At 36.3% G+C, this 288,358-nt stretch overlaps 8 protein-coding genes and 2 long non-coding RNA genes across 32 annotated transcripts in view; 3 read left to right on the forward strand and 7 right to left on the reverse strand.

Moving 5' to 3' along the window:
* Positions 1–515: 515 nt before the first annotated feature.
* LOC112054850 (phosphatase and actin regulator 4B) lies at positions 516–75,531 on the reverse strand. 5 transcript variants are annotated; one of them, XM_052881576.1, is made up of 14 exons: positions 75,260–75,531; positions 68,631–68,735; positions 56,450–56,617; positions 55,549–55,647; positions 50,656–50,883; positions 22,996–23,103; positions 22,043–22,207; positions 21,229–21,427; positions 17,854–17,886; positions 14,981–15,160; positions 7,803–7,930; positions 7,223–7,362; positions 6,459–6,595; positions 516–5,378 (listed from the first exon to the last, which is right to left on the reverse strand). In XM_052881576.1, the coding sequence occupies exons 1-14, from the start codon at positions 75,348–75,350 to the stop codon at positions 5,363–5,365; spliced, it is 1,797 nt and encodes a 598-aa protein (XP_052737536.1). In that variant the 5' UTR covers positions 75,351–75,531; the 3' UTR covers positions 516–5,362. The 5 variants fall into 5 exon arrangements, with proteins under 5 accessions (XP_052737536.1, XP_052737539.1, XP_052737537.1 ...); XM_052881579.1 differs by lacking the exon at positions 68,631–68,735; XM_052881577.1 differs by lacking the exon at positions 17,854–17,886 and having other exon boundaries at positions 75,260–75,530.
* On the forward strand, positions 8,717–9,543 carry LOC128198095 (uncharacterized). The gene is made up of 2 exons (XR_008250840.1): positions 8,717–9,050; positions 9,305–9,543. It is a non-coding gene; the product is annotated as an uncharacterized LOC128198095 (long non-coding RNA).
* On the reverse strand, positions 9,943–14,974 carry LOC128198096 (uncharacterized). Its single transcript, XR_008250841.1, has 2 exons — positions 11,442–14,974; positions 9,943–10,584 (listed from the first exon to the last, which is right to left on the reverse strand). It is a non-coding gene; the product is annotated as an uncharacterized LOC128198096 (long non-coding RNA).
* A 1,791-nt stretch (positions 75,532–77,322) lies between the features above and the next one.
* LOC112049395 (ribosomal protein S6 kinase beta-2) lies at positions 77,323–86,414 on the forward strand. 2 transcript variants are annotated; one of them, XM_052881581.1, is made up of 10 exons: positions 77,323–77,728; positions 78,854–78,894; positions 79,536–79,797; positions 80,560–80,693; positions 81,071–81,262; positions 81,751–81,841; positions 83,653–83,895; positions 84,859–84,966; positions 85,671–85,833; positions 86,124–86,414. In XM_052881581.1, the coding sequence occupies exons 1-10, from the start codon at positions 77,630–77,632 to the stop codon at positions 86,132–86,134; spliced, it is 1,344 nt and encodes a 447-aa protein (XP_052737541.1). In that variant the 5' UTR covers positions 77,323–77,629; the 3' UTR covers positions 86,135–86,414. The 2 variants fall into 2 exon arrangements, with proteins under 2 accessions (XP_052737541.1, XP_023943035.1); XM_024087267.2 differs by having other exon boundaries at positions 77,325–77,728; positions 85,671–85,846.
* A 1,815-nt stretch (positions 86,415–88,229) lies between these two features.
* LOC112049397 (RPA-interacting protein) lies at positions 88,230–91,369 on the reverse strand. Its single transcript, XM_024087269.2, has 3 exons — positions 90,943–91,369; positions 90,641–90,861; positions 88,230–89,674 (listed from the first exon to the last, which is right to left on the reverse strand). Exons 1-3 carry the CDS (start codon positions 91,036–91,038, stop codon positions 89,359–89,361), a joined length of 633 nt encoding a protein of 210 aa, XP_023943037.1. The 5' UTR covers positions 91,039–91,369; the 3' UTR covers positions 88,230–89,358.
* A 215-nt stretch (positions 91,370–91,584) lies between these two features.
* On the forward strand, positions 91,585–109,515 carry LOC112049398 (MLX-interacting protein). 3 transcript variants are annotated; one of them, XM_052881574.1, is made up of 17 exons: positions 91,585–92,050; positions 94,004–94,110; positions 95,392–95,465; positions 95,620–95,745; positions 96,283–96,457; positions 96,583–96,678; positions 96,763–96,933; positions 97,006–97,290; positions 97,944–98,308; positions 99,174–99,407; positions 99,808–100,003; positions 100,636–100,760; positions 103,476–103,673; positions 105,471–105,598; positions 105,990–106,113; positions 106,609–106,738; positions 107,757–109,515. In XM_052881574.1, exons 1-17 carry the CDS (start codon positions 91,758–91,760, stop codon positions 107,876–107,878), a joined length of 2,949 nt encoding a protein of 982 aa, XP_052737534.1. In that variant the 5' UTR covers positions 91,585–91,757; the 3' UTR covers positions 107,879–109,515. The 3 variants fall into 3 exon arrangements, with proteins under 3 accessions (XP_052737534.1, XP_052737533.1, XP_052737535.1); XM_052881573.1 differs by having other exon boundaries at positions 91,586–92,050; positions 99,171–99,407; XM_052881575.1 differs by having other exon boundaries at positions 91,586–92,050; positions 96,307–96,457; positions 99,171–99,407.
* Positions 109,512–134,675, reverse strand: LOC112049394 (multidrug resistance-associated protein 1). 3 transcript variants are annotated; one of them, XM_024087265.2, is made up of 26 exons: positions 134,654–134,675; positions 129,412–129,568; positions 128,639–129,014; positions 126,794–127,030; positions 126,372–126,701; positions 126,086–126,289; positions 125,317–125,617; positions 125,039–125,220; positions 124,640–124,946; positions 124,434–124,539; positions 123,582–123,733; positions 122,807–123,051; positions 121,796–122,014; positions 120,741–120,889; positions 119,910–120,026; positions 118,827–118,894; positions 118,198–118,322; positions 117,231–117,386; positions 116,590–116,811; positions 115,483–115,640; positions 114,537–114,732; positions 113,504–113,720; positions 112,342–112,466; positions 111,705–111,996; positions 111,149–111,351; positions 109,512–110,815 (listed from the first exon to the last, which is right to left on the reverse strand). In XM_024087265.2, the coding sequence occupies exons 2-26, from the start codon at positions 129,543–129,545 to the stop codon at positions 110,669–110,671; spliced, it is 4,968 nt and encodes a 1,655-aa protein (XP_023943033.2). In that variant the 5' UTR covers positions 129,546–129,568; positions 134,654–134,675; the 3' UTR covers positions 109,512–110,668. The 3 variants fall into 3 exon arrangements, with proteins under 3 accessions (XP_023943033.2, XP_023943030.2, XP_023943031.2); XM_024087262.2 differs by lacking the exon at positions 134,654–134,675 and adding an exon at positions 134,135–134,488; XM_024087263.2 differs by lacking the exon at positions 134,654–134,675 and adding an exon at positions 133,936–134,073.
* Positions 134,676–135,893: 1,218 nt separating this feature from the next.
* On the reverse strand, positions 135,894–148,339 carry LOC112049408 (cGMP-dependent protein kinase 1-like). The gene is made up of 11 exons (XM_052881818.1): positions 147,838–148,339; positions 145,186–145,541; positions 144,224–144,507; positions 142,891–143,060; positions 142,241–142,479; positions 141,653–141,753; positions 140,450–140,666; positions 139,559–139,790; positions 138,998–139,096; positions 137,530–137,786; positions 135,894–136,236 (listed from the first exon to the last, which is right to left on the reverse strand). The coding sequence occupies exons 1-11, from the start codon at positions 147,934–147,936 to the stop codon at positions 136,077–136,079; spliced, it is 2,214 nt and encodes a 737-aa protein (XP_052737778.1). The 5' UTR covers positions 147,937–148,339; the 3' UTR covers positions 135,894–136,076.
* Positions 148,340–148,543: 204 nt separating this feature from the next.
* Positions 148,544–225,077, reverse strand: LOC112049404 (RNA binding protein fox-1 homolog 3). 14 transcript variants are annotated; one of them, XM_052881827.1, is made up of 15 exons: positions 224,745–225,076; positions 191,203–191,247; positions 168,486–168,740; positions 167,842–167,908; positions 167,657–167,775; positions 167,520–167,573; positions 164,493–164,585; positions 162,663–162,717; positions 161,702–161,722; positions 160,629–160,773; positions 158,616–158,676; positions 157,919–157,939; positions 156,001–156,191; positions 154,713–154,776; positions 148,544–153,573 (listed from the first exon to the last, which is right to left on the reverse strand). In XM_052881827.1, exons 1-15 carry the CDS (start codon positions 224,754–224,756, stop codon positions 153,529–153,531), a joined length of 1,248 nt encoding a protein of 415 aa, XP_052737787.1. In that variant the 5' UTR covers positions 224,757–225,076; the 3' UTR covers positions 148,544–153,528. The 14 variants fall into 14 exon arrangements, with proteins under 14 accessions (XP_052737787.1, XP_052737780.1, XP_052737779.1 ...); XM_052881820.1 differs by having other exon boundaries at positions 156,001–156,173; positions 167,657–167,908; positions 224,745–225,075; XM_052881819.1 differs by having other exon boundaries at positions 167,657–167,908; positions 224,745–225,075.
* Positions 225,078–274,471: 49,394 nt separating this feature from the next.
* The window catches only part of LOC112050077 (integrin beta-PS), a 22,364-nt gene continuing 8,477 nt past the window's right edge, over positions 274,472–288,358 (reverse strand). The window contains exons 6-17 of the mRNA XM_052881646.1: positions 287,846–288,016; positions 285,852–285,959; positions 284,999–285,151; positions 284,515–284,637; positions 284,138–284,305; positions 282,913–283,149; positions 282,017–282,191; positions 281,474–281,580; positions 280,573–280,717; positions 279,647–279,780; positions 278,347–278,499; positions 274,472–277,221 (exon numbers count right to left, since the gene is read on the reverse strand). Coding sequence (XP_052737606.1) covers positions 277,156–277,221; positions 278,347–278,499; positions 279,647–279,780; positions 280,573–280,717; positions 281,474–281,580; positions 282,017–282,191; positions 282,913–283,149; positions 284,138–284,305; positions 284,515–284,637; positions 284,999–285,151; positions 285,852–285,959; positions 287,846–288,016 — 1,740 coding nt within the window. The 3' untranslated portion in view covers positions 274,472–277,155. The remainder of the gene's footprint in view (positions 277,222–278,346; positions 278,500–279,646; positions 279,781–280,572; positions 280,718–281,473; positions 281,581–282,016; positions 282,192–282,912; positions 283,150–284,137; positions 284,306–284,514; positions 284,638–284,998; positions 285,152–285,851; positions 285,960–287,845; positions 288,017–288,358) is intronic.

Below are 288,358 nucleotides of genomic sequence, written 5' to 3' on the forward strand. Positions count from 1 at the left end.
ATAATAATTTCGTTACTTAACATAGGCGTCTCTCAAAAATACTTTTATGATTTTCTATTCAGTTCCAAATCCTTGTTGATTACGCACTATCCGCTAATTAATTTTATTAATTAACAGAAGCAGGCGTGAGGCGTTACATTGCGAAAGTTCAGCACAAACAAATGATACTTGATTTATTTAGGTTTTCCGCCCTTAAAACGGACTTTACAGACAACCAAATTCGTAAGCTCCACCAACTAACAATAGTTTAGAGATCAGTTGTCCATCCTAGACGCACACTTGACGGAATTAAATCTGTAGTCTGGCAAGTTCGTTGATGACACTCCCATGATATGCGGGCGACGGGGGAAAAGACCGCGCAGGTGTGAAATCGTGCGTGCGAGGAAGTCAGGTGCATCAGTCGTAGGATTTTCATTCGCTACACGCCCCCCGGCCCGCCCGGACCATCGGGAGTGTTACGAACGAAGTTGCCAAACTATAATGTGTTAGTGTTTAGAGAGAAATAAAAAACAATAGAGTATAAAACTTAATGTATAATCATAGTATTTACAAACTTATGTTATATAAAACAAATATTTTATGGCTATCATTATATACTTACTATTACAACATGTCATTAATAATAATTTACAGGATAATTGAAATTAAAAGCAACATTAAAACCGATCACTTGAACAGCGTAATGGTAAGTAAAATAGCACAATAGAAACGCCCGATAATAATGGAAATAAAAGAGATTCCAAAATTCACATTGTACTTAAATTATATACAAAAACGATAGCGTGACCGTCTATCGGTATAATCTATTAAAATGACTGATTGATTGTCTGCAATAAAATAATAAATAACTGTTTAATATTAAACGACCGAATTGAATTCATTATTTTTCGAAAAATCTTCAAATTAATCATTATATTTTATATGATAGTCAAAAGGTTAAAATTATACGCAATTATTTATTTATAGATAACGTTATATAAAATATAACTCTACGGTGAATCACAAATGTACAGAAGGAAATGTGTTGCTTTAAGACAGCACCATTCGACATTTTTTTTTAAAAACTCGTAGAAATTTATACAAATGAAAGTTTAGTGTAGGTACTTAAATAATTATAAAAATACTACAACATAAAAAAGTCTTATCACATTTTATGGTAATTAAGTATGTACATACTAAGTGACGTCGGATAAAATAATGTCATTGCAACCTATGGGCCAGAGCACACTGAGCGTTTAACTGCATGAACAATTTCGAGAAATTTCCCACGAATAATTAAATATAGAACCTTCAAGGGTTGTAGCTAGTGTGGAAGATAGATGGAAATAAAATCTGTTTAAAAATAAATAAAACGGTGATTATTAAAAATAAAATAATAATGACCCATTTTATTTTTAACTCGTGTGATGTAATATACTCAGGTGCTTGATTGGCTTGGTGGAGTTATAGAAATTAAGATTTCGCAGGCGTACGCTGAATAATATACTAAACCAGCAAGTTGCGACGTAAGTTTGAATAAGCGACGTAACGAGTTGCATGAATAACATTTTTGTGTCTCTAAAAACACGTCACTATTAATCTTTTTTTCTTTTATCAGTATTAAAGAAAACGCTCAAAATATCTAACAGTGGAATTCAAAGACGTTGTAAGGGCACCCCCAGAGTATCATTCAGCCACTGAGTGTCGAATTTTAACCTCTATTTGTTTGAAAATTTGACACTCAGTGGGAGAATAATCCCCTTGGGGTTCCCGTCAACGTTTATGAATTCCATTGATAAACACTCAGTTATTAACGGTTATAAAAACGTTCGACCACGCTGGCGAGTTACGCTCAATCTGCACTGACCCTAATTCTTAACACTGACTATGTATGAATCTCTGTAAATCGTTGAGAAACTCAGATAATGTATATTTTGCATACCTATAGTTACCATAGGTATACTCGTATCATATCAAGACGGCGCAACGTTAGCTAGCTAAAAGAATTCAGTTGAGCTTTAGATCTTTGGAAATCTGAATGTCTTATGATTACAATATCGATAAACATCTACATTTTTATCTATACACCTTTAATTTGCAATCTAACAAAATCGTTTAGAAAAATAAGTCGTCATTTTGGCTTCCACTTTATCCTAACAATGGAATGGTCTCACGAAGTTACCATCGTGTAAATCTTTATAGAATTAAAACGTATTGGATACAAATTGTGATCATAAACCTATCATTACTTAATAAATATTATTTAAACTCTAAATCTCAAGCGTCGCATTCACATAATATTATAATTATTTATTATTAGTTTCAATGACGTTCGATATACAAGTCGCTGAGCAATTTATGAATAGATATCGAGATGTTATTACCCCTGGAGTTAACACTCGAATTCCTAAGCAGATCGAAGTTCAAAATAATTTTTGCTTTGAGAAGCAAATGACCTGTATACGATTTGCGTACCTATATGAAAACTTGTACTAAACATTTATGTATAGTAAAATGGTTTCAATTCCCCTTGTTTTAAAGCTTAAGCTCATTAATGTTTCTACAATCGGCGCTACTAGCGGAATATCTATAAAATAAAAATGAAAAGTACATAAATTACGACTTTCAAACAAGGAGCATTAGGTCCATTTTACTATACAATATTACAATCTGGCTTTATTCATCACTCTCGACTATTATATTTTGGGATATTCCTGCAAGGGTAATAACATCAATAAACATTTCACTGGAAATTAATTATAAAACACTTTCAGCTTTCATATACAAAAATTTTGAAACATATCTAATGGCACCGATACTGAACAGAATGTCGCTTCAATAAAATGCGCCCTAATTTTTATTATTAATTATTTTACTATGTAATTATACATATTGTAAAAAGTGTTAACATCAAACCACATCACAATCGAAATAAAAGACAAAAACTCAGCAGTATTGTTGCTCTACACACTATGATAATAATAATTTGTAATTTTAATTTTAAATAAGAAATTGTATTATATACGAAACATTCGTAATCTCATCTCAAAGGCATCCTTATTGCCCATAAACAGCTACAGTTTTTTTTTTAAATTTACATTTAACCTTTTACGCGATACTTCGTTCAATCTTGAATCACTTACACTAGTCCTAGGCTAGAGCGACACGAGTTCTAACAAGTTGTTCCCGCCGAGGTTGTTCGTTACGTACAGGCTGCACACTGCACTCTACCCAACGAGCTTGATAAACGATAACCGAGAGGCCAACATTCATACTTTTAAATATGTTATAAACGGGGGCGTAGCTATCGCCGTATCAGCCGTATCAATGATACGAGGCCCCGGGCTACAGGGCCCTTTCAAGTGTGAAAGCAAAATTTTGTAAAATTTTACCCACAATCTTACTTAATCTGATCCTTCCCGGAGAAAAAAAACTGCTAAAGAGATTTTCGGGTTTTGTCGCTTGTTTATTGGGCCTAAACTAACTTTGATACAAGGCCCCCAATCCAAGGCAAGCTACGGCACTGGTTATAAGCCTTTTTTGAACACTACACATAATGTTAATTTAACAAATCAGATCAATTTGTCTGAATTGTTTCTATAGTTGTTGTCTGCAGCATATCCCGGTCTGCAATTATGTTATAATTGTTAATTACTTAGTGTTTTCGAGGAGGATAGAAGCAGAATTTTCTCTCGCATGTTGTCACACTAATATTATAAAGGCTACAGTTTGTGTGTGTGTGTAAGTGTGTAAGTATGTTTGTTACTCCTTTACGCTGCGGCTACTGAAGCAATTTGGCTGAAATTTGAAATGGATATAGATTTCCTCTAGATTAACACACAGGCAACATTTCATCCCGAAAACATCCATGGTTCCCACGAGATTTGTGAATAATTGAATTCCATTCGGACGAAGTCGCGGGCGTCCGCTAGTTGCTAATAAAGTTAAATCAAACATAGCAAACTATTCTATTGACTTCATTGGCCAACTCGATTATCGTATCACAACAATTTAACAGATTTTTAATAAATGTAAATACTTACAATGTCCCTGTACTAATGAAGAATCCGAATCTGTTAATTTTTAAACAGTATTTTTTTTTTCATAATAATATAATAATTAATATCCTGTTTTATTTCGTATTCTGAAATTAATTTTAAAAACAGTAATAGCCTATTGTATTTAGATTGAGGCATCACTAAAACTACCCAAACGCAAGCCCATTTTCGTAATGTACTCGCGTTAACTAATTTAAATACCTTTTTAACAACTTTTTTTTTAATATAAAGATTTAAGTTATTCAGGTTACGTTATATTTAGTGCTAATAAAATAGGAATATGTTATCATAGTGAAGTATAACTTGTGAAGTGTTAGTATCTATCTAGTACAAAACATAAAAAAATCTCCCTATATGTTATAAGATATTTTTTCCGTATACAACTAAAGTATTGTTCCTTTGTCTATGCTTGGCGAGAGTGCACACGTGTTGCTCGGAGGATATCAAGTTGTTCGCGAAATTACAAATTTTTCAATAAATTTCAAATACCTTAACATCTGTACCACTACAAAAGTACTCTACAAACAATTATGAAAATCTGTGGCAGTATCTCCGCACAAGGAAATCGAAATATCGAAGTGAAAACAAGTTACAAATTTAAAAACGATATACACAATTAAATGTACTTAGCGATCGACGATTGCATTTTTATTACTAATTCAATAAGCAAAAGAAGCTCGCTTGCAACACCCGTCTACGTATCCATAAAATTTCAAAGTAAATATAAAATACAAATTGTGACCATAAACAATCGTAAGAAATAAATACGACAAAAATCGAAACTAGCTTAACGACTACGAGTTCTAGGCTAGCAATTTAAGAGAAAATCACAAATCTACACAGGTTCTAATAAAACGGGACATTCCTCACATTTAAAAAATAACTCTTTAAAATCCCACCGAGCTTCAAAAACTCACCCACAATAATCAGTATCACTAACCTTACGCGAAGGTCAATTCAAAGAATGTATAGGTACTCTTAGGATACGTCAACTAAACATTAAAATGTTACGATAACCATAATAAATTGTACTCGAAAAAATATAGTACTAAAACATAGACAGTGGGTAAAATATTAAAAATAATAAAAAAAAAAAACGAAAATTGCACACACGGTTCGCGTTCACATCGTAACACCGAATCGGCAGTTTAACGTGAGTTTAGAATAATCAACACTTTACCGCTGCGTTGTGGTAAGTTATTGCATACGAATCTTCCGTGGGCCGGAAGAAGTCAATGTAAATACGTTAACATCACAGGCGACGGCGCGCGCCGGCCTCAGCCGCGGCGCCGCGCGCTCTCCTCGCGGGGGCTAAGGCACAGCCGTCATGGTCTATGGAACCTGCCGACAAACAGACGAACACTTATAATATATTAATATATTATAGGAAATAGTAGCCTGAGACGGATATGACGTCAGGTAGCGCGATTTGTTTCCGTAAAGAGTGTGGAGTTAGAGAGGGGTAGAGATCGGTTGGCGGGAGCGACTTGCGATTTAAGGCGCCCGTCGTGCGGTCGGCTTCAGTATGCTCGTGGCTTTCGAGCCGTCCACATTTCTTGTTGTGTAATTCTGTATGGGTCACTCGGGATAGGCGCGGAGAGTGACTTGAGTGGAAAAGGGGAGTGTTTGTTAACAGTCAAAGGATCCTTTAACCCTACACAGAGCGTTCATAAGTGCGTGACTTCACTCAAGATCATTTTCTGCATTCTAGGGTTTTATTTTGGTTACAGTTTGATTTGTTAATTAAGTTGTCCTAACAAATGTTGTGAAACCTTTGTTCAACATTGGTTTTCTCATATTTTTTTAAATCCCTTGTTGAAGCTTCTGCTAAGAATATCATCATCATCATATCAGTCGGTGGAAGTCCACTGCAGGACATAGACCTTTTGTAGGGACTTCACCGCAGGACTGGAGACTGAAAGTCAACGTGGCGAAGACTCAGGGAATCCACATTGGGCGGTCGAGAAACCCACCGTCCCCGGTGCCGCTAATGGAAGAGACTGTCACTTGGGCCCCGACGACTAAATACCTCGGGGCTCAGACCAATAGAGCCTGCCTCGCTAGAGGTTACCCCTCTGTCAAAACTATATGATCATGATCTAACCCCCCCCTGCCGATGTTACACGCAACACGGCGTGGTATCACCCGATCTGACAAACCCAGACTAAATACCACGGACCTGAATAGGTCCTGCTCCGCCTGCCTGTAACGGCAGGCGGATAATTGAACTTCAAAAAGAGGGACCAACACCGTGATCACGGTTACCCCGTGACCCGTGACGTGAGGGTTACCGAGGAAGTTCTGGTCGTCGTTTACTCGTGACGCGCATGTCTAACGAAACCTCTAGATTCCAAGTCCCATAGGCTCCCATAAGCGACCACTGTACAAAGGAAGCCGCGGTATGAAACGGAAGTGGTATACCTAGTGAGGTGCTTGCTGTCTTCGTGCACCGCCATCTCGGAGCTCTTGAACTCGTTGAGCTCGCGGCGGATGGCGGCCTTGTCGCGCGGCGTCAGCCGAGTCCACGGCTTGTCCGCGCGCCGGTCGTAGTCGTGCGCCTGCAAACAAACATGCCATGCCTTTTAAATATAATCAATATTCTTATTCCCCTCCAACTAGTCCGGAAAGACTGTATTAGGGATGGTTACGACAATAGTCCAACGGGGCGGGAACCGAACCACCACCCCTCGGTGATGAGTCCGACCGCTTTACCGTTGAGCCATTGAGGCTCTCAAATCTCTGAGTCTTCAACCAAACCAAAACACCTTATACAGAAAAAATATTTACTATTAATTTATTATAAAACTCGGCTAAAACTCACTTGATACAACGTCGGAGTATTCCCGACTAGTTTCGGACCTATACGGAGACCTTAGTCATGAGCTGGTTCTTGTAAGGGCAGAGGTCATATCCACTAGGCTATCACGGCTTACTAACCTAATTTTGTTCTCTTAATCAACATTACGTTAACACTGTTAATTTTTTAGTTGAGTTAATTTGCGTCGAACTACAAAAAACTGACAAAGACTTGATTATTATTATTGTTTGGATGCCTGTCAATAATATCAAAAGCAATGTTCATTAACGCTATTGAAGGTTGAACAACGAACATAATTTATGACTGTAGCTTCACATTATAGCCTTTTGTATACTGAGTTGTAAAAATTTTAAAAAAAATTTAATACCTGAGTGACTTCAATGTAGTCGCTGAATCTAATAATTTTCTTTTCCTTAAGTTCATCGACCGTAGGCCGAAAACTAAGTTTGCGGAGTAGGAACCGTTTCTTTTCCTCTTTTTGCTTCTTTTCTTCGGCGGGGGACTGGCCTGCGAAATTAAAACGAGTTTCCATTATTACTCAGATTAAGGTTGCCGGTTTGCTTTACAAAACGTAGTAACAAAACAATTTGTTATAGTTTTTCTAATAAAATATAGATGATAGACTTTATATTTGTATTATTAATTTACCTACATTTGAAATGTGTAACTATTTTTAAAAACTAAAATCTAGAACAATATTTTCAAAACAACTTGGAGAAAGATTTGCATAAATATTCAATTTAATTGTCCCTTATAAAAGTTTCAATCGACTATAATGGAAGTATTTCTCAGGTAATCATTTAGAACTGGAGATTACTTAAATGAAATTAATAATCTTCAACCATTTTTCTTTCTTAAACTGTTTAAAAATCTAATAAAGGATCGATAAACGGAGATCATATTGTTGATTAATCGTATTATCATCATTTATGATTCAAGAAACTCACTTTTGAGGATATTCCTTTCGACGAGCTCTTCAGCAGTAGGTCGCATAGACAGGCGGCGTATGAGGCGCGCGCCGATCGCCTCCCACGACTCCTGCCGCTCGTGGTCGCTCTGCACCACCAGGATGTTCCTGCGCCAAGCACAACCATGAGATATCACTGCAACCTCGACAACCAAACCAACCTAGGCCCTTCCCACTCTAGAATGGACCTGTGCCCACCCTAGGAATCTAGGCTACCGATATGGAATTCTATTATGATACTAATAATATACTTGATGTCGGAGGCCACCCAAGGGGCCTAATTGTCTAACGCAAACGATTGAATTTGACAGTTGAAATCGTACGTTTTTACTTGTCAAACGGCTATTTCGGATTGTGTAAGCCAATGGAAAGCCATCGGTTGGGCATAGTTAGTTCATTACGATTAGATCGTTATTTTTATACGAAGAGTGAATGATTTGTTAAGATTTGACAGTTATTTGCGATTGTCTTCGAATTGTGTAAAGTTTTATGTTCATGGCTCATGTCAAAAACTTACGATGGGTCTTGAGTCACCTTTGATCGTAAAACGGACGAATTGTGGATGTCCAAAATTCCAAAATAATAATTTATATTTTATTAAATATCTAAAATTAATATTTTTTTCCATTCTACATCTCTCAATTCAGTCTCCCCGTCCACAGTTAGCATTTTTAGGACGAAACTTTGCGAAGTGTTTTGTTTGTAAACAATGAACTCTGATAAAAAGAGTAATAAATAATATATTCTTTGCAATGAACCTATAAAGTCAAAACAATGAAGTTAATTGAGTGCTATTAATCGATTTATATAGGATGCTGAGACTTGGACTCTGAGAGAAGTGAGAAAAAGAATATACACGCTCTAGAAATGTGTTGAAGAATAATGCTTGCATATCCTGGACACAGTCTCACTCCTCCAAGAACTGGGGATCAAACAGCATCTTTCTTCCAGCATCCAATGTCTTCTTACACACACTTTCTTTGGACGTACCAGAGAAAGAGACGATAAGTCCATAGAGCGACATAAACTCACTACCTACGATATTTAATACCATACCATGTTTTAAATTTCTGCGACATCTTGCATGTTGTTGTATCCAATGTGTTGGGATCTGTGTTCCAGGGCCTATGTGTGTGGTTTAGTTTGCTGGTTATTAAGCAAAAAGGAATCGAATTTCATTTTTAAAATTATGATTATGGCGAACGAACTCTTTCGTCATCGCTCATAGGTACATTTACATTTTCCATTGTTGCATCCCCACCCTAAGAATCGTAGGATTCTGAGCTACCGAATAGGAATATAGGAAATAATAGTAGATAAGCCAATGGGTGGGAGTAAAATAGGATAGGAATAGGGAATGAGTCAAAGCGAAGCTTGTCTGTCTGCTATATTATCTTAGTACACAAACTACACTTACATTGAGACTAAATGTTGATGTGTGTATTTTATAATATGCTCAATATTAACAATTTTGCTTTACAGGATATTTGGAATATGCCCTATAACTGCAGACTCCAATATTGCAAAAAGCACCTGCAATACAGTGGAATAACATATTGGTGTGCTGAAGAATAGATGGCAATGGCTTTTAGCTGATAGGACATTGTACTGATGACCCTGTTATCTGGTCAAATCATAAATGTGTGTGTATTATCAAAATATTTGCATAGATTGTGAAATGCTGATGATATTTGAAAATAAAAGAATACTTACTTCGCTGAGTTTGTTTTTTGTAGTCTTTTCCAAAACTAAAGCTTTCAGTTTAACATTTTACTATTAATATTTTTTTTACCATTACAATAATTAAATAAATTATTCAAAAAAGTGTAGTTGTAAAAAATACATTTATAATACCTGTGTATGTTCACCCCCCTGCAGTTTCACCCACATAATTCCTGTTCCCGTGGGAAGGAATACATGGCCTATAATACTCAAATGTGGATATTTATTGGTAAAATAATCTTCAACAGTGGGTTCTTGGGTTCAGTAGGTCCAGTGTTTACCCCTACAATCTCACAAACTGTATCTTTTTATTACAGTATCTTGACTACTAGTATTCTAAGAATTATGAAAATGACACCTCTGAGGGTGAAATAGGGGTTGGAAGTTTATAAAAAAAAGATTTTTTAAGTTTATTTATTATAATAATAATAAATACAGTAAACATAGACTTTCAGTTAGACATTTTTTAAACCCTGAAACCACAAAGCTTAAAAATAATCAAATATATACTTCTCATCCAAACAGTAGGCCTGTACAGTACTTGCAGACACTGTTTTGATGATTAGTATATTTTCTTAAATCAGAAAAACGAGTTTTACCAAATTAGAATATAAATCTGCTAAAGCCTAACTAGCTACTCCATAAAGGGGCCAGACTAGACACTGAGGGATCATGGATTCAGCCCTGCCCACTGTACTTGACAACATATTGGCCATACTTAAATGTTAAAGCATGTTTATTTATAAATATGTTTTACCGTAAATAAATTATTACAGATGCTATCTTTCTAACAGCTAGCAGGATAGGTACAATGAAGTTACATACTAAATAATCAAATTTATTTTATAATTAACAAAAATGAGTAAGAATATAGATGGATGGCTGACATAGAGAGCTCCTGGAATTAGACACACACACACACCACATTTTTCTTAAACTGGCTCAGCTAGTCAGTCTTGTTGTCAAAGCACTCATCTTCATGTCTTTGAGTCAATATCAGTGGATCATCATAATGATCTGTTCATAATAATCAATTTAGTCTGAAATTAAAAAAAACAATTAATATTTCATACTAAAAGTTAGATAGAATCTTTGAGAGGAAAACATTAGCAGTGGTGTCCTGGGTTTAATCCCTGGCTGGGCCGATTGAGGTTTTCTCAATTGGTCTAGGTCTGGCTGGTGGAAGGCTTCGGCCAGTTACCACCTTACTGGCAAAGACCTACCACTAAGCGATTTAGCATTCCGGTACGATGCCATGTAGAAACCAAAAGGGGTGTGGATTGTCTTACTACTCCTAACAAGTTAGCCCGTTACCATCTTAGATTACATCATCACTTACCATCAGGTGAGATTGTAGTCAAGGGCTAACTTGTAAAGAATAAAAAAAAACCTGCTCCAATGTGGATTGGTAGTTACGGTGTTAATATACCACTATCAGATGTTAATGATAATTAATGTTCCGAAGGTCCTGTGTTTGATCCCCGGCTGGACCAATTGAGACATACGGCCAAGCGATTTAGCATTCCGGTGTGATGACGTGTAGCAACTGAAAGGGTTGTGGATTTTCAGTTTAACTTGTAAAGAATAAAAAATAAAATAAAACAGTAACATTTTGCTCTCAGTAGAGGATTTTGAATGGTATATCTAAATGCCTAGATAAACTAACTCTGCGAACCCATTGTAATTATGACACTGTTGTTGGCTGGTGAAGGAATAAAACACCCTAAAGAGCTAGAGAACTGTTCAAATCCTTTAATAATAAGTCTGTTTGTGAAGTCACTCATCACACACTTAGGTAAACCTATGTATATTAGTGCCGATTCATACGAGACTTAGAGATTAACACTGGGATAAAAATAACATGCGGACTTTTCTAAAAGACAGAGGAAATGCCCACCCTCTCCTTTTGCGCAGCCCGGATGTGCTAAATACTTCCCAACAAAGAAATTACTGCTAGTGCTAACTAACTAACTAGTGCAGGGACATGTAGTAGACAAGCAGCGCGATCACTTATTAATCGGGCATTGTTGATTGTTCTTCAGTTGGCTAACTTTAAGTTAACCACTTGTAGTTACGCTAACCACCTTAGCCCTGCCTTGCCTGAGTTAAGGGTTGTTTTAATGAGAAACTTCTTAAGAAATGGATATCGACAAAATTAGATAGAGGTAGTTTTTCTTTTATATTTTTGATTAACAATAACACAAACGAAGTAAACTTTGCTCCTAAGATCACTATAATTTAGTAAAACTTTGCTCAATTTCTAAATTCTCTTTAAAACCTGAAAAATAAAAATTTTGTTTTGTTTATAAAATTTAAATTTCTAATCCACAGGTTATTAATATGCTATGTTTCACCACAGACTAATAGGATACCCCGTTATTTTGACACTAGCCTACACAGACAACAGGGAGATTACCAAATAGTCCAAATAGCCCTTGGTTAAATTCGTTAATTGCGTTTTGTTACTTGAGTTGCATGTACCATTTTCTCACGCTATTGTCTTCAATAGTAGATATTTGTCGTGAAATTTAATGCTTCTTTAATGTTTTAAACAAAAGACATAAAACTTTGTTAAAATATATGCATTATTATGGAGTTTGACATAAATTTGATAATATTATTAACGATAGTTTCACTATCGTTTTGCATAAACAATACGCAATCTTCATGAATGATTTCAGTTCATCGTTCACCATCCGGTCTTCATATAATGAACTAAATTAGACAATACCAATGTAAAGTTACGATTGATCGTTGATCGTAGCCGATCGTATGAACTTTACGATCAATGAAGTCCGTTAGACAATTAGGCCCTAGGAAATAATTCTAGATACGCCAATGTCGTCAGTGTACAGTGTCACTTACCAGAATTTCTCCCCGAACCGCCGCAGAATACCGACGATGAAATACATTCAACACATAAACTCGCACTGACAAACAAGTTGACATAACAGCCAGCGTTTGTGTGTTTCCGAAAGCGTAGTCATGATACCGTCAATAACACACACTCTTGGCTTCATTCCAAGACTCGTAATCTAGTCTAGATTTTAATTGATTAACTGAGGTCACTTATCGGGTGAAACACAACAGATACACTTGATTGGAGGCTATTTTGACAATATTACACCGTCAACACAACCCAAAAAAGAACACTAATTTGAGTGTATTATTGATCAAAATTAACTGCCAATTGTTATGAACATTAGGAAATAGGAAGGAATAAAGATTAACCGGTGACTTTGCAAACTAAAATAAAACTCCCAGGCGGTCGTATTAGTTGGCAGTACAACGCGCACAAACGCAGCATTATTTATTAGTACACGTTTACAAGTTTGCGTATGTGTGCGGATACAGATAGGTACATTGAGATTGATTAAAATAGTCAACGAGACTAATTTATAGAGTTTTCTTGGTGTGGAAACTAAAAATAGATCATTAATAGATCTTATTAGGTGCTACTTTAATTAAGTCTAAAACAAAACTCCATATTCCATGGTAATAAAATATTTGTTAAATATTGTTTTTGTAATCTACAAGAACTATAAAATATTTCCATAATCATTTTTAAACTTTTTTATGAGACGTTGACATGTCGACAATAAACACAAACAATATAATAATTAACACTTTTAGTAACATTCACATTTTAGTACAGGTAGTAAATTAATACTGGATATAAAATAAGAACTCTTTCGATATAAATTAGGAATCTTTATACTTTATACGGTTGTTAATGATGAAGTTTTAAAAAGTTAGTAAATATAAGAAAGCCACCTCGCGATTTACCAGTAATGTATTGAAAACTAATTAAAGAACGTGTAAAATCTCTGAGTGCATTAAGATCAAACAGTACAAACGTCACCGTTATTTTTGTACTTGACACTGTCCTTATGACCGACACGTCGCGGGCCAACGATTTGCCTTTAAATGCTCTTTTGTCATTCTTTTTTATACTCATGTGTATGTTCTCTTTTAATCAACTCGTATATCTTTAAATACTGTTTACTCAAAACAACACAGTCCTCTGATTGACTTTAATTAAAGGAGAATTTCTAAATACTACTATTTTTCAAATTATTAATTAAACATTAAAAGCATGGTTTTATAGGTTATTGAATATCCGAGGAATAGTTTAGGAATAGGAAGTCTTTAACAGCCAAAAGACAAAAGCTTATCGCATTAAATCGTCATCAACAAATTTAAAGTTTTTCCACACGGAAATTGATTTAATAGTTTTTTTCGATTCTATCAAAAGAATTCCACAGAAGTGACTTTAATATCCTGTTCCGTAAAATAAATTATAATTTTTATTTGTTTATTTTTGATTGCTTCCACGAATCTTTGTCAATATTTACCAAAAATTTCCTTTCTAAGGACTATAATTAAATGGGTTTTGGGAAATATTCCACGTAAACATGACTAATTGTAAATAGATTTGTTGAAACATTCTGGACTCGAAGAAAGGTACATGCAGTGCTAAACTTGGCAATCTGCCGAAACGTTTGATTATATTGGCAACGTCCAAGGCGCTTCCTACTACTATTTGGTATTTACTACGATTGCTATATTAATAACACTTGCAAAAAAACTTATAATGACCAGCTCAATGTTACTTCCATGCGGTAATAAGAAAAATAAATAGAGATATGGTAATCGTACGAAAACAAAATTTCAGGTTTGTTATCAGTAACACATGAACTTCGGTAAGAGATTTTGTGAATTTAATTTTACATTTTCAAGTTTGTTTTTGGTTTTGAAAAGAAATGTTAACTCTAAAGTTCCCTAAGATTTTCCTCGTCTCATTGGCCATTGACCATAGGCCGCATTTCTTCAAGAAGACCGAATACAATACAACGTAAGGCGTATTGGTAACAGAAAGAAACACCCGAAAAATCTGTTTTACATTTCGGACAACTACATACAACGCACTCTTGGCAACTCAATCAACCTTTGCACGACGAGGACGAGGTACCTTTGACCCGGACATGGATTCGAAAAAGAGCTTCGAATTTCACAGGAGATGCACTTAAAGAGTCATTCCATCCTCTACGTTCTTCTAGCACTCACACTCTACTCAGGCAAAGCTTCTGCGGTAGCTCATACCTCGACAAAAACATTGCCGCGATACTTTCAAGGAACCTACATTTCACAGCAGGTTAAAACCTCCCAGATGTATAATCCGGGTACGGGCGTCGGAGACTTAGCCTTCTTGCTCGAGTAAGGCGTGAGGATCTTGCTCTCCGGGTCATGTACTTCCAGCCCCTATCGAGGCTGAGGTCTTGTGGTCTATGGGTGGTATTAAACTAAAAAATATACGTATAGTGCTACAAATTAATTTGACCCGGTGGTCATTTTGAAAATCATACTAAAAATGCGACAACAGCGTCGTTCACCGGGTCAGAAAAGTTTGTGGCGCTATACACAGTTGTCAGTTACCTATTGATGAGCTCCTGGCGGTCAGGGCGCAGTGCCAGCTTGATGTTGAGGCTCTCCTTGCGCGCCAGCTTGGCTGCGACGCGCTCCGACTCGTTGGCATAGTCGTCGCGGAACTCGCCCTCCCAAGGTCGCGCATTCTCCTTGTTCTCCAGCGCGTTGCCGATGCGCACCGGCCTATTGCTGTACGAGATATAACTTTAGTCAGTACCTATTATTGTATGCACTTTTAGGCCCACACCTATTACATACAGTGAAAACTTCAAGGTTATTTATTTTAACAGATATGACAGTGTCCAGCGGTGTGCACTCCATGAAAAATTGCTTACCTTTGATATATCTAGTCTGGTCTTTTAACTTGGCACGTCAACGTTCACAGAGTACTAGTCCGTAGTGTCTATTATTTGACTTAATAACATTTTCAGAGACATCACGTTTGGCGCTCCATAGAGACTACACAAGCATAGTTTGTAAATGTGTTGATATGACAAGTCAAAATGTGAATGTGTTAATGTGCCAAGTTAAAATGATCTTAAACAACATACATGCTTACATTTTTAACCCTAGCTAGAATTTTTTGATTTGTATAGTTAGCTTATTTAAAAAGTCTAAGAGTCTGGTATACAACTTTTAACAAACCAACTATAGAGATCAAGTTAATATCTACCTTGGCCAAATCCCAGTGCACGCCACCGACAGTGATGTCGTTCTAATGCCGGATGTTTGATATATGTACGGTTTAGCTTAACATGGGCTTTAGGGTATGTTTCCACTCAGCGGAGCGGAGTAAAGACGTGCAGGCAACGATGATGCGACGATAAATCAAATTATTGACAGGTGACGTGGTAATTCGACCACGTTTTCTCCTACTACTATGCTACGTAGTGCTATTCTGTGAAGATGTGTTTGTAATTCGACAGCGTGAGCTTCGAATTCGTCTGTATCTCTCTATCTTTACCATGGGGCTAGATGATAGATAGAGATAAATTCGAGACTCACGCTGTCAAGGTTTAAACATAAAGTTACAGAATAACCCTCCTGTTCTTGCATGCCTTCACTCCACTTCGCTCGTGTTGTCTTTTTATAAGTAAATAAATAATAAGGTCTAAATAAAGCGTATAATGTAATTTTACTACATACTAAGATTCAACATATAACATATACAATAGTTTTAGTAAATTGTTATTATTTTTATTGCATTTTCATGTTACAGACGTACCTAAGTCAAGTGAGATAATGTTGAAACAGTTATTCGTGAACAGTTACCAAGAGAAAAACTAAGTGAAATGAAAAAAAGTCTGAAAATTAGTTTGAAGCGTCAACGCAGACGTGCGTGACCGCGTCACACGCGCCAGTTACGTTTGATGTGCCGACACTCTATTGTAACAGTTAGTGACATTATTAAATGAAAACTGTCCTTTGTGGGAAAAAAATAGGTAAAGCTTTGCAATTAACTGTAATACTACAAAGGGGAGAGGTCTGCGCTGGCCAGACCATCGTCATTTTGTAAAAGCTGAGAGTTTATCAGCATTCCTGAGCTAGAAGTACAGTAGGCAGCTATGGAACTTGGACAATGTTGGCTTTGGGAGATAAAGTATAGATTCTCAAACGTCCATATAGAAAGTGTTTACAATATATGAAATCTCATTTAGCAGACAAATTAGCTTTGTGGCATCCATACACAAGATACCCTTAAAATTGGATGTTTAACAATTTTCAATGTTTTAAAACATAGATATCAATTTCATGAAGCCAAAGCCACCATGATCCAAACCCACTGTATTCAGCTTTGCTGATAAGCTGACAAACTATTAGCTTTATAAAAACGACGAAGATTTGGTTATAACAGGCTTTTGACGATGCAGCCTCAACGGTTATGTAGTTCAGCACTTAAATCTGAGGGGTAGGTCTCAACTATTGGACTATTACAGTACTCACTCCTAACATTTGTTTAATTAGAAGAGATTATGTTTAAGTATAAGTTTTTTAAATCTCTACTCAATTGATGATCAAAATATTTTTTTAATACGAGTATGTAACACATTTTGTTTTAACTTAATAAACATGCAGCACATATACACGAAGAGATAGAACAATAGCGTTAGACAGCCAGACAACCTAAACAAGAAACATTTATCATTCATGACACGACAAACATACAGTGTACAATTTAACATGTCTACGCGTTTCAGTTCGCAGGCTGTGTGTGGTCTTATCATTTAAACTAATTTAAGATCTATTTAAGGTGTGAGTGATCATTGCATTGTGTGTGTATATGTATATAAATAGTGATTGGTCAAGTGATTCGTCGAGTGATTGGTAGTTAGTGTGGTGGGTTTGTGGGAGTGAGTGGATATTGTATACTCTGAATTTCAATTTACGACCAAAATATAGAAATGTAAACAGGTTTTATTACTTAAAAGAGTAGTTGACTTATTTCAAATTTAATATAAACAATATAAATTTCGTATAGTACATGAAATAAGGGTCCGAAATTTAATAAAAAAAACAGTATAAGTTTACTTTACAAACTTGAATATTTCATCTATTTTTCCAAACGCCAAATATACTGGCAATTTCATGACGTCATAGTCATAGTAAACATGTACACATCAAACTAAAGAATTTCCGATTTTTTGCTATAAACTTTTCTCAGTGTTTTGACACGCAGTTTTTCGTGTATCCCTCATTATAGTTTTGTTGTGTTTGAGCATGTATATATGAAAATTATACGTTTGGTCTTAAATTAAGAGTCTGAGCGTGGGTAGGAGTATGAAGACAGATGAGAGTTGGAAGCGTGCAATGCACGATGCATGGGCGAAGGCGAAGCGGACCGTCTCTAGGTCGGTGAGTGGCGACAACATCGAGAGAGTTACCATATGCGGATCCTGGGCTTGGGCGGCGGCCGTCTGCGGGACGCCGCATGATGGAAATAAACGAATATACACTCAATTCACGCGAATACCAATTGTTCGCTAATATTGTTACTTGTATGTACCTAATGTCGCATATTGTTGAATGTTTAGTATAACTTAGCTTATAGTGTTAAAGACACAATAACCTCAAGGTATGGCAAAGATTGCTAAAAGCAATAAGACCGCCCACATTGCACATACTTGTTTATTGTATTTTCTCTTATTTCATTGTAATTGTTTTTTCGTGCAATAAAGTAAATAAATAAAATAATATAAGGAATTATTCAACATCTTTTACAATTAATTAACTGTCTCCACAACAAAATTTATTGTTGATATTTAATAAGATAATGTAGCAGAAGTTTGTAGCTTAACTAAATTAAAAGTTATAATTTGCAAATTTTGAATGTCCCAGAATTTATTACAATAGGCCGAACCGGAAACATCGCTATTTTTTCGCCCTAACGCAACAAAAAAAAAACAATATTTCCGGTCAGTGTTATTGGTCGATTTGTCTTCACGAGATAATGTCATGCGTCGTATAGGACTCTGATATTGTTCTGTTCCTTTAACAAACCGTTTCATTAGTGCAGACCCATAATGAAACTTACTACTAGTATAAAAATAATAGAATCTTAATAACATCTAAACTTTATACTGGAGAATCTAAACAAATGAGATCGTCATTCGTTCGTTCGTTAATTCCAAATACTTATAGTAGATACGAAAAATATGACTACACATTTATGTCCACTGAACGTTATGCTGAGCGGAATATAACCACGCGAACATATTTTTTATTATACGTGTTACGTGTAGTAATTATAATATACAGTAGTAGTTATGTAGCACAGAAATACAGCAACTTCATTGCAGACAGCGATATATCATTGCTATAAAGTTTCTACATGCAATAGTCTCGTCTGCAATATCTCGTCTATTGCAATTGCAACGCCAATGTTTGTAGCCCACATGAATGTGCAACATTATTGGCTTATTAATTTAAATTACAAATGCGATTTTTACACAAGTCATGTAGGTAGGTACAGTTGTTTCGTTTCGTTGCTTTTGTTGTTGTGTCGAAGTTAGGCCACATTGAATACTTATTTATTATACTCGTAGTATAGGTACGCATACTACATAGATATATTTAATAGAAATGTATGTTTCTTTGTATTATTTATAGAGTAAAAACTACTATGTCAGAAATTCTGCCTGTAGAATAAAGTAAATGCTGCTCTTTAATAATTATTACTATCTTTTGGTCGATATTGTTCGACTTTACTAAAAAAAAGTAATAAAACTAATTTAATTTCATTGTTGCAATCCACATTCCACATATTGGCACTAGCCATGTTGTGTTAGTCACAACATTATTTTTGTACAGCTCAATTTTCGCTACTATAAAATTCTTAAAATGTAGGTTGTCTTAAAATAATTGGCTCTCATGCCAACAAAGTACATTGATATTTTAACAGTGTTGAAATTAGAAAAGACGCTAAAATTGCCTGCATTGTGAACATAATCGTGATATAAAAGCTCAGCTGAGAATTAAGCTTTTATTTTATGAGTATTAGACTCAAAATACTTTCATTATAACCTTCTATGAGACAATCTTGTGCTGGACCCCTTTTATTCCGAATCGAATTGAATCTGTGCATTAACTACAGAATTTCGCTAGTTCTCTAATATAAACATTTAGTTTCTGGTTTGCGTTCATGATTTTAACTAACAAAACAATTTTACTTCATCGAATTTTAATGCATTCTGCATTGCATTCAAATAGCATACATATCCCAAATGCTATCAAAAATAGCCATTGCCATTTTCATCAGGATCGCTAAAAATCTAATAACTTTATTTGATTTAAGCATTTTTTTTGATATTTTTTGCTTTAAGAGTTAAAATTTGAAAAGATAACTTTGTATGAGAAGTACCACTTCAGAAATCTCAGTTGGCACAAAATCAATTAGTATTTGATAAACTATATATATTGTTAAAATGTCCGTTTTTAAATATTAGCGTAAACAGACAACAATACATCAAATATTAAATTCAACTATAGTTCGTGTATAATAATTGTCCTCCCTCAAAGTATGTCAAGAGTCAAGAGGCAAAAAATGTGCTGACAACATTATATTCTTTTCAATAGAAATAGTTCCCTTTGAATGGATGTTTCGTCTGCAAGATTTTCTCATTCATCAAAGCAAATATCATAAACGTATACATATATTCAGTCTAGAATTTAATTCTCAAGTCCAATTTTAAAATTATTATATAAAGTTTATATTACTTTAAAGTGATTGATGATTTTTCAATATAATTGCTGTTAATTGACTTCGTTTCATTCTAGCTTTTTATTGATAGGTAGATTGCTAGAAATCAAAGAATCATTTAGCAAATAGTTGAAATGAGTCTTTAACTGATTTAATTTACAGTCACATTGTTATGTATATTTGGAGTTGAGCCGCCTCCAGCAATTTCAGAGGATTACATTAATTAACAACAACATTCTATATAAATCGGTCGCTATTTCTACTAAAATCAATTTTACTAAGTATTTATTTATTATAAGTAGCGGTTATGTAATTTCACTAGCGGACGCTCCGCGGTTTCATTCGCGGGAAAATTTACCTACCAAAAGTTACTCACACATCCCTCATCAAGTTACCGTTAAAGAATTTTGGCTACGAAATATAAGGGAGTGGACGTTCATAAAGACAGTCAGATATTTTTTCCGCCTAGCCATGGAAAAGGAGAAAATTAGAAAGCGGTCAGCTTTCCTGACTGACTGTCTTTCCTTGACCTTCAATTAATGAGAGGCACTTTAATAAGAAAAGATTTAGATAGCGGTTGTCAACGACTCCGTTCGCGTGAATTTTTCTGGGATGAAAAGTAGCCTCTGTTCTGCTCCAAGGTGCAATTTATCTCTATGCCAAATTTAATCCAAATCGGTTCAGTGGTTTAGTCGTGAAAATGTATCAGACAGACAGACTAACTTTCGCATTTATTTTATCAGTATAGTATGGATACTGGAGCCGTGATAGGCAAGTAGACAGGGGTGTGGTGTGTCGAATCCGGTCCGGGGCATGCACCTCCAACTTTTCAGTTGTGTGCATTTTATGAAATTAAATATAACGTGTCTCAAACGGTAAAAGAAAGCTTCATGAGGAAACCTGCATACCAGAGAATTTTTTCAATTCTCAATTCTCTGCGTGTGTGAAGTCTGCCAATCCGCATTGGGCCAGCGTGGTGGTATATTGGCCCCTCCCATTTTGAGAGGAGACTCGAGCAGTGAGCCGAATATGGGTTGAAGTGACGATGATGGATACTGACTTGAAGCTGGCGTAGTGGTGGTCCTGGCGGGGCGCGAGCGGGGTGGCGGCGGGGGAGGCGCTGGGCGCGGGCCGCTTCTTGAGCGCCGACTTGAGCGGCACGGCGTTGAACAGCGGCTCCTTGGGCGGGATCTCCTCCACGCGCGACGTGTCTGCCGGCACATCTACATCCTCCTCGTCGCCGGAGTCCTCGTCTTCAGCTGGATGTGAGATCACAACTATTAATCTATTTTTGACAACCGTGTGGCGCAGTGGATCTCCTTACTCTCTGAATCCACGGCTGTGGGTTCGATTCCCACAACTGGAAAATATTTGTGTGAGAAACCCATGTCATGTCTTGTGTACATACATTACTAGCAGACTTAAGCCAGGCCAGGGCAAAGCCGAGGGGCGTAAGTTAGTAATGTAATTAAACGTAATTTTGTAGCCAAATGTGTTTCACCTAATCGCCTACGCCTACCATCAGGTGAAATTATAGTCAAGGACAAGCTTATTTCATTTTATGAAAAATTAAATTATTAGCCGTAGGTCTAGGTGTGACAGTCACGCGAGTTTGTAACGATGTTTTTATAAACCGACAGTGTGAGTTATTAATTCATCTCTATCTCTCTCTCTCTCTGTCTAACACAGTATTATAGATAGAGGATAGAGACGAAAGCTATTATATAACAACGTTCGAAAACATTTTACGTTACAAAATGGGGTTTTTAAGAATTATAAGAAATTAAGTATCACGTGTCTCAAATAGTGAAGGAAAAACATTTTGAGGAAACCTGCCTATCTGATATGGGTTGTTAACGATGATGATGACTTACAATCAGAGTGCGTGTTGGATATGGTGATGGCGTGGTGGCGCGTGGGGCTGGGCGAGCTGAACATGGGCGGCGGCGGGATGGGCCCGATGTCCGACACGGCGATGGGCGGCTCGGGCAGCTCCGACAGCATGAGCTGCTCCTCCGCGCCCACCGCGTACCCGCCCACTGGGGACAGATTATTATCATCAGCCTATTATAATGACCCATTCCAGGGATAGTAAGCCTAGGATACCTCGAAAAGTAAGTAAGACATATTGTCGACCAATAGCGCCGAACCGGATATATCGATAGATCGAAAGAGTGAGCGATGTTTTCTATTCGGCCGCTAATTCGTCATTTGGTCTTTATAAGATACTAGCAAATGCCGCACTGCTTCACCCGCGTGGTTCTCGTCCCCGTATGAATACAGGAATAAATAGCACTCAGGGATAGTGTAGCTTCCCAACGGTGAAAGAATTTTACAAATCGGTTCGGCAGTTTCAGAGCCTATTCAATGCAGACAAACAATCACGAAATAACGTAAGAAAGAGCACAGGGGCTCAGTTTCAGTTAGTGTTATTGAAACTTAATCGATGACACATATTTCTTACTGAATATAAACTGAAATATGCAAATATACTAATATTTTGCTCAGCAACATTAAACAGCTTCAAACAGATAGAAAATCATTACTAGAAGCTATAAACACAAAACAAGAAAACATATTTAAGAACAAAACATGAAATAGTTAAGTAATGCAACTATATCATTTAAAAAACATACATACAGCCGAACGTAGAACCTCCTCCTTTTTGGAAGTCGGTTAAAAATCAAGAAGGCACGAACACCTACCTCAAAGTAATAAAAATCAATTCAAATCAATAGTAAATTCTAAAATGTAGCGTTATTATAACAGGGCATTATTACGCGCATGTTTTCCTTAAGCGGTGATTACTATGGCATTCGTGACTCACCGTCTCCTTGATAGCACATCCGTCTTGGGAGTTTGCCCGCGGTCAATGAATTCGGCCTCTCGGGCCTTACCAGCTCGCCGCCATTCTCCAATTTGTCTTTCTTTGGTTCTGAAACAGGAGAAAGCACTCTTAGTACAAATAATTTCAACATCCCTTACTCTAACTAATGAATTTAGAATTAACGACAATTTACTCGTACGAGTAGTTTATAGTCAGGGATCCGTAGAACATTGTTTACATCTGATTACTAACAACTTAATTTTTAGTGAGTGGCTTTATCTCGATGAGAAGATCAACTTTTTTATTTACGAAAATTCTTGATTCTGGTAGCTAACTGAGTTACCAGGAAATGAAAATTTTTGAACGTCGGAACGAGATAATGTACCACGCAATTTGCGGGACAATGTGGCTGTTAAATTGTATAACTATCAATTAACCCTCCTAAAACAATGTTCGCGCATTCAATAATAGTAATTGCTGCAAGGACGTTCAATTATTTATGACAATATATTTTTAATTAAGATATTTTAAGTCCTCATTCGCACGAGTTTTTTAACGGATGTTAAAAAAGCGTTCAAATATAGTATAAAGTAAAATTAAAGTTTATTTCCAACGCCCAAAAATGAAAATGCACACAAAAACTCTGTCGTGTGAACATATACTTGGGACGTCATATACATATACTGGGAACGTCCGTTGAAAAAACTCTTGTGCGAATGAGGTCTAAATCACATTAGAAATTGATAGTTTATATACGTATGACATTTTTTAAATATTTTAAAATTAAAAAAATGTGTAAATTAACTAAGTCTAAATACCTAAAAAAGTCTTTAATCCATTGTAGTTTAATGGCGATTTTCAAAGACATTGATTAGTAAATAACAAACACACATAGGTATGCGTAAAGTTAATAAGGAATGTTTCTCGTCTAGCTAGATCTCAAGGTTATGAGAACATCATTCATGTTGCTATTCTTCGTAGCACAGACCAATATGATCAATATAACTTAAAATGATAATATCTTGTACAGTAATAAAAGAAGTAGGTACTTGTTGCGTGCAAAGAAATTGCGACGCTCAAACCCATTTCAAACGTGCGTGGAACTGTGGCCTAAACGATCACCCACATTTATTATCTTTGTTATGTCGCAGTTATTTATTAGAAATGGTGCGGTAATCGGTGTTTTATCCATTAGTGTGCCAGGTACGGGCGACGGGATGCGTTAATAATAAACAGAGGCATGTGTTGAAGGCCGATCGCCGTGGCGCCGCGATGAATGGGACTCGCGTGCCCGTCACTCCGGTCTATCAGGCATCGGCTATTTATAGACTTATCGACACCGTGCCGTGACGCCTCCGCTCTCAGATCATATACACAAACTCTTTTTATCCTTTCGCAATATGTTCGAGTATGAGTAATCAATAGATGATCATTTATAAACACAGTTGGTACGTCAGCTGTTCATTCAAATGGATTTTCAAAGACCGAATTCATATTTGTAGTATATGTACTTAACTGTGTGTAAACTGTGTTATGTGTTTGTAGTATAATTTCTTATCCTATCTTACTAATTCACACTATTCACACTAATATTATAAAGGCGAAAGTTTGTATGGATGTTTGTTACTCTTTAACGTCGCGACTATTGAACCGATTTAGCTTGAATTTAAAATGAAGATAGATTATGTCCTGGATTAACAAATAAACTACTTTTAGTTCCGAAAACTTAGTTTTATATAATATTACAAACACGAAAGTTGTATGGATTTTATGTTACTCTTTTACGCCATAGCTACTTAGTCGATTTAGCTGAAAATTCCCAAAAGAAACCATGATTCTTGCGACATTTGCAAAAAACTGGTTGGTAATGGTAGTATAAACTCTTTCACGCAAAATCTACTGTTTTTGGATTTGAATGTTATTTGGAAACAATTTGTGGATACCCTAATTTCACGCGGACGAAGTCGCGGGTTTCAGCTAGTTAGTAATAATTAATATTAGCAGGTATTTCGCGTATATCATTAGTCGAATGGGCTGTAAACACACCTACTAAAGACAGTAGCGTGCATAAGGTTTTTAACTAGGGTATGGGTATAAGTAAAAATTGGAAAATTCCTTCTTCAACTATGTATTCTGTAGTCCAACATTGGTTTGTATTGAGTCCTTAGGATAGGCAGTGCATTTTTGCATCTATAAAGTGCACGCCAATTAATATAGATACTTGTATCACAAATCCGCAAGTAATAAAAACGTTGTATCAAACAATACATTCTACTATTTTCATGAACCATTGCGTACGTCACGATGTCGGAGTTGCCCAAATCAAGTTTCGACACAGACCAATTAGTGTTATTGCATTAAGGACTCAAGTTTCAATGAAATAAAACTATCGTATCGTACGAGCATCTACTATAAATCCGTTACAAATTATAATAGTCTTATTTTATGGAGTGTAGGCAGCTTGTAGCTACATTGGTTCAACCTTCATTTAACTTTAAAGGCCGGAACGGAAGACCATATCGAGTAGTACCTAGGCCGTAATTAATTTATGTCATACTCATTTCGTATTTCCTATATAGTTTGTCTTTCATTTAAAATTCATTCCTTAATTGCAGCATGTATAAGTCGGTAAGTAAACCCTGAATACTTTTACTTTCGATTTCAGTTCATGTACAAGCGATAACTCTTTAACTTGGTTATAGAACACTGTAATGTGTAATGTATTAATAAAACTAATAGATAATTACGCAATCCATTAAGTTACCTACATTTCTTATCAAAATAGTTGAAAACAAAACAAACAATCAAGTCGCATTAACAACAGAAGTCAATCATAAGATGCGCATAACTCATCCGCATTCTTTTGCGATAACGATAAGATATTATTAGTGTTACAAGGAAATAAGCATGACTCACTAAAGGGTTAAGTGAAATAAGTTGATCCTCTATGCAGTTAGGTTCCTTAGGCAAACAAAGTCGCTTCCCTCCGTGTTACGTTGATTCGAGCTCTTGCAAGCTTGGAATAGGTTTCGTAAGAACTTCTACTATGTAAAATATTATATGCTGTAAATAGTTAAGTAGTTGCCGAATCAACAGGCGCAAGGCGGGCGGTGGGCGAAGGTTCCCTCCCAGAGTCCCGGCCTGGCGATCGATTCGCTCGCCCTTGGCCAAGGCCTCGTGCTCGGAGAACGCTCGTTGCGACCGTTATATAAGAAATTTTATGTTTCGCGAATGGATATCCAAAATTGTACATTTTAGAATTTAAACTATCGTGAGTGTTATTCATATTAATTGATTATGAAACACGGCTAAAACTGTTTTGGATCGTGCCGCGATGCAAGAACCAGCTCATGACTAACTAAACTAGTCGGGCATACTCCGACCTAATATCGCGTGAGTTTTAGCAGTATTTCACATATTTTTTTTTACGTTTGATAATAGACTTGCGCTGGACTACAATCCTGATGGAAAGCATTGGTCTAAGTTGGAGCGCATGTCTTGCATTGAAGATGTTATAAAACAATCCGCTGACTTTTGAATAGATTTTATTCCTTAACGGATCACAGCTAAAATGCTTAGATCATTATGATATAAGCTTTGACGTAAAACCAGAATCCCATAAAAACAAATGAGAAAGTAGGAGCAAAGTGTAATATGGTTAGAAACTACGACAAAAACAAATGAGATTGCTCTAAATGGTTCGTGTAGATCCCTACACAAATGCCGCTGCGTCGCCCATTGCCTTGGCATGATATCCGACCAAGTGACTTGATGTAATATTTTGTATATAAGGTGAGAATCTCGTGTTGATTACAATTTCATTTACATGTATATTTTAGAATTTAACGAACACGTTATTGATTTAACGGTTAAATTAAAAAAAAAACTAGAAATGTAGGATTTGTTTTACTTTTTATTCGAAGGACCAAATAACCAGGTCAGACCATTCGACTCCTGAGTTATTTACAATGATATTACGTTCGGAACCCTAACCCTAACCCCGAATCTGACTCGCACTTGTCCAGTTTTTTATATTTGTAACAAAATTAAATCAATGAAAAAGATCACTTACTTTATTTTTATATTCTCTTGCCTTTGCTAACCAACTATTAAGGCTAAGTAGGAAGGTTAAGTTTCAAAGTCTTAATGAAGTCGGTTAAAAATAAAATGTGCGTTTAAATAAAATGTTTATATACAATATCGATATTGACAAATAGGTCTATTATGCTTCCATTGCCCTATTTCAAATGATGCCAAGATACGAGCGAGATGCCATTGCGTCCTAAAATAAAACAATCAAGTCAAGGTAGTTATTTCATAATAAAATTGTTGTAATATTTATGATTTATTTATTATACAAAATGAACATCTTTCAACGAAAAATAGTACATCGTTAGATCAGAAAAAGCTCCGTTTAAAAGAAAACAGGAAGTCATTAAAAGCTGTACTAATCACGTTATGTTCGGGCCGTCAATGAGGAATGACGTAATTAGCGAAATATGCCAATGGCATGTTCAGAATAGACAGACAGCAATAGCGCGCGCCGACAATGTCAAGAGTAGGTATGCGTAATGAAAACCCAATGCCGATATTGTGATGCGTGTGTGAGACGTGGGGTAAAGTTACTATGTCTCCATTTTCTTTGCTAACGCGTTTCATATCATACGTATTACTTAACGTTACTTCGTAGTAACGATAAATAGCGCAAGAATATGAATTATGCTTATTCATGTTACTACAGAAGAATGAAGAAAATATACATGATTTCTATGGAATATTTTTTTAAGAACTTTGATAAACGAGAACTTCTGTCTTGTATATGGACATAAATATGTTGGTTATTTTTAGAATTTAAGCTATCGTGAGTGATATTCACATTACAAATACAAATAGCGCCGCGTTGCAAGAACCAGCTCATGACCAAATGCCCCGTATGGGTTCGAAATTAGTCGGGCATACTCCAACGTTGTATCACGTGAGTTTTAGCCGTGTTTCATAATCAGTTAATATAAATATGTTGGTTCTTCCAAACACCTATTCCTATGCTGTACTGGGTCGTCTATCAAGGTTTGCTAAAGACGGATTTTATAAATGTAAAGGTTCAAGGTTAAAGAAATATTAATGTTTGTATATAAATCTTTAATTTTTAAAGAAAAAAGATATTAAGAAAGATACACAGCCCGTCTCGTACATAAAATGATTTTTAAAATATACTTTTTGCTTTTGGGTACGGTTTTTTTAGCTTTATCAGACACATTACTTTTTTATTTTTATTTCATTGTTATGACTTAACAATTATTTCTTACTCTATTCTCTCACTAAACTGAACAAGCAGTTAGTTGGCGAGTAAACCATATAACAGTATAGCTCGGTGATACTTAAGAATTGAATATAGGTGTAACATGAAAAAAAGTGTTTGTAGTATGTACTTTAAACGAAAATGCAATTCCTGTAGGAAAGTCCCAAAAATTTGTATTGTATCTGGTAAATCTACTCGCGTTCCTCGTCATATTGCGTAAAATGACGTCGACTGGATGCTGAGCGTTAAAAATAGTACTCGATGAAACGAAGTAGGTGTTCGGGTACGTTGATCACGAGCGATAGGTACACAACATTGTTTCACCTCATTTTCGTATGTCAATAGTACCAAATACATGGACATCTTAATTTGCTAGATGCAGTAGATGAACATAAATACTCGTATTTGTAATGCATATTACTGCTATCAAGTCGAATCACTAACAATTTGTCGTTTCAGTGCTTGTAAACCAAATCTTTAGTTGAAACAAACGATTTTTTTCTGATATTTTAAGTTCACTGTAGTCCCATGAATGGCAGGCGTCCACAAATCCGCATCGTACACTATCGGACGCATCGCATTAAACGGAATTTAGTATTCTTTGTATAGAAAGTCATACAAGTGCGTCCACTGATCCGCATTATACGTATCGCATCGAACGGATTTTATCTACCGTATAATTAAAAATCTGTTGGATGCGATATGAGTAAGATACGTACGATGCGGATCAGTGGACGCCTGCCATTCATGGGACTACAGCGGCGTCACTAGGGGGTTTTGAAAAAATCTCCGGTGACGCCGCTAAGGTCCCATTACGTATAGAGAATTAAAGTGATACATTACAACGGGTTTGTCTTTTAAATGAAAGCGAACGTCGCGAAGTCGTGTTTTATTGAATTTGATGATAAATAATAACAACTAGGTGCTGTATAAGATTAAATTAACGGTTTTCATAATCAATTATTTAATATATAAAATAGACAGAAGTAGGTCGACCATCGCTCACAAGAATGAGTGTAGTAAAAACGTTCGCGACAGGGCATTCACGTGGGCGAGTAAAGACGCGTGAAATAAATGTTCACAGGTTTACGGATACTAAACATCTGATAATACTCATTTGTACACATAAAATACACCTGAAATGTGTTTACGTGTAGTGGAAAAGTCAAAGCAGGTAATAAAAGAAAGCAAAAAGTCGGTAAGATCGGTGGAACTAAAGAGGCATCAAATCCAAATCGTTTAGCACGACTAACTGAAGTATCACGAATGTCCCCGAATTTAGCAAAGTACGCACTCATTGTTACAGTTGAAAAGGCATTTAATGAAAATGACAGTAATATTTGATATTGCGGTCTTCTTTGACTCCGCTTATTACTTCAATAGTGAGAAGATATAGTGAGAGCTTAGTAAACAATGGAACAAATGGAGCGTCGGTATCGCAACGGGAGAGGACGCCACGAGCGGAAGAGGCTGCGGGTCAAGGGCGAGCCGCGGCCGCGACCGCCAGCCTTCTCGCTTCTCGCCATCATACGGCCCGCATTCTTCGAATTAATGCCCTTAGGTATGCCTTTTGTCTCGAACAAAGAAAACTTTATATAACATTTCACAGCTAGTTGAGTATTCAATGTTTATATGAAAATTCTAAAGGCTATTTATTTTTAATTTCAATACTGCCCTACATGACTAATTTAAGATACCATTATCTATAAAAACGAGCAAAAAACGACTTTTGTTGTATGGGAGCCCCCTTAAATAGTTTATTCTGTTTTTTAGTATTTGTTGTTTTAGCGGCAACAGAAATACATAATCTGCGAAAATTTTTAAACTGTCTAACTATCGCGATTCATGATATACAGCCTGGTAAAAGATGGACGGACAGCAGAGTATTTAGGGTCTCGTTTTACCCTATGGGCACGGAATCCTAAAAAAAACCTCTGTCTACTTTCTAACGCTCTTCGTTGGGCGAGGAATCCGCTGAGTGACATTCTAGTGGGGCTATTAAAATGGCGCATACGATGTGGAAGGCACAAGCTAAGAGCATACCGCAAATATGTGTACAAGGCCACGACGACGCCTTTGCGTTATTTATCGACGTTGCGCTCACAAAGCTTACAGTATATTACAAGTTATATTAGACTGTCTATTGTGTAGTCTTCTCTACTACTTTCTTTTAACCTTCGCTTTAAACTCTATTTTATAGGGCTACAAGTTTCAGAATCATCCGAACCTAATCGATTTATCGATCTGTACCTTAAGTGCCTTTAGCTTTTCTTTAAGGCTTTGTCGCAACTATTCGTGCAGCTGCCCAGTTTACTGTACAATGTATCCTGTAAAGCTTGTACTATAATAAGTATTCTGTGTTAACCTCACTACCTTCGCTTTAGAACCTATTATTAAGGACTTAAAGATCGCTCTATACTTCGTACTTTTTTATACAAAGCTTTGTCGCAACTAATCTTGCAGCTGTCAATTTTGTACAATATATTCCTGTAAAGATACACAATTGAAACAGCTGTTAAGGTTAAGTGGTGAAAAAACTACAATGATACAGAGTGACGGTAAAAGAATAAAGTTTATTACACAACTGTATGAGTAATGTGTTTAGCATACGAAAACTTATGATAATACATAATGTCAAAGTTATGAAAGGCTGTGTGCGTGTAGGCGGGCCCCGCCGCGCCTCGGCCGCGCTACCATAAATTTATTATTGCACACTCCGCAGAAATACGAACTCACTAATGTTCTCAAGATTGAACTGAATATGAAATTTGAAAGCCTACTTTTGATTTATGAAATAATAAAATTTTGATTTGAAACTGTGAATAATTTTTATCTATTATACAGCAACATACTGCAATCATTTTTAAATATTTCAAAGCAATGCACTATCAATCAATCAAATATTTGTTTATGATTAAACGTAAAAAGATGTTCACAAGATATGGACTATGGTTCTTAAAATAATATTAGTTTCAAAAGTGCTTGTAATCTAAGCCCAATTTCGTTTTTTTTTCATTTCCATATCAAATGATAGAGCCTGTTAAAGATGTAAAAAAAATAATAAAAAACACATTTTAACAATGCATTACATATAATTAGTAATAATTCGTAAGTAAGATAACTTAATATATTATTATTAATATTTTTATAATTATGACAGTGCGTCTATTATACCTATATATTTTACTAGTAGAAATAAGTGACATAAAATATTAATAGCTACTCGTAGTAATTAAATAAATAGGATACATGTAAAGAAACATTTTACACAGAAGAGGAAAACTTTTTTGAGTACTTTTAAACAATGTAAAGAGGCATGCGTGGAGAATTATGATAATGATAAACGGATTGAATGGTGTCTAGTGAAGAAAAGCTCGATACATGGTGTGATAAGGTGCAGTGGAGTGCCGTTGCTGCATGGCTGGTGATGTACCATTGGGGCGCGCGAACAGCGTAAGGTTAGAGGAGTGCTTGGGCACGGGGGACTTGCGGCGCACATAGTAGTGGTCGCTGCGCTGCGGCGGCGGCGGCGGGACGAAGGGCGGCGGCGGCGGCAGGCGCGCGGGCCTCCGCCGGGCGCCGCCCGCGAACGCGTCCATGGCGGCGAGCGTCCCGACGTCGCTCATGCTCGCGACGCGCTCGCGGCTGGAAGACTGCGGCGCCCGCGGATCGTTACCCCGCCCGCCCCCGCGCCGCCCCGCGCACGCCGCGCGCGCTCTTCGATCGCCGCCCGCCCACCGCACTGAAGCCGACCGCCCACACGCCGCCTCGCTTTGTTTTGAATTTTTAATTTAACGCCATTCATACCAGACCCATGTTACGTGGAACGAGAAACTAGCACCATTATGGTTTGCAAAGTTCGCTGACCTGCATTCATTAGATTGCCCTTATTCATGCAACTGCAATAAAATTATGATGATCCAATGAATATTAAACACGTACAGAAAGTTACATTGCCAAATAATAATTTGACTTAATTATACAAGTTATAATTAAAGTCACACACACTTAATTGCCATCGTTGTGAAGTGTGAAGGTATATTTTAAACATATCCTATACCTACCCACGATATTATGAGATTGTGTTTAGTAGCAGCGCGGTTATTTTACTTAGATCAATGACCTTCCGTTCGTCCTTGACGAAGTTTTGAAGGATATGTTGAAACTCATATTCTAATACAATATAATATACATAAAGTAGGTACGTATACGAATACGATTACGTGACTCACAAACGTTCACTTGCTAAATCGTTAATCATTATCCTAAAGCCAACGGTTTACAACTATGTACGAGTATGTATAGTTGCTTATTCGTAATTAGGCAGGATTTGTATAAAAACAACTTAATTTACCGGCGAGTCCTTTTGCTATTCAAATTTGGCAATAAGTTAATTTGTAATTATTATAGTATATAAAATTTCAATATTTTATTAACATGACTAAATCTCCCATTTTAAACAAAAATTTCAATTAAATCAATGTTTTCATTATGTAGAAAAATGTTCAGTCACTCTGATACAAGTACTACTCTCTGTTACCAGTTTTATATTGTTACAAAGGCATCATACAATATGCTAAATGAGCTGCCAAGAAAATTGAAGGTTAATTTGTCGTGTAAGGCTCTATCTTGAGCCGTGTCTAGCCTTGGCCTGGTTGAGACTCGAGATAGATCATTTATATCTAAGATTTTTTTGATAACTGTTATATGTATAAACTCAATTATTTTTTAATGCACTTAGGTCATGTCATGCCAGTTTTAGTCTAAAGCACAGTTCTATGTCTAGTCTAGGGCTACTTGGCTTAGATTCTTCTGTGATTCTTCTCAATTTAAACGCGCTTTGGACTCATCGATTTCGGTTAATGTTTACTTACGTTATTTAATAACATACAAAATTAGCAAACGTTATAACACCTCAAAGGAATTATCAAATAGTATTTAGTAAGTTAGTCAATCAAAATAAAAATAACTTTGAATTATGAACACAGGAGCACTTCCTGCCAACTTCAAAGTCCAATGGGGCCTACTTCACATGCTCTACGGGGCACGAAAGTGTATGTTTACTTGGTACACCATTTTCAACTCAGTTTGCTAGTAAGGTTTAAATAAAAAATAATAACCATTATGTTTTTGTTGGGCTGCCTAAAACTGGACTATTCAGACCATAGAAAATATTGTCTATCTAGTCTAGTAGTAGATTAGTTAGGTGCTACTACTTAACAACCCTAGTCGTTAACTTAGAGATAATGTTTTATGCATGTACGTAAATCGCAATCGACCCCCAAAACTAATTATACCAGAAGACATGCAAAAATAACTATTATTCAATAACTTTAATAGATTCACAACAATAAATATTCATAACTTGAGGCCTCAAATGGCATATTATGTTGCATAAGCAAAAGAAGCGTATACTTAATCTTGTTGCCGCTTTACCTACATATAATTTCGACAGCATCTTATAGTTTCTTTTGTAGATTAGTAAGTAAGCTATATCGAAAGTGTATCCTTATAAACATATTGTATAGACAAAGCAGGCGTTAGGTACTTTATTGAAATTCATCATTAAACTATACAAATATTATAAATGCGAAAGTTCAACTGTCAGTTAGTTACCTTTTTATAGCTAAGCCGCTAAGATAAATAGGTTTAAATTTACTTTTTACCCCTGAAAAAATCTATGATATCTGCGTAATTTTTGATAACCAGAATATCAAGCGAACAAAGTCGTGGACGTGTGCTGGAATTAATTAAGCTATTTATTTAGTTCCATATTTTATATATCATTTATTCACTATTTCAAAAAGTCGTCTATTTGTGCTAGTAGGTACAGCGAAATATCCCTGATGTTTATTCAGCTTCCAGCCATGTTTGAACTGAACTAATTCTGCGAAAAGGTTTGTAAAGCGAAGCGAAAGTAAACCTTTGGGCTTGGCTCTATAAATTTCACAACTAAAGTTCGCAGAATTTTACGCTGGTTTTCATTCTGACAGCGAAGCATTTTGTGGAGTCAACATCTACTCCACTACGAGTATATGCAATTGCAAAGTAATGTCGAGTCAACATGTCCTGAAAATTCTCAGTAAAGTGCACGAATATTGTACAATAGAGCAAAATATTTATAACTTGATTAGATGTACACGTACGTATTATAGACAATGTAGACTATCGAACACGAAATACTATCTACTGTCCTAACTTTGCCAAATTCGTATTTTTTTTTTCATAAGTAACGCTATGCCATAAGGTTACTGTTACATGAGTAACTATTATTTTTTTACAATATCAAAGACAATAACTCTTTTATATAATTACCGACAAAGTCGTACCGCCAAGCGATTTAGCGTTCCGGTACTATGTCGTGTAGAAACCGAAAGGGGTGTGGATTTTCATACTCCTCCTAACAAGTTAGCCCGCTTCCATCTTAGATTGCATCATCATTTACCATCAGGTGATTATTGTAGTCAAGGGCTAACTTGTAAAGAATAAAAAAAAAATCATTAAAATTTTATAGACATCTCGTGTCACGGTGGTCGCACTCCTTCGAAACGGTTCCTACGATTTTAATGATTTTTACTTAATTGTACATGTGGTACGAGTGTGTGTTAGTATTCTCACACCTGCCAAATAGTCTAGTGGGCGGGGATCGAATTACGAGTACCATCGGTGATGAGTCTGGCTTATATAAGTGGTGCCTCGGAGCTATTGAGGCGTATTTTTAATCCCGACTAATATTTTTGTTTATAAGAAGAGAGAACACGACAGAACGTTTGCCGGGTCAACTAGTAACTTAAATAAAAAGGTTACAAGTCACATCAAGGCAATGTAGAATTGTAGAGAAAATTATTCTCTCCTCGTTTGGTTATAATGCAATGCGGCTCATCATTAAATACCGAATCCAGCGTCATCCTCCTACGCGCATTGTACCGTTTATTCAGACCAAATACTGAGAGCTATGACGTCACCAAGCTACGGGAAGTGCAATAATTAGTAATCCAAATGTTTGGCTTTAAGTTTAATTTTAGTATTAACGTAGCAATTGCCATGATATAAAATTATTAATCAAAAATATTATTAATATGATGTCATTTAAATGATAGAGAATCTTGGAAGTGGATTGTACATAACTGCCAGTACATACCGCTTTACATATAAAGATGAAATTTGGCAGGGAAGTAGCTTATAGTTAGGAAGTATCCGCTAAAAACGGATTTTGCGATAGAACCGGATTAAGAAGGTCAATGGGCGGACGAAGTCGCGGGCATCCGCTAGTTTAATATATTTTAAGAATATCATATCTATCATCAACACACCTACGTGGGAAAATATTATTGTAGCGATTAAGGATGTCCTCCAATATTTGTTTGGCAGTGATGTGGTCGGGGTTTTCCCACCGGGAAATAACTGGTGAACAGGTAACACTAAGAAGTTATTCTCAAAAACCTATTTGTACGTTAAATACTCATTTATTTTGCTAATGTTGTAAACACAAAAAAATATAAGAATAGTTGTTTATAACTGTTTCTTCTAGTAAAACTTTTGCAATATTTATACATACTCGTAACTATTATAAAACAATGTCCCGATGAAGATAAACTCAATAGATTTTTATGCAATTTTCGCCAGAGTATGAGGAAAGTTTTGGTATATAATTTGTCAGGATTTTGTATAAATTGAAATATGTCAATAATATAATAGACTAGCGGACGCCCGCGACTTCGTCCTTCGAAATGGATTTTTCCGGGATGCAGAGTAGCCTACGAGTATGTGTTAATCTAGAGTAAAATCTATTTCTATTCCAAATTTCAGCCAAATCGCTTCAGTAGCCGCAGCGTAAAGGAGGAACAAACATACACACTTACGCGTAATTCATGCTACTCTATTCATGGAATGGAAACCGAAGTATCTCATAAATTGGCTTTTTTACAAATTTATATTTTGAACTATTACTCGTAGTTCCGATATAGATTCGTGACCTGATATTTGCCTTTACTTAGAGAACCGAAGCGGTGAAGGTAAAGTTAATATTAGGTTATTGCACGTAATACAGTGGAGCTCAAACTAATAACTCGATTGAGTTCGGTGACATACAATCTAGAAATACAATCGTGAATACTACCAAGTTCTGTTACTTGTATTAAGGCGGGGTCTTAACGTCAAACTTCTGACGGTTCGAGGATCAAGGGTCATAGCTCATTAGAGCACACAAACAAGGCTGGCTTGCTTTGTGATGTATGGATTTTTAACCGACTTCAAAAAAAGGAGGAGGTACTCAATTCGACACGTATGTTTTTTTATTGTTTTTTATGTGTTTATTTCTACAAACGCTAACTTCGATAACTATAAAATGCATGGAAATGATGATAACTTCATCACGTGACCTATTGGCAGCAAATGTTTGCATTGCTGTACATTTTAATTTTCAAAGCGTTTGCAATTTTAGAAAGAGAATCGACGTGCTACATGGCTACAGGCCCAAAACACAAAGGCATTAGGCTATCGTTACCGAATTGCCGCCGTTAAAATTTACGTTGCCTCGAATGCATTTTACAAAATATTTGTGTGTGTACCACGATATTTGTGAGTACCATAGGCTTATTTTTTGCCCATATTTCCACGGGTAGCCGCGGGGCTTCGGGCTAGTACTTAATAAAAAAAAACGTTTTTTTTATATGAGATTTTGTTGTGTTAAAACGGCGAGGCGAAAGAGCCAAAGACTCTTTGAAGTTGATATTGATAATACTGAATACTGACCAAAATAAGATGGTCTACATTTACCTACCTGTGCATTCCTCAATTTCTATCTTGTTTCGTCCTTTTTGGACCACTTTTTTACATAGTCGGCTAATCGTAGTCGTACGATGGCTAATCTCATAGTGTGGTGTATGCAGGAGATATTATAGTTCACAAGTGTGTGCAAAAGCACAGGTGCACTCTCTTTTCCATTACTCGTGTAGTCCGATGAGACGGCAGACCGACACGACCGGTAAAAAATCAGGCGCAGGATCGACGGCTTTACGCGTGCTTTCCGAGACACATACGTGTACTAACACTGCCAACTTCTCAACTCCAGGCTGCTATTAAGATTTTTCTTGTATGAAAAATCTCAATAACGTATTTTTTGTTGGCCTGACGCGGGATTCAAACCCTAGACCTCACTATACATAGCTGATCCAGGTAACCACGGAACTAATGAGGCAGTAAACGGTAACCCTATTCGCAAGCTATAATAAGGCGGGCGGTGCTAGTTTGGTGCCGGGTGTCTCTAATGAGCTAAAACCTTGGATTCAGTAGGAGTAGAAGTAAAACCGAAATTATGATGTAAATTATGATTCACGAACTTGCTGTTAACAATTATTATACATATAGGTATACGAGTGTATATGCATAATATACATATACACGATATAATTCATACTTATGAGTGTGTAGTTATTTGACTTAGTTGACTCATATCAAATGTAATAAACAATATCAATTTCGTGTAGTACATTTAATAATGGTCCGAAATATATAGATATCAAAAGTTAAGGATTTCATATAAAACTCAATTTAAATATCACGTATTTTTTCCAATTTTCCAAACGTCAAACACGCTGTCGTCCATTTTTTGACGTCACTAACACGCTTGATGTTCTAAACGTCAAACTAATTGTTAACTAATATTTTTGTCCAACGCTTTTTTTTCAGTCTAGTAGAACGATAATGAAACAATTTTTTTTTCAATCTAGTAGAACGATAATGAACTATTTAGGAACATTTAAAAAAAGGGTCAACTAGCATATTTAAAGCAAAGCATAAGTTGAAAATATATTAAAGCTAGCGTATGGCAGCGACTGCACCCGCGGAATAGGTAAATACTCAAGTCATACTCGTTTCGTCATTTAATTGTTCTGGCTCACTACAGGGTCAGGTCTCCTTATGCTCCAAGATACCGTATATAAGACAACCTTCATCAACCTGTCTACCGAATGATATATCAATTTAAATATACCTACCAATAAATGTATTGCCAATGGGTTGCCCAAAAATTTCAGTTCGGAATGTTATTAATTGACAGTTTTATTTTATTGATATATTTAATTTGTTATTAAAAAACTTTTCGTCTTATATTCGGATCCTTTACAATTATCTCAGAATACAGAAAACCACCAGAAGCCACGTTTAGATGTCATTCTATAGTGCGCAGTGTGTCCAAAAATTGTACACAACAGCCTGCACTCGTCGCAATTCTCACCCGCGTAATGTTGCTAGTACATGAGGCTGTTAAATTTTTCCCTATTTTGTGGTAAAAAATTATAATGTTAAAAGGAAAACAATAAGTGTACAGTTCATCACATTAAATGTTAACTTGTATGGTAAATAATAAAAACAGTGGGACCAGTTTTCTAGTGATTGCTAAGAGTCAGCAAGCAAATGAACTCTAAAAAATTTAAGACAAGGACAAATAAATAATAGATATAATAAGACGGTTATTATAAAACTTTTCAACTAACAAACTAAAGAAATACATATTTACAATAATAATTTTATATATTCCATATAATTATATTATATTATTATTATAAATATGTATTTCAATCGTGTGCACAGTTATTATTATCTCGTCTTATTTCTCTAATTTTTATGTCTCTTAAAATTCAAGTATAAATAAGGCCATTGAATTGGTTTAATATCTTTTAAGAATGTGTTTTGAAGATAAAAATATTTTATTTAATCCTCTTGCTCAAACAAACAAGCAAACAAGTAGGTACACAAACAAACAAAAGACCAAACAAGCACACGAAAACAAACAAATGTGCAAACAAACACACAAACAGACAAGAACGAACGAACTTATTATAATATAGCACGCCATTGTTATTTGTAAAATTTTAAAGCTTTAAGATTATTTTACACTTTCTTTATCTGCGCTGATTACCACAATTTTATTTCAACTTAATTGCCGGAACCTATGCCTACCTATTTAGTTGATTAATATTTTACATAAATAATAAATCCTTGAATTGAAATTAAAAGTAGGGAAAATTAAAACAATTACATTGGCAACACTTGAAATGAAGTCATCGGTTTCTATGACAACTAAATTCACGTAAAAATTATTCATTATTTTAACATAAGAATATTTATTTGTGCTACTTACACGTGAAATGTGATCCTATTCAGTTTCTTTTTTTACCAACGGCATTTTTACACGAAGGAATAGCACAAGACGGCTTAATTTAATTAAATTTGTCACCTGTATAGCACGTCAAACAACACGACAAACACAGAGTGAGTAATCGTAAAATGTGTAGTTTAAATGGCTTCACTTCTTTGCGCTATCATTCCTTCTGGTGGTTTTCTGTATTCTGAGACAATTATTATACTAGAGTGAATATATAATATTAGTGTTTTGGATCTTAGACCCACCACGCCGCTCCAATGTGGCCCGGCAGGCTTGCGGTGATAATATAATAATAATAACTCCGTGACGATCATTATCAGATGGTGATGATAACGATCGGGAGAGACTTGAAGTGCTCTACCGGGCATGGGAATCGAATACACCAACAATTTTCCATCTCCTACCGGTACTAAGAATTTATTGGTAGAATGAAGCTTGAAGATAAATCAGCCTACATAAAATAAAAATGATGTAGGTATATCTACACATTTGTATTTTAAGCTTTACACGTTTTACCCCATTTATACATTATCGTATTATAATCTTTGCACGTTTTACCCTATAAAGTTGCGACAAAACCTAACCTTGTTCTCCTCCAAGGCCACTGTAGCAAATTTCATCAATACTATTTTAGCGTTATGTCCTTTATGTATATATGTCTTTCTGTTCGCGATTAATTTTGAAAAGTACTGAACAGATTTTCATGCGGTTTTTACCAATAAATGAGTGATTCATGGGGTAGTTTTATATAAATTGTCAAGGTTTTGTGTTAATTGGTTGAAATATAACAATAATTATTATTATTGTTGTATGTGACTGTAAAATGTTATACACGCCACACACGCCTCCCTGGGTGTTTTATCAAAAACGATGCCTTTGAGATATAAAATAAAAAAAACAATGCATGTGGGAAAGTTAGAGGGATTCCATGCGGGTGAAGTTGCGGGCGTCTGCTAGTTTAAAATAAGAAAGTAATTGGAAAGAAAATGAATAGCTCATTGGGCTAGAAAAAGCCATTACTCCCACTGACAGGCATCCAGAAGCACATAGCCCGGGAAACTAATTACATTTGAGAATTTCTGAAGACATTAGTGCTATAAACCATAATACATTAATGATTGCTCTTTTTCATCAGATATTTTAACAGAAAAGCTTGTTTATTTAAAAACTAACATACGCCACGCGGTTTCAACCGTTTAGTTCCCGTTCCCCTAGGAATACGGGAATAAAATATAGCCTATCACAATTTTACTGCTGAATATCTAGCAGCCGGGGATCACTTTTACTGCTGAGAAGCTACACTTAGCTTTCCAATAGTGAAAGATTTTTTTCAAATCGGTTTAATAGTTTCGGAGCCTATTCAATGCAAATAAACAACTCTAGTAAGATCTTACCAAATTTGGCTAGGCAAGGAGAGCAACACGAGCGGAGAATGAGAATGTTAATCGATTGTCAAGGAATTCTTTAACCCTACATCCATTAGTCACAAGTCCAGAACTCTGCTTGAAGTTTTTCTTTCTGCCACACGATGAACCCTGCACCCACGAAGGGTTGCTTTGGTTTTGGTTGGTAGATTGCTAAGTGTCGCCGCAAACGGGCCACACACGACAAACGCCGCTACAAGAAGCAATATGGGGTCACAAAAGTAGCTGAAGCGCGCGACAGTCACTTGTGGCTGGTGGCCGGTGCGGGCCACAAGAAGCGAGCAGCGACGATTGTAGCGTGTGGCGGCCACCAGCGTCATCCTTGTGCGGCGAGTTTATATAAAATATATGAAACTACAGGAAATATGCCGGTAGCGGCGTTTTGTGGTTGTGGACGGTGGCCCGTGTGCGGGAGCCCTTAGATGTTCGTCTCTCTGTAAAATTCGTTTCGCGTAACTGTCTCATTGGTCCAGTGGTTACCCTGTGTAGAATTTCTTATTTTTATTTTATTTATTTATTAAAAAATTACAAAACATATAAAGGTAAATAAAACGAACAACCACAAAAATCACAAAGATTTGACCTTGGTGTTCATCTGCAACTAAGCTTAAAAATAACTTTAACTATAATAATATTTTCTTAAAAATAACTTTAACTAAAATAATAGAATTAAGATAGTTTTGTTACATTTTTACACTAAATTAAATTAGGCAAGTACTTAATATTTTATGTGCAATCATAGGTATATAACCTATAAATTTGACATGAAATACTGTTTTAATTTTTTTTATATATTAATCTCGTTTACCGCATTAATTATATTGGGAGGTATTTCATTAATAAATCATCATGACGTCGTGGTGGGTCCGTGTCATGAAGCGATGAAATATTGGAATTTGTTTTCTTTAATAAATTTTCAGCAGCGGCCCGATGTTAGGAAGCTGGTGGTGATACAGATACCGTCGGTTACCATTAAAATATTATAGTAATTGTTGCAGAGGTAAATATTATGGCACGGTAACATCTTCATTTCTTTTTAATTTTTTAACCTAATCTGTATTTTTATATATTATTTTATATGTTATTTTAAGAAATTAAATATCACGTATCTCAAACGGTGAAGGAAAAACATCGTGAGGAAACCTGCATACTAGAGAATTTTCTTAATTCACTGCGTGTGTGAAGTCTGCCAATCCGCATTGGGCCAGCGTGGTGGACTATTGGCCTAACCCCTCTCAGTCTGAGAGGAGACTCGAGCTCAGCAGTGAGCCGAATATGAGTTGATAATGATGAAATGATGATATCGTATATAGTTCAAATTACGTAAGAAATTGTAGAGCACCAAGCTTCCCTAGTTAGCGGGCCACTTAATTACCTACATCCCAAACGCTTTAGAAGTGAGCCAACATACAAATTGAAAATTAAACACAGGAATTACGGTTTTGGCGCGTGCTTACATAGTATTTTTCATCGGCTTTGTATTATAATTTGAGAGAGTGCAGCAAAATAGAACAATAGCGAAACAGAAAGTCTCAGATATGATCAATTACTTTTATGTGAAAGCGTTTTGTTGGAACCATTTTAACGCCGCGTGCCAATTTGCTCTGCCTGCATAATACAGTTAAACATTATTTTTTTTTAATTAAAAAAGTAGTTTGTTGCGACATCATCTGCGTAATATGTATTTTTCATGTGATACTTATTAATAAGTAGTTGATGCGTGTTTTATTAAAAAGACTAGCGGACCCGGTAAGTTCACTTCGACTTATATGCTCTTCTTCCCTACTTCTACCCTATCCCTTCTCTCATCCCTACCCGATATGCATACAAAATTTCATAAAAATTGGAAAGTTTTTGTTGCAGAGCATTATAATATGATCGATACTGAGGCCCAAAACATTTATTTGTTATTTTTGTCCGTCTGACATCACGCTTAAAGAACTCAATGAATTCAAATGAAACTTGGCTCGATTTGATGCCATAATACAAGATGGGTATAGGATACTTTTTGTCGCGAAAATTAAATTAAAAAGGGATTATATGGAAAAATACATCCTTAAGTTTTCAAGGTACATTTGTAGATATAAAATTAGTGGACTGTTTATTATACTTTAAAAAAATTGCAAAAATATAAATAGAAGGGTGTGAAATAGGGGTTGAAAGTTTACATCGATTTTCACGCGGACGAAGTCGCGGACGTCCGCTAGTATAATATAATAATATATAAGCACAAGGTCACTCATCACGATATTTCCATGAAATTAAATTTGATAGGGAAGTAGTTCATACTTTATATTTAGTAGACGTTCGCCAGGAACGTATTTTGCGACAGGGCTAGAATAAGGAAGGCTCAAGGCTCTTGTAAGATGCAAAAAGGTGGAAAACACTATTTCCATGCGGGAGAAGTCGCGCGCATCCGCTAGTACGTATACTTTACGCCACCATTGAGGTCATCTGATTTTAGAATTACAAAACGTATTTAAGTAATAAGAAAAAATATGATGCTGTCATTCTCATCTTACTAATTAATAAAATTAATTAGTAGCAGCTCTGAGTGCAGCTACTCAGAACACAGGCCGATAGCATCGCCAAGTGAAGTGGCCATCTTGAAATGTCGGACCACGGCAAAATATTAATAACTTTCATCACAACACACTGCTGTAATTGTATATAAGAAATATGAAATTGAAGTTTAAAAATTACGTTAGTACCAGATATTCTACAAGCGTTAATTAATCTAAACGTTCAGAGTAAAGTGGTACATAGAGACCAGGTTCTGAGGAGTTGAGTGTGCATAATATGAGGACCTGCGCAGTGACGGTCGACCCCCCACTTAATGGACCGAGGATATCAAACGGATTGCAGGGAGCCGCTGGATGCTGGCGGCTCGAGACCGTTGCGCTTGGAGGTCCATGCAAGAGGCCTATGTCCAGCAGTGGACGTCCATCGGCTGATAATGATGATGATGAATATAAGGACCGCATTCGGTTCACAGTCTTGAACTGAGAAAAACATGCAGATTACGATTCTAAATGTTGCCAACGGTTTGTTGGTCCATTTTTTTCATACCTAACCCCTATTATGAATCCAATTATTGTTTATTATGATTTATGATTAAAGACACTAATGGGTCTTTAAAAATACAACACTCCAGAACTACTTACTGGATGAATACAAATGAAACTTGGCACGATTTAAAGAAATAATACCAAAAAGTTTACAGGATACATTATTTTTACGAATAAAATGTGGGGGGAAGGGGTGAATTATGATATACAGGTTGCTCAGGAATATTTCCCAAAATTAATTAAAAATGTCTAAGGAACAGGTGTTCTAAAAAGAATATTTTCGGAGAAAAGAATATTTCTTTAGTAAAAAGATCTTAAATTGCGTCCCTTATATCGCTTCCTTATATTGTAACCTAGCCAAACTTATTCATTGATAAATATCATAAGCTTACTAGTGAAGTGAGGAGTGCCAGTTGCAATACCTCGTCGATATCGATAATCTTACCACTACAATTACGTATTTTAAAATGCAAGGTTAGATAAAATATCGGAACTGTTTGAATTACGTTGTATGAAAACATAAAAAGCTTTTAATTTTAGTTAAAAAAAATAATAGTTATACAGTTCGGCTCCAATAAGTGTACTTGTCAAAACCCTGAAGTAATGGGAAATACTTCGTAATACCTTGTATATAGGATAAGTACGGATCCTCTGTAATATGTCTCGGTGCATTATAAGTCAATAGGTACAGTCTTGATTATATTGTGTTACGCAGTCTTCTAAGGTCGTGCGGTGCATGCGTGCATATTAAGTACACTCGGTCAGATACAGCAGCGGATTTACCAGCAGGCAGATTTTAGGTGGCGGCTAAATAGGCCCAAAAAAGTTCTTCTTTAGTAGATTTAAATATTTTAGTAGATGTTACTGTACAGTACTAAAATATAACAAGTTACAATTTTATTGACAGCAATTAATATGATGAAGCGAACTATAGTATCGAACTTCCGAAATCTGTTGGAGGCAAAAATTTAACTACTGGCGGTAAAAGAGACCGACCATTTTGAACCCCGCATTTTACAGTTTATTAAAATACTGTTTAATAATCTTCATAGACCAGAACATACTTTATTTCTTGTAAAAAAAGTTGACAACCCTAGAGCGAGGGAACGACACATGACGTCATCTTTTTTCCAGTGTGCGGCCGGCTCCATCGAATCATAACGTAGTCACGTCAAAAAATTACAAAAAGTCCTTCATTTTATAATCACCAAATCACCAAAAAATAATAATTAGTTGTTAATATTGTTTGAAATGTGTGTTTTTCGTTGACATTGTGCATTTTATAATGTAGGTACTTGCCCATATCTTGATTATGCAACTGTCAATCAAAATGAAATTCAACCAGTCAATATTTAACTGATATGATTATTTAATAAACGACACTAATTTGAACATAGTAACGGTTCTTTCCGGATTCATCATATGTGGGGTCCAGATATGTATGAAAAATGGTCGGTCGGTTGTAAATCCGCCACTGGTCAGATAGGCTACGCACCTCTCAAGCAGGCACAGCCCATGATATAGCCCATCATAGAGAGTCGCGAAGCAGGCGGCGGCTGCGGCGCGGGCGGCCGAGGCTGCGGCGCGCCGCGCGCTCCACACCGCAGCTCCACTCAACCCTCCCGCGCCCGCACTACGCGCGCCGGCCCCGGCGCCGCGCCCGCCGCGTGCGCGCGCGTCCGCGGGGACTGCGCGTGGCTGCGGCACCGGTGCTTCTCCTCCATGGTGTTGGGAAAGCTCTCGAGTTTCGCGGTTCCGGGAAATTTACCGTAGACTGTCATAGAATATTGTGAAAAGTATTTACGTATGTACCTAACCTACAATTGCCGTAAAACGTTTGAGCGTAGAGTTTTATAAAACCAACTTAAAAACAAAATTTAATATAATGTGCACATAACATTTGAGCAAATAAGTTTAAAGGTTTACTTGTCGGTGCCCATGCACTAAATAAATTAATATTTAAAGCCTGTGTTGTTAAAAATTTAATAGATTTTTAATGAGGTCTGATGGGGAAAGACTGCATCGCTCGCGATAGCGTGCTGCGGGCTGTGGGATCGATATCGCTTGCTAAGTTCGCGCCTCGCAACCCATTACTAACATACGGTGCTGTTACATTTTTGTCACAGACCAACAATTCATTTCTAAGTCAAACAATACAAATTGACACAAGAAATAGTCTCTATGTACGCAAATAAAACAAAAAGCGAGGCAAAATAAGTAGACGAGAGAAAGAGAAACAAAAAATTAATTAAAATTAAAGGGCACTTGAAATTATGCAGATCTATCTGTACTTTGTATGTGTTTATGGAACACCTGCGACGCTGCGACACATTTCATGTATTACCCTCGAGTGCGTAATTGGTCATTATAGCCGCGAGAGGTGATCGGCGGCGGCTCGGGACAGGGCTGCAGGGGTCGGGAACGTGAGGGGTTATTGAGGATAACGCAGGTGCGTGAATGAAGGAGCAGCCGAGTGAGGTTAAGTCTGCGGGCTCGAGGCGCAGGCGGGCGCGGGCGCGGGCGGGCCAGCACTGAGGCGCGCGCCGGCCCGCCGCCCGCCCCCGTCGCGCCCCGCGCCCGCAGCGCCCCTCGATCTAGACTTTCTAGCGCACCCCCTATGTACTGGAAGCGGATTTAAAACCGTGACACAGGACGAAGAGCGATCCGCTCCCGGGAGACTTCTAACATGAAAGTATAGTACAGGTAGGTAATAGGATACTGCGTGGTCTGCCTTGCGACTTGACTTAGTACCCAATCACCCAATAACTTTAATGCCTTGAGATCTTACAAATTTTACGGTTTTACCAAGATCTTCGCTTTTAACTTTCACACAAATAAAATGAATTAGTTATAGCTGTATATAATTTGTAACTTTTAAATAACCGTTTTTTATTATAAGTATATTTCAACAATAGCTAAACAAATTCACTTATCGTGACGTTTATACACATTAAGCATAGGCATTACGGAGACGGCAAATAATACACAAGGAACGTTAAATTATTTCACGGTAATGCTTCTAATAATTATGACAATTGTTGCCTATTCAGACAGTACATTCGATCCATAAGACATGTAGACTTAAGTTTTACAATACCAGTATTCTTTGTCCAAAAAAAACGTCTTTGCCTGAGAAACGTCTCCACAAAGTTCCTCGCATTGTTAGAAGTTTTAGCGAAAAGGAGCGTCGACATAAATAAAAACGACAACAAAACATGTCAGTCTGCGCTTTAAAAGGTAATTAATTCTCTTATTGTGTGTCTGGTGGTGACGTCATGATCGGTGCACGGCAGCTTCGGCAGAGGGCGCGCCGAGGGTCAACGCTCGAATCGTCCTGCCAGGAAGCCGCTAATACTCGCCACGCGTTGCTTTCCTCCGTCCGTGAATACGCAACACGTTTCCGTCTTTTTACCCGAACGTCACTCAACCGAATAGGGGATAGGGTGAAAGCATTACAAGTGCAGCTGTGTAAAGCTTGCGCGTTTTAATACTGCGAGTGCGGTTTTTTTCGGATTGTCTGTATACACTGTGTCGGTAGCCGTAGCGTCTCTTTCAGTGGCTGAACTATAGAATTAAAGTGTTTTTCACATAGCATGGGTACGGTGACAGTTCGTTTCACTCTTGAAAGTTTGCTGCGATTCACTATAATAGTACGTATTATGAACGGTGACAGTTGACAGTCAACTGTCACCGGACCCATGCTATCTGAAAAACACTTTAATAGAAAAGATTGTAGATAGTTTTTACTTTTAATCTCGCTGACGTAAAGCGGATAGAATACTTAATATGGTGTGATGATAATTGTATTACCAATAAATGTAAACTGACGGTGAATGGGGAAATGATATTACCCATGTATCCCGAAATAAATATAAAGTAAAAAACACACACTTTATATTTAAACGATTGAGGGTATGGATTTTTAAAATCTATCTACCAAACCACCAAGATCGAAACTCCATGAGTTGCATGGATGTTAACCGAAAGTTTGTCAGCCCATGTTCCTACCATACGTAATGTTTCCTACCATTACTATGCTCCTATCACACATGATGTTTCCTACCACTACTATGCTTCTACCATACGTAATGCTTCTACCATATGTAATGTTTCCTACCATACGTAATGTTTGCTATCATGACTACGCCCCTACCATCACTATACTCCTACCATTACTATGCTCCTACCATACGTAAAGTTTCCTACCATACGTAATGTTTCCTACCATACGTAATGTTTCCTACCATTACTATGCTCCTGAATGGGCTAAAAAAAAATTTGGTTTTTATGAAATTGCAAAAGTCTGGCTCTTATAGACTCTCACTCTTTACACAATAATTAATTATCTATTTAATGTTTTAAAACTAGGAGTTTGTAACATTTTTTTAGGAATTCAATCCTGAGTTCGTAAAGCTAGGGGCGGATGTATGTTCTAAAATGTGTTTCCTTCGCAGAATAGGCAAACGATCAGAGTAATTTTCTTTTTTCCTAGAATTCATTACATGGTAATTAAGTAATCGGTTCGCAGTATGTGTTTTTTATATAATGAAGGTATGGCAATAGAGAACAGATAAATTATTAAATATCAATTATATTGACGTCTATCGATTTAATACAATAAATAAAATCGTAAAGTGGTCAAGCCCATACATAAAATATTTTTTTTACGGAGCTTTGTCGAAAAGATCGTTTTCTTTTAGTTAAAATTTTTATGGTCACATATTCCTATACTACAGCCTTTCTTGAAAAGTACTGTTTACCAACAAACAAATTAATAATGAGGGTATAAATCACTAGTCATATACTAATAATAATTATAATTAAATTGTTCTTAAATTAATGAAAATAAATTAGATTAATAAGCTTGAAACAATTATATATGGATAATGTATTTTATATAACATTTTATAAACAAACCATACATAATTTAAAATAAATTAGTTATGAAATGACATGCGTTTTCTACCTTAATTTCTAATACCTTTGTTGGTAAACAGTACTCACCAAGAAAGGCTGTAGTATTAATACCTAAGAACAGGCACATAACTCTGTTTAAAACTGTATTATAAATCTCACTTCGATCAGCTTGTTAACTACACTAAGAGATTTAAACAGATCTATTCTGCAATGCAACCGTTTCATGATCTACTATCGTAGAATCATTTAATTAATAATACAATTTTTTTTATTGCTGCCGCTCTTAATAACTTAAAATTAAAAAAAATAACATTTTACAAGGATATAAAATGCGTGTAATAGGCGTATAAGTGTTTTTTACATTTGATTGTCTATGGTACGGTACGGTTCACGAAGAGTAGGACGGTGAAGACAGAGCGTTATAACATTATTTGTGTCAAGTCAGACTTGCAGTTCAAGTTGCTGTGCACAGCGTACTTTGTTATCTGCATACGAATTTATTTTCCTCCATTTTGTACGTTTCATATTTCTAGGTCCTCGCAATAGTTCCGAGAATATGTTGCCAACTAAATATGCAATATGGAAATGGCATCGAGAAAACATCAGACTGTAGTGTAAGTTTCTAAGTTAACAAACGTAAAAGCAACAATACTTAGCCATGAAAGGGTAACAGAAAGACGGACTTTCACATATTAATAATATTTCTATGAAAAAAAAAATATATATCCTACCTTTTTTTTTAATATGACCAATATTCTGTTTCCCCTCCAACTAATCGGAAAAGAATGCGTTAAGACTGGACACGATAATAGTCCAGCGAATGGGGATCGTACCACGACCGAGGGATCGGTGATTAATTTGGCCAATTCACCGTAAATGCTACTGAGGCTCCCAGGGTGTCACGTAATTAATGGATGAAACGCAAATAGTAGTAGATACACCACCTAATAATCTACAACTAATTTGACTACTTTTGAAAAAAGCTCTAGGGTGACCAAGTTATATTATCTATGAATTACGGGACACCTTGTATATGGATTCACTTTAATCATAATGTGATTCAAAAATACACGTCTACCCAAACAAAAGCGTATTGTATTATCATTTGTGTTTATTTATTCCACTATCTATACTGCGCCAATGGGATGAGATAAAGGATATAACATCATCTACTTCCCAACTCGAGGCGATTTCCACTCCTGCAAGACATTTGTAGCTCTACCAAGCCACTCTTATATACGATTAACGTTTCATTGTGTAACAATCAGTATCACTATTTTGATGATCGCGACCAGGAACGATGGCTTAACATAGATAGGTACTCTGCGTCATGCGTGACATTTTGGCTGGGTTTGGGGCTGGGTTGCTATGGCTTGGAAAACGTTCAGTGGCCCAGTCATCAGGCGACGAGACAGATCCCTCGGATCTTCATAACCTTTTTGCCTTCCCATGGCGAGAAAGTATCCATGAAGATTTCCCGTAACAAAAAGTATTCACGGACACAAAGGTATAACACCGTTAATTTCTCAACTCCGAGTGCACTATTTAAGTTTAAAAACTTAGCGCTGTATTATAAGTACGATTATTAATTCCAGTCAGTAAAATGACAAGTGCAACTGTCACTGAAATGTCATTTTACTGACTGGAATTAATTAACTTAGGTAAGATTAATCGTATGTACGATTATTAAATCCAGTCCGTAAAATGACATTTCAGTGACAGTTGCACTTGTCATTTTACTGACTGAAATTAATAATCGCACTATAGGTATATTATATCACTTACCTATAACGTTGTTGTTCTGGTGGTGGTGGTGATGCGCTGCAGCGGCGGCGGCCACAGCAGCAGCCAGTGCAGCTTGCTGCTGCTGCGCTATCTGCTGCTGCGCTAGCTGCGACGCTAACTGCGATGCTAGCTGCGCGTGAAGCGCCGCGTGCATGCCCATACGGTCCAGTCCGGGACCGTCGCGTTCGCTCCGTGTCTCCTCCCCATACGTCGGGGACACCTCCTCATCTAAACAACAATGGCTCGATTAAGGCTGAATTGCATAACAATGCGTGACACTTAGGAGATGAGTATAGGATAGTATTTCAATATACAATACAGTACACTACAGTAAACTGTCTAGTCAATTTAGTTTAGTATAGGATTTTTTGTTTTACTAAACTACTTAATATCATTATTTCTAATGTATTATAATACCGGCACTCAGATGAAAAGAAGAGTAACATCATAACAATACGTAGAAGTGTTTTGTCAATTTGGTTTAATAAAGGATTTTGTGTTTAACTGAATTAATAACATTATTTATCTATTTATATTAAAATATACTTGTATTGATAACGACTTATCGGGATGTGTCACAATACATTTGAAATCTAACACCGATAAAAATACGCGTATTTCGATCGGCGTGTACATATATACCAGAAAGATAATTATGTATGAGTATATAGAAAATTAAGGTGGGCGTTTATATAAAAAAGTGAAACAATCAAGTGAACAAAGACCTACATTAAAGACAAGAATTTTACAACTTCTGCAGGTACTTGTAGTTAGGACTCACACCAATTACCAATGGACTTGTATCGCACTCAAGTTCACCAAGAATATTGTCTGTCGTTTTTTGAAGGGGATGAGGTAAACTCACACATCGAACATATTTAACACCAATAAATATATCCTGAGTCTTTACATTACACACAAATATAAATTGAAATATTTTTTTTTTAATTGTATAGAAAATAAGAGTATGTTAATAGTAAAGCAATTTTGTAACAGTAACAGGGTATCTGCGATCATTACTTTCGGAGCTACAGGGATTTAAAGGGTCAGATTTGCGGCGCTGCCACAGATCTCTGAAAAACGCCCCATACGGCCATTTTGACGGCCTCCTTGGCGCAGTGATATGCGCGGTGGATTTACAAGACGGAGGTCCTGGGTTCGATCCCCGGCTGGGCAGATTGAGATTTTCTTAATTTGTCCAGGTCTGGCTGGTGGGAGGCTTCGGCCGTGGCTAGTTACCACCCTACCGGCAAAGACGTACCGCCAAGCGATTTAGCGTTCCGGTACGATGCCGTGTAGAAACCGAAAGGGGTGTGGATTTTCATCCTTCTCCTAACAAGTTAGCCCGCTTCCATCTTAGACTGCATCATCACTTACCATCAGGTGAGATTGTAGTCAAGGGCAAACTTGTAAAGAATAAAAAAAAAAAAAAATACAAAATGGTACGAATGAATGACGTCGTAGGCACTTAACGATCGTTAGATTTGTATGGGTGTTTAAACAAAATTACTAGTATCTTTGTTATTTCTGCGTTTATGTTTATAGTTCATATAATAAAAAATGTCACATTTAATGCAGGGAAGCTAAAACTGTATGAATTTTCATCTAATTACGATAAAAGATTTTTTAAAGACTGAAATTTTACAATCTTATTTATTTTGCAAATATCCAGTCAATCTTTGCTTTTTATGTATAAATTAGTTAACATTGATCTTATTTACCCTAATTTATTATAAAAATTAGTATATTCAAACCTAGTCATCATATAAATTCTATAGACGCAGTTTGTATAATCACGTTAGATCGTGATCATATATTTTTGACAGAGGGGTAACGTCTAGCGAGGCAGGTCCATAGCAATTGGAGTTAGTAAAAAGATGTACAATAGATATTTTAGAAAAAGAAATACAAGTAAATATCCAATATAAAGGCATTAAATAATAGAAAGACAACCAATGCGTGCAACGAACTTCAAAAACTTACTTTAATTTAACTAAGTAACTTTTTCTATTATGTCCCAAATTAATGTACTTAATTAAAAAATATAATTTAAAAAATAAAATTACTTAATATTATAAACATAACCATTAATCATTTCATTGTACCTATCGGAGACGATAAACAATCTATGTGACGTTGTCTTATAGAGTTCAATTTATAAACCAGTTATATTAGCTGTCCCAATTTTACCATAGCGCCATCGTTGCATAATAAAATAAATGTATCCGTCGAGAAGACCATTGAAACTTGAGACGCCCGCAGCATCACAGAACATCTACATAATGTAGAGTAGGAACTCCACAGCAATTTCAATTAACTGTAATATAATATAATCTATACTAATATTGAATGAACAACTGCAGGGTCAGGTCTCCCTCCTTATAGACAGTGGGGTGCACTTCACAGATGCAACAATGCATTGTTTATCCTGAACACTCATTACGAAAGTGCATTTCCATTTTATACACATAGTGCATACCCTAGTTAAAGACCTCGTGCACACTACACTACATACCATCGTCGCATCACTATCAAATTGTAATATACCAAATTTTAATTGACCTAGTTGTTTTTTAGCCTAGAACGCATTAGGAACCCGGTAATGTTATTAGTTATTACTATGTAATTATCAGTATATTTTAACGGCCCATTATAGGGCCAGGTCTTCCTTCTTAATATGAAACGGCATATAGAGCTTAAACCCACCACGCTCCAATGCGGGTTGGCGGACTTATGATGATAATGTCAAATTCATTAACGAAACTATCAGATGTCAATGATAATAATGTCTGGGACCGACGGCTTAATGCGCTCTACAAGGCACAAACCATCAACTTCCTAATGTCAACCACTGACGATCAAGTAACCTCACATCCACAAGGCTGCCAAGCCGTTACCGCTGCAGGCGTGTGAGATTACTTGATAGAGTTATTATTATATAGTAGTAGTACTTTGCAAAAGGGAATGCCCATTCCCGGCCCTGGCCTACCCTAACCATCCGACAATTTACTTATATCTAAAAAAATCTTGATAATATACTTTCATAATAATATCTTTAGTTTATCAAAAAAAGTTTACGTGGCTACAACGTTTTATGACATTTATAATTAATTTTTTTTTGTCTTCAACGGGAACAAGCAAACATACTTTTACTAAGCCAATTATTTAACCAGATCCTTATATATGATATAAATAAATAATTGCCACACCATAGATATTATTTACGGGGTCATACCTGGGTTCCCAGGGCCGACGTGTATTGGCTAGTGGGCATTTACCTTTACGATGATGCAAAAAAACTAATGTCGTAACGAAAATGTAATATGAAAATGACACTTGAAATGAAATGAATGAAAATGATACTTTTATAAATATAAAACTAATGTATCTACTGTTGTACTTGAATAAACGATTTTGTATTAAATGTACATCACGAACATCCGCAAGTAACGCCCACTTCTATTCAAAAATACATTCATTATCTATTCGTATTATGTACTTTCCTTTAGCTCACATAGTGAATCAAAGCATAGGTATTTATAGCCAGGTGTCCTACAGCCTACAATGAAGACAACAGATCAAAAGGAACAATGATGGGAATATATAACATGGCATTCGAGCTGATGATATGCGTGATTTTGTACGTGTCATTGTCATAGTGTTGGTAATATGGCGAACTGAGATGAAAGCTTTGAGTATTAGAATGAAACTCAAATCTGGAGATTATTTAGAGGTAGAGGATTATATTTAGAGTTTGTTTGGAAATCTAAGAAACTAGTGGTTCGGAAAAAAGGAATTTCAATGGCTAGCCCATTAATGTGCTCTCCAATTCAAAGCTACACTTCTTGAAAAAAAAAAAACAATAATATACACTATGTGATGTAAGTATACTAGGATCGGCCCAGGATTCGAACCAGGACCTCATGATATATTTAGTAACATAGTAACTCTTTTTATGATTTACCTATTAATTCAAATCAGTAGTGTCTGAGATTAGCGCGTTCAACCAAACAAACGAACTCTTAAGCTTTATAATATTAGAGTAAATTAATATTGCCTACAATAGGACTAGTTTTAGCTTACCGCTTAACCTGCGTGAAATTCGGGTCACACTTGAAAGCAATATCCAAGTATAGTCACACTTCGCTTAAATATCGCTTTCAAGTGCATATAATATGCTTTCGAATTAACGCGAAAGCATTGTCTGAATCTGTCCAGTGGTGATTATATATGATGATACGCATAAAGCAAATAAAGTCAGTATTATTTTACCATTTTATAATTATAATTATTATTAATATATTTGAAAACCTCCGTTTTATATCAGAAATCTTTGTATCCAATAGAAAAATTATAAATTGTGTTGCAATATGTGGATCAAAGAAAATTTTTCAATTGTCCTCATGACACATCAGTATTAGGGGCACAAATAAGACGCAATGAGGACAAACGAATAGTTTTTGATAATTTACCTACTTTCTAAGTAGGACCTTTCATTTGCCATAAGTCTTGAAAATTTCACCGATTGTCACGTAACTTTCAGTTTTGTAATGTACACAAAATGGTCTTTGATTTGATAAACAACTCAGGTATATATATATTTCACCAACTTCAAAAAGGAGGAGGTTCTCAAGTTGACCGGTATGTTTATTGAAAATATATCATGACTGTTCATTTCAACTTTCACCTCCATATTTTGTAAGTCGATTCTGATGAAACGAACAATCGATTCTAAGGAACATTGCTGAAAAACCAGCTTTTACCTAAAAAATACCGCACCCAAATCGGTTGATCCGGTAAAGTACCTAATGCGGTGGCTTTTTTGCTGGGGGGTTGAAATGATGCGAACTACTGTCTTACTGTATACGGTAAAAAGTGAAATATGTTACTTACTGTCTTCGGGTACAGGGGTTACTGGACTTTCGGGCAGAAGGATTCCTTTTTGAACTAACTCATCTCTATTCGCTCGGACGGATATCTTCCTTTCTAATTCTGAAAATTAAAATTATTGTGAACGATCTTTCTGACGCATTTGAAACGCCGAAATGTCACGACTGCAGTCGTCGATAGCAGTTGCCTCTGCCGTTGGCAAAGTGCTGCTCGTGTAAATGTACCCTAAGGTTTCGACGGAGGAATGATTATTTTTCAATTCGGCTCCAGATATGGCCAAAGTCTAGACTTGTTGAGATTGCTAAGAAACGAGTACAGCAAGAAACACATTCAAAAAGTTAATTAGGTATCATCATCATCATCATCATCATCATTAACAACCCATATTCGTCTCACTGTTGAGCACGAGTCTCTCCTTAGAATGAGTGGGGTTAGGCCTTAGTCTACCACGCTGGCCCAATGCGAGTTGGCAGACTTCACACTCTCAGAAAATTCTCGGTTGTGCAGCTGTGAAGATAAGATATATGAAACTCTAATAAGTTAATAAAGTAAGTATGAATCCCCTAAAATTTTACATTTATTAAAAAAAGGAGACATAAAATAACCGTTGAGATGGTTTTGGTTTATTTACTTTCTGGTATAGAAATATTTGTTAGGTAAGGAAGGGCTGCTTACACCACTAGGCACGAAAAATCATTTAAAAGGTTGCCCCAAGTAAATAAAATTATATATTTACGTTACTATACTCGTGCTATAAAACATATATAGATAAATGTCAGTAATAAAATTATTTTTATGAGTTGATTAGAGAGATTCCTTATCAAGTATAAATATCTAGAGAAAAAGGTTCGAAACAGAACGTTATGGTGTTTTACGTAGGCAACGGACAGCAGATACGACTTACTTCTAGATGCTTCTTCAAATTTCTCCGACTTCTTTTTCCGTTTCCATTTCCAAGGTTTGAATAGTCTACCAAACGCTGAGAATTTGGACTTTGGTCGTTCCGCGGGTGGCGTCCGCGCACCTGAGCCGAGGCTGTTCGTTCGCACGGCTGAACCATTTTGTTTTTTGGCTGTAAACAAAATTATTTCATGAATAAACAATATTCGACAAAAACATCTACTTTGTACATCAAGATTCATCAGCGCATTAGGTTGATTGCATAAGTAACCGGCGTTTTTTCTACAAAATGTATCCCATTTGATTGATAGACTGTCGAAACCACGATTTTAGAAGACACGATTCACGATATCGGTCACCAGCAAGTCATACAAATTAATCTTATTGCAAATTTTGAAATCCGATAGGCGACCTCTTGCTGGCTTATTCTACAAGCTGGTATCACCTGATTTAAAACGGTCAAACACTCCCTAGACTGACTTTTACTGATTACTTCCTATTCTAAAAAAATCATTGAGATCGCGAAATTACTGTGCTGTTTTCCATCCTATCTCGAAGTGGTAGAGCAAATATGGCAAATATGAATATGGTTTTCGACACGCATTTTGTTCTAACAATAGAGAAGATTATTTTTATACATAAATAATAAACAAATTTTCACTGATGAAAAAGGTATTGAAAAACGCCGGATTATTATGCATCAACCTATTACTTAGTTATTCTATTTTTTTTTCAGAAAGACAGTTAGCTTTGGGTATAAAACTTTTGTGACAGAACTGTTTGTGTAAGAAACTAATGGAACACACGCATAACAGAAACGTATTGTTAAATTAATTTAGAGTGATACAGGGGATGGCGTGTGACAATGAAATACGTTTATCAAAAAAAAAAGAAAATCGTTTTTAACAACACAGACAACCGCACACAGATATGTCACAATGTATATAATATATAATTTCAAAACATGTTTCTACTTTGCTGACGCTCTTTCAGTTTCACACCTAAACGCGCCTGTCTCTCAGTACTTCTTACTATTTCAAGCAAAGCCAAAAATAATATCCTACTATCTGTAGTTATTGTCTTTCCCGGGCTGTATTTTGTTTGTTATGAAGCCACACAACAAACGAACAATCAGATTATTGCAAAAATCGTGATACCACGTGATCTTTCACTAATCCGATCATGTATTTATAGGTTCAGAGGTTATTAGTGTTTGTTCATTGTCTTTAGCATGAGATTCCATGAACATTCGGTAATACTATTATGTACTACGAGTACTAGCGGACGCTCACGACTCCATTATCGTGACATTGTTTTTCGCAAATCCCGCAGGAGTCATTGATTTTTTTCGGGATAAAGCCTATGTGTTATCTATTTCTACCACGGATTAATTGCTAAAAGCGTCAGCTTTTAAGGTTTTCTGTTCTGTGATTTCTACCATACTAATTACATATTACGATAAATGAGGAACCCACATAGTCAATATTTGCATTGTCAGCAACCACTTGACCGTGAACACCTCAAAAGATTAGTGCGTGTAACGTTTTGAGCAATAAAATTGGTCAACATGTGTGTCTATCCCCTCTCTTGTACTGCTAAGATTTTTTTTATTCAAAGGCAAGTCTTTGCCTGCGATCTCACTGAATGTTAAGTGACAATGCAGTCTGCAGGCGTCCACAGATCCGCATCGTACGTATCGGACGCATCGCATCAAACGAATTTTAATATTCTTTGTATTGAAAGTCATACAAGTGCGTCCACTAATCCGCATAGTATACGGACCGAATCGAACCGATTGAAATGTTATCCATTTTCTTCTACAATTTATAATGTGGATGTAAAACTAATTCTTCAGTTTAGTGAAAACGTAACGACAACTATGCAGAGTAACTTACAATTTATAATATAAGAGAGAAGCCAATATACGATTATACAGCCTTTATCTCTAAATGAAATTAGTGTTAGTTTATGAAAATAGTTTATCGGACGATAATCTAAAACCATAAACTTTTATTTTAATTTCAGTCTGTTAACCATGGAACTTTTAAGCCTTGATTAAGAAGTTTAAAGAAAAGAAAAAAGATCTATAATTTTCAAGATAAGCCTATTAGACACGACAAAAAACACTATTGTTCAAAGTTATTCGGTTGCATTGACCAACTTGCAGTAACAATCTCAAGACCTATCACGATTTCGTAACAGCTTAGACCTTCAAAGCGACACTGAAATACCTGACCGAGTACGAGATCTGATAAATGTACGTACCTACGCCACTATAAGTTTACATGCGTCAAGTTTGTACGTACAACGGACAATGTATTCATACACACATCGACAGTCAGTGGCCCCATTATGTCAAATCTATTGTTAAGAATGTCTGCATCCATTACAATGCCTAGTTACGAGAGGAAATCGTTCAGTAGATGTAATTTTTCATTCATAGTAATAAAACTGAAGGCAGTGCCAATCCAGTGTCATGTTTTAATTAAAGCCGTTTTTGAAAGAACCACAGAAATTGTGTAATTTAAACGGCTTGAATTAAAACATCACTGGCTTGGCACCGCCTTCAAACTGATCAGAAGGTAGCACATAGGTAAGATGTTATTTTTTGCTTTTTAGTTTAGGTTAATTTTTGAGTTGGAAGTCGGTTGAATTTTTTTTATTAAAATTTTTTTATTAAAATTTTTAACTCTTATAGTAGGTAGTCCATTAATATTTTGAACAATAACCACTGTCTCAAATTGACTGGAGCAAAACAGGACCTAGTGACGACACCGCCTTTAAACCGATCAGTACATTGGACACAGGTACGATTGTATTTTTTACTTCTTAGTGTATTTTATGGACCAAGCACTAATTTTATTATTCGATCGTGGACAATTCACGCCAAAGAAAGACAAATTGATAAGTATTGATGCGTTCGAGATGTGGTGCTGGAGGCGAATGTTATATCAAAACTTTTCACAGCTTTAAATAAGATCACGTCTCTGAACCATTTGTCCTCAACTACAGCGCATCCCTATTGGATTATACACGCCAAGGAAACGATAATCGAAATCACACGCCACGGAGTAGATCCCCAACCCGATATTCAAATGTACTAAGAGACAGGTGCCCGCACCTTCTACAGCGCCATCCAAATAGTCAGGGGCCGTACACGATGGAGCAGCATTGTAGTGCGAGTACAACAAAATATTATTCGCCACAACAAAAGATTATTCGCCAAAGGAGTGATGAGACTGGACATGTACTTTATGAAGTCCGTTAAATGTTTTTCTAGATTTTTTGCTCCTTTCTTTAACTTTATTATTAAAGTTAGGTATTACAAATTAACGTTGAATTTTCCGTCTTGCAATAATAATTTTAAATGATTTTAAAATAAACCCAACTTTTACCCAATTACTTCCTCAAGCTGATAACTGGTAGAATGGTTAAGAGGCAAACTGTACGACAAATATTTAATATCCATAAATACTTTTCTTATCGTTCTGTTCTAATTATTATCAGCCCGTTCTAGCGCGTAAAAGCAGCTGCCAAGATAAGAGAGAGACAAGTAAACATGTATGATGAACAGTGAAGATCTAGAATTTAGTTCAATAATAAAATTTAACATCATATTGTTTATACATACTTGATTGTGTTGATTCATTGTAAACTAACTGATATTCTACAGTTTCAACCGAATACGGGGATACAATATAGCTCATGACACTCACAAATGACCTGATTTTCAATTAGTAAAATAATTTTAAAAATTGGTTCAGGGAATCCAGAGATTACCTGATACCTCCAAAGTTTACCTCTATAATATTAGTATAGATTAGTGTTAACAATTTATGTATTTTATCATACTCGATAAAGACTTTAAAAATCTTGTCACAAAATTGTTTAATGTGTATTCTGTTTTCAGAAGGTAGCCAACAATTGACTATGATTAATTCGACGTGTTATAGAATTACGCAACACAACTAATTCCGATAGGTTTTTCATTTGAAAGGGTTAAGCTGATAATAAATTTTAATGGCGATTTAGGTGGATTCACGTATGAAACTCCATCTAGTGAAGAAAAATTTGACCCTTACATAATTAGTCTAACTCTCGTGCAAGTTAGCAAAAATGTTTTTCATAAATAATAGACGATGCTACTTACCAGGCGATAGAAATCATAATGAAGGAAGTCAAACATACTTACAAATAGGTATGTACCTCAATAAATATTTATAACATAAATATTATTGAGTACGACTTACGAGATTCGCATAAAAGGAAGATGAATTGTGGGTTTGAATATTCACAAGAGGATTGAATGGAAGCAAACGCTTTTATTCAGCAATATTCTTACAATAAGTGCCAAAAACGTTTTGAATATGAATGACTAGAGTAATTCGCGTAAACACTGGCTTTGGAGGTTTTACGCTCGCAAAATACAAGATACTGTAGAAACTGTAGTAGAAATAAATGCAGCCCATTGTGATAGTTATGCTATGTCGCCACTGACTGATCTACAAAATAATCGAGGCATAACTTTCAATATGCAAATGGCCTAATTATTTTTACTGATGCTACAAAATTGTTGAATATATGTATTTATATTCAACAATTTTGCAATTTGATTCTAGGTAAAAAAAATAATTTAAACGAGTAAAAAAATTAATTTTATATTTTTTTAAAAGAATATTTGTCATGCCTTTAACATTATGACCAACGTTCCTTTTCGCTAATAGAGTAAAGGACGGTTTTCTAACCCTTAATGTTGAGCCCGACCCCTTAATATTTCTTGAGGATTCAGTAATATTGGTTGAGAATTCAGTAAAATAGATATACCACTAACCACATAACTTCAGTCCCGTCGTGACCACGATCCATGCAACTGGGTCGAAATATCGACAATAAAAATCTCGTCGTTTTATCGTGGTATGTACCCGTTTAAATAACATTCATAGATATACCACCTTCATAAGATTAGCTTTTCAACATTTAGCTATAGTTTCTCAGACAGTCAGGCTCATTCATTTAATTTTTCTCTAACCTAGGTTCTCCCAGCTCTCCTTTCTCAATTATTTCTTTTTAGGTTCTCAATTTAAGACATTTTAAAGATTTCCTGATAGATTTCCATGCGTCATGATCATGATGCTATCATAATGGCAGCATCCTTTTGTAGTTTTTTTTTAAATAATCATGAACTTACTTGATATTAATAGCTTTAACTTAAATTTATTCATAGTAACTGAAACTTTTTATACATCTGCTTTATTTTCGCTTTTGCTTTATTTTCGCCTGTGAATTATTCGAATTGTGTTTTTGCTTTTTAACTATTGTTGATAATACAAAGCATTTCTGTTAGTGTCCATTGTGCAGTGGCATATTGTTCGTTAATTCTATGGTGCACCGGTTAAGGGGCAGAAGACAGAAGACTTACGAGTACTTCGACTATTTTTGTTGTTTAATTGAATAAGTTGCTCTTAAAGGTAGGTACACAAACGATGAGTCGTTGGATATCGTCGACTGCATCACATTAACATAAATTATTCCCATAATAACTTACGTTACAAACAAGATTTCTCTGTTAGTAAGTACTTAATTAGGTACTACTTCTCTGAATAGTTAAAATTCCCTAATGTAGACCGAAATAACTTAACTTTTGGAGTTAAGAATGTTATACATGCTATGCGATAAACCATATTGTCTAAAGAAGTTGTAGTTAATCAAATTTTAGAATAAACGAAACTCACCGGCAACAGCAACAGCTGCCACTTCTTTCGCCCCTACATGAAGAAAGTCTGTTAGAGATAATGAGCTAGCAATCAGCTGCCTGCGTTCTTGAAAATCAAGATGGTCGAGGCTGTTGGTCCTGGTACCGCGCACCGCTTGAGCGGGCGCGCTCAGCGACATGTCAACTACACTCGGCCATGTCGCACGCGCGGCATCTTCGCTATTCACAACAAACACACACCACTGGTAAACACAACACAAAGACACACACGGAACAGTGTAGGACGGCAATGATGACTATAATATCGCGATCATAGTACCTGCGTCGCGAGGAACGCGCGGCGGCGGACTGGCGCGCGGGCCGAGACGGGCGGCGGGCAGGGTGGGGGCCCGCCTGTCGCCCCTGCATGCTGCATGCACTCTACGCGCTTCGCTCGCTCGCTGATCCGTGGCACGCCTGCCATCAGCCATGATGATGCCGTACTTTGGCGACCGGAGATCCCCGACGGTATGTATCATCGTCACGAACTACGGATACTACGCATAATTATGACGAGCCTATTTGAAGTTACGGTCGAAGATATGAAGTAGCCGGCCCATCACTGTAAGGTTACAAAGGCAAGTAGGAGTTTGAACAAAGTGACCTAAATTCTATCTGTATAATTATATACCCAGGAGAATGTATGCACCTTCCAGAGGAAAATGTGTGGTTTTCCTTATGATATTTTACTTAAAATAAATGAGAACTTTGTTAAACAACACAAAATCTTTTCCGAAGTAATAAAAAGCGCAGAATAGAGAAAATCTGGGAGAAAATAATACTCATATTAATAATTCAATATCGCATATAGGTAAGTATAGATAAATAGATAATATCGAAGAAGAATTCCACAAGCACCGCCATTTTAAATTGTCGCATAAACTGCGTTGTAAAGTAATGGATAAAACCAACAATGGATTAAAATGCGACGCAGTAGCGACTCTTTGATCATTGATATTCAGTCCACATTGTCTGTCGCTACCCCGCTATACGAGTGTTTGCAGGTAGCGAGAATATAGGAGCGTGTAAGTGCGGCGAACGATCATCGGCACCGGCTTACACCCCGCGGACCACCCGCCCGCACCCCCGCTGCAAACCGAGCAGGTGTATCATATTGTTGCATTCCTCAACAATGTCGGACATAACAAAGAAAACAGTAATCCCCAAAACTGATTCTTTCTTCACTATTTTCGAGTGACACTTTTTTTAAAAGATATCTTCTTTTATATATGACTAATACTCTCATTCCCCTTCAACTAGTCGGGAAAGACTGTGTTAGGTGTGTACGACAATAATAGTCCACGGATGGAACCACAACCTCCCGTTAATGAGCGATGAGTCCCTTTACCGTGGAGCTATTTGAACAACATCAGCAGTTCCAACCAAATCTACCGTTTACCAATCCTAATATGCCTTCTATTTAATTATCTTGTTTCAAAATAATGTATTCCATTCGTTAAAGCTTAATAAAGTCGAGTTAAGAATTAAGCTTGCATTAAGATCCATTTCATATCGCTGAATAGTCCTCGTCTCTCTCTAGGTCAACTTTTACATACTCGCTTAATACGGCTGTCCAGGATTTGATGAGAGGCGCATATCAATCTCTCTGTTATAAGAAAAAGAATCTATGCAGGTATTACTTCGCACAAGTTTTACGCCACCCAGACCTAAAAAAACCCTCGACATACCTCTACGTTTCATTCCAAAATCGATGCATTCTCGGGAAGCGTTCTTACAGATCTAGATAGTGTTACCGCCCGGATTTGCATGGAGAATGTCGAAAAAAATTATCAGACCATATTATATTACAACCTCTTCCTTTTTGGAAATCGGTTTTGAAACGCGAATATGAATTATGAAGCGCGAAAAATATTCCTTACTATTACGGATTACAAAGTTGGAACAGTGTGGATCAATCAAATCACATATTATATTGCTAAATTACAGTATTTTAGTACAAAAAGTGTGTTAAACGGCGGACAGATCAACGTGTCCGTTGATCCGTTGACGGCGAAACTATAAAGGTTCCTTGTTGTATACGAAACTACTCAATAACTTAGATAAAATCATTACTCCTCAACTCAACAACGGGTATTTTCTCGACATTTTTAAATGCCGTATTAAAACTTGAACATGAGATAGCTTTTTGGCATTTTTTAAAGCTGAAAGTTTGTTAATCTATTTAGATCTGGCGACTGAGGACTTAATTTCTCATATTGAATTAATTTATTCTTAGATAAAAAAGATATATAAGTTTCATATTGATTTAATGTATTTTTAGATACAGTGCTCAAAGAGGAGAATGTAGTTAAATAGAATGTAGAAAACAATACGATAATACCCCTTCTATTATTATGTAAAATTAAGCTGTTTTTATGGACATGACAATAAATATACTACAAACATGACTTAGAGGTTATATTACGTGACTCATGCAGAAATTTTTAATGCCATATCATAACCCAAACTGAAAGCTATCACTGTAATGCAATGACCTTCTACAGAATCGAACTGCCACTGAAATTTACTGCGCACCGTGTATGTATAATAAATACAGGCGGATAGAGTGCTAACGCTGCAGTGAGGTAATGTAAAATGGGATTTTCGAGTAAATATGAGGGTATGGTAACTGCAGTAGTTATGTATGTAAAATTTTATACAGTGACTACGATCAATCAGTGATTTTAATCTTGGATGGGTGCTGCCGACAGCGTGGAAATCATTTCATTCGATGTCGCAAATAACAAACTTGGAGCAAGATAGTGTTAGTTTAGTAGTTATTTACAAAAAGACGGTTTCAAATGTTTCAAACGACTGCGACTATTTCCGAATATAACAGTATTATTCATTCCTGTGGATTGCTTAAAATCAGCACTAATAGTTGAAAATAGATTACGGAAGTCAAAGTGATAAGTATAGATTTGAGACTTGAAGTAGATACTACTGATTACCAGAATGTAATCAATATTAATTATATAAATAATCAAGTGTTAAGCAATAATTTTATCTATGAACATACGCTAACGCGTATATATACGTAATACTTATTTCTGGTTCTCAACGAGCGAGGATACCCATAGTTAACAAACAAATCGAAAGTGAGAAATAGAAACAGTGAATAGAATTAACGAGGTGAAAGAAAAAACTACAGATAAAATAGAAGGGACGGGAGTAGTGTTGATAAACTTCAGATGCCATTAAAGAAGTCAGTAACAAGCTAACCTTAATCGCAAGCAAAATACCTTAAATAGGAGCTTAAAAATATACACCATGGGAAGCGGGCTTCCCTTATTTGCCATCTCAAGATTCAATAATAATATTATATTCAAGGAGGCGGTGACCATCTTAGCCAATAAGGATTTAGACGAATGAATCAGACAGATTTTATTAAAGTATGTATCTATATATCTATACTTTTAATAAAACTGTAACAGGTCAAATTTTGTGATATTGAAGATATTTTAAAAACTTTAGTTGGATGGCATTATATGCATACTCGATACTGAAGCCAAAAATATTTTTTCTTACTATTTGTCTGTCTATCTGTCCGTATTTATGTTAACCGGACATCACGCTGAAAAAACTGAATGAATTAGAATGAAACTTTGACGATTTGAGATGATACGAAGATGGTTATACGATACTTTTTGTCGCGAAAATTGAATTAGAAGGGGTGAAATAGGGTCGAAAGTTTGTATGGAAAGCCATTCATTTTTCAAGTTACATTTGTGAAAAATGGTATTTGTACTCCCAGAAAAATACCAAAAATAATGTTGAGATTTTTCAAAATTCTACCCCTAAAGGGTTAAAAAAGGGGTTGAAGTTTTTTAACATAAATCATGTTATAAGTGATAATTTTGTAAAATGATCAGTGGACTATTTATTATATATAAAACATGCGAAAAAATAAATAGAAGGGGGTAAAATAGGGATTCAAAGTTTACATTGATTTCCACGCGGACGACATTGCAGGCGTCCGCTAGTTATATTATAATATAGTTATTAGCTACACAAACAAAACAATTGAAAATTCCTCTCAACTTACGTGTTGTTGTATTGTTATCTAGCTCCCCACTATCACTCCTAGTATCATCGTCTATAGGTCTATGTCTAGTTTTGGATACGTTAGCCCTGAGCACTGAATCATCCATCATGTACCACTGCGTGCACCACTCAACCGGGACCGTGAAACTTCATCTAATTAACATTTTTACAACAGTGCTGTCCAAATAAAACGAAACGCGTTTCACGACTAAGACATTGGCACAGAGACGGTATAGATTAGATAACGATTGATAAAATGTGACGATATTATATCTATTAACTTCAGGTATACAACAATTTCTCGTCGGCAAATTCTAACATTTACTAGATGGGGAGGATTATTGTCTGAAATAAGTTCGCGTCACTTTGAGACTATGTCCAACTTCTAGCACTGAAAAATCTCTACTACTTAGTAACTTAAAGTAGTCTACCTTACTATTTAGTAACTATTGTCGTGTAGTGAATGAATTTCTTAGACTTAAAGAGAAAATTAATTAATGTATCTTGTAAGTAACAATGTACCTATATTGAATACTAATAAATATAGATACTATATACCTATCGCATTTTCGGATTGCATTTTTTGTTAAAACCGTTTTTTAGTTTAGCCTACGCAGATGAGAAATGGTTGATGAGCCACCGCATTTGAAATGTTTTAATGACAATATACTCGTTTTACATTAAAGTTCAAGGTTATGACTCTTTTAGTACATGTACTACTCTATTTTGATAACATTTGATAGAGATACTACGAGCAGGGAGATCGATTAAAATCGTACCCACTACCCATACGATTTTTAAAAACTTAAAATAGACTTTCCTTTAAAACATCTTTATGTCCAACAGTTAATCCAAATCACATTAAACAATATTTCATAATGTACTGACAGTATTATATCATTATTACAATCACATCATAGCATTTCTGGCTTTTGACGTTAAAATGTTCTTTATTAATAATATAGAGTATCTATCCAGCTTTCGCAGACCACAAGATAAATCAATTACATGCATAAGAGGATCAAAGTAGATAGATATAAAGGCTGTCAACGTGTAGGTACACGGTTTGATTAAGCGTGTAACCTTTATATTATTAATAGACACATTGTGTCCTAGAAATTAAACCAAGCGTGTTTTCAAGCTCAAACCTATTTAAGCATATAATATGCGGCAAAGCCTTAACCGTTAAATAAAATATTAACCTTAACCCATTAGAAATAATATAATTTACGTATTTTATGCCAATAATTTGCTATACATTATTTATTGGCGAATAAATAATGTAAACAAGAGTGAACGACAATATCGATTTATTTTATTTAACAAAGAAATATCACCAATATAATATATGGAAACGTCTAGTCTATACAGTGAATGATGAAGCAAGAATGTGGCCATTGATAAGTAGTAGTGAATCATAAAAAAATAATAATTAGGGCTAGAAGAAGTTCAAGGCTCTTACTCGTAGTGTAATGCACGGGCCGCTCACCTCTGGTGTATATAGGGAAGTCGCCATCAGATCGGCTGTGAGTGAGCATGGGTCCGTAGCACCGCCACGGCGGTGGCTTGTCACGCGCCAACCGCGACCCCTCCACGGTTTTTTTCACCTCCAAGCCATTAATACATAATCGCGGCCCACGGCCCTACATTTACAACAGCACTCTTGGTGTGGCGTTCACCTCGCGAAACTCGCAATAACTCTCAGACGGTGGCGCCACGGAGTCGAAGGGATAAATGGAGGCTGCGCCGCGCATCTTACGTGCGCATCCTCACCCTACCCCGTGCTAGCCAGTAGCCAGTCGCTCGGACCGAGATAATTACTACTACATAAAGCAAGCTTTCATTTTTATACATTACGTATTATAGATTACATTACTTTCCTGGTAGATTTTATAATATTGTGAAAACTGTATTTACGAATTACACCATAAATTGGTAAAATATTAAAGACCAAAATAAGGGGTTTCATTTCACAGTTTTACGTGAAATATTTACTACTGATAAACCTGTCCACCAAGTCAAAATTACATAATTGTTGTAATGTTTCAATAATTGCACAAAAAAAAAAATAGCAATTGGTAAATTGCAATTTTCTGAATTGAAAATTATGGAACTATTTTTTATTGCAATTGCAAAATAATCATGCACTTTGACAAACTACGAGGTGCAGGTTCTATCATATATTTGTTTGTTTGTTTTCATGGATTTAATTTTTAAACAACTAATTTGCCTAGAATCATATTATACACAATTTTTTCCAATCCCAATGCACGTTAAAAGCACTTAACACTAAAATAATTGAGCATAACCCATCGTTAATCCTTGGCTGCGATTCGAAAAAGCATTAGTAAGAAACCGACAAGGTCGATTGACAATGAAATACACTTACTCAAATCACCATTGGTAGCTGCAGAATCAAACGGTATTGACAAATGCCGTGCTCCCTTAGCGAGGGACTGTTGTGAGCCGAGAATTAACTTTTCTCCACTGTCACCTATTAAAAATGGAGTTGTTTTGAATTTACCTTCTATTAATTATCATTATTATTAAACATTATAAATAATAGTACAGAGTTAAAAGTATCTACTAAATTCTATAACCTTGCTGATATGCATGACACACATACCTAAAATATTTTTTTTATTTCGTGCAAGCCCGTTCCAGCATACTTTTAAAATATATATACATATATACATACGAGTATAACTTATTAATTGGATTAAATATCTATTTATTTGTATTTGATTTGTAAAATAAAATTGAACTCATATACCTATTATTCACTAGGTACCTATACCGACTATACGCAGATGTAATATGGGTCAAACTTTGAGGCTGCTCTGGACACGAGGCGAATGGCTGCACAATGTACTAAATTTCAACTTAATTGGTCCAGCAGATTCGGAAAAAAAATACTGTGACAGACAGACATTCGGATGTGTGCGAGAGATCTTATAAGGGTTTTTGTTCGTAGGTACGTTCGGAACCCTAAAAAAAAACCCTTTTTTGGATGTAGAGCGGCGAAATTGCTGGATTGGGCCCTGGCATGGCAACGTCATAGCGGACAAGAAGTTTAGTGCATACTACCTGTTAGTACATATAAATATTGTTAAAGAGGTTTAATAATAATTAAAAAAAACTTTTTAAAAATTTAACCGACGTCATACACAATACTCTTGACGTTGGTAGGGTTACGTAGCCAAATGGCAAAACGGAAGCCTTATAGATTCGTCATGTCTGTCTGTCTATCCGTCCGTATGTCACAGCCACTTTTTTCCGAAACTATAAGAGCTATACCTACTGTTGTGAGTAGATGTATTCCGTGAACCGCATTAAGATTTTCATACAAAAAAAATAGAAAATAAAAATTACAAGGGTCTGAAAACTGAATACTTTAAACTGAAACTCAAAAATTTTTTTTTATCATACCCATATGTGTGAAGTATCTATGGATATTAAAGTTTTCAATATCATTTTTTCTTAACTATTTATATTTTGAATAATTTGCGCGAGAGACGCTTCCTAAGTGGTAAAATGTGTGCCCCCTCCCCCCCCCTGTACTACTAAAATAAGAGAATGATAAAATTAAAAAAATATATGATGCAATTTCCACCGAAAATTAATGTAATTAATGAGCAAGAAGTTTATGTTATTTGCTGCTACGGAACTACATTAGCGAGTCCGACTAGCATTTGGCCGCTTTCCTTTTATTTTACAGTTGCCATTTTGAAAATGTTTATGTAACTACCACGATTTTGATGAACTCAATGACTCCTCACATGTCAAAAACCATCCAGCCATTTGGGCTGCCACATTTACATGCCAAGGAATGGACATACTCGTACATACCCACATACATACAAAAAACATACATACATACATACGCACGAAAAACATTACCCTTCTTCTGACGCAATGGGGTAAAAAGCAGTACCACACACACTACTATTTTCTTGTCTAAGCATCCAATGCAGCTAAATTGCAATGCAGAAATCTGGGAGTTCGAACTATGCATAATAAGGAGCATGTTTTTTGCATCATGCAGCAAGCCATTTTGCCACACAAAAACAAATTTCGTTTGGAGTCACCAGGCTTTCCTTCGTACAGTAATTGTATTTTCATGAACTTTTACAGACACATGACACTCACTGAACTAGCAACACTGGATTGCCTGGTTTGGGAGCTGCACAAGGTGAGATGGTGATGGTATGTCTGGTGACTGGTAGCTGGTGAGCCAAGACTTTACTGGTAGCTGGTCAACCATGACATTAAATGTCGCCGCACACAGGTCCAGGAGCCACACCACCAGGCTTTTGGCTTCAGTATCAATTATATGTATAACACTCTATTTTCAAAATATCTTTTCAATGGACAGAATGGATATTAGTTACATGACTATAATATTACATTTTAATAACATCCTAATATGGTCTAATACAGCATTCACATCTTGCACTAGACTTACTTGGTTGTCTAAAGTCAAAGCACATGTATAAATAAAACTGTCAGTCATTTGTGGTAAATTTAATTTAATTATAGTATCAGTTTTTTATAATACTATACCATAGAACTGCTTATACCACAAAATAAATTTCTATGCGTAATAAGGTCACACTGTGTGTGTGTGTGTGTTGATTGTCTCAACACACAGTGTGACAATATAATTTAAGATACATTTCAATAAGTTATAACTTTATATTTACATGTTACAAAGAATTTGATATAAATTTATAGCACTAAACTACCATTGTAAAAGTTAGTTGAGAAATCAATTGGGCTCATTTTCCTAACTCGACGCAGTGATTCCTTGAGTTCCATCTGCATATTTCTGTAAGACATTTTCCATTGCCCTTCTGTGGTATTTCCACAGGAAAATTGCAATGGAAAATCTCTTAAAAATAATTTATGCCACAAACTATCATTATTTAATAATAAATTTAATTTTTTACATGTTTTTGAAACATTGATGATGTCTGGCACATCTAAATACAACATTAATTTAAATATCAGCTCCTCTGGTAAACCAATCAGGCTTGCACCCGAATAGCCATAATAATTCAAAATTGCACTTTTAACTGGAGTTATTATTTTGTTTTTGAATATGTTAGATAAATGGTTTAGGTCACAAAACATCATTGGGATGGTTGAAGCTTTCAGATCTACAATATAATGATTCACATTAAAACATACAGAATATACTTCAGAATTGATATTGCTAATGACCACATTTATTAAACTTGAAGACTCAAGTGAACACAATACAAATTTCACTAAAGTGTCATGAAAACCGTTCATTACAAATGTTAATTCGTATACACCATTGGATGACTTCCATTTGAGTAAGTATTTGTTATCAATGTGTTTCCAACATTCTAAATCAATTGTATTATTGGTCATCAATAAAAAGCCATTTTCATATGCCAACACAGCCACGAGAATAATAAATATGTCTGTTTGCTTTAATTCACTTTCCTCCTCCACCAAAATTCTTTTTAAAATATCCTCAAGAAGGGAAGGAATTTTCTCTTGGGTACTCTCATACAAAGCGATATCCATGGTTGAACATAATACAGACAATGCACAGAATTAAAATTTCAATAACATAGATGTTTCCCTTTTTTTCTTTGCGTAACTTTACATTATTTTATTTGATACACCATAATTTTAAATTACAATTTTCAAGGCAGAATCAGAAAACAAATAGATTTGTTTTGAGTTTGAGTTTGACTTTGACATGACAGTTGACATTTGACAAAAACACGACTGACCACAGACTAGGACTACGTCATGGACATGACGCATAGACAAGAAAGAAGAAAAAGAACTAAAGAAAACCACTGGAAATTGGAAAAAATGTCCAAATTAGAGAGAAGGGTTGACCACTAGCACCGAAATCGAAAATATCGTTCTCTTTTATCACAATGGGAAGAAAGAAAAAGGGATATAAAGGGTGTCCCGTAATTAATGGTTAAAACGCAAGTGTTACACCACTTATTTATCTAAAACTAATTTGAATGATTTTCCAAAAATCCCCAGGGTGACCATGTAAAATTTTTTTTTTTTTTTCAAATTTGCTTTTTGAATCAGTTTTTTCAATTCTGTAGCTGTTGTAATTAAGATTTAAAAAAACTGATTTTTGTTAAATTATCAATGTACTATGTTACTATTTTTATAAATAATGTTTTATTGGTTTGGTAGCTTTGAATGCAATAAATATTTTTCTTTCGTTAAGATGACCTGATTAAAAAAAATTGTCCTGTAAAAAAATGTATGGAGCTGAAGTGTACTATTATTTTAAAAACTTGCACCTATAAGTGTAGGTAGGAGGTTTATAAATTGGTATAAAACTTGTGTCCACATTATGTAGTTAAAAGTGTAGGTGAGGTGAGGTGCCAAATTTTCAATACAAGAAAAAAATTTTAAAGTGTGCACATTCAAACTTTACTACACGAAATTAATATTGCATATAAAGTATTTGATATGAGTCAACTGCCCCATTATGTCAAATTTAAATTTTTACCTCAACAAAATATTTTGTGTCTTTAAAAAAGGAAAAAAAAAATCCATATTATTCAAGAAAAATTCCATTCCATTTTTAAATATTTTAATGACTGTTTACAAAAAGGAAAGAAATAAGATGCAGTATTTTTTTATTGGTGATTATTATTATTGTTGTTAGCGTAAAATTTTGAAACACAAATTATGACTATGTTGTTGTGTAAAGTCCCTGTCAAATTCACAACCTAAGACAATAAGGTGTTTACATACACATGTTTACATAGTCTTCGGTTTTAAGATCTAATAATTCTATTGCATTTCTGAGACACAGGACATTGCATATCTACGAGGTAGGTACCACGTGGATATGCAAGATAGTTAAACCTGCACTCCTTATGCCAAAAAACAGGACTCTGGAAATTTTTGGGTTCTACTCTTGGGACTTTATTGGGAAAAAGGCAATTTTGTTTAAAATTGCCTAATCTATACTTGCAAATTAGAAATGCGAAAGTAAGTCTGTCTGTCAATTGGTTACCTTTTTACAGCAATACCGCTAAACCGATGTAGATGAAATTTGGTATATACATAAATTGGACTTTGGAGCAGAATCTAGGATACTATATCCCAGAAAAGTCCAAGGCTTCCGTAGAATTTTTAAAAAATACAATTTCTTGTGAACGAAGTTGCGAGCATTCACTATTTCTCGTCAAAGAAGTTGCGAGCATTCACTAATGTCTAATATACCCATCATAACTAGAAAACAATCATAAAGCTATTTCATAAAGTTATATGTTCGTTTCAAATATTGTTCTCTGTATGGCAGTATAATTCATATTCTATATTTTTAAGATTAAATTAAATAAATTATAGTTTAGAATTTAATCCACATAAGTTATAGCATTAATATTTAATTTGATTTGATATTAAATTTTTCTTTCAGCATACAATGCAATAAATATTAAACAATGGCTTTTTTTTCATCTTTAACAAGATAACATTGAGACTGGATATGATCTATATACAGGGTGTAGTAGAGTACTTCCCATAACTTCAAGGTCAAGTCCTACTTATAGGAGCAGAACTACATTTTTTTTAACTAAAAAACAGAAAAACTCTTTCTCACACTTCACACTAATATTATAAAGGCGAATGTTTGTGTGTAAGTGTGAAAGTATGTTTTTTCCTCTTTTACAACTTTTTAGCTTTAACACTTTTCATCCCGGAAAAATCCATGGTTTGTGAAAAATTTAATTCCACACGGGCGAAGTTGAGGAAGTCCACTAGTGTTTTCATAAAAGGTAATTCAAACAATTCCGACTATCCATGTAAAACACGCCTTTATGTATCCTTGCATTTTAAAATACCTAATTGTAGTAGTAAAAGTGGCACTTCACTAGTTATACAGCTACAATGATAAATCAATGAATAAGTTTGGCTAGTTCATAAAAATATAAGGATGCAATATAAGGGACACAATTTAAGATCTAGTTACAAAAACAATATTTTCTACTCTGAAAATATTCATTTTAGAACACATGTTCCAAATACATTTTTAATTAATTTTCCTTATAGAACTTAACCATAGAGTTATGGGAAATACTCCCGAGCACCCTGTGTATAAAACATACCTCATGAAGAGAAATAAACAAATCTCAATCAATAATTATTCAGAAATATCCCTATCTCTTTCTTGTCATTGGGATGAAAGTGATGGTACTGAGATAAATCTATCGCCAATGCCATTGGTCAATATTTTATTTATGTGTACCCACAAGATATGTTGTTGGTTGCATACTAGGTCTAAGGATGTTAAGTGGTCATTCAGTCTATGATCATAGTGGGTCTAAAAAGGTACCAGTAACTATACTATCCATATCTTAGAAAGTTTCTGTAAAGCATCAACCAGTACACAAAATCATTAGAAGAAGGCTTATAACATGCTCAATTGTGAAACATTTAAATTAAACTAAATTTTTTCAATGACTTGACTACTTAACTAAAATCAATGTATCTATAATATTAATTGTCATTTGTCAACTTGATGTACAGTGTTTAACAACAAACAAATTAAAAATGAGGATATAAATCACTAGTCATTTTAGAACACTACTGTAGTGAATTTTAATTAACTTGTTCTTAAAATAATGACAATAGCCATATCATAGAAGATAAAAGATACTAAAGTTGAGTACACAATGAGTAATGTACAATAATTTATGTTTAATGTAATTTTTCAACAGTTTTACCCCAAGAAATGATGGGTAGATGATAGTGAATATGAAACGTCAATGTTTTCCCAGTTCACTTTGTAAAGGTTTGCAAAGTTTGTAAAGGTTTAGATAGTATTTTTTTTCATAAATACTGTACTGATTATATTCTAAATGTAACTCTTAAACTATGTACACATTTCTTTCAGTATATTGGAACTGAGTTATCAGATTTGTAATAATATGAGGTTATGCTTTTTTATATCGTATGCAATTCTCTCGACAATAAGTTAGGGAATTCATTTGAACTTACCAATGTTTCCACTGCTATTTTGTTTCTTATTGCTTTTTAAGGATCCATCCAAGTTGTGATTACTCGAACTTTTGTCGCTGTCACTTGCCATTGAAAGTTATCGCTTATAACAACATTGGAGAAAATGGCATTTTCAGTATAAAGTTTAAATTTGTTATTAAACTGTTTATTCGTATTTTATAAATATATAAAAGTAACAAATTCACTTTTTGATTGTTTTGTAATGCATTACAAATGTTTACACCCTCGGCCTCGACTTCAAAAACGGAAAATATGTCATATTTGACATTTAAAGAATCTGTTCAAAAATTACTTTTTTTTTATTAAAAACTAATATTTTTTAATGCAAAATCCTACTGGGTTTGAAACTGTTTAAGCAAGGTTTAAGCAATACATTTAAAAATTAATAGTTTATTACAGTATTGTATACTTCATTTTCATATATCAAGATCCGTAGAAAAAATATTGCGACGTTCATAAAAGTCGCGGCTACTCCACTAATGTACTCTGTGATTCCACGGTGCAGGCACAGATTATTAGATATTAAGTAGGAGCAGGGCTGCACTTTGCACTCTGCAGGCCCGTCCCCGTCCCCGCGTTAGACCTTCGTATCGTAGGCTCAGACTAATTACCGTACCAGGACCTGCCTCGCTAGTGATTACTGTCAAAACTATATGATCATGATCTCCATGATGAAGAGTGTGTTTTATTTTATCACGATCTTAGGTGTTCATATTCTTTAATCTTCATACGAACAGCGTTTATAGAATCGACGTTTCATTGTGTTGATATTACGATTAATACGTTTAAAAACTTATAGTTGTGTGTAGTGTAAGGACACAAGATATATTTATTGGCATTAAATATTTTCAATGTGTGAGTTTACCTCATCGACGTCCTCCTCAAAAAGCGACAGACAATTTTGTTGGTGATTTTGGCACGTAGGTCGTAGCATAAAATGAAGACCTAATCCACGGACCACACGGCTCGTCCATCTGTGATTCTATGCGTTCCCATCATATTAGTCAAAGTGTAGCGTAGCGTAAAAACTGGGGGCGTAGCTACCGCCGTATCAATGATACGAGGTCCCAGGACTACAGGGGCCCCGTGGGTCTGAAAGCAAAAATTAGTAAATTAATGTAGGTAATAAGTAACGTTTTGTTCTTTCTAATCCACAATCTCTTGCCAACTATTGGGCGCACGCTTAACATCTTGTTCATGTTATATCATTCATTCTTGTTCATGTTATATATTTCTTTTGTGAGAAATCTTTCCCCTTCATTTGGGCCCTTCGACTATTAATAACAGGACCTGTCTCGCTAACCGGTATCCCTCTGGCAAAGATCAAAAATCAATGATCTTACGCGTTTATACGGAACAGCAATAAATCATTCATTCATTCGGTGTGTCTAACAATGGTTTAAAACCACAGGGCTTAACTTAACTCATTGGTCGGTCGGGAACATAGAGGAATTAGAAAATGGAAATGCATCGCACTGAAATTCACGAACAAAATTGTCTGTCGTTTTTGAGAGGGACGAGGTAAACTCACACATCGAAAATATTTAACACCATTAAATATATTGTGCCCATACACTACACACAACTATAAATTTGACTCGCAATACACACACGCGTAATTTTTACACAGACTATCAAATTGCTTAGACTATCCACAGATTAAATACATAGAATATTCGATTACTGATCGATGTTTGGGTGTTTCGTCAAAAGAATCGATTCTTTTTATAAATAGTTTTTATTACAAATTTGATAAAATTAAGGCTTAAATACTTTCAAATGAAACGTTACTCCATCTTTTACTAAACTACAAGTTTTTAGCCGTTTTTTATGCCATTTAACTACACAAACCGGCATTTTTAGGGAGCTTTTTACACGAATAAACGATTACAACAATGAAACATCGATTCTATAGCAACAGTTTTTATAAACGCGTTAGATCATCATTTTTTTTTTCAGAGGGGTAACGGTTAGAGAGGCAGGTCCTGTTATTTAAATGGTCTAAGGTAGGGAAGTATCAGTATATTAATCTATGGTCGGGAACATGTCGGGAAGTTGTGGTAGCACTTTTGATTTTTTATTTGAACGCGTGCTTTAGCCTCGTATTATTAAATCGAACGTTTTTGGTTTTTTATTTTATTCTCTGTCAGCATTTCTGTGTGTTTGACTTGTTTGGTTGAAGTTGAATGCCTTGGCGTAAAAAAATTTACCATATTATTTACGCATAAAGTTCGATAAACTTTAAAAATATTTAAAATAGAAGTGATCTCGAGAAGAATATTTTATTTCAGTTAATATTTTTACAGTGTAGACTAAATAAAGTGCATTTGCTAATGTGATTTTATTGAAATGTCATCGTATATGGCAGGTGTTTTCGATTTAGATTTAGATGTGGATACTGTTACAGTCGGAGATTCGGATGAAGACGACATCATAGAAATAGACGAGGCATGAATTTATTTCAGTATTATCTCATAACATTCACCTTTTCTGTTACCTAACCTAAAATCTGTGTAAGATAAACTCAAGGGTAAAGTTCTATGTAGGGAAGGTGATAAATCCAACATTTTTCACAATTAACCAACTAAAACACCATCGTCTTCATATCAATAATGTGCAACTTGTAGTTTATTTAAAGAGGAAGGGGGGAGAGGAGCCCAGATAATTGTTTAAAATTTATAGATACCAATTTTGTCATATCATTATATTTAACCATATTTTTAAATTAACAAACGTTCAAGTACCTGGCGTTTTTTTTTGTACTTAAAACAATGTTGTTTAAATTACCAGAATTGTTAAGGTATGAGACTGATTAATAACTGCCATTTAAATAAACTGAAAATATAATTATACACTATTGTCAGTTTTCTTTATAAATTCTTTCAAGATCAAGAAAATTAGTAAAGCAGTTGACCCTCTAGGCCATCCCTGCAACTTTCTGCTAATTCTGAGTACAAAGCTATTGAAAAGTTATTTAACCAAAATTTTGGTGATGTCCTTGTAAATGTTGCCTACTTTATTCAAATTGGGTAAGACATTCATAAACTATGAGAGGGTTACGTAAATACCTACACATGCACTTCCAGACAGACATACACCATAAAAAATTGTTGGGATAGCTTCCTAGGGCATCCAAGTGTCCAGGTTACTTGAAAACCACGAAAATCTCTATAATTTGCTTAAAGACCTCTCTAGAACTGCAGCTAGTTCTATATTAGAACGGTATCCAAAGGTGCTCTAATAGGATCTTATCAAATTTGGCTAGGTAGGGAGAACAACACGAGCGGAAGAGGGGAGTGTTAATCAATTGTTAAGGAATTCCTTAACCCTACTGGTCACAAGTCCTGGACTTTGCTCTGAGTTATTCTCTCTGCTATGCGATGGACCCGGCACCCTCATGGTTAATCTATGGATTGCTAAGATATTCGTGAATTATGCTCTAGGGTGAAATCAATATCTACCCTACTTAGTACTAAACAGAAAGTTTAAAATATTTATACAATATAGTAAATTTTAAAGTAGTTTTGCTCACATAAAACAATGTAGTTAAAATATAACTGTTTTCTGACACAGGTTGATTATGATCCAGAACTTCATGTCAATAGTATTGTAGAGTAAGTAATATATGATATCTTATTATATTATTGCCTATAGCTCGGCAAGTTCATTCGTAACACTTCCGATGGTCCGAGCGGGCCGGGGCGTGTGTAGCGATGAATGAAAAACCCATGACTGATGCTCCTAACTTCCCCGCACACACTATTTCACACCCGCTCAGTCTTACCCCCCCGTCGCCGCGTTATGGGAGTGTCATCAAAGAACTTGCCAATCTGTAGAAAAAGAAAACCTTCATATATAAAAAGAGGTATGGGATTGAGAAAAAATTTGCTGGTGTAACAACCATGTGTCTCTGAAAGCATATGTAGCCTGACATCTAATAGTGATAGTTAAATAAAAAATAGTCTTCATTATCAGTACTAATTTTGTAGAGATGGGATGAAAGAGAAATTTATATTTTTGATTCTACTGTTATTTGTGGAATTTTGCATTAGCTCTTCTCGAGATATGTATGTCAATACTGGCCATTCAGTAGGCTTTTAAATTGGGATAATGACAATGACTCAATACAATATTTATTAATTTTTGTTATTTTTACTAGAATTTATAAAGTTGTGCCTGCTATTCTTTTAATTGTAGCTATTTCTGATTTTGGGTAATTTTTTATATTTTTGTAATTGTAGTAATTTTATTTTAGTGCTGAAGGCTCTGAGACCATACTGCTTTCTGAAGATAACGTAAACCCTGGCCAGTGCAAAAGGCTTGGCCCTCAAGATTTTGAATTGAGAAAGGTCTTAGGAAAAGGTGGATATGGCAAAGTGTTCCAAGTCCGTAAGATCACAGGCCAAGATGCAGGCCAGCATTTTGCGATGAAGGTCCTAAAAAAAGCTTCCATTGTTCGCAATCAAAAGGACACTGCTCATACAAAAGCTGAAAGGAATATTTTGGAAGCAGTTAAGGTATTGTTTTCAAGCAGAGTTTTATGTAAATCAGATTTCTAAAACTAGAATCATTACACAATTTGATAGTCTTTAAGTTATGTAACTTATGAGAAACTATGAACATCTCTAATGATATACATTGTAATATTCTTGATTTCTCTTATACAATACTATGGATTCATACTAATGTTATATAAGAAATGTGTGTAAAAAATGGAAACATTTTGTCAAACTGAATTAATTTACTAGTACTCTAGAAAAAAGGACTTCTCTGGAACTTCATAGAAAAAGAAAGAATAATGCTACATAATATTTATTTATCTAACATATTGATACCCTACTCCTCCTATATAGGGGTATCCCTATAGTATAGCCTGCCAACCTACATCAGAGCATTGTGGTGGCTCAAAACTCCATTTTCCCTCCTACTAGAAGAGAGGCCTGGCCCTGTAATGGTTTGTTAAAATGGGCTGGTAATGATGATGATCTTGCAAAATTATATATATGAAGCAATAATTCGTCCACATGGAATTTAGTTTTTCACCAATCCTATGGGGACCATGGATTTTTCCTGGATGAAAAGTAGTCTATGTGTTAATCTAGAGTAAAATCTATTTCCATTTCAAATTTCAGCCAAATCACTTCAGTAGCCGCATCACAAACGAGGAACAAACATAAACACTTAAACACAATCTTTCGCTTTTATAATATTAAATATTAATGTGACATGATTTTTAATTTATCGATTAGTTCTACTAACTATTCTTACTTTTGTTTCAGCATCCCTTCATAGTTGAATTAGTATATGCTTTCCAAACTGGGGGTAAATTATATTTAATTTTAGAATATTTAAGTGGAGGAGAATTATTTATGCACCTTGAGAGAGAAGGTATTTTCCTTGAGGACACAGCATGGTGAGTATGTTAAACAATGTTGCTGTAGAAAAGATTTTAGACTAAATTGATTAATTTCAATTTGACCTTGACTGCTTTGCTAAAATTTACAAGATTCATTTTAATTTTTTATTTTATATAAATTATATTTTTTTATAACAAAAAACTATATTAATTATATAAATCCAAAATCCTCTTACTTATTGAAAGCTAATCCTCTAAACTAATTATGATGAATTTTGGTATAGAGATAAAGTGCACCTTGTAGTAGAATGTAAGCTAGTTTTTATCCCAGAAAAATTGTACAGTTCTCACAGGATTTTATGAAAAAACAAAATGATGCCTATTTTGTTTTTATACAGAGATGCAGGTGTCTTCTATTTATTATTTATTTCCAGCTTCTACTTGTCAGAAATAATTCTGGCGTTGGAACATTTACATAGTTTAGGGATAATTTATCGAGATCTAAAACCTGAAAATGTCCTCCTAGATGCACAAGGACATGTAAAATTAACAGATTTTGGTTTATGTAAAGAGCACATTCAGGAAGGTATAGTCACACACACATTTTGTGGGACCATTGAGTATATGTAAGTATAAAATAAATTTTTTAGTTAAACCACAGATATGACAAAAATAGAATGTGTCCTGGACAGCAGGCTAGTTTCTTTTTAATTTATCTTTTTGTTATTTCCAAAGCAGTCTAAGAGTTATTTTATGACCAGTGCCGCTAACATGTGACCAAGTGAAGAGAAATAGACAAAATTTTGACCAAAAGCAGCCAGCTTTAGAGATTTAGTCCCATCTCTTTCAACTCAACACAATGAAACATATAGCGGTATTTCCGGTTGCACTGCCATTAGTTGAATTTTCTCTCTTCACAAGATTAATAAACAACTAATATGGATATTTGACTTGATGACTTGGCTCCAACTATGATGATCTAGAAATTAGGATTAATATATTGCTTTCATAAATTCGCTGCAAGGATGTTGTAAAATAAATAAAAAACTATTTGCATTTTAGTCATATGTAGTCTTATATTTTGGGTTAACCTTATAATGCTTTCACTTTAAAGGGCACCAGAAATTTTGACTCGAAGTGGTCATGGCAAAGCAGTAGATTGGTGGAGCCTTGGTGCATTGATGTATGACATGTTGATTGGGCAGGTAAGTTTTATATATTGACATAATTATGTATTTTTTATTATTAAGCAAAGTAATTACAGTTCGTGCGCGCTGTAGCATGGTGCAGGTGACAGTTGCCTGTATGACGTTCATAATACGTATTATTATCGTGAATCGCGACAACTTTCAAGAGTGAAACCAACTGTCACCCGCACTATGCTACAGCGCACGATTTATAAAGGCTTTTGAAGTAAGAAGTTCAGTGTGTTTTTGTTACTGTTTTCCTGAACATCTTTGATTATTTAAATGTCCTTGCTCCAAGCTATAACTGTTTCCTGTATTAATATCTATATTTAAATATTTTACTTTTATTGTATTAAGATAAGTGGCAGTGTGTGGTTATACTGACTCAGAAATCAATAAATAAAACATTTTTGCGACATTTTTAAACAGTAATTTCTAAAGGCAGTTATTTTGTGTAAATAAAAATTCTAAGTATTTTTAAATTTGCGATTGCATGTCTCGACATTGCATGTCTAAAAAAGGAAAAATAAACCCGTCGAGCCAGTTTCCTTACTTTACCTGTAACCAAACTTATGGTAAAAAGACCTATTATGGAGCCAAATTTTATAAAAAATACTGACTCTAAATAAAAATGTAAACTCACTCAATGCATTCAAAACTAAACTTGCAGATTATATAATAATTAATCCACATCAGTTTAAATTATGACTAAACTAATTGAATGAGTGATAGCAAAAAATATGATGGCGAAGTAGTAAGTTAGTTAATTTAAGCAAAAAAAAAGATGTTCTCGTGTTAGGGATTAAGTTCACTTTATAATAAATATCATTTCTCAGACATGCTTGAAAATTTGAGCATTATTTTGACAACCTTCTTCGAGATAAATCGAACTGGTCGGGCAGCGGCCGGCAATAGTTGTATGAAAATCCATATCTGTCGTGTTTAGTTGGTCAAATAAATTACTATATGTAAAATCATATTTGCTGTGTAATTTAAAAATGGAACGATCTTCTACTCCGCAACATGGCGACCAAAGAGGTAACTTAACAAAGGTTTAATGTCGAATTATTGGCTGGTGGGAGGCTTCGGCCGTGGCTAGTTACCACCCTACCGGCAAAGACGTACCGCCAAGCGATTTAGCGTTCCGGTACGATGCCGTGTAGAAACCGAAGGGGGTGTGTATTTTCATCCTCCTCCTAACAAGTTAGCCCGTTTCCATCTTAGACTGCATCATCACTTACCATCAGGTGAGATTGTAGTCAAGGGCTAACTTGTAAAGAATAAAAAAAAAAAAAAAGAACAGGCTTGCACATAGAAAGCTGTTTAGTGAAAAAAATATTTTTACGCATAAAAAACTGTTGTTGTTAGTTGTTCGTCAACTTCGTCATTGATTTTAAAATAGTACACGTAAAATGTAACGAAAACATCTTATTCCGACCATCGACTTCCCATCAAAACGTTGAAATTCAGAATCACGCCGAAGACGCTAGTATACAACAAAGTTCAACCTCGTTAGAATTATCTCAAACCAACATAATTCCTAAATAATCTACGTTTAATTTTAAGAATTGTTACATTCAAAAATTGTATTTTCAAATAAAAGTTCTGAATTGTACTTAATTTAATTTCCGCGCATTATTTGAGAAAACTACTAAACAAGCCTTGGCTGCAACTAGGCATTGATGGACTTACGTATGTGTGAATCGGCTTCGCCTCGGCCCACATTCACACGTTCGTCCATCAATGCCTCTCTTGCCGGCCGATGCAGCAATGTTCTACTAAACCAATGTTCTTAACATCTAGTGGAAATATATTCCTTTTACTTTCAGCCACCGTTCACTGGAGACAACCGTACAAAAACTATTGAGAAAATACTGAAAGGAAAACTAATGTTACCGGCCTACCTCACACACGACGCCCGGGAGCTCATACGGCGTCTAATGAAGCGCTCGGAGACGCAACGCTTGGGCGCCACGGGCGCGGCCGCCGTCCGTGGCCATTCCTTCTTCAAACATGTCCACTGGGACGAAGTCTTCGCGCGTCGATTAGAGCCTCCTATCAAACCACGATTGGTAAGTATACATGTTATTTCATGTAGGATGGTGCGGGTGACAGATTGTTTCACTCTTAAAAGTTTGCCGCGATTCACGATACCCATCTGAAATCACTTTAGTTAATTTAATAGTGGTTAAGCTCTTCCGAAGAACTACTGTCCGGTTTGATGGATATAGTTAATGGTGAAATTGCAAAGGCTTTTTGTGACAGCTCAATTCTGTATGCCTTTATTGACATATCTCGTAAAGACAAAAATACATATTGTCGACCTGTTGCGTTGCGCCGCTATTGGTCGACAATATGTATTACCTCTTTCAGTGGTAACTCAATACAAATTTCAGTGGGACTCAATACAAACCTACATTGGACCACAGAAGACATATTTGGACAAGGAATTTTGAAATATTTTCTTATAGTTAGTGTATTCTATCCGCCAGTCGATAACATCTTTTTTTGTATTCACGAGATATCTCGCGGCGCATATTACTACTACTACTACTACTACTAATACCATTTACCTACTGGGAAACCGCCAAGCAGCATTGCTTGTTCAGATTTGATTATGCCTGTAATTTCACCATCAAGATGAAATTACAGGCATGACCTCATAAAAGCTGAAAGTTTGCCAACCCAACAACACTATGCTAGATAAAAGCTACCATACTTGCTCATTAGTACAGTCTTACCTATCATACACCTTTAGTCCATCAAAGGTGTCAGGCAGCTCACTCTATGGATGTGTTAATAATGCATAATATATCAAAAATCAGGCACAGGAATAACTCGAAATTAAAAAGATTGAAAAGACTAGCTCTGCCGAGTAATTAAAGGAATAAATTAGGGACTACGTCACTGGATCACTTGCCTTCCAAGTGAAATATTACATTCCAAATACCCTCATCTACAAAATCGAGTCCTGACACTTTAGTGGATCGTTAAAATAGACTGATAATGGCGTTCTAAAACTTGTTTTTTTTTAGACAAGCGACGATGACGTTTCCCAATTTGACACAAGATTCACTCTACAAACACCAATTGATTCGCCAGATGAGTCAACACTCAGTGCAAGCGCCAACTTAATGTTCCAGGTATTTATCCATTATAAAACTGTAAATTTCTCGTGACATAGATACTTATTTTTCACAAAATAATAAACAATATACAAATACCATATTATTAAAAAAGATTTTTGTTTTGTTTTTTAAACACTTGATTTATAGAATTACGTGCATAGTTTATTACAAGGTATTTTCACGAGTCACCTTTAGCTTTAGAACAGAGTTCCCCAAACTTTTTTGTGGTAGACCCCTTGCCATGTTTTTCCGTTTTCCGTGTTGGGTTGACCCCCTATATACCTGATATTGATTTCCTGTAAATTTCTAACTGTAGTGAAGTTTAGTGTTAAAAACTTAAAATAAAAACACGTTAATTTTTACACTTATTAATTGAATTTAAATTAAATCTACTCAAAATCAAATTTTGTATCTGTTATGTAAAATATACGTAACATTAAATAAATTATAAATAAAAAAACATAAGCAATAAGTAAAACATTTTTAGTGACAAAGATAAACCTGATGCTTTAATAATAAAGATATAAGATAGTATGATGCAAGTGAATAGGTACGATCAGTGTATGTGGATATCGTGGACCCCCATTTTCATTTCATGGACCCCCAATTTTTTTTCCGCTGACGTAGACCCCTTACAGGTTGTCATAGACCTACCTCTAGGGGTCGATATAGGCCACTTTGGGAATCACTGGCTTAGACTTAGTGATATTGCTTGTCAGGGCTTCACGTACGTGGCGCCGTCAGTGATGGACGAGATCCACAAGCCGCGCGTGATCACGGCGCGCTCGCCGCGTCGCCCGCGCCCGCACCACCACCACGCGTTCGCGCCGCCCTCCGCCGCGCACGCGCACCCGCAACAGGAAGACCTCATGGATGTACAAGGTTTACCTATTTAGTGAGTGGATATCTCTTTGACTCTGAAGTGACCCCCAACCGCCGCCATCGCAGCTAGAAGCGGCGTTTTGTGGCGTGTGGCGACCAATAATTGTATACTATAGATTGTTTACGTCCCTACAAAATTACCGCAAAAAGTGATCCATATAATAGACTTCCTGAACACAATGCAATCTACAGGGTGTAAGCTACTATATAGCGATTTAAATAGGTCAATCTCTGAATTAAAGCTCTATAAGCGACACATGTAAATTATAATGAACTTTTTTTGTTCACAGGCCTAGAATAATTGATATAGTTGACCATTTTATACAAAGGATAAACTCAACTACAAATGCTGCCCATCTATTATGTCCGTAAAATAATGGTACTGATTTATACAACTAAAATTAATGTACATTTTATACAAGTTACCGTTTAGTTTAATGTTTTGGTAGGAATTAAAAACGTGTATTAAATTGTTCTAACCCAACTATATTATGACAGAGTAAGAATAATAAATAATAATTTACAATATACCTTGTTACCATGCTTAATGAATTGAATTAAAAGGTCATTTTTATTTTGTACAGTGGAGTTTAATTTAATCAAGTTTTTCTTAATCATCCGCCGATACTTTTGGTTAGTGTAATTTAGTTAAATAAACTTTTTTTTTTCTTTATATCATTTATTTTGTTTTCATTGCTTGACTTTTAAATCCTCTTAATAACCGTACATGTCCTATCCTAAATTATTTTACTGACTTTAAAAAAGAAGGGTTCTATATTCGATTGTGATTGGAGCTGTATGCGATTTTATTACAAAAGACAGATCTTATTTTTGTAAATAATTAAAACCATACTTGAAAATTTTCATGAAAAAATTATATTCAATTATAAACCTACCCAAATCTCACGATTTTTGGTTCATTTAATCCCTTTTAATTATTTTTTGTTTCTTGAAACTTATTGGTGATAATAAACTGCAGTCTGATCTGCTCTTAACCAGGAGTAAGTATGGATGGATAGTCATTAGTCATACATTTTATAGCTTGTGCAGTATGCTAATTTTCTTGAGTAACTTTAAAACTGCTTATTTTAAAATTACTAAAAATATACAGGGTGTCCCGTAATTAGTGGATCAAACGCAAATGGAATACACAATACCACTTATTGAGGTAATATTATTTTTGCTAAGAGTTGAGTGAATAAAATGGTCAATGGGGATGATGACTAGATTTGAATATATTAATTTTTATGATACATTCGGGTAAATAAGGTCAATGTTAGTAAGTAATTTATACATAAAAAGCAAAGATTGTCTGGATATTTGTAAAATAAATGATATTATAAAATTTCATAATCTATTAAAAATCTGTTATCGTAATAAGATGATGATTCATAGTTTTAGTTTCCTCACATTAAATGTGACATTTTTCAATATTATGAACTATAAACATAAACGCACAAATAACTAATACTGAATACGGGGATAATATATAGCCTATAGCGTTCCACGATAAATGGGCTATCTGAATACTATACACTAAAAGAATTTTTCAAATCGGATCAGTAGTTCCAGAGATTAGCGCGTTCAATCAAAAAAACAAACTCTTGAGCTTTATAATATTAGTATAGATTTTGTTTGAACGCCAAACAAATCTAACGATCATTATGTACCTACGACGTCATTAATTCGTACCATTTTGCATGGGGCGTTTTTCAGGGATCCGCGGCAGCGCCGCAAATCTGACCCTTTAAATCCCTGTAGCTCCGAAAGTAATAATCGCAGATACCCTGTTACTTTTACAAAATTGCTTTACTATTAGCATAAAATTCAAAATCTTTCGTCATCCCTATTACGTGTAAAATCGCTATACAAAATAATTCTATAATAGAAAGTAAAATCTTAGTATTCTATGGATATGGTAGAGAAAAACTCCCGATCTGAGTCCTGGACTTGGACACAGGACGTAGGGTTAAAGAATTCCTTGACAATCGATTAAAACTCCCCTTCCCCGCTCGTGTTATTCTCCCTGCCTAGCCAAATTTGGTAAGATCCTATTAGAGCAACTTTATTTACGACTAATGTTATTAGGCCACAGAGGTACTGCAGGCTAATTCTCTGACTTTGACGTATGTTAGTTTACTTATACGAAATTGAGATTCTATGTAACAAATGTCATCTGGTGTTTACTGACTACCCCTCGTGGATATCATACAGTAGGTAGATGACATTTTTCAGTTAATTTAAATAGGTTTTTCATAAATACCAATTAGTGAATAGGCTGAGTGGAGATTATCATAATATACTCAGAGGCACAATTATCCGCCCACTTTAATATGATGCGCGTATATTAAAGTGGGCAGATAATTGTGCCTCTGAGTATATAATAACTAAAACAAGTCTGATGTCTATATTATTTTTATTATAAATTATTTAACAATTTATTTTGCATTCTCATTTTAATCACATTTTATATAATATGTTAGTGTTAATCTGAATATAATTATTTTTACCTCCATTTTTAATTACATAAGAAAAAAAATCAACAATTTTACTCTTATTGATTTAGGCCTGCAGTAAGTAAGCCAAAATCTATTAATAAATCAAAACAACAGAAGGGGTTAACAAAGCTAACACAACTTGGAAAAGAATGCACTGACACTGTTATTGGCAGCATGTCTAATACATACATACTATATACATACATAGAACAATAATTATAATTTATTCAACGATAAAGTCATATTTTATACTTCCATTTTTAAATATTACATAAGAAAAAAAATCAACAATTTTACTCTTATTGATTTAGGCCTGCAGTGAGTAGGCCAAAATCTATTAATAAATTAAAACAACAGAAGGGGTTAACAAAGCTTACACAACTTGGAAAACAATTCACTGACACTGTTATTAACAGCATGTCTATTACATACAATTACATAAATACATATACATACATAGGACAATAATTATAATTTATTCAAGGGTAAAGTCATATCACATTGGAGCGAACTAGCACTCAAAATGCAGCCTTGTAAGCTCGAGGAAGTTAAGCAAACCTGTGGCAATATCAACATTTGTCTTTATGGAATTTCATATGCTAAGCGTTTGAGACAAGGGAGTGCTGGGTGGTTGTAGTAAGCTATGTCATCAGTATGCTTAGCATCACATTAGTATTAATCAAATAATCATCAATCATTACTATATTCTGAAATTAATCTTGTGTTATTTTAAATTATATATATGTCACTGTTAGATTGTAAAATACATTAGTTTATAATCTCACTCGTGATATTATAATGTACCATCATATTGTGAACTGAAAATACTGATTATAATTTAATGAGTTATTTTTCAGTATATTATAATCTATCAGAAGTGAAACCATTAGAAGAAGATGACGGTAGATTATAATAATACGAATGAGATTATAAACTAAAGTATTTTACAATTTAACAGTAACATATATAATATACATAGATACATCATCACCACTCTTAAACATTCAATAATATAAAACAAAAATAATTAAACAATTAACTTCATATCCATACAACTTTCACAAATTAAATAAATGTGAGTCTCATTTAGTTCACAAACTGCTGAAAACTGTACAGTGACATTGCATGTGGTACTATGTTTGTCTAAACTATCAAAAATTACCTTTTTAATGTCCTTTAATGATTTGTCAGTTGTAACTTTTACATTGCAAAATGAACAAGATAATATATTATTGCTTAGAGTAAAATTATATTTCTGGCATATTGGACAAATAATATTTTCATCTTGGAGCAAAGACCAATCTACATTATCCATTTGTGATGTTTCATATTCTTCAATACACCTGAAATTAACATTTTCATAAAGATTTGTGTTAAAACAAAGTTAAATGCAAATAATTAAAATCAGTAAATACAGCTAATACAAAATTAAACAAACGCTAATATCTTCACCTTTTTTTAACTTACTTAAGTATTTAGGTATTTTATCTCAGCAACATTGTCAATCAAATATGCAGGGTAAAGAATAAAAGGTCTTTGATACTCAGTGCATAGGTAAGACTTGAATGAATTATATAGGGACCTGCCTCTCTAGTGTTTATATAAAAACTGTTTCTACAGAATTAATGTTTCAATGCTGTAATCATATTTGGGTGCAATACAGGTGCTTATGAGATTAATCTGAGAGGTAAGATGATAGTTGTAGTTAGGTACTATAGTGTCAGTGCTGCTTATTTGTTCAACAAACACAAGTGATAATAATGCTAAGACTATGAAGTTACAAACAACAATTAAAATCCACACTCCTTTCGGTTTCTACACAACATCGTACCGGAACACTAAATCACTTGGTGGTACATTTTTGCTGGTAGGGTGGTAACTAACAGCTGAAGCCTTAAATATGAACCTATTTGAGAGGTCCACTGCAGGACAAGGAAAGAGGGTGGCTCTTTATAGGAGAGGGGATTTAGAGCTTAGATCCACCATGTTCCTCCTGTGCAGGTTGGTGAGCTTAGGTTGATAATGTTCAACATCACTGATGAATGTGTTAAGGTTGAATTCTGCCTGCAGGTAGTGGAGATTTAAAGGAAAATATGTATACACTTTGACAAGCGTAAATGTGACTGACTTAATACTTATGGATGTTGAGGTACTAGCTCTGTGTGCATGAATTTTGACCCCATCAACTAGAAGTTGTCTCTACTGAGAATCTCTTATTATAATTATTTACCATGGATCACATGATTCATAGCCATTCCATTTCGATTCATAACTTACTATCAAAAAATATATGAATTAAAAAAAATTACCAATCAAGTTCTTCTTGTATTAATTCTTGTTTAATTTCTTCTAATATTTTCATTTCTTCACTATCTAATAAAATCTCACTTTTTAAACTTTCAATGTTGGAATCTTGAAATATGTCATTGTAAATGTTTGTTAAAGTACTCCGAAGTTCTGTCTCTCCTGCTGTGCTACGAAATCTATTCATCAGCATATTGCGACAATTTTGTACCTTACTCTTATAATCCTAAAAAAAATGTTAATTAGCTGAGAACTCAAGATAAAATAAAAATTTGAATACGATAAAATGAAAATAAATCTATCTTACCTTTCTTAATTTTTCTTTCAGTTCCTTTGGTGACTGAACTTGTTTTAATTTAAGATTTTTATAGGTAGGGGAAGAGCAAACTTTAGTTGATTCCATGGTAGGTTTTTGCTTTAATAATTAATAAAACTAAAAATTACGTCCATCAATTCAATTCAACGTATTTAGTTTACGAAACTATTGTGATGTATCCCAATTTTTTTCTCGTTACCTACCTATCATTTCAAATACGTTAATTATTTCACATTTAATTTTTATGACGTTTGCATTTAATAAATAAAATTCACAATCGCTTCTTTGTGGTCGATAAAATATATAGAAATAATTTAAACAGTACACAGAAATACGATGAAATTTTGTGGTATTGTTTGTATTTGTGTCAAAAAATTAAGCGCCAACCACTGACGTTTCTGTCATCCGTTACCATTTTTAGTGAATCTGAAATAATGTTGTGGCAAAGTGATCGATAAACAATAATTGCCGCAGACTTTAGTTCTAAAATATTTCATTGCGGAAATCGTGTCGCTGCTATGTCCAACGTTTTCGTGTATGTACATTCACTTCTTCTCCTTAGAGTACACATTCTTTGGTCTTCATAAATTGCTCGGTGAGTTAGAAAGTTATCTGTGATAACGATTAGCGTTTGGCAACATCACATGGAAATGTCAAATAGATGGAAAAAAACAAAGCGAGGTGAGGTGAGTGATATGTAAAAATAAAAATATGGCTAAGTGTAAAAGTTGAAATACAAAAGAAAAACATAGTTGAATGCATATCAAATAGAAACAGCGTACCTTGATTTCTGTAAAAATACAATAATGACCCATGTTGAGAAACGCCAAACTCGCCCAGGCAAGGAGGCCATACACTCTGGGCACTTTATGGTATCACATTTTGAGGCTGAGGAACAGGATGAATTCGATGACCTTGCTATACCTGTCCCTGAAGAGGAGCAAAACATTCAGAAGGAATCTGCTATTGCGACTTATATTTTGCCCGCGCCTACGGAGATATTTCAACGGTCTGATAAAGAAGAGAACATACAGCATCAACAACTTTCTATAGAAATCTCGCTCACTAAACTATTCAAATGTATGACTTTGGCATATAGGTAAGTTCCGTTTTAATGTACAATCTTGTTATACATTTGTTCAAATTGTACTTTCCAATAAACAGCAGGTAGTTATTACTTTGTTTATAATCTAACATGATAGATAATAAAGATCAATATAATAATTATTTGCTTGACACATGCACATATTATTACTTTGTAATAGAAAACAAAAGGTAACTTTAGTTTTTAAAATTAAAATAATCATGTTTTACCATAATAAACATTATATATTTTTTTAAAACATATGGACCATATTTTCTGCGTGGTTTGGTTACACAGATAACAGGAGAGGTCATGAAAGCTTGTGCAAAAGACATAGGTCACTTATTGTGATAACTCAGTCTTTAGTACTTAGTTATAAACATATAGCTATTTGTATAAATAATTTTCATTATCTCTGATTCTCCAACTGGGTACATAGGTCGTTTTAATTCCAAAAGTGTACATATGTCAGTGAGCCATGATAGCCCAGTGGATATGACCTCTGCCTGTGATTCCAGTGGGTGTGGGTTCGAATCCAGTCCGGGGCATACACCTCACGAACAACGTATGTCAGTTCTGATGCACAATTGCAGTTAACTCACTAAGTTTAATACTTTCAATAAAATACACATGCATCTGAAGTGAAAGGTCTCAGGGGTGTTGCATTGAAAAACGTAACACAAATAACGTAAATGTAATGTTGGACAAATAGTAGAAGATAATTTTTACTTTGATATTGTAATGAATAATATAAATTATTGTGGTATTAAGTCCAATCACTGTGTAAGTGTAAACCAATATTATTAAACTTTAAGCAATAAATTCTGTTTATTGCTGAAGGTTTAGAAGATGTTTATTATTCACCATTTATTAAAAATACTTTTGAGAATTATGTAATAACTCCAAGAAAAATTTGTCATAAAGTCCTAAACAGAGCTCTAGTGACAGTAAAAATAATAAAAAATTGTATCTACTTAAGTCCATTATCTATTGTAGCAATTTTGCATATATATAGCTGCAATAGATAGTATTATCCTATATATGATGTTGACAAAAGAATCACTTATTATAGTTAATCTTTATACATCTTAAATCCATCTAATCATGACACCAACCCTAATGCTATAGCTAATACTGTGTAGTAATCTTTTAGACAGGTATGCTGTAATGATCCACGAAAATATTAAAATAAATATTAATTCAATACTGGTGAAATATTTATAGTAACAAGTAAAATAATTTTCTTGAAGATATATCCAAGAAATGTTTAAGTACTTAAATATTTTGTGGACAATATATGAATCTATACTGATATTATAAAGAGGTACTTTGTGGTTTTGTAGGGTTGGTAATCTTTGGAACTACTGAATAGATAATACTAATAGAATAATACTAATAGAAAGCCACTTTATTTGTAAGTGTGATAGTTTGATCCTCATATTCTCATGAGTTTTGACACTATGTGGGTGAAGCCACAGGGCTTGGACTAATGTTATATATATTTATATGTATGGAAACAATTTCACTATAGTATTAAATAAACTATATAATAAATATATCTTATGTGTCTCTATAGACATTTAGAGCGGTTGGAATTGAAGATAAGATAGACAGGCTTCCTTCTTATCAAATTGTTATTTATAATAAGCTTAAGATCACTTATTGATAGTGACATAGATAACACACCATTTGCCTGTTAAAAAAACTTAAACACTCACAGTACAGTTTCAACACTCTAGCTGTACTTCCATACAAAAAGTATAATAATTTTCCTATAATTTATGATGGATATTTTAAATCGTTTTAAAACAAAAATGTTACTTACAAGTTCAAGGACTTTTATCGTCAATTTATATTTTAAGAAAATGCTTTTATCAAATATTAGTTTGTGACAGTGAAATTTACATAAGTATGGTAAGTGTTTAGTACATATGAAATTATCTGCATTGTTATTTTTATATTTACCAGACAAAAACTAACCTCTCCAAAATGGAATCGTTTCAAAGGTATAAAACTAAGGTGGAAGGACAAAATAAGATTGAACAACGTCATATGGAGATGCTGGCACATGCAATGTGAGTTGGATTTCTTTTGCACTGTTTTTATTGTTAATGTAGTAATTGTGATATTTTTCATAAAACAACATATTATGTATGGAGATCATTTAAAAAAAATTATCATTTCTCAGTCTTCTATTGAAGTACTTAGTTGTGTTTATAATGTACAGGTTATATGATGTCACATGATGCATAAAACATTTATTTGATTTAATGTGCTCATTGCAATGCCACATTGATTGTTTACACTCGCAATGTTGTTGGTATAGTGCAATTGTAAATATGCATGTAATTAAACTGAGTGCATGTATTTTATTGTTATTCCATCTAGATAATATTGAATATTCTTTTTAATAAAATAATTGTTAATGATTATTATTAATTTAAGCTTTGGTTATTATTTCTATATATTTAATAATGTATAAATTAATATTTTCAAATATTAGGATTGAGTTAAGGGGTGTCTGCAAATCTTTCATAAATACTTTAAAACTCATTGTCATTTTCTTTAAAGATTTTAACCATAAAAAAAAATATTTAGAAATAGTGTACCATATCTGGATCAAATACTTTGTGGAACAATATTTATGGGGTGTTTCAGTTCATTCTACTTATTATGATAACTTAGATAGCTTGTATATTACACAACTGATTATGAGTTCTGATGTAGACCTAATAATGATAACAAGGCTTATTGACTATTGACAACAAGTAGTATTATTTCCAATTTCAAGCACATGGTTTTAATAATATGTAGTTAAATATAGCAGGTGATAATATTCCCAACACATGTTATGTTCTGTGAATAAAATAATACCTGAACAATTTTATCCCTATTTACTTTGTTAAAACATCTTATTTCTTATCTTTTTTATATTTTGAACTATGTTTTAGCAGGTTTTTAAGGAATGAAAAGTTAGGAAATTTTAATCGTATTTTATAGATATAAATGGATGAAATTCAGCAATAAATCATAGTCGGCTGCAGCCTAGCATACGCTATTTTTATCCCAAATTTCTCACAAAAATGGAATATTTATGTGTAACTGTGGGCACAGCTGTTAAATAGTTTTAAAACCATCAATATTTTATACTATAGATATGTTACGTGCTTAAAAAATAATTACAAAAAGTGAATTTGGATCACTCACACACACATGCACAATTTTGTGTTTTTTATATATTTATGGCGTAGTATGGGATATTTATAGTTTTGACGCGCTAGTGACATATCTCTATTATAAAATCTTTGTCTTAAAACACCTAAAGAGTTCATCTTATATTTTTATAAATTTTTCAGTTATAAAGAAACAAAATACTTTAGTCTGCCAATTTGCATCCCCTTTGGATGTGGATACGCACGTTAAACCAGAGGTTTGTAATTAATATGAATATTTGTAATCACTTTTAGATGACAGATTTTATCAAAATGTTGTGTTTGTATATATCACATATTTAATAAAAAAAATTATACTTGTTGTATTTTTACAATTTTGAATTTAACTGAATATTTTATATTGATTTTTAGACAACAATACTAGAAGGAAAATATTGGAAAAGAAGAGCTGAAGCAGTTATAGCAGAATATAAAAAATGGCGCATGTTTCACATTATGAGGCTCCTTGGCAAGGGGGACACCTCTGTCCAGGACTCGGTAAGAATCAGTTCGTATTTTGTTAAAAAAAATCTTTTTCATTTCCTGAACTAAATTACAGTAGATTGTTTAGAATATAATTATGATACTCAATAAATAGATAAATACATTTTGATTCCTTGGCTTACAACTTTGAAGATTAATAGAATCATAATAATAATAATTAATTAATATAATAGTTCTTAGAGATTACTAAGTATAATTTCTATTGCACTTTGACAAGAATTTGAGCCACCTGTGTTTTTATATGGTTTTTTAAGTATTTTTAAACAAAATTTTAGAATTTTAACTGACTAATTAATGAATTAAATAATTGTTATTTTACTTATTTATTTTTACACAGTATTAAATAATTTTTCAAAGTAAGTTAGTTGCAACTTACCCTGAGACAGCTAGCTGTCTGGTAGCTCAATAATGAATATGCCACATGCATTTCTTTGCTCCCAACCGAAATTCCCAACTTAGGCTTTAAAATGTTAGGGTTGTACTATCGCTTGTTTATTTTGGCGAATATTTTAGGTAAGCATCCATTTGCAGATATCAAAAGTGTGGGGTTTTCAGATGTCGGACATGGACACGATGGAGTCTCAGTGCAGCGACTTCGCCGCCAACATGCTCACGGACGAGGACTACCTCAACTTCATGAGTGACACACTCTTCTCCACCATCACATCACACCAACCTTTCGCTTTCCCCGATTGCCGGGAAATCGGTATTGTTATTTACTTGAGTATCAACAAAACTTGTTCATTGTTGTAAAACACAAAAGAGAAAACTGTTGTGTAACTTCGCACATTTTAATGTTATTGATTTATACGAAGTTCCTTTTAATTTTAGCCAGAGGTGCAAGCTTAGCTGATTTCATTCAACCAAGCTTAGGTCCTCTGCAGCCCAATCTTGATGATTTCATGGACACATTAGAACCTCTCCACGGTTAGTAAACAATAATCATAATATCACTTTAAAATTTATCACAAATTGACTGTACAAATGATAAATCACATTGTTTTCGTTCAGATCTTCTATCGACTCCTCGTTTGCCGCCCGTGCCGGAAGAGACGACGATTCCTCCCGAAGATACTTTGTTCAGGAGTGGAATGTCAGTAGATACTTATAACACACAGAACTATATTGCTGACAGTCAAAATACAACAGTCACAATGCCTACCAGTCAGATGACTATTCATGGTATTTGCGCTAATTTAATACAAATAAACATTATAATCGAGAGCGTGAATTCATATCGTGTTTATATTTCAGGTACAAGTAATAACACTCAAATAATGACTATGGGCGAGCAGAAGAGTGATCAGATGCGTATGTACAATAACAGCCGCCTGTACGGACAGACGGACATGTCCAACAACATGCTCGGGCAAGAGCTGCTGCCGGCTTACCCGCAGAGCACGTACGAGCAGCAGAGCACGCAGGCCGACGCGCACTTACACGGCAACGTGTACGCGGGCAAGTCCTCCCGAGTGCAGTACGTTAACACGCAAAATAAAATCATCACTCCACAAGAGACGTATCCCAAGTATGGCGCTGGTTAGTATTTGTTTCTCCTATGCCGGTCTTAGCGGTTGAGGAGACCCAGAGACGTATGAAGCGCACTACGAGTTATGACATCTCCATATGAGAAAAAGTCAAATGTCGCATAATATCGGCGAAATCAAAAACATCATTCTCTTTCATCTCATCACAGCAAAGAGAAAGCATTATTTATCTTTTTCTCGTCTCGAGAAATATAGTCTACTGGCAGAAAAAATAAAGCTTTGAGGTGTGAACATTGCGATGCTCATCAAAATGTAACTGTTTTAACTACAAAATGTTTTTAGAAAATGCGTCGAAATGTCGCTCACCTTTCGGTTAATAAGGTCAAAATAAAAAGTTCTACTTATCAGTAACGGAGATTGAAATTTTCTCATAGGTAACCTGTTTATGTGGTTTTTTTAGTCTAAATGTGTTTTTGACTGAGTACGTTAAATTATTTACATCCGTATCGTAAAAACTCGTGGATTTTTAAAAGGTAACCCGATAGGAAACGGGTTGTTATGTACCATCGCCCCTGCTACTTATATTGATATACTAGAGCGAGGTTCTGGACTGGGTTCTGCTTGCAATATCTTAAGGCCGCCACTGTCATCTATTATTTATTTCAAACAACTGATTAAATTGTTGACATCGTGAATTTCTTCCAGCACTTCCGCCCTCGCAGACAGCACCCGAAACGGTGTCTCTACTGCAACAGCCAATACAGAATCCGAAGTACGCATCCACTGTGGTGATCCAAGGAAGGAGCGGTTACAGTCGCGAGAAACCCCGGTCTCGATTGAGCCACTACTCGAGCCAGCCGGCGAATCACTACCAGGGTTACTCTCAACCCGTTCAGAGTACGGTACACGTGGCTCAGCAAAGCTACGATACGCGGCCGGTGGTGCGACAGTCGTCGCCACAGTTGCAGTACATGCAGCCGAGTCCCGACTACAAAGCGAAGTCGTCACCGACTACTTTGCGCTCGTTCAAACTGCCCTCCCCACCGCTGGTACCTGTCTCATCGCAACAGGTAAGCGGCAAAATCTGAGATTGTTTTCGGATTCAATCACATGTTGTATACATTGATCTCCTATTAAAAAGTGGATGCAGAATCAGCGACCAAAAAACGAGTCCCCACTCAATGAGTGCCAAACACAACTTTTTGGCACTCAATTCAACAGTCACATTAGCAAATTCAACCTTAAACTCAATCCTTAAGGTTGAATTTACCCTGAATTTGGGATTTTATTAAATATTGGACTATATTTGGCTTTTAGGTATAATTTTCTTAACCAATAATTCTAAAACTGTTGAAGCAAAATTGGCCAGTTTTTAAGTGAAATTTTCTACATGATTGAGCATCCTTTTATTATAAGAGGTCAATGGTGTAACGCAAAGAAAAATCAAGACAGTAGATAGCAGAATTGTTAAATTATAAAAAAAAATTCTGTTGATCAGAAAAAACGTTGCTTCGAAACCACTGATAGAAAGATAATAATTTACTCATATGTTTTTGCATTGGTGATGCTCCTAAAGTTTTCCACACCCGACGCCTGTGTAACGCTTGTCTCTACACCGTACACTACATCCAAAGGTAAACCGACTTCCGAAATTAGAAAGGCTATAATACCTTCTAATATTGATTTATATGTATAGATAACTCTAAAGTTGAGATTATATTGTTTATATGATTGATTATTTTATCGAAAGCAATTATTTTTTGCTGATGTCAGATATCACTGCTAAGACTTAGAGGCGCTGACTTAACCATATTTCGCGTCCGTGCCATAGATTGTCACATAACCTCGCATGTAGAAACGCACATTTTTGTTTAGCTATGTTGTACTATTGCATCCTTGATCTGGATATAGAAGTAGAATATGTGGGTTCAGCAGGCGCAGGTGTCGGTAGGCGTCGCGAACACGGCGAGCGGTGTGAGCGGAGTAAGCGGAGTGAGCGGGGTGAGCGGAGTGAGTGGAGTGAGCGGGGTGAGCGCGGCGAGCGTGCGCAAGCAGGATCAGTACCGCTCGCACAGCCTGCCGCTGGGCGCGCAGCTCAGCGTGGACTGGGCCGTGAGCGCGCCCGCTACTGCGCACGTTCACGATGCGCCGAGCACGCACTCTGCGCGGGTAAGAAGGCTTGTTCTTACTCGACTAGAGCAAACTCAATAAAGAAGATGTTAGATATCTACTCGTATTATTCCTTCATATAAACATAACGAATAGTGCGGGTTTACATGAAGGAATATTATTTCATATCATTTTTATAATACGAGTATAATGTCCTGTTTTCAGCACACTAGTTTGTTTAATGAGAACTAACTTGACAATTTAACTGCAATATATTGTAATTTAAATTTATTGAGTCATAGATGCGCAATGCAATTTAGTCATTAGAAGACTTTGATACCAAAGTATCGACGTCTTTTAATAGGTGGAAATCGTGTAGCACTTTTGTTACTCCAACAAAAATCTGGATGTTATTGTTGTGTATTTGTGATGTGAAATTCACGAATTTATATTATTATAGGCTCGTGAGTCAAATCCTGGGGCTTTGCGGATACGGTCGCGGTCCACGTCGGGCGGCGCGGGAGAGGTAGCGGGCGCGAGTGCGGGCGCGGGCGCGGCAAGCGTGCGCCGCCCGCCGCCGCTCACGAGCGTGGCGTCTGAGCCCACGCTGCCGCAAGCGAGCGTCATGCTGGCGCAGCTGCTCTCAGCGCAACACTGTTAGTATCTATACTCATCATCATCATTATCATCATTAGCCGATAGACGCCCACAGCTGGACATAGGCCTCTTGGACTTTAACCACAACTGTCTCGAGCCGCCAGCAACCAGTGGCTCCCTGCAACCCGCTTGATATGCGCCTCTGTTAGAGTCGCGAAGCTGAAGTGATTTATTAATGGTATTTTCTTAATGGTTTCCTCACAATGTTTTCCTTCATGTCTGAGACATTTGATATTTAATTTTTTAAAAAATCGGTTGTCTGTAAAGTCGGTTTACTGACGATAGTGGAACGTGATAACGTCATAAGAAAATTATGATTCCATCAGTTTTTCATAAGAAAATGTTCGTTTTTCTAAAATACTTCATAGACCAGAATATACTTTATTTCTTGTAAAAAAAGTTGGCAACCCTAGAGCGAGGAGACGACGCATGACGTCATCTTTTTTCGAATGTGCAGCCGGCTTCATCGAATTATAAGACGTTGTCACGTCAATATAAACACAACTGAAAAGTTGAAGGTGCAAGCTCCGGACCGGATTCGATACCCACACCCTCCGTAATCGGAGGCAGAGGTCATATCCACTGGGCTATCACATAGTACGCTATATTGTATATGTATTCCAATTTCCAGCCCAGAGCTTGTACAAATTGAACAGTAGCATAGAGGACGGCGCAGGGGCCAGCGATCCGTCCAAGTCGACGATTGTGAAGGGACTGCCCTCGCCCATCGGCAGCGATGTCATCTCGCCACATCACGTGAGAATTTGAATTTTATTTTAATATAATTGTATTTTTGTCTGTCCATTAGGCCTAAAATGCAAACCATACGATATCTTGAAACAACAGAATGACAAATGGTGACATTGGCTCTCTTCCGTTGCGTTGGGATGACAGATCTTTAATGGGTATAAGGATTTTACTTTATATGTATACCTTTTATCCCAGAAATGTACACAGTCCCCGCGGGATTTGTAAAAAACTGAATTTCATGTGGACAAAGTCGCGGGCGATCGCTAGTGAATAAATAAGGAAGCTATTTGTAGGCTTTGATTTGAAATTTCATCGCAGAAGAAATGTATTCAAAAATATATTATCAATGAAAGAACACATGTTGTAAATATTTGAATTTTTATAGATAAGCGTGAAATTGTCTTATCTTGGCACGCCTCCCTCGCCGCTCGTCCGATCAGGCGTTATATTGTTATCTGTAGATACCTACTAATTTACATTAACTTCATTTTTTAACCAGATTTTTTAAAGACAAACGGCGACTAATATTGGTCGACAAATAAAACATCGATCTCTCTTACGTTCCATCGCAAAGAAAGATACAATTTAAATCTTCTCGACCTGAAGATATTTCGTGGTGCACATTATAGGCCTATAGAGGTATCAACGCTGTATAGAGGTAGCAAAAATGCTGTATACGCATTTTGAGACGCTACATTGAGATTGTATATCATCGATTACCTAACACAAACAAATGGGGTAGTTGATATGAGTATCAAATTTAATATAAACTAAGGGAATAAGGGTCTGAAATATATCGATATTAATTAATAAAGTTAAGAATTTTTTATAAAAAATATTAAATATTTTGGAAAATTTTGTAATACTTGATGATTATTTTTACAAATGCTCCGTTTGTAAGGGATTTGTTATAGTGACGTCACAGTTGAAATATTAACCATCATGGCCGACAGGCGTTTTGGCTCGTTTTGTCAAACGCATATTTAAAAACTAAAATTTTCATGTAATCACATCAGTCCCAAAAAACATGAAAATTGAGGAAAATTATTAAAAGAATTCTTAAAGCTAGAAAAGTTAGAATTGGTTTTGTTTCAGTATTAGCTCGTGTTATCACTGTATTTGCTAAATTCTTATCCTAATCACACGGCGATATTGACAAATTGTCACTTGTTATTTATATGTATCACGCTCCCGACTTGTGCAAAATTTGAGCCGCCGATGCCAGGCCTCGCTCCCCAGTAGGCCTTATCACTGATAATGCCATAGTAATAAAGCGCCTGTTACTATCTGTCTGTCAGCCGGTGTCTTGCTATTTACTCAAACAGATTGATAAGATATGTGCGGCCAGACGAGACGTTTAATTACATTGTGTTAATAAAAACAATTTAGAGGCCTTTTATTTTATTTAATTAATTAAGTACTTGACTGCACTCTGACCTGAGCTAATTTAGAAATTATGAATAAGTCAACTGGAAATGGAGTCCAAAACAGGACTTTACGATGGTTGATTAAAATATTTAGAAAGTTTTCTAATAAATTTAGAAATGCTTCGTGCAGTTGTGTGGAAAAACATGTTGTTGGTTGTAACTAGTTTGCCATTTCTGACGTTCTTTGCTTGCGAGGTTAATAAATAGCAATCAATCAAATTAAATTATAACAACACGGAAATCCTAGCAGTTACATAAGAACATGACACTTCGTTGTAGAAGTTATCAATAAAATTTCAGTCTTTATTGAGCGATTGAAATGTGTTTGTAGTCATGTCTACTCCTCGCTTGCTTATCACACTCAAAAAATTTATTCATTTTAGGGATACTTTTATAGGTATTTGTTTAGCGCGATACATAACAAGTTGATGCTATAGGTAATTGTATATTTTTCTTGCATCATCCTAGTCAATGCAACACTTTCAATCTGGTTAATATGTAATTAAAAAAATGTAATTTAATAAGTAAGTGTATCAAGGGTTAACAAAGTAGCTTAATTTAGATTTCTTATCTATGATATTACTGTAACTGTATTAGAAACGGCAATATATTTATATAGTTAGATTACTTTTATGTATGCTACTACTATGTAACTACTAACTATGTAGTTCGTATTTATTCAACAAAATTTAAAGATTTGTTTTGTAACAAATAATTAATCGATTTCAATCGATTCGTGATAAAACTTTATTATTGGTTACGTCATAATTGTAATGGTCAGTTCACTGAACTAGTCTACTTTTCAATTCATCGAACCGCCCAACTAAATCTATGTCACTATTTGCTAGTCCAAAAATTATTACTATTTAATTGAAATAGAGTTATAGTGAATTGACGATAGTTAGATATGTTGGAAATTTTTGTGAGGTGAAAGTAAAACATTTGCACTATTTATTAATTTGTATTTCTATATATGGAGAACACAACATCGTAACCTCTTAAAAATTTTGACATTGACAACTAACAACATAACCTACTAACAACTTAACTTACACTTGTAAGTTAGTTTTATACAGAAACATTACATAGGTAGTAAGTAAAAATAAATGAGAAAAAAATATTAGAAAACTACAATAAAAATCCATTTCCATAATATCCATTAATCTATCAGCGACAATAGTTTTTATTTATTTATATTTACCGAATAAAATTATTGTCTTTTACTTTTTAGTTCTAAAAATGTATATATTTGTTTTAAAAATGTATATTTTATTGTTGGTTTGTTGGTTGTCAGTCCCGGGCACAGTCGCGCGCGCAGTCACTGTCGCCGCCGGGCTCGCCGTGCTCGGAGCGTGCGGGCTCGCCGCGGGACGCGCGGGAAGCTCGCCGCACGCACCTGCACGCAGAGCAGAAGCGCCGATACAACATCAAGAACGGCTTCGACACGCTGCAAGCGCTCATCCCGCACCTCAACAATAACCCCGCCGCTAAGGTGAGACACTTGTCAGTCCTGAGCGTAGTTACTGTTGCCGCCGGGCTCGTCGCGGAGCGCGCACTTGGCGCAGCACACGCACCTGCACGCGGAGCAGAAGCGCCGCTACAACATCAAGAACGGCTTCGACACGCTGCAAGCGCTCATCCCGCACCTCAACAATAACCCCGCCGCTAAGGTGAGACACTTGTCAGTCCTGAGCGTAGTTACTGTTGCCGCCGGGCTCGTCGCGGAGCGCGCACTTGGCGCAGCACACGCACCTGCACGCGGAGCAGAAGCGCCGCTACAACATCAAGAACGGCTTCGACACGCTGCAAGCGCTCATCCCGCACCTCAACACTAACCCCGCCGCTAAGGTGAGACACTTGTCAGTCCTGAGCGTAGTTACTGTTGCCGACGGGCTCGTCGCGGAGCGCGCACTTGGCGCAGCACACGCACCTGCACGCGGGGCAGAAGCGCCGCTACAACATCAAGAACGGCTTCGACACGCTGCAAGCGCTCATCCCGCACCTCAACACTAACCCCGCCGCTAAGGTGAGACACTTGTCAGTCCTGAGCGTAGTTACTGTTGCCGACGGGCTCGTCGCGGAGCGCGCACTTGGCGCAGCACACGCACCTGCACGCGGGGCAGAAGCGCCGCTACAACATCAAGAACGGCTTCGACACGCTGCAAGCGCTCATCCCGCACCTCAACACTAACCCCGCCGCTAAGGTGAGACACTTGTCAGTCCTGAGCGTAGTTACTGTTGCCGACGGGCTCGTCGCGGAGCGCGCACTTGGCGCAGCACACGCACCTGCACGCGGAGCAGAAGCGCCGCTACAACATCAAGAACGGCTTCGATACGCTGCAGGCGCTCATCCCACACCTCAACACTAACCTCGCCGCTAAGGTGAGACACTTGTCAGTCATCGAACTGAATGTTCATGTTTACGTCCACAAGCAAAGCATGAGTTTTAACGCAATACACACATATTAGTTGTCGTCGATTTCGAAATTATGCTGATCTTTCGCGTAACTGAGAGACACGACACAACAGCGAATGTGGCGCATAAACGACAAGAAAGAACAACAGGACGAGTGGTGCGCATAAATGACAAGAATGCACAATCGCTCGAACGTGGCGCATAAATGACAAGAAAGCACAACAGAGCGAATGTGGCGCATAAATGACAAGAATGCACAATCGCTCGAACGTGGTGCATAAATGACAAGAATGCACAACAGCGCCAACGTGGTGCATAAATGACAAGAATGCACAACAGCTCCAACGTGGTGCATAAATGACAAGAATGCACAACAGCTCCAACGTGGTGCATAAATGACAAGAATGCACAACAGCGCCAACGTGGTGCATAAATGACAAGAATGCACAACAGCTCCAACATGGTGCATAAATGACAAGAATGCACAACAGCTCCAACATGGTGCATAAATGACAAGAATGCACAACAGCTCCAACATGGTGCATAAATGACAAGAATGCACAACAGCTCCAACGTGGTGCATAAATGACAAGAATGCATTGCTAGTGCCTTGACTAAGTCTTAGTTGACCCATAAGTGTGTGGACCTATAAGTGGGTGGGGATTTCATGTTGGAATATATGATAAAAACACATTAAAAATATTATAGCTAGTGGATAAATAAGTGTTCAGTTTTAGATTATTAGGAATCTGTTAATTGATTTTGTTTGGTACTGCAATGCCTGACGCGCGAATTGTAAATAAAGAATCCGCTTTGTGTATTTTATTTATTATCAGTAATTTTTTAATATTTTTCCTTTCCTTTTATTTCCAGATAAGTAAAGCTGCCATGTTACAAAAAGGAGCGGAATACATCAAGCAGTTGAAAGCGGAACGGAATCAAATTAAAGAAGAAATGGAAAGCTTGCGGCAACAAATTGAATGCTTAAATAATTCCATATCGTAAGTATCATTGCCATGTGAAATTCTATAGTGAATAAACCAGCTAGTATGAAATTAATCGTAAAAGTAAGATTTTTTCCAAAAAATAGGGCTAATTATTTTTTTTTTTAAGTTTAACGTTTTTTTTGTGTATGTACTTTTAACGGTCATATTGAAAAAATCTAGCTAAAAATATGTTAATTTAATGAGGATTTCAAAAATGTAAGAGCATTTTTTACTAAATAATTAGTAGCATTTTTTAGTAAATAATTAGTCCCATTTTCATTTCGGCCATCATATATAGTGTTATTTTAGTAGGCCTTGATGTCAGCTATCAGTCAGTAGAGTATGTCGTATTATTTACGTGACACCCTGTATAAAGAATCCGAGTTGCCAATGTAATGTGTCGCAGTAACTGCCACTCGCTGCTGCCGGCGACGGGCGCGCCGGTGTCGCGCGGGCGAGCGTCCCGCCTGCGCGAGATGTTCGCCGCGCACGTGGCCTCGCGCACCGCGCTCAACTGGAAGTATTGGCTCGTATCCTTTGCAACACAAGTGCTACAATTTTATATCATTTAGGGCCGATTTCAACACCTTCTGACAGTTGACTGATAAATTATTTTAGCAGGGTGTTGATAAATTCAAGGTACACTGCATAACTAATATTTTTTAACTAAAAAAAAAAAAACTTTTTATGATTTCATACAAAGTAAATCAAATGATTCCGAGTATCCATGTAACACACGCCTTTATCTATAGTTGCATTTTAAAATACGTCAAACTTGGCTACGTCACAATTATAAGGATGCATTTAAGGGACACATTTTAAGATCTATTTACAAAAGAAATATAATTTACCCCGAAAATATTAATTTTAGAACACATGTTCCTTGAACATTTTTATTTAATTTTTGGTAAAGAATATAACTCCAGAGTTATGGGAAATACTCCCGAGCACCCTGTATATAAGATATAGATTAGTATGGTGTTCTGTTACGCTGTTCAAGGCGTGTATCCTTAACTCTGCATCAGTTTAGCGTGGTGAGCGCCGCGCTGGTGGAGTCGTTCAGTGCGTGCGTGTCGTGCAGCAGCGCGGCCGACCTCGTGCGCACCACGCTGCTGTGGGCCGAGCAGCACTGCTCGCTGGTCGAGATGCGCCCCGGTATGTAATAGTGCTGCTTGAGTCTGCGGTAGTGCAGCGACTTAGGGAGTACGGGAATTTTTTTTTTTTTTCTATTTTTTTTATTCTTTACATGTAAGCCCCAATGGTAAGTGATGATGCAGTATAAGATGGAAGCGGGCTAACTTGTTAGGAGGAGGATGAAAATCCACACTCCTTTCGGTTTCTACACGACATCGTACCGGAACGCTAAATCGCTTGGCGGTACGTCTTTGTCGGTAGGGTGGTAACTAGTCACGGCCGAAGCCTCCCACCAGCCAGACCTGGACCAATTAAGAAAACCTCAATCGGCCCAGCCGGGGATTAAACCCAGGACCTCCGTCTTGTAAATCCACCGCGCATACCACTGCGCCACGGAGGCTGTCGAAATCGAAAAGACATACAAAACGCCATCTGTAGTAACACTGCTAAACTACGACACAACACAAGTAACCCCAGCGCCGAATCCGTATAATCTTTTAATGGCGTAGTTGTGACCTAACTAGTAGGAGCTTATGAAGCATGTCCGAAACTATAGATGGCGCTACTAACCGCTATTATTTTTTAAGTTTCTCTTTTTGTATTTTATTTTCGGCCGCCCTCTTGATCCCGCCCTTTCGCAAAATCCATTCTTAGCGGACGTCTACTAACTATAAATGACCTCCCTGCCAAATTTGTCTTATACGTAAATATATTCAACGTTAATATAGTTATGAAAAAAAAACAAGTTTGAAGTAATACTTACTTCACACTTGTTTTTTTATTCAATGACTAGGGGATCTGGTCAATCTTCGCTTTGACTAATTCCCTACCCATATTCTATTCTACTCCCGCCCTACACCTACCCTGCCCTACCCCCATCCTACCCCTACCCTAAGAAAAAAAAAACTCCATAAAAACCATCGTTGTACTTAAAGGAATATCATAAAAAAAAAATATTAATTTTAGTTTAATTCTTTAATAAAATCTTTGAACTTAACGAAGATCATAGGTTAATATTATTTTATTGTTTACTTTCTAGCGGTTTTGAACTCCCTGCGAGTACTGTGCACTACGACGGACATCCTCACGAGTCCGGAGCGGCTGCCGGACGAGGCGCGCGCCGCGGTGGCCACCGTAGGCGTCAAGCGCGAACCCACGTAACGCCGCCCCTCACCGCCTGCCCCCTCACCTCCACGTCACCCGAGAGCCGACCGAAGCCACTACCCCTCAAGACATACGGTTCTTTGTTTTGCAATGTATGAGATGCCTTTCGCTGGTTATTTGTTATATTTCAATTCGATTCCTACTTACTTTCACAAAATAATTAACTACAGGTACGCGTAAAAAATATTGCTGATACAATGTACTTAACTGACGAACTAAATCTGAGTTAGTTCAGTAATTTATACAACGGTATATTACACTGTATTACATTACGGCAAAAATAATAGACGAAGTAAGACCAAATAAATTGAATACAGTACCTAATAAGATAGGTCATAAAGGGTTTTGCTAAATGCCCTATTAGTTAAGATAATTATGTATTAAAGAACTCATCACTCAATTCAATTTATTTATCCGTGTTTTTTGGCGTACGTTCTTTTAAATATGTCTCGATTGTGTCTAATTTGGATATGTTTTGTATCCAATGAAACAAATGACTTTATAAAAAGTTATCTTATATTTTATTAAAGAATTTCAGTAAAAATATTGTAAGATAAAGCGAAAGGCGTCACTAGTAAATTAGATTTGCGAAAATTGTATACATTTGATGTTAGGTGGGAATTGTTTAGTGAAAATTAATAGAAATCTTTTTACCTTGTGTATAAAGTATGATCTACGTCGTACCTTAATTAAAATAATACTCAAAAGGCGATGAAACAGTGGCGGTGTATCAGGCGTATAGGCCAATCGTTATGTGCAATTTATTGGTGTTCACATCTTTATCTAGTTACGCACAATGTGTCATATGATTTCGACGGGTATTGGGAGAGCTTAAATATTCCATAGTTCAATTTGACGGCGATTCACATGTAAATATATCAAGCTCAATAATTAAACGAATCAATGAATCTTTATTTTGCAAATTATATTTAAAAAATATATATATATTTATATAATAATAAATAAATAACGTAATTGTAAAAAGATGTATTTTGTGATGGAGGTGGCCTTAATGTAGTAAAGTTAACGTGTCTTGGTCTGTACAGGTTGCCATACGACTTGTAATGTTTCTACCAAAGATTATATCGTTCAATCCGAATCATAACTAGAGACTTAATGTTCCATGTGATACGCTGGCATCCGTACGCTTGCATGTGGCGTACGCACGCATGAGACGTACGCACGCATGTGACGTACGCACGCATGTGACGTACGCACGCATGTGACGTAGGCACGCATGTGACGTACGCATGCATGTGACGTACGGGCGCCGCCCCGTCCCGCACGTGAATACCAATGTAGTCAATAAGCAAAAAAAAGAGAATTTATTGAATAATGTCGACGTCGAGATTTATTTTAGAATTACTGTAAGTATATTTACGCAAGTAAGGTACTTTAAGTAAATATTTTTATATCGTTTGTGTCGTGACACAAATATTTTTATATATAAACTGTATAAATCGGTGCCAACGTAAATATTGTTGTAATTTTGTTATGTAGTGATATAATTTTATGATGTATCGTTGACTCTGGTAGCGTCGCGTGCACGCGTGCGCCGTGCGCCCGCAGATAAGCTTTAATGAGTTATTTGCAATTGTTGTTCTATTGGAAATACAGTTTGGAATGAAACTTTACTTGTTGTTTTATTTCATTTATTTGAAAATGTCAAATTACATTACATAATAAATATCATACAAATATCCTACCGGCGAACGGTTTAGTTTCGAGTTATTATAATATCTGAGCTTGGTATGATAAAACTATATTGTTTTTTAAAGTGTGACATTCTTATAACATAGCCGGTTTATTTTAGTAAAAATACTTAAGTACTCCGTAAGTACATACTTTTTTTTAATAAGTGTTATAATACAATGATTATTAAAATTATGGTGACAATTAAGTTACAAACACATGGCTTAGTTTCAGTCTTTGTATTAAAGCGATAAATTTGTAAAAAGTGATGTAGTGACAATAAAGACTTTATAATGCTAAAAAGAAATGTTAATAAGTATCATATGGACTTTGCTGTGCACTAGACTACATGAAAGTGGAGAGAAATATTATTATCATATCAATTAGCTTACTATAGTAGAACAATATTTTTTGAATTGCGTATTATGTTATGTCGTGCTTTATCATTAGTTTCACACATTTTATAACAATTAATAAAATAGCCACTTCACGCTAACGTACGTCGAACATATGCGCACCGCATGCATACGTCACGTACCAACGCATGCATGCACTGTGTGATGCGTCAGCTTAATTCTAACGCATATAAATATCAACGTTTATTCAGTGCTAGTGTGAAGATATGCGTTCTTGAAGTAAGTACAGTACTTTTTTTTTAATAAAATAAGTTAATGACCATTAGGATTTTGAATTTAAATTAATCTCATATTTTATAAAATTCAATACAATTTTTGTAATACCGTATGTGAATAATTATTTCTAAATGCATTTGCATAAGACGATTTTTTCTCGTCCAGTCATTTTATCAACTAAGTCGATTATTTAATGAGCATAAGTCGAAGAAATTGCCTACATTGTAATTTTCAATTAAAGCTAACGTCATCGTTCGTTGGTATAGATCGTTTAACTGCATTTCCATTAGAGATTGCAGAACCAACAATATCTGAGTAGTGTGAATACGTGAAAAGGACGTTTTATTGCGTTTAGCTTCGAATATATCTGCACTGCTGACAAAGTTTGTCACCATGTCATCTACTACGTTTCCTGTATAATTCCTTCCGCACTATCGCACAATATTGTTGAAGAGGCAGCTTGTCAGGAATGCAGTTGCGAGGCAGCGGCCAGGCGCGCGAGCACCGACGCAGGCGCTGCGAGTAGAGAGTCCGCGCGCCCGCGCTCCGCGACCCGCCCGTCCTCCAGCACTACCACGCTGTCGTAGCCACGGACCGATGACAAGCGATGCTGTGAAACAAAAAGTATGCTTAGACCACGTCGCTGAAGTAAAACTTCTTACAAAAATAAAAAAAGCGCCATCTATGAACCTTATAGCTGCAAAGCAACAGGTTCTTGAAGTGTACAAAAAAGGATTGTTTCAAAGTTTTCTAACAACGCCATCTTTTGGTAGTTAAAAATAACAAACACTGTTTCACTATGTCTGTAGATGGTAGCACACGTCGCCAACTTATTCCTCAAGTCAAGCGTGAACGTTATATTTTACATTTTCTATGCTAAGTTAGTTAATAGAAACGCGGCGACCATGCGCGCGTGATGTCACCGCATCGTAGTCTCACTCACCGCCACAGTGATGACAGTAGTGTTGGGCGCTAGCGCGGCCACGGCTCGTAGCAGCGCGCGCTCAGCGGACGCGTCGAGCGCTGCGCCCGGCTCGTCCAGCAGAAGCGCGGCGGCCGTGCGCGCGTGCAGCGCTGCCCGCGCCGCACACACCCGCGCGCCACGACTGCCGTTCCAGCAGCCACGCCAGCCGCCCATACTGCATTCTGTAGACACTCTTCGTTAAGTAAGAACTCTTCGGAGTTCCTTCAAGCCTAGTACTACTCCGGCAGAACTTCTACCCTAGCCTAAATACTCCATAGGGATTTAAAGAAAATTATTTTAAGTTCTACGAATATACCTAATTTTGTCAGGTTGAATAACACAAGCGGAGAACAGCAGTGTTAGTTAACTGACAAGGATATCCTTAGCCTTACACCCATTGGTCACAAGTCCAAAGATCTGCTCGGAGTTTTTTTCTCTGCCACACTATGGACCCGGCACCCGCACGTTGTATCCATGGAATGCCTAGGTAGGTATTTGTCTCAATAGATATACTTAAGTACTTGAAACCACTCACCTAAGCCAGTTGACTGAGCAGTAACATAATCGTACAACCCGACAGCTCTCAAACTCTGCCATATTTCTTCGTCCGTGTGCACAGCAAGAGGGTCCAGATTCTCTCGCAGAGTGCCAGAGAACATGACGGCCTCCTGCGGCAACACCACCACCCGGTGACGCAGCGCGCGGAGCGGCACTCGCATCACGTCTTGGTCGTCGACGAGCAAGCGACCGCTGGTAATAGTTGTCGCTCCGACGCAAGATAACACTAGAGACGATTTCCCGCTCCCACTTCGACCGCACACTGCCACCTGAGTAAAAGCGAGTTGTTTTAATACTGGCAAAAAGTATACGTAAGCTAGCGTTTGGTTGTATTATTAGATAACTCGGCTTAAAGCTGTATGCGTGGTAGGAAATACGTAAGCTGAAAGAGCATTCTATATAAGAGGATCGATCATGATTTTCCTGTCCTGTCCTGACCTGTCCATCCTCAATCATTACATTGTCACCCAAATCTACTTATGAACTACTTACTAGCTAGATTTGATCAGTAATATAGTAAAGCAGTAGGTAAACAGGTAGCTACTGATAAAATGAATGTACTACAGCACACATCTGGTTATGTAGATATATGAATTGATTTAGATATTACCCACCTTTTCGCCAGGTTTCACTGTAAATGTAATATTTTTGAGCACAGGCGGCTGTCCTGGTTGATGTTGTACGCTTACATCTTGAAACTCTATTTTTCCGTTACGTTGCCATTCTGCAGGAATAGGACCTGAAAAGGATAAGTATTTTACTATACTGTAATTAAATATTTCATTGGATAAGCTCTTATCATAACCGTTTTATTTATATTTTTCTTCCTTTCTAAATGACCTTGAAGATATTCCCTTCACTGACAAATTAGTGGTAAAGACTGCTACGTTTAGCTAACGGAATGAAACCATGACATTCACCCTTCGAGTCCGGCACCTTAGCCTAGATATCTGCAGGTCGAGTTATAGGCACACACAACTCCTTACGTACAGTCGTCTCTGTAGTCCTCCTGCGGCCGCCAGCTTCAGGTGCAGGTCGAGTTACACGAGCAGGTCGAGTTACACGAGCAGGTCGAGTTACAGGCACACACAACTCCTTACGTACAGTCGTCTCTATAGTCCTCCTGCGGCCGCCCGCTGCAGGTGCAGGTCGAGTTACACGAGCAGGTCGAGTTACAGGCACACACAACTCCTTACGTACAGTCGTCTATGTAGTCCTCCTGCGGCCGCCAGCTGCAGGTGCAGGTCGAGTTACACGAGCAGGTCGAGTTACAGGCACACACAACTCCTTACGTACAGTCGTCTCTATAGTCCTCCTGCGGCCGCCCGCTGCAGGTGCAGGTCGAGTTACACGAGCAGGTCGAGTTACAGGCACACACAACTCCTTACGTACAGTCGTCTCTATAGTCCTCCTGCGGCCGCCCGCTGCAGGTGCAGGTCGAGTTACACGAGCAGGTCGAGTTACAGGCACACACAACTCCTTACGTACAGTCGTCTCTATAGTCCTCCTGCGGCCGCCCGCTGCAGGTGCAGGTCGAGTTACACGAGCAGGTCGAGTTACAGGCACACACAACTCCTTACGTACAGTCGTCTCTATAGTCCTCCTGCGGTCGCCCGCTGCAGGTGCAGGTCGAGTTACACGAGCAGGTCGAGTTACAGGCACACACAACTCCTTACGTACAGTCGTCTCTGTAGTCCTCCTGCGGCCGCCAGCTGCAGGTGCAGGTCGAGTTACACGAGCAGGTCGAGTTACAGGCACACACAACTCCTTACGTACAGTCGTCTCTGTAGTCCTCCCGCGGCGCGCGGCTGTGCGCCAGCAGGCGCCGCACGGCCGCCAGCTGCAGGTGCAGGTCGGCGCGGCACTTGGCGAGGTGCGCGAGGTAGGTGGGCAGCAGCAGCGCGTAGGTGCCCGCCAGCCCCGCCGCCGCTCCGCTGCTGCCGTACAGCGCCGTCGCCAGAGACACGAACACGCTCGCCGCTCCCACCAGATCCTGTGCAATATCAGTAGAATTTAACCATCATTGGCCTTTACAGCCAGGTCCTTCTCCTGCTCTAATAAAGGTTGGCTTGACGGGTTAGACGGTAGACTCTGTAAGGACCGATCTGGGCGATCAGATTAACGTGTTTTTGGAAACTCGAGAGTGGCCACCGACTTCCCAAGTTCGACTGCTTCTGAGAATACCTTGGAAGAAAGAAAATTCCGATAACTAGTTCATAGTAGAACCCAGTACGCCTAGTATGCGTCAACGACATTTCCCGAGACGATTAGTAGGTGTATAGTATAATATTGTATACCAATAGTGGTGACATCAAAAATATTATTGCTCTTCTTGCATGAATGCATGAAAAAGCCATATTTTCGATTGCGCCGCTATTGATCTAATAAAAAATAAACAAATTTAGGCAATTATCTCTTGAGGCCCAATCTATAGCCTTAGGATTCGAAATTAAAACTAAGAATTCATGATCTATAGCAGTAAAGACTATTAGATATTCCGTAATATAGATAACTAGCGGACGCCCGCGACTTCGTCCTCGTGGTATTCAGTTTTTCACAAATCCCGCAGGAACCATGGATTTTTCCGGGATGAAAGTAGCCTATTTGTTAATCCAGAGTAAAATCTATTTCCATTCCAAATTTTAGCCAAATCACTTCAGTAGCCGCAGCGTAAAAGATGAACAAACATACTTACACACTTGCACACAAACTTTCGCCTTTATAATATTAGTGTGAAGTGTGATGTGATAGTGTGAAGTGTGTTAGCAATAATACACCTACAAATTCCTATTAATCAAGTGTAAAATACCAGTGTGAGTCCCAGCCAGCGGTTGGAGGAGTTGAGTAGCAGCAGCGCGTTGTGGTTTCGGTCGAGGCGGCGGAAGAACACGGCGCGCATGCGAGCCTGCAGGCGCGCGGCGCGCACCGAGCCCGCGCCCGCCGCCGACTGCACCGCCAGCGACACCGCGCGCGCCGCCGTCTCCGCCTCCACGTGCTGCAGCTCGCTGTCACGTAGACATCATTGTGATAGCCATTCACCATCCAAAGTCCTCGTGCCTGCAGCACTAGCCGATAAAACAGATCGTGTATTGGTTGCGATCTGATTGATGTCATGAATGCACATCGCGTCCAAGACACGATCAGTTTTGTCGGATGTCCTGCCGTTAGTACTGTAGGCACGTGGACTTTTTGGTGAGTGGCTAGCGTTAGACAACAAAGAGGCAGTTTTTCATCCTTATTTATCATTACTAATAGCAGATGCCACGCAGTTTCAACCACATAGTTCCCGTTTCCGTAGGAATACGGGGATAATATAGCCCCCGGGAATCTTGTAACTTTCCAATAGTGAAAGAAATTTTCAAATCGGTTCAGTGGTTTCGGAGCCTATTCAATGCACACAGATATTTTATAGTATAGATATTTTTATAGTAAGTATAGATAAGAGATCCCAGAAGTGCTGGATAAAGTTTAACTTAACACATTGATTAGTCAATCGATTGATTAGTCAAATCAAAAAATTTAAAAGTCATCCTACGAAGATACCTAATAATATTAATAATAATCAATCAACACTCGCACAAAAATTTCACTTTTGCCATTTTATAAAATTTTATGGAACGTACCAAAAAGATCAGCATTTTTACTATTATAAGTACTATTTGTGGGTAGAAGAGCAAAAATTGTATTATTCCTTAAAAAAATATAAATATAATGTAAAAGTATTTTTAAATTCTGATATGAATTATTAGCAATACCTTGCGTTATCTAAGTAGACTGACTGCAGAACGATAAAGACTATGACGGCTGGGATGATCGCCAGCAGCGTCCACGGCGCCGCCACCGCGTTCACCAACATGGCGGCGCCGCACAACAGCGCCAGCTGCGCCCATCGGCTCATTGCCATTGGTAGTTTCTGTCAGCAATTCCATAATAGTGAACCAAATCATTTATTTACATAAAACATCACATCACATTTAAATGATTATACAGAGTATTTTTTTTTTAAAGAATATTTGTCATATCTTTTTATAATATGACCAATATTCCCATTCCCCTCCAACTAGTCGGGATAGACTGTGCTAGGAGTGGGTACGTTAATAGACCAACAGGGCGAGGATCGAAACACCACCCCTCGGTGATGAGTCCGACCGCTCTTACCGTTGAGCTATTGAGGCTTAAATTTTTGAAGTGATAACTTCTTATGGAAGGGTAAACCGCTTGGTAACGTAACGTATTACGGCGCCACTCTGTCTGATTTCCCTTTCTGTCACACACGGCAGAAGGTTTACCTAAGTTATCACTTCTGTCGAGCGTCCTGAGACGCACACATTTTTTATAATTAAAAAAAAATACAAGAGTGCTGTAGACCACACTCACGACTGAAGTAAAACTTCTTTGGCTATGAGACGGAGAGTACCTAAAAGAAAATATGCGCAAACACAGCTCTCTCTTGCTCCTACAGTAACATATGAAACGTCTCTCTTTCCTTCTTCATTAACCGACGTCCGTTCGCGTCACCCGATTACACTTTTTGTAACGCTCGCGTCACGCATTCACGAGTTTACTCCCTAAGTCAATCGTGCGTTAAGAAGTTTTACTGGATTTAACGGCCTCGATGCTATTAGTGTGCATCACCAAGAAATTTTGTTTATAGACCTCAATCATAGTTCAGTGGTAAAAGCGCCGCCCTCATCACCAAGGGGTGGTGGTTTGAGCCCCGCCCGCTGGTCTATTGTCTTACCCACTCCTAACACAGTCTTTTCCGACTAGTTAGAGGGGAAAGGGAATATTGTTCTTTAAAAAAAAACTTTAAGGGTTCTTTGAGGACTATGAAACCCTAAAAACTTAAAATTTGTATTAACCTTGTCCACAACGAGGGTATCAGAGGAGAACCGGTGCAGTGTGTCCCCGGCGGGGCGCGCGAGGTGGTGGTGCAGCGGCGCGTGCAGTGTGGCGTGCAATAGGCGCTCGTGCAGGGTACGCCGGCAGCGGGCGCCAGCACACGCGCTCGCCGCCTGCGCGCACGCCGACAGGCACGCGCCGCCCGCGCACCACAGCGCGTAGACAACGATCATATGCCACATCTGTAAGAGCGATGCCCCATTAGCGGCTTGCGTCGTAGCGTCGACGTTAAAGCGTTTCGTCGTCCCAGCGACGTATCAACGGAGCTCCCTTGCTACGACAGTGTTTCACTTGTTTCGATCTATTGTTGAAACTGACTGGGTGCGTGTGTCCTCTTGCACAGCGACATCATGCATCATCGCAACGTAGGTGTGGCATACAATGCGATGATCCATTGCGACGACGCAAAGCAACACACTAATGAGGAATTTCCCCAACTCATCATTTATAAAGTCATCTATTAAATTACGGATTAAGAAATCGAGTCCTGACTAGATAATAATTAACAAGATAAACCCGCGAGCGTACGTCCAACATATTGCAGTTTGCACTCTAAGTAAGTAATATGCAGTATGCCTGTTAGTTACCTATATAGACTAACCTTTTCATTAGAAAGAGTAGTCTTCGAATTCTCTTCAGCCAGCAGTGACAGCCAATAGTCTGCGGCCAGTGCTATCGCTTGCGTGGCGGTCGCCGCGACCCAGAACACCACGCCCCACCACCCGCAGGCGCGTGTGTAGGCACACCATACTGCACTCTAAGTAAATAAATAAATAAAGGTATTAGGTTCTTATATTATAAATACCTTGATCGCTAACTGTGGCCATTATAAAAAGACTCAAAGTCAACGAGCGATGGAGCGAGCCGTTTATGCGCAACATAAGTGCCCTTCGTCTGTGGAGCGAGCTAAGCTTCTCTGCGTGATCGAATCAGAAATCAGAAGACACGCAAAAGAACCAAATAAGTCTGTTGTTTGTCCGGGTTAGTTTCTGGAACCGGTGGTCAGATTTTAATAAGACATTCATTGGATTATAGAAGAGAAAATGATTAGTTTCTGCGGGTTTTGTGAAATACAGAATTTTACGCAGACGAAGTCGCGGTCGTCTACTAGTATAGGTACTATATTCTTAAAATTTACTTTTGTCTTTGCCTTTTAGTTTATATTTGTCTGTATGAATGGTACAATACACAAGTTCTCCCTAGGGCGGATAAATGATAATTCTAATTAGATGTTAGTGTTACGTGAGAGACATACGTCTGGAGATGGTCTAGCCTCTAGTACAATGGTATAAATTATTATCAGATGTCCTAGATGAGTCAACAATAAAGACCCGGAGGGCCGCAGGTTGAGTATAGCAGGTCTATTAAAGTATAAGATCCGGCATAAGAAATATATACGCTCATCTCTTATTAATTAGGTATACGAAATGAATGATCGAAAATATTCAACTTGACACATTGCACTTAGAGTTATTTTCTCTGATTGAACTAAGATTTTTTAATTAATCTAAGTACGAGACATTAGTACGTATATAGTAGGTACGTAAGTATTTAGAGTGGTATGTCACCTCATTTAAAACAGGTTCTTCTTCTTTCGACGCGCTCGGGATGTCAGGAATGGGCACAGCGGCCGTCTCCACGCCGTTTGCAGCTATCGAGGTGAGTGTCGCGTCGGACGATGCCTCTACTTTACCTAACAAGATCAACAGGTACCGTCTTAATTTATTGGGACCTACTAACTACTACCTTATTACTTATAAATAACGTAACTATAATATAATATCTAACATAAAATAGGTACAGTTTTGTTTAAATTTTTGCGAAGCCTTTGAGGATGAAATAAAAATTGGCAATGTTTTTTATATGCGTGTAGGTAGGTATTATTATTTATATTTTGTACACAATTACTAAATCTATCAAATAACAAATAAAAATAGCAAGTAGGTAATATAAGATAGCCTTACGAAAATAGATAAGTAAGAATAGTCTATATCTTGGCCTAATCAGTTCTCTTTTTGTGTAGAGATCCACGATCTGCCCAGCACCTGTACTGGCTACAGGCCGGGCAGTTTGTTATCAAAAACCGATCTATCAACATCGGTTCTATGAACCATCTAATCACAATGTTCTACCAACATTAGTTATTGTGTAGGATGGTACTTGAGTTTTTAAAAAAATAGCTAAGTAAATTATTTACCATTTTGACCTTCGGCAGATGAATCAGAGTTATTACTTAAAAAGCGGCGCAGACCTCTCGGCGTCCACCTAAAACAATATGACTATGAGCGAAAGTAGGATTTATTGTGTGAAAAGTAAAATATAGTGAAAGGGAGGGATATCCGTTCTCATAAGTAGGTACGTATCTAGTATTTTAGATTTTACGTATACTTACGCAGAGAGAAGAAACATTTAAATGCACACAATATAATACAAATTTAAAATTAACATTCAATAATTAAAACAAAAAATTAGCATGCAAAGGCGGCCTTGGCCTGTTACGATGTGACATTTCGATTCCTTATCTACAAACGCTAACGCTTTGAAAACTGGCAAAATGTATGGGAATGACACATTCGATCGACAACTTGATCACATGCTCTGTCGATAGTGAATGTCATTACCATACATTTTTAACCGAATTCAAAAAGGAGGAGGTTCTCCAGTTGAAGCTAATCCGATGATGTATTAATTCTAGCCATGAATATTGAAATGTGTTTCTTTTATAAACGGCTTAAATTAATACGACACCGGCTTTGCACCGTCTTGAAACTGATCAGCATGTAGAACATAATAATATTATGATGTTATTTTTCGCTTTTTAGTTTAGTGGGTACGTTTTTAGGTTTTGAAGTCGGTTTAATTTTTTTAAATATACTTTTTTAAATTTTCGAAGCTTTAGTGTTTGTAGAAAGAGAATCGACGTGCAACAGGCTCTTATTGCTATAAGCTTTTTTATTGTCTCTCAACCTGTGCCTACCTATACACATGCAGTATATCTTTCAAACTAAAATAGACTTCCTATTTCGTTTTACAATCTTTATCTACTGCAATCATATACAAGAACAAAGATCTAATTACCTATTGGTCAATCTATTTGGTAGCTCAAATTCAGATATCAGCAACACTAAACAGTCAATATCTTGAAAAAAGCTATTCTTTTGCCTGAATGGAAATACGTATCTACTATAGTTTAAAAGTCGTCATATGAGTGCAACATACGATTAAAGTTTGATGCTACTTTGAATAGAACTGATAGCACATGCAGTAATGCAATTCTTACCTGGTCAACGTTCTATGATAAAGGCGTTGGCGGCTTCCGTTACGCAGCGGACTACCCTCAGGATGTTGTGTATTAGGTTCGACAGCACTTACAGCGCGTCTAATTTCGTGCCGCCATCTATTTAGGAAATTACTCTATTAAATATACATATACCTATGTATAGAGGAAACCAAATAAGAATTCAAACTGTTTAACGACTTAGTTACCGATAGCTCCTTACACGCGATATTCACACAAAGTTACTTTTCCTTCTTTTTTTATAAAAACTATATTTGCCATAATATATTTTAATAACGTAAGTGTATTTGCAATACCATATTTTAAAAGTGACTAATTCACTCCTCTTCTCGGACTAGAATAAGTCAGAAAGACTGTTAAAAGTGGATACCATAATAGTCCAGCAGGATTTGAACCCATGGCCTCCTTTTGAATCTATCACATCAATACTGTTACCGAGAACCCTATTACTACAGAAATAGGCTTCATAGTCGCTCGCCTTTTCAAGTTATTTGATTCTTCGAGTTGTTTTGATCGATATCTATTGTTATTGCTTTGTTTACGTCAAATTGGGTAGAAAAGACAACACAACACAAGTGAACATAAGTGAACTATACTATACTACGACTGTGGACTATGAATTGCCTACGTTTGAAAGTGTGTAAGTATTGATACTTGGATTAAGTAGTGGAATAAAGTCTTATACGAGTCACCAGGTGTTTAATTTCAAATGCTCGAACCCTAGTTCGTAACAATACCAATGATTAATACACCGAAATCTGCTCAAAATCATCTTCTTCAGATATTTGCTTAATCAGTATTGGTACCACTTACTTAAAGCGTGGCAAAGTGGGAGGAGGTGAGGAGAACTGTCGCTCAAGAGGAGGTCGCACGCGACTCAGTGCGCGCCGCCAGGTGCCGCCCACGCCCGTGGGCACCTCCGCCAGCAGGTGCGCGCCGGTCACCTCGCTTATGTCCAGTTGCTATGGCAATCATTTGTCAACTCACCAAGGATACTAAGCAATTGAAATTTGTTTTATAGAACTGGTTTATATTTCTAATTTCTTAGATAATGCTGTGAGATGGTGATAGCAAAAATAAAACACTTATGAGAAGAATACACTCAGTATTCTTCTCAAACTCTCAGACTGAGCGCGTTTGAGTCTACTTTTAATTTTAAGTTTACGACAAAAATTATCTCGATTACTTTAGAATACAGTAAAAGTGAAGACAGGGAAAGTGGAAAAGGATGGACGACGGCCCATACCCACATAACAAAAAAAAACGGAAAATAAATAGTTTATTGTTAAAGACTAGCGTATGCCCGCGACTTCATCCGCGTGGAATTTAGTTTTTCACAAATCCCTCGGGAACCATGGATTTTTCCGGGATAAAAAGTAGCCTATGTGTTAATCCATGCTATAATATATCTCAATACCAAATTCCAGCTAATTCAGTTAAGTAGTCGAAGCGTGAAAGAGTAACAAACATTCTATCATTAAAATCATCAGTTTTCGCAAATCTCGGGAAACCATGGATTTTTCGGGATAAAAAGTAGCCTATGTGTTAATCCAGAGTAAATACAGTTCCATTTCAAATTTTAGCCAAATCGCTTCAGTAGTAGCGGCGTTAAAGAGTAACAAACATTCAAACATCCATACAAACTTTCGCGTTTATAATATTAGTAGGATAGGATAATAGATATGCATTGTAAAATTGTTAAGTGGAAATAAAGCTTTGTATAAAAGCCCTGACCGCCGGTTGCTTGGGCACTCAAATGTCCCGCAGCGGGAGGGTTGTTTTTTTTTCTATAAATTTTTAATATTGTATTATATTTTTCATATAAGATTGTTAAAAATAAAAAAAATGAGCTTCAATTGGAAACCCACCAAGGCATCATCAGACAAGTTCCTCTGGAACTGCACCCGGCTCACAGCTCGCAGCAGCTGCGAGCGCTCCCGCAGCGCACCGCCGGGCGGGCCCGCGCCGCCGCGCGCCGCCGCCGCTCGCGCCTCCTCCGCCAGCTGCGCCCACTGGCTCAGCACGCCTTCGCTCATGCTGTTCAAGCGACCCACGCCACTGACGCGACCATCTTCCATTACTATCACCTGATCAACATGGACAGTAATGAACTAAACAAACAGTTATATCTACTAGGTAATTCATTTTGAGAAGCTCCATATTCTCTACTAGCTGACGCTTTCCGTTCCCGTAAGAATGCGGGGATAATATATAGCCTTCCTCGATAAATGGGCTATCTAACACTGAAAGAATTTTTCAAATCAGACCAGTAGTTCCTGAGATTTATTTCTGTTTTGTTTTCTGTTCCTGATTTGAGCTTTACAATATTAAGATTCAATAAAGAGGGAGGTCTGGCTGGCTGTATATGTTTTCTGTGTCTGTAGTAAGCCGTTAAAATAGGCTGATAGTGATGACTTCCTTCTTCACGCTGATTCAATGCGGGCCTGTAATAATTTTTGATTCTTTATTATTGTTGTTTATTAACCGAGACGGACGTCTTAACGTGTTCTGCGAATCACAAGAACGTAACAATACCAACTTCACAGGTCAATAGTTTTACAGAAGAAAAAAGCTCAATATTAACCTGACCCAGGACCTCATAATCCGTAGCTAAGCTTACCAAATGTTACAATAACTTTTACACGATTGACCAGTGGATATGACCTCTGCCTTCACCTACTTTTCAATTATGTGCATTTTAAGAAAATAAATATCACGCTAAAGGCAAAACATTGTGAGAAAACCTGCATACCTGAGAATTTTCTTAATTCTCTACGGGCGTGAAGTCTGGAAATCCGCATTTGGCCAGCGTGAGAGGAGACTTGTACTCAACAGTGAACCAATACGGGTTGTTAAAGATGCATAAGATAATTGCATACCGTATCGGCATAGTGTAGTAGTTCCAATCTATTCGTCGCCACCAGAACAGTACGTCCACTACGAGCGGTGGGCAGCAACGCTCTCGCAACCACGTGACGAGCTAGCACCGCGTCCAGCGCTCCGAAGGGCTCGTCCAACACCAACAACTTCGCCTTCGAGTACAGAGCCCGAGCTACGCATACGCGGACCCTCTGACCACCCGACAGCGGAGTTCCATAGCTTCCTAGTTGTGTATTATCACCATCTACGAACAAAAAAACCGAGTACATGAGCTGTTGCAACTTCTAGTCTAAAAACGAAGATTAATCAATAATAGGCAGATAGAGCGTGCGGAACACGTCGTTGCCGCTCCATATACAAAATTCAAAAACGAATACATTCTCGATCTCGACTCTCAACTCAACACGAAGCGTCGCATATGTAATTTTCAATGTTATTCAAGAAAAATGGCGTCTTATGTTTTTAAATATTTTAAAAACTGATCACAAAAACTAATGTAATAAGATGGAGTATTTTTATAATAGTTATTATTGATTATTATATTAATTTACGTAATTGATGTTAGTGTTAAATTTTGAAATACCAGTTTTAATAAAAGTTTGTATATACGGTCTACGGATGTCAAGGAGGCGCGTGACGTTTGGTTTTTAAGGGTTTCGCCGGCTTTACCACGCTGTTAAAAGTCATTCTGTATGATCCTTATTCTGTGTTTATAAAGAACACCGAAAAAAGAATCAATGTATCTGGGTTTCGGATTACGGTGTATTGGTTTACCTGGTAAAAGTTGCAGATCTGGTCGCAAAGCTGTAGCACGAAGAACTCTCATATATCTAGTGGTGCACCACGCATGATCCATTACAATGTTATCTTTAATTGAGCCCTCTAGCAGCCAGGGCGGTTGACCAGCGTACCATATTGAACAGTTCCTGTGTAAATTAAATTATGTATAGAACTATTTTAGCTAGAACCATAATAGCCCAGTGGATATGACCTTCGCCTCCGATTCCGGAGGGTGTGGGTTCCGGCGGGAATCCGGTCCGGGGCATGCACCTCTTTCTTTTTCACTTTTCAGTTGTGTCACAGAAAACATATGTACAAGTAGTTTTGTGCATTTTAAGTGCCTCAAACGGTGAAGAAAAAACATCACGAGGAAACCTGCATACCTGAGAATTTTCTTAATTCTCTAGGTGTGTAAAGTCTACCAATCCGCGTCGGGGCAGCGTGGTGGACTAATGGCCTAACTCTCGTTATGAGAGGAGAGTCGAGTCGACAACCGAATATGGGTTGATAATGATGAATAATGATTTTAGCTAGATGCTATAATGTTTAAATATCATAGGCAATTGTAAGTAGGTAAAGATTGGAAAATATCTGGATATGGGTAAGTTGCTAACGATAAAATATTGTACAAATCTGGATAAAATATTGAATTAAATGTATAAGAAGCAATGTATAGACATGTTTTCTGTAATTATATAAGTTAACATTGTGAAAGGAAGCAAACGTGATATTGAATTCTCGGCGATCTCATTAAAATAGATATCGTTATATAACCAAAATAAAAAGTGCATTTCGTGCAGATTCTTTGAATTACAATATCAGAATTCATTATTGGTCTTATATTACCTATTAACAAATACGTCTCCACGTTCTTGGTGCATTTCTCCGAGAATTGCAGAAATAAATGACGATTTTCCGGAACCGGAAGCTCCGACGACCATTATTAATTTTCCTGGATAAATCATACAATTACTGTTACATAGTTAGGATTTCTAACACATTTCTGGATACAATAATATAATGGCTTCAGATATATGTTGTAGTATATGTACCTGATGCAATATCTAAATCATCAATTTCTAACCATCCATTTTCTTTTAGTCTCCAAGAAAATGCTGCGTTTCTAAATCGAACTAAATACTCTTGGTCGTGATCTACATTTGCTTTATTCTGATTGTCAATCTGTTCATCATCAATGTTGAGTTCATCTTTTTCAGAAAGTGGATTTTCCTCCATTGTTGCGTCAATGACGTCATCACAGTCATGCATAACGTTATGTGAATACGTATCGTCGTCAACGTCTCGTGCGTTATAAGATTCTGGAAGTTCTAAGAAATCTTTTATCCTTTTAGTGCTGACCTGGAGAATATTTCCTTTTATTTATTGGTAGTGTAACGTTAACAGAAAAATATGCATAAAATTTTGGCGTACACATTTGATAAAGAACTTACCATAGCTTGAATTATCATCAATACGGTCACAGGGAATATTAACATTGGTATCGTTAATTGGTTAAAGAGTGCCAATCCAGCAAATACGTTCACAACTGTCAAATTACTGCTTTTGTCAAGATAGTAGTTTGTCGTAAAAGTAACAACTGTTACAAATATTGCGGATAAGTGTGTTATAAAGGCTGAAAATAGAATTTATTTATATTCTAATTCAATTGTAAGAATAATTAATTTGCACTCAAAGGATTAAAATCAAAATAATTTACATCCATACGTACTTAGCAAGCTCCAATAAGCGGAGTCTTTATTGAGAAGTTTCAATTCTACTTCTCTAAGCTGTAATATTTTTTCATTGAACAAGTCCTCCCACACGTACAATTTTATAACGTTCATTCCTTGTAAAATTTCGGATAATTTAGAAACTCTGTGATCAGTACATTTTGAAGTATCTTTGGAGTTATCTGAGATTCTCTTTCCTATGTAGAATTGTATGGGAGTTATGAGTAAGGAGCTAGCAGACGTGCCTATTATGGCACTTATACCCAACTTTGTGTACAACAAGTATAGGATGAGAGATATCTGAAAGTATTCCCCAAAAATTATGCACCAATTATTATATATTTCATCATCATCATCATCATCATCGTCATCATCATCATCATCATCATCATTATAAATCAGCCGATAGACGTCCACTGTAGGCCTTTTGTAGGGACTTCCATACATCACGATAGTAAGCCACCTGCATCCAGCGAATCCCTGCGATTCGCTTGATGTCGTCAGTCCACCTGGTGGGGGGTCAACCAACACTGCGCTTACTAGTGCGGGGTCGCCATTCCAGCACATTGGGACCCCAAAGTCTCTTCGAACTATGTGCCCCGCCCATTGCCTCTTCAGCTTCGCAACTCGTTGAGCTATGTCGGTGACTTTGGTTCTTCTGCGGATCTCCTCATTTCTGATTCGATCACGCAGAGATACTTATGAGGTCGATAGTTAGCGACCATTTTATATTTAGTATATATTATTGCCAATAAAGAATCTCCTTACCTTCAATGGTATGGCCCACGTATAATGGTAAATCCACACACTCGACATTACGTTATATGTATCTTGTGATATTAAATTTATAAGAAGCCCGGCTTGAGTGTTTGATTCTTCTTCAGGATTACGAAGAAGTGGCGAAACTTCTGAATCTCTATCTAGATCTGTTGACCAAGATGCTAATCGCATGCATTTGTCGTAAATCATGCTCTGAAATTGAAAATTTTAAATATTAAGTCTGCCAGAAGTCGAGTGTTCCGCTAATATGTATTTAGTAGTTGTATCTACTTACTTGCAATGCCATTTTAAGTCTAGTTCCTTGGACTGTTATTAAATGAGTAGAATTTTGGGACAGAATAGCTTGAAATACAAGTGCCAGTGTAACAATAAGCAGCATGACGTATCCATTCGAGAAAAATTCCTCCAGATTGACTTCAGAATCCGTGTCGTTGTATGAATTTGGTTCTTGTATGAATTTAATAATTGCAGCCAATCCTACGGCGGGTATGATCGATATTAAATCCCCAAATAATTTTAAAAGTCCTCCTTTGTAAAAGTTTGGCCACATCATGGTAACGTAACATTGCCAAATACTGGTGCTTCGTTCTTTATTTTTACTTATCTACAATGAAATGTGTGTTTACATGAAAGTCGCAAATTATATTTATAAGTAGATAGATATTAATAATATATAGAAGACAAAATAAAAATAACCTTTTGATTGAAATATAACTTTCTAAACTTTTCGTAATATATTTTCGATTTCTCATTTTCAGGTATATTTCCAAAATTATTTTCAGCGTTTTCATCCGGTGCAAAATATCCTTTATATAATAAACGGTTTAGCCAGAAGAAAGTTATTTTTGAAAAGAAGTGTGTATCGTTATAAATGTAATGAATATCTTCAGTTTCTGTCGTACTTTTTTGTCTGGACTGCAGTCGTTTTGTAACCTGCAAAACCAGTGTTGTGTGACTTAATCATACTTATTAAGGTAATTATACTAATTATTATCTAACAATGCGTAGGTATCTGCTAAAAAAAGACTTACATGAGATGACCGTGTTTGATAGGACTTTATTAGCGAAATCTACCCTGTATAATACTTTATAGAACCCATTTTATAAAATATTAGGATTTATTGCTATTTTAAAGTCATTTTGCGCTATTAAGACAGGACAACGGGATACGTTTGGCGCCAGACAATCGTCTCGTCGCTTATGGGCGTCGTCTGGCGTCTCACAATGTGAACACCACACAAGGACTGCGTCACTATTATTTTAGGGGACTGACCTGTATACTATGGCACTTTAAAATCTTACTACGCATATAATGAATTGTAATAAATATTCGATTATTTGTTTATAACCTATGTTTTAAGTCTTTCGAAAGAAGCAGGTCCTAGATCGCATGTACTTGTTCTTGAATAAGAATAAAGCAAAACTTTGGAATCTTAAAATTTATCATCACCAGGTAATCCCTTACAACTACCAGTAGGTAGTTCTAGGGGTTAATATATATTGTCGTCTAGTCCTCTCATGATCAAAATATGTAGTTACAATAGTATTTTAGTATTAACTAGCGGACGCCCGCGACTTCGTCCGCGTGAAAGTCGTTGTAAACTTTCAACTACCCCTATCCTACCCTACCCTAAACTACCTCTACCCTACCCCTACCCTACCCTATCCCAACCCTACCCCAACCCTACCACTACCCTACCCCTACCCTACCCTACCCCTACCCTACTTATTAAGGCTGCACTTCGTTATTTATTCCTCCCACCGCGAGTCGTGTCGAGCGCGGGAACCGTTACACAAAAATAATCCATATAGCATGAATTAGTATTTACGCGCGCAATGGCTTAGCATATTTCTTGTATAACTTTGGTGTTTCTTTACCGATTTTTATGATTCTTTTTTTATTGAATAGGTTATAATGTTAACTTTCTTATTAGGGATGAGTGAAGAGTGTTATAAATATAAGAGTAGACAAATATAATTAGAAAGCTCCGAACTGCTAAGCTATTGGGACTTACACGTGTTATTGTGAGTCAAGCATAAAAGATAGATGTATATATGCTGTTGTGTTTTTATAGATAATTTTAAGGAGAACATTTCCGTCATACATGATTTCCATGTAGCTTTAACCATTAAGGCTGTACACGCGACGGAAGCTTAAAAAATTGAGTAACTTCTCCCGTTTTCTCAACATTTCTCTTCACTGCTCTGCTTCTATTGATCGTAGCGTAATGAAAAGTATACTATAACCTGCCCAGGAGTATGTAGAATAATTGTACCAAGTTTCGTTAAAATCCGTCCAGTAGTTTTTGTTTCTATAAAGAACATACAGACAGACAGACAGACAGACAGACAGACAGACAGACAGACAGACAAAAATTTTACTGATTGCATTTTTGGCATCAGTATCGATCACTAATCACCCCCTGATAGTTATTTTGGAAATATATTTCATGTACAGAATTGACCTCTCTACAGATTTATTATAAGTATAGATAGATAAATAAATAAATAAATAAGTATGAAGTAAAAAAAAATACTTACTTCATCGTAAAAACAAATACAATCAACTCCAGAGACGATCAAACAGAGGATCGTCGCACAACCCTGAACGCATACATCGATAACGTTCGGTACAACTCCAGGTAGAAGGTTGTTATATAAAATGGCTGCGGAGGTACCCGCGGATAGCAGCCAATATATTGCCAGGTAGAGTATTGGTGCTGAGGAGCGTCTGGTCCAGAGCGAGATATGAAGAGCAGCAGACGCCAGCCAGGACAGAGGGGGCATGAGAGCTGACACCAGTCTCACCGTGTTCCCCGGACGGAGGGACGCCGCGGCCGCCCCGATACACCACGTCACTCCCAATATTAGACTCGCGACTCCTCTGATATTTTGACCTCGCCATCGTACGCCGTTCCTAATTAACAATAAAAAAATAAAAAGACCGTTTGTTCCAGATGTTTTACCATAACTCATTGTAGAAATGTCATGAGTAATTCAACAAGTAGCTTTTAAATAATCTTCGTTTTTAGTATCTAAAAGCCAGCTCTCATCTTTTGAAACGTCAAGTTCGACTATTTGTAGAGACTATCACCGGAGACTTACTGCTGAGCCATCAATAAACTCAACAGTTGCTCTTAATCATTCTTTGCAATATTTTAATCCATCAAACAGATGGTTTGTGATGGGATAAAGGTCGTTTGTGATTCATATCATCTGCAATTTCTTTTTATTTAGTTTTCTCTGGATAAAAGGGTATTGTAGTCAAAGTCGTAAAGATACCTGAAAACTAGATATTTTCTGGTTTTACCTACCATTGCGACCGCGAGGATGAGCAGCTGAAGACCAAGGCAGCAGCGATGGCGGCGCAATAGAGATTCAAAGAGTGTAGCGCCGCAGACAGCACGTGTGGTGGACACGCGCTCATACCCACACATGGCACCTCCATCGTTTACTCTCCTTTGGTCAACGCTGTAAAACATGAAACGTTAGACATACCTGGATATTATGATAACAACACACACAGCGATGAAATATGAACGAAAACAGGACTGCTAAAACAACAAATAAGTTATATCTAGGAAGTACAGACCTAGGACACTTTTTGCTCAGGTTCAAAATGTCAATGGTTTTAGATTGAGTTTATCTCATTAACAACTCTTTTTTATACGTTTTAGGTTGTATATTTAACCGACTTTAAAAAGGAGGAGGCTTTCCCATTCGATCTTATATACATTTTATAATGCGCGTTCGCAAATAATTTCGTCGTTTATGAACCGATTTTCATGATAGGTACTTATGTTAGAACGGATATATTCTGAGGGTGATCCCAGGTGATCAAAACAAAAATTCGAGGGAAATTTTCGAAAATTGTAGGAGCGATTAATGCGTAAGAATTAATTTATCCATTAAATATTTTGTACTTAGATATAATATAAAACAAATGTAAGAAGTCGGTATGAGTTTCTTGTGATTAAATTACCTAAATATAGGTTAGGTAATTTAATCACAAAACGGACACGGACGAAGCTGCAAAGTTTACAACACCGACGTAACGTAGCCTGTCTTTGGGTCTTTTACCCTACCTATTTATATTACTTGGAGAGTGTGCACAGAAACTTTACAATCTAGTTCCTCCATCTCCATTCTAGCATAAAACAGCGAGATGCCGGCGCCGCTGCTGTGAACAATGGCATCCATTTGTTGTCGATATTCAATCGAACCGCACGAAACATTTTGCATTAACGTTTCTAATAAGAACTGCTAAGATGTAGAATGCTCTTCCGGCGTCTGAGTTTCCTGACGCGTATAGGTAATTCGAGCACCTTCAAGGTAAACTTCAAGGCTAGGGCTAGGTAAGCGCTTTTCATCTACGACCTCATAATTGCTTTCCATTAGGCATGATAGTAGTCAAGCGCAAGCCCATAAAACATAACAATATAAAATAGTTTACAAAACTAAAAAACATGCTAGTCATGTATTGTCATCAGAAATCAGAGCGTGTGCAAAATTTCATCCTAATCGAAGACCGGGAAGTGGGTCAAATTAAGATTCCATGATTTTCTTACTTACATAGTTACAAGTGTTGTATGTATGTTTTACAATTGTTGTGTGTATGTTTTACAATTAGGTTAGTTACAATTAAGTTAATTTACAGTTAGGTTCTGTAAATTGTTTTACAATGAGCCTACCTATCTATTCCTCCGTAGTGTGTTTTCACGTATACTATGTAGGTATTTTAGTTTTAATATAATCTTTACGTAAAATATTTTATCCTGTTGAACAGGAAACGAGCGCTCGTAAAATAAACAGGATATACCTATAGCAGGTAGTTATATGTGTACAAACTAATAACCATTTCGTTATTGATAAATTTCCAACTATGGTTGTATTTTATGGTTCGTTAATCGTTAATCACAATGATTAAAATCATTGATTAGTCATCAACAAACTCTCACAGCATCTCTAAATGAATCGAAAACAAAAATTCTTTTCTGAGTCACGTAAACGTATCTGGGTTATTCCCAACATACTGAAATGAATTAATGAACCGTTGAGCTATAGAGGTTTGTTGTGAATAGAATTGTGTTATTCAATTGGTAAAATTTAGGTTCACATCTCAGGGAATGTCGGCTAGTTTGTACACAAATAATGCATTAGTGCTTATAATAGTTAAAACCTTGTGCACTTGCATAAATGTACTGCCTGTCCTGTGGACTCAATACTGAAGAAGGCCCTACCCTAGTTAATAACTTTAAGAACGCCACAGGCTTCATATACCCCTTTCCTAAAAATTTAAAAAGGCCTTTTAAAATGGGCTGGTTATGATGAATAACTCGAATTACAGCTCTAAGACTTCCCAAATAAAATCATGAAAATATAAGCTCATTGCAAACAATGATACACATTCTAAGAAGGCTAAGGATGATCTGATAAGATGCAGATATGAGATATGTATGCTGGTATGTGAGAAGCGAATGAAAGATTGATGTGTATCAAGGCAACATCCACACAACATCCTGTGCGCTGAACAATACGCCGATTCTTAACTACATAGTACTTACGTCATAACATAACACCCGCAATTATGTATACATTTTGGTACTACAACATAATACCTACCTACTACCTAGTTACCTACACTCAATGATTTTATACTATAAATACCGCACTAGCGCGTCGAAACTGAGGCGAACAAAATCACCCATCATCATCATTCAGCTCACTGTTGCGTACGAGTCTCCTCTCAAAATGAGAGGGGTTAGGAGTCATTTATTATATTTTTTTAGGAATTTCCTGTACCTTTATATTATAAAAGAGGTGAAGTTTGTGAGGTTGAAAAGGGTAATCTCTGGATCTATTGAACCGATTTAGAATATGGTATATTTTATCCCCGTATTCCTACGAGAACAAAACTTTCGCGGCTGAAACCGCAGAGAGTCTGCTAGTCAAGAATACTGGTACGTACCTATGTACCTATTACCTACATATATTTTTCCTAGTATGAATATTGAGTCATACCTCGCTTGATAGAAATGGAATACTTAATTAAAAGAACTCGTGGATAGGTACCAGGAAATAAAACGATTCCATGATTTTTACAAAATTAGAAATTTCATTTAAAAATCTCCGACATTCATGAATTCAGTTAAAATAACGACTTTTAAGTTAGAATTCTTTCCCCTTTTTTATTTATCTTTTTATTGAGAAATAATACAATAAGAAACCTAAGCTAACTTATCCTATTAACTATAAAAGTCACGCCCACATGGAATTGTGGCAAGAATACTGGCTGCATTTCTGTCTTGGACAGGCAGGCTGATCCTTTGCGCAAAAAATGAGCCAGCCCGCCAGCCCTTCAGTCGCTAGTCGGGCCAACTAGCCGCGGTGAAATGATTCTGAGATATTTTTTGGCACTGCGACTCCATGGCCCAAGAACAAATATATAACTCTCAGACAGAGAGGCATACTTGAGCCATTTACCGGTTTCAGCTGTTTCTGCTGCGGCTCCCGGTCTTGATTCTGTCTCCCTGACATGACACGGTGCTAATGTGCCAACGCATCTCACTGTGTCAATCCATCAGGTCTCGTTCCATCATTTTATTTTTCCCGATTTATTTTTCCCTTGCTATTACTTAACGATGGTTTGACCAATTGCCATACTATATGTTTTCTAATACTCTTTCATTTGAAACTCAGTCGGTTAGAGAGCGAAAGCCTAAGATATCCTGACATAGGGATGCACTGCATTTTATGAAAGTTGAAAGTTCTCTAGCGCGTCCTATCTTACGTTATTACGCTAGTCAATTAAGGAGTTTAGACTAGACCGTGGTGGCTTTGGACAGCCAGGCTGCTTCTATTCGCAAAAAATGAGCATTCTATCACCAGTCGAGACAACCAGCCGCGGTAAATGATTCGGAGAATTTTATTTTCACTACGACTTCATAGCCCAAGGGTCTCCACGGCAAAAGGAACAAATATCTGTGGTAGCTTTGGTTGGTAGCAAGTTTCAAGCATCTGGACTCTTGAAACCACAATTGTCTGAGTATAAAACCGTAATTATTCGATATATTCTACGGGATATTATAAGGAATCATGACTTCTCTAGTCGCCATATCCTTAGCTTGACAATCCACTTCAAAATATTTAACGGTGTTTTCCGAAAGGTTGCTGCGAAGATAAGTGATTGGCAACTAGGGACATCATTTTTCATAATAACGAAGAAAATATCAAAATTATTTGCTTTATATTTTCTTCGGCATAATATGAAAAAAAAATATCCCTAGTTGCCAGACTATTGGTCGGTTGAAGGTCTGGACTATTGAAGCTACAGTGCCAAAGACATACAGAGGATAAACTTTTATCATCGTTTATTGGGCCAAGTTTAGAAAACATTCATGTTGGTGTTTTAACTTTTTTTAGTTTTACGCGATTTTGTGTTTAGCAACTTTGCAATGTTTTTGTTCAAGTCGAAAGAAAGCATAGGTCCTAACTGTAGTATTATAAGCATAGGTCCTAATCGTAATATATTATGATATTACCTATTTGAAAATATTTATAGTGGTTAATTATTATACAGTGGCGTGCACAAAGTTTTCAACTAGCGTTAGGACTTAGGGCACTATATTATGTGCATACAACATTACAGGTCTGTTAGGAGTAGGTAGCATGCACTTCATAGATTTTACTTTGCCTACCCAAAGTAGGAAAGAATATCTATAAATCTATATAAGTGCATGCCGTTGGTTTTAATGTGGTTTGATCTACGTTTACTAAATTAACATAAATGTTCAGTCTCATGGTGGAGTTAAATTATTAAATCAATAAAATCTACGTACCTCGTATTTGTTCTATCAATACTCATATATGTTTAATAATTGGAAAACGTACATACGTATAACGTTTATGGAGACAAACCAAGGGCCTACCCACAAACGCGGACCCCGTAACACAAGTGCCATCAACCGTAACTATTTGATTGTTAAACATAATAAAACTACGTACTCGTAATAAAATGTTTAAATCTATAAAAATCACCTTTAACTATAAGTAGTCGCGATCACCCACGATCACCAAAAAATAATAAAAACATCCGAATGTTCGCTTATTAATTCCAAAGACACTTCGCATTTAAGACCGCACGTTCACCGTTGTATACATTATAATAATTTAAAGTATTGTCCATTGTCTTCGTAATGGTTTTGTCGGGTGGAAGAATAGTTACGAGGGACTTATATTAATGTTTTATATTAGTGTGATAAATTGGCCGTGTCGGAAAAATCGTTGTGGCGCGACATACGCGACGCGAGCTCACACACTCGTGAACAACTGAATAGCACAGCAGAAATCAGAATACTGGCGAGTTGGCGACTGGCGCCCAGCCGATTGGATGTACTCCAAATCGAGTTGGAACCTTGTGATTCGCGGCTGTCGCACACTAGTCTCGTTCCTCGGCAGACCATGACTGGACCATGCATAGTAATATGCAATCTGCAGTCACCACAAGTCCTCACCATTAGCATATTCGCTTTTAGTTGAACGAGAATTGTTACTTACATTATTTTGACGCGTTGCATTACTACCGGCTTACCAGCACAAACGCGAGGTGCGAGGTCGACCTGCAACCTACATTTTGCTTATCGTGTTCAACATGCCCTGCTTTCTTAAACAAATGCGGGTTTCTACATTGCACGAGAAATTATTATCTACTCATAACAAGATTATTTTCTTGCTTCGTAAATAGTGATGTTTATGCGAAAACAATAACTGTTTTGAATAATTTAACACCCCCATCACTCATCATAGAGAACTATCTAAGTATTAGAAGTTACGAGTAAGTGTAAAAAATAGTTCTTCATTGTTTTACTAGCTAATTACTTTAAACGATACTTTAATATGTTTATTTATTTATTTTATTTATTTATTATTTAACAAAAAACACATTTAAATTAAGCCTAACCATAGTGCAAAAATGTACTTATAGATATTGTGGTACTTACGTTCATCAACCCATATTCCGCTCTCTGCTGAGCTCGAGTCTCCTCTCAGAATGACAAGTGTTAGGCCGATAGTCCACCACGCTGGCCCAATTGGCAGACTTCACACACGCACACGCAGAGAATGAAGAAAATTCTCTGATAAGCAGGTTTCCTCACGATGTTTTCTTTCACCGTTAGAGACACGTGATATTTAATTTCATAAAATGCACACACAACTGAAAAGTTGGAGGTGGGCCGAATCCGAACCCACACCCTCCGGAATTGGAGGCAGTGGTCATATTCACTGGACTATCACGGCTATCCTTGTGCTACTTAAAATGTAAAGTATATTGAAGAAATTTATTATTTATTAAGACTTCAATATGCTTTACATTTTAAGTAGCACATGATCTAGAAAAATATATACGTAAAAATTTCGTAACCAATGAGAATCGAACTTATATCTCTGAAAACTGAAGTAGAAGCGCCGTTCTATTGGGCCGCGGTCCCATTATTGTTCAGTGTGGGTAATACTGTCAAATAGAAATCTATACAAATAAATAAAAGTGTCAGTTTGTAATTATAAATTACTAGTAGACCGCGGTTTCACTCGCCTGGTTCCCGTTCCCGTAGGAATACGGGGATAAAATATAGCCTTCCTCGATAAATGGGAATACTGAAAGGATTTTCAAATTACCAGTAGTTCCTGAGATTAGCGCGTTCAATTTAAACCAAACAAACTCTTCAGCTTTATAATATTAGTAAAGATTAAAAAAGCCTTGATAAAAATAAAAACAAATGTATTTGTAAATTCCAAATATTTATTGCGATCTAAGTTAACAATCATTTTATTAATTAGATCTAATTCTATGCATAAATATATTACAGTGTTTATACTCGTATGTACAGACTTCGTCTTTACATTACAAAATGTAGGTACAATTTGGCATCATATTATGTAGTCAAGTGTTCTTATAAAAAGTTCCATCACAGTATTGATTTTAAAAATTAATATCCCATCCCGAGACTTCGTCCGGCGGTAACTTATCCTTGGGATATTTTTCGAAGTTGGATAAGTCGAGATCGTTCGCGACGGGCTGTATCAGTGGCGCCTTCATCTTGCCCTCCCGCAGCGCTTCCCAGTCGAAACCGAGGAACCATCTGAACAAGTCAATAATCTGTTTATCATAAAATAAAACTATATACGGTTGAATTGAGAAACCTCCTCCTTTTTTTGGAGTCGGTTAAAAATGGAACTGACTTTAAACTATTTCAGTTATTTTGATTTTAACACAAAAGTATACTAAACCAATTATCATGAAAATTTTGTCAGGACAACTTAATTAACAAATCAAACTGTAACCAAAATAAGACCCTAGAATGCAGAGAATGATATTGAGTGGAGTCACGCACTTGTGAATGTTGTGTGTAGGTTTAAAGGACCTTTGACTGTTAACAAACACTCCCCTTTTCCGCTCAAGTCACTCTCTTCGTCTATTCCAAGTTACCCATAAAGAATTTACACAACAAGAAATGTGGACTGCTCGAACGCCACGAATATATTGAAGATGACCGACCGCAAGACAATCCGTAACGCCGCCTTAATCCTTAACGCCTTATATCGCAAGTCGTTCCCGCCAACCGATCGGTACCCCTCTCTAGCTCCCCACTCTTTACGGAAACAATTCGCGCCACCTAGCGTCGGCACGAGCCAACACGACATCGAGCGACGTCATATCCGTCCCAGACTACTATTTCCAACACTGTTTAAAACAAAAACATAATTTTCAAAATGTGGTAATGAATGACGAAGTTAAAGACAAACATAAAAAAACATACGAGTCGAATTAAGGACCTCCACCTTTTTTTGAAGTCGGTTAAAAATATATAGGTAAACTCATTCAAACGACAAGCTAAATGAATTTAACCAAACCAAAAGTATTTCGTTTCCGCATCAGCCTAACTGCGTGTAGCGCGAAAAATTAGTCAGTATTCTTGCCATTCCACGTGACGTGGGTATGATCTGTATAGTTATTAGGATAAGTTAGTTTAAGTTTGCTATTGTATTATTTCTCAATACTACTGATCCAAGCACATTTTACTGTTATAGGAACGCGATTTCATCCATTCTCGTTCCCGTAGGAATATGGCTTTAAATAATAATAGCATGACACTGACAAATAACGTAGTGTACAAATTGGTAAAAGAATTTTCAAACTGGGTGCGGTAGATCCAGAGATCCCGAGAACCTCACAAACTTTTATTTCTTTATAATATTAGCACTGAACATAAATTGCATAACTTCAGCCTATAGGTCCAGTTCAGTCTGATTCCAGTGAAAATAATCATTCTCCATTGCATGAAATCCCATGAAGTTAAAAAAATTAATGTAAGACAAAGTTACAGTGAAGTCATTATTACATTAACTTAAAAGATTGGCAAGTATATACATACTTGTGATTCTTGATGTCAGCGATTCCGTTCTTCAGATACCCAAGTCGCTCGGAGGGCACGGCGCGGCACAGCTTACGTATGAGCATCTGCGCCGACTTGGGTACGCGCGGGTGGAAGGCGACGGCGTCGATGCCGCGCAGGATGAGCGTGTAGGTCTTCATGTGGTCGCCACCGGCTGCGCGGAATGGCGGCTTGCCCACTAACAGCTCGTGGATAAACACACCCAACGCCCAGCAGTCAACGGAGCGGTCGTGGCCCTATGGTTTTAAAAAGTTTATATTATACTAGCGGACGCCCGCGACTTCGTCCGCGTGAAACTCAATGTAAACTTTCAACTACCCCTACCCTACGCTAACCCTACCCAACGCCTACCCTACCCCTTCTCCTTCTGACAAAAACAAACACATAAAAAAATAGTGAAATCGGTCCAGCCTTTCACGCGTGATGGTATGAGCAAGGGATTAGTGGATTTATTTTTATATATGTTGCCGGTCAAACCCGATTTCAGGACAAACTAGTATAGCCTAGTCCAAACTAAGCCTGATAAGATAAACCAGTTTAAGCTAGTCTAAACAAATTTTTCTTTTTTTAATTAAAATACGCACACTAGGATAAACTGCTATGGCTTAGTCTAACTATAGGATTAACTAGATTAGCCTAGTATAAATTAATTTGTCCTAAGCCCGATAGGATAAATCAGTTCAGGAAGAACTAGTTTAGCCCAAGCAAAACTAGTTTTTCCAGAAATCAGGTCTGGGCGGTAACATATGTATATAGATTATACAGATATCTAGCCTATGTGGCTTCGAATCACGTGGTCCTCCGTTCGAATCCTGGATCGGGTCATGGAATAGCTTTTATTTTTTTTTATGATTTTAGATTCAAAAATTCACAGCCCAGAATTGGGAAATAGATGGTGTTCGTCGGCCCCGGTGATTATAATTAACATCTTATAGTAAGTAGGTAGCCGTTAATAAAACATTAACCCGCCAACACGCATTGGAGCAGCGTGGTGGGCTAAGCTCCAAATCTTCTCTCTTATAAGGAGGAAGGTCTGGACTCTGGACTGATCATATAATACTTTAAGATTGGTAAATAACGTGATATCGAAAACTGGCGGAAAATTTTAAACAAAACACTTAAAATTACAATTGAACATAGGTCTAAAGTATTGGTGGTATCTTTCATGGATATTAAAAAATCGGTTGTCTGTGAAGTCGGTTTACTGACGATGGTTGAACGTGACAACGTCATAAGAAAATGCTGATGGAATGGTTGCATTTTTCAAAAGAAAATGTTCGTTTTTCTAAAATAATGTTTAATAATCTTCATAGATCAGAATATACTTTATATCTTGCAAAAAAAAAGTCGGCAACCCTAGAGCGAGGGAATGACGCATGACGTCATCTTTTTCGAGTGTGCAGCCAGCTCCATCGAATTATAAGTCGTCACGTTAAAAATTACCGACCTTGTTAAGCACAACTTCGGGCGTGACGTATTCCGGCGTACCAGCAAATGTCCAGGTCTTGCTGTTTGTTGATAAGCGTTTCGCAAAACCAAAATCAACCTGTAAACGGAATGTAATTCTCAGTATGAAATAATGACAATCAATAATGTTATTGGCTTTTTTAGTATTCTTGAAATTCTCCAATAAATAAAGTAATTCTTATAATCTCACCTAGATCGATCGAATAGAATTCGTATGGAAGAAATTTACCAAAATTCGAATTAGGGCAATAGAACAAGGTATACAAAAAAACAGTTTATAAATGTTCCAAAAAATTTATAAATATTATAAAATTGTCTGTTTTTACGCATCGGAATTATTTAGGATTTTGCGTTTTACGCAGGAAGATGTTCCAGAATTTACTTATTCTGGCAACAAATTAAAGGCTTTTCTTTATTTCAGAATTTTTTAAATCGGTTTAACGGTTATAGGCGTAAAACAAGAAACTCATATTAACATTTATATTATTAAGGTATGGTTACGGATACTACCCATTACGTTTTCTGTATTATACTAACGTACCAATTTAATATATCCCTGTTTATCCAGCATCAAATTCTCAGGCTTCAAGTCCCTGTAAATGATATCCTTGGAGTGTAAATACTGGAATGCTTCCACAACGCAAGCGGACATGAAACGCGCGATATTTTCAGGGAAGTATCGCTGCTTCTGTAGAATTGTCCAGACGTCGCCTCCCAACACCGGCTCCATCAAGAAGTAGATGTACTTGTTGTCTTTAAATGTACGATACAGTCTGTAAAAGAAATTATAAGTACCTAAATAATACATAACAACATGTTAATAAAGAAAGATTTTGAACCTATTGTAAAATTAAACAATACAAGGAACATTGGAGGAAGATTTAGCTAAGGTAGGTAAACATGGAACAGGCTTCATTTAATTAAAATCGTACGTATTTCGTACGTGTCTTACGAACGTAATCAAACTGATGCGTATCTGAAAGAAGGCAGTACTGGGTATCGTATTTCGAATACTATACCTAGTATTTACTTCTTCGTCGCGCCAAAACTTATCTTTTCTAAGTTTCCCCATATGTTTTTTATGCAAGATAGGCTCACGTTTGTTCACGTGATCTTACCTAATGGTAAGTGTAGATATTAGTTTAAGATGGGACACGCTTGCCTAGAAGATGCGTATTCATTCTTGTTTTAAAGATAACCAAGTTGTAAGAATTAGGAAACACAGACTTAGAAAGGGTAAATCCTAGCCGTGCGTATGAGAAAAGAAGACGCTACGCATTAAGATGTCCTAGGGACTTTAAAAACATATTCGTAGGGAAAAAACTTACCCGCTGGTAGAAAGGGAAACGTGGTACATTGAAAGAATAAACAAAGTTTATCGATAATACTCGTAAGTAATACAGCAAATAGTCCCGTGCGTGAATAAGCTCACCTGCAAATAAATCTGCTCTTGCACGCCATCATAATATTTTTCTCGTTGAAGGCATGCTCCTGCTGCTGCTGCTGCACCATGTCGATCTTCTTCAGACACTTGAGGGCGAAGGTCAGCGAGGGTTCCTTCTTATACTGCACTAGTTCCACCCGCCCGAACCCACCTACACCCATCGTGCCCACTATCTCTAGGTCCTTTAATTCCACGAACTCAAATTCTGTTACAAATCAATAAAAAGGTCATGAAATATGAGTACCTTGTAGTTGATAACACCAATTATATTTGATAATGCAAGAACGAGACTTTGTGATATCATTTTCTTTACGGAAACACGGATTATTGAATTTAAAATTGGGTTATTATAATTTGGGTTGTATATGTTCCACGTAACCATAAAACATTCACCATAATAACAACAAACACCAAGATAAACAAAATAATTCTTGTTTATAATAATTATTGAATCAGTCATCATCATCGAGTTTGATATCTTATCTGGAATTTGTCATTAAGTATTATTTCCTTAGGTATTATTTTGTTATTTCTTTAATTGCCCGCACCGTATTAAATAATTCATGGATGGATATCATCAATGATTTTCATAGTAGGTATTGATATTTATAGGTATTGATCTGTCAGTGGTTAGCATTTGTGGTTTCGGATCACGAGTTCCTGGGTTTGAAACCTGGGTCAGGCTATGCGATACTGAGTTTTTCTCTCTTCTTAGAAATCAAAATTCTTAGAAATTAGAATAAAAATTTTGAGCCAGGAGTTGGAAAGTTGGTTGTGTTACACACCCGTGCTCGGAGAACATGATAAGTCTTCGGTCCCAGTCATTATAACATTTACAACTTCTACACCACCCTAAACCCACTAGTCTGCATTGGAGCAACGCAGTCTAAGCTACATATCTCATCACCGACATGAAGGAAGGCCTGGCCTGGCATAAGGTTTTTATCTAAGGTACCTATGTATTGATTTTAATGCATTGCTATTAATAAATATTGAAAAATTTCTTGCCCAACCAATACTCGTAAGTATTCTGTGGTCCAACTTAGGTTTGTATTGTGTCCTTAGGGTAGGCAGGACACTTTTGCATTAGTGAAGTGCACGCCACTGATTAATATAGTCTGGTAATGATGATTAATGACGTATTGATCACATTTATCCAAAAAATATCTACTAGAATTATTTAGTCCTTACCACTTTTAACAACTGATGCTTTTTTCTGTTGCGATGGTCTTGGATCAGAGTGCCTTATATTTTTCAATTCTTCTAAGTTACCCAGCAGCTCAGTAAACGGACTGTAAGAAAAAAATTGTGGATTCAAAAGTTCATTTTAATGTCGTTAAAATAAAACGAGAGAAGTTGTTTTTTTACGGATAAAGATCATAGTTCATTGGACCAACCCAGCATCACCTCGTCATTCGGTGCCCACTCGTTGTTTGTCAACAACGAGTTCCGCGAGTAGACGCCGCGTACTAGTAAACTTCGCCGATTCATACATTGTCTTCGCGTGAAACACTTGCGGACCAAACGCGATCCATTCGGGTCTTGGGATTGCCTCGTGTGTAACGCAAAGAAGAGCGTCAGCAATGGTCACAGAGTTGTCGAATCATAGTCCGCACCGCACGTGATCATTCCGAAGGTGAGGCGCTCCAGAGTTGAACTATAGGCATATACATTTTCACGCTTGAGGCGAGGCGGTTCGGATAATGCGCCCGGTGGGTCCAATGAGTTTTAACCTTAAGAAACACAACGTTAGAATGAAATAAATTAACTATAACGTACCCGCGTTCTAAAGTCAGACATTCTACACCTGGAGGCATTGCGGTAACAGTGGCGAGCCGTCGATCTTCATGCAAAAGTGCCTGTTCGCCGAAGTAGTTACCCCGCCCAAGGGACCCTACTCGTCGCTCGTCCCCATCCTCCTCACGCTTCGTCACCACCACTTCTCCACCACGGATTATATAGAATTTGTCTCCTCTGTCCCCTTGCCGCACCACCACTGTCCCCGACGAAAAGAACTCCTGCCATAGCAATATTAGTTTTAATTTTAACATGGTGCACTCTGCCTGAAATTCTAATATAGAGATTTGGAGCAATATTTCCTCAGACGTATTTTGATAGTATGTATTTGCAATGTATGTGTTTAATATTTATCTACTAAAATATGTATTTCAAATATTTGGACAGTCTCCAATTCATTAATCAATGAAAGCTATTGTACGTAAACCCGTATTATTGCCTATATGTACTGAACTGTACTGCATATAAAAAGTACGTGTGTAATCGGTTAATTTTCCTTTTTATCATTTTGAAGTCTCTCGACTGTCGACTCAGTCCTAGTTAAAAGAACGAACCAAAACTGAAAAGAGATAATATTCTAGAATTTCTAGAGACTTAAAAATAACTATAGGTACTAGTTCCAGAAAACAAACCCTTTTCAGAAAGTCGGCGATCTTTGTTAACTCTATCGGATGAATGCCTTGTAGAAGTGGCACAGACGACAGGAAGCGAATGTTGTCCTCTAGCTCTTGGCGACCGCTCCGCACCATAATTTTTTGAAATACACGTCTTTCTAATGTCCATACTTTTGCCTCTGTTATACCTACAAATTAATGGTGACTTAAGTACAGGATACTACGTATCTTGTACAATGTACTACTATATATACATATACTATGTACATTGTACAAGAAGTGTGAAACTCTACAATGATTACGAGCACTTAAAGTATCATGATTAGATTTAGACATTGATTGGAGGGACGGGCATTCCCTTATTTGAATGATATGGATAAAAATTAAATTACAAATAGGTAATCTATACGAAAGAAAGTGGTCTCTCTCCAGTCAGTCCCTCAGGATTGTGGATCGTGACCACCTTGGCGAGTCATCTTTCGATAGACAATGTTCCTCCATCGAGTACGGGAGCCATTTGGACGGCACTGTAAAAGGTGCAGGCTCATGTTTCCTTGAGAAAATTCGACCATCGGGTTGGAGATCTACCTCGCAGCCGTTTGCCTTCTACATTTCCCACCACAATATTTTTTATCACATTTGTTACACATTGGCTCCGAAATTAGTGGACCGATTTTAAAAAATATTTGAAGCGACATTCTCAGTAAGTAACATTAATAGTAGGGGAGCCCGGGATGCTAAATTTGCAGTTACTCGAGCGTCATTGAGACCGATTACATTTGGTAGATTAAATTATAGGAAGAATAAATGGTTATTTACTTTTCCGCTTTTAGCGGTGGAAAAAAAACTACAGACTTTAAAAACAATTTTTATTACTTTGGCTTACTAAAATTGTAAGAAAATTTTAGCGATTAATTAGGAGATTATTTCCTTAAAAATAAGTAAAAAGTTAATCGCACTCGTACCTCGAGCACTAAAATATAAGGGTTAAATTTTGTAACTTTGAAACCCTCCCATTCCATTACGTTACGCTCAAATCGTCAGATTTTCGAAATGTGCAGTTTTTAGCTATCAACTCGCCTACCTTATCTTAATCTGACGTGCTGGTTGAGTATTTATGAAGTTAGTTTTTTTTTTGGTTGCCCTAAACGTACCCACCAATATTAAGGGCTCATGCTCGGTGGAGGTACTCGACAAAGTGTAAGGTATAGTCCCTTATGTTTATCTGCCGCGCTCGAGTAACTGCAAAAATCCCCTCTTCGGCTCCTCTACTATAAGGTAAGGGAATAGGTCTACGTGAATGACACCACGGAGGGTCAGATAGTGTACATGAAAAGGTATAAATACTTACATCTAATGGACGCAAATCGTTTTGCTTTATATAAAATTGCGAGCTCGCCAAAAGCTTCTCCAGACCCAAAGTTTTTAACAACATGGCCTCCTTTCAGGACTTCGAACTGTCCATGTGCGGAAACAAACAAATGGCTGCCGCTCTCTCCCTCGCGGATCAGGAGACTACCTGCCGGAAACTCTTGCGGACTCATGGCCTCTACCACCGACTGTAGTCGTTCGTCATCCATAATGTTCTTTAGGAACTCATTTGCCATGATAGCTTTTTTTATCAACGTCGATGACCTGTAAAGGTTGATTATCAAGATCTAATTACTGCAGGTCTATAGGCCTCCAGTTTTTTTAACGCCCACTCACCACATTAATACGCGTTAGGGAGTGGATGGGATCATAATTTCTTCTCATCAATCAAAGATCAATCAAAGATCATAAGTTCTTGAAAATATAAGCTAATGAGAAAACAAATTTATTGGTTCAAATTATATACCATCTACCAAAAAATTATTCAAAGGAACATTTTGCAGTGTAACACTACGATTTCCAGTGGTTATCTTTTAAAAAAATCTTCAAGCGGGAAGTGTCGACCAAGGTGCATAACTGGGCACTAAAGTTTAGAATAATGATTTAAAATACTACATATCTTGGTCATTGTCATCTCTGATAATACAAACACCCTCCTCAAGGAGGCAACGAGCGATCTGCGGGCAGGCAGCTTTCTCGCGCAACGAATAATTTCAATCGAAATTCAACTCGGGAATGCTGCCTGCGTGATACGGCACCCTACCAAGGGCGGCAATGAGTTTTTTAAATATTAGTTTTAATTTTATAGATTTCGTTAATTTTAATGTATTCCTATTTAATCGTTTAATTGTAAAAAGAGAAATAATATAAAAATATATTATGACAATATTTTAAATAAAGATTCTACCTGACTATTAGTTTTTAATTTTTTGATATACTTACTTTTCATCTTTAGCAAATTTATCATACTGTAAGTCGCCACTAAATCTGCCAATTTCAAGAGGTGCGTGTGGAGCAATAATACCCCGCTTCCTTTCGCTACGTTTGTTAGGGTCAGTTTGTACCAGATCTGAAATGGTTTTCCGACCACTGCTGATCTTTCTGTCTTCTAAACATTCACTTTCTGAGTCTCTAGCACTGCTGCGTGACTTTTCGCTTTGTATGCTCATGTAACTAGATTTTTTACTCGATCCTCCTGGATCAACTGATAATGTGATACTCTTTTTGGACAATGCAACATTTCCGTTTGAAATAGCGCCTTCATTTCTTGGTACATCAGGTATGTTTTCTGGTAATTTCTGTAAAGGAAATTTATTTAGTAGGCACTGAATTGTGTAGAGAACTCTAATCGAAAAATGGAAATATGGAAGTAACTTTTCCATTGTAGGTCAACCTAATTTGAAAGTTTGTGCTTTTTGTCTGTTAGTTAATAAGACGGAATGTACGGATGTGAATGTACTTTATGTGCAGGTACTCCTATTCATACCTATTACTTATATAATATGAGTAATATCACTGCTGGATATGGGCCTTTTTTAGGGACTTCCGAACAGAATGTCATCCGCCAAGTGGTTTCTTGAGAGACAGTTGTGTATTTTTATCAGTTCAGCTAGCGGTAGGTACTGGTAGGTCGACCAGCAATGGGCTTTCCGCTTTGTTACAAGGTGTTGGGCGGTCACACTACTAATTTGCAAATGTGTTTTTGTAATGTTACTATAAAATTTACGATTTCCCCTTGTGGTAGGTACGTACGTCCCTATAAAGTAAGTCAGAGGTCAGACACATGGCATCTTGCCATTTTTCATTGTTCTAGGTCAACGAGAAATTTGTAGCTAAGGGCGATACAGGTAGTCATATCTGGATGACTGAAGGATGTGATACCCTTAGAAATGTCAAATTGTACAGAATAAATGACCGTATCTTTTGACTGCGAGATGCCTATTTGAATTTTTCACAAACGCTTATCCATTTTTCTCGCGTTTCTGCGGAAAAAGCCATCGATATCTATCTATAGCTTGGCAAGTTCGTTGATGACACTCCCATGATATGCGAGCGACGGGAGGGAAAGAACTGCGCGGGTATGAAGTCTTGCACGCGGGGCATTGCTACTACCCCTCTCCCGGCCCCCGCGGACCATCGGGAGTGTTACAAACGAATTTGCCAAGCTATAAGTTTATAATACATTAATGGAAAAAACCTAGTGTTGACAAACAGACAACGTGATCCTAGGGTGTGTAGATAAGCACGAAACCCTAATAAGGACAAAGTCGTAGGCGTCCGCTACCCTATTAATCCTCCCATAACCTTAGATAGAGATTAGCCACCGTACCAATTTTTTTTAATGAAACTTGTAATCAGTTGAAAAATATGCGTTCTTTGAAAATGCTGTCTTATCACTATTTGCAACGTTTAATCTTTCAGACCATCTCCTTGACCATTTCGATTTATCATAAATAGGTAATTTATCAGAATTAAGTGATTTGATTTTTACCGATATACAAAATAATACCTAAAGTCTAAAGCTATGTAGGTACCACTGCCCAGGTGTTTTAATAAAGTAAATAGGTATACCTACCTACCTACCTAGGTATATAAAGTGCAGCCCAAAGATACAAAAAAATAACTTCACATTATAGCTAGCCTTCGCCTACCTAGCTAGATTCAACAGTGATTTCTTATATAGGTAAGTATGACCCTCCATACCCACTATAGGTACTTTAGCTTGACAAATTCGGGCATCACTACCCCCGCGCGCACGACTTCAAACCCGCGCATTCCTTCCCTCTGCTCCGCGCGCACGACTTCACACCTGTGCAGTGTTTCTCCCCGTCGTCCGCATATTATGGGAGTGTCATAAACGAACATGCCAAGCCAAATTCTTATAAATTAACAGGCCTACGTTTTCGTGACTGAAAATTTAATGAACATTTTATACAGCATTTTATACAGTTTTTATACAGCATTTTATGCATTTTATACAGTTTTAGATCTATAGGTATCTACATCCACAGTGGTTGATATAAACATAAAAGATCTCCTGAAAAGTAGTAGGTATGGTATTTATATATTTATTATAGGTCCTGTGAAATCACTATAATAAAATAGGTGGTTGGATACCATTGTATGTTGGTTTGCGACATTTATAACGCAATTAGCAAGATTGAGATACTATTTTTTTTAGAAGATAGAAGAAGTAGGTGCAGTAAGGTAGCTTGTTATCCTTATAAGATAGATTAACTTATAAATTATACTTTCTTCATAAATCACTGTATCTATCTATTGGTCAACCGAATGAAATACCATTCAATAGTTTTTCAGTTTATCGCGAACAGACTGGCAGAATCGGCGGATGCATTAGTTTTATATGTTGTTTATATAGATTAGTACATAATTGTTCAACTAACACTACCGCATTTACTTAAAGTAGTATATAGTAAGTAAAGTATTTACTTTGTAAATATAGGTATTATATTTATGCAGATAATAAATAACATTTCTTAATAGTAAATAGGTCTATAACCTTTTTCTATACTTTCACAAATTATTGCAGAATGGACAAACTGTCGAGCAACATAAGCTATTGACGAAACTTACTGTAATGGTCTCTCTCCTCTCCTCAGTACGCTCACGCGTGGGGGTAGTCAGATTGAATCCTCCTTTCGAGGACCATCTAAAAGGCGGACACAACACCATCTTAGTTACACCAGTCTCAGCGCATAGTGTAACTGAAGAACCTCGACGCGACAAGAAGCACTCGCGTAGCTTGCAAGACTGCTTCAATCGGCGCACGGGCAGCCCTTATCATGTACACTAGATAATCTTGCCATTCCGATTGTTTTAATTATTCCGTACTAAGGATGATTACTATTTATTATCAAGGAACCTTGCAATCTTATCAGCGTAAATATTATCTATTCACCAAATCAAAACTATTCATTATTAAAGCCGTCATTATTTAGCAATCATTCCCAAGCGTGTCGAATTCATTTGTAACATTTTATCGGCGAAGGCGAATTTCTAACGTGCATTTCGCTAAGCCTTTATACCTACATAATTACGTCAGAGAGACTTTTGCCTCCCTAGAATTAATTAATGGTTCATGTTTCATTCATTTGAGGGTAGGTAAAAAATAAACTGACAGGGGGTTTGGATTTTCATCTTCCTCCTAACAAGATAGCCCGCTTTCATCTTAGATTGCATCATCACTTATCACCATGTGAGATTGAAGTCAAGGGATAACTTGTAAAAAATAAAAAAAAATAATAACTAGCTAGGATTTCTAATGAAATGAAAACACAAATCAATTCATACTATAATTTATTAATAACGTAAATGAGTACACAATGCCAAAGGCTTAAATGATTCACTTCATTCAACATTTTCGATTTGAAAAAAAATATATATTTACAATAGTACAGAAAATCAGCTTCGCAATATATGATATAATCGCCACACGAAATAAAAATCCATTTCAATATTTATTTTTATCACAAATCGCATGAGAAATTGTCGCTGTGCACTCGGCTCGAACATATTTGACAATAACAAGTAAAGAATAAGTCCGCACTGACGGCTAGGTCTGAGCTTCCGCGCTATATTAAAATGTGCATCGATTCTATAAAATGTGCCAAACGGAAGACATCCATTAGTTATAACAAACGTAGGTATTTAGGTATAATAAAAAATTTTAAAACATTAAGTTTTAACATTATACGTACAACATACAGATACGGGAATTGAGCACGGTAATTAGTATCTAAATACTGGTCTAGTCGACGCAGGGTCGCGCGCGCGCACGCGGTCTACGCACGCTCCGTGACGTCAGGACAGTCGCTCACGACAGCTAGCAGAACAACCGCTTGCAACTATCTGTCAGATCTTCGACTAATTTAGCTCGTTTTCAGATTGCATCCACTTTCTGTCTTGAACAGATGTTCCTATCTATTCATACCAATGATGTTAACTGTAATATTAAGTAGGTACGTAAACCGACCTCATATGGATTCATAGACGTGCCGTGAAAATGTACAGTGTCGTGCATCACCAAGAGTGCGATGGCTCGCCCACGAGTCACATACGAAGGCACGCCGGGCGCGAACGCAAGCCTGCCGGAGTACTACTCTAACTGAACGGCGTCGACGAGTGCAATTGACGAACAAGTGATACTTATTATCTCGCTACGTTAACAATAAACCTACGGCTCAAATAATGCGCAACATGCGGCCGCGTGGCCGATACGATAACACTATATACACGGATCGTCTGTGCACAGCGGTATCGAACTATCGAATGAACGGTTCCGAATTGATTTAACATCATCTCATAAAAAACGAGAAACAATTGTTGATACAAAATACACCATATTCTTAATTTAACGATTATTATATTTATAATACATTTGATTTTGATGAATTCTTTTCAAAACCTTATTGTAGCACACTAACCATTTTGTCAGATATGTCATTTAAATTCAGATTTTTCTCCGAGTAACAACGATTTGGCTTAGATTATGAAACACCTAAAATCTTAATAATTTATTTCGTATATTCTGATTTATATTTTATATTTCATGAAAATCACGTTAAAAATGTTGAAACAATACCTTATATAAAAATCGGCATTGATCTAGAGAGAGAAGAGACATCAAGTAGACGCGGCCATTTTGGGCTCGACGCGAACAGAGCCAGAGAGCTTGCTTGTCTTAAACCTAATCCGTCCTGCGCCGACTTTGTGGTCGATACATCTCCCAAATGAGCTGCGTCTACTTGCCACACGAAAATATAATCAATCAAAGAAAAACTATTGATTGTAAAAGTTCTATCATTATCGATTTTTGCAAAATTATAAAAAAAAAATATATGTAAACAATCACATGTACTTACTTTCTGTACTTAAAATACGAAATTGCATTAAAAAAACTTATAAAATCAATAATAATCAACTAGAAAAACTAAATACCTTAAACTACACATTCACACATGAGTATTTAGCAATAAAGCACAAGTGTTGTTCGAAGCTGCAACATGACTACAGTAACGTTTAATTACAAAGGAGTACCGGGAAACAAGTAACCAGTAACGACTAGCCAAATGTTATTAGAAACTTATTTCAACGTCCAGCAGTGATCATTGCAGTATTCCAAATATCTGTATGTAGAAAGATATCCTGATTTTAAAAAAACATTTTCCCCAAGGACGTCTTCCATTCCAATATATATCTCATTAGGGTTCGACAATGTTTGTTTAAAATTGCAAAAATAATCGTTTCAAATAGTCACTTAATTCTTTGCATACATATTTGAAACAAGTATTGAAATACTTTTATAATAACGTGATTGAGTCGTCGTTGGTTTTTATTTCGGCGCCGGTTCTCCTTTTAACCTAAAATACAAAGCCAGTGGCTCTAGGTGAGAAGGACACCAGCTCGGCAACCAGTAAAATATGACACAAAAACAAAACCTTACATAAAAAGTTCCAAATCAGATATACGAATGTATTTCGTAACTATCAAGCACCTTTAAAACTATACGATTGTGCGCAAAAAGACTAGAAATCCTAAAACATGAAATACGTTATGCCGCCCGTACCGGTGGAGGTATATTATTCTCAAATATCTTTTATAGTAAATCAGACTAACAACAAGCGAGCCAAAACGTCTGCCTATATGTATACGAGTTAAAGCTATTGTAGACGGCACCGCGCTGTCTTACGAATTAACAACGAAGATCGACGTAATATCATTAAAACGGGCAACATACATACAGTTACATTGATATGTCACAATGACGGTAGATCACGATACATCGAAATGTATGAGACACAAAAATATCTTTACAAGACAACGGTGGAACTAATTCCCCTGCATTCTCAAAAAATGCAGCAATGCATAAAGGAAACACAGACATCGGCAGAAATGGTTTCAGATCTTTCAGAGTTTGATCACAATAATATATTCAGGCACCAACTATTTCTACATGACGAAATTAAAATTAAAGCAAGCGTAAAAACCATTTTTTTTTGACCAAATTATAAAAAAAAAACACTACTCGAAGACTTTCCAAGTTTTTCCTAATAGAAAGACTATTAAATCTAATGAGAAGAAAAAAAAATGACATGCAAAGCGCCGCGAACGTATGAATCGATGGGTTTTGTGCTTTGGTATAAACGTTGAGCGAATTCATAGATGTTACAATATTTTACAATCCTAATGCAAACGTTAGATCTAAACATTACGATGTCTAAAGGGTTGGACCCGTACGCATATTTGTTCCATAAAATGAAGGTATCGTAGATAGAATAGCACTGTAAATTAGATACAGTAATAGTATTAAAACATAATTACAAGGAGAAATCTCAGTGATATGTAAGAACTCCACAGAGTACTTTCCACTTAAACACTACATCTAAAGCGATATATCTATGTTTCAGTAAAGTTAGATATCAGAACTAACGACCGATAAACAACTCGATCCACTCTAATGGACTCCAAAGTAAACATTAATCTATAGTTGAAAGCGACTGTACACGATATAGCATAATAGAAAAAAAACGCTTATATGTATTTGTAGAGCTTACTCGGACTTAGTCACCTGTCGTATTGCATTTGTCACAATTTGTGGCGAATCTAGACACCGCGCCACGAAAGAAGTCCTAACTAAAGCCTGAACTAAAATTGACAGCGCCTTACACAAATGAAAATAAAGACCGTCATTACCAAATGACACTGAGCGCCATTGTGACATTAGCGCTACGTCTACGGGACTTGTATCGTGGCGCGGAGTATATTATTTGCTAATTGCAATAAATGCGACATTCAATCGTCAACCAAAGTTGCTTAATCTTGGACCAGATCGGCTGTGTAATTTCAAAACCTCATAAAGGGCATCTTTTGAAAATAGCTACTAGTATTCGCAAACAGGCCATGTACAATCGTACAAATTACCTTGTTATGATAGATATTTAAATAAAACTTTACTCTTTAGATATTTTAACTTGACTTCAATGTGAACTACTTTGATGTAGCGTTTTGAACTCCCTTTTTGTGAAAAAATAATGTCACTTGCTATGTTTTGAAATTGAGCAGCCGAGACGCAGACACGTTAACAAAATAGGAAGACTTATTTCACAAGGGAAGTAAAGTTGCAATCGACTTAAACTATCGTAAATAAAGCTATGCAGCACAAACATCTTTCAAGCTTTTTTTTAATATACATAATATACTATGTAATATACATAAGCTTTTAACGGTTGTTAATAATATGGATTGCAACATCTTAGTTACTAACCTTGTATAAATAAAGTGCCGAGCAATGCTCAATAATAGATTTATGAGTATTACTACGGGTAATGGTTACACTCAAAATATAGTTACGAGGTTATACGTGTAAATAACAACCAAACAAATGGCACCAGTATCTGTTCGCACCACATAGTAAATGTCATTAAAATATACTACAAAACGTCTAGCTACGAATACGTATTGTAAGTATATAAGACGACACGTATTCAATTTTTGAATACAACTTGTGTCATACGTATAAAATACAGATAAAATTAAAACTGTATCAAAAATAATGTTTCACGTTGAAAGAAATTTAGATGAAAACGGTTTTACTACCAGTTGTAGTTGATACTACAATTGCGGGATTAATCTCTTTGATAAGATTGTTTTAGTTCATTAATTTGTAATAGTTCAAAAATTTGCAGCGTACATCCGGAAAGCGTATTAAATGATCCATTAAATGAAATGTTGTAAAATTAGAAAAGTGCACGAATTCAATATTTACAATTTGTCTATGATATGCAAGTGCAAAGCTCACTAAATATCCGTTACATGAAAGTATTCTATTGTCAATCGTATGAATAACAACTACGCTATATCATACCGTACATGAATAATATGTAGGTACAAACATTTTTCACTCCCGTATAATTAGTAAAATAGTAACTCTTACAAATATCTAAAAGAACGACTGCACTTTCCGTTAGCTGCTCGCACTTGTATCTCTCACATAATTTACAATACAGTTCAACTTAATAAACTATTTTTCTGTTAGAAATTTTAATGACTTTGGTATTCATAAGTTCCGGCCCCGCGGGGCTCGCTCGCCGGCCTATCGACTTCTATCCAAGCTCACTTAAACAGTAATCGGCTAGCACTATTATTGATACCTATAATTAATTATTTTTTTGTACGTTTACAAAGAGAGTTCATTGTCATGTTACGTAAGGATGACGAAGGTAATTACATATTCGAGTAATAAAATTCTACTTTGTTCCACTGGCTTTAGTACGGCGCGAACCTGTTGTATCCGCTTCTGTAGACGGCAGTCTGCAACAAGAGCACAGAATTTAAACAACACATCATCTAAATACGTACATAGGCTCCTTAATGGGACCTCATCTGCGTCACCGGGGGGTTTGGTGGGCGAGCGCAGAAGAATCGCTTGATGAGGCCTAAAGGCAGAAAAGCACAATAGATCGGCGGAACGACTCTCTAAGGGCGTCTTGTCTGAGACTCGGCTTAGAGGGCCGTTCTGGAAGGTTGTTTTAGCCTGAGTGAGTGAGAGTTTTAGCTCCGGGCGCCCCCGAGATCGTGAGTTAAAAAAGCCTATCGTCTGGGTGACGTCAGAAATCGGGGACCTCGTCTTCGCCGGCGAAGACGCTGTGTAGCTTGTGTTTGTGTTTTCCTGGGTCTGCATTGTCTGTCGTTATGTTATCGTCAAGATCGTAAAGGGCCTTTTTTGGGCGTCTTGATCTACAATCAGCGTTGGAACCGGGGGTGTAGCTGCAAGCCTCAACCATTAGTTGGTTAGGGTGGGTGGAGGCTCTCTCAAAATAAGTTTTCGAGAGCTGTTTCATACATTGGGCTATTGTGGGGAGATCTAGGTAACTAAATAAGTCGTTATTTCGTACAAACTAAAGAGTGCCCGTGGTCTGACGCACAAATCGGTTCTGAATAAACTTAATGGGTTTTAGAATCGCCTTTGGACGGATGCAGGTCATGTAGAGTGACCTTGGAGCGGAGGGATAATTTGACGCATATAAGTTCATAATTGCTAGTCACAGTGAAATACAAATGCCATCAAAAACAACACTTGTAAAATATACCAATTCTCGCAACTCAATTGTTCTACCGTGATAAGTTGTGAGATCCATGTAATGTCAAGTCGGTAATTTTATTCAGTCTCAAATTATTATGTAATTACTACTAGCTAACCTAACAACATCATATAATGACCATATCAATATTAAAACTCTTTTATATTTAAATTTTAAATAAAATAGATTGCATGCCATTGCATGAATACGTAATCTTAAAGTAAATATTGACTGATTGGAATGGAATATATTTGGGACTTGTATTAAAGAGCGGATAAAAGTCTGACTCAAAGGCAACCTGTGTTCCAAAATCCAAATCACCGAAGCCCAGCATGTAGCAATACTAAATGTACTCAAAATTAGTCTTACCCCGTATCCTGTGACCGGACCTATTCCGTGGCCTAGATAAGGATCTGCGTACTCCCTGCCGTACCTGGAAAATACATATAATATTATTAAATAAAGTTTTGATAAACCACATTATGTACTAGAACTTCAAGACGGAGATAGGTCAAGAAACAATAAAATGAGAAAATGTAGAGGCAAGCGGTTGCCTTTTCAAAGTTTCTAGAGCGATAGTAACATAATATTTATGTTTTTAAATACCTACGACCAATATTTCTCTTTTTGTGGAACGAGTACATAAAAAAATCGAGATAATATCCATAATTTGCCCATAGAATCACGACAATGAGCCTGCTGAAAGCTGAAACAGGTATTAGGTGGCATAAGTATGCTTCTCTAACTGAGAGTTAGTTACATATCCTTTTGCCGTGGAGATCCTTAGGCCATGGAGTCACAATGCCAAACTATTTCTCTGAATCATTTAACCGCGACTACTGTCTCGACTGGTGACAGAATGGCTGGCTCATTTTTTGCGCAAAGAATCAGCCTGACTGTCCAGCGCGGAAATGCAGCCAGTATTCTTGCCACCATTCCACGTGGGCATGATTTATATTGTCATTAGGATAAGTAAGCTTAAGTTATTTCTCATTTACAGCTAGTTTTCGGTCGGGCTTGTATGACGTGACGGGTAGCAGCAACAGTGATTGTACCATCATTTTGTGAAACACCTGGAGAAGGTACCAGGACTTGTGACCGTGGGTGTAGGTTTAAGGAATCCATTTAGTAAGTACGCATTAACACTCGCCTACCCTGCCCGACATGTTCTCTATGCCCACACTAAACAATTTATGATCAATAATTACAACACAAAACATTATTATTAATAACAACACAAAACATTATTGCACAAAATCACTAACGCAACTAGCAGCGTCACGGTGTTCACGCTGCCCAATTAAGAACTGAACTCAAGTCATCAAATACCTTCTTATTTATACTATCACTGTTGCAACAACTTCGTACAAATACCGATTTTTTAACATAAATAATGAACGTTAATACCACCCGTACTCGAGGAACTCGTAGCTATTGCTCGAATATAAATTTCACATAATCTATACTAATATTATAAAGCTGAAGAGTTTGTTTGTTTGATTGAACGCGCTAATCTGAGGAACTACTGGTCCGATTTGAAAAATTCTTTCTGTTTTAGATAGCCCATTATATATTATCCCCGTATTCCTACGGGAACGGGAACCACGCGGGTAAAACCGCGTGGCGTCAGCTAGTATTATATATGAAGGTAACTCACGTGGCGGCGAGGGGCGCGAGCGCGGTGGGTGCGGGCGCGGCGCTCACGGCGGCGGCGGCGGCGCGTGCGGCCGCTCCGTAGTTGGCGGCCGCGGCCGCCGCCGCCGCGTGCTGCGCCGTCGTCAGCGGGGACTTCAGCAGCGGGGCCGCCGCCGCCGCCGCTGCCGCCGCCGCCTGCAACCACGCCGATTCCTAATACGACACCTCTAATGTATCATTTACTTGCGTATAATTGTTTTATGCTTTATTTAATTTTTAAATAGATTTTATAGCAAACTATAAAATATATTTAAAATTTGATTGCTTGATAGTTTTGTAGCTATAAAAACAAACGGTAAATTGAAGGTAGATGTTATCCTAAATCAATTTATTATATAAAATTGACAGATACGGGACAGCGAGAGTTTATGAGATGATGATGATAAAGACGCGCTAAGTAACTAGACAAGAAAGAAAATAAAGCCTTTCTTCCTTTTGTTGTTCATACTGGGGACAAAGTGAGCGTGCCTAGAAACTAAAATTGAAAAAATACGATTTTTCAATATGAGGATCTTCGGAGTTGTATTTCTCGATGTTTTACGAAATCGCTTTATCTGTTTTTCTATTTCGTATACCTTTAGTTTAGTTAAAAGCAACGTTAGCTGTTGAAATTACTGTCCAGACCATGATACCATCGTTATCGGATCTAATCTACCTAATGTATCTCAAATCAAATCATAATCGCGAAACATCGTCGGACTTTATTTTAGATTTAATATGTATTTTTTTATACCTATTATAAAACATTGGAAAAAGAGTGTTTGTAGGTACTATGAAAGAAGAGTAAAAAGAACACAAAAAAAGGTTTTTTTTCAAGTTCTTATCTCCGAAACTACTATACGATTATTCATGCGGTAGATCAAGCATAGTTTGGAGCAACATTTAGGCTGTATTTTAATGAGATCCAACGTGGTAAGTTATCCGAGTTTCACGCGATAATAGTTTCCATTTATAAATAGGTAACTGTTAAAACCCTAACATACAATTTGTATGCAGTAAATATAGTGAAAATATTGAACAGTGAGCCCACAAAGGCGACACAATGTATGCCTATATTATATTATTATTATTGTCTACCTAGCCATAAAGTATAATGAGTTAAATCTATTATGTTATAATAAATGATATTGTTTAGAATTACGTTTTCAGGTGATACCTTACCGCGTACAAATTTCTTCGAACGAACTTCACAGTAAGCAGTATTTATGCACAATATAACAAAAAAGAAATACAAACAAAATAAATAAATCGCTGTGTATTATTTACATTACCATGCAACGTTCCTGTAACACAAACCTACGCGTCAAATTAATAATAATTTTTCTGCAACAAACCATTAGGATGTATAAAATAATTTTGATGCAGAAAAATTAAAAAAAACAGGTAAGTATTAGGTGCTGATAGTCGAATGGGCATGCATTACGTAATAGAAAAGAAACAATATTCATGGCTGACACAAACTACGATGAAGTACTGAGTTTCTCCATATCACTATGACACAACTAAATACTCGGTGACTGTTAGTATGTATATAGAATGACAGTAACGTGTACTCCGGTGTTGTGGGCTCAATGTTCTACTCGGAGCATGATGTACATTAGCGTCTCAACGTCAACTCACAGCTTGCATACGCCTACTCTAAGTCGCCCACCGTACTATCGGACAAGGATCAACTGAACAGAAAGCACCGCCGTTACCACAACACTGTGCAACCGCGTCACGCGGACCAACCAACGGGACCATTCTATAATAATAAAACAGCAACCAAAATCCCAGCACTCACTCCACAATGATTAAAATATCAAACTGTACTAGCGTGGTGGAACATGAATTAGAAAGCGATAGAGTATGAACGTGGTCGCGTATCGACGCGACGTTACCTCGGCTGCGGGCTTCGCCGCCTGCAACAACACACGCACGGTCACCACCCACAATACACTCGCAACCAGTGGCGGATTTACCCTAGGGCCCAGTAGATCCGGGCCTTAGGCGGCCATTCTTGAGTAATGTAAAGTAGCAATGGAAAATTTTCCAAATTTCTCCATTTACAATAATTTTGAATATTTTCACAAGTATATTTTAGGATAAGTTAGTTTAGTTACCACTGTATTTTCTCAATAAACAAATACCACTTTCTACTGTCTTAAAATGTGAAACAGTTTTGAACGTTTTATTCTCCCCAAAATCACTAAAACACTAAAAATTAATAAGATTTTGATAAAAGACTATAAAATAAATTCCATATTTTTTTTGATTATAATATAACGGGTGCTGAGAAAGGGGTATTTTGGGGCCTAGGGCGGCCAAGACTACAAATCCGTCACTGTTCGCAATAAGAGGTAAAACGCTATTGCGGCCGCACTATGGCTCTAGCACAGCTGTTATTGCTATATACGTATAGATACGGCTTCTTTAGAGTTTTAACTATTATCGTTAACTGTTCGTGCTAGTCGGGGACAATACACCGCCAATTCGCTTTGCACCTACATAATAATATATAAATTGTTAAGTGAGAACCGCAGTTTTAAAAATATTTTAAGAATTATTTTAGTAACAATTAGGCGATCAATTAATTACCTGCAGTCTGTAGTTGGAGTCAGCTGTGGCCGCTGCAGCTAAGAACGGGTCGTAATACACGCTGCGAATTAAAAAAATACTGTCAGTAATATATTTTTCTTACAGAATAGAACACGTATTAAATCAATACTAAAAATATACAATATTTAAGTAACCTTTTGTATCTAAAACTGCATAAATTATATTTTTTACCTCAATTACCGGTCTTATTACTATTTCTTTAATTAAAATTCTAAACAATAATGGAGATCATACCGCTAAACTAATACCTTCTAATGGTGCAAACTATGTAACTATTAAAAGTCTAACAAGTACTAATTGGTAATAAATTAAAATAGTATGCATTAAGTTTTCAGGATACAGAAGCGTGAAAGGTTCTATAATGACGAAGAATAAAGTTGACATGCCACGATCTATATTAAAATCTAATTACAGTGCTCGTTTTTAGTAGAAAGTTTCATAAAGATGTAAAAATATCGTCAAGTTAATTTTAGCGTTCTAGAAGTAAATATACCAAAAAAATATTCTACAACATCTATCTATACAGAAAGTAAAGAAAGTACCTAATAATAATTTTCTATGTTTCAACTAGGAAAAGGTTACACATTTTTCGCATTTTTACTTACAAGGCAACTATGCAGCCTTTATCAAATAATTTTTATATTTTGTATTATTAAATTAAACATAGAGTGAGTAAGTAAGCAATGATATTTATTAAATACAATATTTTATGATTACGAGCGCAAGCGGATGTTCAAAGGCGAAAAATGCATATCCTAGGAAAGTTAATTACAATAAAATAAGAGTGATTAATTATAGAGTATAAAGGTTAGATTCGTACCAATCATGTTACTGGAAAAGGGATAGGAAATTGTTGTGTTGTTTAGGATAGGAGATGCCATGGGATAAGCTTCGCGTCCTGTTTAAATTCAACAATAAAAATATTAGAAGTTCTATAATTATACTAAAAGCCTAACTCGATGTGCAATGTTTAACAACAAACTCGATGTTAAATGTTTGATGTAAAATAAAGTTACAAAGCCGATTGTCATTTCATACCTAATTTATATGAAAATATGTAACATTTTGAAATATAATAAATATTTCAAAATGTTTTTCGTAAAATATTAACTACATCTCATTGTTATAAACTTATTAATCAAAAGTGTCATTTATTTATTTATGAACGAGTTCTTTAAAATTATTAATAGGTGCAAAATGACTACCGGTTTTGTTTTTAATAAATAGCGCACAGCGAGTTTGGCTTTAGTTATGTTTCTATCTATTTGAAAAAAATAATAATTTAATATAATTAATTCCCAATATTTTTTATCAGTAATCCTGAACATTTTCGTTATAACTTAGTGTTCATTAGTTATGATAAAATCATTAGCTTTTGTTCTCTATAAAGCAATTAATGATTATAATTGCCCATAACATATTAAACTTGAAACTTTTACATATTTTTTTGTTAATGTAGAGTGTTGTGAATGCCTATTACTGGACCATAAAGCATCGTAAGCGATCTATTGAATATATCGCCAACGGGTATATTTTTAATTTATAAGGAACGAACGAAGAAGAAAACGAACAGAGGAATCATAATTGGCAAGAGAAAGACGAGGAAGGTAACAACAAAAAATACAAAAGCAATGTGTTTTATTATAGATCTACATTTGCTTTCATATTTATAGTACCTATGTTAGGAAAAAATGTGCGTTGTGCAACCACCAAATTAATGCATAGCATAAAACTAATAAGTACTAATTACAACTTTAAATTAATAAACGTACAGTTAGTGACGGTGGTTTCACACACATGTATAAAAGGTGAAATTCTATAACTTACTGAAACAATTGTAAAAACACCTGAATTTTATTGTTTTTTTTTATATATCATAAAATACACAACTGAAATCATTGCATCGTTTACACAATTGGATCAGTAAGTGCTCGGGGTCGGGGTGGGGTAGGTGCGGGCGGTGCGGGGGCGGTGCTGCGTGTGAGTACTCACGGTGCGTATGCGTGCAACGGCGAGGCGAAGGCGGCGGCGCGGGGCATCACGGCGGAATGGAGGGGGTGGGGGTGCGCGGGCGCGGCGGGCGGGCGCGGCGAGCGGCCGCGCAGCACGGCCGCGCCGCGGAGAGCCGCCGCGGGGGCTACATGCAACACACAACGAGCTACTGGCATGCGTGCGCGTTACCTGCGTCGCTGCGCGGCGCGCGGCGCCAGCACGAGCGGCGGCGCGGGCGTGGCGGCGGGCGCGGCGCCCAGCCACGGCCACGACACGCCGGACACCCGCAGCCCTGCGCACACACGCGCCGCTACATACCTGGCTCGCTCGAGCCGTCGAGCGCCCGCTGCCGATAGTCGAGGCGCCCGTGCTTCTTGCGATCCGCTTACGTACTGCGCGCTACTTACGCGCTACGGGTGTGTTCCGTTCGAGAGAATGAAACACGTCTTTCGACAAATATCTTAAACCCGAGATACTAAAAATGATGCAGAAACGTGGAAGCTGAAGATTTAGCTTTATAAAAACGCATTTTTACTCAAGTTAATAAAGAACTTAATGAAGTGTATCATATAAATACCGGTCTAGGAGTCGCGGCGTGGCGCTGCACGCTTATACATATTAGATGCAAATCCAAAATGCTAACAAGTTATTGTCCAATCATTAATCACAAATAAACAATAAATCTAATGTTACTATTCACTATGAGCTAGAATGCAAGTCAAAATAACTAATATAATCGAGTATCCATTATTGACATCGAGTGTACCGCCGAGACAAGGCCATGCCACATTACAGCACGACTTCAATTACATCGCCGAAGTATAAAATGCTCACCACCGTGCTATTTATTAAACACATACCTACTTTCTGCTCTAAAGAAGCATGGCCGTTAGAATATCTTTACATATCGGTGACATACGACATCTCATCGAGCATTAGAACTAATGAACCATAGTCCCACCACATAAGTAGAAAAAGATCATGCTCGAATGAATGTTATTATAATAATGTAATCGCGAAAGCTTGGGACGATCAGAATGGATTGATCTATATAGGGAACGTGAGGGTCTCACCTTCGGGCCACTGGACACACACTGAAACAAAACAACGGAGGACACATTACAACATTGTTCTCCCATATGGGCAGACTACACAGTGATAACGGTCCTAGAAGACATTCTCCACTACAGAATGGAAAAATTGATAGTGCAAGACTGAAACCGCATTCATTCTAACAAGTTGATAAAATAGGAAATTTGGATAATTATTATTAAAGTGAAAACTAAGAAGCCCACTAGTTCAGGTGTTATCCGGACAGGTGTTGGTCAGGCTGGGTTGCCGGAGACAGGCCGGATATTTACAAAGATAATATGCATTATTTACTTAAAATAATTTAAGATCTTTATTTTCTCAAAAGAATTACATAAAATTTCGCTTATATGAGAAATATAATTAACTAAACTAAGATATTTATTTATTAGCATAATTATGTTCATGCGAAAAATGCATTTTACTTTCTATTAAACTCGAGAATGTTTGCCATTCTTTAGAGTATTGTTTATGGTGAGTAACAGTGTAAATATTTACAACATATTAATTATATTTTTGTTTTTTTTATACCTATAGAGTTATAGACGCAAGTGCACATGTGCATATTGGGCTGTCTCCGGCGGCCGTGGTGTCATTCTCTAAATAGCATTCACCTAAGCACTAACATTCCAACGTATCTAGGTAACATGTAACACGTGGAAACAGTAACATGGACAACACCGATGTGTATAAGCCAGCACCCTCACCCAGAGTGGGAACTGATCCGTTTCTAGCCAGAATATCTGGATGGGTTAAAAGAGAAAATCCTAAGATGCATTATATTATATAAACATATACATATTGAAACTAATTGTTCATAGGAGAAGTGGTGAATTGTATCACTATATGACAGGTTTAGTTAAGTGCAGAGTACACGGTTATCGGGATTTTTTTAATATTTTCAACAAAAAAAATATGGTTATTGTATTATAAATTTTTGCTCACCGTTCGGAACCGCAGGCGGTTTTTTCGTCTGCACTCTCGCTGTGGCGTTATTAACCTGAGCGGGAAATTAAAAATATATTAAAAAATGAAATTTTAAGCCCAAATTGCACCCAAAATCATTTATTTTTTTATTTAGAACCCAAATTTATTTTGAATTAAAAAAAGTTCAGTGAGATTCAAACTCATTAGAAAATACTGTGCTCCATTTTTTTTTTTCACCCGCATCAAGGTCACATTTGCTCATATAAAAAAATTCCACCAAAAAATAAATTACCTAATAAAAAGATTAGAATAATTTTCAAATCGGAGTAATAGTTTTTGAGAACAGACATTTAATATTTAAAACTTCATAGATTAGTTATCAAAAATGCAATATTTATAGCATCGAGATGGAAATAACAATAATATTTTTATAAAAAACTAGTGACTGACAAAAAAAAATTGATTATTCCCTGGGTTTCTACAGGATACCATCATCAGTTCCTGACCTGGTTATCATGGGACTACCACGAGCTTATAAACCACCCTTTCAAACAAAAAAGAATTTTCTAAATCGGTCCAGGGGTTTTCAAGTAATCGGGAAACATACATGAAAAATAAAAAAAAAGATTCTGTAGAATTGAGAATTCCTCCTCTATTTTTTCAATTGGTTAAAAACTGTTTTAAGTTGTGTTATGGCTGTTAAAGTTATTGTAATAAAAATACATTAAAGATAACATTAATAATGGAACCACCTGCTCACGCTTGCATCTTATTTGTATGTTTCTGATTGGGTTTATCTATTTTCCAATATATTGCAGAAGCATTGTTTGTGTATGGCCCTTACTGCTCTATCGAATATGTTTAAGCTTATATCACCTTTTTCATTTAATAACAACATACTTTTTTAATTTTTAAATTTAAATCAGCTTTAAAAAAAATAGTCGCATTAGACCTTAGGCTTTTACTACTTGTAATGCACATGTAAATAAGTTTGAATTTATATACCTACTTGTTGTTACTTTGAAATTAAATAATTATGCACACAGTTCTTTAAACAATGTTCAGTAAGACGTGCAGTTTCCGTTGCTGGTTAAAGAAAAAATCAGACAAAAAATACGTCTTGAGTTTTTTCCACGATTATTGTGACATAGATAAACGGCTCAACTCGTGTTAATTTGTCGGCACATGCCCGACTAGTTTCTAACCTAGCTCTTAATTATGAGAACTAAACTTGCAAATAAATCTGTGCATTTCTATTATAATTTCTTACATTTATTATATTTATTTATTTACTATATTATTTATGATGACTTTTAATGAAGTATTTCATTTCCTCTGTTTACACATAAACAATTTTGAAACTACTGGACCATTTGCTGTCAATACTAAAGCTACGCGCAACCGGCGATCGGGCTTACAATGCTTTGCATTATATTGTATGTGTTTCAGACGGTTTGAGAAGTAGTAAACAATAATGAATGTAGTAAATAAATCATGAGCAGACGTTGAGCCCGCCCACACGTGCGCGAGCCTTAATAGAGAATAGTGTGTATGGTATCTTACCTCGGCGCCATCAGTCGGTAGGGACCGTTCTACATTCTCTGTGAGACTCTCATTCGATCGGCATATTAAATGACCGTCTAGAGAGTAAAGGGATAAAATAAATAAGGTTTGCATGTGGATTAGAGGTGACGTCACAGACGGGGCATACTTAGTGCTAAATGCGCCGGGTGCCGGCATGGCATGGCAGTAACTACAGAGCAGACGAGCGCAGTTGCGTGGCGGTGGGTTGGAGCGGGATGTTACAGTAAGTTACATAGTGCTACGATGGTATTTGGTCATGCACACCTCTATTTTTCTGCCCTCAACCACGGTGCCGTGTAGACGCTCTCGTGCTCGCTCCGCATCACCACTATTTGCGAATGTTACAAAACCGAATCCCTGCATGCAAGACAGACAAAACATGCATTAAAAACAGCGTCGCTCAAAAAACAACGTGCAACAAAAATTAACATTTATGCATTGCATATTTTTTTTTAATTGAATATTCTAGTGAAATAATCGATAGGATATTATTGTTTTGAGTTCGTTGATAGTTTGAGCGTAATCTAGCTGAATGGGTACACAGAAGCGTTTGTATTACAGTAAATTATACATAATGTCGCTCGACCTAGCAGTTCGATCTATTGGAAAGAGTTTGTATCACAGTGTAAAATATCGACAAATATCATAAGGATTATTATAAAATCTAATATGATAGTCACTACGTTTTAAAAACTTACTAGAATTGTGTTAGCTGCAATTTGATCTAAAAGTCATCGCTCATGCAGGGAATCTAAAGTTATCTACGTCATCTAATTGTATAGTTCAGAATTGTCAAACAGTAACCAAAGTTTCAAGCGGGATTATTGTTTTCCGATCCATTGAATTGTTTCGCTGACAATATTCGGTTTCATACAAACTCCCTGCTTTTGTCCTACGATTTAAACATTTGTGCAAAATCTGTACAGTGCCAAAAACTCAGTTTAATAATAAAATTAAAAGCCATTATAAAGATTGCCATAATTTGTACATGTGGTGTCGATAATACATTTTTAGATGAATTCTTTAAAATACTATAAATTTATAAAAATCATAATAATATATAAATCATCTAAAACTTATCAAAAATATTCAACATTGTTCGTGCTCAGGGTATGATAAACTACTGTCAATACACGGTGATAACCCATAGATACAAAAAGCAGCTAGCACAGCACACAGTACAGTGGAAGAGACGAGTCGTGAAGGTGGCAAACATGTTGCTGATTGTACGAAACGCTTACACTTATAAAAGCATGACAGCTCTATTATTTATGATCATTTATTCGTTTTGAGTGCATTTATTTGATATTTAATACAATGAATGGGACATAGAAACAGAGAAAAGCGCAAAGACAGTAAGACGAAGAATAAAAGGAAAAGAGAAGTTAAAATAGAACGGGGCTCGGGGCGCGGGGCGCGGGGGACGACGTAGGCAAAGCCGTCGACGACACAACTCGATCCGATAGGCGAAGAAGACGCTAATGACATTCAAGATAAGCGAAACTAGTTGATGCACCATCCTTGTTACTTCTAGGAAGTATCACTTGCGTTATTCGATTGATTAATACGGTATATAGGGTCAGCAAAATGTACATGCCCAAAACTAAAGAATTCTGTTCCCTGGTTAGGAAGCGTATGACTGTAAAGTAATATTACAATAAAACTGCCAGAAAAAAATTACCAAACTAAACATCTGGATTATATCTCTGAAAATCTCACCGACCAAGCTGCACTAACATAAGTTACGAGATCAATGTAATACTCATAAACAGTTCATTGCAAGAAATACGTTTAAAACATTACATAAGTAGATCACAACAGGAAATCGAAATATTGAATAGTGGCAGTGCCGTTTGGTCGGTTATGTCTTTATTAGTGATGAATAATAGAGCTGTCCTATAAATATGATTTAGAAAATCAGCTGTTATAGTGACGATGCAACATTCTCTAATACTGCATATCCCAATGTGAGGCATTGAAGAAAAAATAACTTGGAGCTATTATATCAAAAGAGAAAAATACGTTTTAGACATGAGCGAGCATGGACTACTGTAGGGGCGGTCACCAAACTGACACAAGGAAAGCAGTAAACACGAAAAAGCGGTCAATCCAATCAATTATTGTAAAAATTATTTTGAAAAGTATTTCTTGCTAATGCCTTACTCTTATAGGGTTTTACATCGAAAGTGAGTTGTTTTTTGAGAATCGTATAAATGTGAATAATTGTAGATGATGCCGTTAAGACATTTATACCTGTGACTTACTTTTCGATTATTATTGAAAATTTCAATATTTTATTCATTTTCAAATTGAAAATTAGATGATGAAATATAAAAAGCATGTCACGAGTACAATACGTTGTTTCATTTTAATTGCAATAGTTTTATAGAAATGATAATATACAATGCAATTAGAAATACTGCACCAAACGTTAAAACCAAGAATATGCTTAGAGAAAGAGTTTTGGTTTAATCACGAATATTATTAAAACTAAGCCCATTTGCCTTTTTTTGTTAAACTAGAATAAGTTGATTAAATTGAAAATAAATAGACAAGTCTTACATTTAGAGAAATTTTCAAAACTCGTAAATTTGTTACTTTAGTTTGGGCAGCTGATAATTACTAAGATTACCTAACTATGACCACTCCTTAGCTATTGCGGCTTTTTTAGATATTTAGGAAGACTGCCAACCCGAATGGAGAAGCTAAGAAATTGCAGCTGGCAATAGCTATGAAGTGCTGATATAATGTACAATTCAAGAATGCCATAACAGTGTGTAAAAATAAAGTTTGGTAATGTAATTAAATTACAGTTTTTTTTTTAAATATTTTCAATAACTAAATAGTTATTTAATAATCAAAAAAAAAACATTCTTGATTGTACAACTTTAGAAAAGAAGCAATAAATAAACAATAGTTTAAAACACATTTTTATATTACAAACATTGGGTACAATATGTATAGTGAGCGCGTTATCAACGGAGTCTGCATCTCATCAATAATTTCCGTATATCTTTTGAGATTTAAGGCTTCACGACTCGGCTGCTAACGCGTGGACTATTCAGCCTACTAACTAGTAGACCATAAATGTAAATAGCTTAGAAATAATTAATGGCCCGATGACTCAGTTGATAGCGCGCTTGCTACCTTTAAAATATTACTTTATTGCTCCTTTTGAATATTATAAATAAATACAATTTAATCGGCAAAAGTAGCCAAAGTGAAAACATTGAATGTTTTCAAATTGGCTACCTATAATCAGAGTTAGAAATAGGGAAATACAACTCTTACCTTGGAGCCGCGTTCATTGAAGATAATTTCTACATCAAGTATTGTGCCATATTGCTGAAAAACGTAAAATGACGCATGTTAATTTCCTTACTGCTAAAACATAGCGACATGGAGACGTTCCGTGCTCGTGTACGTACCCCGAACATGTTCCTGAGATCCGGGTCTCGGAATCTGAAGGGGATGTTGGAGACGTGGAGGCGCTTGGGCTGCGAGGCCTGCGAGACGGGCACGAGGTTCTTGTCGGGCGGCGCGGGCGGCGCGGCGCCGGCGGCCACGGCAGCGCTGACGGCCGCCGCCGCCGCGTGCGCCGCCGCCGCCTGCTGCGCCACCGCCGCCGCTGCGGCGACACTTACTGGCGTGGTTTCATCGTTAGATTCTCCTTCGCTTTGCTGCCGAATGAACAACGTTTCATATCAATTGATGGTATTTTTGTCATTGGACAAAATGTCGCGTTTTTGGCAAACGCTTGTAATTGGCAGTAAGTCAGTATCGCAAAGGTTAGGACGATTTATTAAACCAAAATCGTAATTGTTCTATATGGTACACAATAAGAATATTATCGCTTAATCCACCAGCAGTCATAATTATAATATTCGAGAGCAGGGATAAAATAAGGGAAAAACATTTTTTTACTTCTATAAAAGATCGCCACTTTTAGTTCCTGTTTGAAAGGTATTAATATTCATAGTTATTTAATGAATAGTCTTTTCATTGTCGTAGGCTAGTTGGTAAAAAAGACAAATTATAATAATATTGTATTAGGTTTTTATTTATTTCTTCGCAATCGAATAACTTTTAGCCTCTTGTATAACAATCAAAAGAACATACCTAAACATTGTTAGGTAGGTACACGCGTTTATATCTTATCTCGACTTGACTTGAGACTTCATCCTCAAAACATTCTAAACTAGGAGGTACTCGCTAGCTAAAAAATTATTACCAGTTATTTTAACAAATTGAACTTACTGAGGTATTATTTTGATTTTCTATCGAGTTCTGTGTGTGTGGCTGTGTCGGCGGCTGCGGCGAGAAGTTGGTCGGCGGGAGGGGCACCTGCGCCGGCGGGCCCTCGCTCTTGACGAGCGGCGGCTGCGGCGGCTGGGCGGGGCCGCTGTCCGCCTTCACCGCGCTGAGGTCGCCGTTGGCCGCGAACTGCGCCGCGGCCGCCGCAGCCGCCGCCGCCGCAGGGAACGGGGCCGCCATCCCCGTGCCCACCATGTGCTGGAACATTGTGTGCACACATGTTACTATAGAGACTCGTATTCAGTTACAGATTACTCAGCTAGTTATTTGTCTGGTGGGAGGAACGTACCGCCACGCCACGTCCTGTACGATGTCGTGTAGAAACAGAAACAACCGAAAGGGGTGTGGATTTTCATCCTCGTTCATCCTCGTAACAAGTTAGCCCGCTTCCATCTTAGATTGCATCATCACTTACCATCAGGCGAGTCAAGGGGTATTTGTAAAGAATTCAAAAAAGCTAAATGCTCCATTAGATAAAGTAATGGATTATAGGATTTTGTGAAATCCTAGTAACATTAATGGTGCATTAAAAAAAAAACTAACAAACAGAGCTTGGTGAAATCACCTCTTAACATATTATATCAAAATCAAAATGGTACTAGTGTTAGAATTATTATAATCGGTTAAGTGGTTTAGCCGTAAAGGGTAGCAAATAAATAAGTTCACTTTCGCATCCCACTTTCTTTTCTTTCTGATTTCAGACCACACCCTGAACATATTTTGCTTGCCTCATCAGTTCTACATGTATCTACATTTCTAATTTATCATAAAGACCAACAAAAAGCTATTTTGAAGCATACAATATGTTGCTGTAAAGTGGCGGTGATGATTTCAATAAGTTTGGCCGGTGGGATGCTTCGGCCGTGGCTAGTTACCACCCTATCAGCAAAGACGTATCACTAATCCGATACGATGTCGTGTAGAAACTGAAAGGGGGTGGATTTTTATCCTATTCCTAACAAGTTAACCCGCTTCCATCTTAGATTGCATCATCGCTTACCATCAGGTGAGATTGTGGTCAAGGGCTAACCTGTGAAGTGAAGTGAAATAAAACAATGAAGTAGGTTATAAAGTGTGATATGAAGTGACATAGAGCCACCACAACTATCATAGTTTTGTTGTGATACCAAAATAGATATTTATTAAATGTTGCTTACATATTAAGGGCTTCTTTTAACTAAAACTGGTAATGTAAACTGAATGGTCGCTTCATAGAATGGGGGGAGTAAACACACTTCAAACAGACAAAGAAATTCAGAAAGACTATGATTATTTCTTAAAGTAATTGTGCAAACAGCCATTGAAAATGGTTACATAGAGTTTCCATTGTTCATTTGTTGAATATGCTATGAACTCGACGTTTAATACAATTCCATTTAAAAGGAGTATAAACGATATGTAGCAAACAGTTACAAAGTATGACTATCGAAAATGCATTCGTGGCCAAAAACTTGTTCATAATACAAGTGTAGTTACAATACAACTTTAGACCATTGAAAACTGTTCAATGTAATATGTATTGTAGAATGAAACTATCTGGGGACGCTTTGAGACTGTATATAATGTAGATAGAAGCAAAATGGCGCGCGGTGGCGTTGCGGAAACGAGAAAATTAGGAAGTGGTTATTGGTCACAATTGCGTTGAGCGTTTCTAACCGCGCTGGGCTCAGTCGACCTATAAAGTGTTAACTTGTTGTTTTATAACTTGAGTTAGATCGCAGTTAGTTTGCCTTTAAGATGATATACAAAATGACTTTTTGATTATTAATAAAATATACTGTCGTCGTCGTGATCAACCCATATTCGGCTCACTGCTGAGCTCGAGTCTCCTCTCAGAATGAGAGGGGGTTAGGCCAATAGCGCTGGCCCAATGCGGATTTAGTTAGGCAGACTTCACACACGCAGAGAATTAAGATAATTCTCTGGTATGCAGGTTTCCTCACGATGTTTTCCTTCACCGATTGAGACACGTGATATTTAATTTCTTAAAATGCACACAACTGAAAAGTTGGAGGTTTCGAACCCACACCCTCCGGAATCGGAGGCAGAGGTCATATCCACTGGGCTATCACGGCTCTACAAATATACTGTAGAAAACTTAAAAGGAGTTAAATCGATTTATCCTCGGTACTTGTGTTGTGATTAGTTTATAAGAGCAAATGTTGAGTTATAGCCGGCACTGCTCAACAGATCCTACCTTCCAAACCGGTGGTAGAGTCACTAGTCACTAACGGACAGACCTGACGATTCAAAACTGATTGTAAATTAAACCTACTTGAAATAGGTATTTCACTTGCGATATTAAAGGAGTTACAGCAGATTTTTTATCTCACTCTTGTACTATCAACAAACAATGAGAAAATAGTAAAATACCTCTAAGTTTCAGTTTAAGATTTGTACTAATTTAGTATATTTTTTCATCTGTTCCACAGAGAACGAGTAACCTTTTATGACGATTAAAACAAGACAATTTTACACGAGCCTACTTATACATTGTACAATATAACAACTACAACAAGTATCTGTTCACTTTCAAAGAACGAATTCACAACAAAGCTTTCCACCCTGCATTAAAGACAATTAATTTCGCCCAAAGAATATGAACCAAAAGCGATATTTTACGCTACACATTAGTGAATGTAAAAGCGCGAAGCAATGGAACATTAAGAATGTACAAGGAAATTTGACAATAGCAAGCAATATCCCAAACATAAAATGAATACATTTTCCATGAATAGCGAATTTTTACTCTTATTGTGTTTCATTTACAATGGGTCGGCCGGGTAAAAAAGCGTCATTCTAAAGGTGGGTCCGCATGGAGGGCAACGCAGTCAATAGTGAAGGGTGGCAGGGGGTAGCGCTGAAGATATTAAATAATGGTCGCTGCGAGTCATCTACGTTGCACCCGCGGCCTTTCTTTGCGAACCCCGACCCCTGCTGAAAAATGTAACAGCAAAGCAGGCTGGCTCCCCACTTAGTCTTCAAATTTTTAATCAATACCCTGAGTACCTGAATAGGTACTTCATTAACTGTATGAATATAAGTATTCCTTGCTTTTATAGGTTTTTATTAATGAAATAGGTGTTTAATGAAAAAAATATTAATAGATTTTAGCTGTAATTTAAATAAACAATATCTAATTAGGACCTTTTTGTTCGTAATTTGTATTAATTGGAATGTCTAATTAATTAAAAAAGATTAATTTTCCTCGAGATAACACAATCTTCGGTACGTCTACTTAGTTAGCGAGAGAATACCCCGGGGCGGCGCGCCGGGGGATATATTTAGAAGAATTTCATGAACACAAGCTACAAATTATATTATACGAGACTAACTGAAGAGTCACCGCTCTTCAACGGGAACGAAGGGCTCTCAGCTTCTGAATTCTAATTGTTAACCGAGATAGATTGTACTTGTACATTCTACGTTGCTTATTTTACTGTAAGAAACATGATTCGCTAATGTTATTAATTTACAAAGTGCGGCGTGAAATTGTTTATTAGACATAATGTAGTACAAATTGAAACGCTATTCGCAGCAGTGGCGAAGGATGGAATTTAGATGAAGGTAAGCCGTCCCAAAGAAAAGGAAATTCATACAGCGTGATACAAACTCCGGCTTCTCATACATCATCATCATCATATCAGCCGATGGACGTCCACTGCAGGACATAGGCCTTTGTAGGGACTTCCAAACATCACGATACTGAGCCACCTGCATCCAGCGAATCCCTGCGACTCGCTTGATGTCGTGAGTCCACCTGGTGGGGGGTCGGCCAACACTGCCCTTACATACATACATCCATACATATTCATATTCATTACAACAATGAATATGTATGGATTTTTAAATGATAACCCGGCCGGAATCGGTTTGATTGGACTCTTCGCCGCTGATACGCAATAGGTACAAAGTTATGTAACAGGAGATGGTCATAAAGTAGGAGAACATTAAATTTATAGCGGTCACTCAAGTCTGTGGTAGACGATAACACTAGTAATGAGTATGTTAGTTATAAACAAGATGGTTCTGGATGTGGAGTTACAGAGATCACATGCGGCGCGCCACCGACACCGGTCGGCTCGTATCCGGCGGGTTGGGGCGGCCGCATAAACAAACTGACTTTTTATAGAGCGCTTCTGCGATTCGTTGAGCGTTCAGCCATGCTGCTCTTTGCTTCTAAAAACAGATGTTTATTACGGACAGATACACTGTTTAAGGTACGGCAACTGCGAACAACATGATTACGAACTATGTTACAAATTACCCGATTTAGTTGTTACTTGTTACCCATTTTGTTTACTGTGTAAGTTATTTCAAATAAATAAATATCGTTTTTCTTGCTTCGTAAATTAGGTTGAGTTATTATGTATACAGACTACAAATAATCTGGTCACATTTAATGAGTACATAGAACTAATAAATTAATCGATAGTGCAGAAAAGGTCGAAGTCAATGTTGACCTCATGTCTTATCACTGTTTAAAGACAAGAATATTATTGTTTTAATTATTATTAAGTTAATATTACTGCCATTGTATTTGGAAATGTTTCGAAATGTCATTATTTTCTAGTAGATTGATTGATATTTTCTAGTAGATTCATCAATAATTTACTAGTATAACTTTTGTCACCTGTAATCTAGTAGCTATTACATTTAGTACAGGTACAAATTATAATATAGGTAAAGTCTTTCGTAGATAATAATTAATCATAATTAAGGATAGACACGGACGGCTGGTGCATGTCATCGCGCTCACAATTACAATTAGGTACATATATGACCAACAATTAGGGGTAATTGATCTTAACTGGACTAAGCGTGTAAAACGTTATAGCAGAGACATTGTCATTTTCAAATATTTTATCTACGCGCTTTCCGATAGGTACTTAAAGTATACGCCGGTAACTGCGTTTAAGAAAAATAGCCTATTGTTACCGCTTTATTTGTAAAATATTAAGAACTGCTACTACTTTACTATTCCTACAATTACTAGAAGTCTAGAACTAATTACTATTAGGTAGGAATCCTACTAATTGTAGCCTGAGCCTGGGGTAAGCAATGATTAAGCTTTACCCTGGAAGACATTTCCAAAATCCAAATCTCTTAGTGACGCAGCTGCGATCCCCATAAGCAGTGGCGTACACTGCATACAAGCATTAAAGTACTGCATACCCTAAGAGTTGTTTTCTTAAGGCTTATTAAATGAAGATTTTCCCAGTTTCATTATTTTTTCTTATTAGTACATGCCCTGTTCGACAACCTTATGCACGCCACTGCCCATAAGCCTACAGCAAATACACAATCGGAAAATAAATCAATGCTGGACATGGAAATAAAGCGCAACCGTGTCAATTGAAAAACTACCATTACTTTTTTCGTATATATTTCAAAAGTTCTGTGGCAGATCTTCACCAATTCTTATTTAATTAATGTTTATTTGAATTTTCGTAAAACAGTAAGAATAATATTTTCATACGATTACAAAGAGGTCGTAGCTTATTTGTGTAGCCTAGGAATAAGCCTAAGCTCAAGTACTGTATAAATACATGATAAATTTCCTTTGTATGTTCTTTGGTGACTTGTATAGAGTTATTTATTTGGCATCATAAATACAGTTTACCGAGAACCCGTATTCATCTATTGCTTGATGTTACATTAAACATAAAATCAGCAATATTTCTCTTTGTATAGAAGTCCGCGACAGCTTTGCAAAGAGTTCAGTTTATTTCGGGCGACTTACAACTACTTCTTACTTGCCTCCTATTTCAATGACACAAAGACTTTAGAAAACCATATATGACCCATAACGCTAACTACTCGCGGAAACCTCATGCAAATTTGCTTATGAGTGATGCTTGGATAAATAAACCGTATCGTTTGCGTGACAATTGCATTGCACGTACGTAAATTTACAACACTCTACTAACTTCGCAAATCAACTGTGCTTACTCTATACTTCTATAGTGTTGCGCCACAACTTTATTTTCGAAGTCAAGCTAGTCAAGTGAGCGCTCGCAAATATTGCAGACTGCGAAGTTATAAAGTTTACATAATACAACGAAATACAATATATTATCGCAGACGTTATCGAATATAAAAATATTTTTTGAATATAAAACTATGTTTTTGTTTAAGTAAATGAATGTTTAATAAATAAGTATTATAATAATAAGTGTTTAAATAACTCACCATCAATTAAATTATATAAGTATTGAACTGAACTAAATAATAATAGAGTTTGTATAGCCAATATAAACTCCAATATAAACTCTACCAATATAAACTCTACCTTAACCTTGCTTAATGTACCTTTACCTTGTTAATGAATTTTCGATACGATCTATTCGAGAGATTAAGGGCATGAAAAGTTAATCACAAAAATGTGCCAAAAGAGGTTGTAAAAACCGAGAAACATGCTTACTAAAGTGTTTTTCAGATAGCATGGGTACAGTGGCAGTCGCCTGTATGACGTTCATAATACGTACAATTATCGTGAATCGCGGCAAACTTTCAAGAGCGGAACGAACTGTTACCCGCACCATCCTACATGGAACGAACTGTGATCAAAATAAGAACTCGCTCGTTGTCTATGTTCGCGTCGAATGTTGTTTCTTTATTCAATATTCAATAAAAGTTAACTATGTCATGTTAGATTGGTGTGATGATCTGATCCAATGATAAAATAAAATAACCTAAAAAGTAGGCTTTAATAAATATTATTCTTTGTTATTCTTGTTCCAAATTTCAATTAAATCCGTTCGCTGCTTTTGCGTACGATACTCATACATTTTCATAAAATTATTAAAATAACATCTGTGTATGTAAGAAACATAGCACAAGTAGAAAGTAGTAAAAGTAAGAATATAATAGCCAGATTCCATTTAACGTTTCCTAAGACAATTATAATAGCTATAAAACGCATCGAACACAATACTTGGGTAACGAGAAAACTTTACGGCTGGAGTGTGCTCTAAAGAAACTGCTTTCACAAATATTGCCTGAGAAAATAATATGTCAGATAAAACAATCATATAGGTATACAATATCAACAGTATAGTGTTTTTCTGGATTAACAGTGCTTGTACGATGAATCTGCTTGGATCAATCTGAATAAAATACAGACATACATATTAAGCTCCACAAAAGCTAAATATCTGTATAATTTTTAAGCACAAGAATCAAATTAATAAGCCACGAAATTGGAAATAACATTAAAAACTTTTACTTCACATTAAACTTATACAATGGTACTGTCTCGTACATCGAGACTGATTGATTTACGATATCATATTTTATAGGATCGTTTAGTTTCCTTCAACTTGGAAGAAGTCTTATAAATTTCAGTCTTTTTATTTAAGTTCCCTAGGGAATAAAATTTAAAATACTTTGTTCATAAGTTCTCCAATACTGAAAAGTTTGTATTAAATTTTAAACCCCGGTGGGTACTGGGTTGAAGTGCATTAATGGATGCAGTTTAAAAACTATAGAAACTCTACAGTATTTGTCAATAGACTCGACACAGAGGGTCATAGATTTCCACCCGCTGGACTTTTGTTGCAGCCATTCTAAGTCTTAACGACAACGCAGGGGAAGGGAATTATTGGTTATATTTAAAAATACAGCTAGTATTTTTTCTATTTAAAAAATCAGTGCAAAGAAAAGATTTAATAAAGGACACTGAACCAAATCCACACCCCATTTTTTCCACACAAAATAGGTACTACAACATTTAAAATGACCCTTTTTATTCGCAAATAAATCCCGTGACACAAATAAATTCGAATTGTGTCAGCGTCACGTAGAATCACACGTGATAAATGTGATGTGGAATGCGAAATCCTAGCGCCTTGTCCTTCTTTACTTGTATTGAGTAGGGGTGCCAATCATGTGGTCTTATTATTTCATTGAAAAAAAAAAATTAAAGTATCGTGGGAAGGTAGTTAAAACCATATCGCTAACTGTGGCTCAAAGTCACTCAGCGGGCAATGGAGCGAGCTATGCTTGGGGTTTCTCTGCGTCATCGAATCATCGAAAAATCAGACGAACCAAAGTCACTGACATAGCTCAGCGAGTCGCGAAGCTGAAGTGGCAATGGTCAGGCGGCAGGCCACATAGTTCGAAGAGCCGATGGACGTTGGGGTCCCAAGGTGCTGGAATGGCGACCCCGCACCGGAAAGCACAGTTTTGGTCGACCCCCCAATAGGTGGACCGAAGACATCGAGCAGGAGGACCGTTGGATCCTGGCGGCTCGAGACCGTTTTGTTTGGAAGTCCATGCAAGAGGCCTATGTCCAGCAGTGGACGTCCATCAGCTGATAATGATGAAGATGATGACTTGGGGTATTGTCACTTCAACATTCTCCAGCTCAATCATTGTTCAAGTCATTAGAATCGTCTTAATTTGGGGAGTGAAATACAGATATATAGGTGTTTATTCAATAGTCAATAGACACAATTGATATGTATAAACTTGTTTTGTATTACTTTTCAATCAACTAATTCAGTTATTCTAGAGTTACGTACTTCTACTAAACCATCTAATATTACAGACCCAAAACTTAGCCTCGGCCCTGGGGACTGGGGAACGGACCCAGAGGACCTCCGTCTTGTAAATCAACAAAATCTGTCGTAGTTTGTTATTGATAGCACCCCTAGTCGTATCAACATCAAGCTGTCTGTATGTACATTCGTGAACACAAGTACTAAAAGACAGAACGAGTGTGAAACAATACTAAGAGATGAATATTTAATATGTGCTCTATGATAACGGAAGCTCTTTTAGATATATTAATGAAACAGTTAATGATGATGACAAACATGAAAGAGTTTTGCATTCGGAAAATTGCTCTTTTAGTTTCATGAAAAAAAAAAGTTTAAAGCTCTTTTAGTTGTGAGAAAAAAATAATATAAAGGCAGTGAAATACGTTCGTGACGGATTTACTATTCATAACGTTTTTGTCGGAGCTTAGTTACGTTTTGTGAGGGGCGGATGGATGTTGATTCGCTTCCAGTGGGATTTCTTGTAGCGAATATTACTTTACAGTATTAATATTCAGTGCTTCGCAGTACTGTACGTGATATTAATATGGACTAAGAGATAACCTCATTTTATGAAGACTTTTTTTTATTCCTTACAAGTTTTCTAATTAGACACGGCTGAAGCCTTCCACCAGTTAGACCTGGACCAATCTACACGAACGATTTGATCATTACTTACGAAGCTACTGGAATTTAAAGGGTCAATTTTGCGGCGCTGCCATGGATCGCTAAAAACGCTCCACACTAAAGAATGACGTCGTCGCTGAGAGAGATCGTTAAACTTGTATGGGCGTTCAAACAAAATTACAAATATCATTATTATTTGTCCGTTTATGTATAGTTTACTTCATAGAATGAAAAATATAACATTAAATATAAGGAAGCTAAAAAATAATGACATTTTATCTAATTACGTTAAAAGATTTTGAATTGATAGTTAAATTTTATAAACATCCAAACAATCTTAGTTTTTTTATGCATTAATTAATAAGTATATTGAAACCTTGCCATCATCCTTATTTAGACTGTGATGTCCTTCAACAGTGCTTGCCGACGTTGGCGCTGGGAGGATGGACTGACAAATAAAATAAAGTATATCTAGCTATCGCAGGCTCTCGTTCCAATATGCTGATCACACACCGCCGTGAGAGCTTTTAAATGGCTAAAATAGACGCGCACAGCGTAAACGACCGAAAATGCGGGTAGTGCTGCGTCACGGGGTCGACTAGTGGTGTTTAGTGCTGACGTCATCACATTTTCATACGTAGATCAACAGCAATGTGGGATCTAATATACCTACTACACACCGAGTTTAGCAAAGGGTGCAGTGTACCGAGTAACCTACGGACAACGTAGTTATGCATATGGATGATACACGCTGTTTGTTCTTATTTTCATAAATTTGAATATTATATAGCTACTGAATAATGTAACAATAAAACGCGGCGGTACACGTAAAATTGATAATTCAGGCCGCTGACTTGGCTTCCCTCGAATTTAGTAACAACAAAAAGAGAACCAACAGTTTGTTCAGACTGAAATAAAATGAAAAACAATATGCTCTAAAAATGTAAATTATAATTTTGTAGCAATTCATTACATAACTCCATACGCATTCTTCCCCCTTATACAATAAGTGTTTGCATAAATATATACTAATGTGAGTTGGAAACCATTTTGAAACTTCCATAACATGCGGGCCTGCAGAGGCGTAATTGTGGACACAATTGATAAATTAGTCCCTAGCACGTTAGCCGCCTGCATTGAATACCATATCCCTATTAACGAGTGGAATGTTGACACAATTGGACGTACAGTTCACGAACTAATCCAATGACGGGATGCTGATATGACGGAGAGAGTTCCTAATTGCAATACTGGCGCGTGTGAAACCACCAATTATATTCCCTGCATCAAATGTTTCACTACGTCATTTCTATGTTAGTGTAATCATATTATTATATTTTGATATTGTAAAAGATCAGTTTGTTGTCAATATATTTATCATACATGGTTTTCATTATCAAGCCTATTTAAATTCCAGGCCAAGCTTCTATCATTATAGTAGACTAGCTGACACCGCGCGATTTCACCCGCGTGATTCCCATTACCGTAAGAATACGGGGATAATATATAGCCAATAGCCTTTCTCGATAAATGGGATATCTATCACTGAAAGTTTTTTAAAATCGGACCAGTAGTTCCTGAGATTAGCGCGTTCAAGCAAACAAACAAACAAACTCTTCAGCTTTTAATATTGCTATAAGTATAGATTACACATGATCAGTGTGATGCCAATATATTTATAATACATGGTTTTCATTAGCGGCCTATTTTAATTCCAGGCTAGGCGTCTGTCATTATAGGAGATGGGATATAGATCCAATGTAGGTTATCGTGCTAAGGGTGATAACATTAAATTCTTAAAGATTACGGCCAGATATTAATTATAACAACCGGGACCGACGGTTTAACGTGTATTGTGTAACCTCCAACTTTCCAACTCTGGGCTGAGAATTTTTACTGATAACTTTGAAGAAAGAAAAGTTCAGTTCAACTTTATAGCCCAACCCAGAACTCGAATCCAGAAAAAAATAAGTAATTAATTAATAAAAAAAATATCCTTAAATTCAAAAAAGAAACAAGTACAGTACAGAATAGTCAGACAATCTCAGACGCTAATCCCCGCGAGTTTCCTAGATGATTTTTACAAAGTATAAAGTTTTTCAAGAGGAAAGTTTCGTCTCTATTCAGCAATAATTTTTCTCTGGAAAGCAAATTTATAAACGTTTACAATCACTAGCGCTATTCCGTAACGATGTCTTTATTACTTCGATAGGGTGAGCTTAGAACTCATATCCATCTCTCTATATCAAAGATTTTATACTATTAGATATGTCACTAGGGCGTCGAAACTGTGACGCACAGAAGTGTATGATTGTCTTAATTTAATTTAGTCGTTTACTAAACAACGAAAGTTAAACCAATCATGCCTAAATATTGTCTACAATGTCGAGTTGTGTGTTCAAGAGGTGTAAAAACTATATAATATGTATACATAAATATAATTATAATGTAGGTAAATACAAAAATGTGCTTGTGTGAGCATAGTGGAGTAGCTAAATTTGGATCACTTTTTGCGGAGTTTTTGTAAGCACCGTAACATATCAAATAGTGTAAAATCTTTGCTCTATTTACAAGTGTCGTGTTGGACAAAGAGAGTTCGGTTAATGGGTTACAGGACCTAGCTTATAAAAATACACATACGAAACATAACATTATACGCCTAGAACGTATCAACATTTATTATTTAAACATCAACTTTCCTACGAATGAAGTTAAAAGTTACTTACACTTGGACGTTTTTAAAAACTTGCACCTTATGCAAGATAAAATTTTAAAATCTTTTAGCTTTTCTATTGTTTCTAGGAAAATAATAGCTTGAAGCCGAGGCCGGTGAGCACTAAATTACAGTAAGTAAGTAGACATCGCAGCAGGTATTTGAGATAGAAGAACGATTCATCGCTACATATTTAACTTAAAGTCTCTGCTGCGCTGAGTTAATGTCTGTTCGTTTTTATCTCAGAAATTTTTAATAATTTCTACTTATAAAACCAGAAAATCTGGCAAGTTATAGATAAGAACTTATATAATGAGCCGTGATAGCCCAGTGGAAGTGACCTCTGCCTCCGATTCCGGAGGGTGTTTGTTCGAATCCGGTCCGGTACATGCACCTCCAACTTTCCAGCTATGCGAATTTTAAGAAATTAAATATCACGTGTCTCAAACAGTGATGGAAAAACATTGTGAAAAACCTGCATGTACCAGAGAATTTTCTTAATTCTCTGCGTGTGTGAAGTCGTGGGTTAGGCCAATAGTCCACCACGCTGGTGGACTATTGGCCTAACCCCTCTCATTCTGAAAGGAGGCTCGAGCTCTGTAGCGAGCCGAATATGGGTTGATAATGATAATGATGATGACTTATATAATAAACATCTAATTCAATCAAAGCCCAGGTATAGACCTCTTGAAAAAATATTTAACTACAATAATTTGCGTTTGTTTCTGTAATTATATCCGTCGATTAACCAACTAGTGCGTGAAACAGCGCTGTCACGCACGCGTTTATTAGGAAACTTAATAATCGTATTCTAACGATTTCTGAAACACAAGTGAATAATATAATTAACCGTTAAGGTTTGTTTTTATAAAATACTATGCGTAAATAAAATAAAATGCGTAGATCGGTTTTGTAGATCCAAGGATTACGCCCTATAACACCACAAACTTTACCGCTTTATTAAATTAGTCTAGATATAGAAAAGCAGCGTCATTGCATCACAGGCGCTCCGCTCGAGCGGGCAAATCTCTTTGAAACCGCTCCAGGGGTGTGTTACCTACTCTATTATATGGGTCGCCGCTCCCGTTAATTAAGTCTTTTATTACGTCGTCTACAAAATATTGCTTACATTTTTCTTCTTATATACAGAAAAATATGAAAATATTACGAAGATACTTTAGCCACTTGAACTGAATAAGCACATTTCGGCTGGCTCATATTGTAATAAACATTTAAGTAAGAAAGACAACGAAATTGTCTTGTACGTAGTACTTACGATAATTATTATTAACATATGTAAGTAGTCTGTTAAAAATGTTTATATATTTATTTATTTTATATTATGAATAAAAGTTTCATCATTATCAACCCATTTTCGGCTCACTGCTCAGTTCGAGTCTCCTCTGGGAATGAGAGGGGTTAGGCCAATAGTCCACCACGCTGGCCCAATGCGGATTGGCAGACTTCACACACGCAGACAGTTATGAAAATTCTCTGGTATGCAGGTTTCCTCACGATATTTTTCCTTCACCATTTGAGACACGCGATATTTAGTTTCTTAAAATGCACACAACTCAAAAGTTGGATGTGCATGCCCCCGACCGGATTCGAACCCACACCCTCCGGAATCGGAGGCAGAGGTCATATCCACTGGGCTATCACGGCTCCTGTTTTGAAACATAGAATGTCTCGTTACTGTAAGCTATATTATGTTAAACTCGTAAAAGCAACCCTACAAGGGTTTTCTTTGAGAGAGGATGTAATTAAAACGAAGGCCACACCAAATTATCCAAGAGACGGAGTTCAAAGCGTTCAGCGCCTTGACAACAAGATCCTTGACGACAATAGGGTGCAATACGAGGACAAAGTCTATGTATACTCAAAAATAACTTTCCGAATGGTAAAATAATTTTCAAAATCAGTTTAGTAGAGCCATAGATTATCCCATAAAACACTACAAACTTTACCTCTTTATAATATCAGTAGAGATAATTTATAATACAAGTTATATACGCGGCCTATAAGTTGGCATAACACTTTTCGGATGATATAGACGCATGTACCAGTGACCATCGCAACACCTAGACAACGTTACAATCATGTACAGTAAGTATGTTCAATTATTTGACATATTTAACGTACTGGGCAACCACGAAGTTGGTAGTACCACTCTATGGTATATTATAATTGTACCAGCGCAGATGACCGCCATTTTGGTTCAACTTAATTGCCGAAGGCAATACCAAAACAAAAGCTTTGCGTATGCCTAAACTTATCGCGCTTATCCTACGCGCTACCAATGATTTTTATACTAGAGATGGGGCACTAGCGCATCAAAACTGAGGTGAGCAAATGTGAAAGATTGACTTAATTTCATTTAATCCCTTATTAAATAAACAACGAACGTTATTTAAACAAATAATACCTAAATATCGTCAATGTCGAGTTGTGTGTTCAGGAAGTATAAAAATTATATATAGATAAATATATAATGGAATTAAAGACAAAATTGTGCATGTGTGCGCTCAGTGGAGATGCTAAATTCAGATCAGTTTGCGGTGATTTTGTAGGGACGTAATCTATCTATAGTATAAAATTATCATTGACCGAGACCAAGTAAGTACATTGCGGTGGCTATTATCTGCCAAAAGATTTCCAATGCATTCGCATAAGAGTAGGTAATTAAAAGAACAGAATTTCTCTCGATGGTATGCTGGTATCTCACGCAAATCACCGAGGTAAGTCACGGAATGTATGGACCATTAAACCGACAATTTGCATTTCCCCTATGCTATCAAATATGCGTATTTTACAAAATGAAAACTAATCACTATCACAGTTTCACACTCCAGTAGGTAAAAGCGATTAATGCATTCACAAAAATATATATTAATCATTTTTTTAATACGATTTATGAATGAAACTAACTTTAGAAGGATGACGAACTTTGAATTAGAATCCAGGATAATTGTAGGTACCTAATTTGTATTTTACAAATCTCACGACACTGTTGATCATGATCAATAGGTAATAGAATAAAGAAAAAAAGCTGAATACTTGTTTATTGTATTCTTTCACTGAAATAAAAAAGAATGAAAAGTTAAATTAGAGTGTATTCTAAATAAACAGAAAAGAGAGAAAAAAAAACAAAACCTAATTAAAATGGTTTGCAAACTAGCATTATGTGATCCTAAAAGGGTCTCCACTCAGCAAATTGTGAGCGAACATACGATATTTTTCATCGCATATGAAGTTTAATGTAAGAGCAATAGACGAATACGAGTAAAATATCAGTTAAATGGTTTCCGTGTACGGTGTAACCATAAGTACCCACTTGCACACCTACTACACAGTGTCAGTAGGCCGTACTAAGCGGTTCGTAGAAATAATACTCTCACATAGAACAGGTCTGTGTTGTCTAGACGCAAAGATAACCAACTACATGTTGGCTTTCTCTTATTTCAAAAGTACGTTTCTCAAGATCAGTTCGAGACGCACATTTCTCGGCCAAAACCTATAATTGTGTCAACGGCTTATATTTGAAACAACCTTGCCGCAAATTTATGTATTCACAGAGATTCCGATGAGACGCAATAAGGTTAATGACATATATAAATTAATAAGTTTGGACAGTGTACGCAGACACGAAGACGTCCGATGTATTTCGTACAGTAGTCGTAGTGTATAATCCTGGTTGACAGGCGCCGAACGCGTCCCTGAGCCATCACCTACGGGTAATATCGATCTTATTTGAGCTTGATTAACTCGGACGTTGTCGACGTGCTAATAATATCCCAACTCTGGCACTGATCCAGGAGAGGCCTTAATGGTACTTCGATACACGACAAGTTTTAAAGTTTACACATTTAATATGTCTACCGACTTGATATCGCTACTATCTCGACAGATTATATATCTCTATTTTCTTTGAAAACGTTCTAACCGTGTAACGCGTTTTGGTGTGGGTGTGGATTTTTTTAACCATCGTTAATGAGCCTTTATAGGTCCATTGAATCACTAAATATTTCGTTTTCTCTGTAAAAATACCTATTTGATGTGAAATTGCCTGAAGCGTATATACAGCTAAGATTCTAAACATGGCGTAGCAAGCCCCGTTCGAAACGATGAGTGCTTCTCCGTGACCCCAAGAAATTGATTTCACTCCATCCGGTGAAAATCGAACGTATATTGCATGAGCTACAAAGCCGATCGTTGAATGAAAAATGATTTTCCGACCATCGCTTTTTAAACTACGGACAGGAGATTGCGTTCAATATTATTTTTTGCGGGTATCTTGTTATTCATTGTTTTGGCATGAAAGTTGTCACTGTCTAGATAAATCATGCAAAAGTTCACAGTTATATGCGGCAAAGTTAAAAATAACAAAATATCAAACAATAACATAATATAAATACATATAATATCCATGAAGAATAGCGAAAAATGGAAGTGTGTTGCCACATAACTTCCATTTTTGTTACACACTTAATGTTTTATATTACAAACTCGACTTATTGTAAACTTGTTTATTAGGTACACATGTTATTGTGTCTACACATGTTTTGGAAGCTTCCTTACAGCAGCGCTATCTGTTATACAATTTAAGTTCAATGTCTGTTTTGTAAAAATCTACAAGTATAACTACTACATTCTACTACATTTGCTGGTGGGAGGCTTCGGCCGTGGCTAGTTACCACCCTACCGACAAAGACGTACCGCCAAGCGATTTAGCGTTCCGGTACGATGTCGTGTAGAAACCGAAAAGGGGTATGGATTTTCATCCTCCTCCTAACAAGTTAGCCCGCTTCCATCTTAGACTGCATCATCACTTACCATCAGGTGAGATTGTAGTCAAGGGTTAACTTGTAAATAATAAAAAGGTACTCATTATGAGTATAGAAGGTAGTAATAATCATAAAAATTGAGTGTCATGGATTAAAATTACCAAAAATTGGGAATAGTGATGACTGATAATCGATACGTACAATAAGGAAATCAAAAACAAAACATTTTTGCCTTTCCTTTCAGCCTGATCTGACACGTGGATAATAGACTAACATGTACAGAACTGTTTTTTATGCGGAGTTAAACGCAATAGTTTGTATGGATGTTTATTTTTCTTTAACGCCGCTACTACTGAAGCGATTTGGCTGAAATTTGGAATGGAAATAGATTTTGAATTCATCATCCCGGTAAAACCCATGGTTCTCCCGGGATTTGTGAAAAATTTAATTCCACGCGGATGAGGTCGCGGGCGTCTGCTAGTTAAGATCATAAAAACGAAAAAGAGGTACCTGCAAAAATCGAATTTAATGCGGAAGAACCTCAGGCCTCCGCAGGTAAACAAAAAATGCAGGCTACAAATACAATATAACCGACTTAAACGAAAGGAATTTAAGAACAATTTGCAAAATTGAGATTTATACACTGATGCCAAATATCAATTTACGAAGAAGTTACATTTTACATTCCACTGACAACCTGACAATGACCCAACAAAAACACGATACACGTGCGTTGCCTCTTAACGAGAGTTTGGCGAAACTTGTTTTTTTGGAAGCATCGCTGTACAACAGTTCGTAACTTTTCATTACCACTATTAAACGCCAGAGTAGGCACAGCCGTTTCGGTTTGCGTTGCTCACTAGTAGTTACTAATTCTGAAACTTTCAGTTGGGTTTTAAATCCCTAGAGGCGTGTGATAGTCCCGGCTATTTAAACTAGTTAGGAATAGATGACAGCAGCATACGAGGCTGACAGGCAGTTTGAGGACCTATCTAGCACAATTGACAATGTTATGGGTCTCAACAGAGAGGTCCTGGGTTAGATTCCCAGCACAAATCCAGTTTGAGGACGCAATTGATAGTGATGTGGATCTCAACATACGGGTCCTGGGTTAGATTCCCAGCTCAAATCCATTTAGTCTATACTTAAAATTATAAATGAGAAAGTAAGTCTGTCTATTACCTTTTCTTGGCTAAACCATTGAATCAATTTAAATGAAACTTGGTATAGAGATAAAGTGAACCTTAGAGTTAGTGGATTATTCCGGGAACAAGTAGCCCAACATGGGCTACTTGTTCCCGGAATAATCCATGGAGTAAAAAAAAAGATTTTACGCGAACGAAGTTGCGGGCGTCCGCTAGTAGGTATTTTATAATTTGGTATGGTAGGTATCGGCCGTGGATAGTTACCACCTTAGGCAAAGACATATCGCCAACTGATTAAGCGTTCCGGTACGATGCCGCGTAAAGAAACCGCATCAACACTTAACATCTGCTGGCCTATTCACTATTTCGGTCTTTATTATCAACCCTATAAAATAAACATCAAATAAATTGAGAAATGTCATCCATACCGACTGTATGATATCAACCAATAGGCACCGGATGACATTTGTTACATACTCTCAATTTCGTATATGTCGACTAGCATACGTCAAAGATAGTGAATTATTCTGCAGATGAAATAGCAGCAAAGGGTTAACTTGTCACTGAATAAAAAAAAGGGCAGCCGTCTGGAGCAAGCGACGTAAGATAGTGGGCTTTAAACGTCTATCGTATCTTCTACAGAATCGATCAATATCAATAACTAATGCTTGCAGTGAGCACACATATTCCAAGTTTGGTTATAAGAATAGCCAATTTATATGCAGCGCTAAATCAGAAAACATGACAACGGCATATTCTACATTATACGACACCCTGAGTTTATACACGTCAGGGTTCAAATTAGCTTATAGGCATCAAGCGACGAAGGTTGATTTATATTCAAAACAGGTGCGCGTTTGAAGGTATCACCACCACGCCCGTCATATAGAAATGCGTATGCCTCGACACGGCAGGATACATTAAATATGTAAACTCACAATCCGATAGACAATATGTACCGCAGTTCATTTTTGGTTGATGCTCTGTTCAATTATGGCATTTAAATATTATATTTACTTTTAGATACGCATTACTATATTAAAGTGTTTTTCACTCTTGAAAGTTTGCCGCGATTCACGATAATAGTACGTATTATGAACATCATACAGGCTAATGTCACCGTACCCATACTATCTGAAAAGACTTAAATCACACTACACATTGAAACTGTTAAAAACATTTTCCCAACGGACGTAGGAAAAATATGTTATCCGAAAAACAAATCTATTTTTCGCGGATGAAGTTTTCAAGAATTCGTCTTATTAGATAGATAGAGTTACAGATACGTAGTTTGTTTATAATATTTAAAATCTTGCAGTTGAAGTATTTTTCAACCCATTTCTTTAATTTCATTGACACGTCTATTTAAGAAAGTGGATTCGGAATAAGACAGTAAATATTTTATAGTCATCAGAAAGTTCTATATCCTATACCCAAAGCTGTTACGTAAGCAATACGATTAACTATAACTTGTACAATTGCACATAGGCCAAGTAGACTTCATATTTAATAGTGGTGAGTAACCGACACACTGTTAGTTAATTAGACATCCAGACTGTGAGACACGTGTGAGATACATTCAGATGGCGGTGCATGTTAAATTAATCATAATTAATATAATATGCCTACTTTCATCGAGCAACAATAGGAACAGTGACATTAAATATTAGTTAATTTCAAAATAACAATAAAAGCTCATTTTACAAAGTTAATTCGATATGTTGGGATGGTCTGGTTTGGAACCATAAAGTAAGTCATAACTATTCTATGCGACAGTAGAGTATTTTATATCAGCATGTAGGTAAAGTATCGTCAACACAGACAAATATAGGCAATGGGCATGAGCGATCAAAATCAAAATCAAAAATCATTTATTTCAAGTAGGCTCAGTTTACAAGCACTTTTGACAAGTCAGTTGACTATTTGTAAAGATTCAGGATCAAATAAACCAATCAATAGCGCACTTATAGAAACAGTGCTATTTCGAATTTATTTATGCAGAGTCGAAAGTTCATGTGATAACGTGATATATGACGTATCGGTAGTCATACCTGACTAACATTTTCGTGTTATGTATTGATGATGATTTACACCGGGACATCAGAACACTCGGTCACGTGGAAAATTGACATTACGCGCATTTACAATCGATAAAGCTAACAAAAGCAAATATAAGAATATCCAAAGATATCTTATGAACATCAAAATAGAGAAAACAATCATACAGCATAGGTATTCAAGATAGACACGCGGACTATTTTAAACAACGTGGGAGACGACAGTAGACTATTTTTTTGCAGATTGTAATCTTCAGCGCACGACTTCCAGTCAAGTGAAACAGAATACATTAAAATAAGAAAACAATGGATTGATGATAGGTCAATTGATCTATTACTGTCATATATCCAAACATGAGACTAACCCATACACCCATAGAATAGTACTGTGCCCATAGCTAAATGTTTTAAGATATTGTGAAGGGAGAAGCAGCCAGTAATGTATTCATTCAAGCCGTTTAAATTAAAAAAATGCTGTGATTCTTACAGAAGTGGCTTTATTTCAAACTAGCGGACGCGCGCAACTTCGTCCGCCCATAGACCTCTTTAATCCAGCCCTTACAGTAGTATCGCTGTAAAAATTCTTCATACCCATAACCTACCCAGGGTATGAAGAATAATTGTACCAAGTTTCGTTAAAATCCGTCAAGTAGTTTTTGTTTCTATAACGAACATACAGACAAACAGACAAAAATTTTACGCATTTTTAGCATCAGTATCGATCACTAATCACCCCCTGACAGTTTGAAAATATATTTCATGTACAGAATTGACCTCTCTACAGATTTATTTTATTTTGTGTCGGTTTAATGCTGCTGCAGATGCTACGCAGCACCATGAAGCTACCTTCCAAGACCTACGCGACGGCAACCACGTCACCAACCAAGGGGTCTAAAATTTAGCACCAGACTAGCAGTCGTGAACTTTTTTTAATAAGAGGTTGCCAGTGTAATTACGTGCACATGAGCCTTATTACCTATGTCTCAGGTCAATATCGAAGTCAAACTTAAAAATCATTTATTTCAATTAGGCTTAGTTTATAAGTTTCGAACAGTGCGTGTTGCCAGTGATGACCTACGGAACTGAGACTTGGTCGCTCACTCTCTCTCATAAGAAGGCTCAGAGTCACTCAGCGGGCGATGGAGCGAGCTATGCTTGGAGTTTCTCTGCGTGAAAGAAACAGAAATGAGGATATCAGCAGAAGAACCAAAGTCACCGATATAGCTCAGCGAGTCGCAAAATTGAAGTGGTAATGGGCAGACCACATAGTTCGAAGAGCCGATGGACGTTGGAGTCCGCACCGGAAAGCGCAGTGTTGGTCGAGCCCCCACTAGATGGATCGAGGACATCGAGCGGGTTGCAGAGAGTCGCTGGATGCGACTCGATACTGTGATGGTTCGAAGTCTATACGAGAGGCCATGTCCAGCAATGGAAGTCCATCGGCTTATAATGAGGATGATGATGAAAATGGTGATAATAATTAGTCGAAAACATAAAATTAAAGTTACGAGGGTTCCAAACGCGCCTTGGTCTCGGAGAGTCCAAGTCCATGATGTACACAGGACGGCGTACTTTACGTAGAAAGTGTGCTTGCATGCCCTGTAAAGTGTTGCTCTATTTATAGGCGACGGGTTCCCACTTCCCATTTATCATTATGTGGCCCACCCGTCCGTCCGTCAATTAAAAAAGAAGCTATGGCTTAGTTTCTGTACTTTGGGTCACAAAGTACAGAACCTGACTAGCAGAAATTCAATTCGTTGTAAAATGCGAATAAAATTCCCGAGAGTAAATTTTTCCAATTAAAAACAAAAATGTGGACACCGGAGTTACGTAGTTTATCACTTTAATATAGGTTCGTCAAAATCCAATATTTGTTCATCCAATTAAGCGACAATTTTCCCTATTTCCTCTGCGTGTCATCAGTAGTTTTGTACAGTGTACAACCGATTGCTATGTTTCAGAAATGTCTACTCTAATTTATATTTAATATAATTTTACACAATTCATCACTAACTCAGCGCGCACGTTAATCCATCATTCCGCTGCGCGTCTAGCCATGTTACATATCGATTCTGTCTACAATCGCTAACGCTTCAAAAAATAAATGTATGGGAATGACATTCGTTATCGAAAGGTGATCAACCTATCAATCGATATGTAACATGGCTAGAGAGGTTGTCATTATTACTAAAATCTGATATTAACAATGGTCAGTCAGAAAGATGTCAGAAAACGTTTTCCGCAACTCGCATTGTTGGCAAAGAGACTTGTGCTTCGGAGTTGAACAATAATTAGAGTGCTGATGATAATGATAGTGATGATGAAAGTTAGATTAATGATATAATCATAGAACTGCGTTAGTTGATGTCTGTCTAAAAGCGTTATTTTATCCGCAACCCGCATTGTAGCAGCTTATTGTATGATATCCCTCAATATTTATAAAATTATGCATAGTAGTGGAACAATAAGTAGAATGGTGATGATTGTAATGACATAATGATTGATTTGCGTAATAACCACCATGAAGTATTAGTATTTGTAGATATACTGTAAAACTGAAAATGTTAGTTGCTTTGCTTTTTGTGAAAAAGGTCAACAAAACAGTAACCTTATATTGAACAGACATAAGTACTCAGGTATAATAATGCAAATGGTATGACTTGATTGGCTGCAGTAGGCACCTACCCAACGTATCAATACACATAGAAGTGAACGCATACATACATACATTACACAATGGCTATACGTACACGTATTGCATTCACATGCTTAATATAATAAATTTTGTAAATACCAGTAGGGTAGGTGTTCCTGTATCGATGACATTGCCGTTACTCACCTGAAATGAATAAAAATTTCCGTAAGTAACGCTACTATGCTAATAAATACATTTTACCGCAATTAATCCGTAGAGATATTTTGCATCGATGTTTTTATAACTCGACGGCATGTGCTTCGAATCCGTCGCTATCGAATATATATAGAGTATCGTGTTAGACAGAAAGAGACGTAATCGAAAAAAAGAATTACAGTGCTACAGTTCATATGAATATGAATCTGAATGAAATTTGTAAATAAGGAATTTCAACTGCCTCTCAAAAAAAGTTTAATTACTTCGTTACTTTGACGTGAATTTTTGTTAGTGATTTTATGTCACCACTAACTTTTCAGTAGGTAGATTCATCTCGAGGGACGCACGGCTCGGCTCGACCGTAATTTGGGATCAGCATTATGAAAGTTTGGATTGAGAAGTTTACCTACTTGTTATTCTGTACAATAATTCGATTATGTACACAAATTTATAAATGAAATTGTCGGGTTAAAAAACATGGAAAATCGAGATATATCTTTTCGGGGAATTTGTTAAAATAGATGATTTTTCTGTAAGATACGTTGTATGTAAAACATGACATTAATTCAGCAATATTTCCAATTTAATATTTAGTATATTTTATCGTCATATTGCCAAATTTACCAAATTATATGACAATCGTAGATCCAATAGCAATTGGACAATTTATTCTCCTCTTATCAGCGTGTTAAAATTGGAATAATTATGACAATTTGGCGAGTGGTATATGTTCTAATAAAGGATGACAATGCCATGTCTGAAAAAGTGTTAATGAAATTGTAAAACATTTTTTTATGTTAATAAATCTCTTAAACAAGTATGTATCCGAATATTGTATTATCATAATATTTATGATATTCAATGATATGTAGCATTATTCATGATTTCCAATGGTTTCATTGACACCAAATACATAGTCACTGTTTTCTTGACGAATGTGAAGCATGCAAAGATTTTGTATTTCATATTCAGAAAGTTTGTATTTCATACATTAAATAAAGATCCACTTATGAGAAATGTACATATTACATGACTAAAATGCTCCTTCAATGTAAAAAGTTACTACTCACGTTTTACTCAGAAATAGAGTAAAATTTACGCAATAGGTTCTATATGGGAGAAACGTAATAAAATTACTTTAATAATAATATTTTGAAATAAAATCCGATCCTTGATGATCTATTATGTACTGTCTCGTGTTCTTTACAATGGAAACAAAGTTCTTTCAAAAGCTGAACAATTGTATCTGTTTTTATAATGTCGTACGAATTACTCTGAAATAAATTACTACTGTAAACTGACATAATGTTATCGTATTGTAGTGGTACGATGGTAAGTGGTAACGACATCCGGCATAAAGGATATATAGATATACCCTCATCTGTTATTTATTTGTAAGAAAAATGTGTTTGGCTAGGCAGCCTATTTGCAGTGTGTTACTGTGATTATTATCTATTATTTATTTACTATAACTAATAAATAACAGATGAAGTTATATATTTCTAATACCGGATCTTAGATCATGGATTTTTTGTCGATACATTCGACAGAGAAGTCACATAGGGTACCTATTATTGCACCGACCTACTATTGCACACACGCGTGCGAGTGTGTTTAAAATATTTAGGTAATAGATAACTATACTTAATTACTGGTCGAACATTTGGCGCAATGCGTAACATATTACGATAATAATAATAGCATCGCATTTGAACGTAACGCATATGAGTTAACAATGCACTTCAGCGCACCAGTGATGCATTACTGGGCAATCGGCGCGTTCGACGAGGCACCGCTCAAACCGCTCTGGCAGCTGCCCAAATATTTTTCGTTTGCCCGCCCGCGACCGGGATAACTCGCCCTATTCACCTGAATCGGAATACATTTACATCGCACCGTAGCAAGATTAAAGCAATAATAGCCCCCGAGGCCGCCGGGTTCCGATGAATTCTTGTTGCTCTTTATATTACGAGTAGCTTGCAATTTTCACCTGCCTCTCAGAATACTATGCTATATACGTTATATCTTTAAACTCCTTTTTACACGGCTGTCATGGTACCGCTCGGGTAAAGGGTAACCTTTACCAGTGGCACTAACATGCAACCAACAAGTTAACTTCGTGAAGAGACTTAAGACAAAATGCATCCAATGGCGACGCAACCGGAAATACCGCTATCTCTTTCATTGCGTTGGTACGAAAGAAATGGGACTGGGACAACTTCGACGCCATTGGACGAAATTTCGTCTACATTTCTACTCTTCACTGGTCGCATGTTAGCAACTCATGTCAGATCTGGTCAAGGATGGAATACAACAGTACCTTTGGGATAGTTCAGCTAAATATAGGTTCAAAGCATTAACCCTGGAATTCATAGTCGTGAAGTGAACAATCCCCCACAAACCAATATTCAGTATTCACCCAGGGGCTGACTATTGAATCATCCTTCATTGCATTTCATAAACAAACTACTGGAGAGCCCCTAGGTGACTGGAGTTTCAAGCAAATGTTGTCTATGATTTTACATTAGATCTTTGAAAATTCTGTGACACAACCACAGAGAGACGTATTTTGTTAATTCTTTGACATTTTACAAAATAATTGAGTTTCTAATATTTTCATTTACTTTTTGTTTTTATTTATCGTAGTAAAATTTAATTCGTTCAAGTGTACAATAGATCAGTTTTATCAAAAAGTTTCTTTCTCACAAGAAGGAGTTGTTAGAAAAATATTGAAGTTATGTGGACGAACATGATCATATACAAAATTATCAGCCGATGGACGTCCACTGCTGGACATAGCCGTCTTGCATGGACTTTCAAACACAACGGTCTCGAGGGGCCAGCGTCCAGCGGCTCCCTGCAACCCGCTTGATGCCCTCGGTCCACCTAGTGGGGGTTCGACCAACACTGCGATTTCATCGGCTCTTCGAACTATGTGGCCTGCCGATTGCCACTTCAGCTTCACGACTCGCTGTGCTACCTATGTCAGTGACTTTGGTTTGTCTGCGGATCTCCTCATTTGTGATTCGATCACGCAGAGAAATCCCAAGCATACTATTTACTATATAAGTAGTTTGATATTTCATACTTTTGTAATGTGGAATCCTACTTGAAATAAAAAAAATATTGTAAGAGGAAATTTGTTTATTTTACTCAAAACCACCTATAATTACCTGAAATAATTACAAGTAGGTACTATTATGCTGTATTTTCTTACAATTTATAGTAAGTGCAGTAAATAAATATAAGTGTAGCTTATCCTTAGGAATAGTGGTAAAATTGCATTTCACAAAGCTTTAGATCACATAATATTATATATTTAGGAGGTAGGCTTGGCCCGGTAATGGGCTGATAATAATGAACCACACAGTACTTATTGCAATTCTAAAATCAAACCTATATCCTTTTAATACAAAGTTTAATTAATAACAACAATAAATACATAATTTACATATAACTTATTGTTATTATTGTATATTTTTATAGGGCCAGACTTAAATGAAAAATGCAGAAGTAAACATTTAATAATTATCTTTATTAAAGATGTGAATCAATAAATTTCATTCAATTAAGATTTGTATACATTTTCTATTGTTATGGACTTCAGAGTGAGTGACCACCTTACAACATACTGCACTCACTCCTACTACCTCTATATTAAATGCTGCTGACTTTTCAATTTATGTGGGTCTTCCAATTACTGTGATCTGAAAACTCGGATTTTCAAGGACCAAAGTATTCTCAGTATTCTTGGTAAAACAGTATTCTCAGAGCTCATCACTGCTATTCCCTGCCATGATAGCCGGTTTCTTTAAATCTGTGCATAGGGTCCTCCGGGGTTGTTTATATGTATACCTATGCGTGCCATCAATACAGCTTGACTTGTGGCATTTCTGTTATTTCATAGAATGCTTGATGGAATGCACATACAGTCTGAAAATAAACATTATGTTAGTTACATTTATGTAGGTTATAGGTATATTTCCTAAATCAAAACTAGATAGGTATACCTAACATTTATATAGGTTAGATTACAAACAAACTAATTAAATTCTTCATCATGAGTATGTTAAGCATGAGTCTCCTCTCAGAATGAGAGGGATAAGGTCCACCACTCTGGCCCAATGTGAATTGGCAGACTTCACACATGTAGAGACAATGTTTTTCCTTCACCGTATGAGACATGTGATATACATTTAAATTCATAAAATGCACATAACTGAAATGATTTGGATGTGTATGTTTCAGACAGCATTTGAACCTACACTGTCCGAATAGAAGGCAGAGGTCATATCAACTGGGCTATATGGATTTTGACCTACTCCTAATTTATCTATACTAATATTATAAACAGGAAAAATTTGTTTGTTTGTTTTGAATAGGATCTGTAACTACTGAACTGATTTGAAAGATTCTATCACTGTTGGGAACCTACACCATCATAATCAAAGGCAGGGGTCATACCCACTGGGCTAATTGGTTTTATATCTACTCCTAATTTATCTTTACTAATAATAGAAACAGAAAAGATTTGTTTGTTTGTATGTTTTGAATAGGCTCTGGAACTACTGAACCAATTTAAAAAATTCTTTCACTGTTGGGAAGCTACACTATTCCCGAGCTCTATAGGCTATATTTTATCCCCATATTCTTACGGAAATGGGAACCACACAGGGTGAAACCGCGCGGCGTCTTCATGAACAAAAAATAATTGATAATGAACAAAGGTACGTACCTGATAACATCCCGTTTTATAGAATCGAAGTGCTGCTATAATGTATAATACTAGCGGTATTGGTATTCCTCTCTTGGTCTTCTGTGTTCATTCTTCATCAAACAGAGGCATATTATGCCTAATATGAGAATCTTTCGTACATTCCATATCGCCATAGTATTATACTGGGTTTACGCAATTGCGAATATATATCTTGGGCACTGATATAACTCGCTGTTTATAACTTCACTTATAACGATCCGAACGTCCACTTTCTAATAAATAAATCACGAATAACAACAAAAAAAAATGCCAGGGGATGGTTTGGCTGACAAATATCGGTAATTCAGCAGTCAGCCGCCAGCTCCTGTCAAATGAGGGGTTTCTTTTGTCTATGAAACGCGTAGGGGTTGAATTCGACACATAGCGGCTGAATAATCCCCTTAGGGGCCCCCTACTACGACTATGAATTCCACCGTAAGACTCGATTGATTGCCGCACTAGGCCGACACCAATGACGCTGTCAAAATTGCAAACTTTGCATCTCATTCGCAATGTCGGAAGGTAGAAATAAGTAAAATATGAACGTACTTTTGGTCATTCAACATATGTACTGTGATAGTTCGATGTTACAGTAGGTACAGTAAACCAAGCAAACTAGTTCCTAGATCAATTTCAAAAGATTATTCCTCATGTCATTTAATTAATTTATGTACATACATAAATTTGTAACCTTTAAATTTTATTCTTAACTACGACTGCAGTACTTTGCTTCGAATATGAGATAACCTTTAGGGTCGGCCATTGCTACGTATGTGTATACTTATTATGATTTCGAAATGAACCATCTGATGGGTGATAATAATTGATTGAGCTTGTTATAAATATTCATGAACTAGCCCAACCCCTCTCTTTCTGACAAGAGACTCGTGCTCAACAGTGAACCTAATATGTGTTGATAACGATGAGGGTAATCTGTGGATCTACTGAACCGATTTTGAAAATTCTTTTAACAATAGAAAGCCACGTTGTTTGTGAGTGTCACAGACTATATTTTAGTCTAGAATTTCTAATTAGAATAGAAATTTAGAAACTACGCGCATGTAATCGCGGGGCGTTCTTATAGAATACTAGCTGACGCCGCGCGGTTTCACCCGCGTGGTTCCCGTTCCCGTAGGAATACAGGGATAATTTATAGCCTATAGTCTTCCTCGATAAATGGGCTATCTAACACTAAACGAATTTTTCAAATCGGACCAGTAGTTCCTGAGATTATCGCGTTCAATCAAACAAACAAACTCTTCAGCTTTATAATATTAGTACAGATAAACAAAAGCCAATCTGACATTATACTCTCTGACTGAAAGACTGACGAAAGTTCGAACTGACCCGCACTAGATCTTTTGATAAAATTCGTATTCCTACCATTTAAGTGTTCCAAAAATTACCATTTAAGTGTTTCTCGTACATTGAACCCTTTCAGAAATAACCATTTTATTTGGGTTATTAGTGGAATTTCCAGAAGGAACAAATGTAAAAAAGCTGCCAAAACATTTAACGACATTTTATCTTTGGATCACAACAATAAGCGAAAGACAAAGGTAAGGTTAAGACAAGCTCCAAACCAGTTTTAAATGAAGTAGACATTCAAAAAATAAAATAAGGCTACAGTATAATGATCGCAAATATCATGTTATTAATCTCGTTTATAAAATGGTTACTTTTAATGCACTAGATGTATATCTATATTTTCTATACTTATAATAAATCTGTAGAGATGTCAATTCTGTACATGAATACATTTCCAAAATAACTATCAGGGAGTAATTAGTGATCGAAAGTGACGCCAAAAAAGCAATCAGTAAAATTTTTCTCGGCCTGTCTGTATGTTCGTTATAGAAACAAAAACTACTTGACGGATTTTACTGAAACTTAGTGCAATTATTCTTTATACTCTTGGGCAGGTTATAGTATACTTTTCATCACGCTACGATCAATAGTAGCAGAGCAGTGAAGGAAAATGTTTGAAAAACGGGAGAAGTTACTCAATTTTTACAGTGATACTACTGTAAGGGCTGGATTAAAGAGGTCTAAGGGCGAACGAAGTCGCGGGTGTCCGGTAGTATTATATAAAATATTGATTATTTTATATTGTAAAATTATTACTAATGTACTTCGTGAAGTTATCATGTTAATAAAGAATCCGGTGCGATTGGCTATATTACAGTCTTGGACGAACTTGATGCCAGAATTAAAATTTCACCAACAAAGAAGTTGCCATGGAAACGAACGATGTCACAGCGCTGTAACTTTACAGAATGCAAGAGGAGTATACTCTTTGACTATGAAGATACGACACGATTCAATGACAGACACTGGCTCCCGACGCCATACATGTTTAACGTGCCTGCCTGTCAATCAGCCCCGACTCACATAAAGGTGAACTTTTTATTATTAACACCTAATACACTTTTGATAGCACTGTAACCGATACACGAAGGTTAAGGTGTTAATGAATAAATGGCTGGTCGATATACAACAGTGAAAGCATAACCTCCACGATGAAGACCTACTGTCATCATCAATATCAGCCTATTTAAACGGCCCATTCCCATAGGAAGGAGAGCGGAAATAGAGCTTAGACCCAGAACATTTCTCCAATGCACTTTAGCGGGTGATAATGTTAAATTCTTTACGATCACTATCAGCTGTTAATGATTATGACTGGGACTTTAGCTTGACGTGCTAGGCACGGGGTGTACAATTTCCTGTCTGAGAATCGTCGTTTATGAACCCATATTCGGCTCACTGTTGAGCTCGAGCCTCCTCTCAGAATGAGAGGGGTTAGGCCAATATTCCACCACGCTGGTCCAATGCGTATTAGCAGACTTCACACACGCAGAAAATTAAGAAAATTCTCTAGAGTATGCAGGTTTCCTCACGATGTTTTCCTTCACCAAGTCAAGTCAATATCAAGTGATATTTGATTTCGTATAAAATACACACAACTGAAAAGCTGGAGGTGCATGCTCCGGACCGCAGCCGAACCCACACCCTCCGGAATCGGAGGATATGGCTGAGAATATTCACTGTTAAATTCTGAGAAGAAAGAAAAAGCTCAGTTTTACATAGCTCGACCCAGTATACGTCGTAATCGGAAAGTACTATAACAACATATGTATATAAATAACAATTTTAAACGATGTAAATCTTGTATCGCATTAGGATATTAATACAATACAGGTACCAGATGCATAAACCTCTTGAAAGATGAAGTGCCGCGCTACATAAACATTACCGCTCTAGTTTAACACAAAGAGCCGGGAGCTTTAATAGTTTTTTTTAAACAGTGCCGAAATTAGCATCTCTATAATTATGCACATATTTTTAAATGTACCCATAGAACATAGTACTCGTTTTCGCCAAAAGAAACTGTTGTTAGTGCAGCCGCGGGTAATTGGGACCCATTTAGGGTTGAATATTGCGTACAGCAATATTTTAAAAGCTTCTTTTTAGCATATATTATATCCATTATCCATAGGTACTTAAATAATAATAAATACGAAGGTCCGTCTGTCTTTTCACACGTAAACAAAAGCAATTTAGATATGTTGTTTAGAGATTTGGAGCAGAACTTTTTAATTCCGGAAAAATCATAGTTCCCCCGAATTTGTGAAAACAGATTTTCACATGACCTAAGTAGGCGTCTGTTACTAATATTATAAAGAGGTTTCAGGTGCAGTAGGTAGGTAATCTTTGGATCTACTGAACCGATTTGGAAAATTATTTTACCACTAGAAACCCGCGTTATTTGTGAGTGACATAGGCTATATTTTATCCCCGTATTCTCACGGAAACGGGAACGACGAGACGTCGGTTAGTTATAGTAATAATATATATACGTTCGAATTGAGAAACTTCCTCCTTTTTTTAAAGTCGGTTAAAAAGTAGACAATGTTGCTTAATTCTAAATCGTTATAGATACACTATGCTCTCACATCGTACATGTATTACTATTGAATAAACGAAAGGATGGATCGATGAAAAACACAATAGTATACAGATAGACGATACGAAATTGGAGTTTTGAAACTGCACTTGGGCCATACCAACTATTATTTATGTATTCTGTGGCCATACCATCGACGTACGAGTACTCGTATACGCTTGCGTAAAATAAATTTCCGACAGGTATTAACCGAGTGGTTTACCTTCAGGACCCACTTGCAATATCTACTGTGAGCACGGTACCGAATTGTTGCGGATATGATAGAGCACTTAATAACAGGTTCGATGTCTACCACCACATACTTATACAGGGTTCCGTATTTATCTTAGTAAGAGTCATATCGTAGTTTCGTAACATTTAACTGTGTCACAGTAATTTCATTCAAAATTATAAAGTTACATTAAATTTTCAAGTAGGTTACTTATAAGCCATTTTTGTTTGTATGCACCTTGAACGAAACGTATAAGAAATGTATAGGTACCTACATAATTATAAACAAAAACTTCGTATCCTCTCGAGTGGAACGTCGTTAAGAAAAACATAAAATATTATGATTTCGAAAATGAAAACTTGAGATGAAATTATTAAAAAAAAAAAAATTAACAATGCATTCTGTTACCTAACGAACTCTTATGTAAAATCAACCAATAGATAATAATGTACATGCTTCGACGCGCTGATAACAAGTTTTGGGTGTGAAAAGGCAAAACAAAGTTTTCTCAAGTTCTAAAATTTATTTTTCTTTTATAGGTACCAAATTCAGCTTTATGCGTTTATTTGAGAGAGCTCTTATTCTGTATCACGCACTTGTGCAATATACTCGTAGTTGTACATATTTTAACTATCGCGTAAAGTTTAACAGCATATTCGATCTGTTGCGATACGAGTAAGTTTCCAACTAATTTTGTTATCTATACTAATATTATAAAGCTGGAGAGTTTGTTTGATTGAACGCGCTAATCTCAGGAACTACTGGTCCGATTTGAAAAATTCTTTTAGTGTTATACAGCCCATTTATCAAGGAAGGCTATATATTATCCCCGTATTCCTAAGGGAACGGAAACCACGCGGGTGAAACCCCGCGACGTTAGCTAGTTTGTCTAATAATATGTACAAGAGTATAACACATGTATAATATGTGCAACTCCTTTAAGAACAAAAAAAGAATATTACAGAGATGTGTTTCTTCTTTTTGTCGAACGGAGCGAAAAACCCTAGGAGAGAATGCTAGAAGTAGAATAGTTACAATAGTGCACTATTGACGACATCAACGTACTCGTAAGATTTAGATGATTTAAAGTTAGGTTAATTAGAGAAAAGCCAGCATAAATATATGCTAGCCACCCACCGAAATGCAAAGCAGCGCTGCTGGCATGACGTCCGGTAAAACTCATCGTGTATTGATCGCGATGTCGGAAAGCGGGTAGCTAGCATTAAGAAAACAATATGGGAGATTAAAACACTGAAATTAATTAAGACGTTAAAATTAACGTTACGTACGTAACAAATTAAAGTTTAATAGTTTTAAATTGATTGTTTCCGACTCAATTGTTCTTTTTGGCTATTTGTCAAATTTATCATGTTAAATCGTATTCACGTATATTTTACCAGAGGTATTTTTATTTTAAAATATCGTTCTGTCTTTCCTCCGTCTTTTCTTATCTCTTGGCGGGCGCCAGACTTCAAAGTGCGTGAACAAACAATTATGTTTTAGTATACAACTATATTGAAAGCTTATGCCTTTACTCCATAGACGACTACGCTTTAACAAATAACAACATTTTTTTCAGATGTATGTAAGAATTCGGTACTTTACAAAATAATGAAATTGTAATATTATTATCTACTTTGTCCTACTTACTTACTTGAATTCCTCAATTAAATGAAAAACATACATAATGCAAATCAATTTTACATAACAACAAATAAAAATATAAATGATACAGATAGAAAAATAAATGTCCAAGTAAAAGTTTATTTGAGTGAGTATGACGAATGCAATAAAAAACATTTAGAATAAAAATAGTTGAAAAACTAAAAAACACGCTGGATACCCATATCATGCATGGGGTTGCATTTCAAATAGCCTGTCCGTCATCTTGGACGTCCGTCATATTGGATTTAACCCTGGAATTCATAGTCGTGAAGTGAACAATCCCCCACAAACCAATATTCAGTATTCACCCAGGGGCTGACTATTGAATCATCCTTCATTGCATTTCATAAACAAACTACTGGAGAGCCCCTAGGTGACTGGAGTTTCAAGCAAATGTTGTCTATGATTTTACATTAGATCTTTGAAAAATCTGTGACACAACCACAGAGAGACGTATTTTGTTAATTTTTTGACATTTTCATTTACTTTTTGTTTTTATTTATCATAGTAAAATTTAATTCGTTCAAGAGTACAATAGATCAATTTTATCAAAAAGTTTCTTTCTCACAAGAAGGAGTTGTTAGAAAAATATTGAAGATATGTGGACGAACATGATCATAATCAAAATTATCAGCCGATGGACGTCCACTGCAGGACATAGCCGTCTTGCATGGACTTTCAAACACAACGGTCTCGAGCCGCCAGTGTCCAGCGGCTCCCTGCAACCCGCTTGATGCCCTCGGTCCACCTAGTGGGGGTTCGACCAACACTGCGATTTCATCGGCTCTTCGAACTATGTGGCCTGCCGATTGCCACTTCAGCTTCACGACTCGCTGTGCTACCTATGTCAGTGACTTTGGTTTGTCTGCGGATCTCCTCATTTGTGATTCGATCACGCAGAGAAATCCCAAGCATACTATTTACTATATAAGTAGTTTGATATTTCATACTTTTGTAATGTGGAATCCTACTTGAAATAAAAAAATTATTGTCAGAGGAAATTTGTTTATTTTACTCAAAACCACCTATAATTACCTGAAATAATTACAAGTAGGCACTATTATGCTGTATTTATTTACAATTTATAGTAAATGCAGTAAATAAATATAAGTGTAGCTTATCATTAGGATTAGTGGTAAAATTGCATTTCACAAAGCTCTAGATCACATAATATTATATATTTAGGAGGTAGGCTTGGCCCGGTAATGGGCTGATAATAATGAACCACACAGTACTTATTGCAATTCTAAAATCAAACCTATATCCTTTTGATACAAAGTTTAATTAATAACAACAATAAATACATAATTTACATATAAGTTATTGTTATTATTGTATATTTTTATAGGGCCAGACTTAAATGAAAAATGCAGAAGTAAACATTTAATAATAATCTTTATTAAAGATGTGAATCAATAAATTTTTATTTTCCATCATTCATTCAATTAAGATTTGTATATATATTCTATTGTTATGGACTTCAGATTGAGTGACCACCTTACAATACATTGCACTCACTCCTACTACCTCGATATTAAATGCTGCTGACTTTTCAAGGTATGTGGGTCTTCCAATTACTGTGATCTGAAAACTCGGATTTTCAAGGACCAAAGTATTCTCAGTATTCTTGGTAAAACAGTATTCTCAGAGCTCATCACTGCTATTCCCTGCCATGATAGCCGGTTTCTTTAAATCTGTGTATAGGGTCCTCCGGGGTTGTTTATATGTATATATATGTTTGCCATCAATACAGCTTGATTTGTGGCATTTCTGTTATTTCATAGAATGCTTGATGGACTGCACATACAGTCTGAAAATAAACATTATGTTAGTTACATTTATGTAGGTTATATATTTCCTAAATCAAAACTAGATAGGTATACCTAACATTTATATAGGTTAGATTACAAACAAACTAATTAAATTCTTCATCATGAGTATGTTAAGCATGAGTCTCCTATCAGAATTAGAGGGATAAGGTCCACCACGCTGGCCCAATGTGAATTGGCAGACTTCACACATGTAGAGACAATGTTTTTCCTTCACCGTATGAGACATGTGATATACATTTAAATTCATAAAATGCACATAACTGAAATGATTTGGAGGTGCATGTTTCAGACAGCATTTGAACCTACACCCTCCAAATAGAAGGCAGAGGTCATATCAACTGGGCTATATGGATTTTGACCTACTCCTAATTTATCTATACTAATATTATAAACAGGAAAAATTTGTTTGTTTGTTTTGTATAGGATCTAGAACTACTGAATTGATTTGAAAGATTCTATCACTGTTGGGAACCTACAACCTCATAATCAAAGGCAGAGGTCATACCCACTGGGCTAATTGGTTTTATATCTACTGATAATTTATCTTTATTAATAATAGAAACAGGAAAGATTTGTTTGTTTGTATGTAGGTATGTAGGCTCTGGAACTACTGAACCAATTTAAAAAATTCTTTCACTGTTGGGAAGCTACACTATCCCCGAGCTCTATAGGCTATATTTTATCCCCGTATTCTTACGGAAATAGGAATTTCCGTAAGAATACGGGGATTATTGATAATGAACAAAGGTACGTACCTGGATATATCCCGTTACATAGAATCGAAGTGCTGCTAGAATGCATAATAATAGCGGTATTGGTATTCCTCTCTTGGGTCTTCTGTGTTCATTCTTCATCAAACAGAGGCATATTATGCCTAATATGAGAATCTTTCGTACATTCCATAACGCCATAGTATTAAACTGGATTTACGCAATTGCGAATATTTATCTTGGATACTGATATAACTCGCTGTTTATACACAGTCTTAACACTTTCCAAGTCCACTTTTTAATAAATAAATCACGAATAACAACAAAAAAAAATGCCAGGGGATGGTTTGGCTGACAAATATCGGTAATTCAGCAGTCAGCCGCCAGCTCCTGTCAAATGAGGGGTTTCTTTTGTCTATGAAACGCGTGGGGGTTGAATTCGACACATAGCGGCTGAATAATCCCCTTAGGGGCCCCCTACTACGACTATGAATTCCACCGTAAGTCACGTGACTATTTTTTTCATATTCCTGACACCAAACCCTTTCATTTATCCATATATCTATATTATGGTGGTGGATTTCAAAAAGCCAGACATCTTGGGGAGGTCGCCATATTGGATTTGTAATAACATTTGTTAGCCAGTCATGTATTGTCATCAGAACTTAGAGCGTGTGCAAAATTTCATCCTAATCGAAGACCAGGAAGTGGGTCAAATTAAGATTCCAAGATTTTCTGACACACATAGTTACCAATGAAGCTAATAAAAGCGTGTTAAAAACATTTATAATTCTTTTCGATTTGACGTCATGTTCAAGCTTTATTGACTTTACATCTCAAAGGTAATAAATGTTTAGTCTGGTAATATTCCCAAGACTAATTAAATCTACCGGCATTCCGAGCGCGAAGTAATTTCATCTTGTTTTACTCAATCAGCCAATAGCGTGACCTCGTTATCAGTAAACAACACACAATGCTTTTACATTCAGCCCACGGAGATTATAGCAGGAAGACGAATCATAAAAACAAACCAATAAATATAATTATCGCTATCTAGTTGTAATTAAACGAACGTTTCTCGGAGACTATTCTTGAACTTGTTAAAGAACTCATTGTTCTTTTTCTTGCTTAACGAATACCTACAGTTTTTATAGTTCCTGACGTTTTTGACGGGTGCTAAATAGTAGTCAGATTGTAGTTTTCATATATTGTAGTCTAAAAAGTCATTATGGGAATAACTTAAATTAGACCTAAATCTAAACTAAATTACTAATTAGTAATTACTAAAATTAAAAAGAGGTAAGGTTCGTAGTTCTCTGGATCTAGTGAACCGATTTTCAAAATTCTTTTAACACTAGAAAGCCACGTTATTTGTGAGTGTCATAGGCTATATTTTATCCAGTATCAAGGGAATGGGAATCACGCGGGTGAAAACAAAATGAATATAAATGTATGAAACAGTTCACAATGCTTTCACATAATGAAGACAAACTTCAGAAGTTGGCATTGAAAATACTCAATTTGAAAAATCCTTGTTAATTGTTGATGTTTTTTTCAATTCCAGGAAATATATATTAAATATCAGCCGGGCTAGCATGGGCAAGGGATAAAATTTTTATCCACCAATTATATCCACTGACTAAGGATATAAATCCACCCGTCATAGCATGGCCACAAGGGAAAGACAAATTAATCCCCGATTGACATTACGCGTGGAGATCTTTTCCTCCACTATGGCATATGGAGTGGATAAAATGATATACTTTGGGACTTTTGACATTTAAACGCGATAAGTTTATCCCTGTGAAGTTGATGTGGGGATAAAACTTTACTTAAAAAAACAATTATGTCTCGCATATTTTGGTCTTTAACAATTGCTTCGCAATATGGGGTGGGGTAGGGGTAGGGTAGGGGTAGGGTAGGGTGGGGTAGGGGTTATGTAGGGGTGGGGTAGGGGTGGGGTAGGGTGGGTAGTGGTAGGGTAAGGGTGGGGTAGGGGTGGGGGGGGTTAGTGGTGGGGTAGGGTAGGGGTAGGGTGGGGTAGGGGGGGGGGGGGGGGTAGTGGTGGGGTAGGGGTTGTGTAGGGGTGGGGTAGGGGTGGTGTAGGGTAGGGGTAGGGTAGAGGTAGGGTAAGGGTGGGGTAGGGGTGGGGGGGTAGTGGTGGGGTAGGGTAGGGTGGGGTAGGGGGGTAGGGGTGGGGGGTAGTGGTGGGGTAGGGGTAGGGTAGGGTGGGGTAGGGGTGTGGTAGGGGTGGGGGGTGGGGTAGGGGTGGGGTAGGGTAGGGGTAGGGTAGGGTGGGGTAGGGGTAGAGGTAAAGAAGGGTAGAGTAGGGATAGAGAATAAGTGCACTTATGTCACAACGAAGCTTGACCGGGTCCGCTAGTATGATAGATACTATAGATACCTACTACAAACCACCGCAAAAAACAATCACCAAACAAAACAATGCCAACAGAAAACAGATAAATAATATGCACAAAATAACCAAATATTATCAAATTTACGTTTATTTCGGACTATTAATATACCTAATGCCAATTTATAAGATATATACAAATGGGTTGACAAGTCTTTCCCTCCGTTTATCCTCCGGGGATATTATATCCACCGGCGTGCCCATGCGCGGTGAGTGGATAAAACGAGTGTGGGGGATAAACGTTTTATCCTCTCCCCGTGGATAAATTTCTCCCTTGCCCGTGCTAGCCCTGCAGGTGTACTTGCGTACATTTATCTTTTATGAATCTTAAATGTTTTAAAACAGAAGGTTATAATGCGGCAAGCTAATGCAAATTATTTCAATGTTCAAAATATTTACTTAAAGGAGATACGAGTAAATTATAACGTTTTATTTTGCCAACATAGGTCAAGGATACTTAAGTCATCATATCATACAAAAGGAAAAATATGACACTGTAGACGTGAACACTAGTACACTTTACCAATTTTGAGAACTAAATAACAACAAATAATATTTAATCTATTTGTACTTATTACCCGACTGCGTCAGAAGGAGGGTAATGTTTTTAATATTGAAATTTTCAGATGGAAAACAGAAGTATTCTTGTAGTACTTCGATGTTTACATCAACATAACATAATAATATATAAGTAACAGAAAATTAATGTCATTTAAACGTTCTAGAGTAGACGATACCTACCGATACTCTGAACTTTGGAAGTTTTAACGATTTGCGAAGTCGTCTTTGTAAAAACTTTCCACAATGTGGTCCGTCGCCCCTTTGGCGTTGTAATATTTATTTAGCGGGGTACCAACATCGATCTCTTTAAGTACCTCCTGCTCATTATAATGCTTTCCCCCTGTGAAAAATCGGACATCTTGTGTCCCATTATTTCGAACAACAATAGCGAGATTTTTCGACTTTGTTCTAAACTCTGACACGTTTCAATGTGTACTTAAGGCCGGCCGCATATACTCGATTTCAGTATTCGTTTTCCTAATGTGTAATTTCGGTTTGGTATTCCGTCAGACTACTGCAGAGTTTACGTTTTTCGGAATGTATACTGTCGCAAGGGCATTCGTTGCGTATGCGCGGAATTTATTCCGTTCGGAAAAAACGCACATTTGCGTCATTTAATGATTTCATGCATTCGGTTTTTCGAAAACGGAAAAATTATTAGGAAAATTGTAAAGTGGTAAATGGATTTTAGGTTAGGATTCCAACATAATGAGACTGAATTGTTTACACCCAAATTTGTTTATTTACCTAATGAGGTATTTAATTAATGTTTATTTATCCACCATTGTCTAAATTATCTCCGTATTACGGGTTATAGGACGAAATACCTATAACCCCTGCTACAGACCTGCATTTTAACTGAACAGTCGAATTGTTCAGTTAAATCGTCCATGCGTGTACAGTTAAAACTGACAAGACACTACACCGGGACGATTTAACTGAACATTTCATTTCGCACGAGAGCTTTTCTAAAAGGCGTTTAAATACAACGAATGCATGCACAAGTAAATGTTCACACGACAGCGTCTTTAGAACACGACGCGTTTTTAACGTCAGTTGAAGAAACTCTCGTGCGAATGAGGGCTAACGCCATTTGAAGGATAATGACGTTCCGTCAAACAAAAGGATGTTGCATTCTCGGACGAACTCTGTCACAAAGAACCCTACTGTTGAAAATAATTCCGCAAAATAAGCGAAAATAAACTTAGAACAAAGAAGCCTACCTACCAGCATTCATTATTAACCCATATTCGGCTCACTGCAGAGCTCGAGTCTCCATTCAGAATGAGAGGGGTTAGGCCAATAGACCGCCACGCTGGCCCAATGCGGATTGGCAGACTTCACACGCGCAGAGAATTAAGAAAATTCTGTGATATGCAGGTTTCCTCATGAAGTTTTTCCTTCACCGTTTGAGACACGTAATATTTAATTTCATAAAATGCACTTAATTCAGAGGCAGAGGCAGAGGAATCCACTGGGCTATCACGGCTCCTACCAGCATTATGACAATCGAAATTGGTTCTAATTCAATTTCAAATTTCTACTTTATAGATTAGGAATGCAAATGATACATAATGGTACTCGTGTCGGCGTGTCGCCGTCAGTCGTGATACGGTGGCGTTTAGTTCGGAATCTGCGACTGCTTGGAGCGATGCCAATGTGTCCAAAGATTTTGAGAAGATAAATGGCGACATACGAGTATACCATAAAAAAGCACTCGAAATAATATCAACACGAGCTACAGAATTCTTGCGTGTTTTTTTTTATGAAAGTAGTAGGTAGATACCTAAATTCTCCGTGGAAGTCATTCAAATTAATTTATTTCAACTAGTACAAGCACTTTTGAAAACTTAAGTCTGTATGTGTCGTTTAGGAAAACACATTCTGATGAGAAAATCCGCCAAGAAACGCAGCAGTTACTCTTTAAAAATTAAAGTTTTATAATTTATCTGTCTTGTGTGCTAAATGTGGGTATTTTTAAACGGAAGTATCCATGAAATCTATCGGTTCCAAATTTTGACAAATTTATAGATTTGTCAAAGTCTGAAAAACAAACAAACAAACAAACAATCTCACATCATCCATTCACATTTATGATGGGATTTTTTTCTATGAAGTGAAAGGACATTGGGTGATCCAATTGAGGTAGTCGCTCACTGTAGCAGCAAGTTACTTCAAAAACACTCGAAACCCATTTTGACGTGAATACGTTTTTAAAGTTGCTTCTACATATAATTAAAAAAAAGAATGATATCAAAATCGAGTGACAAATTTAGTATACAGACAACTTTGTATAAGTTGTTTGTCGAATATTGCAGTAAAATAAAAACTTGTAAAATATAAATCTATACTAATATAATAAAGCTGAAGAGTTTGTTTGTTTGTTTGTTTGTTTGTTTGTTTGATTGAACGCGCTAATCTCTGGAACTACTGGTCCGATTTGAAAAATTATTTCAGTGTTAGATAGCCCATTTATCGAGGAAGGCTATAGGCTATATATTATCCCTGTATTCCTACGGGAACGGGAACCACGCGGGTGAAACCGCGCGGCGTCAGCTAGTTTTAAATAAAGGAAGCATGGCATTTTAAAATATTGTTTACTATTTGTACCGTAAGTGCTACCTACTTTCACCAAGGTAGGTACTGGTTTTTATTTGCAATTTACCAACCGGCACCAGACCGCAAACTGTAGGAAGGAAGTAAACAGTACAGATGAAACCACAGAAACAAACAGTTGACAGTTATTTATGAAGAAATCGTAGAATAAACTTCAACAATTATTTAGCCATCATTCGCACGAGAAGTTTTTTTAACGGACGTTAAAAAAGCGTTTAAATACAACAAATGCATTCCCAAGTAGCAACGACGGCGTTTTTAAAACACGAAATTTTTTTATCCAGCAGCATTTTCAATTTTGAGCGTTGGAAATAGACCTTCATTCAACTTCATACTATACGCTACGCCCGCCAATTCTGGGTTTTAACGCATCGCTTTTTTAACTCTGAATTATGCGAATGAGGCCGAAAATCTATCACCTACCAACCTATCAGGCGAAGTTGGGAATGCTTTGGTGTCCAACAGCGAGGTACTGGGTTCCATTCCTAGTCGAATTAGACTGATATTATGCTACTACGAGTAACTACCATTGCAATATATTGCAGACTAATTTGTTGATGAAATAAAAAAAAATAACTTGTATTGTATTTTATTGTAAACTTGATTGTATATCCTATCAGTGTCTGGTAACTGGGAACATAGGCTTTATACTTGAACAATTGAGGGTTTGAACCTGCACGGTTATTATGTATCTCGGTGTATTATTCAATTAATATCAGTCACTACATCGTTTTTCATCATATTTTTATTTTTGCAATCATTTACCTAACTTTGTTTTACAATGAAATACATAATTATCTTCATTTTACGTAAACTTAGTATAGTAGTGGTAATAGCAAGTAGTATTTATACGATATTTAAAAAAAACTGGTAATTACGTAATTTCGTTGAAATGTTCATTTTACATATTAACGATTTAGATGATCGTTCAAACAAAAAATCACTATTACTTGATGTAAAATGGCGTAGTCAAGAACATTTCGTTGAAATAACTATGTTAGATGATCACAAAAATGAACATACGATGAAAAACGATGTGACTCATTATTTGAATGGTACACCGAGATACCATAATAAGGCCACTGATGTTTCAAATAAGCGAAGACCCATCGCCTATAAACATCACTTGGCAAATCTCAGAACTCGGCCAACTATGCTCTGCTGTACGACTACTAGTATGTCCGTCAGCTTGAGACAAACTCGGTGATACCTAGGTATGTCACCGGCCACCTTCAGAGTGGGACATAGCAATGCTTGACGGCAGAAATAGGCAAGGTGGTGGCACTGCCCTGGACGCGATCACTAAAAACTCCACTACTCCTACTAAAACAACTGTGCTGAAACGCAAATTTCACACAAAGAAAGTAGGTGGTTCGCTCATTTCACCGGGCGGCATTATGTAATGTCACGAACATCTAGGTTTGCTCAGTACCTATACCTACAGTACAAGGTGTCCCCGAACGAGATATTTTGCCATTATGTTATGAGCTGTAACTAAATTCAAATTTTATGATAATATTATACGTGCTCGGTTCCCGTTTTCCAATGAGTTTCCGCATGTGGAATGAATTTCATCTACGTAAATCTACGACGTCGCTGGAACATTGATAAGTCATTATTTTTTACTACAAAGAGTAATTGTAATCCGTTTTAATTGCGTGCATTTTGTTTTATAGCTTGGCAAATTCGTTCGTAACGCACCCGAAAGTCCGTGCGGCTCGGGAGGGGGGCAGCGAAGCTTCGCGCGGACGACTTCACACTCACGCCTGTCCTTTCCTCCCGTCGCCCGCATATCATGAGAGTGTCATCATCGAACTTGCCAAGCTATAATAATAAGTTCTCGCTCTTTCAAGAAATACCAAAATTCCACGTGGAGGAAGTCACAAGCGTATTCTACTCGTAGTATAGGGTATAATTTTATAAAATAAATATTTCAATAACCTTTACTTACGTGTTTTTACAAGACACCACATCACCAACACCAACATTTCAAAAAAAAATGGTACCCAGAAGGTATAATAAGTATAATAAATAATGTATATCTAACATTTTCAAGTAATTTGTAAATAATATGCAATTTTATGATAATACATAGCAAAAGTAATATTGAAAAAAATCTTTAATGAAGCGGAACCAACACAATCTTCTGGAAATTGCTCCGAGACAAATTTAATAAAAAGGGTCTGAAGTACTGAATACTTTACTGAGCATAAAACATTCCAAGCGATGACGAGAAATGAACTTTTATAAGTGAAACATTTATCTTAAGTCATTTTCTTCGCGTTTAATTTTCACGAGTGACGAAAACTCTTGAAAGGAGAGTGGTGCTTTTAGAGATATAACAATTTTCTTCTTCACAGGTTCACGCATGAGATACATTATATACTAGCTGACGTCGCGCGGTTTCGCCCGCGTGGTTCCCATTCCCGTAGGAATATGGGAATAAAGTAGCCTATAGCCTTTCTCGATGAATGGGCTATCTAACACTGCAAGAATTTTTCAAATCGGACCAGTAGTTCCTAAGATTAGCGCGTTCAATCAAACAAACAAACTCTTCAGCTTTATAATATTAGTATAGACTAGTCGACGCCCGGCGGTTTCTCCGTTTACCCGCCTAGTCCGCGCTCCCGTGAAAAAACGGGGATAAAATATAGCCTACTAGCGGACGCCCGCGACTTCATCAGCGTGGAATTCTGTTTTTCACAAACTCCGCGGGAACCATAGATTTTTCCAGAACGAAAAGTAGCCTATGTGTAAAGTTACCCTAACTTGTCTATCTTCGGTTTAAATTTCAGCCAAATCGGTTCAGAAGTTGCGGCTTTAAATATTAACAAACACCCATACAAACTTTCGCGTTTATAACATTAGTAGGATGACACTCACAAATATGAAATAACGCGGTAAATAATTAATAGAATTTTCAAAATCGGTACAGTAGATCAAGAGATTACACCTTACAATACCATAAACTTAACCTCTATAAATATATCTAGGATTAGATTAGATACATTTTGAAACAGAAAATCACGAGAATGAAATGAAAACCCTGACATCAGGAAATGTCCGCAAGGAAAAAACTAAAACCGTTTTAAAGCACTGAAACTAGCTTTACAATTCAGTGCGGAAACGTAGCAAGTTAGAGAGTTTATTGGCAAGGAGACGTTGAATCTCCTGCTCTTTTGTACTAGTCATGAAACATAAATTAAATATAATTATAATCTAGTGTTAATAAATTTATATTCGTGCCTTAACTTGTTCCAAATCTGAAATTATAATGAATACAGGTACCGTATACGGTCAGGTCGATTTTGAAAAGGACTTAAAACTACAGTATACAGTTTGCTATTTAAAGCAAAGTTAAATCTACCTGACAAAACTGGCGGAATACCTACCTAGTTAAAAGATAAACAGATTTCGCTTTTGAAAAGGACTTTAAAGCAAATTCATATTATGACGTAATTGATTCGCAAAAGATTCCATTACTATTACTTAAGTTATACATATAACTTTAGTTTAAAAAGTTGGTTTTGATTTACACACATGTACACGCATGTTATATAGTTTATATTAGAATATCTCTACGTACCTATTTGTATAATTTTTTACATTTTAGTAGCATCAGTGTAAGCTTTTATCCCCTTTTCAACCTCTTCACTTTTTACATTTGGACGATATGTATAGACATTATTAAATGAATATTGAATATATAATTTATATTTCGGTTTTATCTTAGCATCTATATTAAAATTATAAAGCTGAAGAGTTTATTTGTTTCTTTGATTGAACGCGCTAATCTCAGGAACTACTGGTCCGATTTGAAAAATTCTGTCAGTGTTAGATAACCCATTTATCAAAGAAGGCTCGAAGGACAAAGTCGAGAACACATTATTATTATATTATTATTTTATTATCTCTCCTTTTATTTCTCCTTTTTTTTAAATTTTTAACAATGTTATATAAATATATAAAAAACACTATTAAAAACTTATAAAAAAAATTTAACCCGCTCGCTGCGGGACATTTGAGTGTCCAAGCAACCGGTGGTCAGGGCTCCAGAGTGAGTAACCTCCTCACTCCGTATCCGACTCTTGATCCAACATCATCTATATTATTAAATTAACAATAGATATATATACCTACAGTAACTACGTTCATATATTGTACATAAGTATACAGATACTTTACATAATTAAATGCGAGGCAAGAGGGAGACTAACAGCGGGTAAGTAATTTTCTCGTTTTACCTTCAAAGTTTGTAATGAGCGAAATAAGTAAGTCGTTAATAGTCGCTACAAGAACGCTGTGTTACCAGCTTTAAATTAATTTATAACTTTCTCAAAGCTAATAACAATAGAGTTGCCATCTAAGTAAGACAGGATCGACAAACCAATTATAAGGGAGAGGTTTTATAATATACATAACAGTATAAGTATATTATGTATATATTAATTTTAATAACTATATAAATCATGCTCACGTGAAATGGTGGAAAAATGGCTGCAATTCTGCGTTAAACAACCCTGATCCTTCCACGCAAATAATGAGCCTGCCCGTCTGTCACCAGTCGAGGATAAATGTTAAGAATATTTTTGATTTTTCACACCCTTTAATAAGGTCAGGGGTTTCTTTAATCTTCATTGGTTTTGTAAGCTTAGGCAATCGAAAATTTAGAATTGTGACACGTCGGGTAGCAGCGATAGTGATTGTATCATTATTTAGTGGTAGAGGAAACACCTCGAGCAGGTCCCAGGACTTGTGACCTTGAGAGTAGGTTTAAAGAATCCTTTAAGAATGCAAAAAAACTCACTTTCCCTGCCCACACTAAACAATTTATGATAAACAATAATTACAACACAAAACATTATCCATAGAATATCTTTTTTTCAGTAAGTATTTTCTACCTTGATTGCTATAATCAGTCAAAAAGTTTGCACTGTAGTTTACCTCATTGTTTTGTTCTTTGTCTCTTTGGTTTCGCGACTTGTGTTGAAGGCATCGTGTAAAGTAAGACCGTTTCTATCTTATATTTGGTTCCAAACGTGTTTTAGATCGATGTAATAAACAAGCCACTAAAGTATCAAATATGGGTCTAACTTATAATTAAACGAACTCACGTTTCATGTACTCCCATTTACCTACTAAAACCGGTATATTGTACAGTGAATCCACGCGGCCAAAGTTTCTAGCAAACGCTAGGTAGATATTTAACGATGTCTTTAATGGATACTTCATACATTCTCTTCAATTCTCTTGCACAGAAGGATACAATGTGGAGCGGAAAGCCGAAGTTAATGATTTTCCGCACAGAGTATTAAAAAGCGAGTGTCGGTTAGAAAGTGCATAAATAATAGTGGAGCATTAGAGCTCAACGTCCGTTCAACAGTGTAATTGAAGCATCTTACCTACGTCACAATCGTGCAGTTTAATACAACGAGCAGGCAGACCTTCTGTATCTGCATTCTGCCCTGACTTAGCAAAGACAATGCAATGTACCTACTCACAGTTTAATAGCATCGTATGCTTACAAAAAGTAGTATTTTGAATGAAGGGAAAAATACGACGAGTTTATTGAAACTTGTTATTAATAAAATGAATTAAAATTATAAGGACACCGGCAACCAAATTCACTTTTTGTTTCTTCAACATCTCTTGTGTACATATTTTGAGTAACTTTAACATTCAACAATAATGTTAAACATAATTTAAATTTGTATTAATAACACAATCTGATTAAAGAAATAAACGGCATTTTACTTTTTTTTATTAATTCTCTATTTATATTACTAATCGAAACTCCCGTTTTAGTATGTGTATCAAAAAGCAATTGGAACCCTCAATAGCTCTACAAATGCGAAACTTCGAGGGTCCCAACTCCGTCCGTTACGACTATTGTCGTACCCTCATAGTAAAAGCTTTTGGCAGAAAAGAACTTTTAGTCATGCATAAATAATACAAGTAACTTTTTTAAAATACTATAATATTAGCTGACGCCCCGCGATTTCACCCGCATAGTTACCGTTCTAGTTAGAATACGGGAATACGTTATTTGTAAGTGTCATATGCTTATATAGCCTATATATATAGGCTATAGTCTGTCACACTCACTGAACACGTGGCTTTCTAGTGGTAAATTCTAGTGGTAAAAGAATTTTCAAAAACGGTTCAGTAGATCCATAGATTACCCCCTACAATACTATTTTGACGACCTCCGAGGCGCAGTGGTATGCGTGGTGGATTTACAAAACTGAGGTCCTGGGTACGATCCCCGGCTGGGCAGATTGAGATTTTCTTAATTTGTCCAGGTCTGGCTGGTGGGAGGCTTCGGCCGTGGCTAGTTCCCACCCTATCGGCAAAGACGTACGGCCAAGCGATTTAGCGTTCCGGTACGATGCCGTGTAGACCAAAAGGGGTGTGGATTTTCATCCTCCTCCATCCTAACAAGTTAGCCCGCTTCCATCTTAGACTGCATCATCACTTATCATCTATCTTTACTAATATTATAAACCTCTTTATAATATTAGTAAAGATAGATATTGAGAGCTGTTGAAATTTGTAGGACGCAAACCGCAATGGTGTGGCCAAATACATTATAGCTGCTGTAAACAGAGGGCTACGTAAATAAAACCTACGCTCGTCTAATGTAGAATGTAGATAGTTAAGAAAACTATTTTGAGTGCCCCCACGGTTTTCCATTACGCTGACGAAGTTACGACCATTTTGAAGTATAAAATAAACACGCATGTAATTGGAGTCTGTGAAAAGACCCAGACGCCTAGCGTTCATGTCTTTTCGCACTTACGATATAATATCACCTCTATCTACCTAACTAGGGTTGTCAGGTCGCCAAACCTAATAGCCGGACAGACCAGCCAGTTTAGCCGGACAGTTGGGTAGAAATGCCGGACACCCTACATTCTTGAGATTTTTTCTCTCCTCAAAGCTGTCAAGCCGTTAACGCTGCAGGCATGTGAGCTTATAGGATCGTCAGTGGCCCAACTTGGGATCGGTACGGTAGATACGCCGCAGTATTTAAAGGATTAGAGGCCGACTCTTATGCAATAGCAAGAATTCAAGGAAAACATGCTGAAACAGCAAACAGTAGCTAGATCAACAATATACGAATATTTTATTAAGATTTATTTATGTTATCAGAATTTAGTTATGCAGATTATGTTAATGAATAACCATTAGTTATTGTCGTGTATCGAATGTGTGTTTAATTTATCATGACGGTTATAAAATAAATATAAATTAATTAATCATATTAAATATTTATCTATTTTGGATGTTTCATTGTAATTCCTATCATATCATAGAAATGTACATAATAAGACGAAATATCGTGAACCGATTTGTTGGTTTTCGATTAATAATATTTTTCAAGACATTCTGCGTTCAATTGTATAGGAAAATCAAAAGATATCACTGTTTTTTATTTTAGCATTTTAGTCCAGGATCTGTAAAACAATTTCAATATTCATTAAGTACTTAATATCAAGCTTTTCAGAGAGAAACCCAACATTTCCTTTACAAAATACTCTCGATTGTGGTAGCAAGAAGGGGATAGCAAGGAATTATTGATGACCTCGTCATCAATACAGTTAAGAGGGTCATCAGAAATCGATTGTAATCAGCTGATTTTTTAACAAACACATTGTAATACAAATTGCATGGTAAGTTATACCGTTGCTAAGCGCAGATTTTGTCATTCTGCTACTCCCGTTTATCGGAAGCCACTACCGATATAAATGTACAAAACATGTACATATTTAACTAACGAAGTATTTTTTTATTTCTGGACAGTGACCAGGTGTTTTACAGATGGCAGAAATGAGGATTTTTAATTTTATACTGTTTGGGTAACGACTAACGAAGCTGCGACTGGCGTTCCAACGTGTGTGACACGTGTGCGGCGGATTGGGCCAAACGCGTGCGAACAAACGAACATAATCTCTTCGGAGCAAAACATACCTACATAATAATATATACTATCTATAATATTATAAAGGGGTAAAGTATGTGGTATTGTAGGGGGTAATCCCTGAATCTACTAGAAAGCCATGATAGTCCGGTGGATATGACCTCTACCTCCAATTCCGGAGGGTGTAGGTTCGAATCTGGTCCGAGGCGTGCACCTCCAACATTTCAGTTGTGTGCATTTTAAGAAATTAAATATCACGTTTCTCAAACGGTGAAGGAAAAACATTGTGAGAAAACCTGCAAACCAGAGAATTTTCTTAATTCTTTGCGTGTGTGAAGTCTACCAGCGTGGTTGACTATTGGTCTAATCCCTCTCTTTTTTACCGTTTAAAAAACTTGCGAATGAGGGCTAAATTACCTGCCTATTGCCTTTCTTGGACAATGTTGCAACTTCTCATACGCCAACAACATACTATACGATATATCCATCCCTAAGTTCCGTCTGTTCGGAGTAAAAAGGGAGCAAAGCAAGCATGTCACTCAGCAGCGAGCTAAGTAACCTGAAACGTTTAACGACTCTTACTTTAACAACATGAAACCCTTACGGCACCTATAACATTTTATTCCTTTCACTTAATAGCTTCTGCAGATGCCAGTATCTACCCTATCTTTTCTTTGACAACCACATATAAACGTATACATCATTATCATTATTAACCAATATTCGGTTCGGGTGCTGAGCTCGAGTCTAATCTCAGAATGAGAGGGGTTAGGCCAATAGTCCACCACGCTGGCCCAATGCGAATTGGCAGACTTCATACACGTAGAGAATTAAGAAAATTCTCTGGTATGCAGGTTTCCACACGATGTTTTTCCTTCACCGTTTGAAACATGTGATATTTAATTTCTTAAAATGCACATAACTGAAATGTTGGGAGGTACATGCCCCGGACCGGATTCGTACCCACACCCTCTAGAATCAAAGGCATAGGTCATATCCACTGGGCTATCACAGCTCTACTCGTGTACAGTTGAAGTTTTTTCTTACGAACTATCTATAATTTTCTAAACAATAATTCGTTTCGTACCTAACCAAACCGGTTAACCATTACAGTTTGAATTGGCGATGGGGCGCAAAAAATCGTTTTGTTTGTATCTTACTCGTAGTTCAAAAGCATCCTAAATGTTTGGGAGTTCTTGGAAGTCCAGCGAACAATGGCTACCTGCGTATAAAACTCAACAGACCCAGGTAGATGGTTTAACTAAAGTAATCGCGTCCGTGAACCCAAAATGCGGACAAAGGGTGGCATGTGAACAATTTGTCCTTATTACAGACCGCAGCGCGTTCACCTTGGTGCCCTGAACGAGTTCCTTTAATCTTCCCATCTGATAACTAATGATTACGTTCCGTCGATAGTAACTCATCTCAATGATTACCTATAAATTCTATATATCTTTTAGCCGACTTCAAAAGAGGAACAAATTCTGCATTATTTTTTTGTTTTTTTTTATTCTTTAAAAGTTAGCCCTTGACTACAATCTCACCTGAATATGGTAAGTGGTGATGCAATCTAAGATGGAAGCGGGCTAATTTGTTAGGCTGATGAATACCCATCACCCGTTTCGGTTTCTACACCACATCGCATCGGAACGCTAAATCGCTTGGCGGTACGTCTTTGCCGGTAGGGTGGTAACTAAGCCATGGCCGAAGCCTCCCATCAGCCAGGCTTAGACTAATTCTTTAAAGAGTTCATAAAAGCCGAAAATTTGTTTTTTTGAAAAATTGTTGTTTCGAGCGGACGTTGGCGACTTCGTCCGTGTGGAAAATATAGTTAAATTATATGTTTAAACTTTCCTCTTGACTCAATATCTAATGAAAATCGCATTAAAATCCGTAGCTTGGTTTTAAAAAGCTAAGCATTATGTGCTTTTGTTTTTAAAAACATTCTCGAAGCAAAACTTTAATCTAAGGATAGTTCTATATATTGCATTGCTTTGTACTTACTACGTTTTTCTCCTCTTTTCATCTTCTTTCTTTTATAATACCATAGATATAGGCAATCTATTATTTAACTTTCATCAAAGGCAGGTATATAATTTGTGTGTAAGTAACCGATAGCATACTTGTTACTTATTGAGATATCTACCTACCTTCTACCGTTAAATTGGTTGTTCACCTCAAAAGGAATTTATTTTCTCTTTGATCTTTGTTTCTGTGCCGTTTGTTTATGGAGCTTGATAGGTACTTATATATTCTCTGAGAAATTGAGTTGATTTATTAAAGTAGTCTAGTTCAATGAGAAATAAATTCAAAAAGGATAAAAAAATAGCTATTGTTCTTTTGAAATATAAATAGTAAATAGTTTATATAATGTTTCGGCCGTTGTCCGAATAACTTTTATTATCTATTTAGAACAGACCTAAAAAACGTTATTCATTTATTACGAGTAGTGCGTATAGAAAACATTGGCATGTATTGAGATTTTTAAATGCTTTTATTTACTTAATAATTTTACTTATAAATTTATCATTATTTCATTATTTTCTCAGAACAGCCTTAGGTACAGTTCAATTGGATGGACGCTTAAAAGCATTTTTCTGAAGCCATTACAAATACAACTCTACCGCAGTTTTATTATGTTGACCTAACCAATTGACCTTGGCTTCGATCAAAAAACAAAGGGTCTCTTGGTGTATAATTTTTGGCTTACACAAAGTAATGTTTAGTGTTGATTTCTTCTAAGAATTAAAATAAATAACAAAGATAAAAGTGTAGAGGTGTAGTGACATTTTTTAACAAACTGAATCGCTTAGAAGTGTTTTATATAGCTGTTTTATAAATAAACAATGGCTGGGAGCCACTACATGTATACTCGTATATGTAAGCATACCTAGTTATCACACGTTCATAATCACGCTCCAGTAATTCTTTCAATATGAGAGGACGGCTCGACAGTCGAGGGCGGCTATTTGGACCGCCCTGTTGCCATCAAATTATAACCAGCAATATAAACTTATAGTATTGCCAATAAAGAGACCGCTACTATATTTATATTCGTTCGATATCATTGTGCTATAAGCAATGAATATGATACGTCTATGTACTTAGATAGAGAATTAAGGCGGATTTACATTTGTCTGACGTGTCGTGTTGTGACGTATCAAAACAGAATCGGCTTCATACATTTTTTTATTGCTACGCATCAGAAGCCATCACGATATCTCACAACACATGAGTGTAAACGTTACCATACAAAATGTATGATACCGATTCTGTTCTGACGCGTCACAACACGACACGTCAGACAAATATAAATCCGGCTTTAATCATTGACTATGGCATTAATATTAATATTAGAGTTATGCAATTGGCTCACATCACATATCATTCAATTTAATTTTTAACTTTGTTCTACTTAAGACTTTGTTCACATTTTAAATGTTCATACTCATGCTAATTGACAGCTTTCTAGTATTCAGCTAGACCAGAGGTTCCCAAACTTTATTTTCTTATAAACCACTTTCAAAATCTAGTTGGTTCCGGTGGACACTCTGCAGGTTGCTCTCAGAACTCTGCACATTCGCAATTAGCATTCCCCAAAATAAAAAAAATATGTAATATCTAACTATGGAAAACTTGATAAAACTTCATGGATCTCCGCTTACGAACCGTGAACCCCCATTTAACTGTCACGCCAACGTAGACCCCTGTTGAGTCTCCTGTGGACCTTTGGAGGTTTGGGAACCAATGAGCTAGACTCTCGCTACAACTCAGCGCTAAATCGCGGACAGACGGACGGACGTGCGGACAGACAGACATGGCGAAACTATAAGGGTCCCTTGTGGACTACGAACTCTAAACAGAAAAAATATACAAATTTTTATACCAGTATTCTCTAAGGAACCCATCTGATATTTTTCATACAGTTCTCAACTCTACGTTAACCTCTTGTGATAACTACTTCAACATTACTCTCTTATCTCCTGACCATCGACCAAGTAGGTACGTTTTCAATTCTTATCTGCACCCAAAGTGTTTACTTTGGTATTTTAAACACATTTAAAACGATCATTCTTCATTGATGTGAAATGCAAGATAAATTTTATAAAAGTCAACACTTACATCGCACAGCGGATAAAATGGCCATGCACCTTGATCTTTTATGTAAATATTGCACTTCAATAGACGACCTCCACGGTAGGTTTGCCTTGTTGGAGAGGAGCGAACAATTACAATTACAACTTCGCTTGGTTAGTAGTTACCTACCTAGCTATTGACCGAAAATATCTTCGCGTATCACGATCAACGGATATTATAAACTAGATAATTTTAATAAATCGTTCGATGAAACTGTTTTTCGCTCTGAATTTGTCTGCCCGTGCCAAAAAATATATTTTTTTAGGTAAATATCTACCTATACTACTCGATGTGTTTTTAACATCAAACAAATTAGAAATGAAGGTAGAAAACGCATGTTATTTCATAACTTATTTATTTTAAATTATGTATGTTTATGTTTTAAACCATATCTAATTGTTCTAAGCTTATTAGTCAAATTTATTTTCATCAATATAAGAACAAGTTAATTATGATTATTATTAGGTGTGAATTGACTAGCGATTTATACCCTCATTTGTTTGTAAACAGTACTCATCAAGAAAGGCTGTAGTATAGGTAGGTTTTGTATGTTGGTTCTTAAACTATGGAATAGTAAATATTTAGGGTAGGGTATCATAATGGTAAATATTTAAAAATCACTAACAGATACCTAATATTAATTAGCCCGATAAACCGCATGGTAATAATAATAAATCGGCTTATTAGCTTACGATTTAAAAACAACTGTAGACCTTGAACTCTCTTGTGGTATGTAGCAGGCACTATATGGTAGGAGTACCTATGTATAGCTTGTGATACCATATTTTTAATAAATCTTTATTTGATTTATAGTACGAGATCTAGCATAAGAAAAATATACCCTCACCCAATGATAATTTTATACTACAGATCGATTACGTCCCTACAAAAAACCGCAAAAAGTGACCCGAATATTAGGCTACAAAATAGCCGCACACATGCACAACTTTGTCTTTAATTCCATTATTTATTTATGTATATAGTTTTTACACTTCCTATACACAACTCGATATTATAGACGATATTTAGGTATCATTTGTTTAAATAACGTTCGTTGTTGATCACAACTAACATAGATATGTGGAATGTTCCTCTTTTGAGCGCCTCATTTTTCATGACCTAGTAACACATCTAACAGTATTTAACATCATTGCCCTCACCTGTGTCGCTGAACATTATCTATAATTTATTTCATAGCACTCATTAATAACAGATGAGGGTATATATTTCTAATGCCGGATCTTAGACCATTACATATTATTGATTAAGAATAAATGAGGTGCAATCATAGTCAGATTCTGTGGTATACTTACCTATACTACAGAATACATATTATTATGAATATGTATAGTACGCGCCAAATTTCTAGTCCTCTCTGACGTTGCAACACGCAGAATTGCGCAAATATTTTAAAACTGCTGGTTATGTTTTGTACACATTGGCCTCCTGTTCAGATCGGACTCGAAGTTTGGCACATACCTAGTATAGGTACCTACCTATTTATATCACAGAAACTGTCTACGATTGCAAGACGAAGATTCACATTTTTGAATTGGGTAGGTAGATAGGTAAGTATTTATTAGGAGATAGATACCTACCTACCACGCGGAAAATACCGCTAACAAACAGATGGTTTACAATGTGTTTGAAATGTCTTCTAGCAAAAAATGAAAAAGATAAACTGCTAAATCGTACACATTAGGCGTAATAGGACAGACAGTTCTGTTTATTATTGTTGCGCGTCCCGTTTTTGAATAATGAATTATGGTGAACCTACGTAGGGGGATATTTTCATGCTGTGGTTCATCAAACCGTTCCATTTGCTGTTTGCGAGGGGAGACGAAGATAAAAATATAAACGCAATTCGCTTGTGCTAAATAAACCAGACTTTAAAGTGTTACGAATCATCTAAAATTATTGTAACGATAATTTAATCCACTTAGTTATTATTGTTATGTACGTATGTCTATGTATCACAGTATACATACTATTTCATGTACCTACTCCCGATTTGCATCTCTTTCTATCTAGTACAGCTTGCCCTGATGGGGAAAGGAACGGCAACAATGGATTCATTCACGGTTCAATGTCACAACAATGAATCGTCTGGAGTAATTACATTTATACTAGTTGGCCAGCTGCCGATCGCAAATTAAAGCTGCCCGTTATTACTATAATCGTTCTAAGTTACTGCTAGGTTAATGCACCCTTAGTTGCTGCAAATAGAAAACAAAATTCTGTTTCAACAAGCTTGCGTATTAATAATATTTTTTGTCTATGCTAATTTGATATTTAGAACAAATAAGGACATAATCCTTTCAAATGTGATTCAGCAAAATTATTAATTAAGTTCGGTACTCGCTTTAGCAGCGTAGTCGCTATGTCCTTTCGATAGTGAACAACTTCACGCCACACAACTACCATTCCATTGTTTTATTGTTAATTTTAGCACATTTTTTGTTTATTAATAACGTTAATTAAACGTCGTACTGTTTACAATTGCATATAATACAGTTTTTGTCGTTCAAAGCACGATATATCGTAACGATTATTGACATGCGCGTAGAAATACTTTTATTTACCTATCTCGGCATTCTAACGTTACAATCACGTCGGTGTCGCAACTGCGAACGGAAATCCTTTTAATTAACAAGTATACCTCTATGAATATTAAAATAAATCAAAATACTCACGGGGTAGTACATCCCCTGCGGCGGCAAAAAAAAGGCCCCCGAACCCCACAGCTTGCCGTTTATATTTACTTTGTGTTGCACAAAATACACTCAACAAACGCCACTCGATCGGGCGTTAACTCCGCACCACAACTTTTATAAACTCGAGATAATCATGAGTATTGAATGTACTAGTTAACAGTGAAGGATGAAACAAAATTGTAAAATTTTAGGTTATGTAGATATAGCGCGGAGGAACGCGCTATAGCACTGAAAGCGGTTGACGTCGATGTGCAACAACGGACGGGCACGCGTGGCGACTCACCGAGCCCATGCGATCCGCCATCTGCGAGAGAGGGACGGAGCGAAGTTCCGAAATCCGAACGGAGTCGGATTTGTGATGCGATATGCCGTCTCTTTCTGTCGTTTATAACACAACAATACAAGCTATTTGCTATGGTTATGCTTTCGTATTGTGCGTAACTTGTTATTAATACTATTTTATTTAATCTAATGTTAATGTAACTATATTTTCTGTAGAGTGTAAATTACACATCACTCAAGCTAATAAATTCTCTAGATAAAAGCTCTGTCAATGGATCAAAATACATTGAGTATTTTTTTATTTTTTAACAAGGTTCAATTATCTAGTATCTTGCTATTTTGTAAGTAGCTACAGTACAGCCTACAGCCAATTTGCCTTTTTGTTTTTTACTTTTATATTTCCTAGCAAAATGTTTGGAGACGGGAATGAGCGTGCAGCATAAATAGATGCTGAGACGAGAGCTTGTTTAGAGTAGCCGCGTATACATCTGTCTCGGTCGTTTTGCCGAGAGGGGCTGAGATCAATGAATCGCTCCCCGGGCGTCATCCCAACTCGTGTGCTGCGCGCTCCCTCTCATTCCGGATCAAGCTATTCCCGCTCACAAAAAATATTTACTCATCTTTATTTTTTAAATACAATAGCAGGTAGTATAATATATAGGTAGGTATAATACATAATGTTATAACAAACCGAATAACTATTATTATGTAGGCGTAATTTATAAAAAAAAACATATACCTACTTAATGTTTTAAAATTAATTTCAGTTATCCTACCTTTGTTAGTCAACTAATTTGAAAATTACTGGCAACCTCTAGTAGGTATATATGTATAGGAAAATGGGTAATCTATGTCCCTACTTATTGCAACTACACTATCTAGCTATAAAATCATAAAAATAGGCAGGTAGACATTGTTTACCCCGGGTTACCTACACATTCCTATTATCTCCATATTTTCACGTATGTTGGTTGGTAACCTACACATTAGGTAGATAATAATAAAACAATAGGCAGGTACTGACAAGCACTTACTAAGGCAATTAAATAACAATTAATATCATTCATAATACCTACTGCGTGGCGTGGGCTTCTACCCATTTTCTAAATCATTAGTGGATCCGCTAACAAAGCATGAACAAATTAATTCAATTTATTTAGGTAAGTGTCTACTTACCTAAATATTGTTTTGTTATACTATGAAAGCTTTGCTTATAAATTATCACGTAGTTAGGAAGGAAGGAAATTCGTGTTAAAAACCGTGTTACAAACCAAGCGACCCCTAAAAATAAAAATATTTGGGAATGAATAACCCACATCTGTTGCATCTTTCCTCAACATCTTTATTTAACCCTCCTTTTTACGTGTGAACAAAGGTTCCCTTCCGTTCTCGTCATTAGTTTAAAAGATTTGCGTGTACACAGTGACACACATCTTAGTTTTTAATTCATTCACTGTTTAGGTATTTTACAAATCTCCAAATTTTTTTTTTGTAGAAACAAACGAATAATCTTCTTTTCGCTATAATAAATATAGACATTTTGTGGGGCTCCAATACAATAAACGTGTTTTTTTGCCGTTTTAAAAGATAATGGGATCGGGTACGGAACCCTTTGAGCGCGAGTCCGAGTCAGAAATGTCTTAAAATTAAATTCCAAGTACCAGTAAGGTATTATGATTGTTATTTATATTGAGTAAATTAAAATCTTAGACCATTAATAAGATAATATTAATGGTCTAAAATTAAAATAGTAAATACAACTTTCGTTGAGAATTTTTTCATTGTACTGACAGCGCCATCTAGTAATGCAGCAGTTAAATACAAGGCCCTCTAGCGAACACATAACAAATTCATAGCTTACTCTAAAAGTCCGAGCTCATGTAATGAGGGCGTCCTCTTCTCATCTCATAATTGTTTTGTATGGCTATTGAACTGAGAATTTCCTAGATTTTGAGGGTTGAGCCCTAGGGTTCGAAGATAAATAATAATAATAATCAGCGTATAAAAACAGCCGTTAACAATAAATTCTACCCGCAGCATAAATTGAGAAACAAGCAAAAAAGTTTCAAATTATGAAATTTTCAATCGAAAGCACATAATATAAAATTGGTAGACCGGTAGATTTTCTACCCAGAATAAGAGGCTCGAGAAGGAATATTTTTTTAATACTTCGTTCCGTCATTTAGTAACCGATTTAATTGTATTATTTTTATTTTATTTTACGAGGTGTAGTCAAAACCTGGAGGTAGAAGACGAACTCAGTAATTAATTTATGCAGAGACTTCTTCACATTGCAGCATATAGGAATATAAAATAAAAAAATATTCGGTTCACAAAGGAGGTTTATTTCATGACAATATTTGTAATTAATATTTTAATAAAATGTTGAGCACCCCTGATCTCATTAGGTTTTGTTTATTTACATTGTGTAAAATATCTAAATGTTTTTGGTATAAAATAATTCTCAGACACACTAAAAAAAGAATCTATCGACTTCATAGAACACAATTATAATTTAGTACCATTAAAATTGTTAGCCTATTTTTATAGGCCCCCATCCACTTGATAGAAGAGGGTATACCTAATATGAAGCTTAGACCCACAACGCTACTCCAATGTGGGTTCGCTGAAGGGGGTTGGGGTGATACCTAATGTTTGATTCTGTAAATCGATTCAATATCAGTTGTCAAATCAAAAGATCGAGGCCAACGACTTGAAAAAAAAGCACAAAATACATATTGTATCATACAATACATATTGTATATTCCGGATCTCGTGATCCGATGCCACATGGGCCTAACCCGAAAAACTGAAAAAACGAGGCAGGAAGACATATAGTGAAAAGGCGGTGCCAAAAAATACAAAATTATTTAGCTTATGACAGCCATTGTCTTGACGTCTGCAGGTTTTTTTTTAATCTTTATAAGTTAGACCTTGACTACAATCTCACCTGATGGTAAGTGATGATGCAATCTAAGATGGAAGCGGACTAACTTCAGGAGGATGAAAATCCACACCCCTTTCGGTTTCTACACGACATAGAACCGGAACGCTAAATTGCTTGGCGGTACGTCTTGTCGGTAGGGTGGTAACCAGCCACGGCCGAAGCCTCCCACCAGCCAGACAGGTGCAGCGTGTTCTTTCAAAAGTACGTATAGATGTCATACTTACGAGTTCATACTCAATAATTGTAAGTTGTTATTTTTCGCGTTTCGCTTTTTAGTTTTATGAAGTCGATTAAATTTTATTTTCAAAAGATTTTATTTTTTATTTTTGTGTATCCAAGAATCACTTCAATTCCAAGAAGTCTCTACAAAAACTCCAAGTCTAACTTGTTAGGTATACGTTCACTGTGGTTCCTACCAAAGGCAGGCCATCCGGATTATTTCTTTTACGGTAGATTCATGTGATTCCTAGGTATGATGCAGATCAGTGGACTCACTTGTATGACTTTCTATACAAAGAATACTACATTTGATGCGATGCGTCCGATACGTACAAAGCTGATCTGTGGACGCCTACTTTAAGGTAACATACAGGATGTCCCGTAATTAATTGATAATGCGCAACACCTACACACGACCTCATCACCTACACTTTTATCAGCAACTTTGTAACTACAAAAAGTAGATACAAGTTTTATACTAATTTATAAGCCTCGATGAGTGTACAAGTTTTTAAAATATTAGTACACTTCAGCTTCATACATTTTTTTACAGGACAATTTTTTTTAATCAGGTCACGTTAATGAAAGAAAAATAATTATTGCATTCAAAGCTCCTTCTACAAAACAATAAAACATCATTTATAAAAGTAGTATTATTACATTGGTAATTTAATCCGCAATGTATAACAAAAATTACAACACCTACTGCATTGAAAAAGTGATTCAAGAAAGAAATATTCAAAAAATCAGAAAAAAAAAATATAACTTGGTCATCATATCATAGGGATTTTTGGAAAACTACCTATTCAAATTAGTTTTAAAAAATTAGGTGGTGTATCTACAATTTGCGTATTATCCATTAATTACGGGACAACCTGTATATTGCAACGAAGAATAAAGCTTTAACTAGTGTTACACTACAAAAATCGGACAATTTACTTGCTTGCCTAAGCAAAGCTATTGAAGAATATAATACATATATATTAATATAAATATTATATCAATTTTAATTACAATTTACAACTTACCCAGATACTACGATTAATATATTCCCACTCTTTATACCACTCAAATAATAACTCGTATTTCGCGTTCATGACACCATAAAAAACGTTATCACGATTGAATGATTTTTAAAATGCCGATAATGATTTGATAAAATATTAACAATATTTGAATAAAAAAAAAAACGAGAGTTAATTTTTTTTAAACAGAAGGTGTAATATTACAGCTAAGCTTTGGTTTTTAAATTTCGAATGTATTATCAAAGTGGTAAAAAAGATTAAAATGCAGTGTTTCAATTATGCAAAGTTTTCTTAATTAAGTATTTTTTTAATTTTTTTTTACTCAAAAATTATGTTCGATAAGGTAAATTAACGTCTATCTCTTACTTTATACCTACCGCTGATACGCACATACCCTGCAAGTAAAATTTTCAAGTTTCATTGATAAGTTATTTACTTACATTAATGATAATTAATACATAATACAGTGGTAATCGCTTAATCTATGCATTTAATACATAATCTACTTAAACGTAATTATTCTTAAAATTTAATTAAAAAACTCAATAAATCCTTATTTTATTTTACCTTTTTGTTGTTAAGTAGTTGCTTGGTTGATTTCCACAGATTACTGATCTTACTTTACTTTGCCTGTTTTCTGATACGATAGGTTACGTTCCACTTGTGGATCTTAACGATCACGCACACGACCGCAGTTTTTGTCAAGTGCGTGGAGCTTGAGCTTGGAGCGCATTTATGACTTATTTAAATATTTTCCATATTTATTCAAGAATAATGGCGTCCGTTTTTAAATATTTTAAAAACTATTATATTATTCACAATAATTTACGTAATTGTTGTGAGAGTTAAATTTCAAATACAAATTAACAGATTATGAAAAAAGTTTGTTTATATATATGCGGATGTGAAGGAGACGTGTGACGTTAGCTTTTTAAAGGTTAAACCGGCTTCACTACGCTGCTTTTAAAGACTCATTCTGGATCAATTATTATTCTGTGGTTTTACAATAACATTTTCTTTTCTTTAACAAAATTCTGATTGATGAGATGAAATGATTGATTAGTAAATAGTATCTACGTTAAGCGATCGCGCCTTTTGATAAAAAAGAGAATGACGTCATCAGTGACAATTACGATTTTAATAACGAGCATGGTCACTATGTGGCACGACTGCAGCCTGCAGGAGTTTTTTTTTTTGGAAGTTATGGTAGCTTAGTGTAACGTATAGCTAGACATTGAAGATGTCATCGGGTCACCAAAACTTAAGTGAGTGATATTTTACCCTTTCAGTTTATAAACATTTATGTTATTCAAAGAATTAGTCATGTAATTTTAGGTTCACAGAAATCATACATATTATTGCGAAAGTGAGTTTATTTTATTATCGCCGTTTAGTATTGGAAATAGTAGTCTGTGACGGATATGACGTCGCTCGATCTCGTGTTGGTTTCAGTGTGCTCGTGGCGTTCGAGCCGTCCACATCTCTTGTTGTGTAATTCATTATGGGTTACTTGGGATAGTCGGGGAGAGTGACTTGAGTGGAAAAGGGGAGTGTTTGATATCAGTCAAAGGATCCTTTAACCCTACATACATCGTTCGCAAGTACGTGACTTCACTCAAGGTCATTCTCTGCCATTCTGAGGGTCTTATTTCGGTTACAGTTTGATTTGTTAATTAAGTTGTCCTGACAAGTGTTGTTAATCATAATCTTTGTTCGACATTAGTTTTCTTATATTTGTAATCACCTTTAGAGTCCTATAATAATTTGTACCTCTTTCACGCTGAAGCGACTGAATTAAGTTTGAAGCATTAAGTTTTCAGGAGAAGGTATAGAAAAATTAGGCAGAACATACCTACGTTACCGAGGTAGATATACAAAAAATATGTTTCACGTGCAAAACAAAAGCGGGCTAAGACAGGGGCAATAGGTCAACATACTCGTGACCAATCTATGTGAATGGCGCATTATAGGGCCTTCTGTTCACAGTGGCGTGCACAAGGTTTCTAACTAGGGTAGGCACTTAGGACCCGATCCAGCAATTTCGCTGCTTCGGGCAATGATAAATTTTGATGCCCTTTCCAAACACTAAAAAGGCTTTTTAAGGGTTCTGAACGTACGTACGTACAAAAACGGAACCTTTAAAAGATCTCTCGCGAACATCCAAATGTATGTCTGACACAGTATTTTTTTTCCAAATCTAATCATAGGCGCTCTATCCGCTATATAAGCGGAGGGCCGGGTGGGCCGTGCCCACCCTAGAATGGTCCAGTGCCCACCCTAAAATTCTAGGCTAGGTACCCATTTAAAATTCTATGATTTACGCCAAAATACAAAAAAATCAATACAATCAGTAGACCCTTTTCAGAGGCCAGCGTCCCCAAACATTGTAAACGAAATTTCTATATTGAGTGTCGACGCTCCTCAGCGGAATGTCAGGGGCCGGACCCACCCTAGGAAATAATCCTAGATACGCCAATGAATCTACTGGACCAATTAAGTTGTTTAGTATACATATTCCTGTGACCCAAACGCAGAGGTATAATAAGTCTACTGGGGAATAAGTAAATTTTGCCACACTTCATTTTTGTTACCCTCGGCAAATGGCCCGCCCATGCGTCTATGAAGTGCACACCATTGAGAAGAGGGTATATGTAGCTAAGAACCCCCCTTGCTCCTCTAATGCGAGTTGGTGGGCGTGGATATGTTCATTATCAAATGTATCATTTATCAGATGTTGTAGGCAATGGCCGGATCGGACGTAACACCATCACATTCCGGACTGCCACGTCAGGTCTTACTGAAAAAAAAATGCTACTTCATTGCCCGACCCATGGACTTAAACGCAGGACCTCATGATTCCAAGCCACATAAGATAACCTTCTATATCTATACTACTTACTTATAATAAAACTGTTTAACAGTTCAAATTCATTCATCCATTGAAAATGTTGGAGGGCATTTTATTATCGATACTGAGTATTTTTTTTTTGTATGTCTGTCCGTGTTTTTTGTTGACCGGGCATTAAGCTAAAACTATTGAATGAATTCAAAAACTTGACACGATTTGAAACATAAATACAAAGAAGGTTACTTTTTAACGAAAGTTGTTAAATCGTTCACGTTTTGAGTTATATTTTTGTGAAATGATTAGTGTATTGTATAAATAAAACATGCGAAAATATTAACAGTAAATAGGGTAAAATAGGGGTTGAAAGTTTAAATCGTATATCATGCGGACGTCGTCGCGGGCATCCGCTAGTAGATAATCTAGAAATGCATAATAGAAAAGTAATTTAATTTCAAATGTTTGTCCCCAATTATTTATCACTAGCTGACGCCACGCGGTTTTACCCGCGTGGTTTCCGTTCCCGTAGGAATACGGGGATAATATATATCCTATAGCCTTTCTCGATAAATGGGCTATCTAACACTGAAAGAATTTTTGAAATCGGAACAGTGGTTCCTGAGATTAGCGCGTTCAATCAAACAAACAAACTCTTCAGCTTAATTAATAATATTAGTATAGATTGTATACTCTAGATCGTCGTTTCTGCTAGAAAGGTATTATAGTTGTGAATGTTAACTTTTTAATTTGAATATTTTTTTAAAATGAATATTTGTCGTCACATTTGTTTTAATATGACCAATATTCCCGATCAATAGACCCTCCAACTAGTCGGAAAAGACTACTGTACTGACTGCTACGAGTAGGATTGGGTTCGACAATAGTCCAGCGATTAGTCCACCCCTTTACCGTTGGAGATAATGAGGCTCCAGGCGTCTATGTATACCGATATATTTTAACAAAATGAAAGAAGTGTCTATCGCCACAGGGCATGAGTCAATTAACCGCTCTCGAAGGCAGCGACAGGCAGCAGAAAAGTGAATTTTGCGTTGCACCGCCACAAAATGCTCTTTGAATTACGATGTGAAATTAATCACAGCCGAACGATGCTGCACTGGAAGTGTGCCAATTTTGTATTTACCTACTGGAAGAATTTGACATGTTCTAACTGAAATTTATTATTAGCGCGAACTTGCTCCGTCTAGACATGTTCAAGGTACATTTAACGCTACGAGTAGGTACCTAGGTATACAATTTCTATCTTCAAACAAATATATAATATATTTGATCTTCAAAAGTACTTTTGAAGCAGCACAAGAGGAGAAGGCAGAAAAGGCATTCTACAAAATTATTGCTTTACTAATTGTAAAAAGTTATATCGTAATCAGCCGTGCTATGACAATATATTGTATAATCACATTCAGTGTTTTGTGATATTACTAATAAATGGGTCACTCGCACATGGGTCGTTATCAACCTATATTCGGCTCACTGCTGAGCTCGAGTCTCCTCTCAGAATGAAAGGGGTTAGGCCAAAGGTTAGGAGTGGGACATTAGACCAACGGCGCGAGGCTCGAACCACCACCCCTCGGTGATGAGTCCGACCGCTCATACCGTTGAGCTATTGAGGCTCCCAATTGAAAAATCATCACCATATTATAAAAACTTCTTCAACAGCCTGTATTCGTCCACAGCTGGACATAGGCCTTTCCACCACACACGATCCTCCGCCTTCCTCATCCAGCCACTTCCCACTACCTTCTTGATGTACACTGCGTTTGCTAGTACGCGGTCTCCACTCCAGAACACGTCTGCCCCAGCGGCCATCTGTCATATAAAAACTTACAAGTGATATAATAGAGCAACACGATCAAGGTATAGGTACGTCCCAATATACGTTGCCCCTCCGCACGTCGACCTAATGGCCAGTAATTTTAACGAAAATTATATCCTACAAAGTTTTCTACCACTACTAAAAATGCTTAATCGCAAAATAATCCAAGTCTAATAGTTCACACCACAGTACTGTTATTACTATTTTCCCTTTCAGAAATAATAAGGAAATCGTTTGCAATGTAAATGTAGTAAAAGGAAAAATATTTTCCCGTCTGGAACAACCTCGCGCTCTGTTTGTCACCGCGTCAGACGCTGTATTCGTTTACGCATACTTATGCCACTGAGAGCTTTTAACTTAGCTTATTTTTTGTAACCAAGCTTTGATTTTGTGCTCGTCCATTAATGTAGGGACGTAGTAGTACTAATTACTATTAGTAATATTAGTTATTGTAGATGATCCAGTGATTCTTATTACAAATAGTAGCTAAGATCGCTCGGGAAAGGCGACCGCACACGTCGGGAATGACGAACGTTTATAAAAAATGCAGTGGTTACCTACCCAGCAGACGATAAAACTTTAGTAATGATGAATTTATTATAATTTATGATGATGAATCATTATCATTATTAGCAACCCATTTTCGGCTCAATGCTGAGCTCGAGTCTCCTCTCAGAATGAGAGAGGTAAAGCCAATAGTCAACTACGCTGGCCAATGCGGATTGGCAGACTTCACACACGTAGAGAATTAAGAAAATTCTCAGGTATGCAGGTTTCCTCGCGATGTTTTTTTTAACGTTTGAGACACGTGATATTTAATTTCTTAAGATGCATATAACTGAAAATTTAGAGGTGCATGCCCCGAACATACACCCTCCGAATGGAAGGCAGTTGTATGAATATTATTTAGAAATTATTATATACTAGCGGACGCCCGCGACTTCGTCCGCGTGGAATTCAGTTTTCAACTAAAATTTCCATTCCAAATTTCAGCCAAATCACTTCAGTAGCCGCAGCGTAAAGGAGGAACAAACATACACACACACGAACTTTCGTCTTTATAATATTAAGTGTGATTGTATGTGGTAAAGTTTGAGTGGGTAATCACGGGATCTACAGATAGAAAGCTACATTATTTGCGAATATCATAGGCAATTTTTATACTCCGTGTTCTTTCGGAAACAGAAACTATGTGGGTGAAACCGCGGGGCGTCCTTTAGCGGCATTTTTGCGTCTTTTAGAAATTTTGTATTATCTCCAAAACTATATGACTTTTTAAGATTATTGTTTTTGTGTCATCTTCATAAAACAATAATCTTAAAAAGTCATATAGTTTTGGAGATAATACAAAATTTCTTATGCATAGACTCATGGACTGACAAATCATAAATATTTGTATTATATCTTTAAAATGCGTTGTCAGGTTTTATCAGGTGATATTTATAATTTGACATTGAAACGTTGAGTTATCGTCAAATACCTGAAAATGAAAATTCATCTTAAAAGCCATTAATTTATTCAAGTAAGACAATGGATGTTGGTTGCCGAATCCACATTTTTACCGACTACTCTTCAAACGTCATGTCCCAAAATATCTCAACCGAAGTATAAAGTTTCATCTGAAGTAAACAATGGAGTGACAATCCATTAAGGCACCCATCGACTTAAGTACATATTACGTAGGTAGGCTCCTATTATATTACTCGGGAAAGTATAATTTAATAATATCTCTTTCAATAAATATTGTTATATTAAGCCAAATACTTAAAGTATAATAACTTAATAAGTGAATTTAAGTGACCTAATACATACAATAATTTTTTTTTTTGCTTTTATATTCACAAACTACACCAGCACACTGTAAAAATATGTAAATTTAATTTAAAGTTTTCGACTATTTATTATCACCATTATCTTATAATATATAATGCCTAGCCTTACGAAAGTGCTCAGGTATAAACTAAGCCTAATTGAAATAAATGAACATTGACTATTGACTATGCAATGTATGAAATGTAAATTGAAATGAAATAATTGCTTTCCGGTTAAATGAAAGTGTCAAAGAAATACGCAATTAAAAAGTTGCTTACACCTTTTTAATTACTGTTACATTACTGCATTTACAATTTAATTTCTTCTATGTAAAAGCTAAATGTTTTGTTACAAAGTTATAGTTGCCCAATGGATATATTTGCTGTACGTGCTACGTCTATAGTCTGACAAGTTCGTTGATGACACTCCTATGATATGCGGGCGACGGGGGGAAAGACTGCGCGGGTATGAAATCGTGCGTGCGGGGACGTGAGGTGCATCAGTCGTGGGTTTTTCATTCATCGCTACACGCCCCCCGGCCCACGCGGACCATCGGACGTGTTACGTACGAAGTTTGCACTCTTGTACCTATATACTTACTAGGCCACAAAACACGTACAATGGGGATGATGACTTGGTTTGAATATATTGATGTTTTGAGACATCGGGAAAATAAGGTCAATGTTAACTAATTAATATGTAAAAAACAAAAATTGACTGGATGTTTGTAAAACAAATAAGATTATAATAATTCAAAGTCTACTAAAATTCTTTAATCGTAATTAGATGAAATATCATATTAAACTAGCTTTCTCAAATTAAACGTGACATTTTTCAAAATATGAACAATAAACATAAACGCACAAATACAAAGATATTTGTAATTTTGAACGCCCATACAAATCTAACGATCAGCGAATCAACGATGTCATTAATTCGTGCGTGGTATTCTGTATGGGGCATTTTTCAGGGATCCGTGGCACCGCCGCAAATCTGACCCTTTAAATCCCTGTAGCTCCGATAGTAATGATCCCAGATATCCTGTTACTTTTACAAAATTGCTTTACTATTAGCATACTATATATGTATATACAATTTAAAAAAAGACTGGCCTATTGTGGCCAAAAGTAATTATTTTTTACCGTTACATGTAAACGGCTCAACAAAAAACACTTACGCGGAAAATCCTATTATCGTGGGTCGAATTTGGAAGTGTGTCGGCCATATATGAGCTACAAAAATTAATTGCTATTACAGAGGCTCATCCAACTCGGAACGGCCAGGTGATCGTGTGCGAGCGTGATCGGTTTTCCGATCGTTTATTCATTTCTTTTTTTGTTTATATACATTTTTGTTTATGGGTTTAAAGCCTGTAATAGCCAGACATACTTCTTTTAATGAAGGCTGAACGTTGATCAGCCTATGCTCCTAACCATAGGTAAATATTGGCTTTAACTTTTTACACGTTTTGTGAGTAAATACAATAGCCAATATGGTTTGGACTGTGGTGGATAGGTGGACAGGTTTCAAGAGTCCAGACTTTTAGCAGACTCAAAAGTAATTACAAAAATAAGAAAACTAATGTCGAACAAAGGTTATGATTCACAACACTTGTCAGGACAATTATTAACAAATCAACTGTAACCAAAATATGACCCTAGAATGGCAGAGAATGACTTTGAGTGAAGTCACGTACTTGTGAACGATGTGTGTAGGGTTAGGCGCCTTTGACAGATATCTAACACTCCCCTTTTCCACTCAAGTCACTCTCCCCGCCTATCCCAAGTAACCCATAAAGAATTACACAACAAGAGATGTGGACGGCTCGAACGCCACGAGCACACTGAAGACAACACGAGATCGAGCGATGTCATATCCGTCACAGACTACTATTTCGTACACTAATTATTAAAAACATGTAAATTTAAAAGCGGCCAACGCGGCGATAACAAGACCGGACCGGGGCAGATCATTCCAAGCCAAAAGACGTTGGATCCCAAGATGCTGTGATGGCGACCCCGCACAAGAGAACACAATGTTGGTCGACTCCCCACTAGGTGGTCTGACGACATCATGCAAATCGCACAGATTCGCTGGATGCAGGCGATCATGTCCTGCAGTGGACGTCTATCGGCTGATATGACGGCAACTCAACAGCATCCCTTCAAGAAACACCGTTACAGATCAAGAATAATTACTTTTATACTTACTTTAACATTCTGACGCAATTTGCTTATGGTAGAAAAATCGTATGTTAAAATAAAATTGTATGTTATCTTATTAGGTGATTCGAAAATACCCTTCATAAGAAAATGCATTGTAAGTGGTATGGTAAACAAAACTAGAAAAGCATTCCAGCATGGTAATTGTGTAAATCTTTGCAGTATAACTAAAACTGCAACGAATAAAACGGCTAACCTATAAATTGTATTATACCTAGTTAGTAAACCTCGGATGTTCATTAATTATATATAAATAATATGTTCATGAATACCTATAAATTCGTAGTTTATTTATACTTACATTAAAACAACATTTATGAGTCATTTACCATATTAGTTTAGTTCATTTACCATTTTAGTTTAGGCTTTGTATATACAGAGCCTAAACTAAAATGGTTGTATTTTCACTTCGACTTTAGATAAAGAAATAATTCAGCCCATTTCATTTTCTTTTAGAGTGGTCAATCAAGGCTTCACTAACGGTAGGCAAATCGTTAAGATGGATGATAAGGGAATAACGACATCGAATAAATTACATTTCGGTTTCAGACGTTGAAAAAGGTAATGCAAAATGTATTAAACACATCTGCTCGGTAAGTGGCTATTATTTCACCGATATCAAATGGGTTTACAGATTGTGTGGTAACTTTTTTTTTTCTCTCATTTATTTATTAGTCCATTTTTTTTTAAATTTTTAACAATTAACAATGTTGATATAAGAATCAAATACAAAACACTATCAAAAATTTATAAAAAAATCAAACATCAAAACTGGTCAGGGCTCCAGAGTGAGGAAGCTCCTCACAATACTTTTTTATATCATTATATTCGTTATTTTCACATACCTGCCATAAATCTCAAAAGGAAAAAGATGTAACCCTTAATACGATCACTTTGTTGTCCGTCCGTCTGTCTGTCTGTCTCTCAGCAGCCTTTATCTCGGTAAGATATAGAGGCATCAAGTTGTAAATTAAACCGTATCTCAAGTCTACGGTCCCATGACTTTCATGAGTTGACCTTATCACAAGTTAACTAAAGTAAAGAAAACATACTTGTTGACTAACGTTATTAGTCCATCATAGTTAGGTTATGCTGATATTTTATAAGCAATTTTTAACAATGTAGCGGTAAGCGCTTGGCAATCATGCTTTATAGTAACCGATGATGCAGCCTATGTTGGCACGCGCTTTTCTTTTCCTTTTCACATTTTTCCCCATGTTGTAGCTGTTTTCTACCTAACTAGCCATTAACTGAAAGTTCTAAAGAAGTCTAATAACCGTTTATAATTCCAGAACAGCATAACATATCTGGAAGAAACTTGCCGCGAAGCGAATCTAGAATATCACATACTAACTGACTCCGCGCGGTTTCGCCCGCGTGGTTCCCGTTCCCGTAGGAATACGTGGATAATATTTACGGCCTATAGCCTTCCTGAAACTGAAATAACACTGAAATAATTTTTCAAATCGGGCCAGTAAGTAGTTCCTAAGATTAGCGCGTTCAAACAAATAAACAAACAAACAAACTCTTTAGCTTTATAATACTAGAATAGATATGTTACTTTTAGCTCAATATCATATTGGAAAGGAATGTACGCGGGTAAAATCGTAGGGTATTGTAGTGCTTTAATAACGAAAATTTCTATTTTTACGGGACTTGCAAAATTCGTGACAATAAGTGTTTTTAAGTTAATTTAAAAATTTAATACTTTAAAAACACAAGCAAAAATATACATATAGCCACCCGTAAAATAAACATTTACGAAATACGGCAAGTACGTTATTGAAGGCGATATAATTCACAAACTGATAGAGCAGTTTTTCAAATGCTATCGTCCTTTGTTATACCTATAGTTAGATAGCTACTATTATTTTTGTAACAATGCAGAGTTAATTTGGTAGTTAGCCCTAGGTCGTTAAAAAAACTAGCCATACTGGACGTGAGCCAGAGATATAAAACGAATCCAGAACCTCCCGGATATAAAAAAGGCATTAATGAAACTACAAATAAACGTAAAGCCTATTTAAGTAATACGTATACGTACTCGTACGAGTATATGTTTAATTTACGTTAACAGCCGTTGTTAAATGAAAGAAAGCTAAACTACTTAACCAAGGAATATACGAGTACTTACCTAAAGATATATATTTCTAGAAATCTACATATATATATAAAAATCAATGTTACTTTTCGTTGTAATTTTATAACTCAAGTTCTCTTCACTCGGTCAATTTAGTAGATGGTTTATGTGAAGTTTGCACAAAATAATAATAAATAAATAATAAATATACTTAAACATAACACATCACTATCTAGCCCCAAAGTAAGCATAAAGAGTAGCCTGTGTTATGGGTGCTAAGATTAGAAGCTAAGATATTATAATATTAATATACAATTATATACTTCATATAAATACTTATATAATGCATAAATATACACAGACACTGGAAAACACCCATGCTCATCACACAAATATTTTCCAGTTGTGGGAATCGAACCCACGGCCGTGGATGCAGAAAGCAGGGTCACTACCCACTGCGCCACGCGGCCGTCTTACAAAATCGGTCTTCATTTAACACATTTTTTGTAACAAATGAATTCAGGGGTAGGGTAGGGGCAGGCTAGGGGTAGGGTGGTGGTGAGGTAGGGTAGGGTAGGGGTAGAGTAGGGTTAGGAGTAGGCTAGAGATAGGAAACGAGTGCACATAAGTCAAAGCGAAGCTTTACCGGATCCTCTAGTTATGTATATTTGTAAATATTTCACGCTGACATATCAAAGGTAGTGTTTAGACACGGGGAAACGATTAGGTAAACATCGCGTGATAAAACTTTCGAAGTAACTACTATTATCTAATCCGTCCTATTTTGCCTAACTAGCACGGAGTTCTGCAAATCATTCAACAATTTTTCACTTGCTGCCTTGACCTCATATCAAAAACAATGCCTAGGCTATAATATTATAGATTTATAATATTAGATTATAATTAAGTTGTAAAATATAAGTATTTTGTTTTGTAACACTATTAGATGAAAGTGGTTTTGCAAGCAATGTTTGATTTTATTACGATTTTGCATACGCTAAGCATGTTAGTTCATAAGTTGATTTTTTTGTATATGTAAAAGTCGCTACCAAACTTAATAAATAAATAATATTATGTTTAAGTAATAAAAAATAAGGTAAGGATAGTTAAACACAGAGTTGAGTTGAAAGAACTTGTAAACTAATAATATTTATATAAATAACAATGGTAATAAAATTGTAATCTCTAATGCTATACAACACTATATACATGGTTGTAGCAAAAGTTTCGGATTTTTCCATATGCTTTTTCCCATCTAGCCTTCATCCGTAAAACGCGCGATAAGGAGGTCCAAATAAAATTCCACCTCTTTGGATCGAACGAATTTTACACCTTTTTATTACATTTTTGATTGAGAGGAGAGTTCTTTGTGATAGAGCTCGTATGAGAAGAACAGACTTTACCTCTTGTGCTTCTGCTACCATTCTAATGTTCTATACACAGTGATATTGATTTGTTTCGATTGGAATGATAATTGATGCCAGGCACGTAAGGCTATTACTTTCATCATCACCACTTGGTGTTATCCCCTTGACGGAGTAGGTATAACGGTCAGTATGCGAAAAGCTTTCTTCAGTTGTGGGCAGTCGAGCCTTGTCCACTCTCAAATGTCGTCCGAACATGTTTGACGTTCTATTGCTCATTAGCTTCCCTTCCAAGATTAATCTTGGAAACGGAAACCTATTACTTTACAAACCTATTACTTTACTACTCAGGGCTCCGGTGGGTCAACGCAGAGTCGCAAATTGTAGCATGTACGACGAACTCCTAGCGAATCTTAGCCATATGGCACGTCAATTCTCTTTCTACAAACGCTAATGCTTTTAAAACTAAACAAATGTATTTGTGTCAATTTTATGTCAATCTGCCTGTGGCACCATAGCTCCCGAAGGGATGAAGCGATTTCAATTTAGTTGTTTTGTAATATGAAAGGTGATTTACGTGCGAGTGTTCTTAGACATGTTTGATGAAAATCGGTTGAGCCGTTTAAAAGTTGTGGGGGGTGAAAGTAGGGAAGAACAACTGAATGTCTGCAAATATACCCAAATGGGGTCTCAAATGAAAGCGCACTGAAAGAGAATTGATAACTTGATCGAGAGTGTAATTAATAATTTCATGACATTCAAGGGTTTTTCAAAATTTTCAATTTTGGGTTATTTATTCAACATTTGCACTTAGTTCCGCAAACTATTTCTGTCCAACACACTCAGACGTCAATGTCAGTCACAGCAATTTTAAATCTTGCAATAAATATACTGCGCTACGAATAAACAAATCAAATATGCGCTGCAACATCGTATCTCTAAAAGGCGAGATTCCAACGCATCGAACGCTGAAAGTCGTTAAAACGCAATGGCGTATCGATCCAGCCGCAAATTGTGATCGCTATTGTAAAAGCTACTCGTATCGTGTTTGTTGTGGCCTTAACTAAATATAGCATTTAATTACTTATAATGAGATATGTAATTCATTACGCTACACTACTTTTTCAATAACATTGCTTTTATACAAAAAACATGGAAATCCTTTTTAAAAATTGTTGCGAATGTGATTTTGTCACAGTTGAGTACTGTCACTGTTCAATAGTCCATCATGTTTGTTATACTTACTTTTAAATTACCTGTCAACATTCCGGTAAAAAAACGAGCAAAGCAAAAAGACAGGTAAAAAGCAGGCACAGGTTAGCATAATGACTACTCGTATGTGCTACAAATATAACAAGCATTGAATCCATACTTAATATTATAAATGTGTGTATGTCTGTCGGTCTGTGTATCTGTCGGTCTGTCTGTTTGTTTGTTCGTCTTTCCCGGAAAAATGGAGCGACGAATTCACGTGATTTTTTAAGTGGAGATAGTTGAAAGGATGAAGAGTGACTTATGCTAATCTTTGTCTCATTTTAACCCCCCCACTTAACTAAAATGGGGAGTGGAAGTTTGTATAGAGGTAGGGGTAGATTAAGGGTAGGTAGGGAAAAAGTTATAAGTGAAAGGGTATCTTGACTGGGTCCGTTAGTAGTAAATAAGAATGGTTCTCATTATATGACAGTGGCATAAGTAACTAAACAGTTGTCAATTAAATATTGTTATTGTAGAAAAACAAAAGCCGCTACAAGCTCAAAATATGATAAAACATCAATGCCGCGAGTCTCCCGGCGCGTGCCTCGTGGACATCAGCCATTCTGTTTGTGTAGAGCCTTATTACACCCGCGCGTTTTGTGCATAGCTATCATATAACCTTGTTTGCACACGGTAATAGTCTCCTCTTTCTTCACATTACACACTCTTTTCTTCGCAAAAGCGATCTCTAAAGCCATCTCTAAAGCCTTAGTAATAAACGTGAACGAGTAACTAAATCCATATCATGTTATATTTCAGGCTCTACCTTGTAGCTTGATAATAAAAGAGTCGAGTCTCAGTTTTCTGTAGCCTGCAACATATTACGAGTATGTGTTATTATAAGTTAAAGTGATATTTTTTAACCTACTTCCAAAAAAGATGTTTACGATTTAGCACGTTATATTTTTATGTACCTACTCTGATTTTTATAAAATTAGTGGACCAATAAAATTTGGGAGGTTGTTCTATATACTTTTTAATTTCATGTGTCCATTTTATATCTTAGTCTAAGTCGGTTTTAAAAATATTTATTTTTATTTTCTAAGCTGTTCCCGGAGTTGTACATGGAAATTACTACCAATTTTGTTACTTTACATAGCTAACTATTATTTATGTAAATAACTAGCTGACACCCGTGACTTCGTCCATTTAAATTCAGTTTGTCATCTATCCCGCGTAAATATTAAAACATATAATGTAGACGCATTGTAAAGTACTCGTAATGTAAACTGAAAATTAATCTCTAAAATAAACAAGTATATACTAGATAAATAAATACGTAGATCTCGATATATGTATCTGTAAAATCCTTTAATGCCGGTGGGGTCGAAACGCGGCCGTAGCTCGATCGAAGGTGCAATTGCGTTACAAAAAGTAATTGCTACGAGCTACGGCGTAGCTGCGAGAACGTTTCGCTGAAATAACAACAAACCGATATATGGACGTAATTAGATGTCAGTTTTAATCTACTTAACAACTGAATATGATTAAATTTGTCAGTATGTAGCATGTTGATTCGCTAAATTTTGTTTTATTTACTCTTACATAGCTGTACTTAGTTCCTAGAACGTTGAGTAAATATTAAACTAAACAATTATCTAACTCATCTGAAATATGCATTAATATTTTACATATATTGTTATTTTGTTAAATAACAATCATCATCATCATTCATCATCATTGTCAGCCGATGGACGTCCACTGCTGGACATAGGCCTCTTGCATGGACTTCTAAACAAAACGGTCTCGAGCCGCCAGCATCCAGCGGCTCCCTGCAACCCGCTTGATGTCTTCGGTCCACCTAGTGGGGGGTCGACCAACACTGCGCTTTCCGGTGCGGGGTCGCCATTCCAGCACCTTGGGACCCCAACGTCCATCGGCTCTTCGAACTATGTGGCCTGCCCACTGCCACTTCAGCTTCGCGACTCGCTGAGCTGTGTCAGTGACTTTAGTTTGTCTGCGGATCTCCTCATTTCTGATTCGATTACGCAGAGAAACCCCAAGCATAACACGCTCCATCGCCCGCTGAGTGACTTTGAGCCTTCTTATAAGGCCCATAGTTAGCGACCAAGTCTCGGATCCGTAAGTCATCACTGGCAACACGCACTGTTCGAAGACTTTCGTCTTCAGGCACTGAGGAATTTCGGACGAAAAGATGTCGCGGAGTTTCCCAAACGCTGCCCAGCCGAGCTGGATTCGGCGATTCACCTCTTTCTCGAAATTGGACCTACCTAACTGGACTGTGTGTCCTAGGTATATATATTCGTCTACAATTTCGAGCGCAGAGTCCTCAACAATAACTGGGTGAAGCGGTACATGAGCATTAGACATGATCTTCGTCTTACTCATGTTCATTTTAAGACCCACTCGTTGAGAAACTCTGCTGAGGTCGTTGAGCATGGTACTAAGGTCATCCAGAGTCTCTGCCATAATGACCACATCGTCGGCAAACCGTAGTTGAGTGATGTACTCACCATTGATGTTGATGCCAAATCCGTTCTAGTCCAGAAGCTTAAAGACGTCTTCCAATGCGGCGGTAAATAGCTTCGGGGAGATCACATCTCCCTGCCGCACTCCTCGCTGCAATTGGATTGGTCTCGTAGTCTGATCCTGTATACGGACTGACATAGTGGCGCTTTCATACAAACACTTCAACACTTGGATCTGTAGTCGATCCGGCATCTCTGCAAAGACCTCAGCACAGCCCAAGTTTCCACCGAATCGAAGGCTTTCTCATAGTCCACAAACGCTAAGCAAAGTGGCTTGTTATACTCTTCGGTCTTCTGTATAACCTGCCGCAGCGTATGTATGTGGTCTATGGTGCTAAAGCCTGCTCGGAAACCGGCTTGTTCAGGAGTAAATAACAATATATGTAAAATATTATTTGTGAATATGTTCAAGTCCATTGAAGAAATTTGTTAGAAAACAGACAAAAATAGATAAATACATACAACTATTTGGTAGCAAAGAAACTTGACCATAACATGTTATTCGAGATTTTTACTGAATGACGAGTTTAAATGAAATGAACTGCTTGACTGATCTGGCCAAGTTAAGTACAGCCTAATAATGAGGATCTGTATTGCGTTTAGTAGGGAGTGAGAGCCAGGGTCTCAGGGCAACGCATATAAACGACTGAGATATTTTGAAAAAAAAACACAAGTAGATTGTTTATCAAACTGTAATCCATCAATAACAAAGTTGATATCCAAGTACATCGCCAATTTTGATTTACTTTTGACAAATAATTAATTTGACTTTGTAAAAAAATACCTAAATTAGTAAATTAAATCCGTCTGTTTCTTGGGAATTAAAAAAAACACAAAACAACCAGATCACTGTTTAGGGAAGCAGCGAATTAGCCTTAGTGATTGTTAACCTTCGATAGGAGATGGCACTAACAGAGGAAGAAAAATATATTTATTGAACTTTTATAGTGTACAGGTACCTTTTAACTTTGCAGTGTAAATTCTTGACTGCACAATTTTATCGCTTGAAAGTTTCCCGACATTAGGTCAAGGTAGAAAGTATTTTGCACAAATTGTTGAATGATTTGCGAAAGTCCAAGTTAAACGCAAGTGCTAGTTATTATAGGCACGCGAGCTGTATTGTTTGCCTATAGAAACACGCTTCATTATTCTTATACTACCTTCTTTAGTATTACTTATACCTTTCCTATAAACGTATAGATTTTGCATTGTTATTTTTAATACCCATGGTTATTATTTATTACAGTTTCTGTCACGGCTGTTTCAACATGTAATGTTGCAGTAAATCCTTCGCTTACTTATTTAAAGCCAGACGTTCTTCGAGTATAAACTGGTAGAAACACATACCAGTTTTAGTTTTAGCAGTTTTCAATTACTTTTGTGTTTCTTATTGTTTGTACTCCTCCGAAATGGCTTGACTGTTTTTATGAAATCTTGTGTGCGTATTAGGTAGGTTTGAAAGGGTGGTACACCTCAATTTTATTCATTTTAAAAGTTTTCATTTTTCATTTTTTTTTTTATGATGTAGCATTCTCTACCATCAACCTCTATTTTTTAATAGCGATAAGGCAAAACAACGTTTGCTGGGACAGCTAGTATTTTTAGTACTGAAAACGGTATTGGTAAAATAAAACAAATGTGATAGACATACTCTTTTGTTATTGGACAGGGAATAAAGTTAATACCTATGCTTTTATCCCAAAACCTACACGTTTTTCACCAATGCTAAACCATTGCGTTGCGGCCATATATGATTCAAATATATTTTTAGGAATTTTTAGGAGCCGCGAAGACCAGTGGAGCTCTGCTTCCAACTTTCCAGTTACGTGCATTTTAAGAAATTAAATATCAGGTATCTCAAACAGTGAAGGAAAATCATCGTGAGGAAACCCGCATATCTGACAATTTTCTTAATTCTCTACGTGTATGAAGTCTCAAAAAAGAATCCGCATTGCGTAGCGTGGTGGACTATGGCCTAACCCCTCTCATTCTGAGAGGAGACTTATGTTCAATAGTGTGCCGAATATAGGTTGATAATGATGAATGATGAAACCTAAGCAAGAAAATTTAGGAAATTATCATTATAAATTAAATTAATATTGTAACCATCTATTACAGTTTTGCCCATGTGACTGAACTGATTAGAAAAACTTGTTAAGGTATTGCTACTTACTATTACAAGCTATTTACTGGGATTATTTTTATCTAAAGAAAATACAAAAGGAGATATACATCGAGATAAATGTACGGATAACATCGGAATATTACACTTGAAAGAGAAATTTCCAATAAAGTTAAACTAAGAAAATACACAACAAAGTAATATCGCACAGTTCTACAACTCGCTCATGCGTTTCCAATTACTTACTTGTACAAAAACATACTCCCGTTTTGTAAGTTGCGACCTAACTTTCCAAGAGATTGAAGTACCTGGGTACAGGTGCAACGAGCCGGTCTAGCTGCTACTTGCTTAGGTATAACTTAATGTATTTGTATATATGGAGTTGATCATTGAAATTACTTTCTACGTATCTAAGTTTACGCTAAATACAAATACCTTACTTATTAAAAAAATGTGATTACATTTCATTATATTTGGCGTTTATATCAATAAGATCTGACTGTAACTTAAATACGCAATTAATATATGTATTTTGATTCGATTATTATATTTCCGTACCGTACCGCATTCAAATGACGGCCTCTGTGGCGCAGTGGTATGCGCGGTGGATTTACAAGACGGAGGTCCTGGGTTCGATCCCCGGCTGGGCCAATTGAGATTTTCTTAATTGGTCTAGGTCTGGCTGGTGGGAGGCTTCCGCCGTGGCTAGTTACCACCCTACCGGCAAAAACGTACCGCCAAGAGATTTAGCGTTCCGGTACGTTGCCGTGTAGAAACCGAAAGGGGTGTGGATTTTCATCCTCCTCCTAACAAGTTAGCCCGCTTCCATCTTAGATTGCATCATCACTTACCATTAGGTAAGATTGTAGTCAAGGGCTAATTTGTAAAGAATAAAAAAAAAATATTCGAAAATGTTAATACTTGGTTACGTTTATAAAAACGCCAAATATTATTCAGAATATCTGTACAATTCTTTTTACATCTCATTTAATATTTTGTACCTTCAATTGACTTAATATCTCCAATCGTTGCTCAAACCACCTGTTCAAAATGGCGGTGCTAGAAAATTGAATACCTGCGCTGTCTGTAGCATACACACATTTTGGCACTGGTAAATTAACGACGCCCTTTCTTACTGCGGCTATAATTAATAGTAGGCTGAAACTTCAGAACTTTCAGTTTGTAATTTCAATGACCAAGTACAGTCTATTCAGTTGCGAGCGTGACAAAGGATTTTTTCCGAGAAAAGATTTTTTTATTAATCGAGAAAACTTCGGGGCGTTTTTCCCGCGCTTTTGTTAGATTATTATTGACCATCACTTGACATGATTTAGATTCTTCTATGCAACCTTCTATGTTCGAATGGAGGCGTTCTATTATAAATCGGCCTAAATATTTTTGTATTATATTATATCATATCAATCAAGGAACTAAATTGTATTTTTGTAGATTATGATGAAAAACGTACTTAAATATGTTTTAATGTCATCGATATATTAATAGAAGTAGAAATTTAACATTAATATTTCTTAAACTAAATACATTATAACGAAGTAACCTATTTGTCCGAATGAATTTTGCTAAGCGAAACGTAATTTGCTTATCTTCAATCTTAACGTTTCATCTAGTCTAGTTTCCGCATCGCATTACTCTGTCCTTGATCGTATGAAATGACGTTTGTATAATTGAAAAAACAGCGGTTGATAGGCGGTAATAAAAACAAATTGTCTTCTTCAGTTTATTGCAAAGGTCAAATGTTTTATGTATTAAATCAAATGCGTGGGGAGTCCCAAGTGTGTATAAAACCCAAGCACTGCAGCGATATTTATTAAAAACAGTAATAATTACCTAATTGCATTAACTGTTGTTTTGATTTTATTCTCTTTGTTAATTATGAAGCATGAATTCATTTAATTTTTTTTATATCATCATTATTATAATCATCATCATTTCAGTCGATGGACGCCCAGCAGTTTGCAGGACATACCTAGGCCTTGTATAGGAACTTCCAAACATCACGATCCTGAGCCACCTGCATCCAGCAAATCCCTGCGACTCGCTTGATGTCGTCAGACCACCTGGTGGTGGATCGACCAACACGGCGCTTGCGCCGCGCTTTCCAGTTCGAGGTCGCCATTCCAGTACCTTGGGACCCTAACATCCATCGGCTCTTTGAACTATGTGCCCTTTACCACTTCAGCTTGTTACCATGTCAGTAACTTTGGTTCTTCTGTGCATGTCGATCACGCAGAGGTACTCCTAGCATAGCTCGTTCCATCGCTTGTGTGATTCTGAGACTTCTTATTAGGCCCATAGTTAGCAACCAAGTTTCGTAAATATAGGTCATCACGCACTGTTTGAAGACTTTTGTCTTCAGGCACTGAGGAATTTCGGACGAAAAGATATCACGAAGTTTCCCGAATGCGACCCAGCTGAGTTGGATTTGGCAGTCCACATTTAAGTTTAATAATAATTTATTTATTTATTATCACGACGGCCGCGTGGCGCAGTGGGTAGTGGCCCTGCTTTCTGCATCCACGGCCGTGGGTTCGATTCCCACAACTGGAAAATATTTGTGTGATGAGCATGAGTGTTTTCCAGTGTCTGTGTGTATTTATACCTTATATAAGTATTTATATGTAGTATATAATTGTATATGAATTTTATAATATCAACTATCTTAACACCCATAACACAAGCTATGTATGCTTACTTTGGGGCTAGATAGTGATGTGTGTATTGTTTAAATATATTTATTTATTATTTATTTATTATCAACTTTCCCGCATACACTTGTGTTGTTGTTGCAGTTGTTGTTGTTAAATAGTATTGCTAGTGACTAGAATACGTGGATGTGTTCGTAATTAAATTAATATTCCATTTTCAATTAACATACAACGACAAATTATTTGCAATATCTCTAATTTAATTAAGCATTAAATTACTTTACATAAATTGGATACACTAAATTATTTTATCAGCAATAAATACTACTACACACTGGTTTTAGAATATTTTTGAATATCTATTTTGGAGCAGCAATTTGCCTGCGGCTTTGTCCGTGTAGATATAGCCTGGCAACTTCGTTCGTAACAATCCCGATGGTCCGCGCGGGCCGGTGGGCGTGCAGCGTGTGCACGATTTCACACCCGCGCAGTCTTTCCCCCCGTCGCCCGCATATCATGGGTATGTCATCAACGAGCTTGCCAGAATATAACATAATTGACACAATTTTTAAACCATAGACTACTATTTTAAAACTCCGAAATAATAAGAGGGGTTTTGTAAGTTTGGCATGTCCACAGAACACAGAAAACACTAAAGCTGACGCTTTAGCAAGGCGTGTCTGTTTCTAAACTAATAATTATTACCCGATAAATTATAATTAATATAATGTTATTTTTTTCAAAGCTTTTTTTTTATTCTTTACAAGTTAGCCATTGATTACAATCTCACCTGATGGTAAGTGACGATGCATAAGATGGAAGCGAGCTAACTTGATAGGAGGAGGATGAAAGTCCACACCCCTTCCGGTTTCTACACGACGTCGTACCGGAACGCTAAATCGCTTGGCGGTACGTCTTTGTCGGTATGGTGGTAACTAGCCACGGCCAAAGCCTCCCACCAGAAAAAGCTGGCAAAATCGAGATGTTTCTCAGCTGTATAACATGAAAACTTGATGAGCGAATCTGAAGATGTCGGCGTTTTTTCTAATTTTCTATCCTGATGGAAAGATGATATTAAAGTCATAAATCTTGCTAATTTCTTAGTAGGGCAAGTTAAGTTTAGTTAGTAAAATTGCAACATTCACTCATGGCGTCTATAATGTTATTAGGATTAGTAGGACAACAGTGAGCTACGCCGTAGCACCGTATATTAGGTAAGCTACGCGTTCAAGTCCGTAGACCAATGTTAGGTGAACTTCCTACACTTTATCTCAAATTGTTTTTTTAATTATTTTCTATATCAAATAATAATGGTCTTAAAGGAAGTGTATTTATTCTATTTAAAGCTATTCTGAATTAAATTGACAAACATTAACTTGGCACGTTCCACATAACTTATTGCGCTTAAACTTTTTTATATCCGTGAGTATAAGTAACTGTTAATGTATAAACTATAACACGTGCGCATTAACTTGACACTTAGCTGCCAAGCACAGCACAAAACATCAAAGATCAAGTGAATTATGAATTAAATTTCAGCCTATTTTGACGGCCCTCTCCTACTGGGCCTCCTCATATGAAAGGAGATAAATAAATTATGAATAATAAATTTGACAAGTAAAAAGCAAAGTCGTATATCTTTACTAATATTATAAAGCTGAAGAGTTTGTTTGTTTAATTGAACGCGCTAATCACAGGAACTACTGGTCCGATTTGAAAAATTGTTTCAGTGTTAGATAGCCCATTTATCGAGGAAGGCTATAGGCTATATATTATCCCGGTATTCCTACGGGAACAGGAACCACGCGGGTGAAATTGCGCGGCGTCAGCTAGTGTCTATATATTCCTAGTACTGCCAAATGTTGACATGTGAAGAAAAATGTTACTTATGTTCTTGACATTCTCATGGCGTCCCAAGAGCTGCGGCTGAAAAATGTGTATTCGACACCAGCGACCTAAAAACATCAACACTCGTGCCGCCTCTAACCCCAACAAGACCGACTGCGCGTTATATTTTATGTACGACGCCAATCAAAGCGCCAGATCCCCTGAGAACTAAGTAGATACAGCAAGAAAAATAAATGATGGCAATTTTAACAGTGAGATTGTTGAATGTTCCTTATATCGCTTCTCTTGAGATTAAATCTGGAGAAACTACGACTATTATTTAAATAAGTGTAGCCGATTATGTCAATAGATTATATTTACAAGAAAATTTCAGTTTGTTTTTTAATTCTTTACAAGTTAACCCTTAACAACTATCTCACCTGTGATGGTGAGATAGTTGTTAAGGGATGGGATGATGGGAGGATGAAAATCCACACCCCCTTCGGTTTCTTCACAGCATCGTACCGGAACGCTAAATTGCTTGGCGGTACGTCTTTGTCGGTAGGGTGGTAACTAGCTACGGCCGAAGCCTCCCAGCTAGACCTGGACCAATTAAGAGAAAACTTCAATCCGGGGATCGAACCCAGGACCGCGAAGCGATTTTACGGTTTTTTACATTTACCGGCTTAATATACTGTACCTACCCAAGACAGAGCCATGATAGCACGAGTCTCCTTTCAGAATTAGAGGGGTTAGGCTAATAGTCCATAACGCTGGTCCAATGCGGCATAAGAAAATTCTCAGGTATGCAGGTTTCTTCACGATGTTTTTCATTCACCTTTTGAGACACGAGATGTTTAATTTTTTTAAATTAACATAACTGAAAAGTTGGAAGTGCATACCTTGGACATTCGAATTTCAAACCTACGCCCTCTAAATTAAAGGCAGAGGATATATCGACTGGATAATTGGATATTTAGCCGAATATGGGTTTTTGATGATGATGATGATGATGATGATGATGATGATGATGATGATGATGATGATGATGATGATGATGAATGATGACTCCTACCTAACTTTTATTATTATCAAAAAAATTCTTAAACGTAACGTCAAGTGCTTCGAATGTGATAATAAAGAGAACATAAACAAAAAACGTACGGAGTAACTTAAAATAAATGAATGAAACATTAAAATTATTTAAATTCTTTCAATTGTATCTCTCATATAGGCGATCAACCAGATGTTTAGTATTATGTTAAAACACTGAGTGAATAATCGTGATAGGTCACGCCTGACCTGAATTTTATCTGAAGCCAGTGATAATACTCTCGAGATCGCTATATATAAGAGTACGTACTTTCAACAAATGGATTTTCATTTTGATTAATGTTATTTATTCGTACTCATACGATATTATTATGAATGGTCAATTTATAATCCTGAAATATGCTGCCTCTTTGCCTTTCAATTTATTATTGATAACTATTAATAGTTCACAGCAAAAAGCTGACTACGGAGTATCCAGAATTAGTTAAAAGTCCGTAATCGGCTTTAGTAGCAAATGGAATGATTAAATTATTAAAATCAATTTATTATGTATCAAATACTGTTTTATTTTATATTATAGTACCTATCTACCACTGCGCTGTTGTAATTTTCGAAGGATTTGATTATTATTGTTAAATTAAAGTCACATTACTTTAACATTATTACAGGTAGAAAGGCACACGGTAGCGCATTATAGAACTTAATATTTTCTATGTGAAATTGTGACAACGGTGGTAATGCTTTGTTGTACTTAATGGCTATTCACTTGAAATCTACTTGCTTTCTGCTTTTTCTGACTTAAATAATTGTTTAAAAAATATATTGAGTACCTATCCTATATAGAAATGTTGATAACTGATTACATTTTTTTTAATCCTTGCTAAATGACGTTACGAATAAAAACATTCACTCTTCTGTGAAACGATGCTAGGTGTTATGAAATTTTTTAAATAAATATTTAAATATAACCAATATTCCCCTTCCCCTCCAACCAGTCGGAAAAGACTGTATTAGGAGGGGTACGACAATAGACCAAAGGTGTGGAGATCGAACCATCACCCCTCCGTAATGAGTCCCACCGCTCTAACCGTTGAGCTATTGAGGCTTTTGAGACCTGAAAGACGTGCTGGTTTTTATTGCTGCAATTAGTCTCTATCTTTCTTCTATTTTTCGCTATAATTATCAACAATTATTTCAGAGAATATAACGATTAATCATATTCCTTTGTACTAACATACAATAAGCAATAGCTGCGGCAGCACTTCGATAGAATTATTGTTCGACATGCTACATTCATTTCGCAAATTAATTGACGAACGTAATATTAAATTGCGTGTGGTAAGTGTATTAGGCACGACCTGCAATCCTAAACCAATACACTGCCGTTAGTTGGTTCTAATTAAAATTGAAATAGCATATAATTGAAATTTGCGCAGGACATCTAATATTCAAAACGGTTTATGGAAAACGTAGTTTCGTAGACTTGTGTTCAACAAATGTGACTTGTGTTCAGTACTTCGTTTTCGTTTTTGTAAAATCGTATTTTTTTTTCAAAGTACTCATATATATCTAAATGAAGTAATAATATTAATTAGGTAAGCAAGAAAATTTGAGACGAAAATTTAGACATATAATATTCCAAATTTCGTCTAGAATTTCATCAATCAGTGTCAATTTTAATAAAAATCAACGACAAAGACGAAGATGACAAACGAACTGCAGCGACCAGTAGTATAAAATGAAACGAAATTAAAATTGAATTTTTCGATTAAATTGTTAATACTACGCACAATCACAACAGAGCACTCAATAAAAATCGCCAAAAATATTGCGGCATTTATATTTCCATGAAAAAGTTACCTTTATTTCCATAAACAACACAAACGATGAAAGCAAATAGAGTGTGTAGGTCGTACGTGTAGGTATTTTGTTTGTTTGAGTCAAAACGTTTGTGTTTATATTTACAGCAATAAGTAGGAATCAATATTTCAAATAGGTATTATTACGTCGGCAAAGTGTTTGTTTTCTCTTGCTGTAATATTTCCGTTTGCTGTTCCTGAGAGCGGATTTATGTCTGATTGCACTCCAGGTCTATCGGAAAACGGCTATAGAGATAAACTAAACATGCTTCTAAATTACACCAAGAGCTACTCTTATTTAATGTTAAAGAGTCTTCGCCTAAACGAGAATTTAGAATAAATAAGAGTCCAGAATTTAATTAAGTAAATCAAAACAAATCAAATTCCTTTGAAACGTAATTTTTTTATTAGTCTCTTCCAGCTGATAACATGTGACCAACGAGATAAACTCGTGAAGAGAAATAGACAAATGTGAACCAATGGCGGTGCAACCGGAAATTTCGGTATCTCTTTCATTGCGTCGTTGGGACGAAAAAGATGGGACTAGGACAACTCCACCGCCATTGAAGAACTTTTTGTCTATTTCTCTGCTGAAGTACATATGTATTATGTGCTGAAGGTAATAATTGGTAATATGTATACAACCAGTATTTAGGTACACAACAAGAATCACAACAAGAATTTACACAACAAGAACCTGTTCCACAATCTAGTATAGTAGTCATGTTGTGAGACTTTCAATTTTATTTTTAAAAAGTTATTTACAACAAAATATTTGAAATACTTCAAGAGTCGGAAAATTTTGTTATCCCCAGTTCAAAGAGGCGATAACAACGAGAGAAAATTGCGATATTCGTCATAAGCATAGCCGAGCTTCAACTTCAACAACAAGCCATTGAAATGCAGGCAATATCAAATTCCAGAAACATGTACCTTCGCTCCATCTACGTCTACGCTCACGTAGTTCTCGTAGCTATACAAAATCTTTCAAACATCTCTCATTTTAATAAAATTTTAATTTTGCGAACTTAACTTCGTAGTACTAATATTGGACATAAACTTCATCTCAAATACCGGCCAAGTGTGAGTCGGATTCGCGCACGAAGGTCTCCGTCTGTCTGAGTTATATTTATAAAAATCCAAAAAAATCACGTTTTTTGTATGGAAGGCCACTTAAATATTGATTTATTATATTCAATGAATGAATATAATAAGTTTGGATTTCTTTTAAAATTCTTTTATTTATTAAGGTACGAGTATAAATATATTCAAATACGGTTAATATGTTTATGTAAATTAAATTCAGTGTAAACCTCGACTAAATACATAACAGGAGCTATTAGGTAAATATACGAGTCACTGAAAATTATTCATAATTCTTCATCATCTTTATCTGCCTACTTCAATAGCCGTTTGCAAAGCCAACGCCAGGCCTTCTTTATTATAGGTATGCTGTTCCAATTTCTAAAGCAGGTTGGTGGGCCTAATGCGATAATGTTTATACATATTTTCTTCGATGAAAGAAAAGCTCTATACTTCAAAGCCCGACCCAGGAATTGAACCTAAATCTAACCAAATAGTATAACTAACCATTGGCAGAGGCAAGTTACAAGTCTATATTTATTACCTACGATTGCACAACCGTGGCACAAGTCACAACGCTTGGCTAATTAGAATATCTGAAAGGACTAGCCACAGAATAAACAGATAGAGCGTAAGGAATACGACGTTGTCGTAGCCGCTCCAAATACAAAACTCAAAAACGAATACATTCTCGAGTCAGTACGACACGAAGCGTTGCATTAGTAACTTTCAATGTTATTCAAGAAAAATGGCGTCTTGTGTTTTCAAATATTTTAAAAACTGTTTACAAAAACTAAAGAAATAAGATGGAGTATTTTTTATTGGTTATTATATAAACCAATAAAAAATACTCCATTTTATTGATTATTATATAAACTTTCGTATTTGTTGTTAGTGTTTAATTTTGTAATTCAAATTATGAAAAAAGTTTGTATATGCGGATATAAAGGAGACGCGTGACGTTTTTTTTTATGGGTAACCTACTTCACCACGCTACTTGCAAAAGACTCACTCTGGATAATTCTTTACTCTGTGGGACTAGCAAACAATTTATTGTTTACATTCAACCGAGCATTGAAATTAGTATAAAAGGCCGTTTAAAATGAAATACAAGCAGTTTGTAGCGGAAGCCATAAATTTGTTTTTACAATAACTGAGTAGCGTGCCTTTCCGCTGCGGCCCGCGGCCGGTGGAAATACCACAACCCACGACCCATAACCCACAGTCGCCACAAGGTCAGCAGAAAGCGATCTATGCACTTTATCACCATTGCGTTGTGAGCGGTAGTTTGCATTTTTGTACAGTGCAATTTTCTTTGCTTTGTACAGTTTTTAAACTGTTTACCTATTTTGCTTGCCGTAAATTTCAACGCCGCGATATTTTTGTAGCGGCGTTTGCGTAACGTGAAACATAGCATGGCTTTTAAGCAAACAATTTGTGCTTTTGTAAATACTTTTGCTTAAATGTTTTGATTATGAAAAATATTTTATTACTAACGGACGACGCGACTTCGTCCCCGTGAAATTCAGATGTTCACAAATCCCGCTGGAATCATTGATTTTTTCGGTAAAAAACAGCCAATATGTAGCTCAATCTTCTAGTAAAAGTTCCATTGAAATCGATTCAGCCGTTCCAGAGATTAGCCTGGACAATAAAACAGACAGAAATAATTTTAAAAATGTTAGTTAGTTATTTAGTATAGTCAATACTATTATAGTTTATAGTTGTTTATTTATTAAAAAAAATTAAAAAATTGAAGAAAAAAAAATTGTTCAATTTAAAACTTAATAATAATATTCATAATTAGGTTACAAACACAAATTCAAATTAAAGAAACTAAAAACTTAAATAAAATATTTACTGCAGTTGAGAAAACAAACTTATTTAGAAATAACAGACAGACACTTAATTTTATTTGTATGTATTGACGATAGACCTTTTATTTTTATTTATTTAAACTTCCACGACTCTTCAAAGCTCAGAGTACCTACTCTACCTATCTACCTTACATATTTACTCACTAGCTTACCCACTTATCGAGTTGCGAAGTTCTTTTAATAAAAACTTTCACGTCGTGGGAGTATTATAATACGTGATACCTGACTTGTTTTATTTTCTTTCTTAAATAGCAATTTTTGCGAAAGCTCTTTTTTAACCTTCGTATATACCTACTGTATAATGGAAAAGTTATTAAAATCAATAGTCAATTCGTTTATAAACATTTAGTGTAGATAATGAATTAGTCAGTGATATACTTTTAACCTGCATGGTGATCGTGTTCGGATAGTTGCTAGGCTAAATAATAAAAAGAAACTGAATTAAAATAGCTTTATTACTTTAATTAGCTTTAGCTGCCCACGACTGGCGCGAGGAGCGGCTTTTGTCAATTTGTGCAGTATTGAATTTTACATATTACTTGCTTCTAAACGGCACCGTCAACTGCACCATTACTAAGTATACGGCATTTTACGTATGCTGCATCAGCAGGAAGTATTAATTTTTAAAGAATTATATTGTTGTGTTGTTTCAGATAATGAGAACTTTTTATTTCTTATTAACTTTTATTAATATAACACTAATAATACTCTTAAATCAAAAACGCTGTGTACAGCGCAAACCGTTGAGCAAGAGAGGCTTGTGGTTGTCAATCATGACAAGACGACACAATGACATTGTGTTCCGATTCACTCTATTACAAGAATATTTGCCATATCTTCTAAATATGACCAATTCTTCTATTCCCCTCCAACTAGTCGGAAAATACTGTATTAGGACTTGGAGTGGGTACGACAATAGTACAGCAGGCGGTAATCGAATTACCACCAAGTCATTAATCCTGCTCCTTTACCGTAACTATTGAGGTTAGACGATAACTTATGTTTCTCAGTGTATTTGTCCATAGCCTCCACTAACATTAGTGAAGTCATAGCCTGTGACAATAATATAAAAAAGTAAAAACATGCTGTCGTTACAGCAAGAATTTTTACGCCAAGCTTTTGTATTACAAATACAATACAGTGTTGTCAGTGCAGTGACTTGCTATGTAATCAAGGTCCTTTTAATCGAATATATTGTGTCATGACCCATATTAATAGATACTATCGCGGAAAAAAGGTGTTAACTTCCTGGGGCCGCAATGAACGCGCAATTTCTTACACCTACTTACTGATCAAATGTGACTTAGAATAAAATAACATTCCAATATTGACGGTAATGAATGTGCAATGATTATTTTATAATATAGATACGTGCCTACAATCACCGCAAAAAGTCATCCAAAGGAGATGAAGAAGATGAAGATGAAGAGAAGGATAATTAGATATGATGGGATACGTGGGATACAGGCCGAAATGCTCGAAAAAGTGACGCAAAATTGGACCTTCCGAATGGACCATTTCAAACGGAGCCGCGGGCAACATTTAGATGAAGTTCTCTTTAAAATGTAAATGGCAAAGGTCATGTTATCAATTTCAATAACAATTTTAAATATATGATGCAAATTGAGTGTTTTATTCGGTTTTGAACAAAACAACGCTTAAAAAATCACCCATTATTATAATATAATAATATTTTTAGGAACCAGTTGGATAATTTAATAAAAATTAACGACATACAAATAATTTATTTACACACACAAATGTACTTTGTAATAAGAATTTAAACAAAATCAAAGGTATATCACTACACTATCCTAGTAACAAATTCTCAAACTGAAAATGGACAGAGTTTCGACCTTACTCGACCGACCCTATGAAAATATCGCGCAGAATGAAGTGCGCAAGGACTTATACATATAAACTTGCTGGCCTGTACCGCCATTTTTAATCCCTACTTTTATGATGTCATCTTAGAATTCTCTTAACAATATAATATTAAATATTTATAAATTTTATCGGTTCAAATAAAGGTTTTAATATTTATTCGTATTTTTGTTCTTAGAATATCCCATTTCCTGCGACAACGAGGGACTGCGGTCTGCCCCGAGGCCACACAAACAACCGCAGGGTCCGCAAGTCTCCGGTACAACCAAAAGATCCCTAATGACCGTCGTTTATTAAGCGACTGTGTTTCAATTTTAGTGATATTGTTTATCCCTAGTAATATAATAAACTAGCAGACGCATCGCGGTTTCACCTGCGTAGTTCTCTTTCAGTACGATTATGCAAATGAAATATACTTAGCCCGATTATAAACTTCATTTCATCGACATGTTACTCAGTAAAGACGCCTATGAAAGGATGTTTAAAATTGTTAGAGTACCTACTTTTTGAGTTAAATCGAAACAAACAAACGAAAAATCAAATACCTCATCATAATACTCACTGCTATACTGCACATAATAAACTAGGTCCTGACAAAGAGAATAATAAAATAAAATGTAGCCAATGTAGCCTAGCTGATAATACCATTCTCTTTTCCATTGGTGAAAGAAAGTCTTTAAAACGGCTTAGTGGTTTAGTAGTGAAAGCGTAAACAAACTCACATTCACATAATTTATAATATTAGTTAGTAAGAAAAAGTATTGTTCTTTTAACTTATTCAGTATGCACACTATACTATAAAGTTTTAAACACGATAAAAGTGCAAATTTTATAATCAGGTACATTTACATCTGCTTCGCGGTGTTCTTTTGAATTAATTTTCGCTTTTACAGTAAAAGAGAACTCGCGACGACTTGAGATGTAAATAAAATATGAAAATACAAGAACAGGAATCATACGAGCCATGAGAGGGCACAGTAAGAGCGCCTCGACCAAGTGGCTCACATCTCACATCTCCAAGCTCGTATTGTATATTTATGCATCATACAATAACATTAACCCGACGTGAATGAGGTGAAAAATAGTTACACCGAATATGACGATGTGGGTATGGCATACCCAAATATAGATTTGCAGATTTAGATGATTGGAATGACTTTAGATTAATACTTATAGGAAAATTAGGTATTAATGAATAAATAACCCTATAAAAGTATGTATATTTTTATAAAAAGGAAATTAATATTTTTAATGCACGAATTAACAACATTTTGAAATTATGACTTAATATCGAAATATTTGGGAGAATTAAATAATAAGTTTGTATCACATAATTTGGATTCGCCATAACGTAAATCATAAATCTTTCTATAAAAAAATTACTTCAGTAAGCGTCAGTAAGAAGTAAGAAGGAGTTTCATATTTGTTGAGTTTCCACGTGTAGCTAGTTTACTCCTCTGCCGACGCAACTGTCACAATGACGTTATTATCACTAAAAATCATTCTCTGTACTACTATTTCAACTACTGAACCTGTCCAGTAAACGCACAGTTCCGAAATATTTAGTTTTACGAATCGCCGGGTGTGAGATACCTGACCGCACACACAGCGGGTTAAAGCCGTACCTCAACATTTTCCAGAAAATTCAAGCCGCTCTGATTGTGATATGTGTTCTACCTTCAAAATATACGAACGTTGGCATATTTACAATAAGTACAACAAATGTTTCTCATAACTTGTTTAACACTGAAATTACATATTTACATAGGTGAATGTGTTATTTGAGTATTCTCTATTTGTTTTTGATAAACTTTTGGCTATGTAGTTATACGTAGTTTTCAACTAGGAGGTCCTGAGAATTAAAGTTCCATTTAGTTTTAGAGGCAATTTAGCTACAATATCATCATTTCATTTGTCATAAATGACCAATTTGAATTGATACGTTCTAGAAATATACGTGAACGATATACGTTCTAGTAATAGACTTTAGTGTTCCTGCTAAGACGTATCTACTGCTAAGCGATTTGGTCAATCAAGACGCGTATTACACATACCTATGTACATATACTTGCTGACTCGGAAACCGTTGTTCAGCCGTATTTGTTTATTTTCATACAAAAATCTTGAATTAAAAATTGAGGATGAGTGTTAGCTGTGTAAAAAATATCTTACGGCCTATTCTTATACCTACCGAAACACACACATACACAAGAAAATAGGTAGGTAGGTACATTTATTTTGTAGTCTCAGAGGCATAATTATCCGCCCACTTTAATATCACTCGCGTCATATTAAAATGGGCGGAGAATTGTGCCTCTGAGTATATTTCCATTTTGTTCAGGGTTCTCCAACTCCAATCAAAGCTTAAACACGCGGGACGACTATAAATCACGTTTATACTTAACGACAGAAATTATGTGCACACGGTCTTGCTTTGGATATTATATCAAGTTGAAACATGTGCCGAGTGGGATGTAAGTACCTCTATAAAGTTTTCAATTTGGTACAGATTGACTGTCATATTTCTTTAGTGACTGTTCTGTTCGAGTTTTCTTATATGTGTACGTATGTCTTCGGTTCCGTTTTCGAATCCTAGGTAAGCCCAATTAGGAAAGGTTTTGGGTTTATGTTTTTTCTAAGATGATTATTTTACAGAGTGTGGTTGTGAATTTAGTGGTTTTTCCTACGTTGCTGGTTCTGGTTCTGGACTCTATCACTAGCATCTGATATAAGTATTATTAGAGTTAGTAATAAATATATCAGAAGTATAGTATATAGCAGTTAGAGCAATTCTTAATTTTTTTAGAGCTATAGTCAGCAGATCCTGCCTTCGGAACCGGTGTTAGGTTTAGAAATCAACTGACGTTTCAAAAGTGCTTGTAAACTGAGCTTACTTGAAATAAATGAATCTTGATTTTGAGTTAGAGGCCACGATCCCAAGCCTGCCCTATCGAAGCGGTGCGTCAAGACTAAACTAAACACTCCTGATTTATAATCATTTTTGTATCACACCTATTTAAAACTAATACATAGGTACTTGAAAACTTTTAAATGGCTATTTAAATTTGCTTATATATTGATAAACTATTCTTTGATTATAAGCTGCAATCAAAACTCCCTCGGTCTTGTCCAAAAAGCATTATGAGATTTGATCAGCGTCTTTATCTCGATGTTTGTATTTTGAATATGACTAACATTATATTTTGCTATTTTTTGCAAAAACAACAAAACAAAATATTTTAAGCGTACATACAATGTATGTATAAGGTACGTAGTACCATATACAATGTATGTACATTGCACATTAGAATTCTGCCATGTATTATTACTACTTACTACTTACTACTTACTTACTACTAAATATTAAAATATTATTCATAATAATATTACTGAAATATTCAAAAAAAGATGGCTAAAGACGTCTACAACATCCACTTAAAATAATGGAAGATCCATTTTATAATTATACACAAATATAAAATTAGATCCGTAATACAAAGTTTTTACTAAGCTATTTTCAACGGGAGTAGCCTATTATAATAGGCTATTCCCGAGTGTAGGAGGAGGAGGGTTCTGTGGAGGAGTGTAGGACACTATACGGTATGCTTACAGCTTATCTATGTGGCTTGTATGTGTAATAGGACATGGTACGTGAGCAGCTTTCCAAGAAACTCACGACCATGTACTTTGATCCTCCGTTCATATAGCGCAGTAGATTATTTAATATAGTACACGGTCTAATTTAAATATATATAGACTATTTCTATAGCATTGATTTATTTGTCCTTTTTTATTTTAACAATATTAATATAATACAAAACATTATAAAAAATTATAAAAAAAATTAACCCTCCCGCTACGGGACGTTTGAGTGCCCAAGCAACCGTTGGTCAGGGCTCCAGAATGAGGAACCTCATAATACGCCTTCTGTATCCAACCCTTGCTCCAGCAGTTAAGTTAACTTAACAGCTTCATAAGGTATTGGTTAGACAAGGTTGGTTAGTTTATTTTGTATTAATTTATATATTATAATATTAACTAATTTTCATGCGGATTTCTTTCAGTAGATTAAACTTAGGTCAACTTAGGTCACTTATTTGAACTACATATACATACATGTGTGCAAAGTTGTGGACAAGTTATGTATTCTATGGTATTATATTTAATTTATTTATATCGATGTTTCAAATTCAAATGAAGATAAAGTTTGCAGATATAATTAAAAAATATAAATGTAGGAGCTTAAATGTACACTTTTGTGTTGCCGAATAAGTTACTTGTTGACCTATATTTCAGCAGGCAGTTAATAAATTGGCTGTGAATCGCTTCGAATTCACTCTAAATAGCCTACCTATGTCACCGTCCATCAGCCATCAGAGCTTTATTAATTAATTAAACTGAAATACGAGTATAATAATTATTAAACTCATTTTTCACTAACTATGTCAACAATAGAACTTATTATAATTAAATTGATACACTACCATAAAAAAATATCTCTTATATATATATATCTACCTAATTAATTCAATTATTAAAATGAGCTTTCTCAATAGATACTATCCAATTGTAGAACCCCGTGAAACCGGAAACGGAGACTTATTAAACTGATACCAATTTCTCTATTGATACTATGACACAAACAGATTTCATGGCCCCGGTAGCCCTGATACTAGAAAGCTCTGACTGCAACGACATTTTATACTATAGACATGGTACGTGCCTACAAAATCACCGCAAAAAGTGGTACGAATTTAGCTACTCCACTAAGCGCAATGCACAATTTTGTGTTTAATTCCATTATATATTTATGTATAAATACAGTTTTTAAAGTTCCTAAACACACAACTCGACACTATTTATGTAAATGTAGGTATTATTTGTTTAAATTGCTTTCATTGTTTACTATGCGACTTAATGGAATAAGCCGCTTTTGTTCGCCTCAGTTTTGACGCGCTAGTGACATATCTGTATTATAAAATCTTTGTCTGACCCTGTTATATTAAGACTTTTAACTTACCTACAATATTTACAAATTCGGAGTGCGAAACATTTGAGTTGGGAGTATTTTATATCAGTTGGGAGCGAGTAGCGACGGTAAATTGGTTTAATTTAATCATTTTGCCATCGCCTCGCTTCCGCTGCTACGTCGGACGTATGTGCAGCTAGGTACATACTCGCCACTACCGCTAAAAGGCCTTAGATTTCATATTCATGGTACAACTACTTTACATAAAGAGCAATACGTGGGCCAGTCTGTTTGCTTGCGTTAATGAGATTTGCATCTGACTGAAAATGTACCTACATGAGTGTGATCAGTGTTTGTCTGCACAAGCATTGGTCTATAACATAATATAGAGGATTAGATTAGAGGATTATATTCTGTACCGAAATTTAATTAAAAATGTTCAAGTAACATGTGTTCTAAAATTAATATTTTCGGGGTAAATAATATTTTATTTTTAAATTGTGTCTCTTATTACATAGCCAATTTTTACGTATTTCAAAATGCAAGGATATATAAAGGCGTGTGTTGGCATGGATAATCGGAATTATTTCAATTACTTTGTATGAAAACATAAAGTTTTTATTCTTTTGTTTAAAAAATATTACTTGTGCAGTTCGGCACCTATAAGTGAACTCAATAACACCTTGAAGTTGTGGGAAAGACTCCTGGGCAGCCTGTATACTTAAAAGACAAGCTACCAGTAGGTGAATAATAACTCTACCACCCGTTCGAAAAGCAGTTGCTACATTCCACCTTGTACATATGTATTCTGTGATTCCACTAAGAAGAGCCGAGTACTCGTACCTACAATTATAGTGCATGTCAACTTACTCGTATCTTGTGTGCAGTAGACAGTAGCCGATAACTTTAATAAATCTTTGTCAATAAAGAAAGTCGACAGTACTAAATAAAACTATGTGGAAAGTCGAATGGCTAAAATTCGATATACCTACCTACCACATATTTTTAATCATAGTATAAAATTTTTTTTAGACTTAATTTATAAAACCGTATAGAAATTATTTATTAATTAGTACCGTAATTGATTTCTCTACTCTGCTAACTACCTACTTAAAACCTTAAAATAAGTTTTCATTAAAATTCCTAAAACATTCTCAGCGGGAGAGTATAGAATTCATCAAGACTAAGTATTAAATAAAAGCCTACTTTACCTACCTCTGAATTATTAATTTAGTATCTTATATTTGTGCTCTACTTTTCCTAGCTAGACTTTTTAATGGCTTATGATTTGGCGTAATTAAAAATGATATTGGCAACCTCCTACCTACTTATTAGCGGCGAATTCGTACACGTTGCTTATGCATTTCCCTGTGTTTTATTTGCAAGTTAATTAAAAAAATATAATTTAATATTTATGTAGGTAATCATCGATCATAACTACAACTCTACCGATAAAGACATTGCTAAGCGGTCAGTGTGAATTACATGCACGTTCATTGTAAGTAAGTACGTTATATAATTATATTCATAGGTACCTATTACCTATATAGGGTGTTGCGAAGTATATCCCATATCTTTAAGGTGTTGACAAGTCCACTTATAGGAGTCGAATTCCATAACTAATTTAAAAAAAAAAAACTTTTTATATTCAAAAATATATTCTAAAAATTCCGACTATCTATATAACACACGCCTTTATCTACCCTTGTATTTTAAAATACGTAATCGTAGTGGTAAGACTGTCGATATCGACGATATATTACAACTGGCACTCTGCACTTCGCTAGTAAGCAACTTCATGATAATGAATGAATATTCATTACACCTGATGTTCAAGTTAAAACCATAGACTATACCTTCAAAGTGGTTATGCAAGGATCACACCAGTGGCGTGCACAAGGTTTTTACTAGGGTAGGCACTATACATAAAAATTGTACAAATCGGAAAATTCCTCCTCCAATACACTCGTAAGTTCGTAAGGAATCCTCAGGGTATGCATTGCGTTTATGCATATATGAAGTGCACGCCACTGGATCACACAATGCACAGTCCCAGAGCCATCGCTGTCGCTCTGAGGCGTAGATGTCAGATAACCCTCACGAGCCAGTTATTTCATCAGCAATCGTATCACATGCTTCTAGGCGGCGGAAATAAATCGGCAGTAGTTCGTCCCTGGACGAGCTCTACCACAAAGAGCTCTGCTACTATCTATTAAAACCTCAGAGGTTGATATAAAAGTTATCTTTTAACTATACTTTTCTCCTTAGAGAAACATCCAATTACTTTAGGTAGGTAAAATAATGATCAGATCTGTAAACTGCATAAAAACAACAACTATAACAACAAAGCAGAACAACAACAACAACATTAAATTCAATTAAAAGCATCCTCGCTTGTTTAGTCGCTGTACAAACTACAAAGGTGCAATTCAATTCTAGGTAATGCGTTCGGCAAATAGGGTAGGCATTACGGGCCCCGACACGTTGACAATCGACATGAATCACGTCTACAATCCTGGGCCTGTAGCCATGTGGCACGTCGATTCGCTTTCTACAATCGCAAACGCTTCGAAAATAAAAATGGGAATGACATTTGCTATGCTATGTGATCAAGTTATAGATCGGATCTGTCATTCCCATACATTTTTCAGTTTTCGTAGCGTTAGCGTTTGTAGACAGAGAAACGATGTGCCACATGGCTGAGGCCCCTGTAGCGCGTAGCGGGCACAATACAATGCATCTATCGGATTACTCCAACTTGGTATGCATTTACTAATATCTGAAATATGTTATGCAATATGCCAACATTTTCTATGGCATGGCATCTAGGTATGTTACAGGAGAATTATGTCAATAGAATGTTGTTGCATGCAATATTTATTCCGATTTAAAAACATTTTATACATTAAACCTAACTTAGTTCAATAGGGCCAGGCCAATATAATAACATATAACTTACATTATATAAATGGAAAGTCAAGCCCACGGAATCTAGTTTATATCTTGGCGTAGCAGTAGCGTAGCGTAGGTAGTAGTCGTTAGTTGATTTAACTTTGATTTAAGTTGATTTAACTTTGATTTAACTTACTTCCTAATGCATTTACCTACAGGTCAACTGGGCTATTTACTTACTAAATTGAAATTAATTTTACCATGAAGTCCACCACGTACATTTTATATTAACATTTCACTGTATGATAGATATGTATGTATATAAACAATAGTTCGTAGCATATCTTCAAATGATGCTTAAAAGAAAGTAGTTTAATTTTTGTAAGCTATCTAACAACCCATCGGCGGTTTGCGTAGGGCATACCAGGACGATTTTGTGAATGAATTATAATCCTACATATACAAATATCATACAAAGAAAAGACCTATATCATACAAAGAATAGTTGCTAAACTTTCAAGATTTATTTACAAACCCTTCACAACGAGTACCTACTTATCTAACCTTTTATTTATCTAAACTTTTTTCACATCAGATACCTACGTGTTCATAAACTGACAAGCAAAGTGTGTATCTACTTACCAACCTACTTGCCTAAGTAAACAATACCCAACACGACCCATGTCAATCCTACGTTCCTACTTATCATAATATCACTCTCTTTACATAAAACTTGAAAGACTTTCCGCCTAATATAGTAAGAAAAGAGAAACAATTTTATTAGCTTTATCTAATAAAGCTCTTAATTAAAAAGTGTTGATGCATACGGTTCAATCCAATAGAAATTTAATTTATCAGTAAATAGAGTTTTGAAAGAAAAGTTGTGGTCTTACCTTAACGTAACGAAGTGGTAGGTACGTCGGTACGTAAGCTTGCTCGTAGACCGCGGGCATGTGTCAGCAGCAGCTGGGCGGGCGGGCGAGCGTGCGCCGCGACGGGCTCCCGAGGCGGCACTAGGCCAGCGTGCCGCCCCGCCCCCGCTCGAATTCCTAGCTGTGATTAATCGCCGACCCACCTGCGGAGCCTTTGTATTCCGCTAATGTGTTCTTTCTCTAAACAATCTTGAATATTATTAGTGGGAAACTGTGAAATAAATGATTGCTTATTTGCCTATTGTATAAAACATTTAAACGTGCATTACTTAGCTTTTGTTTGACTTCAATAGCGCTTGTATTTCAGATTTGTATCAGGAACTTCCATGATTTTCCCGGTATTGTTGGGCAGTAACCATTTCTGTTCTATATTTACGTAAGCGTTACCTATCTTTTAGGCAAGTTCAGCGACTTTTGATAGAAACTGTGTATAACCTTATGTTTTCTACTTATCTAGATATATTAGGTATACTAAAAGTAAGTATATCTACTAAGTTAAATATAAGGAGACATATTAAAGTGCAGATACAGAAAGGCTTTTAACGAATTAAATATGAATGTGTATTTTATGATCTTCTTGAAAACCTAATGCAACTGCAAACATTATTCAAACAAGCAAAGAAAACTCTATTAATATACCTACTGGTTTTCACAGAATCCGCTGCTTTTCTACTACACGATGAGCTCAATCACTTAATCATACCAACCAACTTTCAAAGCTAAACGGTAAACGTATTGATACTGGTCGAAAGCAAGGAGACACCCGCAAAAGATGTCACTGTCGTAGTAGGAATAGAGAACAGTCAGTACCGTGGAAAGGAACCTAGGTACGGGAATTAATCCCAGATGCTATAAAGTAGCACAAGAGATTACACATCGCTAGTCGACAAGGGCGCTTAGGAAAAAATCTACCTTTTCACCATTGGAAAGGCATGTGTTTTTCATGACAAAAAAATACCCGAAGCCTTGCGCGGATTGGCAGACTTCACACATGTAGATAAGAAAATTTTGGTATGCAATTTCCTCACGATGTTTTTCTTTGCCGATTGAGGCACGTAATATTTAATTTCCCATAATTTGCATAACTTGTAAATTGTTGGAGGTGCATTTCCCGGACCGGATTCGAACTTACGCTCTCCGAATGAAAAGCAGAATCATATAATCAAGTTAAGTACCTATATTATAACGAAATTAGCAAGTTAAGATCTTGATTCTTGATCATGATCCTATTATTATCCTTTCACATAACTATTCAGATAACGTCAGATATTTGCAGCGACCTCAGTTGTAGTCGCAATATCAGCGATGAATAAATATCATGGAAATAAATGGTAAACACTGAAGTGCTTACATAATTCTTGGTCTAATGAACATAGTCAGAAATTCTTTGAAGATAACTAACGTAAATTGGTATACTTATTTACATTCTTTTTCGTTTCCTTAATTCGTAATTATAAAAATGATTGATGAATGCTTGATCAAGGTAAATCATAAAGGTTTGTGTGTCCCTTACAAACGATGAGCCACTATCACTCGTAGATATATTGATAAGTTTAGATTTTTTTTTTTTTATTCTTTACAAGTTAACCCTTGACTACAATCTCACCTGATGGTAAGTGATGATGCAGTCTAAGATGGAAGCGGACTAAATTGTTAGGAGGAGGATGAAAATCCACACCCGTTTTCGGTTTCTACACGACATCGTACCGGAATGCTAAATCGCTTGGCGGTACGTTTTTATCGGTAGGGTGGTAACTACCACCTCCCTCCCACCAGCCAGACCTGGACCAATTAAGAAAACCTCAATCGGTCCAGCCGGGGATCGAACCCAGGACCTCAGTCTTGTAAGTCCACTGCGCATACCACTGCGCCACGGAGGCCGTCAAAAAGGTAAAAGGTGTATGTTCACTTTTACAATCCATACTTCCATACTAATATTATAAATGCGAAAGTAAGTCTGTCTGTAATCAGAACGGTGGGTCTAAAGTCCATGTAGCTTCTCCTATAAGAAGAATAGTATAAAATCTTTGGTATACTAATCATGAAACTACCTTAGTTTTTATAAAAAAAAATAACTAGCAGATACCCCGTGGTTTCACCCGCATAGTTCCCGTTCCCGTGGGAATACGGGGATAAAATCCAGCCTATATATTCAGTAGGATTCTAATTGTGAAATATTTTTTCAAATCGGTCCTGTAGTTTCATAGTCTATTTAATGTAAACAAACAAACCTTTCCTCTTTATTATATTAGTACATAGAAGTTTAAATAGATATACCTACTGAAATGACTAATATAAATAATATTATTTCTCATACTGAAAAACGTAAATTTTAAGAAAATGCAAATTACTCTTAGGCAAACTCGTATATCATCTTCGCAGCGAACGATTGACAAGTTCGTTTGAAGAAAGATTTGATCGAAATAAATCACCTCCCTTTTGTGTAAGTAGATAGAATATTGCTTTGTAACCAATATTGGTAGGTAAATCTAGTCGCTAGCTTATTTGACTTCGGATCATGAGGTCGTGGATTGAATCTCGGGTCAGGCAAAGAATGCTTGACCAATAACAATTTTTTTCGTACCCCGGTATTCCTGGGCATTAAAGTTATCCTCCCTTCCGTATTAATTTGCAGCATTTTTTTTTCTGTTGTAAAGTACCAATTTGGTACTTCATAAAATGAAGATCTACCTTAATCACTTGTAATTGACTAATTAGTAATTTAGCTTTAACCTAAACTTATAATATAATATTATTATACTAAGATAATGTCCAATAACTTAATCTTTGTCTTTCACTAACAATTACCTACGTCTTTACGTGATTTACGTGATTGATGTGATACAATTTGCAGAATGCGTGTTAAGCACTGCCGTAAGTAAGTAAATAATTTTGTTTTTTTGTGAATTGTTTCCATCATAGTTACGACTTACGAGCCAGTAGTGAGTAGGCCTAAGATGCGCACATATCTCGAGACGAAAGACATATGTCGACCTATAGCGCTCTATATAGCAAAAAATATCGCTTTTTCGTTGCGTTGGAAAAAACGAGGGACAAGAATTTGACGCATGACTACCGGGCCTACCGTGCCTTTTTCATCAGCTACCTACCAAAAATCATAGTTTATAGATAGCTGCCTCTATCGTGCCTACGAGTAGCTATGTAGAAGCATTGGCTGACAAACTTACAGATTTTATAATATTGAGGTTATAATCACATGCTCTATAGCTTAAGATGACTCTATTTCGATCGTTGTTAGTCGTACAATATATTTATATCCACGACCAAGCGAAACTAAACTAACTATAATATTATAAAACTATTACGTACCTACTATTATAAAAAATATATACAACGTGTCCCAAAATTCAACGATAAGCGGGCGCCAAAAGATTGACCTGCTCATGAGCACTTAAGGAAAAATAATAAAAAAAATATACCTAAATTTTTTTTTAGTTACAAAATAAATTTTAAAATTCTTTGAAAATTTACACCTTGTATGATATTTTGAACTACCACGGCTACAATTTCTTAAATATGCTTAAGATTTTTTTTGTATCGGATACCTAAGTAGTACTACTATTCACCACAACTCTTAAAAACACCACAATGCCCGCAGTTTTTACACAAAAAAAAATCAAAATATTTTTTTTCCCTCAAATTTATAAAGATTTTTACTTTCAGTCTACTTTGACTCATGGTCTTGCAAAAAAAAGTATGAACACCGCTATGGCAAGTTATTTTCAAAGTTGACGCAACTAATCAAGATTTCAAAATAGTATAATACCCTAAGATAACTAGTCGCAAAAAAAAAATATGCGTACCATTTGTAAACAAGAACTAAATTTCTAAAATGTTTTTGCTCCTAGAAATCACTTTTACTTTATGCACAAAATGATGTGAGTCATACGTTGCAATTTCCTAGAATTTTAATGGAACGAACGATAACATTTAAAAATAAGAGAGAGAGAGAGAGAGAGAAAGATAGCGATAAGTATACGTTAGAGAGGGATAGACAGATGTTCTTTGTTGAATGACAATGATGCAGGTAAAGAAAATCCTGTTCCCAGCAAGTCAGTACGCTCTGCTCCTTTGTTTACTGCGCAACTTTCCGTATTCAATTGACGTGGCTCTCGTACTAACGACTTTTGGCTTTGCATTTTGGACTGGACTTAAGTGATCTGCAAACTGAACTGACCTGGCATTATTTTGGACTGTGCCTGTGTTTTGTGAATTGGACTTTTGGTGTATTTTGGACTGTTTAGCGTTATCATGCCGCAACCATACACGCCGATGGAATACGCTAACATGCATCTCATTTATGGAGAATGTCGGTGCAATGCTAACGCTGCTAGCAGATTGTATCGAGAAAGGTACCCAAACGCTCAAAGATATCCAGATTATCGGGTATTTATGAATGTGCATCAAGCGTTTTCGGAGGGTCGTTTGCCGTCAGCTAGAAGAAACGCTGGAAGACCTAGATCGGAATGCGATGAAGAAGTTCTCAATGAAATAAACATTGATTCAACTACCTCAGTGCGTGCCATAGAAGCAGCTACGGGAATCCCAAAAAGTTCAGCACATCGAATACTAAAACGTCATCGGCTACACCCATATCATTACAGACGTGTACAAACGTTACTATCACGGGACTATCCACTGCGGATCGCATTTTGCCGAGTGATGCTTCAAAAGCATCGGGAAGATCCTCAGTTCTTGGATAAAGTACTATGGTCGGATGAAACAACCTGCAAGAAAGATGGCTATTTAAATCTTCACAACCTACACAGCTGGAGCAATGAGAATCCGCACCTGATGAGAGGAGACAAATCCCAATATCAATTTAAGGTCAACTTATGGACGGGCATTTTAAATGGAAAAGTGATTGGGCCTTTTGAATTACAAGGAAACTTAGATGGGGACAGTTATTTGAACTTTTTACAAAATGATTTGCAAGAATTACTAGAAGACGTCCCCCTAAGCGACCTTCAAAATATGTGGTATCAAAATGATGGTTGCCCAGCTCACTACGCTCGTCCTGTGAGACAATACCTAGACCACGAGTATCCGGGGCGTTGGATCGGGCGACTTGGTCCTATCCTATGGCCACCCCGATCACCCGACCTAAACCCCCTGGATTTCTTTTATTGGGGTTGTCTCAAAGACAGGATCTACGCAAAACCGATTACGACATTGGACGAGCTTCGGCAAAAAATCACTCAGGCTGCGGCACATATCAATGCTAGAAGATATGCGCGAAAAATAAAACGGTCGTTTTTAAGGCGATGTCGTGCCTGTATTAATGCCGGTGGAAAACAATTCGAACATTTACTTTAATGTTGTGTAATTAAAATAACAAACACATTTTTGGAACATAGTAAAATTTATTACTAACAACAAGAACAATTAAGAAATTTGGTTCTTGTTTACAAATGGTACGCATATTTTTTTTTGTGACTAGTTATCCTAGGGTATTATACTATTTTGAAATCTTGATTAGTTGCGTCAACTTTGAAAATAACTTGCCATAGCGGTGTTCATACTTTTTTTTGCAAGACCATGAGTCAAAGTAGACTGAAAGTAAAAATCTTTAAAAATTTGAGGGAAAAAAAATATTTTGATATTTTTTTGTGTAAAAACTGCGGGCATTGTGGTGTTTTTAAGAGTTGTGGTGAATAGTAGTACTACTTAGGTTCCGATACAAAAAAAATCTTAAGCATATTTAAGAAATTGTAGCTGCGGTAGTTCAAAATATCATACAAGGTGTAAATTTTCAAAGAATTTTAAAATTTATTTTGTAACTAAAAAAAAAATTTAGGTATATTTTTTTTATTATTTTTCCTTAAGTGCTCATGAGCAGGTCAATCTTTTGGCGCCCGCTTATCGTTGAATTTTGGGACACGTTGTATATTGAAAGTGAGTAAAGTTCAAGAGGATAACTTAAAATGTCAGATACCTAGTAGTGTTTGAGAAAATAACGAGCATGCGTGTAGTAGATACAATACACGTAAATACAGTAATACATATTTCGGTACTCCAGTATTTTAGAAATTTTGATGTTGCACATTTCACTTTGAAATTTGCATAAATTTTTAGATTGCATCGTCTTACTTAATAAATAATAAGCAATGAAAAGTTTAGGTAAAGTTTACAACTAAAATAAAAAACGTTTATTTCAATATTAATTTTATTAGCTATTAATAAAAAGGCCACAACTGCTTTATAGACTAAACTTTAAAGGTATATATACAAATAGCAATCATATTAAAGTATCACATAAATTAATATTTAAATTAAGGGTAAAACCGTCGATGCATATAAAGAATTCCGTCATAAATAAAAAACAAACATTTCGATATACAGTTGGAAATACTGGCGTCGGAAAAGTAACTTATTTGTTAATATTGATTTGAATATTTATAGGAATATAAATCTCTATATACATCGATGAAGAAAATATATACATATAAGACCATAGCTTTCCATCAAAATGCATTATAAAAGGTAAAAAAAAATACTTTATCATGATAAAAAATAATAATAATAATCGATCTTTTTAATATAATTTGTTATTAGGTAAGATGCTTAACGCAAGATTATTTACCTGAAATAAATAAACACACCTTATATTTATAGGTTAGTAAATGGCACTAATTGTAGTATATTAATTATAATATGATTTAATATAAGGCACTAGATCTATATTAAGCGGCAGTATTCATTTTATCATTAGTTAAATATTTGCAACTCACAGTAAAAGCTGAACATTAAGAAAATTATATAAAAATAATTAATTCAATTTACATTTCGTTATGATTCTTATGAAAGAATAGACCATTTTTAATACATAGCCTGATCAGAAATAAAAAAAATCCGTGGGCGCCACATTATTTTTTTCATGACAACACTTTCTATATATAAATGTATAGTATATTAAGAAATTAGCTTTCTGCAAAATATTACAATTTTTTCATGTCTTGTCAGGCTATATAAAGCCATGTCGTCAAAGTATGCACGGAGCTGTCATAGTTTCGAGTAGTGTAGGCATAACAAATGATCCAAAAAAAAAATAGTCTAAATTTCGTTTATACAGGATGCTCAATAAATATTGAGGGTAGGCAGTGATTTTATGCGTATGTGAAGAGGACGCCACTGTCTAATGACTATGCTGAAGAAACGACTATGTAAAGGGACTATGAGTCTAGACACTAACCCCCATATTCATAAATATGGATTGAAGATAGTTTCGGTTTAAATACCTAAACTTGAACTAAACTAAAGTGAACCTAATAACTACTCTTTAAAGTTCAATTTATTTTGAAGAAATTTGAAGATTAAATCTCAATCCATGTTTATAAATATGGCTGTTAAATTAATAAATAATTTAACATGGTTTATATTGAAATAAAAAAAATATATATATTAATACTAAATAATTGCAAGGAATAGAATATCTCATCGAGTATAGTGTAATCTTATTCATAATATGTTTTATATCGTATTCACATTTCTACCTATTTGGGTTGGATTTTTTCATTTTTTTATAAATCAAAACATTATATTGATTAGTCCGCGGCACCAACTAACATTGTACGTATTATTAATAATAATATATTACGTCAACTACACATCAAATGAAACAAGGTTTTAAAAAAAAATTTATTACACGATTATTATATTTCAATATTTGGGTTTATAAAACTATTAATAATAATAATTAAGCATGTCCGTCACCATCAGACGTCACACACAGTGTGTATTGTCCATAAATTACAGAGTAGAGTGAGCACTCTACTCTGTTATCTATGGAATATCATTCGGTTCTGGACTCTTGGTGACATAGAGTAAATGGTCTATCGACTTCGGGGAGGTGTTGGGGGGGGGGGGGTCAGTTTTGGGTTATTTTTGGTTTGTAAATTGTTTTTGCACTGCCGTGCCTCCAGATGTGTCTAGTAGTAGCAGACATATCAAAATGTCAAATTAAAAGTATTATCTTGATACTGAGTTACATAAACCTTGTTTCATTCAACACAATCTACACGAACACATAAGTACATTCCACAAACGCACACTCACACACACAAACTAAGTACAAAAAGCGTACCATAAACAGATATAAAAAAATCGGAGATTTAAACAGATCTCAATGACTTGTATGTTCACAGAATATGCTGCGTAAAAATAATATGTAATCAAAAATGTTGCGATTATAATAAGAATAGGAATTGGTTGAAAAGTTGAATAATTGAGGGTAGTTTTAAAAATATTTTCAGGTGACCTACCGTTATGATTGTTTGTAAAAGTTCTTTTTGGACAAGATTTTAAAATTACAATATGTTAAATCACCAATTACACTACTAAGCTTGGCAAATTCGTTCGTAACACTTCCTATGGTCCGCGGGGGCTGGGAAGGCGGGTAATGGGGATGCTCCGTGCGCACTCCTTCATACCCACGCAGTCCTTCCCTCTGCCCCGCGCGCACGACTACACACCCGCGCAGTAATTTAGTGTCCCGTCCCCTCCCCGTCGCCCGCATATCATGAGAGTGTCACCAACGAACTTGCCAAGCTATACCTCAAAATAAACATTTGTTCAATCTGTGACTTTTTAAGTCAATTGACACTTCATTCCCATTCTTATTTTAATCACTATAATTTAAATATTGTTTTTATAAAGGCACTTTGTCAAGGCTCAATTTCAGCATCTAAAGTTCCTAATCGAGAACATTTACATAAAATACGAGACCTATTTCACTTTGAAATGCATTCATATTTTATTTGAAGTATTTTTCCATTCTCCTATTACTGTAGTAGCGTCTTCGTATATTTCTGACCGCTAGTCAGTGACAGATCTTTATTTTCCGGCATACGTTGGATTTTTGAAGGTGGATGTCGCTTGCTTGTAAATAGGATTTTCTCCCTGAAATGAAAATAAAATTTAGTCGGGTTATTTAATTCATTAATAACTCCAGAACGTTTTAGGATACAATTAGGAAGAAATTGCATACAGAGAGATTATTATGATCTGCAGGCTTATTTACTAGAGATGCGCTGAGTAACGTTTTTGCCGAGTAACGAGTACCGAGTTTTACTCGGTTCAATTTTTTTTCAACCGAGTACTCGGCCGAGTGACTCGGTTCAATCAAATTCCCATTTCGCGCGCGTAAACAAGTATTAATTCAATCCAAAATTGTTTTTTTCAAGTAGGCTTAGTTTACAAGCACTTTTGAAACGTCAAGTTTGACTATTTGTAGTGACTCTACTACTAGCTCAGAAGGCGCAGTCTCCTGTTGAGAAGAGCGACGGGAAACTCAACAGTTGCTCTTTTAAATCTTTCATTTTAATTTTATTTAAATTTAATTGAGATTTTCATAGATTTCCTAAATTACTAATAAATACTTTTTGATTAACGCTGTTGTTTTAATTATATGTACGTAAATAATGCTTTTCTTAAACAAGGTGTACTCGGCATTCACCGACTGAGTCATTCGACCGAGTAAGAGTATCAAAAAATCCGCCGAGTACGCCGAGTACCGAGTATCAACCGAGTACTCGGCCCATCTCTATTATTTACTATGTTTCGATGTACGATAGTTGACGTTTACGAAATCGAGATTCTATGTAACAAATTTCACCCAGTTCCTACTGGTGGATATCATACAGTAGGTAGATGGCATTTCTCATTTGATTTGATGTTTATTTTAATAGGTTGATAATAAAGAACAAAATAGCGAACAGGCTAGCTGGAAGCACAAGGCTATTTGTTAATTTGTTCAGGGGGGTGAACTAGGGGGGGGAGGGGCTATGAAAATAGATCAGCAAATATCCATCTATACTAGTATTATATATCCTTGCATCATACTGACAAGCGTTATAATCAACATAGTAGTACTTCTAATTGACCATCTTATATCGTATAAGATGATCATATTATATTATCATAATTATAAGATTAGAAAATGTAAAAAAATTATGTTTTTTTTCGTTGTTTTAAATTAACGCCAATTTATACACCCTGTATATTTAAAATAATATCATATGTTACCGTGTCCCATTTGGCCATCATGCGCTCCTTCTCGAAGCGCGCGAACTCCCGCCGGTCGTGGATGGTGGTGACCATCTTCCACAGCATGAGCAGCGCCAGCCCCACCAGCACGATGGCGGCGATCACTCCCAGCACTATGCCGAGGATGAACACCTGCGGGAAACAACAATGTACGCTACTATAGACATGGCACCCCTCGTGAAGCCGCTGAGGTCCCATAAGGAGCCTACGGCACTTACACAATTAGAACAAAAAAAAAGACATGGCAAATGTTTGTCAAAAGGGTTTAAATTTTTTGAATCGACTTAAAAAAAGGAGGAGGTTCTCAATTTGACGAGTATGTTTTTTTTAATTTTTTAATGTTACCTCACAACTTAGTCATTTCTTATACAATTAAAAATATATTATATATACTTTCAGATTGGTCCCATTTAATTTTCATGAAAATCGGTTTAGTAAATTTGTGTTAAAATGAAAATAACGAAATTGCCCGTACTGTGGCGCTTTCGTTCGTAACATGCATTAACTCAAACCGTTTAAATCAAAAGATGTTTTAGGATTTTCAGCTCGATTCTTTCCCGTGGTTCTTTTAGAAACGGCTTTAATTAATACCCTACTGGCTTGGCACCGACTTCAAAGTGATCGGAAGGTAGCTACTACTTTCTGATATACAATGATATACAATGTTATTTAATATACAATGATGACATATGATATACAATGATATACAATGTTATTTATCGCTTTTTAGTTATTTTTTGTGATTTTGAAGTCGAAGTTATACGAAACAATATAATAATGTCTAATATTCAACTTATAATCATTTTTTATGAAACAGCAATGTCTTACCTACTACGATATAATGCGATATTACGATAGTTTGTTATCAAAAGTCATATTGTCTACACTTAAAAATTACAATAACTTGCTACCATACAACATAATGTAAATCTACTATTCAAACTATCATAGTTGTCTTCCACAGTACGTAATTGCATATTGAGAGCAACACTATCTCAGATTTTTTAAACGCCATCTAGCGGAACTATTGGAGTTCACGAAACAGCACACGAAAAACGGAACGGTATAGTTTAGTAATATGATACTAGATGGCGCAAAAAATAATCGAACTATTTGCGGTTTTATGCACTATTTTTGGTAGGACTTTATCTATAAAATTATCGTTCGACTTTACAGATAGCCAGTTATTTTTTCAAGAAGATGACATTTTGATATTAAAACAATAATTTTAAGCATTAAAACATTAAATTTCAAAATAGTAACCTTTAATAATAATTACCTTTCGTGGACACTCGTGCTCCTTCTGTGCTCTGATATGTAAATGTTGGCTCTCATTGTATGAGTAGACATATACGTACAGACAGTCTTCTTCGTCGTAGAAACTGCACAAGTGCTCGTTCAACGTTTCGTTCGCTGCAAGGAAATGCATGATTTTTGAATCATCATTTTATCTTGTAATTTCCATAAAATGGCCCAGGCAGTCTTAATGCCTACTTCGTTATCAACCCATATTCGGCTCACTGCTGAGCTCAAATCTCCTGTCAGAATTAGAGGAGTTAGGCCAATAATCCTTCACGCTAGTCCAATGCGGATTGGTAGACTTCACACACACAGAGAATTTAGAAAATTCTCCAGAATGCAGGTTTCCTCACGATGTTTTCCTTCACCGTTTGAGACACGTGATATTTAGTTTCTTATAATGCACACGACTGAAAAATTGCAGGTGCATGCCTCGGACCGGATTCGAACCCACACCCTCCGGAATCGGAGACAGAGGTCATATCAACTGGGCTATATCCTACTGCCTACTACTACCAATTAATTAATTAATCACTGTCTGTTGGAAATTTTATAACGTCTCGAATATACGCTACGCGCAGGTAGTACATAAAGTACGCTAAAACCAAGATGCGTGAGGCAACTGCTAGTCGCTATGTTACCGATGATACCTAAAAATTTTCATTGTGTATCTTGACGCAACTTCACATTCCGAAACACCATAAAGTTTGCTTCGTACTATCGTACTTCGTACATCTCGTGTCAGTAGAAATATAGGGTTTATTTTTATAGGGCAAATATACTGATACTGTTACGGAAACTGGATATATGGAGTGAATTTTTTTTTTTTATTCTTTACAAGTTAGCCCTTGACTACAATCTCACCTGATGGTAAGTAAGAGTAAAAAGATGGCTAACTCATCATACCTTCGATTTTGCCTTCAACAACTTCGGGGTACAAGGCGCAGTCGCCACACTCGCGGTCGGGTGTGTCCGGGTTGTACTTGGGGCCGCGCTTGTGCACTTCGCACAGCACGCACAGTTTGAAGTCTTCGCATTTTCCGGGACACGTCTACAACATACAAAAAATTGTATACGTTTCCGTACGTCTTTCACATTAACTAGTAGTCGTTACGTAAACATACTACTAGCCGATGCCTCGCGGTATCGTCCACGCACTTCCCGTTCCCGTGAGAATACGGGGATAAAATATAGCCTTTGACACTAAACCTAAACTTATAAATACCGCTTGTTAGTGGTAATGGAATTTACAAAATCGATTCGGTGGATCTAGGATTACCACCTACAGAGCCACAAACTTTACCTTTTATAACATTAGTTTAGTTAGTCATTTATATATGTAATTTCTAAATTTCTTATAATTTTATTTTATTTCTATATAATTAATGTATAGATGTGGATCTTCATCCTTCTCCTAACAAATTAGCCCGCTTCCATCTTAGACTGCATCATCACTTACCATCATGTAAACTTGTAAAGAACAAAAAAAAACAAGTATATAAGAAAGTATTTGACGGCCGCTTGGCGCAGTGGATAGTGACCCTGCTTTCTGCACCCACGGCCGTGGGTTCGATTCCCACAACTGGAAAATATTTGTGTGATGAGCATGGGTTTTTTCCAGTGTCTGTGTGTATTTATACAATATATAAGTATTCAAATGTAGTTTATAATTGTATATGAATATTATAATATCAACTATCTTAGTAGCCATAACACAAGCTACTCTGAATGCTTACTTTGGGGCTAGATAGTGATGTGTATTGTTTAAGTATATTTATTATTAAGTATTTAAGTATGGATATCTCACCGGACACTTGTCGCAGTACTTCCCGGAGTAGTGTCGGTCGTCCTCCACGTCACACACGCACTCTCCGCACACACATTTGCCGTTGCCGCCGCAGATTTTGCCGTTTTCTGTCACAACAAACATACAGTTGAATATAACACTTCCTCATTTTTTGAAGTCAATTAGAAACTGATTATAATCCCTTGTTCATGTCGCACGTGAAGTTGTACCGTACTACATACCGGGTGATATACAAGGCTTCTGGTCCTTCAGACAGCGGCAGGCGGGCCCGGTGTACTCGGGGCGGCAGCTGCACTTGCCGCACACGCAGTCGCCGTGGTCGGGCCCCGAGCACAGCTGGCCCTTGTTCATGTCGCACGTGAAGCTGTTCCATACTACATACCGGGTGATATACAAGGCTTCTGGTCCTTCAGACAGCGGCAGGCGGGCCCGGTGTACTCGGGGCGGCAGCTGCACTTGCCGCACACGCAGTCGCCGTGGTCGGGCCCCGAGCACAGCTGGCCCTTGTTCATGTCGCACGTGAAGCTGTTCCATACTACATACCGGGTGATATACAAGGCTTCTGGTCCTTCAGACAGCGGCAGGCGGGCCCGGTGTACTCGGGGCGGCAGCTGCACTTGCCGCACACGCAGTCGCCGTGGTCGGGCCCCGAGCACAGCTGGCCCTTGTTCATGTCGCACGTGAAGTTGTCGCACTCGCAGAACGGGCCCGATATCACCTTTACACAAAATACGTGATAAATTGATATGTAAACATCGTACTATATCTTGTACCCGCTGCACACTTTTGCCGTATAGTTCGCTATCAATTGACTTGACAGGCCGTTCATTTCCCTGGTTCTATATCGCTTGCACTTACGGCTCTTTTGAAGTAGCTTAGTAAAGGGCTTCACAATGAAAGAAATGTATTGATAAGTAATGTTTATAATCATATCTTGTTCCTAAACTTTAACGAGTTAACAAAGTTCTAATAATAATTTCAAAATTAACGGGATTTATGTTCTTCATTAGGTTTTTGAAAATTAAGTTCTTGCACTTACATCCTTTAGCATATTTCTCAGGCTTGAACCCAAATTCCTTCCTGAATGTTCTCATTGAAGTATATCCACATTAAAATTAGGTAACTGTGCTTGGTATTTTTTTTTTTAAATATTTTGGAACACCACACGAGCAGGTAGCCGTTTACTGATTTATTTATTTATATTAATCACGCCAACAATACACATATTTAACATTAAAAAATCAAATAAAGCATGTCACATGAAATAATTCTGATATGCATATAAACGATAGGCGCACATAACATTTATATATGGCAACACTTAACCTATGTCAAATTTATATATAACTGTCCAGATGCAATGCACATCCCTATCGCTATTTACATTTATAGCCCGTCGAGCCAGTAGATAACGAGCTTACTTAAGTCGAGGAGCTCACCTTAAGCGGGTCCTCCATCTTGTTGCACTCGCACACGCCGCAGATGCACGTGCCGCGGTTGGAGCACAGCGGGCCGGAGCTGGCGTTGGTGGGCCGGCAGCCGCGCTCCTGCTCCAGCGACACGCCGCCGTGCGCCGAGCACTCGCAGCTCTTGCCGAAGCGGCCCGGCTTGCACACGCACACGCCGCATGCGGAGATGCCGTGCCCGCTGCACACCTCCGGACGGTCATCGTATGCCTACAATAGGGTAGTTGATAGGGTCATATCGAATTTATTATAAACAATATTAATTTCGTATAGTACATGGAATCAGGGTTCGAAATATATCGATATCAATTAATAAAAATTAAGGATTTCTTATAAAACTTAATTTAAAACGCATGTATTTTTTCAAATTTACTAAATGCCAAAAACGCTGTCGTCCATTTTGTCACAATGTTACTTGATGTACTAAACGTAACTAATATGTCTAATGCTCATACTGTCAATTATATTATAATTAAAAATTGAAATTTTCATGTAATCGTGTCTTAAAAAATATGTTATTTTTTTCAATCTAGTAGATAATGATCAATTTAAGACCATTAAAAAAAGTGTCAACTAGCCTATTGAAGTAAAATTTTATAAACACGCTTCGCTTCGGGAGAAAGCTGGTGAATGAATGTGTTGCGAAAAGTGTAATCAGGCGAGGCTTTTATGATATGTGCTGGCATCTAAAGGCACAGTGAAACATGTTTGTTATTTTAAACTACCAATAGATGGCTTTCGTAGAGCTTAGTAAAAATCTGTATTCAAGAATCTGTTGCGCAGTTATGCTTGAGACTCATAGATGGCGCTTTGTTTTTTATTTTTTAAAGAAGTTTTACTTCAATCGTCTGGTCTAAAGCACACTCTTTTTTAATGTGTGTTGTAATAGAGTAATAGTGGAATTGATCACGCAAGCTCAGCGCAGACTTCGCGACGAATAGATTCCAGAATTTTGAATGACAAACCTATACAAACCGAGCTCTGCCGACGAGCACTGTTTCTTGGACGTTATTTTTATATTTTATTTTTATACAATACATATATTATATATTTATTATTAGATTTTATTTAAATAAATTAAATTATTAGAAAAACATTTAAGCTATGGTCTAACTTTACACTGCACTGGCTTTTTGCTTAGTCAGAAAATACTGTTTCGAAAAAAGGCATGGCTAATGGATTTTTAACTTTAGCTTACATGATGTCCAGGGTGTTCACAGGGGCAGTCGCACAGCATCTCTACTTCCACGTTGAGACTCTCAGACACGCCGACCGGGTAGATAGTGAACGTTTGTTTCCATTTGCTCTGATCTTTGGGGCACTCTTTGAGAGTTATCTCTGCAGTGAACTCAACGACGTCGCTAACCTAAAAAAAATATGTGTCCATATAAGTAATTTATCATTTAAGATTTTTTGTGATGCTGAATAGTGAGTGATGTGCCGAATCATTAAAAATGTACATCCACAGATATGGATCTTGATATCCGCGGATATGAATATGGGTCTTAACTTTCTCACTTAACCAGTGTATGTGTAAACGAGAGAGTTATTTGATATTATGTAATTTGATCTTACCTTAAGTCCGTCACACTTGTTTGTTTGCACAACATTATCCTTGCTGCCCAAACAGGACGAGTAATAATTTATTTGCAGTGCATCGCTAGACGTGTCTTTCATCTCCACTGTTGACGTGATTTTCTGTAAAATATACGTAAATTTTAATAAAACAGTAAATCAACTGTCTTTCCGACTAATCCGCTAAACTAGTTTGATACGAGTATGTTATTTTTCGTTGTTGCTTCACTGAGGAATAGAAAAATAACATTAAGTTTCATTATAGTAAGCATTTAAATGTTAATTGCGATTTAGCGAAAAGTATGGTCACTGTCAAAACGGAGTTGTAACAATGAAGAGTATTTATATATTTTTTTTTCAGTATTTGATTCCACGCCGAATTATTTATCGTTTATACATTTCCTATCATTCTAAAGATTGTTCGCAAGTTTCACACTTCTATAGTCGACTAACTACTGGCTCAACACAAATGCATGTGCCTCACGTTGTACTGCTCGCGCACGAGGTCCACCACGTTGTCGGAGTCGTCGCTGAGGATGCCGCTGCTGGAGCCCTCGATGTGCTTGCTGAGCTGCTCGTACACGCTGATCTGCTCTGACGTCACGGCGAATATCACGTTGATGGCGTGCTCTTTCACCTACATAAGTTCTTTATTGTCATCATTTTTCATTAATAGCTTACTTTAATGACCCACAATAAGGGCAAGATATCTATTTTAATAGGAGAAAGATGTTGAGCTTTGATCTACTATAATGCTCCAATGCAAAGTATCAATCACACATTTTTTTTTAATTAAAACTTCTTTACGCACTCTTGGCTTGAGGCGTAAGTTGGTTTGGGGTTACGAAAAGTGTAATTAGGCGATGTGTGCTGCACAGTGTTTGTTATTTTAACCTACCAGTAGATGGCGTTTTTAAACAATTTAGAATCAGCCCCTTTTTGTACATTTCAAGGAACTGTTGCAATGCATTTTTGCCTGAGGCTCATAGATGGCTGTGTTTTTTATTTTTGAAAGAAGTTTCACTTCAGTTGTGTGGACTACAGCACACTCGATTTTTTGACTCTGTAATGGTCACTATGAACTGTAACTTCTAATGATGACCGACGGCTAAACGTGCTCTCCGAGGTACAAGGGCGTAAGACCGCCAACTTTCCACGTCAAGCCTGATATTTTTATTGTATCAGAATTTGAAAACTATGATATTTTCAGAATTTGAATTTGAAAATCTGATATTTTTATTTAATGTACGAATGTACGAATCAAATGTAAACAATGCAGCCGTGGAAATACACAAGTTTACGCTACGACAAAATATGGTATTAGAAAAAAGAAATACCTTGAGATTAATCTGGGAAATACTGGGGTAATCCTGAGTGGTAGAGTAGGTGTATGAGTTGTCCTCCATGTGGCAGTCCCCGTCGTTCGGCTGCACTATACCTCCAAGCTGCAACCGTAATGATTTTTTATTTACAATCTAAACATATATAAAAGCGAAAGGTCACATCACGAAATCTCAAAAACCGCTTGATGTAGATAGATAAAATTCGGCAAACAGGTAGTTTATAGTTAGTAGAAGTCCGCTAAGAACGGATTTCATGACAGGGCCGGATAAAGGAGGTCTAAGGGCTTACAAAGTCGCGGGCGTCCGCTAGTCATCTTATCCCCTTGTCTCACTAAAGTGGGGTCGGTAAAATATGGTAGTTTACAGGTAGTTAGTAGAAGTCCGCTAAGAACGGATTTTGTGACAGGGTCGGGTAAAGGAGGTCTAAGGGCGGACAAAGTCGCGGACGTTCGCTATCCCCTTATCTCACGTAAGTGGGGTCGGTAAAATATGTCAATCTCCTCCATTCGTATCTATTACTCGTCAACTGATGAGTTGACGAGTGGATGATGATCCACTATAGGTCTCTATATACAAAACTCCAATGTTAGTCACATTTCCACTAATATACGTCAAACTTCGAGTCTGACTGCTTTATAGCTGGGCAGTTCACCATGTTACAATATCAGAACAGACTAGTAGTTTGTAGTAGTTTGTTTGTAGACTAGGGCGCATACCTAAATACTCCAATTTTACAAAATTTTCCTTTATACTACACACTATTATAAAAGAGATTGAGGTAAATTTAGTTTTAAGGAAAAGTTATTATGGCACAAATGTAAACCATAAATCATCCGTACAATTTGCAAAGAAAAACGAGTTATATTTCTATTTTAATTAATTTATTATTCAGTATAGTGCGCAATAATTATTATGGCACTTACTATTCTGTGAATAAAGCTAGTACTAACAACTGGGTTTGAGATAATAATAGATGTAGTACCTTAGATATTTTTATATTATGTATTTTATTTATATACGAGTAATGAAAATTTTGCACCATCTTACTTTCTGTACAAAAAGAAACTTTAGCCCAGATTTTAGATAAGATATACAAACAAAAGAGGATTAGGAAGAACAAAGAAGTCCTTGCTACGAAACATAAACATAAGGTAGTGGACGGGCATAAAGACAGTCGGAGAATTTTTCCGCCTAGCCATGGACAAGAAGTTTAGAAAGCTGACCGACAACCTTCAGTATTGGAGAGGTACAAGAAGAAGAAGAAGAAGATTAAGATGTATTTTTTATAGATTACTTTTGTGTGCAACAAGAAAATTATTACTATAATATAAAAAATTAGAAAACCTGGCTGCCTAACCTGCTTTGCTATGTTTATTAATGAATAACGTTTTTCTAATTTTAGGTTTTTTTTTAATATGGCCATGATATACGATTTTGAAATCCTCTTGATGAGCCCTTAAATTTGATACCCATATCGCAATATTAAAAAAAAAAAAATCACTTTGAGTCTATAGCGTCTTACAGTCCTCGTATTGGTTTTGTTTTTATTTCACCTATCTAAGAGCACTTGGGTTATTAAGACAAATCCAACAATATCTCAATTACGTAAATCCGTATCTGTAAATACGTTCCGTTCGTAAGTCCGTTTGGAAGATATGAGCTAATAAAGAATATTATATACATATATACATACATATATAGTTACGTACATACATATAAGATACGCGTGAAAAACATAACCCTTAATGCAGTAAGGTAATGAAGATTTTCTTCTCTTGGGTATCTTTTTTTTTTCGTGTTGAGTAAGTGCCGATGGCTCCATGTGGGACCACTACGGCGTCGCCGGGGGGTTTGGGCGAGCGCTGAAGCATCGCCTGATGAGACCTGAAGGCTACAATAAAGATAGAGGACGGAACGGCTTTCTAAGGGTATGAGACTGTAGGGTATCTATGTATAGAGGATGACCTCGTCGAAGCTAGAAAACTCACCTTTCCATCACCAGCATAATGGAACCCAGCGTCGGTGGAGAACACGAGCAGTTTCCTGGCGTGTTCGCGCCAACCGATCTCGTTCTTGCACACGACTGCCTGCATGATGGCGTCGAAGCCGCCTTCCGGCGCGTCCAAGTTACCCGACACTTCTGCGTGCGCCACGGCTTTCTATAAACATATCAATACTTATTTTATTTATAAAACTCAACAACGCATGCAACTTACGATAAGTACATAATGGACCAAGGCGCTTTGGAACCCTCATAACTTTAATTTTAAGTTTTCGACTAATTATATAAACATTATCTATATATATATAAATGAATTGCTGTTCGTTAGTCTCGCTAAAACTCGAGAACGGCTTAATGGATTTATCTTATCTTGGTCTTGAAATGTTCGTGGAGGTATAGGGAAGGTTTAAAAGGTGAGAAATCTATTTCCCATACAAACGTTTAAGAGTCAAGCGGTAGGGGTAGGGTAGGGGTAGAGGTAAAGAAGGGTAGAGTAGGG

This window comes from Bicyclus anynana, chromosome 5, assembly GCF_947172395.1.
Source record: "Bicyclus anynana chromosome 5, ilBicAnyn1.1, whole genome shotgun sequence".
In the NCBI taxonomy this organism is placed as follows: Eukaryota; Metazoa; Arthropoda; class Insecta; order Lepidoptera; family Nymphalidae; genus Bicyclus; species Bicyclus anynana.

Bases quoted from the DNA above. Each gene is read 5' to 3' on its own strand.
- LOC112054850 (XM_052881576.1), bottom strand. From the start codon at position 75,350: ATGGCAAGTGACAGCGACAAAAGTTCGAGTAATCACAACTTGGATGGA. The intron at 7,931-14,980 runs GTAACTGACAAC...TGCTTGGCGCAG, and splicing joins CGCCAGGAGCTCATCAATAG to GAACATCCTGGTGGTGCAGA. The intron at 6,596-7,222 runs GTATTAAATTTT...GTTTGTTTGCAG, and splicing joins ACTACATTGAAGTCACTCAG to GCGCACGACTACGACCGGCG.
- LOC112049395 (XM_024087267.2), top strand. From the start codon at position 77,630: ATGTCATCGTATATGGCAGGTGTTTTCGATTTAGATTTAGATGTGGAT. The intron at 79,798-80,559 runs GTATTGTTTTCA...CTTTTGTTTCAG, and splicing joins ATATTTTGGAAGCAGTTAAG to CATCCCTTCATAGTTGAATT. The intron at 80,694-81,070 runs GTGAGTATGTTA...ATTTATTTCCAG, and splicing joins TTCCTTGAGGACACAGCATG to CTTCTACTTGTCAGAAATAA.
- LOC112049397 (XM_024087269.2), bottom strand. From the start codon at position 91,038: ATGGAATCAACTAAAGTTTGCTCTTCCCCTACCTATAAAAATCTTAAA. The intron at 90,862-90,942 runs GTAAGATAGATT...CATTTTTTTTAG, and splicing joins TGAAAGAAAAATTAAGAAAG to GATTATAAGAGTAAGGTACA. The intron at 89,675-90,640 runs GTAATTTTTTTT...TGTTAATTTCAG, and splicing joins ATACAAGAAGAACTTGATTG to GTGTATTGAAGAATATGAAA.
- LOC112049398 (XM_052881573.1), top strand. From the start codon at position 91,758: ATGACCCATGTTGAGAAACGCCAAACTCGCCCAGGCAAGGAGGCCATA. The intron at 105,599-105,989 runs GTAAGTATCATT...AATGTGTCGCAG, and splicing joins TGCTTAAATAATTCCATATC to TAACTGCCACTCGCTGCTGC. The intron at 106,114-106,608 runs GTATCCTTTGCA...ACTCTGCATCAG, and splicing joins TCAACTGGAAGTATTGGCTC to TTTAGCGTGGTGAGCGCCGC.
- LOC112049394 (XM_024087265.2), bottom strand. From the start codon at position 129,545: ATGGAGGTGCCATGTGTGGGTATGAGCGCGTGTCCACCACACGTGCTG. The intron at 120,890-121,795 runs GTGGGTTTCCAA...TGATTGCCATAG, and splicing joins ACTTGTCTGATGATGCCTTG to CAACTGGACATAAGCGAGGT. The intron at 111,352-111,704 runs GTGAGTGGTTTC...GAGTGTCTACAG, and splicing joins TGCTCAGTCAACTGGCTTAG to AATGCAGTATGGGCGGCTGG.
- LOC112049408 (XM_052881818.1), bottom strand. From the start codon at position 147,936: ATGGTGTTGTGTCCGCCTTTTAGATGGTCCTCGAAAGGAGGATTCAAT. The intron at 145,542-147,837 runs GTAAGTTTCGTC...TTTCCTTTACAG, and splicing joins AGAGGAGAGAGACCATTACA to AAATTACCAGAAAACATACC. The intron at 137,787-138,997 runs GTCGGTAATTTT...TTAAAACCATAG, and splicing joins CCGAAGTTGTGCTTAACAAG to GGCCACGACCGCTCCGTTGA.
- LOC112049404 (XM_052881819.1), bottom strand. The intron at 157,940-158,615 runs GTAATTAATTGA...GTGTTGTTGCAG, and splicing joins ACTCCAACTACAGACTGCAG to GCGGCGAAGCCCGCAGCCGA. The intron at 156,192-157,918 runs GTAACGTCGCGT...GTGTCGTATTAG, and splicing joins CGGCGAAGCCCGCAGCCGAG to GAATCGGCGTGGTTGCAGGC.